Source organism: Pleurodeles waltl, chromosome 4_2 (genome assembly GCF_031143425.1).
Source record: "Pleurodeles waltl isolate 20211129_DDA chromosome 4_2, aPleWal1.hap1.20221129, whole genome shotgun sequence".
Taxonomy (NCBI): Eukaryota; Metazoa; Chordata; class Amphibia; order Caudata; family Salamandridae; genus Pleurodeles; species Pleurodeles waltl.
This window is the reverse complement of record NC_090443.1, coordinates 22,028,346-22,316,703: the sequence shown is the minus strand read 5'-3', so window position 1 is coordinate 22,316,703 and position 288,358 is coordinate 22,028,346. Positions and strand designations below refer to the sequence as shown.

Sequence of the window (288,358 nt, the reverse complement as noted above, 5' to 3'; positions counted from 1 at the left end):
TGTCTCCATCAACAATGTCAAGTTACACCTTGTGGGTGATCCTGCACAGCAGACCAAGAGGAACAACCAGTAGTTCCCGAATCCCTCTCACTACTGGTCAAGATGTCCCTCTACAAGTTTTGAGCAGCAATGCTGACACCTCACCGAGCTTTGGGAGGATGGAAAATGATCTTGCATTAGTTCCACTAACGTCTATTATGAAAAGCAACACGTAAATCGCTGATCGATTTGACTCGACGTCTACACAAACGGATGGCGTTATTTACAGTGAACCACCGTGGGAGACTCCTACCAGTTCTCCTCCTTCAAATACGGCTCCAGTTTTTGCATGAACTGCTTCTGGATACTTTGCCGACATCAATGACACCTTTTCGGACTCATTTGCCTCTTCTACACCTGAACTGCCAAAAATAAGTGAGCTGATAAACTGGCTTAAAACAAATTACCTTATTCTCCCATGGAACTATCTGTGGCTTTCCTTGACTATAGCCACTGGATTCAAGCTAGCCTGGCTGATGAAGGGTGAAACCCTGAAACCGGTCCCAGGATGCTTGTTTCCGGTCCAGTGAGGACCTGGCTTGGCAGTTCGGGCTGGACTGTTCCCATGAGGCACAGGGTCAAGACTGATTTGCATATGGCTGGGTCCAATCTGGGGTGGCAGGGTGAGCAGAAGAACGATGGATTAAACCCAGATCTGTGACTGGGGGTGAGTGTTTGCATTGTTCAGCACTCCGTCCATCATCCTTTTGTGTTGCTAAAGTTGCCCCAAGTGGGAAGGGTATGCCCAGACGTGGGTCCCTTGCTCACTGTGCCACTGGATTCAAGCTAGCCTGGCTGATGAAGGGTGAAACCCTGAAACCGGTCCCAGGATGCTTGTTTCCGGTCCAGTGAGGACCTGGCTTGGTAGTTCGGGCTGGACTGTTCCCATGAGGCACAGGGTCAAGACTGATTTGCATATGGCTGGGTCCAATCTGGGGTTGCAGGGTGAGCAGAAGAACGATGGATTAAACCCAGATCTGTGACTGGGGGTGAGTGTTTGCATTGTTCAGCACTCCGTCCATCATCCTTTTGTGTTGCTATAGTAGCTTTCCTCCTTTGGATTGGCTTTATTATTACTTTATTTCTATTAATACATGGTCACTACCTTCCTGAAAGATCAACAGTTGAACTGGTAGATATACAACAGACAACTGTGACGTCATAGACGGCTTCAACGACACTGACGACGCACGTGGAGCTGGTTGACGCACACGGATCCGAACGGCGATGACCGACGGCGCGCGCAGGGTACTGCTCAGCAGAAAAATTCCAGATTCGAAGCTGACGCCAGGGAATTCTAAGGTAAGGAAGCTGCAGCTAGAAGTCTCTATCAGATACCCATTTTTCTTCTCACAGGGTCCGCAGAGACTTGTCTTTCGTGAACATTTCCTCTATACCAATTCCTGATGGAATTGTTTGGGATAAAGTCACATTTGATATATACAGCCCGACAGAGGTCATTCAAATACCATATGTGTTTAAACTTTCTATGAAGGATGTAATAATTCCTGGAGTTGTTTCTGATGACTGGGATGTGAAAACAGTTGATTCTATGATGACTGAATTGCAGTACTCTACTGTATTTGAAAGTGAGGATGTTTATCAATCCAAAGAAAATTGTGGTGACATGTTTTGCTATAATTAATTTGGACACCATTTCATTCACAGAGCAAGTACCCCAAAGACTATTTTTAACTACACACAATGGGAACATTGTCCAACTCCACCACAAGGGAGTTCTAAAACCTATTCCAAAAAATATACATACTTTTCTGGGCACAATGTTAAAAATGCTGTGTCATATTATTTTTAATTACCATTTATGGAAAATATACATATAATATTGACAGATACAAATTCATTTATTCTGATTCCTTTGTTTCCTGGTTGGTTATAGAAGTCTATGGATATTGGTTGAAGTCAATTGACTTAAAAAGTGTGTGGGGAACAAAAAATTGCAAAATAAGGGGAAAGGAAGCTTTATTCACAGAATGCCTGATACCTGTTCAAATGATATTTTTAAATGTAACTGTACAACAGACAAGTTGCTTAGGCTTAGCAAAAATTGAGGATTTTAATGCCCCCAGTATTCCTGACCCTGCAAAAATTTACAAATGGCAAAAATATATAAATGCAACTGAAGATCAGCTCGATGAATGGGTCCAAAATGGCACGTTTAATGCTTCATTTTCACATCCTGGTGGGTGGGTATTGTGGCCAATAGATACCAATGCATGTCATAAACGTTTTGTAAACTCAACAGGGGGTTTTAGAACAAGTAGGCCTGACCCTCACTATGTGTCATCTGAACATGCGGGTATAGTAAAAACATACATGCCAGCAATGGTTGAAGAGTTCCTCACTAGACGCTGTTAGAGAACACCTCAGTCTCCTGTGTAATAACACTGACTTACAGGATTTCCTGTTAGGCCCCAGAAAACAAAACAGAAAGTGCTTTTTATATGCAGTCTGTAATGAAATTTGGAAGCTTTCTCAACAAGAAGCTGCTCCTCGGTTAAGGCAAACAGATCAGGAAAACAAAGTCATTAGCTGTAATGGGATTAATACCCTGTCCGACCAAACACTTTACACAACATTGTTTCTTCTGCAATAGACATAATACAAAGTGACATGTCCTCTTTACACCATGGACAGTATCAACTAAGGTCCAGTATGCAGTTAGGTTGGACACTACAAACACTGAAGGCAGGTTGCATTCCCTGGCAACACATTACTGCAAGGGACATATTTTCTACATTTAATTTAACGCGACAGCAACAACTAATGGCTAAGAAAGAAGCGACTTATGTCTTGTTAAATATTGAGAAATTAGAAAAGTTGCCTTGTACTGTGGCTGAAATACCAGCTGCTGAGTGGTTAATACAAGGGGTGATTAATCTGCCTATTTCAACACTTCAATTCACGCCCTGCTTAAAACACATTCCAGTGGGCAGATATGAAAGGCTAGGAGATAGTTACATCCATGAGGTGTGGGAGCAACCCTTCTCGTATGAATGTCTCAGTGCATGAAAGAGGTCTTTCTTAGTGGTAGCGAGTGCAAGATTTCTGTCAGCCATTCAATGGTTTGTAAACAGCTGTCCTTGCACATGGCGTGCAACGCTTCGGCAGCAAACTTGGCTTATTATCGAAGGGAGTCCCAGTCCCCTTGATTAGACCTGCATTCCATGCTCTCGAATGGCAGCTATGGTCTCCTCAATAGTGAGAGCTGTTGTGGAATGCGAGCTGGAATAGTTTACGTTTTTTCGATCTCTAAAATTGCTACATGCTGCGGGAACATACTTTCTCCTCCTATACGACAGAGGGAAATAGCTGAGATTTGGCCCCACATCGCTACTTCAAATGTGAATTTTGACAAGTTGAGCAGACTTAAGGCTTTATTGTTTCAGAAACATGGGGTGCTCACATCTGCACTCGAGACCTATGTGCTTCAAGTTGCAAGGTCATCGGCAGAAATACAGTCCCTTTTAAGTACTAACATTTCGAGACACTTTGGTAAACTCGTGGGACGGCTATTTAATGCACAAATTTGTTTAAGGCTGTTGGTTCTGGTTGCTTCACACCTTCTCCTCTATATTTGGCTTAATACCTTCAGCCATCCACTCAATATTTTCCAGTATTTTCAGGGTATTTCCGATAACTTTGGCTATAGTAGGAGGCATTTTGCTATTGCTACTTTTTCTGTGCAGTGGCTGTCCCGCTGCAACAAGGAGGACTAAAAGCGCTTCTGCCTGCGCAGATGTGTCGTAAACACATGATGCAGTACTTTGGAGCATCACTCTTGGAACAAATGGAGTGTGACTGTTCTCTGTTAGTCAGACTGGTTTTGCATTGTGTGCAGCCCATGTTTCGATGCCTCTGGTGCTCTTTTGAATGTGCACTGAAAGTTTGTCTTTCTACGCAGCGCCTGCTTTTTATTGGACGCTGATCTGTCGATGATCTCGCTGAGGGCTCATTACCAGACATGCGCGTTGAGGGTGCATTTGCTACAGGAAGCTGTTTATGAGTTGCCCTTTCTAGATCATGCAGCTCTGAACTCACTGTTGGGCACACCACAGAATGCTGCTGCCTTGGCTGGAGCTCGGGCTTTGGAACACGAATGCTCCTTGGTTTTCCTTGGCGATGAACTTCATACTTTACCACCTGCCAAAATGGAAGATTTCCTATCTTCAATTATACTGGATTCAATTGGTGACTTTAAAACTGACTCTGACTTTTGAAATTCATCTTTTCCTGACGCCACAATTAACCTTTTAAATTGTCGTTTTCATACATGCCCAAGTGTCTTTTTAACTAGTCATTATTGACTTTCCCATTTACATGTCTTAGGATGATTTTTAGTAGTTTTTACATATATAATTAGGCTTTGAACCACCTTTGAACCGGCAAGGGGCGGGTGTTGTGTAGCCATGTTAGCTCTGGTTTTAGACACGTTATTTTAGCAAACTAGGCCTGCCCCTGTGCACTTTAACCTAGATATGGTTTATTCTAGCTTTGTTATATTATTTTTAACAAATAGCCACATTTGCGGATGTAAGGAAATGCCTCCTTGGCATGGTTACCCCCTGACTTTTTGCCTTTGCTGATGCCAAGTTATGATTTGAAAGTGTGGTGAGGCCTGCTAACCAGGCCCCAGCACCAGTGTTCTTTCCCTAAACTGCACCTTTGTCTCCACAACTGGCACAACCCTGGCATCCAGGTAAGTCCCTTGTAACTGGTACCCCTGGTACCAAGGGCCCTGATGCCAGGGAAGGTCTCTAAGGGCTGCAGCATGTCCTATGCCACCCTAGGGACCCCTCACTCAGCACAGACACACTGCATGCCAGCTAGTGTGTGCTGGTGGGGAGAAAATGACTAAGTCGACATGGCACTCCCCTCAGAGTGCCATGCCAACCTCACACTGCCTGTGGCATAGATAAGTCAGCCCTCTAGCAGGCCTTACAGCCCTAAGGCAGGGTGCACTATACCACAGGTGAGGGCATATGTGCATATGAGCACTATGCTCCTACAGTATCTAAGCAAAACCTTAGATATTGTAAGTGCAGGGTAGCCTTAGGAGTATATGGTCTGGGAGTCTGTCAAACATGAACTCCACAGTACCATAATGGCTAAACTAAAAACTGTGAAGTTTGGTATCAAACTTCTCAGCACAATAAATGCACACTGATGCCAGTGTACATTTTATTGTGAAATACACCCAGAGGGCATCTTAGAGATGCCCCCTGAAAACATACCCGACTTCCAGTGTGGGCTGACTAGTTTGTGCCTTTGTCACTCTGTGGCCAGTAACAAAGCCTATACTGGGTGGAGGTGCTTCTCACCTCCCCCTGCAGGAACTGTAACCTCTGGCGGTGAGCCTCAAAGGCTCACCCCCTTTGTTACAGCGCCACAGGGCATCCCAGCTAGTGGAGATGCCCGCCCCTCCTGCCACTGCCCCCACTTTTGGCGGCAAGGCTGGAGGAGATAATGAGAAAAACAAGTAGGAGTCACTGGCCAGTCAGGACAACCCCTAAGGTGTCCTGAGCTGAGGTGACTCTGACTTTTAGAAATCCTCCATCTTGCAGATGGAGGATTCCCCCAATAGGATTAGGGATGTGCCCCCCTCCCCATAGGGAGGAGGCACAAAGAGGGTGTAGCCACCCTTAGGGCTAGTAGCCATTGGCTACTATCCTCCCAGACCTAAACACCCCTTTAAATTGAGTATTTAGGGGCCCCCAGAACCTAGGAAGATAGATTCCTGCAACCTGAAGACGAAGAAGGACTGCTGATCTGAAGCCCTGCAGAGAAGATGGAGACACCAACTGCTTTGGCCCCAGCCCTACCGGCCTGTCTCCCCACTTCGAGAAAAACTGCAATAGCGACGTGTCCCCCAGGGTCCAGCGACCTCTGAAGCCTCAAAGGACTACCCTGCATCTAAAAGGACCAAGAAACTCCTGAGGACAGCGGCCCTGTTCCACAGAAACTGCACCTTTGCAACAAAGAAGCAACTTTTAAAGTCCACACGTTTCCCGCCGGAAGAGTGAGACTTTCCACTCTGCACCCGACGCCCCCGGCTTGACCTGTGGAAAACTAACTCTCCAGGGAGGACTCCCCGGCGACTGCGAGCCCTTGAGTAGCCAGAGTTGACCCCCATGAGCCCCCACAGCGACGCCTGCAGAGGGAATCCAGAGGCTCCCCCTGACCGCGAGTGCCTGCTTCAAGAAACCCGACGCCTGGTAAACACCCTGCACCCGCAGCCCCCAGGACCTGAAGGAACCAAACTCCAGTGCAGGAGCGACCCCCAGGCGGCCCTCTTCCTAGTCCAGGTGGTCGCTACCCCGAGGAGCTTCCCCTTGCCTGCCTGCATCGTTGAAGAGACGCCCAGGTCTCCCATTGAAACCTATTGCAAACCCGACGCCTGTTTGCACTCTGCACCGGGCCGCCCCTGTGCCGCTGCGGGTGTACTTTTTGTACCTACTTGTGTCTCCCCCGGTGCCCTACAAACCGCCCCTGGTCTGCCCTCCGAAGTCACGGGTACTTACCTGCTGGCAGACCGGAACCGGGGCACCCCTATTTCCATTGAAGCCTATGTGTTTTGGGCACCACTTTGACCTCTGCACCTGACCAGCCCTGAGCTGCTGGTGTGGTAACTTTGGGGTTGCCTTGAACCCCCAACGGTGGGCTACCTTGGACCCAACATTGAACCCTGTAAGTGTTTTACTTACCTGTGAACTTTACAATTACTTACCTCCCCCAGGAACTGTTGATTTTTGCACTTTGTCCACTTTTAACATAGCTTATTGCCATTTTTGCCAAAACTGTACATGCTATTGTGATTATTCAAAGTTCCTAAGATACCTGAGTGAAATACCTTTCATTTAAAGTATTGTTTGTAAATCTTGAACCTGTGGTTCTTAAAATAAACTAAGAAAATATATTTTTCTATATAAACTCCAATTGGCCTGGAATTGTCTTTGAGTCTGTGTTCTCCATTTATTGCCTGTGTGTGTACAACAAATGCTTAACACTACCCTCTGATAAGCCTACTGCTCAACCACACTACCACAAAATAGAGCATTAGAATTATCTATTTTTGCCACTATCTTACCTCTAAGGGGAACCCTTGGACTCTGTGCACACTATTTCTTACTTTGAAATAGTACATACAGAGCCAACTTCCTACATTGGTGGATCAGCGGTGGGGTACAAGACTTTGCATTTGCTGGACTACTCAGCCAATACCTGATCACACGACTAAAATCCAAAAATTGTCATTAGAAACTGATTTTTGAAATTTGAGCTATTTTTCTAAATTTTTAAAAGTCCTGCTAGGCCTTGTGTTAGTCCCTGTTAGCATTTCTTTTAGAGTTTAAAGGTTTTGTAAAAGTTTGGATTAAGTTCTAGAGATAGTTTTAGATTCTTAAAAAGAACCCCAACTTTTAGAGACATAGGTGGTCATTACAATCCCGGCGGACGGTGTTAAAGTGGCGGTAAGACCGCCAACAGGCCGGTGGTAAAAAAAATGGAATTACGACCGTGGCGGAAACTGCCAACAAAGACAGCCGCTTTAACAATCCGACCGCCAGGGCGGTACAAACAAACAGCGCGGTGGTCACCGCCAACAGACAGGCCAATCCGCCACCTTTTTCGGGGCGGATTCACCGCAGATAAAAACACGGCGGAAACAGGAATTTCGAAGGGAAAACGCTCACCTCATCACACTCCACGAGGAACAAAGACACCATGGAACCGGAACTCCAAATCCTACCTGCGATAGTCTTCCTGCTCCTGTACCAGGAGCACGAACGCTGGCGGCAAAGACCACGGTGAGTACTGCACCTACGACACAGGGGAGGGGGGAGGCAAAAAACAGAGACACGCAACACGCAACACCACCACCCCCACCCTCACCCACTACAACACACACACTAATACATATCTATACATTATAGTTACGCCCCCCAACCCCCCCGGAAGAATGCAAAGACAAAAGGAAATGTTTGTAACCATTGTAATATATTAAAATCCAGTAAGCAAAAATATACATATTTACACTATTAACAAAATATACACCAAGAATAGTAGTCCAGGTATTGCACCATTTATAGTCCGTGGACCACTGGGCCCAAAATGCATGGGCGAGGCCTACACTCGATACCAGATCAAAATAGAGAGAACACTGCAGGGGCATCAGATAGAAAAACAACAGGCACCTCAGGGGGAAGGGAAGTGGGGGCACCTCAGCCAGATGAGTGCACAACGCCAGATCCACGAGGGGGCTCAATGCCCACTGTTCAATCCTGGGGAGTGCAAAGCCACAGTCTCTGAAGTCTCTACAGTGGGTGGGTTGCCCACTGTGCAATCCTGGGGAGTGCAAAGCCACAATCTTTCTAGTCTCTACAGTGGGTGGTTTGCCCACTGTTCAATCCTGGGGAGTGCAAAGCCACAGTCTCTCAAGTCTCTTCAGTGGGTGGTTTGCTCACTGTTGAATCCTGGGTAGTGCAAAGCCACAGTCTCTCAAGTCTCTACAGTGGGTGGTTTGCCTACTTTTCAATCCTGGGGAGTGCAAAGCCACAGTCTCTTAAGTGGATAACAGTCTCCATTGGTTCTGAAGGGGGGAATGGTGCCCAGAGTGCTTCATCCTGTGAAGGACAGAGGTAGTGGATGCATGTCTCCACTGGTTCTGGAGGGGGACTGGTGCCCAGAGTGCTTCATCCTGTGAAGGACAGAAGCAGTGGATGCATGCCTCCACTGGTTCTGGAGGGGGACTGGTGCCCAGGGTGCATCACTCACCCCGTGACGGTCCTAGTTGCGTTAGTGCCCCTGCCGCTCATGGGCTAGTAGTGCTTGAGTTGGCGCTGCCCTGTTCAGCGATGCTTGAGTTGGCGGTGCCCTTTTCAGCGGTGCTTGAGTTGGCGGTGCCCTTTTCAGCGGTGCTGGAGTTGGCGGTGCCCTGTTCAGCAGTGCTTGATTTGGCGGTGCCCTGTTCAGCGGTGCTTGAGTTGGCGGTGCCCTGTTCAGCGGTGCTTGAGTTGGCGGTGCCCTGTTCAGCGGTGCTTGAGTTGGCGGTCCTTCATGGGCCAGCAGGTCTTGTGCTGGCGGTCCTTCATGGGCCAACGGTGCTTGAGTTGGCAGTCCTTCATGGGCCAGCGGGTCTTGTGCTGGCGGTCCTTCATGGCCCAGCTGGGTTGGGGCTGGCGGGGCCCTCCTGGGCAGCTGGGCTGGGGCTGGCGGGGCCCTCCTGGGCAGCTGAGCTGGGGCTGGCAGGGCCCTTCTGGGCAGCTGGGATGGGGCTGGCAGGTCCCTCCTAGGCAGAGGGGATGATGGTGGTCTTCTCCGCAGTGCTGCTCTTCCCAGACTTGCCGGGTTTCTTGTGGCCCTTCCCCACCTTGGGAGGTGTCACAGCTGAGTCCACACTCCCACCGGGACCCCTGGGAGCGGCTTGGGTGGCTGGAGTCTTCCCCCTCTCCTGCCGAGCACTGGCCAACCGCTGATGCTTCACAGGGGGGGGGACTGGCTGTGCTGTGGCTCTGTGGACTGGCTGTCCTGGTGGCTGGTGCACTCCACATACCTGTGACTACAGGCACCACTATGAGATGGACGGGGTGGGGGAGGTGTGGGAAAAAGGTCAAGGCTGGACAGGAAAAGTTTTTTGGACACACTGGGACAGGTAGCTGGAGGGGGTTTGGGAGTGGAGGAAGAGGTGGTTGTTGTAGAAGGTGTACGTTTGGTGACTTTGGGTGAAGGTGCATGCGCTGGAGGCTGTTGTGAGGTGGATGGCTGTTGGGTGGGTGTGTGCCTGCGTTTGTGTATCTTGGGAGGGGGTGTCACAGACACACTGGGAGAGGACACAGGGGACGTGTGAATGGTAGTGGGGGTGGTGACTGCACGTGAGCGGGGTGTGCTGGTGAGGGAAGTAGTGGCTGTAGAGGTAGTGCATGCAGGTGTGTGTGTAGACGAGACTGGGAGGGAGGAGGGAGACGACGAGGAGGGGGACACAGTGGAGGCAGTGGATGTTGGTGTGTCTGCATGTGTGTGATGCTTGCGTGAGTGCCTGTGGGATGTGTGGTGCTTATGTTTGCCTAAGCTGCCCTTGTGTGGTGAGGTGTGTGCAGGCTGGTCTGATGGTGTGCTTGGGATAGGCAGATGTACAGGGGATTGGGTCTGGGTGGAGGAAGTTGGAAGGGGGAGGCTAGACACAGGGAAAATGGCTGCCATCAGTGCTGAGGCCAGAGTTTGAAAGGATTGGTGAAGGGCCGTCTGACCAGAATGAATGCCCTCCAGGAATGCATTAGTTTGTTGCAACTGCCTTTCTACACCCTGGATGGCATTCAAAATTGTAGACTGCCCAACAGTGAGTGACCTGAGGAGGTCAATGGCCTCCTCACTGAGGGCAGCAGGGGTGACTGGACCAGGGCCTGAGGTGCCTGGGGCGAAGGTGATGCCCACCCTCCTGGGTGAGCGGGCACGGGGCGAAGGCTGAGGGGCTGCTGGGAGGGCGGTGCTGGTAGGGGGGGTGGCAGCTGTACCTGTAGATGTGGGGGGCACAGATGTTGCCGCCACCACAAGGGAGCTCCCATCAGAGGACGAGTCTGTGTCGCCGGTGTCAGCTCCTGTCCCCGCCGTGGAGCACCCCTCGCCCTTCGTCCCACTGGTGAATTCTGAGTCCGTAGTGTGGCCCTCCATGGCCATGTGGGATGCAGCTCCTTCGTGGTCCGGTGCCACTGCTCCTCCGCCTGATGATGCTAATGCACACAATAACAGGGAAACCACAAAAAGGGGGGGAACAGAATAAAGACATGTTGAGTGCATGGATTACTGCTACCGTTGGCGGACAAGACAGACACAGAAGCCCCCTGCACTACGCCGCGCTCTTGGGCTCTACAGTGCAATTCCTGGGAAATGGCCTACAAGGCTATGGACGACATCTGCACACATAGATGACACAGGGGCATGAATAGCTGTACTTGGCACTCTACAGAGGTGGGGTGGGGGGCCACAGGGCCATGCCTTACAGAGGGGCCTAGCATACGGAACTCGCCCTGGCCTAGGGAAACCCACAGCCCTCCTCCCCCACCCAGACAACTCCACTGCGCGCAAGGTCAGCTGAATGAGAGTGTACTCACCCCCTTGTGTCTGCTGTGATGCCCTCAAGTGCCCATCCAACTCCGGGTAGGCCACCGCCAGGATCCTGCACATCAGGGGGGGGTCATGGTTCGGCGGGCACCCCTCCCACATTGGGAGGCCATCCCCAGCTGAGCCTCCGCTGTCTTCTTGCTCCAGCGGTGAATGTCCTCCCATCTTTTCCAGCAGTGGGTGCTCCGTCTGTGGTAGACCCCCAGGGTCCGGACGTCCTTGGCGATGGCACGCCAAATATCTTTCTTCTGGTGGGCGCTGACCTACATGAAATGTACAGGGGAAGAAGAGCAGTCATTACCAACTGCACCGTCAAAGTGATTGGCCCCCATCCCTACCCTTGCCATGTGGCACATGCACCCACCGTCTTTCATGCACGCAGAACTCTGCCCCCTTCCTTCTTACATCCAGCCCTCTCCACACAGGCATAGCCCATATCACATGCTCCCTGTGTACTTACCTGTTTGTCTGGAGGACTGTAGAGTAGCGTGTAATGGGGGAGGACCCCATCAACGAGCTTCTCCAACTCCTCCGATGTGAAGGCAGGGGCCCTTTCCCCAGACGCACGAGCCATTGTCTCTTCCAGACCAAGGTCACAGCAGCACTTGCAGTGTAGGTCCTCTCCTGTCGAAGATCAGGTATCGAGTGATTGAACAGATAGAAAATGGTGGTCACGTCCGCGGCGGTGCGTACCATCACTGCCGGCGTACATCGTCATTGGCTCCTGGGATCTATAGGGTCCAATGTTAACCAATGCAGCATTGCGCTGTGGTCTTCGAAAGTCTACTGCGACGGTGTACAACGCCAGCGCAGTTACCTCACATCCCATTGTCCCACTTTAGAGGTCAGGCAGCCGCCATTTCAGGGGCCCACATGGCCTAATTTCCAACTGCGTCACACATACCTAGGCCTAGTCTCAACACACATACAGGCCACCTATTGTGTATGATTGGTGTTCTGGGTAAACTGTGTGTACGTACCTCTGAGTTGTTTGACTCTGTGGTCGCTGTTGTCCTTCATAGGCACCTGTGAGGAGATGGCGGAATCCTCCGGTGTACCGACCGCTGGTGGACCTGTCGACAATGGAGGAAAGACATTTGATAATCACCTACAGGTTTGACCGTGCCACAATCCAGGAACTGTGTACCCAGTTGGAGCCAGACCTGATGTCAGCAATCCGCCATCCCACAGGAATCCCCCCTCAAGTGCAGGTGATATCAGTGTTCCATTTCCTTGCAAGTGGGTCTTTTCAAACAACTGTGGCCATGGCAACAGGGATGTCCCAGCCTATGTTTTCCAACGTATTGTCCAGAGTGTTGTCTGCCCTGCTGAAACACATGCAGAGCTACATCGTTTTCCCTCAGGTGGAGGATTTGCCTACAGTGAAAGGTGACTTCTATGCCCTTGGACATATCCCCAACATCATAGGTGTAATTGATGGGACCCATGTGGCTTTGGTCCCCCCCCCACAGGAGTGAACAGGTGTACAGAAACCGGAAGAGTTATCATTCGATGAATGTACAGATGGTATGTTTGGCAGACCAGTACATCTCCCATGTGAATGCCATGTTCTCTGGCTCAGTGCATGACGCCTACATCCTGTGTAATAGCAGCATCCCTTATGTGATAACTTAAGGTCAACTCCAGAGGCACTGTGTGTGGCTATTAGGTGAGCCTCTGGAAGAAAGACAGTGGGAATGGTTGTCTGGGGTTATCTCTACAGGTTAGTGTGTGTCTAACAGTTGTCCCTCGCCATTTGCAGGTGACTCTGGTTACCCCAACCTGTCATGGCTACTGACCCCAGTGAGGAATCCCAGGACCAGGGCAGAGGAACGCTACAATGAGGCCCATGGGCGAACTAGGAGGATAATCAAGCGGGCGTTCGGCCTCCTGAAAGCCAGGTTCAGGTGCCTGCATATGACAGGTGGATCCCTATTCTACTCACCAAAGAAGGTGTGCCAGATCGTCGTGGCCTGCTGTAGGCTTCACAACTTGGCTTTGCGACGAAAGGTGCCTTTTCTGCAGGAGGATGGTCCAGATGGCGGTGTTGTGGCAGCTGTGGAGCCTGTGGACAGTGATGAGGATGAAGCAGAGGAAGAAGACATGCAGAACAGGGACTCAGTGATCCAGCAATATTTCCAGTGAAACACAGGTGAGAATACATTCCTGCCTACTACATGTACTTTTCAACTACTACCTCTCTACTGTCTGTCGTTTTCACCCAGTGTATGGTCCCTGAATTGTCACTTTCCCTTACGGTTTCACAGATGTGGGTCCCAACGTGTGTCATCTGCTTAGATTCCTCATGGACTAGAGCTATGTGACATAGGTATGTTGACATTACTATTTCAAGAACATTTTGTCACTGTAATTGCAAATACACAATTTTGAAATCACAGACAGACTCCAGATCATTTTGTGCTTTAGGTGTGTTTATTTAAATGCAAAATATTGGAGGGGGAAGTTAAATGGTGAGGGGTGATGGCGGAGGAGTGTCCATGGCAGAGTCCAGTCTATTAGTCTCACAGGTGCATTGCCCATATAGGCATTGGAAGTGGAGCTGGGGCAGTTTAATTATGGACAGGGGGACAAAGTGGGACAGTGGGATGACAATCAGGGTGGTCTAATTTCTTGGCGCGGGTCTTGGCATCGTGCTCTGTCTTGTTCCTGGATCTCAGGGACCGTTTGCGCGGTGGTTCTCCGTCTGCAGGGGGTGGGGTGCTGGTGTGGTGGTCCTGTGGCGGGGCGTCCTGTCCACTAGCGCCGGCGGAGGTGGTGGGCAGTTCATCGCCCATGCTAGTGTCAGGGGCCCCTTGGAGTGCCACATTCTCCCTCCTGGTGTTAAGTAGTTCCTTCAGCACCCCTACGATGGTGCCCAGGGCGGAGCTGATGGTTCTGAGTTCCTCCCTGAAGCCCATATACTGTTCCTCCTGCATGCGCTGGGTCTCCTGAAACTTGTCCAGTACCGTTGCCATTGTCTCCTGGGAGTGGCGGTATGCTCCCATGATGGAGGAGAGGGCCTCGTGGAGAGTGGGTTCCCTTGGCCTGTCCGCCCCCTGTCGCATGGCAGCCCTCCCAGTTCCCCTGTGTTCCTGGGCCTCCGTCCCCTGGACCGTGTGCCCACTGCCACTGCCTCCAGGTCTCTGTTGTTGTTGGGGTGGTGGGTTATCCTGGGTTCCCTGTAGTGGTGGACACACAGCTGATTGACGTGTCCTGGGGACGGAGGTATGGGCCCGCTGGGTGGGTGCTGTGCTGGTGTTTCCAGAGGGGGGAAGGTCTGTGGTGGCCTGTGCCTGTGTGAGGGGAACCGACTGTCCAGAGGTCCCCGATGGTCCGGGCTGGTCATCTAGATCCACTTGGACAGAGCTGCTGTCATCACTGTGGGCCTCTTCTGTGGGTGGAGTGGACATGTCTGGACCCTCCTGTCTGGTGACGTTGGGTAGTGGTCCTGCAGGGGTGGAAAGGCATGATTATTGCATCTGTGTGTGTCATGGTGTGCAATGGGTGGGTGACCGTGTACCCCAGTGCTAGCATTCCTGTGTGGGACCTTGTGTGAGGATGGTTTAGGGGGTTGTATGGGTATGTGCAGTGGGCATGCTTTAGTGATGGGTGTCCATGCTTTGTTGTTGCATGCAGGGCTTGGTGTTGGGATGGGTGGTTTGTGATATTGGTACATTTGTGAGGAGTTGGAGTGATAGGGGTGAGGGCGAGGGTGGGGGTATGTGATAGCATGCAGGTAGGGTGGGGGATGTATAAGTTAAGATTTGACTTACCAGAGTCCATTCTTCCACACACTCCTGCGAGGCCCTCAGGATGCAGAATCACCAAGACATGCTCCTCCCATGTTATTAGTTGTGGGGGAGGAGGTGGGGGTCCGCCGCCAGTCCGCTGAACCGCCAGGTGGTGTCTTGAGACCACGGAACGCACCTTCCCCATAGGTCGTTCCACCTTTTCCTGATGTCCTCCCGATTTCTTGGGTGTTGTCCCACTACGTTGACCCTGTCGACTATTCTTCGCCATAGCTCCATCTTCCTTGCAATTCAGGTGTGCTGAAACTGTGATCCAAATAGCTGTGGCTCTACCCGGACGATTTCCTCCACCATGACCCTGAGCTCCTCCTCCGAGAACCTGGGGTGTCTTTGCCATGCCATGGGGTGGTGTGAGTGATGTGTGGGGTGGTGATAAGTGTGGTGATATGTAGTGGTGTGTTGTGTGAGGTGCGTGGAAGTTGTGTGGTTGATGGTGTTATGTGCCTGTGGATGCTGTTGTACTTGCTGGTGGTGTCTCTCTCTCTGCTTCATTCTCAATTTTTGGTAGTAGGGGTTTGTGGGTGATGTGGGTGTGTGTTTTATATTGTATTGGTTGTGTGGGAGTGGTGTGTGTATGTGTATCAGGTGTGTGTATTTTGAATTGTCCAATGTGGCTGTGTTTTGTATGTGTGTGTGTATTTTGAGGGTGGCGGTGTGTACCGCCAATGGAATACCGCTGTTGAAAGACCGCCACGTGGATTCGTGTGTCGTGATAGTGTGGGCGTATTTCTGTTGGCGTGGCGGTGGAGGTTTTATTTTCGCCAGTTTATCACTGACCTTTGGTGTGGCGGACTTGTGTGGGTGTCTGAATTTTGGCGCATTCCGAAATGTGGGTCATAATAGCTGTGGCGGAATTCCGCAACCGCGGCGGTGTGTTGGCGGTCTTCTGCACGGCGTAAGCGGCTTTTACCGCCAATGTTGTAATGACCGCCATAATGTCTACTGCAGAAGAGATGGTGGTGGAGCTCAACCTCACCCCTTACCTGCATCTTAGGATGTCAGAATTAAGGTCTCTCTGCAAAATCAAAAAGATAAAAAACGGTTCAAACCCTCCCAAAGTACAGCTCCAGGAGCTTTTGGCAGAGTTTGCTAAAAACAACCTCTCTGATGATGTCCTCAAAGAGGAGGACACTAGTGATGTGGAAGACTTCCCACCGCCAGTCCTAGATAGGGAGCCCAGGGTTTCTCCAACCCTGACTCCACAAGTGATAGTCAGAGATGTTGCTTCTCTCACAGGAGAGTCCAAGAGCTCTGGAAGCATTGAGAACAGTCTCAATAAAGATGACCTCCTGCTAGCCAGGATGGCCAAAAGATTGGCTTTGGAGAGACAGCTCCTAGCCATAGAAAGGGAAAGACAAGAGGTGGGCTTAGCTCCCATCAATGGTGGCAGCAATTTAAATAGGGTCAGAGATACTCCTGAAATGCAAAAAATCCCCAAAGGGATTGTAACTAAATATGAAGATGGTGATGACATCACCAAGTGGTTCACTCACAGCTTTTGAGAGGGCTTGTGCAACCAGAAACGTAAACAGATCTCACTGGGGTGCTCTCCTTTGGGAAATGTTCACTGGGAAGTGTAGGGATAGACGCCTCACACTCTCTGGAAAAGATGCAGAATCTTATGACCTCACAAAGGCTACCCTGATTGAGGGCTTTGGATTCTCCACTGAGGAGTACAGGATTAGGTTCAGGGGGGCTCAAAAATCCTCGAGCCAGACCTGGGTTGATTTTATAGACTACTCAGTGAAAACACTGGATGGTTGGATTAATGGCAGGGGTGTAAATGATTATGATGGGCTGTACAATCTGTTTATGAAAGAACACCTTTTAGGTAATTGTTTCAATGATAAACTGCATCAGCATCTGGTACACCTAGGCCCAATTTCTCCCCAAGAATTGGGAAAGAAGGCGGACCATTGGGTCAAGACTAGAGTGACCAAGACTTTCAAAGGGGGTGACCAAAAGAAAGGGGTCACCAAGACTCCCCAGGGGAAGAGTGTTGAGACATCCAAGGGTAAAAGTAAAGAGTTTTCTACAGGGCCACAAAAACCTGCTCAGGAGGGAGGGTCAAAAGCCTCTTCACAATCCAATTTTGGGTACAAGGGTGAAAACATCGATCCCAAAAAGGCCTGGTGTCATAGCTGTAATCAGCAGGGACACCAAACTGGATACAAGGCCTGTCCCAAGAAAGGTTCACTTCAAACTCTACTCCAGTTAGCACTGGAATAGCCAGTCTCCAGGTGGGATCAACAGTGTGCCGAGAGCAAATCAGGGTTCACACTGAAGCTACATTAGTTTCTGAGGATGGTGTGGACTTAGCCACACTGGCTGCCTGGCCCCCTAATATGCAAAAATACAGGAAGCAACTCTTGATTAATGGGACTAGTGTAGAAGGCCTGAGGGATAGAGGTGCCAGTGTCACAATGGTGACAGACAAACTGGTTTCCCCAGGAAAATACCTGACTGGACAAACTTATCCTTTCACCAACGCTGACAATCAGACTAAAGTACATCCCATGGCTCTGGTAACTTTAGAGTGGGGAGGGGTCACTGGCCTGAAACAGGTGGTAGTCTCCTCAAATATCCCAGTAGACTGTTTGCTTGGAAATGACCTGGAGTCCTCAGCATGGGCTGAGGTAGAATTCAAAACCCATGCAGCCATGCTGGGTATCCCTAAACTGGTGTGTATCAAGACAAGGGCACAGTGCAAGGCTCAGGGGGAAAAGTGGTGTTGGAGCCTGGAATAATGGCCCAACCCTCCAAGAGAAAAGGAAAGAAGACTGGGGAACCAGCTTCAACACAACAAAAGAAAAAGAACCTCTCTTCCCAGGAAGAAGTTCTGCCCTCTGAGGGAACTGAGCCCATGGAGTTGGAACCTTATCAGGTTGAACTTTTAGGCCCGGGGGACCCACAAGGGAACAGTTGTGTAAGGGACAAGAAACCTGTCCCTCTCTTGAAGGCCTTAGGCAGCAATCTGCTGAAGAGACCAAAGGAAAAATCACTGGAACACATAGGGTCTACTGGGAAGATGATCTCATCTACAGGGAGGCAAGAGATCCCAAACCTGGTGCCACTAGGAGAGTGGTAGTGCCCCAGGAGTTTAGGGAGTTCATTCTGACCTTAGCCCATGATATTCCACTTACTGGGCATTTGGGACAAACCAAGACTTGGGAGAGGTTAGTCAACCATTTCTACTGGCCCAATATGTCCCAGAAAGTAAAGGAGTTTTGTGTCTTCTTTGCCACCTGTCAAGCCAGTGGTAAGACAGGTGGCTACCCAAAGGCCCCCCTCATTCCACTCTCAGTGGTGGGGGTCCCCTTTGAAAGAGTGGGTGTGGACATAGTGGGTCCACTTGAACCTCCCACAGCCTCAGGGAACCAGTATATCCTAGTGGTAGTGGATCATGCCACTAGGTACCCTGAAGCAATTCCCCTTAGGTCCACTACTGCCCCTGCAGTAGCTAAAGCACTCATTGGTATCTTTACCAGAGTGGGATTTCCTAAGGAGGTGGTGTCTGACAGGTGTACCAACTTCATGTCAGCATACCTGAAACAGATGTGGAATAAGTGTGGGGTGACTTACAAATTCACAACACCATACCATCCACAACCCAATGGTCTTGTAGAGAGATTTAACAAGACATTGAAAGGAATGATCATGGGGCTCCCTGAAAAGCTCAAAAGGAGATGGGATGTCCTTTTGCCATGTCTGCTTTTCGCCTACAGAGAGGTGCCTCAGAAGGGAGTAGGGTTTTCCCCCTTTGAACTTCTGTTTGGCCATCCTGTCAGGGGACCACTAGCTCTTGTAAAAGAAGGCTGGGAGAGACCTCTTCAAGAGCCTAAACAAGAAATAGTGGACTATGTACTAGGCCTACGTTCCAGGATGGCAGAGTACATGGAAAAGGCAAGTAAAAACCTTGAGGCCAGCCAACAACTCCAGAAGATGTGGTATGACCAAAAGGCTGCTATGGTTAAGTTTCAGCCAGGGCAGAAAGTCTGGGTTCTGGAGCCTGTGGCTCCCAGGGCACTTCAGGACAGATGGAGTGGCCCTTACCCAGTGCTAGAGAGAAAGAGTCAGGTCACCTACCTGGTAGACCTAGGCACTAGCAGGACCCCCCAAAAGGGTGATCCATGTGAACCGCCTTAAACTCTTTCATGACAGGGCAGATGTGAACCTGTTGATGGTTACAAATGAGGACCAGGAAGCTGAGAGTGAACCTCTCCCTGATCTCCTCTCCACTGACCCTAAAGATGGGTCACTAGATGGAGTGATCTATTCAGACACCCTCTCTGGCCAACAGCAAGCTGACTGTAGGAAAGTCTTAGACCAGTTTGCTGAGCTCTTTTCCTTAACCCCTGGTCAGACACACCTGTGTACCCATGATGTGGACACAGGAGACAGCATGCCTGTCAAGAACAACATTTTCAGACAGTCTGACCAAGTTAAGGAAAGCATCAAAGTGAAAGTCCACAAGATGCTGGAATTGGGAGTCATTGAGCACTCTGACAGCTCCTGGGCAAGCCCAGTGGTCTTAGTCCCCAAACCTCACACCAAGGATGGCAAGAGAGAGATTAGGTTTTGTGTGGACTACAGAGGACTTAGTTCTGTCACCAAGACAGATGCCCATCCCATTCCAAGGGTAGATGAGCTAATTGACAAACTAGGTGCTGCCAGATACTTAAGTTTCTTTAACTTGACAGAAGGGTACTGGCAAATCAAAATGGCACCAGGAGCAAAAGAAAAGACAGCATTCTCCACACCTGATGGGCATTATCAGTTTACTGTAATGCCCTTTGGCTTAAAGAATGCCCCTGCCACCTTCCAAAGGTTGGTGAATCAAGTCCTTGCTGGTTTGGAGTCCTTTAGTGCAGCTTATCCTGACGATATTGCTGTCTTTAGCTCCAGCTGGCAGGATCACCTGGTCCACCTGAAGAAGGCTTTGCAGACCCTGCAAGCAGCAGGCCTCTCTATCAAGGAATCCAAATGTCAGATAGGGCAGGGAACTGTTGTTTACTTGGGACACCTTGTAGGTGGAGGCCAAGTTCAGCCACTCCAACCCAAGATCTAGACCATTCTGGACTGGGTAGCTCCAAAAACCCAGACTCAAGTCAGGGCATTTCTTGGCTTGACTGGATACTACAGGAGGTTTGTGAAGGGATATGGATCCATAGTGACACCCCTCACAGAACTTACCTCCAAGAAAATGCCTAAGAAGGTAAACTGGACTATAGAATGCCAACAGGCCTTTGATACCCTGAAACAAGCTATGTGCACAGCACCAGTTCTAAAAGCTCCAGATTACTCCAAGCAGTTCATTGTGCAGACTGATGCCTCTGAACATGGGATAGGGGCAGTTTTGTCCCAAACAAATGATGATGGCCTTGACCAGCCTGTTGCTTTCATTAGCAGGAGGTTACTCCCCAGGGAGCAGCGTTGGAGTGCCATTGAAAGGGAGGCCTTTGCTGTGGTTTAGTCCCTGAAGAAGCTGAGACCATACCTCTTTGGTACTCACTTTGTAGTTCAAACTGACTACAGACCTCTCAGATGGTTAATGCAAATGAAAGGTGAAAATCCAAAACTGTTGAAGTGGTCCATCTCCCTACAGGGAATGGACTTTATAGTGGATCACAGACCTGGGACTGCCCATGCCAATGCAGATGGCCTTTCCAGGTTCTTCCACTTAGAAAATGAAGACTCTCTTGGGAAAGGTTAGTCTCACCCTCTTTTGTTTGGGGGGGGGGGGGGTTGTGTAAGGAAATGCCTCCTTGGCATGGTTACCCCCTGACTTTTTGCCTTTGCTGATGCCAAGTTATGATTTGAAAGTGTGGTGAGGCCTGCTAACCAGGCCCCAGCACCAGTGTCCTTTTCCTAAACTGTACCTTTGTCTCCACAATTGGCACAACCCTGGCATCCAGCTAAGTCCCTTGTAACTGGTACCCCTGGTATAAAGGGCCCTGATGCCAGGGAATGTCTCTAAGGACTGCAGTATGTCTTATGCCACCCTAGGGACCCCTCACTCAGCACAGACACACTGCTTGCCAGCTTGTGTGTGCTGGTGGAGAGAAAATGACTAAGTCGACATGGCACTTCCCTCAGAGTGCCATGCCAACCTCACACTGCCTGTGGCATAGGTAAGTCACCCCTCTAGCAGGCCTAACAGCCCTAAGGCAGGGTGCACTATACTATATATATATATAGTCTGTCAAACACGAACTCCACAGCACCATAATGGCTACACTAAAAACTGTGAAGTTTGGTATCAAACGTCTCAGCACAATAAATGCACACTGATGCCAGTGTACATTTTATTGTGAAATACACCCAGAGGGCATCTTAGAGATGCCCCCTGAAAACATACCCGACTTCCAGTGTGGGCTGACTAGTTTTTGCCAGCCTGCCACACACCAGACATGTTGCTGGCCACATGGGGAGAGTGCCTTTGTCACTCTGTGGCCAGAAACAAAGCCTGTACTGGGTGGAGGTGCTTCACACTTCCCCCTGCAGGAACTGTAACACCTGACGGTGAGCCAGGCTCACCCTCTTTGTTACAGCGCCACAGGGCATCCCAGCTAGTGGAGATGCCCGCCCCTCTGGCCACTGCCCCCACTTTTGGCGGCAAGGCTGGAGGAGATAATGAGAAAAACAAGGAGGAGTCACTGGCCAGTAAGCACAACCCCTAAGGTGTCCTGAGCTGAGGTGACTCTGACTTTTAGAAATCCTCCATCTTGCAGATGCAATAGGATTAGGGATGTGCCCCCCTCCCCACAGGGAGGAGGCACAAAGAGGGTGTAGCCACGATCAGGGCTAGTAGCCATTGGCTACTTTCCTCCCAGACTTAAACACCCCCCCTAAATTGAGTATTTAGGGGCCCCAAGAACCTAGGAAGATAGATTCCTGCAACCTGAAGACGAAGAAGGACTGCTGACCTGAAGCCCTGCAGAGAAGACGGAGACAACAACTGCTTTGACCCCAGCCCTACCAGCCTGTCTCCCCACTTCGAGAAAAACTGCAACAGCGACACGTCCCCCAGAGTCTAGCGACCTCTGAAGCCTCAGAGGACTACCCTGCATCTAAAAGGACAAAGAAACTCCCGAGGACAGTGGCCCTGTTCCACAGAAACTGCAACTTTGCAACAAAGAAGCAACTTTTAAAGACCATACGTTTCCCGCCGGAAGCGTGAGACTTCCCACTCTGCACCTGACGCCCCCTGCTCGACCTGCAGAAAACTAACTCTACAGGGAGGACTCCCTGGCGACTGCGAGCCGGTGAGTAGCCAGAGTTGACCCCCCTAAGTCCCCACGGTGACGCCTGCAGAGGGAATCCAGAGGCTTCCCCTGACCACGACTGCCTGCTTCAAGGAACCCGACACCTGGTAAACACCCTGCACCCGCAGCCCCCAGGAGCTGAAGGAACCGAACTCCAGTGCACGAGCGACCCCCAGGTGGCCCTCTTCCTAGTCCAGGTGGTGGCTACCCCGAGGAGCCCCCCCCCTTGCCTGCCTGCATCGCTGAAGAGACCCCCGGGTCTCCCATTGAAACCTATTGCAAACCCGACACCTGTTTGCACTCTGCACCTGGCCGCCCCTGTGCCGCTGAGGGTGTACTTTTGTGCCTATTTATGTCCCCCCCGGTGCCCTACAAAACCCGCCTGGTCTTCCCTCCGAAGTCACGGGTACTTACCTGCTGGCAGACCGGAACCGGGGCACCCCTATTTCCATTGAATCCTATGTGTTTTGGGCACCACTTTGACCTCTGCACCTGACTGGCCCTGAGCTGATGGTGTGGTAACTTTGGGGTTGCCTTGAACCCCCAACGGTGGGCTACCTTGGACCCAACTTTGAACCTTGTAAGTATTTTACTTACCTGTCCACTTTTAAAATAGCTTATTGCCATTTTTGCCAAAACTGTACATGCTATTGTGATTATTCAAAGTTCCTAAGATACCTGAGTGAAATACCTTTCATTTAAAGTATTGTTTGTAAATCTTGAACCTGTGGTCTTAAAATAAACTAAGAAAATATATTTTTCTATATAAAAACCTATTGGCCTGGAATTGTCTTTGAGTGTGTGTTCCTCATTTATTGCCTGTGGGTGTACAACAAATGCTTAACACTACCCTCTGATAAGCCTACTGCTCGACCACACTACCACAAAATAGAGCATTAGAATTATCTCTTTTTGCCACTATCTTACCTCTAAGGGGAACCCTTGGACTCTGTGCACACTATTTCTTACTTTGAAATAGTACATACAGAGCCAACTTCCTACAGCGGACTTGTTAGATTTTTCTCTATCTAGCTGTTCTTTGCCTAGGTCAGCACTGCATTCTTAAACAAGAGATTTCTTTCACTCTTTGCTTTCTCAAGGATTTAGTGAGATAGGTTGTCGGCAAAAGCGGTACGCTGTGTCTCCAATGTTCACAGAAACATATACACTCTTATGTGGGGACCCTATCTTGGAACATCAGCTGTTTTATTATTAAAACACTACTTTGACCCATGTACGTTAGAGGGAGATTCCAGCCAGATGACCACGACTGTATGCTGATTGCTGAGTGCTTCGCTGCAGCTGCTTATGTAGACTACAGGCCTCTTGCTCAGGTATGAGGGATGATGTCTTCCCAGGGGGAACCTGAAGGGCAGAATTAGAGCTGAACATGCTGTGCTCTAACATAGCCTAGGAAGGAACTACTCCCAACGATCTTAGCAACAGTATGGTAGTGTTATTTTTATGTTTCACTCTGCTTGTCACAATTTTAATCTTGTTGTGCTTGATCGCCCTAGTTATTGCAATACATGCTTTATTATCGAAGATGCAGTTACTTCAATAAACCTTATTGAACTATACTCTGCCTCTGATTGTCCTTGCATATGTGAGACTAATGTAACTGAGAGAAACGGATGAGATCTGAGTGACCACGATTTCCCCGAGGAGTCATTTGTGTCATGCGCCCGGTTGCCCAACCATCCTTCCTCTTGGGTAGAGATGAGGCACTGCTAGTTAGCCGGAACAAAAACCCGGATTAGGCTGACAGGTGTCACCTGGTGTGGATTTAGACTCAGTCCTCCGCAGTACAAGTGATTCTGTCGCCCAAATCCAGTAGTCTCATTAGGATAATGAGAACCTACAAGGCAATGCTGCATAATTATAAGCAACTGATTTGCTGTCTCTACAGCTTCTATTTTAAGGCACAAGCTATTCTGACCACCTGTCCAACTGAAGCTTGTCATGCACTGTTTACAATCTGACTACTGGGACCACATAAATCTCCATCAGCTGCAGTTAGCACACCAACCTCACTGACAAGATCCCTGTCAAGTCCTGCTCACCACTAACACTGCATTGAAGTGCCAAGGACTGCCACCTTGGATTCACACATCACACTGCAAATGGACCACTGAACTAAAAGACTCCAGACATGTCCAGTGAGTTTCCTCTGCATCTGCCAGTCAAGGAGGTTCTACTCCTGCTGACTGGCTCATTGATTCACCGTGCCCCACTCCAGTTCTCCCGAAGTGCTCTTGTTGCAGCAGCTCAGCCACACAGATCATCTTGTCATGCAGCCCCTTGAGCTGTTCACAGCTTTGGCCTGCAACACCAGTTTTGGGGAACCTCCCAACTTCCCGATCCCTCGATGGGTTTGGCTGCACCCTTTTTGCTGCAAGGCTTGTTGGTTGGCTATCTGTATGGCTGTGTCTGGTAAGAACTAATCAACCATTCTGCACCTGCACCTGGTCCCCGAGACAATGGTTCCCTCCATAACGGTAATACGTACTTAAAACTTCTGGAGCAGTACAAATGGAATTTCAACCTTCCTTCATGCTGAATGTGCACCCACCTGCCCATGAATGCCAATGGAGGTATGCCCATAACTCCGATTGCATTTGGGTGATCAATGTGATAATCTGCATGCACATGGGCTCTACATCTTTGAACGTGGTTATCATACCACTCACTTTTCTCTTGCCAATCGAGCAATGTCCAAGTCTGACCAATACATTGCGCCTCCCTGCTGTTCATCTTGCTGCTCCTTGTGACTAGTGGGTGAATGTAACCTGACTGCAGCCAAACGTACTGAACTGACCCCGTATCCAAGTAAACCTAACTTGAACAACCTATCTTTCTGTGGCCAACCTGCTGGATGAGCTGGCCCAGGTAATCTGTGCAGTAACGGAGCTTATGTGGGTTTCTCAAGGACTGATGTGGATCTTGTTACCATAACTATTTTTGTACTTGCTATACAACACACACCTGCTAAAAGTAATGATGCCTGTTTGAGACCGCCCAGAGAAATTTCTAAAACTGTCTGCTCCTATCCCATGCTGTTACCTATCTGTGGAGTAGGATTGTCTGTCTAACAAATTCAACAACTACCTAAGAACTGAAGGAGGCAGTGACCACTAGTGCATTTGCCTTTGGATTGATCCCCAACTAACAGGAAACACAGCAAACTGTAATTTTACAGAGCAGCATGTTTCTTGATTTTGTTTTCGCTGCCAATGAGGGTTTTGTTCATGCGCCCACTATGAATGTTGCACATTTAGACCTAATGATTCTCTAGGCATTCAAGAAAAGAGTGATGAAGTATGTGAAAGCATTATGAAACTACAAATGACTGATGATTTGGTAGATTCGGAGTAAGGTTCTTTAGGATATTTTGAGCCTGATTTGAATTTGAAAATGTTTTTGTTTAATGATTAGTGATGTTTCAGAAGTTGCCCTAATAAATATTGCAAGACAGAGGAACTGTAAATGAAATACCATTGACTTTGCATATGAATAACTACTGCATCTATGTTTTGCTTGCTTATGGTAACTGTGTCTAAAGGAAATGCCAGACTATGACACATGCAACTTTTCTTTCAGATCTTGGCTCTCAAGATGAGAATGGAAAAAAGTTACTTACCTGTAATGGTCATACTTTGGAATTTCTGGAAAAGCTGCCATCAGTTACACCAACACCAGAGAGACACAGACGTTTGAGGGAACTGAAGAACGATGTAGTAAAGTTAATGGGAAAATAAGCTATCAAGAAGGAACCATCGTAGGATAAAGACAAAGGGTTCTACTCAAGGTTCTTTCTCATTTTGAAAAAATCTGGAGAGTGCAGTTCAATAATTGATCTAAGAAAACGGCACAAATTCATAACAAAACAGACTTTCCGTATGTTGACACTGCAGGAAATACTTTGGTTTATACAGAAAGGATAGTTTCTGAGTACAGTAGATTTGGAAGATGCATACTTCAATATCTGCAATTGATAAGGTTTTTTTGGGAGCACAGATAGTAACGTCGGAGGGAATAGTGTTTTCGTTACAGAGAAGAGGCAAAAAGATAGTGAAGCAAGTGCCTTTTATATTAGGAAAAGAAAAGGTTTCAGCATGAATGCTCAAGACAATTCTAGGAACTATGGGCCTCATTACAACCCTGGCGGTCGGTGGCGATCGCACCGCCAACAGGCTGGTTTACCGCCATGGATGTCCCGGCAGTCAGAATCCGCTTGCAGCGCTGCCCTGGGGATTTTGACTCTCCTTACCGCCAGCCTGTCCATGGCGGTCATGGGCAGTGCAGGGGCCCCCAGGCACAGCCCCGTTGTGATTTTCACTGTTTGGCTGGCAGAGAGTGAAAAGCGTGACAGGTGCTGCTGCACCCGCCACACCGCCACATTGCCGCTGGCTCCATTAGGGCCGGCTGCAATGTTACGGGCGATATCCCCGCTGAGCCTCTGTTTCCGCCCGCCGGCCCAGCGGGGCTGTCCAAATGTCGCCGGCGGGTTTCCGGCTGCATGGGCGGCCGACTGGCAGTTCAGCCTTGGCGGTCGGCCTCGAAATGAGGGCCTATGTCTTCATGCGTTCAGTTGATACCTCATTGTCAGCTTCGGATGAGGGTTATACAGAAACAGGCAGGCGAGCAATGGCAACAGGCATGGGGAGGATGAGGCAATCCAAATAACATCACTCACGAGGAAGGCGTTTCAATGATGAGTGCAAGACAAGAATATTTGCAAAGCTCAAGTACTACAACCAGAAAAACAAGAAGTCTGCCTGACCACAGTTGCTTCTATGGTAGGATGGGGAGCCCATTTACACAAGATGCATGTAAATGATTTGTGGTTGAAGGAAGAGCAGCTGTTACACAAACATATTTTGGAGCTGCACAGTCAGGTTGGTGATGAAAGCATTTCTGCCTGTAGTGAGGATTGTCATTTTTTATTATTTTTATTATGCATTTATAATAACATATCCAATGTACCACATCTGAGAGGTCAGCACTTACATCTTGTGAAATGATTAAAGCATAAGAAGCAACAAAGTCATATAACCATCTTACAGTACAGCAACCAAAGGAATTTGGGCTTCACTAAGTACGGTATAATGCTTCCATATTCTGAAACCTCCCGATGTGCACAATGAAGGAAAGAGAAGACATTACAACAACGGAAAGGCTAAACTCAGAAAGAAAGAAAATAGGAAAGAGAAAAAAAAGGGGGGGTGAAGATGGAAGCGAAGGAGGAAAGATCAGAAAAACAATGCAGCCATCAGATCAGGCAGTGATGGATAGCATGGAAGGAAAGTATAACTGTTTGCATTATCAATGGGAAGTGCTGAGCCGTCAGATGTCACCAAATGACCGGGTCTCCAAAAATGAGCACAGGGGGGTCCACATGTCTCCCGGTCGGGAGCCATCAAACATAAGCTCCCAGTAGATCATTAGTTGTTCTTGACAAAACGAAGCATCCCGCAGCCACTCACGACAACGGAGAGCTCGGCTATGCCCCCAGCACATTGCGACCCTGCGCTTAGCCAGTAGAGGCAGCAGTCCCACCAGTCTCCTGTAAGCGGCGGGGGATCTCCTTCACATAAACCAGAAGGGCAAGTTTAGGGGTATGCAGCAGTTCAAGATCAGTCATCTCCTCAATCATTCTCAACACCTCTGTCCAGTATTCGCGCAGTGCAACACAGCTCCACGCGAGGTGCAAAAAGTCTGCATCAGGGGCCTTACACTTCACACATCGTGCATCAGCACATAAACCCATACTTCGCAATCTACATGGCATATAATACAAACAATGTAGAAACTTAAAGTGAATAAGGTGCATTCTGTAGTTAGGGGACAACTCTCTCATATGCGTGCAGCATCTTCACCACACGTCATCAGAAATGGCTTTGCCAATGTCCACCTCCCATTGTACCTTAGCTTTAATCTCAGTCTCAGGCGCCTCGCTCTGCATACAAGCATAGAGCTTGGTAATAAGCCTTCGTGGAGATTGCCTTTGATGCATGAGTTCCAGCGCTAGGCACACCAGCAGCATTGCAGGGAAACAGGAGAAGTGCGCGCAGAGCATAGCGTCAATTCTAAGTACATATAGTAGGTGCAACGCAGCATCGCGCCCATTGCTGCGCACCACCTCCGGGGAGATTAACAGTCCATCAGAAAACCAAGAGCCTAAGGTAGTTAAGCTAGACTCACGAAGAAACTCACGCACACTGACAACTGCATGTCCGCGACATCCAATACCGGCATCGAAGGTGCAAAAGGCTCACGTATGTTGGCAAGCCGCAACAGCGCAGTCCAAGTCCTTGCCGTTTAAGTCACAGTGTCGACCCCTCACGGTCTGGGTCTAATCGGGCTCCTAAGCACCCGTGGTACTCTATCAGGACACACGGCGTCACTTTCAGGTGCCAAATGCGGCAGGTATTGTGTGGGGTGTAGCCAAATAATAGCTACACCCCACATAATAGAGCTCTAAATCCGGGGCAGCCAAACCTCCCATCTCAAATGGAAGTGTTAGTTTTTCCCACGAAATTCTGGGCTGTCCACCAGCCCAGGCCAGCTTCACCAGCGCGGACCTAAGTCGCTGCAGAAAACTCCCGGTTAGGACAAGAGGTAGATTGATAAACAGATATAAACATTTGGGCAAAATGACCGTCTTCGATATCGCAATGCGACCCGTCAGTGAAAGTGCCAATGAGCGCCACAGCTCCACCTTGTCCTCCAGCCACTTAATAGCTTTGCCGTAATATGCTGACCAAAGTGTAGCAACGTCCCTGTTCAGCCAGACACCTAAATACCGCACCAGGCCATCAGCCCAGCCAATGGGATATTCAGACGGGAACTGCGTCGTAGCCTCAGAGAGAGGCAACACCACCGACTTAGACCAGTTGATGGTAATCCCGGAGAACTGTCCAAAGCACACTATTTCATCTAACAGGGCATCGAGGTGTCGCTGCGGATCGCGGACATATAAGGTGATATCATCCGCATACATGGAAACTAATATTAGACGCTGTCGAAATGCCAGTCCCCCGTGATTGTGGTGCTGTCTCAAGCGAGCTGCCAGCGGCTCCATTGCTATTGCAAAAAGCAACGGAGAGAGTGGGCAGCCCTGGCGAGTGCCCCTAGCAATCAGAAAGGGGTCCGAGATAGTCTCATTTACTCTCAGCCGGGCAGAAGGTCAAGAGTACAGCAAGCAAATCAGTTGGATAAACCTGAAACTCAGTCCCACTCGAGCCAGCAGAGCAAACATGTATGACCACGCAAGAGAGTCAAAGACCTTGGTGGCATCCAGGAACAGCACGGCTACACAGTCGTCAGGGTCGATCGTGCTAGATATCGCAAAGTATGTACAGAGATTGTGTAAAGTAGAGCGGCCTGCACAAAGCCAGATTGATCCGGCAGCACTAGGGGCGGAAGCAAAGGCTGCAATCGAGCAGGAATTAGCTTCGCCAGAATCTTATTGTCTATATTGTTAAATGAGAGGGGCCGATATGAATCACAACTGCTCGGGTCCTTCCCGAGCTTTAAAATAGTCACAATAAGAGCCTCTCGCAGTGAGGCAGGAAGAGCACCGGTCTCAAGAGCTCCCGCATAGACCTCCAGGAGGTGTGGCGCAAGGATATCAGCATATTCTTTATAAAAGGACAGTGTTAGGCCATCCAGCCCAGGTGCCTTGTCACCCGGTAGACTGCGAATAGCCTAGATCACATCGTCCACCGAAAAGAGGGCATCTAGATATGACTGATGGGAATTCTCCAACCACAACAGGCTGATATCTGCAAAGTAGTCATTGGCCGCCGCCGAGTCCAACCCAGGAGGTTCCGCATACAAGTCAGCGTAAAAGTCAGTGAGGACGCGCCTGATCTCCTCAGTGCCGGGTGACGCTCACCGATTGAATCCGACAGCTCTACAATATAATTACTTGCCCATGGCTTATGGAGCATGTTCTCTCTCCTACACCATATCTCCTCGCCGTGGCGTGCCTCCCTAGGAAGAAAACATCGCGCAGGGCCGCCTCCTCATACTGTGTCATCGTACTTCTTAGGGCAGCCAAAAGGTCACCCGACCAGTCCGCAACTAAGTGTTTTTCAGATCAACAAGCTGAGCCTCCAGATCTGCCAGATCCCGCCTCAGCACCTTCAACACTCCGTGCTGTTCAGAGAGGCAGATATCACGAATCACCACCTTAAAAGACATCCCCCACACTTCCAGCCAAGGTCACCGACCCCCGATTCTCAGCAAAGTAATGCACAATGGCGGCACGGATCTCATCCCTAAATACCTGGTCTCTAAGAGCACCGTGAGGAAGCCTCCACATAAAGGCTCACCCGAGGCCCCACGGGTACAGCCAGCAGGACCGGTGAATGGTCTGACAGGGTGCGGGCCATATGCTCAATCAACTGCGTCCAGAGCTCAACATCCCTGGTACCAAGCATCTATCTATCTATCAATGCGGGACCAACTACCATGAACATAATTGAGACAGGTGCCCTCCCTCTCAGTTTCATGCTTTACCCTCCATATATCCACCAGAGCACCTTCCACTCTCCAATCCAGCCAGCCTTTATCCGATGTTTTGTGCCCGCGACCACGTGGGGGTCTCCTGCAGCATGCAAATGTCAATCGCATGGTGCTGCATATAGGCAGACAGCAGTCTCATCTTGCGCCCATCATTCAACCCATGAACATTCCAAGTGAGGCAACGCAGAGGCGCCACGCTTTTCCGTGCCATTCCAATAACCTATCTGAGCACACATCCTCCCATACCATCACAGTTAAGGCTTCGGCAGCATGCATAGAGAGGAGCAGGAGTAAAGGAAGAAAGATTGAGGGAGTAAACCAGAAGCAGAACATTCCCGACCCCCCACCCACGCTGACCCCCCAAATGGGCCAGTACTACAATCCCTCCCATCTCCACATACATATCCCAAAAAATAATAATAAACAATGTGAAAGGACTCATCCAGTGGGGCGTGAGCCAGGCCATCCGAAATACCATCCCAAACGGGAGGGGGGGCGAGGGGACTCACAATGCAGAGTATATGGTAGAGCAGCCAACATTAACATTTGGATCAATAACAGATTTGCCAGTCACAAGGCAGCAAGCAAGGCCACAGGGGCCCCAAACAGTAGAAGATATTTAGTCATCTCTCTCTCCGCCAGTATCCCTCGAGCTCTCCAATTGCGCCTTTTTAGGGACAGATTTAGCGAACTTAGCAGCCAATTTCGGGTTAGTAAAGAAATGCAACTTGCCCTTATGTTGCACTTGTAGTTTAGCTGGATAAATAAGGGAGTATTTAGCATTGGTCTGACTCAGAGTGTCTGTAGGAAGTTGGCTCTGTATATACTATTTCAAAGTAAGAAATAGTGTGCACAGAGTCCAAGGGTTCCCCTCAGAGGTAAGATAGTGGCAAAAAGAGATAATTCTAATGCTCTATTTTGTGGTAGTGTGGTCAAGCAGTAGGCTTATCAGAGGGTAGTGTTGAGCATTTATTGTATACACACAGGCAATAAATGAGGAACACACACTCAAAGACAAATTCCAGGCCAATAGGTTTTTATATAGAAAAATATAATTTCTTAGTTTATTTTAAGAACCACAGGTTCAAGATTTACAAACAATACTTTAAATGATAGGTATTTCACTCAGGTATTCTAGGAACTTTGAATAATCACAATAGCATGTACAGTTTTGACCAGAATGGCAATAAGCTATTTTAAAAGTGGACACAGCAAAAATCAACAGTTCCTGGGGGAGGTGAGTAAATGTTAAGTTCACAGGTAAGCAAAACACTTACAGGGTTCAAAGTTGGGCCAAGGTAGCCCACCATTGGGGGTTCAAGGCAACCCCAAAGTTACCACACCATCAGCTCAGGGCCGGTCAGGTGCAGAGGTCAAAGTGGTGCCCAAAACACATAGGCTTCAATGGAAATAGGGGTGCCCCGGTTCCAGTCTGCCAGCAGGTAAGTACCCATGTCTTCGGAAGGCAGACCAGGGGGGTTTTGTAGGGCACCAGGGGGGACACAAGCAGGCACAGAAAGTACACCCTCAGCGGCACAGGGGCGGCCGGGTGCAAAGTGCAAACAGGCATTGGGTTTCTAATAGGAATCAATGGGGAGACCCGGGGATCTCTTCAACAATGCAGGCAGGCACAGGGGGGCTCCTCTGGGTAGCCACCACCTGGGCTAGGCAGAGGGTCGCATGGGGGTCGCTCCTGCACTGGAGTTCGGTTCCTTCAGGTCCTGGGGGCTGCGGGTGCAGTGTGGTTTCCAGGCATCGGGTTCCTTGAAGCAGGCAGTCGCGGTCAGGGGGAGCCTCTGGATTTCCTCTGCAGGCATTGATGTGGGGTGTCAGGGGTGTCAACTCTGGCTACTCACGGGCTCGCAGTCGCCGGGGAGTCCTCCCTGTATTATCAGTTGTCTGCAGGTCGAGCCGGGGGCGTCGGGTGCAGAGTGGAAAGTCTCACGCTTCCGTCGGGAAACGTGTGGTCTTTAAAAGTTGCTTCTTTGTTTCAAAAAGTTGCAGTTTCTTGAACAGGGCCGCTGTTCTCTGGAGCTTCTTGGTCCTTTAGATGCATGGTAGTCCTCTGAGGCTTCAGAGGTTGCTGGACCCTGTTGGATGCGTCGCTGTTGCAGTTTTCTTCGAAGTAGGGACACAGGCCGGTGGAGCTGGGGCCAAATCAGTTGTCGTCTCAGTCTTCACTGCAGGGTTTCAGGTCAGCAGTCCTTCTTCTTTAGGTTGCAGGAATCGATCTTCCTCGGTTCTGGGAGCCGCTAAATACTCAATTTAGGGATGTGTTTAGGTCTGGGAGGGCAATAGCCAATGGCTACTGTCCTTGAGGGTGGCTACACCCTCTTTGTGCCTCCTCCCTGTGGGGAGGGGAGCACATCCCTAATCCTATTGGGGGAATCCTCCTTCTACAAGATGGAAGATTTCTAAAAGTAAGAGTCACCTCAGCTCAGGACACCTTAGGGACTGTCCTGACTGGGGGTGACTCCTCCTTGTTTTTCTCATTATCTCCTCCAGCCTTGCCGCCAAAAGTGGGGGCAGTGGCCGGAGGGGCGGGCATCTCCAATAGCTGGGATGCCCTGTGGCGCTGTAACAAAGGGGGTGAGCCTTTGAGGCACAAAGGCACTCTCCCCATGTGGCCAGCAACATGTCTGGTGTGTGGCAGGCTGGCAAAAACTAGTCAGCCCACACTGGAAGTCGGTATGTTTTCAGGGGGCATCTCTAAGATGCCCTCTGGGTGTATTTTTACAAAAAAGTGCACACTGGCATCAGTGTGCATTTATTGTGCTGAGAAGTTTGATACCAAACTTCCCAGTTTTCAGTGCAGCCATTATGGTGCTGTGGAGTTTGTGTTTGACAGACTCCCAGACCATATACTCTTATGGCTACCCTGCACTTACAATGTCTAAGGTTTGGCTTAGACACTGTAGGGGCATAGTGCTCATGCACATATGCCCTCACCTGTGGTAAAGTGCACCCTGCCTTAGGGCTGTAAGGCCTGCTAGAGGGGTGACTTACCTATGCCACAGGCAGTGTGAGGTTGGCATGGCACTCTGAGGGGAGATCCCCAAGACGTGCTCCCCACCCTAGAGTGGAGGCATCCATTATCACCATGGCCACTGGGGGTGGAGGGCAAAACAGCTACCCTTGTGATAGACTGCCATCCACCCCACCATCGAAGATCCGCTGCTGAGTCTCTGGAGATTCTGACTAACCCTCTGAGATCACCATCGTGTTGAAACCACTGCTTGTGGGGATACCACTGAAGGGTCTTTATGTGGCAGTGTGCATGGGTGACAAACAGAATGCAAGAAGCAATCAGACCCAGCAGGCATATGACCTTCAGCACTGGAACCACTGCTCAATTCTGAAACATTGGGATCATAGCCTAAATGTCTTGAATCCTCTGAGGAGGAGGGTAGGTATGATTCACTGTGGTGTCCAGTACTGCCCCAGCCAGTGAACAGGGTCCGCTTAGAGGGCTCCAGGTGAGACTTGGGCATGTTTATGGAAAAGCCCAGGTTGTACAAAAACTGAGTTGTCAACTGCAAGTGATGCAGCACTAATTCTGGAGACTTGGCTTTGAGCAAACAATCATCCAGGTAAGGGAATACTGGTATTCCCCACCCTCTGATATATGCTGTGACCACTGCCATCACCTTAGTAAAGGCTCGAGGTGCAGAAGTAAGACCAAATGGAAGAACCGCAAACTGGTAATGGTGGGACCCCACCATGAAGCAGTGATACTTAATGTGCAATTCAAAAGTGGGATGTGAAAATACGCATCCTGTAAATCGATTTAAACCATCCAGTCTTCTTTCTCCAGCACTAGAAGCACCTGTGCCAGGTCAGCATTTTCAATTTTTCCTGCTTGAGGAAGCAATTCAAAACCCTGAGGCCCTGGGTCTGACATAAACGACTGTCCTTTTTGGGAGTCAGGAAATATTGTGAGTAACATCCCTGACCCCATTCCTGCTCCGGAACTAACTCCACTGCACCTTTTAAGCATAGAGTTTTGTCCTCCTGTTGGATGGACCTCCACTATTGTAGAAAATTAATCAACCTCCCTCCCACGGGTAAAGCATGCTCCAAGATGACGGAAATAGGGCTGATTTCCAGAGACATTGGTCAGGGGGAAAGAGGAAGAGGAGGAAGGCTGATGGGTGCCTTTCATGGCTCCGCCCTCTGTACCTCCTGTAGAGGGGATTCAACTGTTGCTGTTGCTGCTGCTGATATTGTTGCCTTCCTCGAAAGAAAAGGATCTTTCGAATCCTCAAAACTTTTGAAAACTGTCTATCATCTTTTGGTTGCCAGTGCAGGCCCAAAGATTTTGCCGTTGCCTTACTCTCTTCCATCCTTTCCAAAACCAAGTCAGCTTTAGCACCAAACAATTTTGACCTATCAAATGGAAGGTCCAACAAGGATGTTTGCATGTCAGGAGAAAAACCAGACCCCCTTAACCAAGCATGCCTCCAGGAAACAACTGAGGACCCCATTGCTTGTGCCACAGTCAGCAGTGTCAAGACCTGACTGAATGACCTGACGTGCAGCAGCTTGCCCATCATTCAAAAGTTCAGCAAAAGGCCCTGGACATCTTCCGGCAATTTCTGAATCACCAGTTTAGCCGAGTCCATCAAAGCATGCAGGTAACAACCTAACAAACTTGTTGCATTTGTAGATTTTAAAGCTATACTGCATGAAGAAAACACCTTCTTTGCTGACTGTTCCATCCTTTTTGACTCTCTATCAGCTGGGAAAGTAGGATATGACTCAGGAGTCAACCTTGAAAAACACAAGGCCTGCACAACCAAACTCTCAGGTGTGGTGTATGAAGTTAAAAAACAAAGGGCCAGATTTACAAGGCCTTAGCGCCACACTAGCGTCATTTTTTTTCTCACTAAAATGGCATTGAGGAGGCCATTTTCCTTCGCCATATTTACCAAATGGAGCAATGCATGCATTGCGCCACTTTGTAACCCCTTGTGTCACATTATGCCTGTGCCAGGCATAATGTATGCAAGGGGGCTGCTCCCACACAGGGAGTCACATTTTTAGTGTTGATTTTTAATGACGCGCCCTTTACTTTCAATGAACCTCCCTTTACTTTGCAAGATTAGCACTACAATTTGTGGCGATAATCCTACAAAGTACCACAATGGCGTAAAAAATCTTTGATGCTATTGTCCTAACGTGCGCCCTAGTGCACCGTATTGTAAATACCGCACACACATGGTGTTGTTAGGGGGTATGCAGGGGGAGGCAAAAGAAGAATGAATGTAAATATGGCCCAATGGTTCTCCCGGAACAAGTTTATACATTCTTACAATTGGCCTAGACACAGCAGCAGAAGTCAGAGGTTTCAGCCAAACCTCCAATATTGTCTACGTTAACGCATCATTAAAAGGTAACAATGGTTCAGAAGTAGAAGAAGAGGAATGCAATACGTCTGTTAATAGTTTTGACTTAAGTTCAGTTGTAGGTAAAGGCAAATCCAACATCTCCACTGCCTTATTTATAACAGAATGATAGGACAAAACTTCAGGTTGAGGGATACCCTTTGGAGATAACAGCTCCCCCATTGAGGGGACATATCTAGCCCACTTGCTGTATCCAGCCCCTCAAAATCAGGGTCCAATTTAATGATCTCCCCCTCTTCAAGATCCCCTCTATCCAAGGCATACTGTTCCTCCCCTAAAAGTCTACGTACTTCTCTCCTAGATCTGTTTTGACTTCAACACCGGCATCTGTGACGTCGGCAATGGCAGTGGCAACTCCAGCATCGGTGCAGGAGACTTGGAACCATGGACTGAAGGAACAGATGATGCTGGAGTTGAATGACACAACATCACAGCCACTTCAACTGATGCCGGAGACGGCCTACCTGATGCCTAGAAATTTGTTCAATCAGCGAAGTCAAGTGCCTCAGCACTGGATAAGGCCAGGGCACCTGAGGCATTAGTACAAACGGCAAGAATGGACCTTGTTGGTAGGACGCTGGGAATCCACCCAACAACTAAGACAGTGGACACATGGGGCACTGGCAAAGAGACCATACATAGCATTCAGGAAACTTGGGGGATCCGTTCCTGGAGATGGTAATGCTGGATACCTCTGCTTCTGTGAAGGAGGAGTAGGTATCGCAGAAGGCACATGCTGTGCGTCTGGCTCTGGATCAGGAGGTGGTGAAGTCGGAGTCAGAGCCCGGCTCAAGGGCGACATTGTAGAGGGCCTCGGAGATCGAGATGGAGACATCTCACATCTTTCTACTCTCTTTCGTTTTTGGAGATCCCCACGTCAGTCAATCATCCCTCAACGAGCGGCGCTGAGAGGAATGATGTTGCTTCTTGTATTTTCTTTTCAATGACTTCGAAGAGTGGGGGGTTGGCGACTTCAATCGAGGCTGAGACGTCTGACAACCTCTTTCTTTTTGCTTGGCCCTGGCCATAAACAGCTTCCCCTGCCACTCCAGTAGCACCTTAGGGTTCAGCTTTTGACACGACAAACAGGTCTCAATGTCCTGATCTGAACTCAAACACCAAAGGCAATCATCATGTGGGTCAGTAATAAACATTTGACCCTTGCATTCTCTGCACGGCTTAAAGCCTCACTTCCTTGGAGAAGACATATTTTCTCCACAACAAAGCAGCTACTTTGGAGAATAAACTGTCTGAAAAAGTGTACAATGTAACTCGAGAGCTACCAGAAAATCGTTACTTGTCGAAGGCGCAGAAAAAAAAGAACTGACTTCAGCACACCAATGAGGGCTTCTTATGGCTCCGATGACTTCAGACAGAGTTGCGTGCAGAGCTGTGGTCTTATGACGTTCTCACCGATGTGGAGAGCTATGAAGAAAAGTTTCAGTGGAATGCTGGGGAATTAGGATATTCAAAAGGTGAGGAATCAACAGGCAGATGTATCCATCAGAATGGCTTTTTTGCTAGCAATTACATCAGCAGGGAGGGTTAGTAAGCTGCAAGCTTTATGTTATATAGAGCCATACTTTAATTTTTCAAAGGATAAGGCGACAATGAAGACAAATCCAAAATTTATTCCAAAGGTACCAACTATGTTTCTTGTGAGGCAAAAGATTATGTTACAAATGTTTTTTGTGAATCCGGTTGACAGCGGCTGAAAGGACAAAACATTCATTTGTCATAAAGAGGGGTCTAAAGTTGTATTTGCCTGCAACAAAGGAGATACGCAAGATGGATCAACTCTCTGTGGGTTTTGGATTAGAAAGTAAAGGGAATGCAGTGTTGAAACAAACAATTGCAAGATGGATTGTGGCTTGTATTACTACAGCTCATTCTGCAATGAAGAGGCCATTGTCGAGATTAGCAAAGGCACATCCAACAAAGCAATGGCAAACACAGTTGCTTTCTTTGAAGGAATTTTATTGAAGGACGTTTGCAAGGTAGCAATATGGAGAATGACACATGCTTTTGTAAAGCATTATGTGATCGATATACATGCCACAAAGAGACTGCAGTTGGACGGGTGGTACTCAGAAATCTTTTTGTGTAAGGTAAGCCTCATCCCTACCTTCCACATATTGCACATTAGTACTGCTTTGATAGTGTGGATTCCAGCATGTCAATCTACAAAAGCGCCAATACTAAAGGAGGAAATAAGTTACTTGCCTGTAACTCCGGTTCTCCAGCATTAGTATCCTTCATAGATTGTCAAGCAATTTATCCACCTTCTGCTATGAGACTTTCAAAAACAAAAAAATATGCTTTAGGTTTAGAAAATCTGTCAGTTGGAAGCTTCTGTCAAGGGAAAACCTAGGTGTGGCGGGCTCTGATTTCTGGAGTTTGGGTCAGTTATAATGACGTGGAAAGGATGGAAAAAGTTTGATTGATATTCAGTGTGAATTGATATTCTGTGTTAACAAGTGCATGAATACCCTGCCGTTTTGAAGTTACTGCTGGTTCCTAGCACAACAATGTGGAATGATTCACGCATGTGAATCTATGAGAGATACCAGTGCTGCAGAAGTGATAAGTAGCTTAATCGGATGAAAAAAAGCATTCTTGTAATAAATGAGGTAATCATCTTCCTTTCTCATCCTCCGTCTCCAGGATCTGTTTACTGCCTTTGTTTAAAAAAATTGTTGATTCCCATTAAAAGCCTATTTGTAAAAAATAATAATATATATTTAGTCTTGTCTTGGCTTAGCAGGGCTATCTTTTATGAGTTTGCAGTAGGATCTCCTTGTCAGTTGATTCTATGATTCAGATATATGTACTTTTCTTAGGAAACATTTTAAGACTTCAGTTGGCCTAAGTGCACAGGTTCTTGGACATAAGTAAAAAAATGAATAGTTATTCAGTGCAATTAAGTAGATAACCACTGTCAAATATTTTATAAACACACTTGAAACCTCAATGAACATATCCCACATAGGGCAAACCACTATCAGTACCCTTTCAGCCACCCACTTCTGAAAGGGTGCCCTAGACATGATGAAAAGTGTAGAGTTTTTCATCCTTGTCAGGAGAATAAACTGCAATACATATGTTCCAATACATTTAATATGATTGGTAAAAGTATGAATTAGTAAAGTTTTCTACTTACCATATAGTGCATTCAAGTGAAAATGCCAGCTTACTGAAATAATTTCATTACATCTCTTAAAGTTTTGATTTTGATCTTTCACTGACTACATGGTGGTTTCCACATGACTGTTCTGGGACACAAAGGATACAATGGAGGTACACCTCCATTATGTTTTGCTATTAGAAAGTAAGTGGAATGGATTATTTTGCTTACCCTGTAAGCATCTATTTGTTGCCTGAAGTGCTGTGGATTCACATGCTCTGTATACTACGGCCCTTTAGTGTAGGACTCAGATGCTTGCAGCTTATTTTTCTTCAAAGTCTTTCAAGCGACAAGGTTTCACTGATTCCTGTGGTCTTGAATGATCATGGGCACCGACTCCACTGTTAGACTGGTATTAACCCAGTGTGTAAGAGTAGATATGGAGTAGTGAGTAGGACAGAATAGTGACCATGCATGTAAAAATTAGAGGAATGTGGAAAAGGTGAAAGATATCTGTAGCAAACACTGTCTTCCTGGGAGAAGTGTGGGTGTATGTCAATCTACAGCACCAAAAGCAACAGATAGATGCTTACAAAGTAACACAATTTATTTGTAGCAGGTGTGGTTGTAGATACAAATGCTCTGCATCAACTGTTAAGCAGTACTCTCCTAAGCAGTGGCTAGCAGGTGCTAAGGTCTGGAACAGAGTTCTGTGGACACTTTGACCAGCTCTAGCTTGTTGCCTTGCAAGAATGTCCACACAATATTTCTCTTCCCTGCAGCATTCATTTACTTGCTTTCCTCATCAGGAGGAAGATCGTTGCCTGTTACACAGACTGCAGCCATTATCCTGACAGTGTTGACGGCTACAGAATCCGTTGGGATGTGACCTCTAATGTAGAGAGGGTCAGAGAGTGCTGGTTTATATTTCTTCTCAATCTGGGGTGTTACTTCCTGGGATTTGACAGGGTCCTTAAAGATATCAGGGGAAGATTTTACCAATTTCTTGAGCATGTTCAGTTTTGGAAAGCACCTCAACCGAAAGTCTTCATCACATACATCTTCACCTTATGGCTGGTGGCACACTGTGACACGCCATAGGGGTCACCCAGCGGGAAGACCATGACTGGAACATGTTCAAGATATGGGTCCTTCTGAGGATCCACATCATAAATCTCTCAAGGATCATCCGTGGGATGTGGGTAGACTGGGGAAAAGTCCTCAGCTGGGGTGTAGCGACTAGGTTTGCTTGTGTCCGAGTATGACTTTGGTGATCCTAGGGAGGACTTGGTGGTAAGAGGTGAAGGTGGAGAAGGTGGTGTAGGCTGAGAAGATTGTGGAAGAGGAGGAGGAGGGGGCAGTAGCCTAGTCCCTACACATTTTGGTGGACACTGGGTGCAGAATTGTCCGGTGGTGGGATGTCTTTAAAAGCAAGTCTGTGTTTTTTTGGCAGAGTCTTTTCAGAGTTTGCCTGTAGGCGAATGAATGATAATCTGCCTTTGCCTCTTGTATAGCTCCTGCTGCAATCTCTCTCGAGGATAGGCTTCCTCTGACTCAGAAGTCGACCGTTCCATAGCCAACGGCGGTTTCAGCACTGACGCTGGTTGTTTCAATGCCAATGGAACTTTCGACCTTGACAGAGAAGCCAGCTTCATGTGTTTGGCCCTGACAGGTGCCCCTGGACTTGAATCTTGCAGAGGGTCAAGGCTCCTGGAAGGATCTTATCTTGGCTTCGAGGACTTGTTTCCATTTTGAACTGCACTTGAGTGAAGTGGTGGCCTAAGAACAAGGCTTGATGATGGTCATCTGGAGGGGTGCTTGGCTCAGACGTGTCTGGGTTCTGAAAGAGACATGGGTGTCGACAGTACTCATGCAGGGATGGTTTTCAGATGAGGTTTAGGATCGCCCGAGATAGATGAAGTGTCTTCGGGTGCCTCTTCTTCTTCCAGAAGCTCTTCCCAATCGGCTTCCGAGCCATTGAAGTCTATGATCTCTGGATTTCGTTGGCATACCAGAATGTCAGGTAACTTACCCGATTCCTCCTCTTTGGTGCAGAGCAGATCAGCCTCACGGAAGCTTTCTGGCATTTCTGAAGAAGACTCAGACATCCTGCTGTGGGCCCACAGTCTGTCTCGTCACTGACACAGGGTTTTCTTGCTTCAGAATACCATGCATGAGTTGCACTGGTTCTTGTCATGCTCTGGTGAGAGGCAGAGGTTGCAGGTTACTTGCAGATAGGCCCTGGGGTATTTAGAATAGCACTGAGGGCATCTTTGAAGGGTGTCCATTCCATGACTTTCATTCTCTAAAGCTAGTCTCGATGGTGCGGTGGCCTTAAGTGCCTCAAGAGCTAAATGGCTAGGTCACTCGAAGACAATAGGTTCAAGGAACGGAGTGGACGTCACAAGAAAGAAAATATGAAGAGTCTTCTTGACTATTGGAAATATGGCAACGGACTCCGGGACTACAATGGGAACCGACAAACCCATTGAGACCAGAAGTAACACTGATACACTTCTGAACCTGAGGACGGTGAAAAACAATCAATGAAGACGGTGTCTATGTGCATTCACGACCAGAGTAGGAGTCACCAAGACATTGGCCCTCATTACAACATTGGCGGTAAATGCCGCTTACCGCCATGCAGAAGACTGCCAACACACCGCTGCGGCCGTGGAATTCCGCCACAGCTATTACGACCCACAGCTCATAATCCACCAAAATCTAGACACCCACACAAGTCCGCCACACCAAAGGTCAGCGATAAACTGGCGATAACAAAACCTCCACCGTCACGCCAACAGGAATACGCCCACACTATCACGACCCACGAATCCACGTGGCGGTCTTTCAACCGCGGTATTCCATCGGCGGTGCAAACCGCCCGCTCAAAATACACACACATTTACAAAACACAACCACATTGGACAAATTGAAATACACACACCTGATACACATACCACTCTCACACACCCAATACAATATCAAACACACACCCACATTACCCACAAACCCTTACTACCAAAATATTTGAAGAAGGCCAGAGAGGCAGCAAAGCAAAGACAACACCAGCATACAGAGGCACACAACACCATCACACATACACATCCACGCACAAAACACCACACACCCGTAAACATCACCCCACACATCACAACACACAGCACCTCACACATCACCCACACCACCCCATGGCACTGCAAAGACACCCCAGGTTTTCTAAGGAGAAGCTCAGGGTCATGGTGGAGGAAATCATCCGGGTAGAGCCACAGCTATTCGGATCACAGGTGCAGCACACCACCATAGCTAGGAAGATGGAGCTATGCCACAGAATCATGGTGGAACAGCAACCAAGAACACGGGATGACATCAGGAAGAGGTGGAACGACCTACGGGAGAAGGTGCGTTCCGTGGTCTCAAGACACCACATTGCGGTTCAGAGGACTGGCGGCGGACCCCCACCACCTCCCCCACAACTAACAACATGGGAGGAGCAGGTCTAGCCTATACTGCATCCTGAGGGCCTTGCAGGAGTAGCTGGAGGAATGGACTCTGGTAAGTTAAATCTTTAACTACTTCATCCCCCACCCTACCTGCATGCTATCACATACCCTCACCCTCGCCCTCACCCCATCACTCAAACTCCTCACATATGTCCCACTATCACAAACCACACATCCCAACACCAAGCCCTACAGGCAACAACAAAGCATGGACACCCATCACCAATGCATGTCCACTACACATACCCACACAGAACCCTAAACAGTTATCACACAAGGTCCTACACAGGAATGGAAGCACTGGGGTACAAGGGTAACCCACCAATTGCACACCACGGCACACGCAGATGCAATAATCATGCCTTTACACTCCTGCAGGACCCCTACCCAACGTCACCGGACAGGAGGTTCCAGACATGTCCACTCCACCCACAGAAGAGGCCCACAGTGATGACAGCAGCTCTGTCCAACTGGATCTAGATGACCAGCCCGGCCCATCTGGAACCTTGGGAAAGTCGGTTCCCCTCACACAGTCACAGGCCACCACAAAGCCTCCCCCCTCAGGAAACACCAGCACAGCACCCACCCAGCAGGCCCATACCTCTGTCCCCAGGACACATCAAGCAGCAGTGTGTCCATCACTGCAGGGAACCCAGGCTAACCCACCACCTCAAGAACAGCAGGGACCTGGGGGCAGTGGTAGTGGGCACACAGTTCAGGGAACAGAGGCCCAGGAAAACCGGGGAACTGGGAGGGCTGCTGTGCGACAGGGGGAGGACAGGCCCAGGGAACCCACTCTCCATGAGGCCCTCTCCAACATCATGGGAGCCTACCATCATTCCCAGGAGAAGATGGCAACGGTACTGACCAAGTTTCAGGAGACCCAGCGGCTGCAGGATGAACAGTATTATGGGGTTCAGGGAGGAACTCAAATCCATCAATACAACCCTGGGCACCACTGTAGGGGTGCTGAAGGACCTCATGAACACCAGGAGGGACACTGTGGCACAACAAAGGGCCCCTGACACTAGCCTGGACGATGAACTGCCCACCACCTCTGCCGGCGCTAGTGGACAAGAGACACCGCCACAGGACCACGCCACCAGTACCCCACCCCCTGCAGATGGAGACCAACCCCACAAGCAGTCCCTGAGATGCAGGACAAAGACAGAGAACAATGCCAAGATCCCCGCAAAGAAATGAGACCACCCTGAATGTCATCCTTCTGTCCCACTTAGTCACCCGGTCCATCCTTAAACTGCCCTAGCTCCACTTCCTATGCCCCTTTGGACAATGGACCTGTGAGACTGATAGACTGGACTCTGCCATGGACATTCCTCCACCATCACCCCTGACCATTTTACAACCACCTCCACTATTTAGCACTTAAATAAACACCCTTAAATCACAAAACAATCTGGAGTCAGTCTGTGCTTTCACAATTGTGTATTTGCAATAACTGAGGGAAATAGCAATGTCCATTGCATTGTCAACATACCTATGTCACACAGCTCTAGTCCATGAGGTAACATAGCAGAGGTCACAAGTGGGACCCACATCTGTGAAATCGAAAGGCAAAGTGACACATCAGGGTCCATACACTGGGTGAAAGTGACAGACAGATGAGAGGTCAAACTATTTTATCAGATGTAGGAGGCAGTGATGTCTTCTTACCTGTGTCTCACTGGAAGTATTGATGGATCACGGGTTTTCTGTTGTCTATTTCCTCTTCTTCTGCCTTGACTTCCTCACTGTCCACAGGCTCCACAGTTGCCACAACACCTCCTTCAGGACCATCCTCCTGCAGAAAAGGCACCTGTCGTCGCAAAGCCAAGTTGTGCAGCATACAGCAGGCCACGATGATCTGGCACACCTTCTTTGGTGAGTAGTATAGGGAACCACCTGTCATATGGAGGCACCTGAACTTGGCCTTCAGGAGGTCCTGTCTATAACCCTCCTAGTTCGCCCATGTGCCTCATTGTAGCGTTCCCCTGTCCTTGTCCTGGGATTCCTCACTGGGGTCAGTAGCCATGACAGGTTGGGGTAGCCAGAGTCACCTGCAAATGTCGAGGGACAACTGTTAGACACACACTAACCATTAGGGACAACCCCAGACCCAGACAACTATTCATACTGTATAGGGTCCATGTCCTCACCTAATAGCCACACACGGTGCCTCTGGAGTTGCCCCATCACATAAGGGATGCTGCTATTCCTCAGAATGTAAGCGTCATGCACTGAGCCAGGAAACTTGGTGTTCACATGGGAGATGTACTGGTCGGCCAAACACATCATCTGCACATTCATTGAATGGTAACTCTTCCGGTTTCTGTACACCTGTTCACTCCTGCAGGGGGGACCAAGGCCACATGTGTCCCATCAATGGCACCTATGATGTTGGGGATATGTCCCAGGGCATAGAAGTCACCTTTCACCGTAGGCAAATCCTCCACCTGAGGGAAAACGATGTAGCTGAGCATGTGTTTCAGCAGGGCAGACAACACTCTGGACAACACGTTAGAGAACATTGGCTGGGACATGCCTGATGCAGTGGCCACTGTTGTTTGAAAGGACCCACTTGCCAGGAAATGGAGTACTGGCAGGACCTGCACTAGAGGGGGGATTACTGTGGGATGGCGGATAGCTGACATAAGGTCTGGCTCAACTGGGCACACAGTTCCTGGATTGTGGCACAATCAAGTCTGTAGGTGACTATTACATGCCGCTCTTCCATTGTCGACAGGTCCACCAATGGTCTGTACACCGGAGGATGCCGCCATCTCCTCACCTGCCCCAGCGGACGTGCTCTATGGATGAGAACAGCAATCAGAGGGTCAGCCAACAGTAAGGTACGAAATAAACAACTTTATTGCACACATTTGTCAATCCGCTACATGCCTGTCTTAGTGTGTATGCAAGGCCTATATATGTGTGACGCATTTAAAATTAATGCCATGTGGCCCCCTGAAATGGCGGCCACCTGACCGGTAATGTGGGACAAGGGGATATGAGGAAACTGCGCTGGCGTAGTACACCGTTGCGGTAGGCGGTCAAAGACCGCGGCGCAATCCTGCATTGATTAACATTGGACCCTATGGGTCCCAGGAGCCAATGACGATGTACGCCGGCGGTGACGGCACGCACCGCCGCGGACGTGACCGCCATTTTCTATCTGTTCACTCACTTGATACCTGATCTTCGACAGGAGAGGACCTACACTGCAAGTGCTGCTGTGACCTCAGTCTGGAAGTGACAATGGCTCAAGTGTCTGGGGAAAGGGTCCCTGCCTTCACATCGGAGGAGTTGGAGAAACTAGTGGATGGGGTCCTCCCCCGTACATGCTACTCTACGGTCCTGCAGACAAACAGGTGAGTACACTGTGAGCATGCTGTATGGGCAATGCCTGTTTGGAGTGGTGTGGATGGGAGATGGGGGGGAATGAGGCGTGCATTGTGAGGCACGCTCAGTGGCACCCCATCCCCACCAGTGGTAGGAGCCATCTACACCTAGTCAGGCTCCTGTGACTTGCATGTGTGTAGCAATCGGGCATAGGCATTGTACCCCATGTCCCTGTGATCAATTAGGGAACTCAAAGTGCATGGCGTAGTGCAGAGGGCTGCTGTGTCTGTAGTGTCCGCCAACGGTAGCGGTATTGCATGCACTGAACATGTTTTTCTACTTTCTTTCCCACCCTCTTTGTGGTCTCCCTGTTCTTGTGTGCATTAGCATCATCAGGCGGAGGATCTGTGCCACCGGAGCAGGAGGGAGCTGCCTCCCACATGGCCCTGGAGGGCGAGACTACGGACTCAGAATTCACCAGTGGGACGGAGGGCGAGGGGAGCTCCACGGCGGGGACAGGAGCTGAGACCAGCGACACCGACTCCTCCTCTGATGGGAGCTCCCTTGCGGTGGCGGGCCCCTCTGTGCCCACCGCATCTACAGGTACAGCCGCCACCCCCCTAACAGCACCGCCCTCCCAGCAGCCCCTCATTGTGTGCCCCGTGGCCGCTCACCCAGGAGGGTGGTCATCTCCTTCGCCCCAGGCACCCCAGGCCCTGCCCAGTCAGCCCTGCTGCTCTCAGTGAGGAGGCCATTGACCTCCTCAGATCCCTCACTGTTAGGCAGTCTACCATTCTGAATGCCATTGAGGGTGTAGAGAGGCAGTTGCAACAGACAAATGCATACCTGGAGGGCATTCATTCTGGGCAGGCAGCCCAACAGTGAGCATTTCAGACTCTGGCCCCAGCACTTATGGCAGCCATTGTCCCTGCGTCCAACCTCCCACTCCAACTTCCTCCACCCAGACCCAATCCCCAGTACCTCAGCCTACCGCAAGCACACCATCAGACCAGCATGCACACACCTCAACACACAAGGGTAGCTCTGGCAAACATAAGCACCACATATCCCACAGGCACTCACACAATCATCATACCCATGCACACATGCACACATACCAACATCCACTGCCTCCACTGTGTCCCCCTCCTCCACGTCTCCCTCCTCCCTCCCTGTCACGTCTCCACTCACACCTGCATGCACTACATCTTCAGCCACTACCTCCATCACCAGCACGCCCATCACCACACACCGCTCACGTGCACTCACCACCCCCACTTCCATTCACACATCCCTGTGTCCTCTCCCAGTGTGTCTATGAGCCCTCCTCCCAAAGTACACAAACGCAGTCACACACCCACCCAACAGTCATCCACCTCACGACAGCCTCCAGCCCATGCACCTTCACCCAAAGTCAGCAAACGAACACCTCCTACAACCACTACCTCTTCCTCCACTCCCAAACCCCCTCCATCTACCCGTCCTAGTGTGTCTAAAAAACATTTCCGGTCAAACCTTGACCTCTTCTCTTCACCTCCCCCACCCCTTCCATCCCCTAGGGCCCGCCTTTCCAGATCCCAACCCAGCACCTCAGCCACCACATCACCGGGAACAGTGGTGCCAGCAGTAACTGGCTTCTAGAGTGCGCCAAGCAGCAGGGCAGCCAGTGTCCCAACGAGCGAGGCCAAGGACATTCCCCCACCTCCAAAACAAAAGAAGTTGCCCACAGCCCAGAGGGAGAAGGCCAAAACACCTGCCACCAAGGGCCCAGCCAGGACAACAGTTGGGAGTGGCAAGACAGCTGCGCCACCATCCAAGGTGGGGAAGGGCCCGATAAAGAAAGGGAAGTCGCCACCAACGTGCATGGCGGACAAGACTGCCACCGGCACTGCCACATGCACCGCTGTCACGGGCACCGCCGCCAGCACCCAGGACACTGTGCCCTTCAGCAGCCGCTCAGGACACCGCCGCCAGCAGCAAGCTCAGTGAGGCCGCCACCAGCACCGCCGCTCAGGACACCGCCGCCAGCAGCAAGCTCAGTGAGGCCGCCACCAGCACCGCCACTCAGGACACCGCCGCCAGCCGCAAGCTCAGTGAGCCCCACCACCAGCACTGCTGCCCAATGAGCACCGCAAGCACCGCCGCTACTGAGCCCGCCACCAGCACCGCCAGCGGCCACGCCACATCCTGTGCCAGTGGCACCACCGCAGACATGGGTGCCATCCTCAGTGGTCATTCGTACGAGGCTGGTGGTCAGTTCCAGGGGCCTGGACATGTTGCCCCACCGTCAGTGGAGTGTCAGATCCACTACCTCTGTCCTTGGCAGGATGAAGCACTCTGGGCACAAAGCCCCCTCTATAACTAGTGGAGAAAGGCATGCACTACCTCTGTCCTTGGCAGGATGAAGCACTCTGGGCACAAAGCCCCCTCCAGAACCAGTGGAGAAAGGCATCCACTACCCCTGTCCTTGGCAGGATGAAGCACTCTGGGCACAAAGCCCCCTCAAGAACCAGTGGAGTATCACATCCACTACCTCTGTCCTTGGCAGGATGAAGCACTCTGGGCACAAAGCCCCCTCCAGAACCAGTGGAGAAAGACATCCACTACCTCTGTCCTTGGCAGGATGAAGCACTCTGGGCACAAAGCCCCCTCCAGAACCAGTGGAGACTGTTATCCACTTGAGAGACTGGTGCTTGGCACTACCCAGGATAAAGCAGTGGGCAAACCACCCACTGGAGAGACTTGAGAGACTGTGGCTTTGCACTCCCCAGGATAAAGCAGTGGGCAAACCACCCACTGGAGAGACTTGTGAGACTGTGGATTTGCACTCCCCAGGATACATAAATAGGCGTGGAGCCCCCTCGTGGAGCTGGCGTTGTGCACTCATCCAGCTGAGGTGCCCCCCCTTCCCGGCCCCCGAGGTGCCTGTTTTATTTCGATCTGACGCCCCTGCAGTGTTCTCTCCGTTTGGATTGGGTATCTTGTGTGGGCCTCGCCCATGCATTTTGGCCCCAGTGGTCCACAGACTATGTGGGTGCAGTACATAGACTTGAATTCTTGGTGTACATATTTGTTAATAGAGTATATATATTTTTGAGTAATGGATTTTTCATGATTACAATCGTTCAACTCATTTCCTTTTGTCCTTGCATTCTTCTAGGGGGGTTGGGGGGGAATGTAACGTTTCAGCATGTATTGGTGTGTGTGTTGTTGTGTGTGAGGGTTGGGGTGTTGCGTGTTGCATGTGTGTGTCACTCTCTTTTCCCTCCCCCCACTCCTGTGTCGTAGGTGCAGTACTCACCGTGCTCGTCGCCGCCGTCGGTCATACTCCTGGTAGAGGAGCAGGAAGACTATCACAGGGAGAATTTGGAGTTCCAGCTCCATGGCGTCCTGGTTCCTTGTGGGGTGTGTAGAGGTTAGGGTTTTTCCTTCCAAGTCCTGTTTCCACAGTGTTTTTGTTTGTGTTGAATCCGCTCCGGAAAAGGTGGCGGATTGGCCTCTCATAATGGTGTGGGTGGTACATTGTCTTCCGCCTGTCTGTTGGCGGTGACCGCCATGGCTGTTTGTTTGTACCACCGTGGCGGTTGGAGTGTTAAAGTGGCTGTCTATGTTGGTGGTTTCCGCCGCGGTCATAATGAACGAGTTACTTACCTTCGGTAACAACTTTTCTGGCGGATACATTAGCTACCTGTGGATTCCTCACCTAATGAATACTCCCATTGCGCCAGCATTCGACGGAAATCTTCTTCCTAGCTTCTGCACGTCGACGAGGACGTCACAGTTGCCCACGCGACGCCGTCATACAGGCAATAAGAGGTCCTCGCCGACGTGCCGACGTCAGTACCAACATTTTTTACGTGCCTGAGAATAATAGGCCATCGAAATGAAAGAAAAATAGTAATATTTAATGATATTCCAAACAAACACATCATTCTGAGAATTCAAATAATTATATGAACAGTATATATATACATATGAACATAGATACAGAATATAAACAAGTCCTCAAAACCAAGAGGAGCACACCCAAGAATTACTTGACTAGACCAGACAGGCAACGGGGAGGCGGGTGGGACCGTGAGGAATCCACAGGTAGCTAATGTATCCACCAGAAAAGTCGTTACCGAAGGTAAGTAACTCGTTCTTCTGATGGATTCAACTGCCTGTGGATTTCTCACCTAATGAATAGAGTCCCAAAGCAGTACCACACTCGGTGGAGGGTGCCTGAATGGTCAAACCAAGAAATCCTGCAGCACCGACCACGCAAAATGGCCATCCCTTCTGACCTCAGAGTCCAAGCAGTAATGCTTCGCAAAAGTGTGAAGGGATGACCAAGTTTCGGCTTTGCAGATGTCAACCACAGGAACACCCCTAGCCAAAGCCGAAGAGGCCGACTTAGCTCTGGTGGAATGAGCTCTTATACCATCAGGGGGATCTTTCTTTGCTAAAGAGTAACACATTTTAATGCAAAGAATAACCCACCTGGAGAGTGTTCTCTTGTGGACTGCCTTTCCTCTCCTCTTTCCCACGTATCTGATGAAAAGCTGATCCTCCAGCCTGAAATCCTTTGTTCTGTCTATATAAAAGCTTAGCGCCCTCCTTGGGTCTAAGCGGTGGAGTCTCTCTTCTTCCTTTGAAGGATGAGGCGGAGGATAAAATGTGGATAGAGTAATTGTCTGGGCCAAATGAAAGGGTGAAACAACCTTCCCAAGGAAAGCAGCCTTGGTCCTCAACACCACCTTATCCCCATAAAAAGATGTGTAAGGGGGTTTTACAGATAGAGCCTGCAGCTTACTCACTCTTCTTGCGGAAGTAATTGCTACCAGGAAAACCTTCTTTAGGACTAATAACCTTAAGGGGCAAGAATGCATAGGCTCAAACGGGGAACCCATAAGAAAAGTCAGAACCAGGTTTAAATCCCACTGAGGCATAATGAAAGGAGTGGGATGAAATTTGTTAATAAGACCTTTTAAGAATCTAAGAACTATTGGAGATTTGAATATAGAAGGTTGGTCTGGAAGACATAGAAAGGCTGACAGGGCAGATAAGTACCCCTTAACCGTAGCCACTGCACAACCCCTCTGTGCCAGAGATAATGCAAAAGACAAGATATCTGATAAGTGAGCACGTAAGGGATCAATTTGCCTCTCTCCACACCAAATCACAAATTTAGCCCACCTATTAGCATAGATAGATTTAGTGGAGTGTCGCCTGGCCGATAAGATAACATCCACTACATCAGGCGGGAGAGAAAAGGAACTCAGGTTGCCCCGTTCAATCTCCAGGCATGAAGGTGCAGGCTCTGGAGGTGGGGGTGTAAAACCTGCCCCTGCGACTGCGAGAGGAGGTCTGCCCTGAGAGGGAGACGGAGCGGAGGGCACAGTGAGAGTTGGAAAAGGTCCATGTACCATACCCTCCTTGGCCAATCCGGAGCTATTAAGATGACTTGGGCCCGGTCTTGTTGAATTTTCCTCAATACTCGAGGAATCAAGGGTATGGGGGGAAACGCGTAAAGCAACTGGTCGCACCAGGTCATCTGAAACGCGTCCCCCAAAGCTCCTTGTACCGGATACTGGAGGCTGCAGAATAACGGGCAATGCGAGTTCTCCCAGGTGGCAAACAGATCTATCCAAGGAAACCCCCACATCTGGAAGATTAGACGGACTTGATCTGGATGGAGACGCCTCTCGTGATCGGCCGAGAAATGGCGACTGAGACCGTCCGCACGTACATTCAAGACTCCGGCCAAATGATTTGCTACCAAGCAAATCTGATGGTCCTTTGCCCAGGACCATAGCCGAAGAGCTTCTCTGCAGAGAAGATACGACCCTACCCCTCCCTGTTTGTTTATATACCACATTGCGGTAGTATTGTCTGTCAGGACCTGAACCGACTGACTGCGAAGGGATGGGAGGAAGGCCTTGAGAGCCAGACGTACAGCCCGTAACTCCAACAGATTGATATGAAACATCTGTTCCACTGGAGACCAAAGCCCTTTGATCTCCAGGTCCCCCAGATGAGCTCCCCACCCCAGAGTGGAAGCATCCGTTATTACTGTGGCCACTGGTGGAGCTTGCAAGAACGGCCTTCCTTGGAAAAGATTGCCGTCCACAATCCATCACTTCAAATCTGTGGCAGCTTCTCTGGAAATTTTCATCAAGCCTTCGAGATCTCCTTTGTGTTGAGAACACTGCCTTCGGAGACACCACTGAAGAGCCCTCATGTGCCAGAGAGCATGCGTGACCATCAGTATGCAGGAGGCAAACAGACCGAGCAGACGTAGGACCTTGAGGACTGGAATGACCGCTCCACTTTGAAACATTGGAACCAACGCCTGAATGTCCTGAATCCGCTGAGGCGGAGGAAAGGCTCAGTTCAATGTTGTATCCAGTACTGCCCCTATGAACAGGAGGCGCTGAGAGGGCTCTAGGTGAGATTTGGGCACGTTCACCGAAAAGCCCAGGTCGAACAACAACTGGGTTGTCGACTGCAGGTGATGCAACACAAGCTCCGGACACCTGGCTTTGATCAACCAGTCGTCTAGATAAGGAAATACTGCTATCCCCTTCCTTCTGAGCTCTGCCGCAACCACCGACATCACCTTCCTGAAGACTAGAGGTGCTGAAGTAAGACCAAACGGGAGGACCGCAAACTGATAGTGCTGCGACCCCGCCACAAACCGGAGATACTTCCTGTGCGACTTGAGTATCGGGATATGAAAGTAAGCATCCTGCAAGTCGACAGACACCATCTAATCTCCATCGTTCAGCGCTAAAAGCACCTGAGCTAGGGTCAGCATCTTGGACTTTTCCTGTTTGAGGAACCAATTCAAGATCCTTAGGTCCAGGATTGGTCTTAACCGACCATCCTTCTTGGGAATCAGGAAGTACCTCAAGTAACAACCCTGACCCCTTTCCTGCTCTGGGACAAACTCCACCGCGCCCTTTGAAAGGAGGACTTGAACCTCCTGTTCTAACAACAGGAGGTGTTCTTCTGAACAATAAGATGGGCGGGGCGGGATGGGGGGCAAAAACCCCCGAAAGGGAAGGGTATAGCCGTTTCTCACAATGCTGGTAATCCAGGAGTCTGATGTTATGATCTCCCACTTGTGGAGAAAATTCAGTAACCTCCCCCCTACAGGAGTGGAGTGAATGGGAATTGGTGGAAGCCTAAGGCTGCTTCTCCTGCTGCACCCCTCCAGAGGAAGAGGAAGAGGCAGAGTGCTGCTGAGTGGCTCCCCTGTTACGGACCCTACCCCTCCCTCTGAAAGATCTATAGGAGAGAGCAGAGGTGGGTTGCTGGAATTTCCCTCGAAAGGAGGAAGAGGAGGAACCACGGCCAAATCCTCGAAACCTCCTAAAAAATCTGGAGGAAGATGAAGAAGCGGCCTGCAAACCCAGCGACTTGGCCGTGGCCCTGCTCTCTTTGAACCTTTCTAAGGCTGAATCCGCCTTGGCACCAAAGAGCTTGTCACCATCAAAAGGAAGGTCCAGTAGGGTCGACTGCACATCAGAGGAAAATCCTGAGTTACGAAGCCAGGCCTGCCTCCTCATAACTACAGCAGTGCCCATTGCCCTAGCAACCGAGTCAGTTGTATCCAACCCAGATTGGATAACCTGAGTTGCAGCTGCTTGAGCGTCAGATACCAGGCTTAATAATTCCTGAGGAACCTCAGTGTGCGTTGATTTAATTTCGTCCATCAGGGCATAAATGTATCTTCCTAAAATGCATGTAGCATTGGTGGACTTCAATGCCATGCTACAAGATGAGAACACCTTTTTGGATGACATGTCCATCTTCTTGGAGTCTCTATCCGAGGGTACAGCTGGAAAGGACCCAGGAGCAGACCTTGCCGAGCAGGAAGCCTGGACTACCAAGCTTTCAGGTGTTGGATGCCTGGTAAGAAAACCTGGGTCAGCCGGTGCAACCCAATACCTCCTAGCCACAGATCTATTGACAGCTGAAGAAGACACCGGCTTCTTCCAGACTTCCATTATGGGGTCCAGTAGCGCTTCATTGAATGGCAAAAGAGCTCTGCTGATGTAGAGGTAGGGTGCAACACTTCTGTCAATAAGTTCTGCTTGGCTTCAGTCACTGGCAAAGGGAGGTCCAGGAAGCCAGCTGCCTTCCTAATAACAGAATGAAAAGTGGCCGCCTCCTCTGTATACTCCCCAGGTGATGACAAATCCCATTCTGGGGAGGTATCTAGGCCACTAGCAGTGTCAAGTCCCTGGAGACCCTCATGAGAATCCTCGATCTCCCCTTCCTCCAAGGCTTGCCTCTGGTATTCCTGTTCTTCAAGGAGGCGGAGAGCAAGCCTCCTCGAGTGTAGCCTCTTCTCTATCCTCGGCGTCGACATGGTGTCAGCAGACATCGAAGAATGACGCCGATCGTCGGATCCGTCAGACGCCGGGTCTACAGGCACCATAGTTGTCTTCGGCGCCGAATGAGGAGCCGGAAGGTATGAAGGCTGACCGGGAGTCAGAGGAGGTCTAGACGGCGTCCCTGGCTGAAAAATCGAAGCCGCAGGAGCCGATGCCGTAGGAGCCGAAGCCTCAGGAGCCGAAGCCACCGGAGCCGATACCGGCGCCGAGCCCACGTTCCCCAGGGGGAGAAAGGGCATAAAGGGTGCCGGTCGAAGTGGAGCCGGGGCACCCATGTTAAAGGCCAAAGGGCCCGAAGGACCAGCCGGTCCACCACCTAGAGCCATCTGTTGGAAGATGGAAAACATTGCATTCAGAAATGCGGTATTGTCGGCTCCAGAGGCCGGGAAAGCTAGGTACTGGGGTGCCTGGTTCAAAGGCGACACCAACGCCGGTCTTGACGTCTGCAAGGACGGAGAAAACATCTGAGGCTGCGGAACCTCAAAAACTGAAGGAGGATGGCCCGATGACACTGGTGAAGTCGGTGAAGCCGGAGATGGTAACGGCGTCTTCGGCTGGGGAGTGACAGTGGGACTGACTTCCCAAGTCTTCCGACGTCGAGCTGATGGAGACCTTGACCGAGACCTCTCCCTACTCGACCGGCGCCGTGAGTCTCGACGACGCCGATGAGACTTCGGTGACGACGACTTTCGATGATGTTTTCTCTCCTTCTTTTTCAACTTCGCCAGAAAAAGCTTGGCCTCACGCTCTTTCAAGGCCTTAGGATTCATATGCTGACAAGAATCGCACTTGTCAACATCATGGTCGGAACTAAGACACCACAAGCAGTCAGAATGTGGGTCCGTTACCGACATTTTGCCACCACACTCGCGGCAAGGCTTGAATCCTGACTTCCTTTGCGACATTGTAATCTCGCAAAGTAAAAATCGCCAAAAACAAACTGTAACTGTCGATACAGTAACAGTAGCTCCCTCGAAGATAACCGTTTTGAATGGCACGGAAAAAAGGGAACTGACGTCGGCACGTCAGCGAGGACCTCTTATTGCCTGTATGACGTCAGACGGCGTCGCGTGGGCAACTGTGACGTCCTCGTCGACGTGCAGAAGCTAGGAAGAAGATTTCCGTTGAATGCTGGCGCAATGGGAGTATTCATTAGGTGAGGAATCCACAGGTAGTTGTATCCATCAGAATCCATTTTTTTTTACCACCGGCCTGTTGGCGGTCTTACCGCCGCTTTAACACCGACCGCCAGGGTTGTAATGAGGGCCATTGTGACTTGAAAGACTTCTTCTAAGAGACACAAGTTGCAAGGATCACAGCCCAATACTAGATGGCAGGAGTATGCAGAGCATGTGTATCTACAGCCATACATGCTACGAACAAGCAGTTTGTCCTCTTTTTGCCAGAGGACCCTTCTCAACATTTCCCATTTCAGGGAGCCCATTTATTTCTTCCACTAATAGGAGAGATTCCTCCTTTCCCTTCTTGTGTTATAGAGGGTGGACCATTGATGTCATAAGGAACTCTGGCGGTCATTCTGACCTTGGCGGACGGCGGAGGCCGTCCGCCAAGGTACCGCCGTCAGAACACCGCACCGCGGTCAAAAGACCGCGGCGGTGATTCTGAGATTTGCCCGGGGCTGGCTGGCGGGCGGCCGCCATAAGACCGCCCGCCAGCCCAGGGCAAATCAACCTTCCCACTAGGATGCCGGCTCAGAATTGAGCCGGCGGAGTGGGAAGGTGCGACGGGTGCAGTTGCACCCATCGCGTATTTCAGTGTCTGCTAAGCAGACACTGAAATACGTTGTGGGGCCCTCTTACGGGGGCCCCTGCCGTGCCCATGCCAGTGGCATGGGCATGGCAGGGGCCCCGCGGCACCCCCTACCGCCATCCTGTTCCTGGCGGGAGAACCGCCAGGAACAGGATGGCGGTAGGGGGTGTCAGAATCCCCATGGTGGCGGAGCGCGCTCCGCCGCCATGGAGGATTCTGACGGGCAGCGGAAAGTCGGCGGTACACCGCCGGCTTTCCGCGTCTGGCCGCGGCTGTACCGCCGCGGTCAGAATGCCCGGCGGAGCACCGCCGGCCTGTTGGCGGTGCTACCGCCAACCTCCGCCATGGCGGTAATTACCGCCGGGGTCAGAATGACCCCCTCTATGTATTAACCACAATTTATTATCTGAACAAGACAGAGACACTTGTCTGAGGTTATATTTTTCCAGATATTAATAAAACCGTCAATCTATCAATTGGCGAGGCGCTTTGGGAAGATGTGACAGCCATCAAACTTCGTTGGCAGCCCTAAATCTGGTTCTACCTTAATCTCTTGAACTTGTGTTGGTGAGAATTCCCCTCCTTGAGGGCTCCAGTGGCACACTCAGAAGTGCTATGCGTTACAATGTGATGGAATACATGATTGTGTTGACTGTCTTTGGAAAGTGTGTGGTCTCCCTGTTTGTGGGGCACCTCTATCTCTGCCCTCTGTCTAGCATTTCTTAATGCCTCATCAACTTATTTTCTGAGTGACTGCCATCTAAACAACTACTAACCAAATAAACCTGTGCCTCAGGTGTGAAACATTGTAAATTAGCTTGTCTGCAGTCTGAGTACTAATCCCATTACAACTTGATTCTACTGATAACATAACACAAGGGTTTGGAAAGCACAATGTTAACTGCAAGAATGTCTCTTGGCACTACTAACAGATACCAGAGGCTTATTACTACTCACCTAATTGTTCTCATTTTATTGACCTCAGAAGTAGGAAAGACTGAGTGGATCTGCTAGGATTCAAACTTGTGACCATGAGGGTCAATCACAGATCCCTAGAGTAGATGCATTAGACACCTGAGCCACCCTAGACACCTTTTTACACTTGGATGTGGAATCCTGAAAGCCTCCCAATCGCCTAGTGGCTTTCCCAGAGCCCAGCCACTTCCCAAAGCCCAACGTGTTTCCTACAGCTCAGTGGCTTCTCCAGAGCCCAGCATCTTCCTTTAAGTTCAGAATCTTCTCCAGAACTATTTAGTGTCCCCACAGACAAGTATCTTTTCTACAACCCAACAGCTTTCGTAGAGAACAGAAGCTTCCCCAGAGCCTGGCAGCTTCCACAGAGTTCACTAGCCTTCCCAGAGCTCAGTGTGGTATATCAAGTCTAGAACCTTCCCCAGAGCCCACCAGCTTCTCCAGAGCCTGGCATATTCATAAGAACTCCACAGCTTTCCAATAGCCCAACAGCTTTCCCAGAGGACACTGGCGTCCCCAGAATCCATTGGCTTCCTTAGAGCCCAGAAGCAATCTTCACCCACAACACAGCCATTTTCCCAGGGCACAGTAGTCTGCTATTAGTTAATCTGCACCTCCAAAGCCCAGGGACTTTGCCCAGGTCCCTTCCACCCTGCAACTTCCTCAATCTCTTGTGGTTTACTCAGAGAAGTGTTTCTAGTTCCTAGTGCTGCATCATAAGCCTAGTGGTGTCTCCAGAGTACAGTGGCTTGGGTAGAACTCTATAGATTCCAAAGAACCCAGTGGATTATCCAAGCACCATGGCTTTCGGACAGACCTTTGGCTTCCACAGACTCTATTTGTGTCTCTCTGGCTGAACTGTGTCTCTACACAACTGAACACAGTGTAAACTGCAGGGGATTATCTTTCACAAAGTCAAATGATGTCTGCTGGACACAATGGCTATTTTTAGAGCTGAAAGATTTTAGTAACTTTAGTTGGTTCACCAGAACAAAAGTTTCAAACAATGAAAGATTTTACAATTTTATACATTCAAAGTCCTTTCTATGCAGCCCAAGGCCCAAGTTTAGTTTCTAATGTACTAGACATTAAGACCTGAGAGGGCCATTGACATCATGACAGTGCAGAAACATGCAGGTTTCACTGTGCGTTGAATCCAAAGGTGCAGGCAGTGCTGAGCGAGTGGGTATACATCCTTGTTGAAAGTATGCCTGTCATGCTCCAGTTGCAGTATCCCAATGAAAGAGGTAGAAAAGGGTAGTTAGAAAATGGGGACAAGAATTCTCAACTTGAAGAGAAGTCTTAGAATATATTTCTAAAATGTAAATGAGAAGATATAAAAACTCACAAGCTTCTTACACTTATCTCCCTACAACCCACAGACCAGATCCAAAGCACCAATGTTCTTCTTATAACCTTTCACCAGGGAACTGACCAGATAACCTCTACAAGTCCTTGGTATCAGAGAAGAAGTCTGTGACCTCCATCTACTGACAATCCATTTTATGACCATATAATACACTTAGCATATAACCACAATACTCATGCTCACAACTCAACTATACACATGCCTCAATCCACCACTAAAGCCAGCCTGAAGACCTTAAAGTAGTCAAACAGAAGGCAAGAGAACCCAAGGAAAACAGTGCAGAGTTTGAAAGCTAATATGTGAATCAAGACCTAAGTAGATGCTGCTCAGAGACCACTGGATGCCAGACTTAAAAGCCCCATATTATTATGTCTGCAAAACCAAACCTACAAAAGCTCTTGGTACCCAAATTAGGCTCATCCCAGAGACTCACACTAAACTGTTTCCATAGACAAAAGACAAGCCTGACATCAGGCCAGTGAAAAAACTGAAAGGAAACCAGTGCATTAGCCACAAGCTAACCCTATGCCAAAGACTCAGTAAATGCAGTGATAAATAGCTATGATAACCTACAGCAAGGTTCCAAGATAAACCAGTGCTGTAGAGCACTAATAACCTGACACTAGTGCTCCAACAGAAACCAGCACAACCAACTCAGTATAAATTGGTTTTAAAGGCTGAAGATGAACCAGTGAAAAAGAACAAAGATAATTTCAACGGAAGTAAAGGATTCAAAAGAAGTTATTACAAAATGCTTAATATACATCAGTGACAAATACCCAAGATTATCCAGTGGTAAATATCCCAAAAAACTGGTGCCAAAGAACCAGGTAGCCCAGTGTCAAATACCAATGATACGGTGATGCTAAAGATCCAAGACAACCCTTTAAAAAAACAAAAAGCCAGTGATCACCCCCAAAGATACAGCAGTGTTAAAGACACAAAAGAAATTCCTGCCTATGACCCAAGAAAGTCTGACCTCAAACACCTAAATTTAGTTAGAACAACAACCTAAAATATGCTAGCAGAAAGGCCCAAGAATAAGCCAATGACAAATACCTAACATAAGAAGGCATCAAAGATTCAGCGTATGCTAGTGGCAAAGGCACAAGATAAACCTGTTTCACAGGTCCATTACAAGCCAGTGACAAAGACCAGAGATGTACCTGCACCCAGGTTAAGCTTATGCCTAAGAGGCAATATATGCCAGCACCAAAGACCTGAGCGTAGCAGAAAAAAACAATGATAACCAAATCTCAATGACCCATGATAAGCCAATATCAGATTGCAAAATAAACTGGTTCTAAAGGTCCAGTGTCGATCAGTCCCATAAGCCTGAGAATAAGCACAAGACTGCCTGTGGACCTATGACAAGTTGGGCCAAAGCCCTAAGATACGTCACGACCAAAGACCAAAATAAAGATGCCCTGGGGAGACAGAAGATGCCAGACCTATAGCCCAATAAGAAGCTAACCCTCCCACAGTGCCAATGTGAATGAGCTAGGCACATAATTGCAACCTGTGTGCCTTGATTTCCCGGTGAATTCCTCAATTCTGTAAAAGTCACCCACCAGGCACTCATGTGGTTGATGGAGTAGAGGCAAAGTATTTCTAGAAGGCAAATGTAGAAATTCATGTGTCAGTGAGTTGTGGGATGCACAGCTGGACCAGGATGGACAAAGAGGTAGAAAACAAGTCTATGCCCACTGCTCGTAAATGAAGCGTGCAATGAGTTCAAAGGTGGCAACAAGCTTTGGTGTGAAATGGCTCCATTTCAGGAATAGCTATCAGAACTTTTCAGTAGTGATGAAAGATGAGCAGCTAGGATACATTCTATAACTTAGGGTTGAGAGGAAGATGCTGCTCTATTGTGAATTTGCAACTTATCTTTTTTCAATACGTCACTGCATCACTTCAGTTACTTTTGCATGCTTTAGAACATTCACAAGATCTCAACTGTAGAGGTCAGAAGTTTTAGTCTTTCACTTATTTGCAGATAACAGCTACATTCTCATCATGTGCCATTGCTGGTTACTACAGTGATATGTGAAACAAATTGTGGCTGTTTGACTAAACCCCATTGGTCTAATCTAGGGTCAGGACTAGTTGAGTGATTAAGAAGTTTCTGTGTCTGAGGACATGTGGCCTGGGTGAAGAATCAGTTCCTGTGTCAGAGGTCTCTGAGTGATTGATCATTCCCTGCTGTAGAGGTAGGGAGGGTTGGATAGATAGTTTCCTGTGTCAGATGTCAGAAACCATGAATGGTGGGCTAGTGCTTCTGTTGGAGATCAGAGCAGGAACGATGAAAGATCCGTTTCTTTGTCAGAGAACAGAGCTGCCCAGGTAATGAATTACTGCTGTATTGGACTTCTGAGATGAGTAGTTGGTTTAATGGATTCTCTGTTATGGCTGGATGAGCGATGGATTAGTGGTTCAATAATACACCCTAACTTATTTGGTTAAGAATCAGTTTGTTGAGATGGGGACTACTCTGATGTGGAAACATTTGTTCATTAATAGTGTGTTAGTTGATCAGTCATTGGGTGTTATGGCCCAGCTTGTTGGGTAATGCAGTAATTTGCTGAGTTTTGCTTTGCCCCACTTGGGTAATTGTTGCTGACTGACAATTAAGTGTAATTTCCATTCTTCAACCTTTCCCTAGTTGATCTTCATTTTATGCTGGTTTAATATCTGACAAATCATTTATTGAGTCAAAGGGTCCACAACTGGTTAGATAATTCTTAGGTTTTGGCAGTCCGATGCAGGTTGCCTGAATTTCGCATCATTTTTGTTAACTGTTGATCATATGGTTCTTGAGGTCCTGGGCAGTATTTGTGTGAAATTTGCTTGTGTTGAACTATTGTTGTCAGGGCGTGTTCCATTTGTTGTTCCATTTGGGCAGTCTTTAGGTCACTTTGGTTTGGTGTTGGATTAGTGTTTCTTATATCCTTCATCATAGCTGAATTGCCAATGGATTTCTTCATTAAATTTTGCTCTGCTCTGTGTACACCAGTTCTTTGATCTTTTCGCAGTTCGAGGTGTGAGATCTTTGATTTGCCGTTGGTTGGCTGACCAACTAGCTTTTAGTTCCCCACCCAAAATGGGATGGATGTTGGATGCAATCATAGGTCCATGGCCACAACCGATTGGGTCACACACTATTTCTCCTATCAGCTCCCTGTGTTGGTGAATCATTGATATAGAAACAGGGTACTAGTTGGCCCAAAAATTCATCTTGACGTAACACCAAGGGCAAATTTCATGTTCTCATACACCACGTAGCTGATGCTGACAGCCGGGATGACCTTCATGAAGTTGGGAGCAATGCCTCGGTACAGTCCAAACACCCCTTCCTGCGACAAAATGTTTCGGAAAAGTCCAAGCATAGAGAGTTGGGGAGCACCCTCAATCGAAGCTGGCGAGGGGGTGAGAAAGGAAAGATTAGTGAGGCTTCCACAAAGCACAAATATCACAGAACCCTCCGCACCCCGAGATTCAAACTCTTTACAGCTGCCATGAGCCCCTCTTCAATCACAACAATGTCCCAGAGGAATATCCTCCCAAAAAAAATAGTCTCATGCCCAGTGATAAAAACTCTTACCGCCATTCACTCGTATGCCGGGTTGCCTTAAAGGCCTACTCACCTTGAGCCTGCATTCGGGTCCGTACCAGGGCCAAGGGGTAGCTGGCAATCTGCCCGCAGGTGCTAGAGGCAGTGCCACATGCCAGCAGCACTAGGACGCCTGGGTCAGCTGTGTTTTTGCTGTATTTCTGTAACCACATGTTCTTCAGGGTCTGCAGCAAGACAAAATTAAGTCTGATTCGAATGGGAATGACGAAGATATCAAAAAGGTCAAATGGATAATTGCAGACTATTCATATCTCCTTCTACTGTCTGAGGAACCTGTTATAAAACCCTGCCTCTGCAATGGGGATGCATTTCCTATTACTCCATTTCACTGCAAGCCTTGAAGAAGGGAGTTCTGAGACATCTGTTTATTTTCAATTTTTTTCTGTGGTCAAATTAAAGCACCTGCCCCTTACTCGTAAGATCCTGCATTCAAACCAGATAAGTGTGAAGGGTTGTGGCTCTCTCTCTTCAGGCATTCGAGAAATGACTTAATCTGATTTTTGCAACCAGTGATGTCCTTTTTTTAATCCTCTACCTGGCGTGGGGCAACAAAACACTTGACTTATGAAAGGTGTCTGCCACTGCCATATACCTGAATGGGCCCACCTAGGTTTTTTCACTGAAACTGAAACAATAATTCGAAAACGCATTTTGATTGGTGGCTCCAACTTCACCCCCGATCCCTACCAAACAATATATACTGCTCCCTGCTAGGATCCAAATTGTATTCTATGGTCTATGACTTAAACGCTGTTTGAACATCTGACTCTTTGTGATCTGAACTTTTTGTTGTTCAAGGTAGACGTTTTAACAACCATTACATCGGCCATAATGATCAAGGAATTATAGCCTTTTTGTGCTTAGTCACCTTATACTGTCTTCCACAAGGGTAAACTAGCCTTTAGCATAGTGCCCTACTGTATTGTAAGCGTTATCTTGGAATTTCACCTAAAATAGGAAATATTTCTTCCAGGCTTAAAGGCTAGGCCTCTCTATTCTTCTGCTAGAGAGGCTCTTCATAACCTTGACATTGAAAAGGTTATCAAGTTTTGATTCAGAAAAAAAATGTGTTTTTTTATCTAGGGCTTCATACCACATTTCTGCTATTTCCATTCACTTTAAATAATAATGTTACTATTACCCAATTTAATGATACTCTAATTCCTGATCATGAAAGATTGGAAGACTGAGACTTATGAACTGCAGATCACGGCAGATGTCTTCGGCGGAAATCAGACAATCTGTCACTCACTGTTAAGCAATGGGTGATAACCGAGTTACCAAGGCATATATAACTACACAAGGATAGTCTGCTATAGTTCTATTCTTCCAAGATTTATGGAGTTTACACACTGAAGAGACTACATGGACACCTTACATGAGCTCTCTGAAAATGTGCAAGACAGCCACATGGAGCATTCTCTGTTCTTTTTGGAAGCAATATTCCCTAAATGTTTTATCGAAGCCTAATATTTCCTTTGCCCAGGATTTGTTAAGTAATCTTTTAACCTGTGTCCTCGATCTGCATAAGCTTCTCCACTTTACAAATTTCTAACCTAGTAAAAACACTGTTTAAGCTTGAGGGACAGCATGACAAAAAAAGAAATGAGAAAATAATTTCATGCTGATTCTGGTTTTCTCAATCCTTACAACACCCACCCTTCAACGTGGTAGTATGTCTTGGTACCTTCTGGCTGGAGGTAAACACAGGAAGACTAGGGCTACAGATGATGGATATGCAGAAAGGGTGGTTTCTGCAAGTTAAAGTTTTGCTTTTAAGAGATGGCCTGATTTGCACCCATAAGTATCAATCCAGGCAGGATCAACCCAACACTTCACCCATCCTTGGCTGTTAAACGGAGTACTATTGAACTGCACAATACACCTGTTTTTTACAGTGTGACAAATACTGAGGTAAAAACAGATATGAAAAAAAAAAATTCTGTGTGAAATACTGGCCCTCATTGCGAGTTTGGTGGGTGGGAGAGGCCGCCCGCCAAACTTGTACCATCACATGGCTGCCAGTGCGGCCAGAACACCGCCAGCCCCTATTTTGAGTCTCCCGCTGGGCCAGCGGAACACAGGGCCTTAACATTTATGCCGGCTCGTAATCGAGCTGGTGGCAATGTGGCGGTGCGGGGTGAAGTAGCTCCCGCCGTGCTTTCCACTGCCTGTAATTCAGGCAGTGGAAAGTGTGACAGGGCTGTCCATGGGGGGCCCTGGACTGCCAATGACAAGTTCATGGGCAATGCAGGGTCCCCAAGGGGCCAAACGCCATGAAAAGGCTGGCGGATTGGGGAGTCGTAATCCCCAGAGTGGCGCTGCATGGAGCTCCACCCTGGCGGATTACACCCACCGAGACGGCCAGGCTGTCGACTGGTGGCAATCTGGAGATGTCAGACCGTGGCAGCCATGGTCATAATGTGGTGGTCAGACTGCCACGACCGCGGCGGTCCGGCCGCAAGTCGGGAGGTCTGAAGACCGCCAGACTCGTAATGAGGGCCATTGTGGTATACTGCTGTTTACTTTGAGATTTCGATGGAGCATATGCTGTGGTTTATACCTGAGAATTGGGATTTATTACAACTGGACTCAATACATTTCCACTGTTTGTTTAATAACCTTATGTTTTATAATTTTCATTATGCATTGTTATGTATAGCTAGAAGTCATGATAAAACCTTAAATTCAAAGATCTGCATAAAGGACAAAGGCAGAGAGGGGAACTGAGAGGGAGATGGCTATAACCAGGCAAAGTACACATGGAAAAAACATTATTTTTAGTAATTCATAAAATTATCATGAAAATATTACCTATACAAAAATATGAAATTTGGAATTCTGACGGAGTGATATTCATACATTTCACTATTTATGACAATTATTTATTACTAAATTGCCACATCAACAATACATTGTTGCTACCTGTGTCTAACAAGAATACATTGATATTAAGTTTCAAGAGTAATATGTTTGTACATTTAACATGGAGTGCATTATAAAAGCACTATTTCCTTTGTAACATAGCAAATATACAAACTGACGCTGCTTGTCCTCATGGCGGGTTGCGTGGAGCCATTATTAGTGTTCTTTGTTCTCCACATTTCAATCCTAAAAAATTGTCTGGATGCCCCTATCAATTCTCCACAACAGATTCTAAACACAGCCAACTTGCTGCATTCCCAAATATCCTCCACCATACAAGCTAAGGCCAATGTGCAGAGCTCTATTTGTATGCCTATCAACTAACATGGAAAAAATAAAGCCCACTTTGAAAGCCAACATAGATCACGTAACCTGAAAGAATGACAAAAAGAACAATTGCAGTCTTGCGTTGGCTAGCATCAGACAACACTACTAATTTCACTCTTGTCTCCGGATCAGCTCCCTTGCCCGCCATCAGGGTGTTACATCTGCCAGGGTTCAAGCAGATCCAAGAATGCTTGTTTCCCTGCATGAAAAACCCTGAATTTGCCCATATTCGAAATTCCAGGACCAACATGATCCTCTCTGAGTTATAGTGGAGTGATACCACCTTCCATGCTTTTACCAGAATTTTTTCTCTACCCATTCTATCCTTGAACAAACCCACTATTGTTGTGACTCTGCTGTCGCCACCAAAGCCCCTCCTCCTAACCTCATGCTTGAGATCTTGTTGGTCCTCCAGCCAGTGTTACAAACACCTTTTATCACCTGCAACCCCTGTTGGGAGGCGAATCAAAGGCAACTGTGCAGCCGTCATTTAGTCCTCAATTTTATCAGTGTATGATGTCAAATTATTTTTTTCAGTGTCAGAGCTTGGTCAGCACTTGCATTTCTCTGAACTCTGTATTCATCTGCAGGCATTTGATCTGCTGTGTTCTGGTGGTTCCATCCAATGCATCCATTCCTTCCTTCAGTTTAAGTACAGTATCTTCCCAGTTTTACTAAGCTGGGTTCCATCTGGGATGTTTTGATTCTGTTCTTTAGAGCATTTCCATAACTCCATGTTTTGATCAGTAGATCAAGGTAAGTGATATCTAATATCACCTCTCTATCTGTTACCTTTATCTGGTAGTCCTTAGTCCTATCTTCTCTCATCTTGTTTTAGCAGTATTCTCTCTCCAAGAAAAACTGATTAACCAATTACATTGTAGACCATAGTCATTTCAATGGATTGTCTCTTAACGGCTCTGGGAACAAAATATGCCTTACATCAGAGAACAAAAACAATGAACCAGAATAGTAAAGTGATTCAGGCAACTGTCTGTTATTCGTGCCACAATCCTTCTTCACTGCTAGCATGAGGAGCTAAATGTGGCTCCTCTTAACAGCTGACTGATCCTGAAATGTCTCTGATCCTGAAATGTCTCATAAGCGACAATGCTCTAAAGTGTCATCTTTGGTTAACTAGCCCCTAATACTGCTAGCTCAATAAACCAAATTGGACCGGTGCACTTGTCTTCTTGGGTCTGGTCCTGAGAGGGTGCACCATTCAGTTACTGGAATCAGCTGAACAAAAAACCCTCTCCAAGCTGCTCAGGTCTCCGTAGACCATATTCCTTCTCTTCTTGGCCACACCTAACTGGAATGATTTCTTTAGAATTTGAGTAGACAAGACTTAATCACCGTAGATACTCATTTAAGAGACTGCTGGTTATCATTTCATAGGAGAAAGATAAATGAGTTTCAGGGTTTTGTAAGGAAAATATCTTTGACTTGATTAAGCAGGCTCTTGTTATTTGTCTTGTGATGTGTATCAAAAAACCCTTCTGAAGAGGGTTTCTTTGGGAAGAAAAATCTTACTCCCTTATAACAATAACTTTGAGAGTGTTCTAACTTTACACCCTGTGCACTGTCCTGCCATCTAGCGGTCGGCAATGAAAAGCATTTGGTTGACTTGAATGAAGTTTTTTGATGTCAACAATAGGTGAAGTCAGTATGACTCATGATGCCATTGACCTGACGCCTGCAATATCCACACAACATTTATCATTTTAAGATTGTATTTTCTATGAATGGTGGAAAGATGCACAGCACATAAACATTGAATGAGTTTAACAAAAAGTTTCATTTTAGAAGAAAAGGCTCCTCTTTTTGTTAAACTTGATATGCAAGCAGATTGATATGTCAGGAATGCTATAAAGGTATACCCATGGATTAAAAAGGTATTAGTTTATTTACTCAATGTATAGTTACCTTTGAGTAAGGGTGCCCTAGATTTTCTTACACCCAGATCTGAGTCAGATGTATTGCAAAAGTCTATAGTGGGCAACATCACAATGTAAACATTTCCTGTTAGTAATTTAAGGAGAACTGCTAGATATTTCTACCAAAAGTAAAGCATTTTCATACCGAAGTACGTGCGAAATGAATGTATAGTGACCACTAATGATATTTCAAGCATACAACAGCTGTTTCAAGGAACATTAGTTGCTCCATTTTGAGTTTTAAACTGGACATTAAGAATATTTTAGAAATACACGAATGTGGTTTAACAGACCTATTAATCAGGGTTCCTGCAAACAACTTGCTTTCTAATACTATGATGGGGAAAGAAAAGGTAGTGGACATCTACAATCTGAAAATAATAATAGGTAAATAGTATTACTCCTGAACTGATCACATTCAAAGCTTTTTTCAGGGACCTTGTGCACAGGGCTGATATGAAGGTTTTTGCCACATTAGGCAGATATTTTGCCACCCCTCTCAGCTACCAGTAAGGCCACATTTTCTGTTCACAGGAGAGATACTGAGGTCCCTGCATATAGCTCTCTAAATGTGTCTCATGTTGATTTGCCCTAAAACAAACCATTCCAGATCAGAGACAGTGGTGAATACCAATTTCTTTTACAGCTATATTACTGCTGACACAACAGAGAGAAACTCATATGCTGCCAGCAAGTGCTGTTATAGACCCACTAAGCTCCGACAACTAGAGAAGTATGTGCAACAGACACACTGTACCCTAAGACAGCCATATCAATGCCAGTGACACAGAGTGATCATATACATATTCAGTTCAGTGCTATATCTAGCACACAGGCTACACATGCAGTCAGACTAATGAAGGTAACAAAGTAACCTCATACACAGATCAGGGCCATAGACGCACACAGCGTCTACACAGCATGAGAAGTGCCCATAGCATTGACTCATTGACTTCACATACAGTTATATTAATGTCAGCAGATCAGTAACCATAGCAGACTCAGACGAACAGCATTCCTTTGTCAATATCAGCAGCACATGCCTACCTCATACACAGCCAGGTCAATGCCAGCATACGGGATGATTCCAAGCATGTTTGGTAGGTAACCCTTCGAGAATGCTCGCACACCTTCCTTCTGCAAGATCTGCTTGGCACAGTCTACCATTCCAGAATATTGACCCGTTTTCCGCAGGGCTAAGCGGGTCTTTAACACCTGTAGAAAAGAAGACTGCAGTTATCAGGGATATCAGTGCATAACACTCACAGGCTTTGGGCGACGCTTTAGTAAGCCGTGAACCTACTGTCCTGAACCAAGCCACAGAACAGTATAAGCCTCTGGAAATCACCAGGTGCTTACATCAAGAAGTATCTGAGATATTACAGAAACAAGAGTATGACATGATGCAAATGTGATGACTGCAGAGAAGAATCAGGGGCCACCTCTATCACTGGTGTCTGTGGACATTTGGAAGTCAGACCAATCAACAGTCCCCCTTAGGCAGCCAATGTTATTTCTGTCAAAGTTCTCAATTTATAATAAGGGACTTTACTCCTCACTCGTCTCAGTGGAGAGTAGAGCAAAACTGGCCTCTGTCACCAGTCAGTATTGGCATCATCTTTGATGGTCTTAATTTTATCTAATGGCCTCTCAGCTCACTCTTCTCTCTGGACAGATTCATAAAGATTAACCCAATCACTGTTTTCTGTGGACACTCACAGTTTGCCCTAAGCCAGTGGTTCTTATGGGTCTCACCTCCATTGGGTAGATAATGGTTTGAGCTGTGGCGCCTGCCAGGGACCCAGCCACGAACCTCTCTTGAACACGCAGTGTCTCCTGCGGTCCCCGGATCAGTCGTTTAATCTAAAATAAAAAAATTCCATAAATCCAAGCAAGATACTGAGCTGATCATTCTGCACATGCAGTGTTTGATACATGCTTCTAGTGTTAAATTTTGAATTTGTTAAGTCACTGCTTTAGATGTCCTAAAAGCAAACCATACCTCCTCCTAGTTATTCTTACATAATGGGAAGCTATGAATATCAAGTCTGGTTACAAAACCAAGGGTAGCAGAAAAACTAAATGTAAACCGTCCATTTTCACAACCACAACAGCAGAGGCAGCCCACACTGACCCGATGTGCAGCCCGATAAGTTAGAGCCACACAAAGGGACTCCACACACCAGTGACACACACTGACTGGTCCTTTACACAGCCGCATAAGCACTGTCAGCAAACTGATCCTATATACAACTAGAACACCATCAGGTGCATTCTGACTCCACACAAAAGAGAAACACCTGAGAAACATTGAATCCACTGACAGACCAATCACTGCCAGCCACACACACACACACACCATACACAGCTTGGTTATTGCCAGAAGCATACTGATGGCCTGCAGAGCCACATAAGTAGCAGCCATAAAGTTTGGCCCCATGCATAGATGCATTACTGCTAGCAGCGCACAGTGACCCCATGGAGTGCCAAGTCTCTGCCAGCAGCACATAAAAATTCCACTGGCAGTTTGATTAGTGGCTGCAGCATACACCAATCTCAAAAATAGAGTGCCAGCTTCATAGAGAAACCCCACACACAGCTACAGATATACCTGCAAACCACCCCTTAAAAGCCTGATTAGTGTCAACCACACACAATGATTCCAGACAAAGCAAAATTTGTAGTGGAAGCACACACTGACCACACACACAACCAGATCTGTGCCATGAGTACATGCTGACTCCATACATTTGGAATGATGCTAGGAGTACACACTGAACTCCTAAATAGAGAAACAAGTGCCAGCAGCACACAATGACCTTACATGCTGTCAACACAAAATAACTGTGGGCAGAGCTAGATTAATGTTAAATCGAGCACATGCCAAAAGGCGCTAGCCACAGTCTCATAAAGAACACGAAAAGTCAACATAACCTGTATGCTTGGAAAACAAAAACTCTTGATAGAACTGGTGTCCTCTGCAGATTATAAAAGGTTTCCCAAGTTAAAAAAATTCCTCATCAGAAGGGCAAAGGAAGAAGACCGTGATGGTTAAAACACGTCACCCTATTTTTGTTTCTGTGTCACTATGGATTTTTTTACATGAAATGGAATTTTGGATGTAAATAAAGGACAGTAATCTGCATGAAGTGCCAGCGTTAGAATTATATGTAGAGTATATAAATCTGTATATATATATATATATACATATATATATATATATATATGTGTGTGTGTGTGTGTGTGTGTGAAAAATGTCACTTTCCCAGTGTAGATCTGTTTGTGGCATGTAGTGCTGCAGATTCACATGCTATGCATAGCTCTTCCGACATCTAGTGTTGAGCTCAGAGTGTTCTAAGCTGTTTTTATTCGAGGAAGTATTTTCAGAGTCATGGGATCGAGTGACTCCTCCTCTCGGTTCCATTGCGCATGGGCATCGACTCCATTGTTAGATAGTTTTCCCCCAGAGGGTGAAGGAAGGAGTGATGAGTATAGAAATACAAAGAGATGTCCATGCAAAAGTAAATGTATATACATATGTACAAATGTTAAAAACTTAAACGACTACAGGCTTCCGGGGAGGAGGGAGGGTGCTTGTGAATCTGCAGCACTACATGCCACAAACAGATATACACTGGGTAAGTGACATTGTCAGTTCGATGGCATGTGTAGCTGCAGATACACATGCTATGCATAGACTACAAAGCAGTTAGTCCTCCCAAAAATCAGTGGCTAGCCTGTAGGAGTTGAAGTTGTTTGAAATAATGTCTTTAAGACAGCTTGGCCTACAGTGTCTTGTTGGTGTGAGAAAACATCAACACAGTAGTGTTTTGTAAATGTATGGGGAGTTGACCATGTAGCTGCTTTACATATATCAACCATTGGTATGTTGCCTAAAAATACCATTAACTCACCTTTCTTTCTTGTAAAATGTGCTTTAGAGTGATTAAAAGTTGTCTTTTTGCTTTGATATAGCATGTCTGTATACACCTGACAATCCATCTTGCTAAACCTTGTTTTGATATAGGATTTCCTGTATGTGGCTGTTGGAAAGGTACGAAAAGTTGCTTTGTTTTTCTAAAATCTTTAGTTCTGTCTATATAGTACGTAAGAGATCTATTAAGATCTAGGGTATGAAGAGCTCTTTCTGCCAGAGTCTAGCTGTGGAAAGAAGACTGGCATTTCCACTGTTTGGTTGATGTGAAATGAAGATACAACTTTTGATAGAACTTTTGGATTTGTTCTAAGTACAACTTTATGTTTGTGTATTTGGAAAAAAGGTTCTTCGTGAGTGAGTGCTTGTATTCTTAAAGAAGTAATAGCTACAAGGAAGGCAACCTTCCATGTTAAGAATTTAATTTGACAAGAGTGCATGGGTTCAAAAGGTGGTCCCATGAGTCTGGTAAGTACGATATTTAAATTCCATGATGGAACATGTGGTGTTGTAGGTGGAATAATGCATTTTAATCCTTCCATGAAGGCTTTAATAACAGGAACTCTGAACAGAGAAGTATGCTGAATAATTTGTAAGTATGCAGATATTGCAGTAAGAAGTATCTTGATGGATGAGATAGCCAAATTTGATTTCTGCAAATGAAGTAAATAGTATACAATATCTTGTATAGGTGCTGTAAGTGGATAAGTGTTTTTAGATTGACAGAAGTAAACAAATCTTTTCCACTTGTTTGCTTAGCATTGTCTAGTAGTAGGCTTACGTGCTTGTTTAATTACTTCCATATATTCAAGTGGAAGTTTTAGGTAACCAAATTCTATGACTTCAGGAGCCAAATCACTAGATTGAGAGCACTGGGGTTTGGATGCCTGATTTGACCTTTGTTTTGTGTTAATAAATCTGGTCTGTTGGGTAGTTTGGAGTGAGGTACTACAGACAGATCTAGAAGTGTTGTGTACCAATGCTGACGTGCCCATGTTGGTCCTATGAGTATCATGGTGAGTGACGTTTGACGTAGTTTGTTGACTATAAAGGGAAGGAGTGGGAGAGGGGGAAAAGCATAAGCAAATATCCCTGAACAATTGATCCATAGAGCATTGCCCTCGGACAGGGGATGTGGGTGTCTGGATGCAAGGTTTTGGCATTTTGGGGGTCATTTTGACCCTGGCGGTATGAGACCGCCAGGGCTAAAATGACAGAAGCACCGCCAACAGGCTGGCGGTGCTTCCTGGCCTATTACGACCGCGGCGGAAGTGTTGCGGTCGCATCGCCGAGGCCGGCGGTATTCTGCCACAGTTGCCCTGGCGGTGATAATCCGCCTGGGCAGCACTGCTAGCAGCGCTGCCCAGGGAATTACGAGTCCACCTCCCGCCAGCCTTTTCCTGTCGGTTTCCACTGCCAGGAAAAGGCTGGCGGAAAGGGGAGTCGCGGGGCCACTGACATGGGCAGTGCAGGGGCCCCCTGACAGGGCCCCGACAGGTGCAACTGCACCCGTCGCACAGCCGCAACACCGCCGGCTCCATTTGGAGCCGGCTCCTGTGTTGCGGCTGAGATCCCCGCTGGGCCAGCAGGCAGAAACCAGGTTTCCGCCAGCCAGCCCAGCGGGGATCTCCAAATGGCTGTGGTGGGAGTGCGGCCGCATTGGCGGCGGCCCGGCGGTCTGATCTTGGCGGGCGGCTGATGCCGCCCGCCAAGGTTGTAATGACCCTGTAGCCGGCTGTCGGATATACCGGCTACTGGCGCCACTGAATCAACACCATCACAAGGAACCCGGATATCCGGGTTTCCAAAGAAATAGAAGGAGAAAACAGACTTTGGGAGCAGGACGCGAGGAGAAACGAAAACGCTGACGGAGGAGCAGGGAAAAGAGACGAACGACCTGAGGACCCAGGGAAAAGACGGAATTACGGAGAAACCCAGGAAACCAGCGATCAGGGCCGGTTGGAGGTCCAGAGAAGACCCGAAGGACGAGAAATCCGCCACGTCCCAGGAGAATATCTGCACCAGTCACGAGGAGACCTGGAAAGGAGAGAAGAGACATTCTATCACGGAGAGTCCACCACCCATAGAATATTAAAGACTTTTTCACAACGTTAAAGAACTTTAAATAAATTCCCTACTTCTAATACACTCGAGCCTCCTAGTCCTTATTATCGCCACACCCACTGCTACAGTGGTGTCAGAAGTGGGATTACTAAAACGTGCGCGATAAAAGGCCAAACTAGAAAGAAAGAAAATGGGGGATAAACCCACTTTGGAGGACATGATACAACAACTAGCTGAAGGACAGCGACACCTTCAGCTAGTATGGGAGGCCCATCAGAGGGGGGCTAAGGAGGACCGAGAGGCGCTGCAGAGCGCACTAAAGAGCCAAGCCACCATCATGGCCAATAATCAATTAGTGCATGAGACTGCCCTCCAAAAGCTCACTGATACCATCGCAGCTAGCAAGGTCCACCCCAATGTACCTAGCTCAGTTCTCCAGAAGTACCAGGACGGACAGGATCTAGACGCTTTCTTTACTAACTTTGAAACGGTGGCCTCCTGTGCCCAATGGCCAGAAGAACGGTGGGGCCAATATATAGCGCCATTACTGACCGGTATCCTCCAAACGGCTTACCAGGCCGCTAATCCGGATGGTACTACACCCTACAAAGAAATTAAAAAGAGTATATTGGAGAGAGTAGGGCACGATTCCGAGTATTATCGTCTGCGCTTCCGGAAGATCAAATGGGGGCCGGCGGAAAATCCCCTGTCATTTTATTATAAAGTCAAGGACCTGGGCCTGAAATGGCTGGGACCTATAGGGACAGAAAGGGAGGACATTATAAAGGCTGTGATCCTGGAGCAATATTTAGAATCCCTCCCTCCCTCCACTCTGAGTTGGATACGCCAACACCCGAATGTCAATACCGACATGGTCGTGGACTTAGCCTGAGCTTACCTCCGATCAACCGAGTTCAAGAGTTTAAGCTCTAAGACACCAACTAGACCCACAGCCATACCTTTAAGAAGTTTTCCTCTGAAACCCCTAGAAGAAACAGGGTATCCCAAACTCGGGAAAACCCACCTATGCAACAGCCACAGTGTTATAGCTGTGGTGAGTGGGGGCATATAGCTCGCCTATGTCCCCGGAAAGGGGAAAAACCTGAACCCATGGAGATTGGGGTCACTAGGTGAAGAGTCTTATGTACAGGTGGGGGTGATCCCAGATACAAACAAAATATTAAAGTAAACGGAAAGGTACTCCTAGCCCTGATAGATGTAGCCAATCCGTGGTAAGAGCTGATGTGCTGAGTCTATCCGGACAAACCACCCACCAATGGGTATCGATCTGCTGTACACACGGGGACAAAGACCAGTACCCCCTTGCCCTTGTAAACATAGAGTGGGAAGATAATCATGACCTGCAACACGTAGGAGTTATGGATCACTTGGTGGAGGACTGTATATTGGGAACGGACTATATACGGTTCCCCGAGCTGTTGCAAAGGGCCAGGTCACAAGCTACTACAGAGGCCTGGTGGGCAGAAGCCCCGTTTTACGGTAGCTATATAGAGGACAAACCGTGTCGTCCAAAACCCACTAGACGAGAAAAGAGACAAATAAAACAACAGTATTGGACTGCAGAAAAAGGGAAGAACATAGAGAAGGTAGTGGCCAACATTACAGCTCCCCTTCCTTCCTTCAGAGTCAGCCAACGAGAAGATCCGTCGTTACGGAATACTTGGAGAACGGCCAAATCTGAGTCTACTAATGAGGTGGGTCCCTACTTCATTGTCCAAAAAAATCTCCTTTACCGTGTCATAAAGCACGACAACGTCAAAAAACGACAGTTAGTAGTACCTGAACCCTATCGCTTACAGGTACTCTTTTTGGCACATAATCAACCGGGAGGGGGGCACTGTGGTATGGAAAAGACCGAAGAATATTTACGAAGGAGATTTTATTGGCCTGGAGTTTATGCCCAACTTCGACAGTACTGTGCCCAATTTATATGCATATGACACAATTATAATACAATGTCAATACACTAGGGGGGTTATTACAACTTCGGAAGAGGTGGTAATCCGTCCCAAAAGTGACGGATATACCACCAGCCGTATTCTGAGTTCCATAGGATATAATGGACTCGTAATACGGCTGGTGGTATATCCGTCACTTTACCGTCACTTTTGGGACGGATTACCACTTCCTCCAAAGTTGTAATAACCCCCTAGATGCTATGTGGGATGTGCCATAGGGTTAAACAACCACAATTCTCCAACGTATGTGAATCTGACATTGTTGTTGGGGTATATTAGATGTATCTGTTATGTGGGTGGTGAATAAATTAGACTAATTCTGTCACTGAATCTTGTTTACTATCTTATTTACAGTGTTGGTTTATTTTTCTTCAATTATTTGGGACTTGAGGTTTATCTCATTTGGTGTTATGAGTTCAGTCCCTAATGTTGCTAATTATTTGAGACGATTTAGCTATCAGGGGTGGTGTATTGTGTATTGTTTATATGATCATTAAAATATTTCAACTGGTTCGAGCGAAGTTAGAATTTCAGGAAGAGGTTTACTACCTGTTGATATTATTTATTTGGGATCTGTAACGATAACTTGCATGTTATACCTGTATGCAGGCTAATGATTTCCTTTTGTCTATTGCAGGCTTATTTATACAACGTAGTCACGCTCGGTGCCGATTTAATGGCAGTGGACGTTAGTCCGTTTTCTTTCTCTATGATAGTAGTTTAGGGTTAACCTCGGAAGTTTATTTAGCTTCCGTGTAAAGCAACGCGCTGTGCGCACTCACAACCCAGCGTTTTTAACTACTAACGCCGTCTTTGAAATTGTTCGTTAGAATCAGGTGAGCATTTTGGAATGGGTTATCCCGTTATTAAGATGCATTTGCTCAAGAAAATTATTCAATATGAGCGTTTACTAACTAAATAATATCTGCATAAAGATTTGTATCTTGTTTTGCGTTATAGTACACAGATGAAGCTATATGAACTTTGAATCCTCAATAATATCGTTGGACTCTATGTTTAAAGTACTCTATATGGGATTACATGCTTGAAATAAGGGTTCGAATTTCTTTTATTGCAAGGCTATTTCATGTAGATTTGTTTTTTGTCTTTTTGTGTTAGAGATGGATGATTTAGATTAAAGTGGTGAGTATTAAGCAACCCATGAAATTATGGAAAACTATTATCATATTTTTAGGTTTGTTTAACCATAAGGCACCACTATGGATTATGGGAGTTACTTGGACATTGGTTGGTGTTTCACGATATTTAATTTAATGCAATTTAACTTTATACTGCATGTGCCACACGTAGGCTATTAGTGTGACGACACAGAGGGTGTGTCTGCATGTTTTTGAAGTTTTTTATTTTTGTTGTGTATTAATATGACATACTAATTTTGGTGATAGGTTGGCAGGACGAAAAGTTCTTCTTGGTGTTTGGTGGATATCAGTGTGATCCCCCCATGTGGTTTAATTCTCTCTTCCCCTTTTTTTAATATAAATTACATTTCTATTTAGCTATTAGTGCTTTCCTCTCATGGGATTAGTGCTTTTATACTTTTGGTTCTTTATCTGGGATCTTTGCAAATTATTCAATCATGAAGTTTGAGCATTTTGGTTTTTAACTCAAATAATTTGTTTATAATTTTTAGCCCTGAAGAAGTCGTTTGGGATGTAAAAAAGAATTTTCCCTTGACGAAACACGTGTTGGCTTGAATTGTACTACCGTGAATGGGCTACAATAAATCTTTGGACTGGATTGGACAATTTGAAATTATACTAAAATTTATTGTTTTGTGTTTTTTAAATATATTCATTTGTGTTAATATTCACTATTGTTGTTGGTAAATGGGGTACCGCATATTGTTGCAGTGAATGTTGGGGTTTATTTGAACCTTTGAGGGTTGGGTGAGTTCCCTCGTGTAGGCACCCCATCTTTGTTGTGAGATTTCTCTGCCAATTTGGATCCTGAGCGCCTGCTTAACCCTAACATTTCACCCCATTAGTAAGTCTATGTCTTCACTAATGGGTAATATTTGTAAGATCCTTGGGATCAAGCAAATCAAGACCTCAGTTTATCACCCCCAGACAGACTGTTTGGTTGAGCAGTATAACCGCACTATAAAAATACTGCTACGGAAAACGGTCTCTGAATATGGACGAGATTGGGACCAAAAGCTTCCTTTAGTCTTATATGCCATAAGAACACATGAACAGGCTTCAACAGGACATAGCCCCTTCGAGCTTGTCTTCGGGCGACAACCCCATAGTCTGTTAGACATGGCAGCGGAATTATGGGAAGAAGAGGGAGAGGAAGAAAAGCCCCTATTAGAGTACATATACAACCTGAAAATCCACCTGCAATCCGTATGGGAAGACGTACGTAAACATCTAGAAAAATCACAAACTACACAAAAGAAGTATTATGACAGAGGAACAAAAACCCGATATTTTCAACCGAACGATAAGGTTCTGATATTAAGACCTTGCTCCGATAATAAACTTCTAGCCAGATGGCAGGGTCCATATACTATAATAAAAGCTATTTCCCCAGTTACTTACCTGATAGAAATGTCCAAACACCCCAAGAGAACTCAGATTTACCACGAGAACCTGTTAAAAAAATGGGAAGAACCCACAATAGCACCAAATCAGTCAGCTACTGGATTCCTAATAACCCCGGAGGAACCCCTGAATATGGAGTTGTGTCCTACGAACACCAATGTAACTATAGAGACACCCCATATTAATGCCGACATCACAGGAGATCAGATGAACCAACTAAAAACCCTATTAAAACACCATAGCCGTTTTTTCTCAGGAATCCCAGGTAAAACCCATCTGATCCAACACCACATCAGAACCCCTGAGGGGAAAGTAATACGGTTACACCCTTACCGTATTCCTGAAGCTCGTCGACATTTAATAGAAGAAGAGGTACAAGCTATGTTAAAATTGAAGGTAATAGAACCATCGACAAGCCCATGGTGTTCACCCGTTGTCCTTGTCCCAAAGCCGGATAGGTCGATACGATTCTGTATTGACTTCCGCCGACTAAATGAAATTTCATTATTCAACACATACCCAATTCCCAGGGTGGATGACTTATTGGAACGACTAGGGAAAGCCCGATATATGTCAACACTCGATTTGACCAAAGGGTACTGGCAAATACCCCTCGCACCAGCTGATAAAGAGAAAACTGCTTTCTCCACTCATTCAGGACTCTACCATTTTACGGTGCTTCCATTTGGACTCCACGGGCCCCAGCCACATTCCAAAGGCTAATGGACCACCTTTTGAGACCTTTCCACAAATATGCTGCTGCATATTTAGATGATATTGTGGTATTCAGCAACACCTGGGAAGACCATCTTATCCATCTCCATGAAATATTCCAAGTACTACACACAGCCGGTCTCACAGCCAACCCAAAGAAATGCCACCTGGGTTATGACCACATTGCGTATCTGGGGTACTTTATAGGACAGGGCCAGCTCCGACCTCAAAAAAACAAGATCGAGGCCATCCAACAAGTTCCTACCCCCACTACTAAACGGGAACTTCGCTCCTTTCTAGGGTTAATTGGTTATTATCATTGATTTATACCTCGGTATTCTACCTTAGCCGCCCCCCTCACTGACCTTCTCAAGAAACACCTCCCATCGAAAATAACATCCCTGTCTGACAAACAACTGGCTAGTTTTCATCAATTGAAATCATGCCTCACTACAGAATCGGTTTTGCGGTGTCCCGACTTTTCTAAGGTTTTCCATCTCTATACGGATGCCTCGGATGTGGGGTTGGGGGCAGTTCTTTCCCAACCCGACGACGAGGGGCTTGACAACCCCATTGTTTACATCAGTCAGAAATTATTACCCAGAGAATGTAACTATCCGATTACTGAACATGAATGTCTGGCTATCAAGTGGGCTGCGGAGAACTTGAGGTACACTCTACTGGGACGTCCTTTTGTGCTATTTACTGACCATACTCCCTTGACTTGGTTGGCTTCCAATAAGGACTCCAACTCCCGAATCCTTCACTGGTTTATGGAACTTCAGCCCTTCTCTTTTCAGGTCCGTCATATTCCAGGTGCTCTCCAGGGACCTGCTGACTACTTGTCTCGATTTCGTGGTTCTTCAGAACTGTATCAGTCCCGATCTTGGGATGGGGTGTGTAGCCGGCTGTCGGATATACCGGCTACTGGCGGCACTGAATCGGGAACAGTGTCCCGATTCTCCCTCGCAGACGCCGTTCCGCCCGGGCGTCATGGCAATGGAGATGCCGACACCATCACAGGGAACCCGGATATCCGGGTTCCCGAAGGAATAGAAGGAGAAAACGGACTTCGCGCGCGGGACGCGAGGAGAAGCAAAAACGCCGACGGAGGAGCAGGGAAAAGAGACGAACGACCCGAGGACCCAGGGAAAAGACGGAATAATGGAGAAACCCGGGAAACCAGCGACCAAGGCCGGTTGGAGGTCCAGAGAAGACCCGAAGGATGAGAAATCCGCCACGTCCCAGGAGGGACGTGGCTGCACTAGTCCACGGGGAATATCTGCGCCAGTCAAGAGGAGACCTGGAAAGGAGAGAAGAGACATTCTATCACGGAGAGTCCACCACCCATAGAATAATAAAGACTTTTTCACAACGTTAAAGAACTTTAAATACATTCCCTAATTCTAATACACTCAAGCCTCCTAGTCCTTATTATCGCCACACCCACTGCTACAGACCCTCTTTGTGTGTTCGCTTGTTGCGAATAGATCTATGTCTGGTGTTCCCCACTTTTGAAAGTACTTTTGAAGTACTTGGGAGTGAATCTCCCATTCATGTGTTTGTTGGTGATTTCTGCTGAGGAGATCTGACAACTGATTGTCTATCCCTCGAATATATTCTAGTGCTAGTAAATTAATTTGATTGTGACTTGCCCATTTCCAAATTGTTTGGGCTAGAAAGGACAGCTGAGATGAATGTGTCCCGCCCTGTTTGTTGAAGTAATACATGCTTGTCATGTTGTCTGTTTTTATGGGAAAATTCTTCTGTTTGGGAAGAGGTCGAAATGCTTTTAGGGCAAGAAACACAGCTAATAATTCTAAGTTGTTTATGTGTAGCCATTTCTGTTTGACATCCCATTGCCCTTCAATGGTCTGATTGTCTAGGTGAGCTCCCCAACCGATCATTGATGCATCTGTTGTCATTATGGTCTGAGGCACAGGGTCTTGAAATGACCGCCCCTTCATTAGATTGCTGCGATTCCACCATTGAAGGGACATATGTGGTTGGCGGTCCATCAACACTAGATCTTGAAGTTGACCGTGTGCTTGTGACCATTGTTGTGAAAGGCACTGCTGTAAGGGCTTCATGTTTAGTCTTGCATGTGGGACTATCGCTATGCAAGATGCCATCATTCCTAGAATCTTCATAAAAAATCTTACAGTGTATTGTTGATTTGGCTATATGAGTGGTATTAGAATTTGGAAAGCTTGTATTCTTTGTATATTTGGATAAGCTAGGGCTAGTTGAGTATTTAGGATAGCAGTTAGGCAGGGTTGTACTTGTGCTGGTTGAAGGTGTGACTTTTGGTAGTTTAGAGTGAACCCTAGGGTGTGCAAGGTTTCTATCACATAACAAGTGTGTTTTTGGCATTGTGTAAGATTTCTTGATTTTATTAGCCAATCGTCTAGATATGGAAAGACATGGATGTGCTGTCTTCTTAAGTAGGCTGCTACTACTGCTAGACACTTTGTGAACACTCTTGGAGCTGTTGTTATGCCAAATGGTAACACCTTGAACTGGTAGTGTTTTCCTGCCTTGACAAACCTGAAGTATTTGCTGGGAGCTAGATGGATGGGTATGTGGAAATACGCATCTTTGAGATCTAGGGCAGCCATGTAATCTTGTTTTTGTAGTAGTGGAATAACATCTTGCAGAGTTACCATGTGAAAATGCTCTGACAGGATGTATAGATTGTGGGGCCTGAGGTCCAAGATGGGCCTGATAGTGCCGTCTTTTTTGGGAATCAGGAAGTATAGTGAGTATACTCCTGTTCCTTGTTGAGAATGTGGAACTAATTCTATTGCTTGTTTTAATAGTAGATATTGTACCTCTTGTAACAGAGCTGTATGTTCCTTAGACAATTTGTGATATTGTGGTGGGATTTTTAGAGGGGTGGAGATTAATTCTAGGCAATAGCCATTGCGGATAATTGATAACACCCAATTGTCCGTTGTGATATTTTGCCAATGAGAGTGGAATTGCTGTAGTCTTCCCCCCACAGGAGATGTGTGGAGTGGAAGGGAGGGAAGGAAGTCATTGTTTAGGTTGTGTTGTTGTCTGTTTAGAGGTTTGGAATTTACCTCTATTTCTGAAATATTGACCTCTATAGGATCCTCTAAACCCACCTCGTTGATATTGGGTTTGTTTGCTTTGTTTGGAGGTGGAAGCCTCTGGGGATTGTGGCTTAAAGCCTCCTCTAAACTGTGGTCTGCGAAAGGAGCCTCTATATGCGGTGGTGTATAAAGCGTCCATTGCTTTTGCAGTATCCGAGTCCTTAGCTTTTTGTCGAAAGGCACATTAAGTACTGCCTGTTGAATTTCTGGTTTAAAACCAGAGGAGTGCAGCCATGCATGTCTTCTAATTGTGATGGCAGTGTTTACACTCCTTGCAGCTGTATCAGCAGCATCGAGGGCAGATCTTATCTGATTATTGCTGATAGCTTGTCCCTCTTCCATCACTTTATGTGCCCTTTTATGGTGCTCCTTTGGGAGATGCTGTATAATATCTTACATTTCTTCCCAATGGGCCCTATCTTACCTGGCTAGAAGTGCCTGAGAATTTGCAGTTCTCCACTGATTTGCTGCTTGTGTAGCAACTCTTTACCCTGCTGCGTCAAATTTTCAGGAGGCGGTGCGTCTCCTGAAGACTGGCTGTTTGCCCTCTTTCTTGCTGCACTGACTACTAATTAGTCTAGAGGGACCTGGTGACTGATGTAATCTGGGTCAGTGGGCGCCGGTTTATACTTTTTTATCAATTCTAGGGGTAATAATCCTAGCTTTTACAGGTTCGTTAAAAATTTGGTCTGTGTGTTTAACAATTCCTGGTAACATTGGGAGACACTGGTACCTGAAATGTGTAGAAGACAGTGTATTAAATAAAAAATCTTCTTCTAATGGCTCAGAATGCATGGTTACTCCATGATAAGCTGCTGCTCTAGATATTGCTTGGGTGTATGCAGTGGTGTCTTCTGGACAAGAAGGTTTTGATGGGTAAATGTCTGGATCATTATCCAGGATGGGATCAGGGTCATAGAGATCCATGGGTCTGCCGTACCTCCCTGTGAGTATAAAGAATGTGTTGGAGAAGGCAGTGGTGGTGTGCTATTCTGAGGTGAGAAAGATTTTTGGAGATTGAGGAGGAGAATTATGGAGAGGTAGTGGCTTCTCCTTTTGTTTTTGCCCCTTTGCTGGTGGTTGCACAGAGTCTAGTTCCTCTTGGAAAGCCAGCTTTCTTTTGGTTTTTAAAGGAGGTGCAGTGATGATTCTTCCTGTCTCCTTATGAATATGGATTCTGAACTGTCTCTCATCCATAACCTGTAATATTGGTTCAATCTCAGGCTCTTCCTCAGAAGTCTTATGAGATTCCATGATTGCTCTTGTAATCTGTCTAATTTTTTGGAAAGTCCTTGTTCCTCAGTATATGAGGATTTTTTCAGCTCTAGTTTTTTTGGTCTCAAAAAAGTAGTCGGAGGTCTTGGCTCCGAAGCCAATTGCTGAATTTTCGACTCCGAGGAATGGGGTCTGTTACTGGAGTCTTTAACTGTGCTTTTAACAGATTTGCTTGACTCCAAAGTGGACGGAGGAGTGGCTTTTTGCAGCACCGACCCCGAAGGTCGCTCACCAACATTCTTTTTTTGGGCTGAACCATGGCCTTCTGGCAGGGGTGTACCCAAGGCCTTTAAATGTTTTTTGTGCAGGGGTGTACGGGCAGACGTACTCACATGCTGGCCAGCTGTGATGGGTCTGTCGTCTTCCGATTCCTGTTCGGAGTCTGTGTCTCGAATGGAGACTGCTGTCTGCACCTGCTCTTCTTTCATGACATCGAGATGTTTGCTGCTTTTTGATGCCATTTCAAGTCTTCCGGCTCTGCGATCTCGGAGGGTCTTCTTTGATCGAAAAGATCGACAGGCCTCACAGTCTTCCTCCCGATGCTCTGGAGAAAGACACAAATTACAAACCAAGTGTTGGTCTGTATAGGGGTATTTCACGTGGCACCAAGGGCAGAATCGGAATGGGGTCCGATCCATCGGGCTTTCCACGCGGTAGGCCGGAACAGGTCCAAGTCAGACGTACATGCCAAAATGAAGGTTCCGACAGTACTACTGGTTCGATGCTAGATGGGAAACACGATCAAAACAATACCGATGAATAAGAAGGTTTTCTGTGGTTTTCCGAATCGAAATCTCGGAGCGAGAGGTAACACGTCCGAACCCGACCGCGGAAAGAAAACAATCTAACAATGGAGTCAATGCCCATGCGCAATGGGACCGAGAGGAGGAGTCACTCGATCCTGTGGCTCCGAAAAGACTTCTTCGAAGAAAAACAACTTGTAACACTCTGAGCCCAACACTAGACGTCGGAAGAGCTATGCATAGCATGTGTATCTGCAGCTACACATGCCATCGAACATATATATATCTATATATATATATATGTTCACCATTTATGTCATGTAAATAGAATTCGTGCCCTAGAGTAACTATAGCCTGTGCCTCAGTCATGCACAGTCTTGTCATTTCAGATGTTGCACCTTTCGCGAATATCTGTGATCCCTGGAGCACGTCAACTGCTCAAAGAAGGGGGCCTCACGCCCCCCCTTAAATATTAATATACCGGCCCTACGGGATAGGGTACATAGGGTCAATTCAAGACTTAGGAAGTAGAGGCACACGTACCCCTCCCCTTATTAAACTGTATGTGCCGCCTCAAAAGACTCTAGATCACACCAAGGTTTTTTTTTTTTTTAAAAGGCAAAAGTCCTCTGTGATTTTTTTTCGGCCTTCGATTCACAGCGAGGATGAAAAAAAAAGGCTGTTATTGGCCCCTCGGAGTCCCCGTGTTTTTTCTTTTTATACGACCAGGGACTGAGTACTAAAAAAAGCTGCTGCCACATCTTTGTTGATGTGATAGCAGCCAATCAGATCTTTTTCTCAAGATCTGTCGGCCCCACACTCAGCCTCAATGTGACATATCTATCTTTTTAACCTTAATCTCTCGAAAATACTGAACAGAATTACATCAAAAAACATGCTTTCTGGACCAAGATCTTGGTCTTTGCCAAATTTGGTGTAGTTCCATTCAGCTGTTTTAGCTGTAGCTGTGTCAAATTTTCCTAGGATAAAATGAGTGGAAAAAATGAGCTTTGGGACCCTCACTTTTTCTTGGGCCCGCTTTATAGATCACCCCAAAACTTTCCAGGAAGGAAGCAGTGTTTGTTATCGAAGATAGAAGGATGTCAGGCAACATTACTGATAAAATAAGTTAGACAAGCATTGGCAACCCCAATGAATCTTGTTTATACAAGAGCTACTGGCTTTAGAAATGTGTTTTCGCCATGTTGTACACCAGTGTGGCTGCAGTTCAGCATGGCTAAAAGTTAATGGCGTGTCATGAGTGAGGGAGTAAAGTGTTGTGAGTGGATTTGCTGGAGTAGGGTGTTGTAGAGTGGAGTAGGGGGAGTACAGTGTCATAGAGTTGATTACAGGGGAATAGAGTTCACTGGCAGAGAGTGTTATAGAATACAGTGTTGTAGAGTGAGTGGCATATAGTGGAGTGAGTGGGGAGGAATAGGATGGATTGTGTTTGAGTGGATTGTGGCAGTAAGGTGGACTGGAATGGTGTAGGGTAGAGTAGAGTGGGGTAGCCTGGATGGGGTGGAATGGATGGAGTGGGGAGGATTGAAATGGAGTGAGGAGGATTGGATTAGGGTAGGTAGGTTGGAGAAGGGTGAGGTGGATTGGATCGGATTGGGGTGGGTGGATTGGACTGGAGAGGATGGACTGGATTGGAGTGATAGGACTAGGGTGCAATGGATTGCATTTGGTAGACTTGATTGGAGTGGGGTGGATTGGAGCATGGTGAATTAGTGTTGGGTGGGGTGGAGTGGTTGTGTAATGGGATGGATTAGATTAGATTGGAGTGCATTGGAGTAGGGTGGATTGTGGAGGATTACACAGGACTAGAGGTGAGGTGGATTGGATTTAATTTGATTGGACTGGACTGAAGTAGATTGGACTGAGTGGAATGGACTGGAGTGGGATGGTCTGGATAGAGTGGTGTTTATAGGATTGGGAGGACTGGATTGGAATGGGGTGGACTGAATTGGGGTGGATGGAGTGGGGTGCGCTGGATAGATTGGATTAGAGTGAGTTGGATTGAGTGGGGTGGATTGAATTGGGTGGAGTGGATTGAACTGGGATGGAGAGAATTGGAGTAGAGTGGGGTGGAGTGGAGTGGGGTGGAATGGAGTGAGTGTACTGGATAGGGTGGATTTTATTGGAATGAGGTGGATTGAAATGGGAAGGGCTGTATTGGATTGGGGTGGACTGGAGTGGGCTGGGGTGGATTGGATTTGGTGGAGTGGACTAAATTGGGTGGCGCGGACTGCACTGAAGTGGGGTCGACCGGATTGGAGTGGGGTGAAATGGATTGAATAGGGTGGATTAGATGGGGTGGACTGGATCGGAGTGGGGTGGATTGGAGTGGGTGAATTGGATTGGAATGGGGTGGATTGGAGTGGGGTGGACTGGAATGGGGTAGACTGGAGTACAGTGGATTGGAATGGGGTGGATTGGAGTGGGTGCATTGGATTGAAGTGTGTGGACTGGATTGGAGTGAGGTGGACTGGATTGAGTGGGGTGGATTGGATCAGATGGATTGGATTGGATGGGGTAGACTGAGTGGGGTGGACTGTATTGGGGTGGATTGGATTGGGATGGGGTGGACTGGAGTGGGTGGATTGGATGAGGGTGGATTGATTGGAGTGGGGTAGGGTGGATTGGACTGGAAATGGGTGTATTTTGTGGAGTGTGGTGAATTGGAGTGAGGTGGATTTGATTGGGGTAGATTGTACTGGAGTGGAGTAGGCTGGATTTGAGTGGGGTGGATGGGGAGAAATGGGGTGGATTGGGTGGGATTGAGTTGGATTGCATTGAAGTGGGTTAAAATGGATTGGTGTGGGGTGACTAGATTGGTGTGGATTAGGGTGATTTGAAGTGGGGTGGATTGGATTGGAGTTGAGTGGATTAAGGTGGATTGGACTGGGATGGATTGGAGCAGGGTGTGTGGATAGGACTGAGGTGGATTAGGTTGCAGTAGATTCTACTGGAGTAGGGGACTGTACTGGAATGGGGTGGAATGGATTTGAGTGGGTGGATTGGAGTAGAGTGGATTGTATTGGTTTGGGTGGACAGTACTGGACTGGAATATGGTGGACTGGAGTGGGGTGGGTTGGGTTGGATAGGATTGGAGTGGGGTGGTTTGGATTGGAATGGGACGGATTAGATTGGAATGGGGTAGATTGGACTGGACTTGTGTGGTTTGAATTGCAGTGGGGTGGATTAGATTGGATTGGGGTGGATTGGACTAAAGTGGGGTAGATTGCAGTGGTTTGAGCTGGACTGCAGTGGGGTGAATTGGATTGTGTGGTGGAGGACTGAGTTGGGATAGACTGGATTAAAGTGGGGTGGATTGTATGTTTGTAGGTTGAATGGACTAGAGAGAGGTACATTGGATTGGGCTGGATTGGAGTGTGGTGGACTGGGGAGGATTGGAATGGGGTAGATTGGGTTGGACTGGAGTGGGGTGGATTGGATTGGCCTGAAGTGGGTTGATTGGACTGGGCTCGACGGGAGTGGTGTGTATTGGAGTGGGGTTGACTGTTTTGGATTGGAGTGAGGTGGATTGGGTTGGTGTGAGGAGGGTTGAAATGAAGTGAACTGGATCGAGTGGGGTGGATTTGAGTGGAGTAGAGTGGACTGGAATTGAGTGGGGTAGACTGGACTGGGGATGGGTGGATTGGTGTGGGGTGAGGTGAGTTGGACCAGACTGGATTGGGGTGCATTAGAGTGGGGTGGATCGGACTAGGGCAGACAGTATTGTGGAGAATCAGAGTGGGGCAGACTGTATTGTAGATAGGTGTGGGGTGGATTGGATTGGGTGGGTTGGGAGGATGGAAGTGTGGTGACATGGAGTGGATTGGATTGGGGCAAGTGGAGTGGACTGGAGTCGGGTGGATTGGATTGAGTGGGGTGGATCAGAATGGGGTCAGTTGGATTGGTGCGGATTGGAATGGGTGGATTGTATTGGAGTGAAGTGAACTGGGCTGTACTGCACGATTATGTGTTAAAGCATAATTTAGGAAATTTCAAAGAAGAAAGAAGGCAAGTCACTTTGCAACACTTAAAACAAGATAATCATCATCTTTTGAGAACAGAGCCACAAGCAAAAACAAAACAAAACATGAGTGCCAAGTGAAAAAAGTAGACTTGGCAAAATAAAAGAAAGTTAACTATAGAAAATAAAAGTTTGTAATTTTGTTTGTTCTGCTTGGTGCGTTTCTACCAGTCATACGCCTTATGTTGCAGGGCACTAGGCGTTAAAAAGAACAAATAGTACCTCAATTATATCAGGAGCAGCTGATGGGCACTGATTAAGTTGATACAATCAGTGCTTTGCCCCTGCTCCATAGAAGGGAACAGAAATTATGTTAGGTCTAGAGTGACACGTTACGAGGCTGTAAAGAAAAGTGTAAAGCAAGCCAACAAATGGTAAGCAAAGGCGGGCGCAAACCCATTTTTGTTAACAACACTGTCTCTTAAGCAAGAAGCATGTGCAAACGCATGCTATACAGGCTTGACCCTTAAAAGGCTTAGGGTCGGTTAAATAAAATCTTAAAGATAGAGCATGATTCGCCCCGCCTTAAAACAAAAAGCTATATAGTGGCAGACTCAAGGCGGAGAGGAAAGGGTATCTAAAGAAAACAATGTTATAACTTAAAAGTCCTTTTGAGGAATAACAAAATTAAGCAGCCATCTGAACAACAGTGAGCATTATTAATGGTCAAAACTGTCTTAGCTGGAAGGAGGTAATTGCAACTTGTACAAAGCTGTAAAAACATGTGTGGTGGAATCGAACAGACTGATTCAATGATGACTGCTGCCACCAGAGACTGTAAAGTAAGACTTTGACATCTATCTGCAGTAGGTAGGAGAAAATCTACAAATCTACAACTGTGGCGTCAGCCACACATGTATTCAATACACTAGGAAGGAATTTATGAAACTGACTCCGAGATTTCCTCAGCCCAAATATATACTTTACTAGAACTCACCAGACAAGAGTTTGCTGGTCCGCTAAAGTAGTAATTCCTAAACTCAACACTTAAGCCCTCATTATGGGTTTGGCGCTTGGCGGAGGCCGCCCGGCAAACTCTTTGGCCCAGTACACCGCCACTCCAGTTTTCTGCCCGCTGGCCCTACAGCCCTATCACAAGTTTCCAGCTGGCCAGCAGGTGGAAACAGCTTCTCCACCTGCTGGCCCAGCGGGAAACAGGCCACAACATTGATACCGGCTTGTATTCGAGCGGGTGGGAATGTTGTGGTGCGTCGGGTGCAACAGCAGCCGTCACGCTTACCACTGCCTGTAATTGAGGCAGTGAAAAGCGCAAGGTCCATGGGGGGCACTGCACTGCCCATGCCAAGTGCATGGGCAGTGCAGGGGCCTACATGAGGCCCCCGGCACCCCATCTCCACCAGCCTTTTAATGGCGATGGAACCGCCATGCAAAAGCCGTCAGAGAGGGGACTCGTAATCACCGGGCATCGCTGCTTGCAGCGCTGCCCTGGCAGATTACGACAGTCAGCACCGCCAGGCTGTTGACCAGCAGCAACCTAGCAGTGCCAGTGGTCAGACCGTGGCGACTCTGCCTTGGTCATAATGTGGAGGCCGAACCGCTGCTTTGATGGCAGACTGACCGCCACCGGAAGTCTGGCGGTCCCAGGACCGCCAGACTCGTAATAAGGGCCTTAATGTTTGACCTGGGAAGAGTTTAGACTTTATCTGTGTGCACGTGTGCACCAGGATGACCTTACGGTACTGCATGAGAACAACAAATGCATCAAAATATAAATTCACAGACCTTCACCTGGAATCACCTACTCCCATGTGCAGCAGATAAACAACCCTGGCTCAAAGTGCAACAATGAGAATAAGCATTGACAAAGTGAATAAGTCTGTCCTTGGCAGGCTTGCGCAGTAGTTAATTTCTTCTTTCGAAAAAGAAAACGTAGGGACTTAAACGTGGCCACCATGTCCTCATATTAAAATGTATATTTAAAAGCATTAATTGTTGTGGCCACTTTACTTTTTCATACAAAAGACTTTTAGTTGTGCCATGCATCTTAATATTATTTGTGGAGAAGACAAGAACAAATCACCAGCTAACAAAGCACTCCAATCACTGACAGCTACAATGTTACAATATCACCTACAAACTTTATAGCTTTAAAAAGGAAGTAAAAAATAAACCACCATCTAACTCGGCACCTAAACTGCAGGCAAATACATTATTTAAAGTTACTATAAAAAATTACTAAAATGAAAAGGCATGTGTGGAGTGAGATTCATCTCTGAAGTGCAGGAAACTATTTTAGTGGATGAGAACAATGTGCACAGGCTTTGCGCTGTCATTGAAAGTGAAGGGAACCAAAAGGTAAAGTAGGCTGACCGTGCTGTATACTGTGGTGGTGGAAGCAAATGTGAGTGACAATTTAACAGACCAATGGATGCAGGGGTGTTTGTGCATATATATAGGTAGCCAGAAAATCAAAATACCCACCACTTTGAATCAAAACTCTTATGGCACCAAGCAAACAGAATAAGTCATGACAATTCTTCCCAGAAGAGCTCTCTTGTGTCTTCCATCCAAGTATCTATCCATTCAACTTTCCATCCACCTACTAATATCCACCATTTCATCTTTACATGTTTTCATCCATTAATTATTTTATCCATCATTCAGTCCTTCACCATTCCATCTGCCTGCCTAGCCATATCATAACTTATCCATCCATTTTCAAACCTATCCATAAAACTCAACCATCCATCCATCCACTCTTTGATCTCTCCATTCACCCTTTTACTCATCCATCCATACTTTCAGTCATCCATTCTTTCGCTCATCTATCCACCTTTCAACTCCACCAATCCATCTACCCTTTCACTCCATGCACCCATCCTCCCTTTCACTTATCCACTGTCAACTCTCTCACTCATTCATCGATCCTTTTACTCATCCAATCCCCCTCCTCAAAATTTGGCAAAAAAACACTTTTTCCTCACACTTCGGTAACAGAAAGTTCTGGAATCTGAGAGGAGACACAAATTACCTTCTACCTAGCGTTCCCCCAAGTCTTCCGATAAAAATGGTACCTCAGTTGTGTGGGTAGGCATAGTGCCCACGACAGGAAATGCCACAAAACATTATGAGGACACATCAAAATTATCAAATACAAAACTACCTGTTTTGCGGGGGGCACCTGCATTTAGGTCCTGGGCTCAGCAGCCATCTAGGCACAGCTACCAAAACCAAACATTTCTGAAAATTAGACACCCAAGGGAAATCCAGGGAGGTGTGACTCGTGTGGATCCACTAGTGTTTTCTTACCCAGAATCCTAAGCAAACCTCAAATTTAGCTAAACAATGACATTTTTTCTCCACAATTCTGTGTGGAATCACGAAACCTGCACAAATTTCCTACCACCCAATGTTCCTCTCAGTCTCCCGGTAAAAATTATACCTCACTTGTGTAGGTGGGCCAAGTGCCTGTGACAGGGAAGAGCTAAAAACATAAAAAATGAGGGGGAACCAAAGTGGGTCCAAAAGGGCAGTTTGAAAAAAAACATTTATAGGCTGACAAGTGGGGCAGATATTTTATCGGTATAGATGTGACAATGCTGGGTGTTAGGAATTTTGTGGATTCTTGCAGATTCCGGAAGGTTCCATCATAAAAATGTGGGAAAAATGTGTGATTTCCAGCAAAGTTCGAGGTGTGCAGGGCACTGTGGGAAAGAAAATGGTGCGGGTGCATGTGAAGCACCCCACCCTGGACTCACCCAGATGTTTAGTTTTCAGATGTGTCTAGGTCTTGTGGATTTTTCTACATGGCAGCGTCCCAAAGTCTAAAAAGTGCAGCCCTCACCATTTCATGTGGGACGATTTTGAGAGTTAGACAAGCTCTCATGGCCCAAATGTAAAACCAAACCCCAAAATAATCAAATGTCCTCTTGCTTGTCGTGGGGTAAGATGTTTTAGTGTGCGGGGAAGAGCTGAAAGACTGTCACCCCATTCAGTTGGCATGGGGGCATACCCATACTGGTTGGTAGCCACCACCCCACAATTTCTTTTGTTTTTATTCCCTGGCATCTAGTAGGCTTTCTGCCCCCCCGGGAGTGGATCGGGGGTAATTGCCCCATCTACCCACCGGTGGGCAGAACAACTTTGGCCCCATTTATTTGGGGTGGGTGTATGGCCATACGCCCAACTTCTTTTTTTGAAAGAAAAATCTTCCCTGGTCTCTGGTGGACTTTCTGCCCCCCTGGGAGGCAGGTGGGCCTTCCAAAAATAGGCCGATCTGCCCCCCAAGGGGGGCAGATATGGCCAACAGTAATGTGTCCCCATGGGGTGCGACTCTTGCCCAAGGGGCTGCCCCGCAAACAAAACACACACATCCATACACCAATCCCTGGTGCCTAAGTTGTTTCTGCCCCCCTTGGGGGCAGATTGTCCAAATAAAAATAGGCCGATCTGCCCCCAAGGGGGGCATAAATGGCCTAAGATAAATCTGCCCCCCATGGAAACAAACCCTTGCCTAAGGGGTCGCCCACTTGCGTGAAATTGAAAAAAAAAAACTCCCTGGTGTCTAGTGGGTTCTGCCCCTCTTAGGAGTCAGAAATGGCCTAAAAATATTTTTCCCACCAGGGGAGTGACCCTTGCATTAGGGGTCGCTCCCAACGACTAAAAACTTTTTATTTTTTTTAAAATGATGCCTGGTGCCTAGAAGTTTCTGCCCGTCCTGGGGGCAGTTTGGCCTAATTACAATAGGCCGATCTGCTCCAAAGGGAGGCAGAAATGGGCTAAAACCAATTTGCCCCCCCCCCCAGGGGAGCGACCATTGCCATAGGGGTCGCTCTCCTCATGTGAAACTAACCAAAAAGCAAAATCCCTGTTGTCTAGTGGTTTCTGTCCAGACTGGCCTAATAAAAATAGGCTGAAATGGCCTAAAATCTATTCCACCCCCCCACCCCCCCCAGGGGAGTGACCCTTGCCTAAGGGGTCGCTCCCCATATGTAAACAATAAAACAAAAATACTAATAATAATCCCTGACGTCTAGCGGTTTCTGCTCCACCCCCCCCCCCGGGGGCAGATCGGCCTAATTAGAATAGTAATAATGGGTAGAAATGGCCTTAGAATAAGTTGCCCCCCTGGGGAGCGGCCCTTGCCCAAGGGGGTGCTCCCCTTAAGTGTAAGTAAATTAATAATCAAACTCCGTGGTGTCTGGTGGGCATTTCTGATGCGATCGGGCAGCAGAAATGCTGAGAGAGACATCAAAGGAAAGGAAAGACCTTTCTTTTCCTTTGATGCCTCTATCGCCCCCTCAACGTGATCGGAGGTGAAATGATAAAGCGGTTCTCCTCCGATCCTTCCACTGCGGTGGGGGCAGCCTCTGATGAGGTCAGTGCGTGATGACGATATCAGAAGCCACGGGGTGAGGGGTAGCTGTGTAAGGGGAAGTGATTCCCCTTCCATCCCTTCCGTGGGGGCGTAGAGGCAGGGCTCATGGGGGGAGCACTAGCACTCCCCCATGAGCCCGTCCAAGGATGTAACGGTTATGTCCTTGGTGCCTCAGCGCTGCAGCCAAGGACGTAACCATTACGTCCTTGGCTGCGAAGGGGTTTGCTCAAATGGAAGAGCACAGAATCAGATATAAAACTCACCTGTGACGGGCTGGAATGAGGTAGCAGAATGCACCACTAAATGTATAAGGAAGGATGGGAGAACTAAACCGGCACCATTTGGTATAGCAGAATGTTATCTAGAGGCAAACAGGGGGCAATGTTTTTATTGCGCTGCAATGACAGCTGCAGATCCTAATAATGGCCACAATGTGTTCTGCAATCGAACAAATGCCCCAATGAACATATGACATCAGCCGCCATGAAGGAACCCCCAAGGGTCTCTATTAAAGAGTAGAAAGGCTCAGAGGCCAGACTGATTTATGGAACAGGAACAGACACTAGCCTGGTTCATCTACGCGCTATTTAAGTGCCTTCCACCAACAAAATAAGGGCTTTCCTAGTGACAAAGTTTGTTGGCATGAGACAGATCATGGATGTACAAATTAAGAAGTTCTCAATTCCAAAAGATAGTTGATGGTGGATCTGATATTCCTTTGCCCTCTCAGGACATACTGAAAACACTGCTGAAAGACAGGCAAACTAGCTTTAGAAAGAAAACGCCCTGTGATAATCCTCCATTCAGATCTTATGAGAGCATAGTCAATCTACAAAGAACATAATCAGCTCAACTCTGATCGCATCAACTTTTGATTGTAGTGTATTAATGAGAACAGTTTCTGTCAAGTTTTTTCATAGTTATTGAGTCTTGTTTTAAAGGACTGGTCATCAGTCAGCCAGGCCCTCTCTGATTACTGCAAAAGTGACAGGAGATGATATAAAGTCATTCATTTATTTCATGAGTTTTATAATGCGCGCAGCTACCGAAAAGGGTTTCCTGGTGAAGGGTGGTTATAGGTAGGGTGTACAAACCGGTTAATTTACAAAAGCTAGGTCTTCAGGCCTTTATGGAAAGTCATTACCGATTTACAGTTCCTTAGAGTGTTCCAAAGTTTGGGGCCTAGTTATGGGACAGAACGGCCTTTGAAACAAGAAAAAATCTCGATACTGTGAACAGAGATTGCTTTGAAGATCTTAGGGAACGTGTGGGTTGATAGGGCCTCACCAGCTCCTGAATGTATCATGGTCCTACTACCTGTTTAGCCTTAAACATGTAGCAGAATGCCTTGAACTCGATCCCCGTAGAGATCCTGAGCTAATGTAGTTCCTGTAGTAGGTGAGAAACTGAGGCCGATTTGGATAGGTGAAAGAGCATTCTGGCAGCAGCATTCTGTACTATCTGTAAGCGGGGAATTGTTGTCTTATCAGCACCCAGATAGAGCACGTTTTCGTAATCTAGTCTAGATATAATTAGAGCTTGGATTACTGTCCTCTCACCTGCAGAAGGAATTAGCCAGATGATATTTTTTATCCATTTAAGAACACCAAAACAGGTGGCAGTTATTTCGTCATCTGCGGTTTCAAAGTCAATTTATCATCAATAAGGAAGCCCAGATTTTTCACCGTTGTGGACGGAGTAGGCAGGGTCCCAAAGGAAGCTGCCCAATGTCTGGGGCCCCAGAGAGTGGCGTTCTTACCCAGAACCATGACCTCTGTCTTGCTCCCATTGAGCTTGAGGGAGTTTTTATTCATCCAGCCCAAGATTTTCCTCAAGCCAGGTTCAAGATTGATGGGTCATGGTTCTGGGCCGACGACACAGACAAAATAAACTGAGTGCCATTGGCATATGAGAAAAGAGTGAGCCTGCAACTCTCTATTAGGTCTGCTAAGGGGAGGACATAGATGTTGAATAGTAGTTGGCTCAATACTGAACCTTGAAGAATTTCTCAGGTCATGGTTTGTGGCTTAGATTTCGCATGAGCAGAGAAAACCTGGAACACACGGTCTGTTATGAAAGAAACAAGCCATCTTAAAGATGGACATAGGATAGAATGGGATACTGTGTAAAAGCAACACTCAAATCCAGCAGAGTGAGTGCAGCTGTGCCACCATCATCGAGGTGTTGTCTTAGATGTTCAGTGACGCCCAGCAAGGGAGACTCAGTACTGTTTCCTGCCCTAAAACTGGACTGAGATGGATGGAAAAAGTTTTGAGCCTCAACAAAAGTGATGAGGTGGGCGCTGACATGCTTTTCCAAAACTTTGGTAACAGAGAGATGGGCTGAAAATTTGGCAAATTAGATTGGCAGTCGATATTCAGTAGCCTGAGCTTGCTGGAAGGTAGAGGATCAAACAGGGATCCAGATTTAATGGATTGCAGAGCAGCTAGAAAGGAAGTAAGATTAGGAGGAGGCCACTCACTTAATGTGGTGCTGCACCTTGTCTGAAATACCAAATAGTTGTCTTCCTCCTCAGGCAGATTACGCACCTTCAACACAAAGTCAGCCTCTGCTATTGAGGAATCTCTGGCTAGCTGTAAGTGGACCTTTTCCACTTTTTGAGTGTCGAAAGCAGCTGGCTCATCACACTGGCCTAGAGATGGGAGAAACGGGGGCAACATTACTAGAGTCTTTTTAGTCTGCGGACAGTTCTGATGGTTGGTGATTTTTACTGTATAGAGTGTAGTGTGGGCAGACTTACATAGGGATTGGCAGGCTTTCAAAGACTCCCTATCTTTAAACTAAGCCTGGTCTGTGTATGTCTTCCTACAAAGTCTTTCTAATGCTTTACAGCCTTTCTTTTCTAATTTAAGTGCATCCGTAAACCAGGGAGCAGGAGGGTAGATTCTGCCACCACATTTGGCTTTGATCAGCAAGGTGGTATCAATAGCCACAGTGAACCAGAAATGGATCGTATCCTGGTCCAGATTGACCTGATGTAGTAAGATAGGTCGAGTGCTAAGCAGGTGCTCATTGAGTGCTGAGATGTTAAGTTTTGACAAGTTCCTGGATTTCAAATTAGAGTTAGACCGTGTTGTAGGAAGATTAGAGTGTGTGTTAAGCCTAAAAGGCACAGCATGGTGATCTGACAACCAGAGTGGAAGCGGGAGTCTATCATCAGATCCCTTATATTAGAAAAGATGAGGTCCAAAATTTGGCCTGCCTTATGGGTAGGCGCAGAGGTAAGAAGTACCAAAGTACACATAAATCCTCAATGAAGAAAACATTCACCTTGTTTTGTGCATCATCAATTAATTAATATCACCACGTAGGATAAAATTAGCAGTTCTTAAAATGTGAGGAGTTAATAAATCAGGTAGAGAGGTACACCATTTTCCCTCATATCCCAGGGGACAGTAAATCAAAGCTCCTGACAACATAAAATTATAAGTGAAGAAGAGAGTAAAAATCAATGCTTCACAGTCCGGAACAAGTGAATCTTCTATTTTACATGTAAATTCTGTTTTTAAAATAATCACAATGCCTCCTCCTAGTCTATCTTGTCCGTCTATCCTCACTAGGGAAACATTAGCAGGGAGTGTAGCAATTATGTCCGGTGAGGAACCTACATGTAACCATGGTGGTCATTCTGACCCTGGCGGTCTTTGACCGCCAGGGCGGAGGACCGCGGGAGCACCGCCGACAGGCCGGCGGTGCTCCAATGGGGATTCCGACCGCGGCGGTAAAGCCGCGGTCGGACCGGCACCACTGGCGGGGTCCCGCCAGTGTACCGCGGCCCCATTGAATCCTCCGCGGCGGCGCAGCTTGCTGCACCGCCGCGGGGATTCCGACCCCCCCTACCGCCATCCAGATCCCGGCGGTCGGACCGCCGAGATCCGGATGGCGGTAGGGGGGGGTCGCGGGGCCCCTGGGGGCCCCTGCAGTGCCCATGCCACTGGCATGGGCATTGCAGGGGCCCCCGTAAGAGGGCCCCTACATGTATGTCACTGTCTGCTGCGCAGACAGTGAAATACGCGACGGGTGCAAATGCACCCGTCGCACAGCTTCCACTCCGCCGGCTCGATTCCGAGCCGGCTTCATCGTGGAAGCCTCTTTCCCGCTGGGCTGGCTGGCGGTCTGAAGGCGACCGCCCGCCAGCCCAGCGGGAAAGTCAGAATTACCGCCGCGGTCTTTCGACCGCGGAACGGTAACCTGACGGCGGGACTTTGGCGGGCGGCCTCCGCCGCCCGCCAAGGTCAGAATGAGGGCCCATGTGTCTGTGAGGAATACTGCATCTGGATTATACCTAAGAAGTTAAAAAAATGTTGCTGGTGTTTGGGAAGAGAGAGATAATTGAGACTGAAAAAATAAAATGCTTTAGTAGGTATTTTAGTTTGGTGGTGCTCATCAGGAGGCTGAGAGCTCTACATGCCAATATTCTCTTTCGATAAGGTAGAATTAGGCAACAAATGTAATAATGTAGGATCAGCAACAAAGTGGCTAGACCCGGTGCAGGCAAAATTACAGCCGCTGCGGGTCAAGGAATTCTCCCCAGGATTAATGACCTGACAGCTCATGTTGTAGGCCAGTCGCTGTTATTTAAAAAAAGGTGCTGTATATCGCCTTATCTCTGACTGCGATGGACCTGGGATGCTGGCCCCTGGCCTCGGCCGGGTGCAGATGGGCTTGCCTTAGGCACGCCGTAATTGTGCCTACTGCGTGCGTTCGCTCTATTTGGGAGCTACAGCGCCAAGCCCCAGGCCCCAGCTGAAAATGGCAGCCGTAAAAACAAGGAGCAGCAATAAAACAAGTGCGAGTCTCCTCAGTGATAAAACTGAAAAAAAGAAAGAGAGACACAGTTTTCCTTAACTGAAAGTTATAAAGTATCCGCCCAAAATGTAAAGGTTCTGGGTTCCCACAAAAGGAATTTTCAAATATCCCCCAAAACCTAAAATCAATTGAGGACAAGAAATGGCACAGTACAATCAAGTGACAACAAGTAATTAGCAGTGAGTTGCAGCAGTATGTGGAATCAAGCACTCTTCTTAGACTCTGCATGTCCGTCACAAGTTAGACTCGGTTATACAAGTTCACTTTCAATGGTAAATTATCTCTACTTTGCGGCTGAAAGGATACCAGTCAGAACAACTGAGAGGGTGAAAACATTGACATTTAATTTTTCATCATGAAGTTGGTGAGCAATACATTGACTCCGAAAGAATGTTTGAAGCTCCTTTGAGCTGGTTAGTTGCCTCCAAATAAACAAAATCTACTAACTGCATTGGAATCTTTTACAGGATAAAAGACGCAGCAGTATAATTCTCTAGTGCTGGTGAACAGAGATGATGCCTTACAAATAAGTGGTGAATAGACATGAGGTGCGTAATCAATTTACACTGCAAGAGTAAATTGACAAGAGTAAAAATTGACCTTCAGAATGAGGAAACAACCCTGGCAAAATAATTATCTGCTTTAGACATAGTAATATCCTAATATTCTGTGCCTGAAAATCCCAGCTTTCAGAAACCAATAATGTCTGCAAGAATTATTTTGCAAACATGTCCCCAATATTTTGAACTCACTCCAACCTGGGCTGAATTTTGCATCTGATTTCACTCCTGTCAGAAGGAGATGAAATAATTCCTTCACAAAGGAAATGCAGCACTAATGAATCTAGACAATTTTTAAAGATCTTAACACGTCTGCTGCTCTTCCACGTTCAAGTCATAGCTTTTACTGGTTAAGACGACTGAACGACTGAAGAAAATGTGTGGCAGGATATTTGTGTTTTTTCAACGGATTGATGATTACCTAAATCCAACACAGTTTGCCTAAACCTAGAGATTTTGGTACATGAAATACGTTGAGGTGGAAAAATGACTTCAATATGCCTAGCTATATGACAAAGAGGGGGAGTGAAACTGATACCTGTTAACCCAGGAGGCATGCCTTTGTGATAAAGCTGCAACTATTGAAATTTGTACTCAAGTTGACCTGGGTCACAGAATGCAAAAACTAGTTGGGGCCAGCTATCCCTCATCTGGCCACATGATAAATTATCTTTTATAACAGCTGTTAGAGGCCACACATTCTTTTTGGCTGCGGCAAGGCCCCAGCCAGGCAGAATCTCCCCACTCCATCAGCGGTGGGTGATTACACTCAATGTATAAGGAATAAGTTACTTACTTGTAACTATAGTTCTTCAGTATTGGAATCTTTCATAGATTCACATGCTTGAATCATTTCCCATCATCAAGATGGGAGTCCCTGGTATCTTTAAAAAAGTAGTGTCAACATGAACATAACATATAGGCCCTATGCCTTTTGGGCTAGTACCATATCATAGTAATTATGCAAAAAGGGACTAAACTTAAGGATCAACCAATCAGGCAACACCACCCTGTGGAACCTTCCTTAGAGAAGCTCTAGTGCTTCAGATTTTTAGATGCACTAGTGCTTACCAGAATTACTGTAATGAGAAAATAAAGGTGAGCTTCTCAGGGGAGGTGGGTGGGTCGCATGTGAATCTATGAAAAAATCCAGTACTGGAAACTACAGCTACAGGTAACTTATTCCTTAATCCAGTATTGGAACTTTCATAGATTCACATGCTTGAATAAGAAAGAAGAATTAAGCACATTTTGTAGTAGATAAATACATCTTGAAACACTAAGATATATATATATATATATATATATATATATATATATATATATATATATATATATGTATATATATATATATATATAATCACCACACGATATTGACACAAGGTCAATGATATATTATAATATATATATATATATATATATATATATATATGGAAAATGTCACTTACCCAGTGTACATCTGTTCGTGGCATGAGTCGCTGCAGATTCACATGCTGTGCACAGTCCGCCATCTGGTGTTGGGCTCGGAGTGTTACAAGTTGTTTTTCTTCGAAGAAGTCTTTTCGAGTCACGAGACCGAGGGACTCCTCCCACTTCGATTCCATTGCGCATGGGCGTCGACTCCATCTTAGATTGTTTTCCCCGCAGAGGGTGAGGTAGGAGTTGTGTATGTTAGTAATAGTGCCCATGCAATGGAATGAATACGTATGTACATAATAAAGGTTAAAGTAATATATTTACAAGTGTACAAATGTTGAAGATCTACTTCTAAACAGCTACAGGCTCCCGGGGAGGCGGGTGGGCGCATGTGAATCTGCAGCGACTCATGCCACGAACAGATGTACACTGGGTAAGTGACATTTTCAGTTCGATGGCATGTGTAGCTGCAGATACACATGCTGTGCACCGACTAGTAAGCAGTTATCTCCCCAAAAGCGGTGGTTCAGCCTGTAGGAGTTGAAGTAGTTTGAAATAATGTTCTTAGTACAGCCTGACCTACTGTGGCTTGTTGTGCACTTAACACATCTACACAGTAGTGCTTGGTAAATGTATGAGGCGTAGACCATGTTGCTGCCTTACATATTTCGTTCATTGGAATATTTCCTAGAAAGGCCATGGTAGCCCCTTTCTTTCTGGTTGAGTGTGCCTTTGGTGTAATAGGCAGCTCTCTCTTTGCTTTAAGATAGCAGGTTTGAATACACTTAACTATCCACCTAGCAATGCCTTGTTTTGAAATTGGATTTCCTGTATGAGGTTTTTGAAAGGCAATAAATTGTTGTTTTGTTTTTCTAATTAGTTTCGTTCTGTCAATGTAGTACATTAGTGCTCTTTTGATGTTTAATGTATGTAGTGCTCTTTCAGCTACAGAATCTGGTTGTGAGAAGAACACTGGTAATTCTACTGTTTGATTTAAGTGGAACAGTGAGATAACCTTTGGTAAAAATTTAGGATTTGTTCTTAGAACTACTTTATTTTTATGTATCTGAATAAATGGTTCTTGTATGGTAAATGCTTGAATCTCGCTCACTCTTCTTAGAGATGTGATGGCAATCAAAAATGCAACTGTCCACGTTAAGTATTGCATTTCACAAGAATGCATGGGCTCGAAAGGTGGACCCATGAGTCTTGTTAAGACAATGTTGAGGTTCCATGAAGGAACAGGTGGTGTTCTTGGTGGTATGATTCTCTTTAAGCCTTCCATAAATGCTTTAATGACTGGAATTCTAAATAGTGAAGTTGAATGAGTAATTTGTAGGTAAGCTGATATTGCGGTGAGATGTATTTTTATGGAAGAGAAAGCTAGATTTGATTTTTGCAAATGTAGTAAATATCCTACTATATCCTTTGGAGATGCGTGTAATGGCTGAATTTGATTATTCTGGCAGTAATACACGAATCTTTTCCACTTGTTTGCGTAGCAGTGTCTAGTGGTAGGTTTCCTAGCTTGTTTTATGACCTCCATACATTCTTGTGTGAGGTGCAAGTGTCCGAATTCTAGGATTTCAGGAGCCAAATTGCTAGATTCAAAGATGCTGGATTTGGATGTCTGATCTGTTGTTTGTGTTGTGTTAACAGATCTGGTTTGTTGGGTAGTTTGACATGAGGTACTACTGACAGGTCTAGTAGTGTCGTGTACCAAGGTTGCCTCGCCCATGTTGGTGCTATTAGTATGAGTTTGAGTTTGTTTTGACTCAACCTGTTTACTACATATGGAATGAGAGGGAGAGGGGGGAAAAGCGTATGCAAAGATCCCTGACCAGTTCATCCATAGAGCATTGCCTTGGGATTGATCTTGTGGGTACCTCAATGCGAAGTTTTGGCATTTTGAGTTTTCCTTTGTTGCAAATAGATCTATTTGAGGCGTTCCCCAAATTTGAAAGTAATTGTTTAGTATTTGGGGGTGAATTTCCCATTCGTGGGTTTGTTGGTGATCTCGAGAGAGATTGTCTGCCAACTGGTTCTGAATCCCTGGAATAAATTGTGCTACCCTTGACCCAAGGGTAGGTCGCTCCCCCTGCCGCTGCAGCTCCTCCAAGTTCCCGAGTTCCTGTGTTCCTGAGACCCACCTAACTGTAAGTACCCCCCTCCTCCCAGCCCCTCGCCCTGCCCCGCGCCACTCACCTTCTCTTCGGCTCCTGCTTCTTTTCCTCCTCTCTGTCTCTTCCTCCTCGCTCCCCCTCTGCAATCTTCTTCTGTGTTCTTCTGTTCTTCCCTTCTGTTCTTCTGTTCTTCCCTTCTGTTCTTCTGTGTTCTTCCGGTCTTCTGTGTTCTTCTTCTCTGTTCTTCTCTGTGCTTCTGTGTTCTTCTTCTCGGTTCTTCTGTGTTCTTCTGTGTTCTTCTGTGTTCTTCTGTGTTCTTCTGTGTTCTTCTCTGTTCTTCTCTGTTCTTCTCTGTTCTTCTCTGTTCTTCTCCTCTTCCGATCTTCTGTTCTTCTGTCTTCTGCTCTTCCGGTCTTCTGTTCTTCTGTCTTCTGTTCTCCTGTCTTCTGTTCTCCTGTCTTCTGTTCTCCTGTCTTCGGCTCTTCTACATCCTCCGTCTTCTTCCCCCGAGCCTGCCCTCCTGCTCCTTCCTCATCCCCCTCCCTCACTCGCCTCCCCCTCTCTCACCCCTAGCTAACCCGTTCGCTATCTACCTCCCTCACTCCTCCTATCTTCCTATCTCTCTAGCTCCCTATCTCACTATCTAACTCCCCCACTCTCCACCTCCTCCTACCTACCTATCTGTCTATCTATCTATTTCCCTATCTATCGACTTCTCTATCTATTTTCTCTATCTATTTCTCTATCTCTCCCCCCCTCCCGCCACCCCCTCTACTACCTATCTCCCTATCCTCTCACTCTACCTCTCTCCCTCACCCACCTCTACAACCCCCCCTCCCCTATCTTCACAACCCTACTCCTATCTCTCTCCCTAATCTCCAAACCTCCTAACACTCACCCTCCTCCACCCTAAACCCCCTCCCCCAGCTCCTCTCACTCTACCTGTCCCCCCCCCTCCCTCGCGCTTTCCCGCCGCGACCTCCTGCACGCCCCCGCCCCCCAGCTCCCATTCGCCCCCAGCTGACCCCTCCCCCCCCCCTCCTACCTCTTATGGCGGCCGCTGCGCGACTGCGCAGCGGGCGCGCGCAGCGGGCACGCCGCTGGCGTGCCGGAGGCGCGCCAGAGGCAAGCCCGTCTGCGCCCGTCCGCGCCTGGCCCGCGCCCAGCGCCACGACCCCTGGTCCCCAGCTCCCCCAAGCCCCGCTGATCCGCTACGACCCCACCACCCTCCACGCCCTCAACCCAGGGCGCTCCAAAACCTGCTTCCTAGCTCACCCCAAACGCACCCATGGACCCTTCGCCTGCAACTCCTGCAAACGCATCTTCCACGCAACTACCACGACCACAAGCCCACGCGCCATCAACCACCTCAAGTGCATCCTGGTCAACGCTCGTTCCGTCCACAAGCACGCCGTTGAACTTTGGGACCTCCTGGACTCCACAGCCCCGGACGTCGCCTTCATCACGGAGACATGGATGAACGCCTCCTCTGCTCCAGACATCGCTACCGCCATCCCCGAAGGCTACAAGATCTCCAGAAAAGACCGCACCAACCAAGTAGGAGGAGGTGTCGCCATCATCTTCAAAGACTCCATCAGCGTCACCACCTCCACCGAAGACCCCCCCCTCGCCGCTGAACACCTGCATTTTCAGATTCGCACCGACCCAAGGACCACCCTCAGAGGATCCCTCGTCTACCGTCCTCCCGGACCTCGCGCCTCTTTCAGCGACGCCATCGCCGACTTCATCTCCCCGCACGCCCTCGCCTCACCGGACTACATCCTCCTAGGCGACCTCAACTTCCATCTGGAACAAAACAACGACCCCAACACCACCACCCTGCTCGACAACCTCGCCAACCTCGGCCTCAAACAACTGGTGAACACCGCCACCCACATCGCCGGACACACGCTCGACCCTATCTTCTCCGCCAGCAAACACGTCTTCTTCAGCCACACCTCTGCCCTGCACTGGACCGACCACAGCTGCGTCCACTTCACATTCCGACGCGAGACCTCCCACCTCCGCACTCAACCCATCCCTCGTCGACAGTGGAACAAGATCCCTGAAGAGCAACTCTTCTCCGCTCTCGCCGCCAACCAACCCACCCTCACCACCGACCCCAACGACGCAGCTCTCAACCTCACAAACTGGATCTCCAACTGCGCTGACAACCTTGCTCCCCTCAAACGCACGCATCGACAGACCAACACCAAAAAACCTCTCTGGTTCTCTGACACCCTCAAAGAATCAAAGAAAACTTGTCGTGCCCTTGAGAAGGCCTGGCGCAAGGACCACACCGCTGACAACATGACCGCCCTCAAGAACGCTACACGCGAACACCACCACCTGATCCGCACTGCCAAAAGGAACTTTTTCACCGACAGACTAGACAAAAACAGCCACAACAGCAGAGAACTCTTCAGCATCGTCAAAGAGTTCTCCAACCCCAGCGCCAGCGCCAACGCCGTCACGCCCTCACAGGATTTGTGCGAATCCCTCGCCACTTTCTTCCATCGCAAGATCAGCGACCTCCACGACAGCTTCGGACACCAGACCCAACCATACACCACTGAACCCGCTTCCCCGGACATCACCCTCAACAACTGGACCCACATCAACACGGAAGAAACCAAATCCATCATGAACTCTATCCACTCCGGCGCCCCTTCGGACCCCTGCCCGCACTTCATCTTTAACAAAGCCGACGACATCATCGCCCCGCACCTCCAGACCGTCATCAACTCTTCTTTTTCTTCTGCTACCTTCCCCGAATGCTGGAAGCACGCTGAAGTCAACGCCCTACTAAAGAAACCTACGGCTGACCCAAGCGACCTGAAAAACTTCCGCCCCATCTCTCTTCTACCTTTCCCAGCCAAGGTAATAGAAAAGACCGTCAACAAACAGCTGACCACCTTCCTGGAAGACAACAACCTGCTCGACCCTTCACAAACCGGATTCCGAACCAACCACAGCACGGAAACCGCCCTCATCTCAGTCACAGACGACATCAGAACCCTGATGGACAACGGTGAAACAGTCGCCCTCATTCTCCTCGACCTCTCGGCTGCCTTTGACACCGTCTGTCACCGCACCCTAATCACCCGCCTACGCTCCACCGGGATCCAAGGCCAGGCCCTGGACTGGATCGCCTCCTTCCTCGCTAACCGCTCCCAAAGAGTTTACCTCCCTCCGTTTCGCTCAGAACCCACCAAGATCATCTGCGGCGTACCTCAAGGCTCATCGCTCAGCCCGACACTCTTCAATGTCTACATGAGCCCCCTCGCCGACATCGTACGCAAGCACGACATCATCATCACCTCCTACGCCGACGACACCCAACTTGTACTCTCCCTCACCAAGGACCCCGCCAGCGCCAAGACCAACCTACAAGAGGGTATGAAGGACGTCGCAGATTGGATGAGGCTCAGCCGCCTAAAGCTGAACTCTGAAAAAACGGAAGTCCTCATCCTCGGCAACACCCCGTCCGCCTGGGACGACTCCTGGTGGCCCACGGCCCTCGGCACCGCACCGACCCCCGCAGACCACGCCCGCAACCTCGGCTTCATCTTGGACCCTCTTCTCACCATGACCAAGCAAGTCAACGCCGTGTCCTCCGCCTGCTTCCTCACTCTCCGCATGCTCCGCAAGATCTTCCGCTGGATCCCCGCCGACACCAGAAAAACCGTGACCCACGCCCTTGTCACGAGTCGCCTGGACTACGGCAACACCCTCTACGCCGGGACCACCGCCAAACTCCAAAACCGCCTGCAACGCATCCAAAACGCCTCGGCCCGCCTCATCCTCGACGTACCCCGCAACAGCCACATCTCCGCACACCTGAGACACCTGCATTGGCTCCCAGTCAGCAAAAGGATCACCTTCCGTCTTCTCACCCACGCACACAAAGCCCTCCACAACAAGGGACCGGAATACCTCAACAGACGCCTCAGCTTCTACGTCCCCACCCGCCCCCTCCGCTCCGCTGGCCTCGCACTTGCTGCCGTCCCTCGCACCCGCCGCTCCACGGCGGGTGGGAGATCTTTCTCCTTCCTGGCGGCCAAGACCTGGAACTCCCTCCCCACCAGCCTCAGGACCACCCAGGACCACTCCGCTTTCCGGAGACTCCTAAAGACTTGGCTGTTCGAGCAGCGATAACCCCCCCTTTCCCCCCTAGCGCCTTGAGACCCGCACGGGTGAGTAGCGCGCTTTACAAATGCTAATGATTTGATTTGATTTGCTATTAGGCGAATGTGGTTGTGAATCGCCCAATGCCATATTTTCTGTGTTAGGAGGCACAACTGTGTCGAGTGTGTCCCTCCTTGTTTGTTTAGATAATACATTGTTGTCATGTTGTCTGTTTTGACAAGAATGTATTTTTGGGTTATTATGGGTTGAAATGCTTTCAGCGCTAGAAATACTGCTAACATTTCCAAGTGATTTATGTGAAACTGTCTCTGATGTATGTCCCATTGTCCTTGGATGCTGTGTTGATTGAGGTGTGCTCCCCACCCTGTCATGGAAGCATCTGTTGTTATGACGTATTGTGGCACTGGGTCTTGGAAAGGCCGCCCTCGGTTTAAATTTGTACTGTTCCACCATAGAAGCGAGATGTATGTTTGGTGGTCTATCAACACCAGATCTAGAAGTTGACCCTGTGCTTGTGACCATTGTGATGCTAGGCACTGTTGTAAGGGCCGCATGTGCAATCTTGCGTTTGGGACAATGGCTATGCATGAAGACATCATGCCTAGTAGTTTCATTACCATTCTGACTTGTATCTTTTGTGTTGGATACATGGCCTGTATTACTTTGTGAAATGTTTGAACCCGTTGTGGACTTGGAGTGGCAATCCCTTTTGCTGTGTTGATTGTCGCTCCTAAGTATTGCTGCGTTTGACACAGCAAAAGGTGTGACTTCGCGTAGTTGATGGAGAAACCTAGCCTGTGAAGGGTTTGTATGACATATTTTGTGTGCTGTGAACACTGTTTTAGCGTGTTGGTTTTGATTAACCAGTCGTCTAAGTACGGGAACACATGTATTTGCTGCCTTCTGATATGTGCAGCTACTACTGCCAGGCATTTTGTAAAAACTCTTGGCGCAGTTGTTATTCCGAATGGTAACACTTTGAATTGGTAATGTATTCCTTGGAATACGAACCTTAGGTATTTCCTGTGTGAAGGATGTATTGGTATATGGAAATACGCATCTTTTAGATCTAATGTTGTCATGTAGTCTTGCTGTTTGAGCAGTGGGATTACGTCTTGTAACGTGACCATGTGAAAGTGGTCTGATTTTATGTAGGTATTTAGTGTTCTGAGATCTAGTATTGGTCTCAGAGTTTTGTCCTTTTTGGGTATTAGAAAGTACAGTGAGTAAACTCCTGTGTTTTTTTGTTGAATTGGTACTAATTCTATTGCGTCCTTTTGTAGCAATGATTGAACTTCTAGTCCTAGAAGATCTATATGTTGTTTTGACATATTGTGTGTTTTCGGTGGGACGTCTGGAGGGAATTGGCGAAATTCTATGCAATAACCATGCTGGATAATTGCTAAGACCCAAGTGTCTGTTGTTATTTCCTCCCAAAGTTTGTAAAATTGGCTTAGTCTTCCCCCCACAGGTGTTATGTGATGGGGGTGTGTGACTTGTGAGTCACTGCTTATTTTGAGGGGTTTTGGGGCATTGGAACTTTCCTCTATTTTTTGGGAATTGGCCCCCTCTAAATTGCCCCCAAAAACCTCCCCTCTGATATTGACCCTGGTAGGTAGGCCTTGTTTGAGGTTGTGGTTTCTGTGGGTTGATCTCGAAACCCTCCCCTAAAAGGTGTTTTCCGAAATGTGCCTCTACTCTGCGGGGAGTAGAGTGCTCCCATGGCTTTGGCTGTATCGGTGTCCTTTTTGAGTTTTTCGATGGCAGTGTCTACCTCCGGCCCAAACAATTGCTGTTCATTAAACGGCATATTGAGCACAGCCTGCTGGATTTCCGGTTTGAACCCAGAAGTGCGCAGCCATGCGTGCCTTCGTATTGTGACTGCAGTGTTTATTGTCCTTGCAGCTGTATCTGCTGCATCCATGGAAGACCGTATCTGATTATTTGAGATACTTTGTCCCTCTTCCACCACCTGTTGCGCTCTTTTTTGGAACTCCTTGGGTAAGTGTTCGATGAAATGTTGCATTTCATCCCAATGAGCCCTGTCGTATCTTGCCAAAAGTGCTTGTGAATTGGCAATACGCCACTGATTTGCTGCTTGTGCTGCAACCCTTTTTCCCGCAGCATCAAATTTGCGGCTCTCCTTGTCTGGAGGTGGTGCGTCGCCTGAGTTATGAGAGTTGGCTCTCTTACGAGCTGCCCCCACAACTACTGAGTCTGGTGTTAGTTGTGTTGTAATATATATTGGATCTGTGGGCGGTGGCTTATATTTTTTCTCCACCCTTGGAGTTATGGCTCTGCCTTTAACTGGATCCTGAAAAATTAGTTTTGAATGTCTTAGCATTCCTGGGAGCATGGGAAGGCATTGATACTGGCTATGGGTGGAGGATAGGGTGTTAAAGAGAAAATCATCCTCAATTGGTTCCGAATGTAAGGAGACATTGTGAAACTCGGCTGCCCTTGCGACCACCTGTGTATAGGATGTACTGTCCTCAGGTGGTGACGGTTTTGTAGGATAAGAGTCTGGGCTATTGTCAGACACTGGAGCATCGTAGAGGTCCCATGCATCGGGATCATCCTGACTCATTGTGGTATGGGCTGGTGAGTGCATCAGTGGTGGAGTTGTTGCTGGTGATGCATGTATTGATGGTGGTGGAGACGGTGGTGGAGTTGTTTTCCTTGCCACCTTTGCCTGTGGTTGCTTGTCCTTTTGTTGAAAGGCAAGTTTCCTTTTTATTTTGATTGGGGGAAGAGTGGTTATCTTCCCTGTGTCCTCATGAATATGAAGCCTTCTTTGTGTGTAGTCAGGCTCTCCAGCTTGAAGCTCCTCTCCAAATCTATGTAATTGGGAGGTTAATCCTTGTTCCTCTGTATAGGAACTAGTTTTCGGCTCTGAGGCTGGCTGTTTCGGAACCGAAACCTTTTCGGAAGTCTTTTTAGGCTCTGAAGAAACCTTCTTTGTTTTCGGCGTGGTGTCTCGGTGCCGAAATTCTTCGGTGCCGCTGTCTCTGTGCCGAAGTTTCTCGGAGACGCTGTCTCGGCTCCGAGGTTGCTGTGTGGCGGTATCTCGACCGGAGTTGGATGACTTCGACAGCAGCATGCCCTTTTTTGGTGTCTTGGATGGGTCACCTATTTTTCGGGTTAAGCCATGGCCTGTTGGAGGTGGCGTCCCCTGGGCTTTTGTAGACTTCTTGTGAGTCTTGATTTTCGACGTCTTACTCACGGTTTTGGTTGTTTCTTCGGCGTCGAGTTCTTCCGAATCCGACTCGCGGACGGAGAAAGCTTTTTCTTCCTCCTCGAAACGATCTTGACCTGTCGGCGTGGACGCCATTTGTAGTCTCCTGGCTCTTCGGTCTCTCAGCGTCTTCCTCGACCGAAATGCTCGACAGGCTTCACAAGTATCCTCCTTGTGCTCGGGGGACCAGCACAAGTTACAGACCAGATGGTGATCCGTATACGGATACTTGTGATGGCATTTTGGGCAGAAGCGGAATGGGGTCCGTTCCATGAGCCTTGAAGTCGCACGTGGCCGGGCCGACCAGGCCCCGACGGGGGATCGAAAAAACCCCGAAGGGCCACCGGAGCTCTTCAAAATTCGGTGTTGATTTGTTCTAACTAACCCGATACCGAACGCAAACAATACCGATGTTTTTTTCCGAGATTCTAACTAACTTTCCGACCCGAAACACGGAGCGAAAAGGAACACGTCCGAACCCGATGGCGGAAAAAAAACAATCTAAGATGGAGTCGACGCCCATGCGCAATGGAATCGAAGTGGGAGGAGTCCCTCGGTCTCGTGACTCGAAAAGACTTCTTCGAAGAAAAACAACTTGTAACACTCCGAGCCCAACACTTGACGGCGGACTGTGCACAGCATGTGTATCTGCAGCTACACATGCCATCGAACATATATATATATACGATTTTGACACAAGGTCAATGACACGGCACTCACAGGATTCTTGATTTACTTCTTTTAATGTGCAACTTGATAACACCAACACGAACGCGTTTCAACCAACAAGGTCTTGATCACGGTGATTAAGTGATACATTCTTAACTATATATACTCTTTATCCCTGCGTGCCTTTATGTGGCATTATGGGATATGTAGTCCCACCAATTTAACCTTGTGATTTAAAGCAAATACCCAAATCAAAAAGGAGAAACCTAACCCTCAATTGCTTACCTAATATTTACATTTAAAAAAAGGGGGCGGGGGAGGAAATACTTTTGCTTTTCATAGTCATCACATAGACTTATATACTAGTACCTCTGCTGTTCAACACATATATCTACATTCTACAATTACTTCATGAATTACATCATACATCTATTTAATCCACATTGTTCTGATGTTATATTTTATAGTATATTACCATTATGGTCTAGTACCACTTTACAATTCAACAAATCGATTTATCCTGTATTGTCAGCATCATAAACCTATTATAAACTATTGGTGCAATTGATCCTTACCATAAAAATTTACCAGGTCATTGTGCTATTTTTTGTGTACATATTTACAGGTGACAATACAATTCCTCGTCGCCATTTATCCCAAACGGGATCTTTGTTTTCAGTCTAATGATGTACCTCGACTCTAGACGTCTCAACTTCTGAACTCTGTCCCCTCCTCTCTCTTGATTCTTTACTGTTGCGATACCATAATATTTCATATGTAACCAATTCGATTTTTCATGATTTTTCAGATGTTTAGTCATAGCATAATTATTATCATCATTTTGTACCACCCTAATATGCTGAAGAATACGCTTCTTAAGGGGACAAATGGTGCTGCCTACATACCTTAGGCCACATAGACATTCTATGACATATACTACAAATGTAGTTTCACATGTGATCGTATCTTTAATCAGGATTTCTTTTCCTTGAAAATCTACTGCCTCCTTCTTATTACAGCCAGGTTTACATGCTTTGCACTTATTGCAACAATAAAAACCCTTGTTGCCATCTATTAACCAATTGAAAACTGCTGGGATCTCAGAAAGTGACTCTTCATTAACATATCTTTCAATGATGGCACTTTCCTATATGTTACTGATGGACGAGTGCCAATCTGTGATCCAATGTCACCATCTCTTTTAATCACATACCAATGCCTATTTAGAATATTCAATATCTGTTGGTTCTCTTTACTATAATCCAATATGAGTCTTATCTTATCAATTTCTGCCTTCTTCTCACCTTCCTTTCTTTTTACCAGTACCTGCGCTCGTGTTTTATCCCTTCCCCAGATTACTATATTTCCTCCTTTGTCCGCCGGTTTGATTACTATTGATTGGTTTTCCATCAAATCTTTAAGTGCATCTTCGTTGGATTTTAGTCAAATTCTCTTTACTTCTATTTCTATACACCCGTAGTGCATAGCTTGGGGACAGGAAAATGAGAAATACATGGAGAAAATGGTGATGTGGTTACGGTATATAGATGATTTATTTTTTATCTGGAATGGTACTGAAGAATTGTTCAAGGAATTTCTCATTGAATTAAATACAAATAATGTTGGACTTCATTTCACATGCAAAACAAGTAAGACCTCTATAGATTTTTTAGATGTAATTGTCTATATAGAAGACAATGTGCTACAGACAACATTGCATAGAAAACCTTTGGCAATTAACAGTATCTTACATGGATCAAGCTTTCACCCTAAATCACTGGTAAAAAGAAAGGAAGGTGATAAATCTATTTGTGGAATTGTAAAGTGGTACTAGACCGTAATGGTAATATACTATAAAATATAACATCAGAACAATGTGGATTAAATAGATGTATGATGTAATTCATGAAGTAATTATAGAATGTAGATATATGTGTTGATCAGCAGATGTACTAGTATATAAATCGATGTGATGACTAGAAAAAGCAAAAGTATTCCCCCCCCTTTCTTTTAAAGGTAAATATTAGGTATGCAATTGAGGATTAGGTTTCCCCTTTTTGATTTGGGTTTTTGCTTTAAATACCAAGTTTAAATTGGTGAGACTACATATCCCATAATGCCACATAAAGGCAAGCAGGGATAAAGAGTATGAATAGTTAAGAATGTATCACTTAATCACCGTGATCAAGACCTTGTTGGTTGAAACAAGTTGGTGTTGGTGTTATCAAGTTGCACATTAAAAGAAGTAAATCAAGAATCCTGTGAGTGCTGCGTCATTGACCTTGTGTCAGAATCGTGTGGTGATTAATATAGGGAAATGGTCCTTCCCTGGCGTGGGCACCGACGACAAGAGCATGCCTAGAGTGGACTGTTTGTGGAATATATATATATATATATATATATATATATATATATATATATATATATATATATATATATATCTCAAATGAATTGACAGAAATACAGGTGCCCAGCCAATCAGTTATCAGTTTGGGGTCTTTTTCGTGTAAATTACATTACAGTGAACAAAACATACCTGATGGAGTCACAACAAAGGTACTTTGATCTTATTGAGGGGATGAGAGATTATTTTTGAACACCCCCCCCCCACTCCGACCTTTTATTCGCTCCCTAAGGTACATAAGATCATAAAGAACCCCCTGGATGTCCAATTGTTTAGTCCAAGAACAGTCTGTTGGAGACTACCTAAATTTTTGTGAACCATTTTCTTTCCCCCTTTGTTAGGGATTTGAACTTCTTTGTGAAAGACTCTAAATATTTTTTATAGAGAACACAAAATCTCCACTGGGGGTCAGAACACTGGGTGGTCTGGCTGGATGTGGAAAGCATGTATAGTAGCATCAGGCACGGAGAGGGTTTCAGAGCATGTAAACAGTATTTGAGAGCTAGGAGCATTCATTTGTTGAAACATACACACATGATCCTAAAGATGATTGAGGTATGTCTTACTGAGAATGTATTCATATTTGGAAAGGAGTGGTTCAAACAAATACAGAGAACTTCGATAGGCACATACTTCGCCCCGGGTTATGCCAATTTAGCAGTTGGCTGGTAGGAGGAGCAGGTGCTCTCGGGTAGTGACCTGGTGGAATGGACTGACAAAGTCAATATTTGGCTTGAATATATTGATGGGGTTTTCTTTGTATGGCAAGGCAGTTAAACAGATTTGCAAATGTTTCACAGAAAATTGAATGAGAATGATGTTAACTTGAGATTTACGATGCAATACAGTAGAGAGGTCATTGAATTTTTTTACCTGAAGGTGGAGAATGGGGTGCTGAACACAGAGTTATTTTGAGAAAAGACAGCTGGAAATTCCATTTTACAAGCTGCAAATTGTCACCCACCTAGTTTTAGATGGAGCATCCCCTACAGTGAATTTTTATGTGCTAAAAGAAATTGTAGCTCTGAATATATTTATCAAAGGACCAAGAAAAAGATGATGGAGAATCTTCGAGTAAGGGCTTATGCCCAGAAGGCTTTGATGCTTGCAAGTGTCAGGGCAGACTCATTGAACAGGGAGGAAACCCTTTTCAAACCAATGAATTCCGTCAGGGACCAAGGACAAACTAATAAAATAAGATTCATTACGAAATTAAATAGGCAGGCCTTATTAAACAGATTCGGAGGAACCAATTTGGGATTCTGTCTCAGGGCTGAAAGACAAAATAGGTCGTACCCCGAATATCAAATACCAGAGGAATGTTTCTCTAAAGGATATTTTAATACACAGCCATTTTGGGTCATCTGAGTTGACTTGGTTACAACACATGAAGGGTTTTTGAAGATGTGGGCACTGCAAGGCCTTTAAGTTTAGGAGGTCACCTTACAAAGAACACACAAAAATGGAGTATCCCCAGGTTAATACAGTGCAATACTGAATTTGTAGAATATGTTAAAATCTGTCCCTGTGGAAAGTGGTATATCAGTTCCACAACCTTTCCAGTAAAAAAAAATGGATCCTTGAACAAAGGACTATCTCCAATAGTGATCGGATTTATGGTACAGCCAAACATTTCAATGAAGTCAATGGGGCTGACTGGACCTTAGCAAGTTACTTTGGAATTGATTCTGTCCCAAGAAATCCTTGAGGTGGAGATTGGGTTTCTACCTTATGTAGACTTGAATCCCATTTTATATTGCAGGCTGGATTTATAACCTGGTTTGGAATGAACAACAATGAGGAAATGTATACACATTTATAATCTGGAGTCATTGACCCTTTCCCCTTTTGTGGTATTATAACTGTTGCCAGTGGTGAGTTTTCTGTTAATTTATTTTGTGTTTTTTGTTAAATGTAAGGGGGGACGTGGTGCAATAATTGATCGATGAAAAAAATGGGGGAGTATAGCATGGTTTGGTACAATAGAGAAAGAAACTGTACATTAGAAGTGTGTTTAAGATCGGGTCATTGTTAACTGGAGTTGTTTTTATCATTGTTTAGCCTACTATAGGCTATATTTGCATATGGTACCAGTGGTATGTCTTCAAGAGCTCTGACAATTGGGATGGAGACACCTCGATCCCCATAAAACCATGATGAAATTGAAGTGTGCCTGCCTACTACAGGTTAGTAGATTGTAGAATTGTACCATTGACATGCTCTCATGGCATTTCACTTAGATTTATCATTATGATAATGATGCAATAAATGATCTTCAATTCTGGATAAACAAAATTAATTGAGTGTTTGTGTAAAAATGTGGTTTTGATTAATTATAACAGGCAAAGTGAAAATGTGATTATGGGTATTGTACTGAAAAGTACGATTTTCTGTTGTTATTGCATCGTAAAGTCTTTTTTCTGTGTTTAGGATTTATGATGTTGCGAAAAAGATTAAATTACACTAATGAAGGACTGTTATTATGGTGAACAAGACCTGTTTTGGTCGAAACACATTCCTCCTTTTCCTTGCTGTAATAAATTTTGTTTTTTTAAGCACCCAGAACGTAGTGGCTTATGTTTTCACTATATCACGTGGAGACTGTTTGATGATACATCTTTATATCTATATCTTTGCAATTAGAAGATAAGATGTGGGTTAGAATTACATGGATGGTGGGATGGAAGAAAACTGTCTCACCCTTAATGTAACAGGTGTTGCAGAACAGCTCGACCTACTGCTGCATCATTGAGGAGTTGTGCCTCCAAGCAGTAGTGCTGAGTGAAGGTATGAGCCATTTTCCATGTCGCTGCTCTGCTTATGTCTGGTAATGATACTCCAGCAAACAGCGCCTTGGATATGGACACAGCTCTTGTGGAATGAGATCAAACTTTTGTATTCAAAAGTCTACCAGCTTGTTGGTGACAGAATATAATGGCGTTAGAGATTCATCTGGAAATGTTTTGCTTAGTTAGTGGAAAACTCTTTCTAGGTGCACTGTAAGTGATGAAGAGCTGATTGGATTTACGAAAATGTCTTGTTCTGTGTAGATAAGACTTTAAACACCTTTTAATATCTAGAAGATGCAGTGTCCTTTCTGTCAAAGTCTGCGGATTTGGGAAAAAAGACTTTAATACCACAGGTCAATTGAGAGTGAAATCCGACAGGACTTTAGGAAATAATTTAGGGTTAGTGCATAGTATAACCCAACCCTATCGTCCCTGAATTGAAGGAAGGATTCCTGGATGGTAAAAGCCTGGATTTCACTTACTAATCTAGCTGACGTGAAGGAGAGAAGGAGAGCTACCTTCCAGGAAAGATACTTTATATCTGCTTTGTGGATTGGTTCAAAAGGTGGTTTCATTAGCTGTGAAAGAACTGTGTTTGGCTGTCAGCGCGAAGAAGGAGGTCTTACTGACGGGAATGTGTGGAACAATCCTTTAAGGAATTCCTTAATGAGCCTCACCGACCACAGAAATTCAGTTTTCGAGATCTCCTAAAACTAGAGATGGCTGCAAGGTGCACTTTAATAGAAGAATGTGATAAGCCGGACTAAGCAAGTGTAGTAAGTAGGGCAGAATCTGATCTGGTGACAAAGAGATAGCGTGAATAGTTGATGTTTGGCACATGGCCATGCTGGGGCTACTAGTATCATCTTGCAGGGCTAGGCTTTCATCTTCCTGATGAGTTTTAGAAGGAAAGGCGTAGGCAAATATGCTGGATCATGCAATCGAAAATGTATTCCCCCCATGCCGATGCAAAGTACTGACATTTTGCATTGTGAAGGGTTGGAAAGAGATCGAGATTCAGCTTGCCCCATCAATGGAAGATTCAAGTCAGTATGTGCTGGTTTAATTTCCACTCGCTCCCAACTGTCCAAGGAAGCGTCTGTGGTAATCACTAGGGGTTCTGGGGGAGCCAGAAATGGTAGGCCATGTGAGAGATTGACTGGTTGCATCCACTAAGCTAACAAATTGACTATTGTTGGAGTCACCTGGACGATGTCGTCAAAGCTTCCTGTTGCTTGTTCCCATTGAGTGTCCAGTTCTTCCTGAAGTGGACGCATGGGTAGGCAGCAGTGGGGTATTAGATGGATGCAGGAAGACATCATGACCAAAAGAGGTTTGTAATGGCGAACTGAAAGTGACGTTCGTTTTTGTATTTGTTTTTGCCAGCTTGATCAACTTTAGTTGTCTCTCGTCTGTTGGATATGCTTTCTTCACTCACATGTCTAATACTGCTCCAAAGAACCTTATCTTTTGCTATGGATGAAGAGATTATATTGTCAGATTGAGCATGAGACATAACTCATGGAACAAGCATATACAAGCTATGGTGGACCATCCTGCTCAGTGGCTGGAAAGCGCCTTGACAAGCCAGTTGTTGAGATATGGGAATATTTGATGTCATTGTTGTCTGAGGAAGGCCGCTACTGAGGAGAGGCATTTCATAAAGATTTGAGGAGCTGACTCGAGACTGAAGGGTAATACTCAAAACTGACAGTGGCTGCCGGCTACCGTAAACCTCTTGGATGGATGGAGATATGATAATATGCATCCTGAAAGTCTTGCAATGCCATCTAGTGTCTCTTGTTGAGGAGTTGTAGGCTATCTTGCAATGTGGCAATTTTGAAAGACTGCTTCTTCAGGTTTTTGTTGAGAATCCTTAAATCTTAGATTGGTCTCAAATGCTGTGACTTCTTTCGTGTTAAAAAGAAACGAGAGTAGAAACCTTTTCCTCTCTGTATCAAGAACAAGTTACTTACCTTCGGTAACGCTTTTTCTGGTGGATACATTAACTACCTGTGGATTCCTCACCTTATGAATTTGATCCTTGCACCAGCATCCGACGGAAAGTCTTCTTCCTAGCTGTCTACGTCGACGAGGACGTCATAATGGCAAGGCTCCGCGTGACTCCGTCTGACGTCAAAGTGCCAATAAAAGGTCCTCGTCGGCGTACTGACGTCAGTTTCACTTCATTTTTTTCGTGCTTTTAAAGCAAATAGGAGTAAACCGACCATGAAAACTGATAATTAATATAGAAAGATACACGCACACAAAAATCTTGTCCATTTAAATCATCCATTCTTATTGAAAGCTTAAATACATGAATATCCAAAAATAGATAGAGAAATATCACTATATACATATAAAAATATACGCATTTATACACATACAAATATATATTAATATAAGAATAAATATTAAACCAAAGACTGCAAGATAACTGTGTAATCAGACAGGCAACGGGGAGGCGGGAGGGACCGTGAGGAATCCACAGGTAGTTAGTGTATCCACCAGAAAAAGCGTTACCGAAGGTAAGTAACTTGTTATTCTGATGAATACAACTACCTGTGGATTCCTCACCTTATGAATAGAGTCCCAAGCAGTACCGCACTCAGTGGTGGGTGCCCGCCTGATTACACTAAGAAATCCTGCAATACTGAGCGAGCAAAATGACCGTCCCTCCTCATCTCAGAGTCTAAACAGTAATGTTTCACGAAAGTATGGAGGGACGCCCAAGTTGCCGCTTTACATATATCTATCAATGGAACTCCCCTCGCCAGAGCCGAGGATGCAGATTTAGCTCTAGTAGAGTGGGCCCTGATACCTTCAGGAGGGACCTTTTTTGCCAAAGAGTAACAGATCTTGATACACAAGATGACCCACCTGGAGAGAGTCCTTTTCTGTACCACTCTGCCCTTTTGCTGACCAGCATATCCAACAAACAGTTGCTCATCTAAACGAAAGTCCTTAATCCTTTCGAGGTAAAAACTCAGGGCCCTCTTAGGGTCCAACCTATGGAGTCTCTCTTCTTCTTTAGACGGGTGGGGAGGTGGGTAAAACGCAGGAAGAGTGATAGTTTGCCATTTATGAAAAGGGGTGACAACTTTCGGTAGAAAAGCAGCCCTGGTTTTTAGAACCACTTTATCAGGGAAAAACATGGTGAAAGGAGGCTTAACCGAAAGAGCCTGAAGCTGTCCAATCCTCCTGGCAGAAGTAATTGCGATTAAGAAAACAGGCGGCAGTGAAAACGGTTTTCCTTGGGAAAGGTTGCCGTCCTCTGCCCACCAAAGAAGATCCGCTACAGCGTCCCTGGAGATCTTTATTGAATCCCTGAGATCCCCCTTGTGCTGGAACCACTGTCTGCGGAGGCACCACTGAAGAGCCCTCATATGCCAGCGAGCATGAGTGACCAACAGAATGCAAGAAGCAAACAGACCCAGCAGGCGTAAGACCTTGAGGACTGGAACTGCCGCTCCACTTTGAAACAAAGGAATCAGCGCCTGAATGTCCCGTACCGGCTGAGGCGGGGGTAGGCCCTAAACCTTGTCGTGTCCAGTACTGCCCCTATGAACAAGAGGCGTTGAGAGGGCTCCAGGTGAGATTTGGGTACGTTCACCGAAAAGCCCAGATCGAACAACTGCGTTGCCATTCGCAGATGAGACAACACAATCTCTGGAGATTTGGCTTTGATCAACCAATCGTCCAGGTAGGGAAAAACCGCTACCTCCCTCTTTCACTGTGAAGACCCCGGGTGCTGAAGTAAGACCAAACGGAAAGACCGCAAACTGGTAATGTTGCGATCCGACCACAAAACAGAGATACTTCCTGTGCGACTTGATTATGAGAACATGAAAATACGCGTCCTGCAAGTCGACAGACACCATCCAGTCTACTTCGTTCAACGCAAATAGCACCTGAGCTAGGGTCAGCATTTTGAATTTTTTCCTGCTTGAGGAACAAATTCAAAATCCTCAAGTCTAGGATCGGCCGCAACCGACCGACCACCTTGGGAATCAGGAAATATCTTGAATAACACCCCTGACCCCTTTCCTGCAACGGTACCAACTCTATAGCGCCCTTTGCCAACATGGGTACAACCTCCAAAAGGAGGGACGGGGGGGAAGGGAGGAGGAAACTCCTGAAAGGGGAGAGCATAGCCCTTTTCCACAATTCCTAGCACCCACGAGTCTGTTGTAATTGACCTCCATTGCTGTAGAAAAAGACTCAATCTTCCCCCTACAGGAGAAGTATGACTGATAAAGTGGGGAAAACTAGGGCTGCTTCTGCTGTTGTCCACCAGAGGAGGATGAAGAAAAAGAGAGCTGCTGGGCTGGACCTCTAGCCCTACCCCGCCCTCTGAAGGCACGATAGGGCGGGTTGGCAGGTTGCTGGGCATAAGATTGAGACCTACGAAAGGCAGAGCCTCTAGCAAATCCACGAAACCTACGAAAAGGTCTGTACAATATAGCAGAAGGGGCCTGCAAACCCAGGGACTTAGCTGTAGCCCGACAGTCCTTAAACCGTTCAAGGGCAGAGTCTGCCTTGTCCCCAAACAGCTTTTCCCCATCAAACGGAAGGTAAATTAAAGTGGATTGTACATCAGATGAGAAACCCGAAGATCTTAGCCAGGGATGCCTTCTCGTAGCCACCGATGTTCCCATGGCCCTGGCAATAGAATCCGTGGTATCCAAACCAGGTTGTATAATCTGCTGTGCAGCAGCTTGTGCATCCAAGAAAAGGGACCCAAAAGATTTTTGCATTTCCTGTGGCAGATCTTTTGCCATCTCCTTAGCAGAGTCCATTAGGGCATGGATGTATCTACCTAGCACACAGGTGGAATTGGTAGCTTTTAGGGCCATGCTGCAAGAGGAGAAAATTTCTTTGAAGATTGTTCCATGCTCTTGGATTCTCTGTCTGTCGGAACACCAGGGAATGTACCGGGGGCAGACTTTGCAGAACATGATGCCTGAACCACCAAACTCTCCGGAGTCGGGTGACGAGATAGAAAAACTGGATCTCCTGGGGCACTTCTATGCCTTCTCGCCACTGCCCTTTTCACAGCAGGAGAAGTCACCGCCTTTTTCCATAGGTCTATAATAGGCTCCTTCAAAGCCTCATTAAAAGGCAGCAAAGGGTCAGCACTGGAGGAAGATTGATGAAGAACCTCTGTGAGCAGGTTAGTCTTTACTTCTGCCGTGGACAAAGGCAAATCCAGGTAGTCAGCTGCCTTCCTCACCACAGCATGGAAGGAGGCGGCCTCCTCAGTAAACTCCCCCGGAGACGCAATGTCCCAATCCGGGGAAGTATCCAAACCACTTGCAGTGGCAAACCCCTGGAAGTCATCAGAAGGCTCTATCTCACCTTCCTCAAGCCTTCTGTAGTCCTCTTCCGCCAGAAGCCTCAATGCCTTCCTTTGAGATCTAAGATGAGTTTCCAGAGCCGGCGTCGACAAGGACTCCATCGACGCCGACGATCTCAGACCCCGAACCGGTTCAGGAAGGCTCCTAGATTCAACCGGCGTCGGAGCCGGAGCCGGCCCGAAGTCGGCAGATGACCTCCTCGAAGCCGAATGAATGGAAGGAGATGGAGCCGGTCTGGATGAGGCCATCAATGACGCCGGATGGCGCGGAGAAGGAGACGGATGAGAAGCCGACAGATCCACGGTCCCAGGCGAAGGACTCCTGCCAGGGGAAACCCCCGGCGCCGGACCACCAGGCTCTGTAGGGCAGAAGGGCATGACTGGAGCAGCCCTGTACGACGACGACGAGCCCAAATTGAATACCAATGGCCCCGTGGGACCCGCCGGTGCACCAGCAGGGGCCATGGATTGAAAAACAGCATACATCGCATTCAAAAATGCGGCCGGATCCGTCCCTGGAGTCGGGAAAGCCGGGAACTGCTGTGTAGATATCTGGTGAACATCAGGATTCCTCGGCGCCGGTGAAAAGTGAGGACTACCTTGAGTGACCTCATAGACTGAAGGCGCCGGTGACAACCCCGGACTCTCGGGCTGAGGCGTGACAGTAGGACTCATCTCCCACGTCTTCTGGCGCCGTGACGAACGAGACCTCGAATGACTCCTCGATCGGCTCCGCTCCGAACGGCGCCGAGAGTCATGACGGCGCCGAGAGTCATGATGACGCCACTTCTTATGTTTTTTGGGAGAAGCATGGGAGGAAACCGTCTTGTGTTCCTTCTTCTTTGCCTTGGCCAAGAAGAGCTTCACCTCGCGTTCTTTCAGAGCTTTAGGGTTCATGCTCTGGCACGAAGAACAACCTTCCACATCATGTTCAGAACTTAAACACCAAATACAGTCCGAATGGGGGTCGGTCACTGACATCCGACCCCCGCATTCCCTACACGGCTTAAACCCGGACTTCTTCGGAGGCGACATTGTAACTTCGAGAAATCGTTACAGTTACCAACGGGCCAGGAAGAAAAACCGTTGGCGTCGAAGCACGGAAAAAGGAAAAACTGACGTCAGTACGCCGACGAGGACCTCTTATTGGCACGTTGACGTCAGACGGAGTCACGCAGAGCCGTGCCATTATGACGTCCTTGTCGACGTAGACAGCTAGGAAGAAGACTTTCCGTCGGATGCTGGTGCAAGGATCGAATTCATAAGGTGAGGAATCCACAGGTAGTTGTATCCATCAGAAGGTACTTTTTGTATAACTCCATTTGTGATCATATTGTTGACTTTCCCTTTGAGAATACACAAATGTTTTTGGAGAATAGTTTGTGTGGGCATTGGAGGTGGTGCCTGTATAAATTTCAGTGTGTGCCTAAGCCAGACTAGGTCTAGAACCCATTGGTCCATTGTTATCTGTCTCCAATGGTGTTGATGATGGGTTATTCTTCTTGCTATTTTGGTAGGAACGTTGAGGGGAGCAGCAGGCACCTGGAACAGGTCACTGTTGACACGCAGTGTCCTTGCCTTGCCAATCAGATTTTGCTCTGGGTGGAGGTCTGGCATAAGCAGCTGATGGTGGTTGCCTTTGTTAGTATCGGCCCGAAATTGTTGGGCTGAAGAGGAATATACTGGAAAACGATATTGTTGGTATCCCCCTCTGTACGATACCTGTCTTCTTCCTCTGACTCTACAAAAGGGCAGTTTTCTATACTGTAATGTGCCCAGTGTCCTGGCCGTATCTGTCTTACTTTTTGGGAAAGCGTCGTCGATATGCTTTCCAAACAAAGCTTGTCCATTATAGAGCAGATCCAGTAATTTGGCTTGTACTTCGGCCCTGTACTAGGTAGCTTTGAGCCAACTGTGATGGAGTAAAACCGCTGCTCTCGCCACCTGCCTGAACCCAGTAATAGCAATACTGTTGGTTAACTGCCAATGAACCCGGATCTTTGGATCCCAGACCTTTATTCTTGCTCAGATGCCAAGGGAGGCAGCTAGTGTCACCTTGCTGTTCTGTGTCCTGCACCTGTCCCTTTCGCTGCCAGCTTTGTTGCAACCGGTCTGGTCCACAGATCAGCTGCCGGCCGGCACACCCTTCCAACCAAAAGGTGCTTCAGGGCAGTTTTTTCACCAGTGGCTCACACCACAGTCCAGTCCATCCAGCCTCACCCGCACTCTATGCATTAGTGCCTACTGGGCTGAAGGCAGCCGCTCACCTTGACCAGGTGAACAATGCGTAGCAATCCCTGTGGAAATATCTCATTAATAAATGCTTACAAAACAAATATATGTTAATACTTTTGACACTTTGACAGAAATTTTAGTAATTTGTAAGATGGGGCTGTGAGGGACCTTCACCAATGCTGGACATGGGAGTCAGTTCGGCAGAACGGATCAAGCATTTTGCTTCACTATGTAAAAAATCCAGTAATTCTGATTCGACTCTTGAAGTGGTCCCTAAAACATATGACACATATGATCATATGAGTTTGGAGAAGTTTAAGCTTTATTGTTAGAATTCAAGGAGGAGGAGGTAACCAAAGCTGTTAAAAGCCACATACTGCTCAAAGCACCAGGTCCTGAAAGAATCCTCTTGGATGTATTTCGCACAAACTGACTACTTTTGGCTCCAATGTTGAGGACAGTGTTCAGTGCAGTTTAGAAATATGGAGAAGTTAAACCCTCCTGGAGAACTGCAATTATATGCCAGATCTACAAAAAGGTCCTTGTAGAAACTATAGCCCAATTTCCCTGCTGGACGGGGCAGGAAAAATTTAACTGTATTAAGGTCTTGGCTGAAAAAGAAAAAGATTTTGCCCAACTGTCAAGCAGACCACAAAGAAGGAGTGAGGATTGTCGACCAAGCAATAAGGATTTAATTCACAAACATTAAACATGTGAATCCTCAAAAAAATCTACTCTGTATATGGTCTTCAAAGACTTAAAAACAGCTTTTGATTAATTTGACAAAACCGTTCTCTTGTCCTTATCGAGGAAAGGAGGATTTACCACAAAATCTCCTTGCTGCCTTTCATCGGCTCTACTAGAAGGACAAGCCAGGGTTAGGTACAGATCAGGAAGGGAATGCATGCCAGAATTTCTGATTCAAGGTGGAGTGAGACAAGGCCGCACACTTGCACCACTAGTATTCAACCTGTTAATAAATGATGTGGGCAATTTGGCCTGGACTTGGACATATCAGCAATGTGTGGAGACAAAACATCACTATTATTATTTGCAGATGATGGTGTTCTTGCAGAAACTGAGGTGGCAATGCAGGGCCCACTTTGAGGGTTCGCAGCTTACTGCAGTTCCAAAAAACCTAATTATTAACACCAACAAGACAATATCTGAGGTTCTGAAACCAAAAACAAAGTTGAAGTCTACATTTCAAATTAGTGGAGCTGCTCTGGACAGTGTCAACTGCTTTGACCAAAAGTTATATCTAACCCACTACTGGTCAAACAAATGTATTCTTCCTTTCTACAGCTGTTCTCCTGTCTTGAAAAGCAAGAGGTCGATAGTCTTCCAATCCTGAAAATTCATGCTGAATTGATACATTTTCTACAGAATGTTTTTTATAAAGAAACCACTGTGAGACATACTTCAGATGCTATCCGATCCAGGGAATGGTTCAACAATGACTGCGACCGTGCTAGGCTCAATCTTAAATTGGCCCTCCGCAAGCACTCACAGGAGGAGATCAGGGCCGCTAGATTTATCTACACTAAGGCCCTGAATCTAGTGAAGAAAAACTGGGAATTTGAGATCTGGCAGAAGTTGCTGGAGGCAGTTGAAAATCGAGACGAGGGCTCTTTTTGGAGGTTGTTGACTCACAGGCAAAGAGAGGGTAACGCTATTCCTAATTTTCAACTCCAGCCTGAAAGATGGGTGGCTCATTTTTCCGAGATGTATGCTTCATCTGTGCAACAGTATCACGAGGCCTTTACGGGTGGCAAACGAAGACCTCTTATTGAGGGTCCCATGGAGGGCATTGTTTTTACAATTGCTGAAACCACAGCAGCTATTAATTCTTTGAAACCCGCTAAGGCTCCTGGTCCTGATAAGATACCGGGGGACCTGTTTAAGTCTGAACCCGTTATATGGGCGTGGTACATTAATACTTTATCAAATGCCATCGCAGCAGGTACCCCCATTCCGGACTCGTGGCTCGGAGCCGAAATTATCCCTATTTACAAAAAAGGAGATGTGGGACTGCCAGCCAATTACCGCCCAATTAGCCTCATTGATAATCTTCAGAAGATTTTTTCTAAGCAAGTCCTAGACAGGTTAATGGACTGGGTCCAAGCTAATCAGGTTCTATCTCCCCTCCAGGCTGGTTTTCGTGAAAAAATTAGCACTATGGACCAAGTTTTCAGATTTTTTTTGTTACTTTGGAAATACGCTACCTTGGCCAAACAAAATTTGTATGTTGCTTTTGTTGACCTTAAGTCCGCGTTCGATCTTGTTCCAAGGCAGAAATTGTGGGAAGTCCTAAAGAAAATTGGCGTCCCGATGAACTTGGTGCATCTAGTTCAAAGATTGCACAAGAACACCTATGCTCGAGTAAGATGGGGCAGTCAGGGGGAACTTACTGATCGCATTAATATCAGGCGGGGGGTACGCCAGGGCTGCGTCCTGGCACCCACTCTCTTTTCGTTGTTTATCAATGAAGTAATGCAAGTTGCAACTGACTGTCAAAACGATGCCCCTTCTTTGAATAATTCAAAAGTTCCAATTCTCGTATTTGCTTATGACTCCCTCTTGATCTCTAAAACACCTATGGGCCTTCAGGTCCTCCTGGATAGGTTTAGTGTGTTTTGTGCAGCTCATGGATTGGAACTCAACTCTAGTAAAACCAAACTTATGATCTTTGGTCCTGGTAGCTCAAAACGATGTAACATTCTGTATAATGAGGTTCCCTCGAGCAAGGTATGCTCTATTGATTATTTAGGGGTGAGAATCAGCAATGATATGAACTGGCAGGCCCAGGTAGGGAAAAGCTCAGCCCTCCTAGCACATGGGTATGGGGCAATTTTGCGTTTTCAAATGTCTAATATTGAGAAAGTTGTCTCCCCAGCTATCAAAATTTATCTAGCCAAGGCTCAGAGCGCCGCGGTCTATGGTGCTGAGGTCTGGGGTTACTCCAAATCTAGTAAGTTATCTGTGGGGGAAAATAATTTTGCAAGATCACTCCTGGCATGCCCTCGTAGTACGCCCCTGGTTCCAGTGTTTTTAGACCTAGGGTTCCCTCGCATTTCTGATGTAATAGCTTTAAGGCCTTTAACTTTTTGGGTTCGTATCTGGACTATTCCTGAATTAGTCACTTACAAGGAATCTTTGCAAGACTTACTGGAAAGACCAAACGTACTTTCTATCCGTTGGTTCAAGCACATTTCGGAATGGTTCCATACCTTGGGACTCAGTCACTTTTGGAGCCAGCCCAATAATTTAAGGAGGGCTCACAAGGACCACCTGAAATCTGTTTACTGGTCCTATGTTAGGGAAAAATATCTGTTCTGTACTTCACATGGTAGGTTGGTGTCTCTTTTCCTCGATTACAAGTGGTTTCCCCACTTTGAACCCTTCCTGGACTTAATTACCGATCAACTAGGTAATAGTTTGTATGCTCGATTTAGGTATGGATGCCTTCCTCTGAAGTCCTTTTCTAGTTCATGGAGCTCCACCCTGCTATCCGATAAATGCCCTTGCTGTAATGGTTCTGTGGAAACTGTAGTGCATTTTATGTTTATTTGTCCTGCCTATGGCACTGCCCGGCGGAAATGGTTTCGTCCCGCTTGTAGAAATATGGGGTTGAGAACGTGCAGAGATGCCCTCAGGCTGATGGTGAGAGATTGCTCCTCTCTCCTAATTTGTGCGGTCAGCAAGTTCCTTGCGTCCGCTTGGTATATACGTACATACTTCTTAAAAAAGGATTATAGTGATTTGATATTAATTGAACCCTGATTTTATCTTATTCAACCCAATTGTTTTATTCATTGAATTTCTTATAAATTACCGATGAGGAAGTTAAAGGCAGCCAACAAAAAGGAACTTTGACACCTCCCCCTTATTTATAGGGTGGGATACACATATGAAGATTTATATTATTTTTTTCTCTTTGTACACTTGCAGATCCTTCATTTTATAGTATTTTTATCTCATTGTCATTACCTACTTTTTAATCTTGTTATTATATATTTATTATGTATAGATCATGATTTGATTGTTGTAAGTTATTGCTTTGATGGTTATTCAGACCGAATAAAGCTTGTGTGACTGACAAGTGCCTCTACACAAAATTCCGATTTGGAGTGCCACAGGTTTTGGCTTATACAAAAGTGGTCCTGCAGCAAGAACTGCTCATGAGTCTCTAATGCACTTTATACCTGAATGTACTAACGCTCTACTGACAGGGATGAAGTACAGCACAAAATAATGCAGCGAGGCCATGTCCTCATGCAACTGGATGGATTCTGACACTATTTTCCAGTCTGCTGCCTCCTATATGTTCTCAGATTTGAATACATTTAGACCTGCACTTTTCTCTTAAACCAGATTCAACTTGATATTTCTATGAATTAACTGAGTAAATTATTGAATCTTAATGCTTTTAATTGATGCATATCTTTTTTGCTAAACAGGTGAATAAACTTTGTGTAACAAACTGTATTTTAAAGTATTTTACTGTTCATTTTAATGTGCATTAATTTTAGTTTGCAGCAGAACTGGTACATAGCTCGGCGGTGGAAGTGTTTAGTTATGAAAAGTATAATACACCAAACATAAACTATAGATATATATATATATATAGTCATTGTATTTATTTATATAGCGCTTACTACCCCTGATGAGGCATTGAAGGACATTACGTCAAAACGCACGCTACTCCAGAAGACAAGATTAGCAGTTAATCCAGTGGTTATTGCGATTAGCCATCTGCACTCAAGAAAAGATTGCATGCATTTACTCCAGTTACTTTGTGATAGACACGCTACACACACACACAATATATATATATATATATATATATATATATATATATACACACACACACACACACACACACATACAGACACATATACACATGTAAACACAAATGCACCACACTTCTGCCATATCTAAATACTATAAACAACAACTGTTACTATTAACCCCTTCTGTGCCGGGGACGTAACGGTTACGTCCACCGGCACAATGCTCCTGTGTCAGGGACGTAACCATTACGTCCTCGGCATGGAGCTCGGAGGGAGCGCTAGCGCTCCCTCCATTGGCTTTCCTCCCACCCCCCAAGGCAGGGATACCCCCAACCCCTCCCAACCCCCCCAGTGACATCTAATGACATCAGCACGCATTCACGTGCTGACCTCATCAGAGGCCACTTCCCCATCACGCTGAAAGAGAAATGCTTTGCATTTCTCTTCCGATCATGTGATGGGGCCTGATAGGCTTCAAAGGGAAGGAAAGGAATTTCCTTCCCTTTGAAGTCTCTCGGAGCATTTCAGAAGCCAGATCGTGGAGCGATCCGGCTTCTGAAATGCTCACTAGATATCAGGGATTTATTATCAAAGAGAAACTGGCATAAGGAGAGCGACCACTTGGGCAAGTGTCGCTCCAAGGGAGGCAATTTTTTTCAAGGCCTGATCAGCCTATTGTTATTAGGCCGATCTGCCCCCAGGGGGGCAGAAACCACTAGGTGCAGGGATCATTTTTATTTTTTTCAGAGGTGGGGTGCAACCCCTGAGGCAAGGGTCGCTCCCCTAGGGGGGAAATTATATTTAGACCATTTCTGCCCCCATCTGCTGATTTTTATGAGGCCAGTCTGCTCGCAAGGGGGGCAGAAACCACTAGACACCAGGGAGGTTTTTTTTAATCGCAAATTTACGTAAGGGGAGCGACCCCTTAGGCAAGGGTCGCTCCCCGGGTGGGGGGGCAAATTTATTTTAGGCCATTTCTGCTCCACTTGGGGGCACATCGGCGTATTTCTATTAGGCCGATCTGCTCCCTTGGCACCGGGGATTTTTTTTTGTGCCAATTTCACGCAAGGGGAGCGACCCCTGGGGGGGGGGGAGCAAATTTATTTTTGGACAATTCTGTTCCCCTTGAGGGCAGATTGGTGTATTTCTATTAGGCCGATCTGCCCCCGGGGGGCAGAAACCACTTAGGCACCAGGGATTGGTGTGTGTGTATGTGTGTGTTTTCTTTAGGGGGGCAGCCCCTTGGTTAAGGGTTGCTCCCCATGGGGGCACATTACTGTTGGCCATATCTGCCTCCCTTGGGGGTATACTGGCCTTTTTTTGGAAGGCCCATCTGGCAGAAAGCCCAGCAGAGACCAGGGATGTTTTTTTCCCAAAATAAGAGGGTGGGGGTTTTGGCCATACCCCAGTGGACAGATGGGGCAATTACTCCTGATCCACACCCCGGGGGGACAGAAAGTCTACTAGATGCCAGGGAATAAAAAAAAAAATAGTGGGCTGGTGCCTACCAAACAGTATGGGCCTGGTTATGCCCCTACCCCAACTGAAGGGGGTAACAGTCTTTGAGCTCTCCTCCACACACTAAAACATCTTATCCCACAGCAAGCAGGAAGACATTTGATTAGTTTGGGTTTTGGTTATATATTTGGGCCATGAGAGCTTGGATAACTCCCAAAATTGTCCCACTTGGGATGGTGAGGGCTGCACTTTATGGGCTTTGGGACGCTGCCATGAAGAAAAATTCATAAGACCTAGATACATCTGAAAACGAAACATCTGGGTGATTACAGGGTGGTGTGTTTCACATGCACCCGCACAATTTTCTTACCCAGAATGCCCTGCAAACCTCCAACTTTGCTGGAAATCACACATTTTTGTGATGGAACCTTCCGGAATCTACAGGAATCCACAAAATTCCTACCACCTAGCATTGTCTCATCTATACCTATACAAATTCTGCTGCACTTGTCAGCCTAAAAATATTTTTTTTTCAAAACTGTCCTTTTGGACCCTGTCACAAGCACTTGGCCCACCTACGCAAATGAGGTAACATTTTTACCGGGAGACTGAGGGGAATGCTGGGTGGTATGGAATTTGGCCCAGTGCTGTGGTCCCACATTTCTGTGTGTAATTTTTTTAGCTAAATTTGAGGTTTGCTGAGTATTCTGGGTAAGAAAACATTGGTGGATCCACGCAAGTCACACTTCCCTGGACTCCCTCGGGAGTCTAGTTTTCAGAAATGTCTGGGTTTGGTAGGTTTCCCTAGATGGCTGCTGAGCCCGGTGCCCCCCCACCCTCGCAAAAACAGGTAATTTTGTATTTGATCATTTTGATGTGTCCAGATAGTGTTTTGGTGCATTTCCTTTCATGGGCAGCAGGCCTACCCACAAAAGTGACGTACCATTTTTATCGGGAGACTTGGGGAGCGCTGGGTGGGAGGAAACTTGTGGTTCCTCTCAGATTCCAGTACTTTTTGTCACCGAAATGAGAGGAAGAAGTTTTTTTGTGGCCAAATTTTGAGGTTTGGAAAGGATTCTGGGTAACAGAACCTGGTCAGAGCCCAACAAGTCACCCCATCTTGGATTCCTTTAGGTGTCTAGTTTTCAAAACTGCACAGGTTTGCTAGGTTTCCCTAGGTGCCGCTGAGCTAGAGGCCAAAATCCACAGCTAGGCACAGCTCTGTTTTCTTTGTGAAAATGTGATGTGTCCACGTTGTGTTTTGGGGCATTTCCTGTTGCGGGCACTAGGCCTTTCCATGCAAGTGAGGTACCATTTGTATTGGGAGACTTGGGGGATCACAGAATATCAAAACAAGTGTTATTGACCCTTGTCTTTCTCTACATTTTTTCCTTCCAAATGTAAGGCAGTGTGTAAAAAGGACATCTATTTGAGAAATGCCCTGTAATTCACATGCTAGTATGGGCACCCTGGAATTCAGAGATGTTCAAATAACCACTGCTTCTCAACACCTTATCTTGTGGCCCTTTTGGAAATACGAAGGTTTTCTTGATACCTATTTTTCACTTTTTGTATTTCAGCAAATGAATTGAGGTATACCAGGTATAGAATGAAAACCCTTTGCAAGGTGTAGGTCATTTATTGCCTCTGGGTACCTAGGGTTCCTGGTGAACCTACAAGCCCTATATATCCCCGCAACCAGAAGAGTCCAGCTGGCGTAACAGTATATTGATTTAAAAAATCTGACATCACAGGAAAAAGTTACAGAGTAAAACGTGGAGAAAAATGGCTGTTTTTTTCACCTCAATTTCAATATTCTTTTATTTCAGCTGTTATTTTCTGTAGGAAACACTTGTAGGATCTACACAAATGACCCCTTGCTGAATTCAGAATTTTGTTTACTTTTCAGAACTGTTTAGCTCTCTGGGATTCAGCATTGGTTTCTCACCCATTTCTGTCACTAACTGGAAGAAGGCTGAAAGCACAAAAAATAGTAAAAATGGGGTATGTCCCGGTAAAATGTAAAAATTGTGTTGAAAAATGGGTTTTTCTAAATTAAGTCTGCCTGTTCCCGAAAGCTGGGAAGATGGTGATTTTACCACCGCAAACCCTTTGTTGATGCCATTTTTGGGGAAAAAACTACAAGCCTTCTTCTGCAGCCCTTTCTCCCATTTTTTGAAAAAAATGAAATTTTCGCTGTATTTTGGCTAATTACTTGGTCTCCTTCAGGGGAACCCACAAAGTCTGGGTACCTCTAGAATCTCTAGGATGTTGGAAAAAAAGGACGCAAATTTGGCATGGGTAGCTTATGTGGAGAAAAAGTTATGACGGGCCAGGCGCGAACTGCCCCAAATAGCCAAAAAAAGGCTCGCCACAGGAGGGGATAACGCCTGGTAGTGAAGGGGTTAACAAATGTATGGCACTCTATTTAGCACTGCACAAATTAACATTTTTTAATTATAACCTTTATATGACTTTAGGATTGAAGGAAGAGGCAGATGAAGCAATTTGCTCAGAATCATATGCTATTTCATTCAAATACGGAAGCTGAGATTAGAAAAACATGCTCTAAGGTCAGCATAGAATCCACCCGAATCCAGCTGTAAAATTAAAGCACTTCTGTCCAGCATAGGAAATCTACTGTCCTATATTAATGATCACACAAATAGAAGCTAGGTGTACAATAAATAAAGTGCTTACCCGTAACGTTCCTTTCAGCATGAGGTCTACCATGTGTTCTGCATGCGCCTGCCATCTAGTGGTTAGATAGGGAATGTCTTTAAAACATCAAACAAGAACCATGGAGGTCAAGAGTCAGTGTCTGTATTGTATTGGTATTTATCCAGCGCTTTCCCTGTGACGTCCAAAGCACTTTTTGGATTGCTAAGTAAACTACTCTGAAAGGATCTTTTATCTTACACTTCATACCCCTCATGAGATCACAAAGTGCTCCAATTTGCAATAGGTATGGTTCATGGGTGCTCATTGGGTGCGTAGTTGGTGTATTGTAGCAGGGGTGCAACTTGACACACTAGGAGGGGCATTAATGACTGAAGGTACAGTTAAGTTTATCCTATTGAATGTTACAAAATAGTAATGGATTAGGTTGCCCTTATCTGCGGTTGTCAAAATATTAGGCTTAGTAGTATTGCCTAACTTGAGCCGGTGGTTGCAGGTGGAACCCACTTGCACACATTTTTGGGTTTCCTCATTAGATTTTGTTCCAGAGCAAGAGAGAGAAAAACACAAAGGAGGGAAGGAGGAAGAAAAGGATGGAAAAACTGTAACAAAGGGAGAAAGCAAAGATGAGAAAGAACCTGCATGAGTGAGATAAAAGGGCAGTGAGTGCCTGCTGGTGGATGAAAGTGGCACACAGTAGAATCACATCTAGGCAGTCTTGGAATTTATCTCCTGACACTCGAAATTGCTGGGCTTGGGCTTCTGAGCAAAACTTCTGGCATTTATTATTTTACAAATTAAGGACTGCTTAGTGTGTTATCACACATTTAGTTAGAGTATGTGACTGGTAAGTCACAGGTTTAATAAAAAACAATACCATTCCTTCTTCCCAAGTTAATTGTGTGCCAATGAGTTGGTTATATTGTTGCCTGTAAATGCATTGCCACACACCTGTGCTATACTAATAAAAATCAAATAGTTATTGTTAGCACGCCACATTGAGCAGGGCTCATATACGTAGCATACTGTGCCAAATCTATGCAGGAAAGCACCAGGCTGGCAATGATGAGCTGGCAAAAAAGTTGCCTTATAGGGAGTATTAGAGGCAGAGGTGTCAGTCTCATTGTTAGAGGTCTAGCTAACTACAGATACAAAGTTATTTTTTAAGAAGATTTGCCCAATTCCAAAACCTTGTAGACGTGAACAGAATCAAACGCAAGGCAGCGGTCAAGTAAAAGGCATGTCAGTACTCCATTTTAATCCATTGTAATGTTTCAATCACCCCTTGTGAAAGTCAATGTTGCTTTTGTGCCACAGAGATACTAGATCTGTTTTGGTGATCAATGAGAAGTTTACTTTCTTCGATAAATGTAACTATTTATCTTGACGCTGATCTTTGAGTCTTTCTGCCTAAAAACAGTTGGTTATTGGTATTAGAAGGAGCCCTTGTTTAAATAACTTTTTGTTTTAGGGAGTTATTTTGAGAAGAGACCTTTATCCAAGGAGTTGTTGCTACCTCTTACTTTACTAGCTTCTGAGCTATTAATGAGTATATTCTTGCATATATGAGTATGACATGGGTCTGCCACTGATAATGCTGGTCTACAAGCTTATGCAGCCTTGATAAGACCCAATGTGGTCAGGAGGTTAAAGGTGAGTGGTTGTTTTCATGATTTGTTTTTTAGTGAACTGAGCAGCACTGCTCAAATTGTACCTGAGCAATGGAGAGGGAAGTGGGGGGCTAAAATAATTTGGAGCATTGGAAGTAATTCAGTTGTGCCAGGCACAAAGCACATGCATTTGAGGCCTTTGACAGTGCTCTCAAGGCATCTGAATGTCCTAAGGTACTTCCATTTCAGGTACTGTGGTTAGAGGGCCCTTTTTCATGTGAACTCTTCTAGGCTTTCTGTTCTTGTGCTCTTGAGGCCCATTGTCAACTCCTCCTGTTTAGATCTCATATTCAAGTCTCTTGTGTACGGTCTGCTCTTCAGCCACAAGTGATCTCTTCAAGAGATAAGGCAGGTTCCTCTAAAGTGAGGCAGGCATCAGGAATCTTGGCTCCAGTCAGCTTTCCCTGTTGCCTACTCCTGTGTTGTTCTTCAGAAGAAAAGAAAATGAAAAATCCATGCTGCTCACCATATAAAGGTTGAGCAGTGGCTATTTATGTAGGTGTACACTATAAAATATTGGCAAATATTGGAAAGAATATATATTGAGTGTGATGATTATACATTAATGATTATACATTGAGACACAAATGGACATCAGTTTAGTATCCATGCAATGATGCATCTAGCACAGTCCACTAAACATGTACTGAGTGAACAAACCATAAGAGAGCCTATACTGATTTCAGAAAAACATAATTTTGAATAAATTGTGCTCCACTAGAAGGGATACGTATTTTGACAGGACAACGGTGCACTACCTAGTTTCATGTATTCACTGTCATTCACTTACTAAGATTTCAAAGGGAGTCAAAGGCACAATGGTTGTAGATAGGAACTGTGCAAGACTATTGGCAATAAATGCATGAAAGGAAAAAATGTAAACAGTGTGATTTTGAATAAAACTGAGAGTGTTATAAAACCACTGCTTATGGATAATAAGTTAGTCATGGCAACCTATGATGTAAATCCATGTGGTAGTCTGGAAAAGTTAAGATATTTGTATAGTGCTGTGATGCATTTTATTTAACGCACCATAGTTAATGAATGTATTTCTGAATTTCTGAGATTCAGAAATGTACTTTTTGAGTCTGGCTTCACATTGCAGCAATCACCTGGCATTATGTTATCAAATGAAAAAGAGCTTTAAGAAGCACACCAGGTTACCATGAGTACACTATTTGGTTGGGCAGATGGTGTGTGCTGCCATCAAGAAACATTGCTTGTCGTACTCCAGTTGGCTCCTAATGCGAGTTTGGTCAGCTAAAAAAAACATAATGATGTTGCAGTTTGGGATGAGAAGTCATCTACCATGCTATAGTATTGGCCAATAATATTGCTAAAGCGCCAGGACATGCTCACTGTGTGCATTGACTACAGAGTGGACCACGCTTTTATTGATAGGCCTGTTGGCGAATAGAGCTTCTTAAAAAGGATGTTCCCTCTTTCAAAATGGCAGTGGCAACTACAATAATACTGCAAAGGCATCTGCACATGTTTTTTTCTATCACGTTTATGTGTGTGCTGTGTAGAATAAGCAGTTTGTTCTGCCCTCCCTTTCCAGCACTCTGACGGACATGCGAGTTGCTGTAGCCTCAACAGTCTCATGATGATCCTTTATCCCACACCAACACAGTCTCAGTTTGCTCCTCCAACTGCAGCAGCCTGCACATCGCCAGCTCCCCTCAGCCATGCAAGCCAGATTCCCAGAGTTCTTGGTACAGCCTGGATCACGTGTCCCAAGTTTGACTATAAAATGGGAAGGCAACAAGCCTAGCCACTCTTGAAATGTATGTGATTATATCTATTTTACGATTAGACAATGCTGTTACTTCCTTGCCAAATCTCTGCTCCTGTTCTTTCTGCAGACATGGCACACTCTACTCTTTAACTGCCTCATCTGCACCCTGCCAATTCTGCTCACTGGTGCTGGCTAAAGAGCGTTGGTGGTGTGATACTTTCCCTGAATTCCAGCAAGCAAAACTAGTAAACAGTCTTCTTGTCTGTGATTTTGGGTAGAGGGGGCTCCTACCTCAAGGTTTAAAAAAAATATTTTGGGTCAAATTTGCTAAAACACCATAGACCCTGAAATGGCATTCATGAAACATTCCATTATGTTCATGGTATGTGAGTGAAGCCTGGCCTTTCCTGTGAGTGAATCCCATTTTTAGGTCGCAGCCTACCAGATAGCTGAGCTGTTTGGTTTACTAAAGAAATCTTGAGGACATTCAGAAAGTTGACCTAGGAATGACTTCTGCCCGTTGCTTGCCATAGTGGTTTGTAACATGTGCTCTTCCCTTCCATTTGCTGGCTTTGTTTTAGTCTGTCAAGCTTGAGTTTGTACCTTTCCTTGCCCACATCTTATTTACAGTATCCTTTCAAGTGCTCCCTTTCCATTACCAGGCCTGTAAATATTGTTCTTATCTCATCACATTTGGTGTGCATTCAAAGATGGGGTCAAATGTCAGGTGCTGTCTTCCAAGGGCGCTTGTTTACTTTATGCTGGTGTACAACATGGCTTAAAGCACATTGGCAAACCCAATAGCTCTTGCATTGGTGAGACCTATTGGATTTGCCAATGCTTGTTTCAAATGTCATAAGTCAGAAATTACTTCCACTATGCCGAGGTCAGCATTTTTCATAAATGAGCCTCTTATTCCAAGGATTAGGTACAATCTGCCAGTGTCAGAATTTTGCAATGGATTCCATGGATACTCCACCCAATAGTCATCGGTACCTTCAAAAATACAAGTGTCAGAAGTTTGCCATCAGCACACCCTATAAAATGAGTACAAGGTTTCTTATGGCAAGTATGATGTGAATGAAAAAGTGCATTTCCTTAAAATAGCTGTACTGGGCTTATATTTAGTTTCACATGTGAATCAAGCAGCAACACTATTCAAAATTAACGCATCAGCTTTTTAAAAATGATTATCACAGCATCTTATGAAATGCTTGACTCCTTTGGCAAACACATTTTTTTATCCAGTAGTACTTTACATGTTGAGATTTTCAGACCTAAATTACAATGTTAATAAATAAATAAATATTCCAGAATGAAGCTTTGTGGTGAATGAAAAGCCAGAACCGGCTGACGGTGTCACACAATACAGTGGCCAACTATGTAAAAAGTTTAAAAAGTCTCACTTTGTGATTTTCACCCTATATTTTTGGAAACAATCAAAGATTAATCAGTGAAGAGTTGAAAGGACGAACATTGCATTTCATGTGCAGATGTTAGAATTCAAGCGGTAACTGTCACACATTCAAACTTCCCTAAAACATTGGATCCTGGTAAAAACATGACTGCTACCACAGTGACAGCCCAAGGGACTGTAGGGCCAATGTTACAGCATCACCTGCAGTCCCCATTCTGAGCACCAGAAGCAAATGAACTAAACCTCAATGCTGGTGCCTGTGTTCCCATGCAGAGCCCATACTTTGGTGTGCTTTCATGAGTCCCAGACTCTCAGCCAAAATATTGTTGGGGCTTGAGCCCCAGTGTAATAAAGAAGCTGGTGTCGCTGGTCGGTGACGGAACCGACCATCCGACACCTTTTTGGCAATGGGGGAGTATCCAGGCGTATCCAGCCTGGATAACTCCCGGATGTAAACAATAAAAGTTACCTCTGTTTCTGATCCTCATGGTTTCCCCTGAGGCCTCCGGCCCGGGGGTATGAAATAAACAGGGGCATGGTCGGAGAGGCAGAGGCCGCGGCACAGCGGTACTGAAGCAGCCCGCTGAAACGCTGAAGCGTGTTCTGAGGCCCGACCTATCACGTAGCCTAATTCGGAGAACAAACTCATGTCGGCCTAATCATTTATTCAAGCGCCGTTGCGCCGCATTGTCGGTTCGGTCCCTGACCGGCCGACATTACATCGGCGACGAGCGGGTCGGCTCCACGCCACGAGGATTGCCCCGCAGCGGCCGCAAATTACGCGGTGCTCGTGCGGCGGAAACAATCACTCTCCCATTAAAAAAAATAATAAATAATAAAAATTCAATGCTGCGGCCGCCTATCACGCGGTGCTCGTGCCGCTCTGCATGAAAAGGCCTGATCCAGCCTGAGTGTCCACCGTCAAAGGCATCTCAACGCTGGTGAAAGATCCTGAACTTCTGAAACCACAGGATCCCAGCTACATGACCAGCCCTCTCACAGCCGACGCCCACCCCTCACAGATTGGTAATCCTACAACAATAGTGAACAGTGAGTACGTTGATGACCCTGCACCCGTACCCGTGGTATAAGACCCGTCAGCACCACCTCACAGCACGGCCAACACCTCTGAAACACACCAGTCTGACGCCGTATTAATACCCCAGTATAACCAGCCACTATGTCTGCCATACCTCCGGCTGAGCCATTCATTGTTGAAGAAGCCCCTTCTGCTCAAGCCCCTAAATGGAAGGAATGGGTGGAAAGAGTACTCCTCTTCTTTGAAGCCACCAAGGTAGCGAATGACCAGAAGCGAGCCATGCTCATCCACATAGGAGGGAGAGACATATATAAAATATCCAAAAACCTGGTGGAAGATGCGCCAAAAACATACACAACGCTCATAGCTGCATTGAACAGGCACTTCGAGCCCAGCGTAAACATCGACTACGAGAGATTCATATTCAGGCAGGCCAGACAACATGTAGAGGAATCACTGGGCGCATTTCACATGAGGCTGAGAGAGTTAGCCAGCACCTGCCGGTTCAATGATGAAACAGAAGAGGTGAGAGGACAACTCATCCAGGGGTGTGCCTCCTTAAAACTCAGAGAGCGCATATTAGAAGAATCCGGAAAGCCTCTACCGGATGTCCTGCAAATGGGGCGCACGAAAGAGCTATCACAGGCCCGTGCATCTCACAGTGACCCATAAAAGAAGAGACGGCCAACACGGTCATGACACCTACGAGCAAATCCAGAAAACGAACAAATAGGACTCAAGCTAGGCAATGCAGGTATTGTGGTGGAGTCCCACAAAAACCATTGGAGTGCCCAGCGAGAGGCAGAATATGCTCCAACTGTGGGAAAATAAACCACTTCGCAAAAATCTGCAGATCCAAAAGAACCAAAACTAGAAATGCGTCAGTCAACACCGCTGCAGGAAGTACCGCCTCCAGCAAGTCAGAGCCCGGGAGTGACATGGACGGTGACGAGGCCATGGTACACATAGTCCACTCCCTTTTCACGGTCAAAAACGGGCTCTCTCGTCAAGCAACGCTACCAAGGTGTCAGATCCAAATGGGTACACACAAGACTGCAGTAGTAGACACAGGAGCGTCCATCAACCTCCTAGCAGCAGAGGAACACTGCAGGATGATACCAGTCCCAACGCTAACCAAGGCAAATGTGAAGGTCTACACGTATGAGCAGAACACTCCGCTAGCCCTGAAGGGCATGTTCCGAACCACCCTAACACATGGATCGCGATCCACCCCTGCGAAGGTATACGTGACCGAAGAAGGACAAGGGATGCTGCTGGGCTGCAAAGCAGCTGAAGAACTAGCAATAGTCACTTTTGCATTCAGCATCCACCAAGAGTCCGTAACGGACCTGTTAACAAAGTATGATGGAATATTCGAAGGGATCGGCTGCCTCCGAGACCGTGAGATCAAAACTTCATATTGACAAGACGGTACAACCAGTAGTCCTCCGGCACCGGAGAGTTGCATTCCACCTCATGCTCATCCACATAGGAGGGAGAGACATATATAAAATATCCAAAAACCTGGTGGAAGATGCCCCAAAAACACACACGACGCTCATAGCTCCATTGAACAGGCACTTCGAGCCCAGCGTAAACATCGACTACGAGAGATTCATATTCAGGCAGGCCAGACAACATGTAGAGGAATCACTGGGCGCATTTCACATGAGGCTGAGAGAGTTAGCCAGCACCTGCCGGTTCAATGATGAAACAGAAGAGGTGAGAGGACAACTCATCCAGGGGTGTGCCTCCTTAAAACTCAGAGAGCGCATCTTAGAAGAGTCCGGAAACCCTCTACCGGATGTCCTGCAAATGGGGCGCACGAAAGAGCTATCACAGGCCCGCGCATCTCACAGGGAGGCGGCCCTGCAGTGACCCATAAAAGAAGAGACGGCCAACACGGTCATGACACCTACGAGCAAATCCAGACAACGAACAAATAGGACTCAAGCTACGCAATGCAGGTATTGTGGTGGAGTCCCACACAAACCATTGGAGTGCCCAGCAAGAAGCAGAATATGCTCCAACTGTGGGAAGATAAACCACTTCGCAAAAATCTGCAGATCCAAAAAAAACAAAACTGGAAATGCGACAGTCAACACCGCTGCAGGAAGTACCACCTCCAGCAAGTCAGAGCCCGGGAGTGACATGGACGGTGACGAGGCCATGGTACACGTAGTCCACTCCCTTTTCACGGTCAAAAACGGGCTCTCTTGTCAAGCAACGCTACCAAGGTGTCAGATCCAAATGGGTACACACAAGACGGCAGTAGTAGACACAGGAGCGTCCATCAACCTCCTAGCAGCTGAGGAACACTGCAGGATGATACCAGTCCCAACGCTAACCAAGGCAAATGTGAAGGTCTATGCGTATGGGCAGAACACTCCGCTAGCCCTGAAGGGCATGTTCCAAACCACCCTAACACATGGATCGTGATCCACCCCAGTGAAGGTATAAGTGACCGAAGAAGGACAAGGGATGCTGCTGGGCTGCAAAGCAGCTGAAGAACTAGCAATAGTCACTTTTGCATTCAGCATTCCACCAAGAGTCCGTAACGGACCTGTTAACAAAGTATGATGGAATATTCGAAGGGATCGGCTGCCTCCGAGACCGTGAGATCAAAACTTCATATTGACAAGACGGTACAACCAGTAGTACTCCGGCACCGGAGAGTCGCATTCCACCTCCGGCCCCAAGTGGAAAGAGAATTAGACCACTTCGAAAAGACAGGTATTATTGAAAGGGTCTCCAGACCCACACCGTGGGTCTCACCCATAATGGTAGCACTCAAACAGAAACAACCAGGAGAGGTCCGCATATGTGTGGACATGCGCCTCCCCAATGCAGCCATCAAACGAGAGAGACATCTGACTCCCACAATTGACGACATCTTGGGAGAGCTCAGTGAATCTCGATGGTTTTCAAAACTAGACCTCCGATCCAGGTACCACCAGTTGGTGTTAGCGAAAGACTCACGCTACATCACAACTTTCTCCACACACGTTGGACTAAGGAGGTACAAGCGGTTAAACTTCGGGATATCAAGTGCCGCAGAGGTGTTCCAAAACATCATCCAAGAACTGTTAGCTGACCTGCCCGGAACCATCAACGTCAGCGATGATATCCTCGTCCACGTGCCCACTATTGCGGAACACCACTCTCGCCTCCAGAGTGTCCTACAGCGCATCCAGGATTCTGGGCTCACCCTACACCGGCGGAAGTGCAAATTCCTCAAGGACAGGATACAATTCTTCGGCTACACATTTTCAGCAAGTGGCGTTGCCCCAGATCCGGCCAAGGTGAACGATATCAAAAGTGCACATCGCCGACTAGCACCACGGAGGTACGGAGCTTCCTCGGAATGGTCAATTACTGCGGCCGTTTCATCAAAGACCTGTCCAACCTCACCCAACCGCTCCGGAGGTTAACAAAAGCCACCGAACCATGGAAGTGGGAATCTGAGGAACAAGCGGCCTTTGAAGCCATAAAGGAGGCTCTGTCAAGCAAGACCACTTTGAAATACTTTGACCGAAGGAAGAGCACAAAGATCGCCGTCGATGCCGGACCAAAGGGGTTAGGTGCTGTGTTACTACAGGAACAAGCAGAAGGGATGTGGTCCCCAGTTGCCTACGCAAGCAGGTCACTCACGGAAACTGAGCAGAGATACTCTCAGATAGAGAAGGAGGCTATTGCAGTACACTGGGGCTGCAAGCACTATTATATCTACGTCTATGGACGCCCATTCATTGTGACCACCAACCACAAGCATTTACTCCCTCTTTTCAACGGCACCCCCTCAAAACCTCAGCCGAGAATCGAAAAGTGGATGTTGCAACTGCAGGACTATCGCTGCCAACTAGAGTACCATCCAGGGTCTGAGAACCCTGCAGATTACCTGTCAAGACATCCACGAGTGGCTTCGGACACAGAGGTTGATGAGGCTCGAGAGACTGAAGAGTATGTCCGATACGTCACAGATCAGTCCAGACCGATGCCCATGTCAATGGACGAAATCGTGCAAGCTACCCGAGATGATGAGTGTTTACAAAAGGTCCTGGAGGCATTGAGGAACAACCACTGGTATATCTTAAAAAAACAACTGCCGTTATTGACCTCACAGTCTCAACGCATCATAGGCAGTCTGTACCATGTCAGAGATGAGCTCACAACGGATGCGGAAGGGTGTCTCCTGAGAGGGAACCGGCTGGTTCTCCCGTCCTCCCTTACCACCCAAGCCGTTGAGCTAGGGCACAATGGTCACCAAGGCATGGTCAAGACAAAGGGGCACCTGCGATCGAAGGTATGGTTTCCCCTTATGGACGAGCAAGTCGAGGACCTGGTGAGGTCGTGCGTGTGGTGTCAGGTCACTGGAGAGCCCAGCAAGCCGGCTCCAGTCGAGACTGAGCCCTCCCCAGAAGGGCCATGGATGTCTGCTAGCCTTGATTTCGGGAGTCTACCGGATGGCCGCCACACCATGGTTCTCATCTATGATTTCTCCAAGTACCCCGAGGTGGAAATCATCCCGGCCCTCACGGCGGACGTGGTAATATCAGGTCTGGAAAAGGCCATAGCCACTCATGGTTTGATATCCGAAATAAAGACTGACAATGGGCCACCCTTCCAAAGCCGAGAACTAGCGGAATACCTGAGAGTCACTGGCACTCTTCATCGACGGATCACGCCCTGGTGGCCTCAGGCCAACAGTGAGGTCGAGAGGTTCATGCGTACGCTGAACAAAGTAATTCGCATTGCCGTTGCGGAGATCAGGCGGTTGACTGTGCTATCTTCTCATTTACGCAATTATCGCCAGACGCCCCACACCACTACGAACAGGGCACCTAGTCACACTGCATTTGGGAGAGCATCCATGGACACCATTCCCCATCACTCCTCGTGGACCCCTCCGGCCTTGGGTCAAGACCAAGCTCAAGAGAAGCGGCGTGCAACCAACCAACGGGCCAGCCAGAGCAGGCATGCCACTCCGTCTGACCTCACCATCGGAGATCAGGTGCTGCTGAAGCATGCCCTGCCCGGGAGTAAATTCCGCACACTTTTCGACACTGCCCCTTGGACGATCGTTTGCCGAAAGGGGTCTGCTGTTGTCGCTCAGCGTGGGAGCGAGACTGTTACCCGAAACATATAGTTTTTCAAGAGGTTCTACCAGCCAGACGAGAGTCGTACCGGGGAACTTTGAAGCAATGAAGATGACGACTCCCTATCCTCACCGGTCAAGGGTAATGACCCTGACTCGTCACCCGTGAGCCGACAAGAAGAGACGCCAGCCCAAGTGCCAGCTGAAGTGGCGAGCGCATCACCAAACCTGGGCTCCACTGTGAGCCAATCCGGGGTCACCAAATACAATCTACGTGACAACCCTTGCCCTTCCACACGTCTGCGTGATCACCTTTGTGAAGGATGACGTTTTACTATTCCACTGTGTATTTGTTTTGTTGTTTATAAATTTTTGGAGGAATGTGGTGTCGCTGGTCGGTGACGCAACCGACCATCCAACACCTTTTTGGCAATGGGGGAGTATCCAGGCGTATCCAGCCCGGATAACTCCCGGATGTAAACAATAAAAGTTACCTCTGTTTCTGATCCTCATGGTTTCCCCCGAGGCCTCCGGCCCGGGGGTATAAAATAAACAGGGGCGTGGTCGGAGAGGCAGAGGCCACGGCACAGCGGTACTGAAGCAGCCTGCTGAAACGCTGAAGAGTGTTCCGAGGCCTGACCGATCGCGTAGCCTCATTCGGAGCACAAACTTGTGTCGGCCTAATCATTTATTCAAGCGACATTGCGCCGCATTGTCAGTTCGGTCCCTGACCGCCCGACATTACAGTGTCCACAGCCTCAGACAGCTCTCCACTGTGGTCCCTGCTTCCACAGAACACTGCCATCATGCAGGCAAACAGGGCCCAAACACTGATCTATGTTGTGGCTTCAGCAGCAACGAAAACACAAGGCCCCTATACAGGTCAGGGGGGCACACATGAAGGATTGAAAAGTACCTCTTGAGCCATTGCTGCTTCCCCCACCCACAACGCACCATGTGCCTGAAGTCCCCATTCGATTCCCTCACCAGCTCACCTCTGTCAAATTGCTTCATTCTTAGTCTGTTGAGCCTGCTTCCCCGGTCTGCAGTTTTTGGCTGCCTTCATTTCTTGTTGCACACAATCACTCACTTCCAGCTCATCCCCACAGTCTTAGACCAATCCTCAATCCTGCACCATCCTCCAAAGGCTCAGCCCCAATCTCCCTCTTCTGGCCATCCCACATCCTTATTCCACTCTTCCCTCTTGCACCGGCCACATAGTTGCAGATGGAACTGACTAGGTATCTAGTGCTAAGGAAAGAGCTGGTACGCTGTAGGTGCCTTTTTAGAAATGTGTATAATCATGAGAGTTCGGTAATTTTTAGGTCTTGCCTGCGACAACACATGCGATGCCTGCAAATTCACTCTTGCTTGCAAGACGTGTTGTATACAAGATGGTGCATTGCTAATGCTTGATATGTATGCAGGATAAGAGGTGTGCTTAGTGATGGTGAATATTGTGAGTGAATGCAGTTTGAGTATTACAAGTGTAGGTTGAATGGTGTGCCGATGTGAGTGCAGGGTGAGCTGCATTAGTCCGTACAGAGGGAGAGGAATGAATGCACGGTGAGTGGCGTGAACAGTGTAATTGCAGGGTGATTGGTATGCCTTTATGAGTGCGGAGTGACCAGTGTCCCTGCATGAGTGCAGGTTGAGCTACGGGAATGACTGGTGAACCATGATGAGAGAAATTAGTGTACAGTGAGTGTTGTGTCCCAGTGAGTTCCCGCAGAATACTGAGCCTGTGCAAGCAGGGTGAGCTGTGTGAATGATGGGTGAACAGAGTGCCTCTGTGAGTGTAAGGTGAGAGGAGGAAGTGCCGAGTGAGAGGTGTGCTCATGTGAGTGAAGGGTGAATTGTGTGAGGGACCGGAGTGCCTTACCGATGTGCCTGTGTGAAATAGGGTGAGAGGACTGAGTGCAGGGTGAGTGATGTGAGTGCAGGGTGAGTGATCTGCCCATTCGAGTTTGGGTGCAGGTGAAAGTGCAGAGTGGGAAGATTGAATGAATGGTGAGTAATGTGCTTGTTTGAGATTGAGTGCAGGGTGATTGGTGAGGCTGCATGGTGAGCAATGAGAGTGGCAGTGAGTGGTGTGTCAAGTGGATACAGTATAAATGGTGTGTTTGTGTGACTGCAGAGTAAGAGAAGGGTGAAAGACATGAGTGCATGGTAAGCTGTGTAAGTACAGTGTGATCGCTGTGAGTGCAGGGCGAGCAATGAGAGTTACATGTGAGTGGAGTGTCATGTGTGTGCAGTGGAAGCAGTGTGCTTGTGTGAGTGCAAAGTAAGAGGAGGGTAAATGACATGAGTGCATGGTGAGTGGTGTAAGTACGGTGTGATCGCTGGGAGTGCAAGGTGAGCAGTGAGAGTGATAGGTGAGTGGAGTATCGTGTGTACAGGGTGAGCGGTGTGCTCATGTAAGTGCAGGGTATGAGGAGAATGAACGGTGTGAGTGCATGGTCAGTGGTGTAAGTACAGGGTGAGTGATGTGAGTGCAGGGTGAGACTGTAGGGTGAGAGAGACACATGAGTGGAGTGTTATGTGTGTGTAGGGTGAGCAGTGAGAGTGACACATGAGTGGAGTGTCGTGTTTGGAAGTTGAGCGGTGTGCTCGTGTGAGTACAGGATAAAAGGAGGGTGAATGCCATGAGAGCAGGGTGAACTACACCAGTGCATGGTGAGAGGTGTAAGTACAATGTGATCGCTGTGAGTTCAGGGTGAGGCTATAGGGTGAGCCATGAGAATGACACAAGACTGCAGTGTCATGTGAGTGCAGGGTGAGCAGCATGATCATGTGAGTGCAGGGTGAGGAACGGTGAACTGGGTGAGTGCATGGTGAAAGATGTAAGTACAGTGTGATCGCCGTGAGTGTAGGGAGAGCTTGAAAGCAAAGGATGAGTGGTGAGAATGATGGGTGAGTTGTCTGAAAGCAGGATGTATTCCAAGACACTCTGAATAACTCAGCATGTTAGCCTCGGTTAGTGAGTGGGGTTTCAGATATAATTTAAACTATTGTTATTATGGCATCAAACAGGAATGAGGGAGGATATGCAAATCCTGCAGCAAACTTTCAGCCTCCTGATATGCCTTATAGGCAGGGCCACTGGAATTATGCGATTGTACGTTTGCATCGATTTTTGCATATATTTATAGATTTGCCGCATTTGACGCATAATACCTCATCTGCTGCATAACCTGCAGATTTGAACAAAAAAAGTAGTTTCTAGCTCAAATGGTTCAAAAGTTTCTAAATACCCAACAACACGTGTTGCTGCGCAGTGGAAGGTTCTTTGCAAAGGTTGACTAGTCACCTTTCTGTCGCTTTTTGCTATATTTGGGTATTGAACTGGTACCAAAGAGGTGCAATTAATGCCAAGAGAGTGTTAACAAATTTAAAATGTGCAAAATATTGAAGTAATTTTATCACAAAATGTGCTGCATAATGCTGCACAATTTACCTTTTCTTGCTGCATATTTTACTCAACCCTGCCACATAATTTGGTCCTCCAATGCTGCATATTTCTAGTGGCCCTGCTTATATGGTTGCCACCTTTCCAAGAGAAAAATGTTGGCGATTTGTTGTTGTTTTTAGTTTAAAAGTAAAAAATGTGACAGTGAGTACATGATTAGCACCATTGATTGAGGCAGCTCAGTACATTTCTTGCAATTGATAACACTCTCCTCTTCCCCAACCAGAACATAGCAACACTACTCAAAAATGCAACCCATGGTGGACCTGCCATTTCCCCCAGATTTTCTCATATTTTTTAGGGCAGCCACGTGCTTCATAGATTGGCTTTTCTAGTTGAGAGCACCAGTCCACCCTGGCTCGCCATCTCAAAATCAATAACACCACAGGGCTTCTCCAGAGTTGTGCAATGTCTCCTTTGGCCACCAAGCATGCAGCCCCAACAAAGATTTGATCAGCTCTTGGACCCCCTCAACTCCTCCAGAAGGCCCAACAGCGCCACCCTCGAAGTCAGTCTAATCGAACGTCCTAGGACCTCAGAATATCACAGAAGTCACATTATATCTTGCCCTGTTACATTGCACTATTGTCACTTTGGGTGCTGGTATGGTCTCTGTTTTGACCAACGCTCGTTACCACATATGTAGACGTTATTATTTTGTCTATTTGCAGCCCTGATGAAGTCCTTAAGAGATTAACTTCTCATGGGACGTGTTGGCTGTACTTTACTATACTTATGGAGAGTTTCATACATTGAGAATAAAATCTGGACTCTGAGATGAACACGAGTCGGTGATTGATTGACTAAGAAGACTGGATACATCAATAACTCCTAATTAGGAATATCATGAGTGCTCTGACACCTGTTCTTTTTCTGTGTGTTTGCCTTGAAACATGGGAGGACTAAGGGAGATCCTCTTGTCATGAGCACCATACCATAAACTTATTGGACTATTACTTGATTGGACTTACTGTGAGCGCCCAAATCCTATGAATATTTTCCCTGTTGGCATTGTTCCACTTGCTAATCCATTCGCAAATTACATTTGGAATCTATCCAGGAGCACTCATAGATTACTTTGTTCAATATAAAGTTCTATTTAGAGTTTGGCGGATGTGGGACATCCACCAAAAAGAGGCAAATGTCCTGTGTCTCCCCTATTTAGAGTGTAAAGCGCCTCAATGCACTCTAAATGGAGCAGATGGGACCTCTGCAACTTTGTGGCAGATATCCCACATCTGTTGAACACTAAATAAGGCCAGTATGGTGAGCTGAATCATATTCTGGGGAAAAAAGCCAAGTTTTTATTGCTTTTCTTATTTCAAGTTGGTTGCTGATTATTCTGATTTTTTTAGGTAAGGCATTCCATAACTTGCAGGTCTGTATCGAGGTGCAACTTACAACTTCTGCAGGTTCTCCTGAAAGGGTGATGACAAGGAACAGTGCTGTTCTCTACCTAAAGTTTCTTCTTTAGGTTCACAGCAAACATTTGTACAGTAGACTAACTGGTCCTGTCTTATGGACTAAACAATATGTATTGCAGAGAGCTTTGAACAGGATTTTTCTTGCCATAGGCAGCCAATGCACTAGCATTAAGGCAGAAGTTATATGCTTAGTTAAAAAGTTTTCTAGGAAAAGCACTCTAGGATTTATTGACATTTGTTGACTAAAACACTTTGTAGATTTGATTTAAAGTCAACTGGACTCCTTGGGGGTAAACCAATGTAAGGCAATATACATCCTAATGTTTTGAGACATTGTGTAGTGCCAATCTTAACTCCAGATCCCATTAAATTCTGACAGCAGCGTTCAATGTATTGTTTCTCTGCTGTTTCGAGAGCTGAAACACCACAGGGCACTCAAATACAAGCTCCCTCTTTCTGGACACAGTTGATTCCAATGCCTCATATGCCACTCTTAGATATGTTAGCAGCATTTGCATAGCATGTCTCCTGATCGTATGATCCCTTATTGTTTCTAAAGTCTGGGCACACTTTCGGTGCAGTTATGGGATTTTTCATTGAAAGGAGTCATGGTGTTCTGGTGTCATTGTGTTGTCAGTAAAGAACGGACTCCCTAATATACAGTTTACTAATATTTTTCCCCTGTGCCTCTTGTGTGGAGAGAGAGAGACTGTCAGACGTTTCTCTTTTCCCGATAGCATGGAAATTTAAGACAGGCTGGTATGGCCAAACAATACAAGAAAATGTAGATTAATATCAAAATCATATTTTGAATCCATTGTTATTGCAACTTCCATTTTTGGTCCTAAGTTATTAAAAATTTCTGCTGGTATTTATTGTTTTCTTTACATTGAGTGCATCCCTATTTACTATTTTAGTCACTGAAAAAATGAACCTCCAACTAGGACATTTTCATGTTTATGGAACTGGAAAATACAAACTCAAAGTATGATGTCTGTAGAGGTTAGCTTGCCAGGAAGCCACATTCGCATTGTTCTACTAGCATACGTACAAGCCTGATTTGAGATAAGCTTCAGTAAGAAGACGAATCCCTTTTTTAGGTCTCGGCTACAGGCAGCTGTAACTGTCTGATGATCAGGCCTAGTGCTTTCAAGCATATTGTGGGATTTGGATCAATCCCTTGCTCATAAATAGATGGCTTGGTTGTCTATCTTAGTTGTCTCCTCTTGATTTGAATACTTTCCTCCCTATTGTTAGGACGGTCCTGACGAGGAGCATTTTGGTCTAACAGTATTCCAAAGGAATGTTGTATCCTTCCACTGCTGAAGTTCCCTGCATTCAGGGAACAACTTTTTTTTGTTTTTCGTTAAGCCCTGTATAAGAATATATATATTTGCTTACTCTCACCTTCATGTCTGCATTCCCATTCTCTTTGCCCCCAACCTCTCTCTAGCTCTCCCTGTTACTTTCCCCAGCTGGTGTGATGCTACTATGCCCCTCTCCTTCCTACTATTTTTTTTAAATATCACCCATATCTCCTCCTTTGCTTCTCCCTGAGAGGCACCATGGTGAGACACTCAAAAGAAGATATTTATTTTTTTCTTTTTAAAAAACTCAGACAGGGAATCAAAATTGTTACCATCCGGTGTGTGTACAAATCAGTAAACCTGATATAAGAAGCTTTACTTATGAATACTTCAGTTAGTGTGAAACTCAAAAGCGTGTTTAGGAGAACTATGAGAAATGCTGGTAAAAGTGACTAAGTTCAGCCTCTATTTACTTGGCTTAAAGTAAACGTCCTTAGGCATACAAGCTGGTTTCTCTCCTAGCCTCATTTGGTTTGGGCTTGCTCATAGTGGCATCTAGACAGACTAAAGCAATTTTTTTTAGTTCAGCAAGCAGATCACCAGGGCCAGCTTTAGCAACTGGTGGTGCCTGGTGAGACAATGTTTGTTGGCGCCCCCCAATGATCACCTCTGGTGCCCCCCGATCACCTCCGCCACGGATTCCCTCACTACCACCCTACAACAGTGTGCCTGAAGTCTTTATAGCCACTCTCTCTAAGATGCATTTAATTAGTTTTATAGCGCCACTCATTACAGTGTAGGGTGTTAGAGCATTTTACATCACACACACATTACACAGAGACAATCACACATAAATCAGTGTACAGAAAGTGTTACATAAGACAGAGGCCTACAAAGTGTAGGAGTCACGTCATCCATACTGGTAGGCAGTATAGTTTAAGAGTGTTTAGTCTGAAGAAACACAAACTCAGAACTTAAAAAGTAACACCATAGTTGGGGGTTCCCTGTAATAATATGAATTGATTTCTACCCAAATGAACCCTTTTTGCAACACCACGATAAAGAAAGACTGGGGAAAAATCATAAAGTTTTAATCCATACCTTGTAGTTTGCATGCAGCTCTTTGAGATTAGTTATTAGTTCACTGTTATATAGAAATATTTTAACTTATAAACTGCAAGTAACAAAATGATCTCTATGACAAAAACAGTAACCCAGTGATCTATGTATATTACATGCACCTTGTGATCTGCAAGGTACACGCTCTTTGCAGCAGGCATATTAAACCTCTGCGCTACCTTATGATGAATCAAAACTTCCACTAGACAAAACTCAATCACTCTCCAGGAAGAAAATTAAACACCAGACTTATCTTGACATTTTTATTTTTGTCTGAAAATTGCAAAAGACAAGGAATGTGGCAGCAGGTGGTTTTAAAACCATAATATACTTGCGAACACGGTGCCCCCACCCTAAGTCAGCTCTGGGTTCGGTGGCACAGTGGATTACCTCTGCTTGGATGAAACCTGCAGAGGTGACCACGTATGTCTCATGAACAGGGCAGGAAATAAGAAGCATCCACGTGGATGACGGATTTGGCAGGTATTATTTAGTCAGATTCGGGATCTGGACTGGCCCCTGAAAAACATGCTGAATTGGTCCAGCTGTAATCTGCTGACCAAAGGACGTATTTATCAGCGCACGCGCGTTGTTTGCTTTCCGTTCTGAGCAACCACCTGCAGGGGGTGAAGGGGCTTTCTTATTTTCACTTCCATTTGAGCCCAAATAAAAGGCTTGATTTAAAGGGCATCAGCTCTACTTTTCTTCATGTATTATCCTTGCGGGGCACTACGTGGAGGCTAATATACACTTGGCGATAAAATAGAGGGAAACAAAGGCCCACAGCTTGTTTTCACTTCACAAGTACTTAAGAGAAACTACGATTCGGAGGCAGGTTTTTGGCATTGTTGAACCCTCCTATACAAGAGGCATACATGCACTGGAAGAATGTTAGATGTATGTATTGATTAATTACACAAATAGCGATTTAAACAGCACTGCTCCATCATTGGATCTTTCATACTTACATGCTTGAATCATTACCCCCTGGCCAGACTTAGAACTCCCAGTCATTTTATGAACAGCAGTCATTTAAACACATTACTAAATTTAACGCACACATTAGCATTGATTAGAACAATATTATCTTTTCTCGCCTATCTCCATCATTATATGATCCAAACATCATCTGTCAAAAAACACCTCATCCAGCTGATACCCTGACTTAAGCCTCCAACTGTCAGATTTTCTACCACACGCTCAATGTGAGGAATCTTTTAGACAGCAGTTTAAGATTTTATTATTTGGAAAGAAAAGTAAAATCAATCACAGCATAGCTGAGACAGAGGCTAATACAAAGAAGTCTTTATTTAAAGCTTCTGAGACCTGTGTCAAAAAGAATATTTATGTGGATGATCCACACAAGAATTACCTGTATTGTTTATATCCAGAACACAAGCCAGCAGAATGTAAGATTTGCCAAACATTTTTAGCCAAGACCCTGAAGGACAGGAAAAAACACCTGGAGCTGGCTGTTTTGGAGAAAGAGTTAGAAACTAAAGGAACAGAAAAAAGACCCTCTGATTCTGCTTCCGAGACTTCACCACCTGATGATAATAGTAAATTCCATTCACTAATACTGAAGGCTCCCACGCACTTCAGTTTACCAACGACTGTGGTTGAAAAGTCATGTTTTTTTGTTTTACTTTAAAGAAAAATCACAAACGAGTACACGGTCTATACCTGTGCTAGAACATTTGATGGAGGAAGGTCTAGCAATGCTGCAGAACCCAACTATTGCCTCAGTGAATCTGGCAAGAACTGAGAAGAAATATAAAGCAACTGACAATCCTGCAGGATGCATTTTGAATCTATGGGTAATAGAATTCATGTGTTGCCAGCTGATGCAGTAAAGATTGCAAACGCATCTGCAATAGTAGTGAGATTCAATAGGAAACTTTGAAATAATAAGGCAGCATTTGTAGGGACGTTGCCAGAGCAAGACAGAGAAAGGACTAATACAAGATTAAAGGATGAGAGCAAGCATCTTCTCTTATTTATGATGCGATGGATGCTTCTATGAGTTCATTCAGGCAAATTGGAAATACAGTTGTAAGGAGGTATAGCTGGTTTAAGAGTACATCATTTAGACCTGATGTCCAGTTGGGAGAGATGGACAAGCCATTTGATGGCAATAATGTGTTTGGGGAAAGAGGTGGATGAAGCTTTGCAGACAATAAAGACAGATACAGAGATGGCTCGTTCTCTGGGGATGTTGCTGAATAAGGCGTTTTACAGAGGTTTTAGAAGGCAGTTTCAGAAACAAGGTCAAGGACAACAAGGAGCATTTTCTCGACCATGCAGGTGGTATAGATTACATGGTCAATATGCATGTTATGGCCAGCAAGTGTAACAGCAAAGAAAATAGAGAGTACAAGGATACACACAGAATCAGACTAGAGCATGCAGAGGAAGTCAAATCTCAAACGTCTGAGGGGAAAGGAGGGAGAGCATGATGTGATGGTGGAGATTGCCACTCCTGTACAGCTGCCTGTGAGCGGAAGAACGTATTATTTGGAAGCTTGGCAGCAAGTGACGCTGGACAGATGGGTTTTGGAAACTGTAAAGAATGAACATACTTTGGAGTTTCTGAAGGAGGCTCCATCTGTTCAACCGATAAAAGGCACAGACATCTGAAGGAGTTAAATGTGGAAATACGGACACTGATGGAGAAGGAAGCCATCGAAAAGGTACTAATGGAGGAGAAATTTGAAGTATTGTATTCAGGATTCTTTCTAATTTTAAATAAATCTGGAGAGTGGAGTCCAATCTTGGATCTAAAGGAATCAAACACATACATAAAAAAGCAAAGTTTCTGTATAGTTACACTTCAGGAGATTCTTCTTTTTATCGAAAGAGGTGATTTTACCTGTTCAATAGATCTGAAGGATGCATATTTCAATGTTTCGATCCACAGAGAACACTTGCGTTTTTTGAGATTTGTGGTGGATGGTCAGCATTTCCAGTTCAAGGCTCTACCATTTGGACTAAGGTGAACTACTCGAGTTTTTACAAAGTGTATGGCACAAACAGCAGCTTTTATAAGGAGAAAAGGTGGTATGGTGTATCCGTACCTTGACGATTGCTTGACAAAGGCAAACACTCTGCAGAAGACAAGGCACATGACCAGTTTCATACAGCAACTGCTGTTAAATTTGGGTCTAGCCAGCAACAGAAAATAGTTTAATCTACACCTGAGCAGGCAGTTGTTTTTTCTGGGTGCAAGAATAGAACAGAAAGGGTGGTGTATGCATCGCAAGACAGAGGTATGAAGTTGATGAAGCAAGTCTCTGTGATAATGGAGCAAGAAAGAGTGGCTGTAAGGACAATCAAGGCAGTTCTGGGGTCCATGTCGTCACGCATTCTGTTGGCTGCATTCTGCCGGCTTTGCATTAAGCTTTTTTAAGAGCAGTTAACCAAGCAATGGCAACAGGTAAATGGAGAATGAGACAACACAATCCAGGTAACACCGCTTATGAGGAAAAACAAGGAGAATGTTTTCAGAGGTCGAGTGCTGCAAGCAGTAACACCGCATATGTTTCTGACTACGGAGGCTTCCATGATGGGATGGCGAGCTCCTCTTTTCGGGATCCATATGAGTGGTCTATGGGCAGAAGAGGAGCAATTGTTGCACATAAATGTTTTAGAGCTGTGAGCAGTCAGGCTAACACTGAAAGCTTTTTTTAATGTAGTGAGGAATTGTCATTTACTGGCAAGATTTGACAATACAACAAAGATGTATTTATTATATTCAAAAGATAAGAGGAACATGATCGATACTGCTTTTACAGGAAGTGCAAAGAATATGGTATTAAGCAATCAACAACAATGTAATGCTGATGACACAGCATGTATCAGGTTTGAATAGATCTTTTAAACAGCTAATAGGTGGATACAAATGGATGGGAGCTGGATTCCAGAAAACTGAATTTAATATTCAGGAGATGGAGAAAGCCAGTACGGGATGTGTTTGCAACGGATCAGAATCGCAAATACAGGAAGTTTGCAAGCAGGTGTTTTTGCCCAGGAACACAGGGCAATGCATTTACAATAGATTGGTCTGGACGTTTTGTGTATACCTTTCTGCCAATACCACTGATTGCAAGGGTGTTATGCAGGATTAAGGGAGAGAGTTGCAAGGTCATTCTGATTGCACCTGCATAGCCACTTCAGCATTGCTATGCAGATTTGTGGGAAATAAGTGTAGAAGACCCAGTGCAGTTTAAGGCAGATGCTCAGCTTCTCACAAAGAACAGGTGATAAATACTTCACCACAACCCAAAGTCACTTCACCTGACAGCGCGGCTCACCAGGACATAGAATTTGGACACTGGAGCATTCCAGAAGATTGTATAGAGATTTTAAGGAAGGAAAGAATGTCATTGATTGTTAAGACAAACTGCTTCAAATGGAAGTGTTTTGTTTTATGGGCATGTTGTAAAGAATTGGACCCGATTACTATAGGGCCTCATCAATTTGTACCTTTTTGCTGCATCTGGCTGAGCCAGTATTGTCTTATGTGTCAGTGAAAGTACATTTAGCAGCCATTTCAAGATTTCTCAGAGCTCCAAATCATCAATCTCTGTATTCCCACGGAGTGATAAAAGAATTTATAAAAGGATTGTTCAGGAAATTTCCACCAGTTAAGAAGCAAGCACCAGAATGGGAATTAAATACTGTTTTGGTGGCTTTAATGAATGTGCCATTTGAACCACTTTATAAAGCAACGTTACCATTTTTTGCCATGGAAGCAGCTTTTCTGCCAGCAATCACATCGGCAAGAAGAGTTAGTGAAATTCAGGCTCTATGTTGTAGAAAGCCACATTTGATTTTTAAGAAGGATTCAGTAAAGTTGATGACTAATCCAAGGTTTATTCTGAAAGTCCAAACTGTGTTTTATTTGAGGCAAGATATTATGTTGCTGATGTTCTTTCAGAATACTGAGACTGTGGCAGAAAAGGCTTTGCATTTGTTAGACATTAGAAGATGTATCAAGTTTTATTTACAGGCAACCAGGCAGATGCGTAAGATAGATCAACTCTTTGTGGCTTTTGGATTTAAAAGTAAAGGAGAGGCAGTCTAAAAACAAACTATTGCTAGATTGGTTATGTTTTGTATTAGTAAAGCACATGAACTGATGAAAACGCAATTAAAGGGACGATTTAGTGCACATTCAACAAGAGCAACAAAAGCCATGGTTGCTTTTTATGCTGGAGTGTTGTTGGAAGATATATGTAAAGATGCAGTGTGGAAGATGACGTATGCTTTTGGAACGCATGATTGTGTTGGCATGCATGTGAGAAAGGAGTTTAATTGCTTGAGGTAAGCCTCATTCCTGCCTCCCGCCAATTATGTAAGTTGGTACTGCTTTGTTAGTTGGGTTTCAAGCATGTGCATTCATGAGAGAACCAATGTTGTAGAAGGAAGAAAGCTATTTACCTGTAACTCCAGTTCTCTAGCATTGGTAGCTTTCATAGATTCACATGCAGCACACCCACTCCCCCTCACTATAAGTCTTTGTGGAATATAAAATCTGATAGTTGGAGGCTTCAGTCAGGGGATCAGCTGATTCAGGTGGTTTCTGAACGAATTAAGTTTGGATCCTATAATAATGTAGATAGGTGAGAAAAGATAACACCGCTTTAATCAATATTAATTAGTGTGTTAAATTTAATAATTTGTATATATGACTGCTGTTTGTAAAATTACTGGGGGTTCCCAGTCTGGCAATGGGGAATGATTCAAGCATGTGAATCTATGAAAGATACCAATGCTGGAAAATCTAAGTTAAAGGTAAATAGCTTATTTCCTCACTAATTCATTTTTTTATTTCATTCTTTTACAGCGCTACTCATCCCAATGTAGGGTGTCAGAGCACTTTAAATGACATGCACACTTTATACATTGATATCAATTGACACAAATGTGTAAATCAATGTACAGAATGTTACATAAGACAATGAGGTTTACAATTTGTAGGAGTCATATTTCATCCTTACTGCTAGGCAGTATATGTTAAGAGCACATAGTCAGGAGAAACAGAAAATTGAGGTTGTAGGTATTAATAAGACCGTATTACTACCCAATGGAATCTTTTTTGGCAACCTTGAAAAAACGAAAGATTGAGAAAAAAAAACTGTAAACCAATGCCCTGCAGTTAACATAATTCTCTTTGATGCTGGCTAATAGTTCACAGTGCTATATGACAAGGATTGCAACTTAGAAATAGCACGTAACCAAATGATCTCTGTGTGAAAAGCTGTAAGCCAAGCACCTACCTACATAAATACAAGTCTCTAAACTGCTTACTACACGATGTGCTTTTCAAGAGACACATTATATTGTATTGTATTGTATTGGAATATTTATATAGTGCTTACTAAGTATTGTATTGGAATATTTATAGAGTACTTACTAACCTTCTAGGGGGCACTGAAGAGCTTGTCTACCTGGGTAACATGCTACACCTTCTACACCTTGTAGGATGTGTGTCTGGAAGCGTGTTGTCTTTGCTTGATCCCGAATGGGAAGTGTTTTCATGTCATGTGTGATGACTACTGAAGTGTGTTTATTCTGTTATGGGATGTACTGCTTAGCTGTGTGATGGATGAAGAAGTGTTATGTTATGTGTATTTGTTAAGTCCGCAGTCACCTGCCAGGGTATTCTGGTGCTGAGTAGGAATGTGTGTCTGGCCTTGCCTAGGGCAGGGTGGTTAATTGAATAGCCAGTTCTTCAATTCTTGGAGATTTCAAGTAGAGAGGGTGAGAAGGAGGCTCTGATGTGAAGCAGGAGATTATTCCACACTATAGAATTGATGTAAGGGAAGGCCCGCTCTCTGGATTCAGTTCTTCTGTACACATGACATCTGTATGAGTAGGAGTTCTGTGGAGTGGAGGTGTCAGGGTAGTTGGTGGAAGGAGATGTAGCTGTTTAGGTAGGTGGGACCTAAGTTGTTTAGTGCCCTGAATGTGTGAAGTAGGATTTTGAACTGAATGAGTTTATGTATAGGGAGCCCATGGAGGTCTCTGAGGTGTAGTGTAATGTGTGTTCTCTGTGGGAGAACGAGGATGAGTCTTGTTTCCAAGTTTTGGATAGTTTGTATTCTTCTGGTGAGTTGCTTGATGATACCGGCATAGGGGTTTTTCCCATAGTTGCTAATGATGAGGACATGAGCAAAAAATTTTCTAGTGTTGCTTCGAAGACATTTGAAGATCTTCCTAAGCATCTTTACGGTGTGGAAGCAGGATGCAGTGACAGTGTTGACTTGTGTGGTCATGTCCAGTTTGCTGTCGATGATGATCCTGAAGTTCCTGACGTAGGTGCTGGGCATAGGCATGGGTCAGCTAGCCACAGTTGGGAGTCCCATTGTGAGGAGTTCTTGTTGAAGACCACTACTTCTGTCTTGTTGGTGTTGAGCTTGAGATTGATGGCTTTCATCCAGTTAACAACTTCGTTCATGCAATTCATTAACTTGTTTCTTGAGGTGGGGGTGGGAGAATATGAGTTGTGTGTAGTCAGTGCAGGAAAGAATGTTGATGTCATGTACATGCATGACACTGGCCAGAGAGATCATGCATGCGGTGAAGAGGGTGGGGCTGAGGGACGAACCTTGAGGCACTACACAGATGAGATTTTGGCATCCAAGAAGTAAGGTGCGAGGCTGATACTGTGAGTTCTATCCATTAATTAGGAGGCGATCCAGGGGCAAGCAGGTTCTTGGGTGCCAATCTTGTGTAGGCATCTGATGTGGATGGTGTGAAACCATGTCAAATGCTGCAGAAAAATCCAGAAGGATGAGGGCTGCCATATCCACCTGTGTATAGGATTACGCATATGTCATTTGTGGTGCTGGAGAACACTGTTTCTGTCCTGTGGTAGGGCTAGAAGCCAGCCTACGTGGCGTCGAGGAGCTGGTGGATGCTGATGTGGTCGGCGAGGGGCCGGTTGATGAGACCTACTCTAAGGCCATGGGATGGTAGGAGGGAGATAGCTCTGTACTTGGCGAGTGTGGCTGGGTTGGCAGATAATTTCTTGAACCGGGGAGTAAACAGTGGTGTGTTTCAAGGTGTCTAGGACAGTGGCTGAGTCAATAGAGACATTCAGGATCTGTGTTAATGCTTCACTGATCTGTCGGAGCCCTTTGGTCAAGGTTTTAGTGGGACAGGGGTCAGATGGCAAATGGATGGACTTTGTGGTGGCAGCAGTTTTGTTCACAGTGATGGGGGTTATGAGGTCAGGGTTCACTCTTCAGGGCATGATGGGAAGTTGAGTTGCAAGGATGATGGTGTCTGGTTGAGGGCCGAAGATGCATTATATGGAAGTGTTTTTTATTGAGAGAGTTTGTTGCAGTAGTCTTGTGGAGGGGTAATGTTAATGGAGCTGCCTGGAGGCATGGTGAAATTCTTGACGATGGCGAAAATGTCTTTGCTGCTGTCTCTGCCAGTGTTGATGAGGTCTGCAAGGGATGCTTGATTGGTGTTCCAGATCTGCTGCTGGTAGCACCTTGTGGCATGTTTGAAGATGTTTTCTATCTGTGGTGTCTTGGCTTGTTCTCCACTTGCACTTCTGTTGCTTGCAGTTGTTTGCTGTTATATTTTGTCACCCGGAGTTACTTTGTGTACCAGCTGGCATGTTGTCAGGCTCTTGCCACTGGGTTGCGCTTGAGGAGAGAGACAGGCATGTAGTTTATGTTTTTCAATAGCAGCTTTCAGTACTCTGCAGGTCCCCTTAGAGAGTTTCTTATGTTCATAGTCCACTTAGCTGGTTACTGCACTTGGTTTTCTATCGCGGGAGATTTTGTTTAAATATAATGGTCATGAGCAGGCTAAGGTTGAATGGGGCAATAGTGGAGATTAAACCTCTGTGCTACTTTATGACTCAAAACTATGGCTAGACAAAACACAGATCTTTCAAGTAAGTGCATTAACCACCATAGTTATCCTACTATTAATGCAATCATCAGGAATCTGCTGTGCTCACAGACATCTCTGCACCAGGTGCCTTAACCCCATACAAGATCTTAAAATGAGGCCTCTTTGTGATCAATTAGGTAAGACAGAGCAGATTTAGGTAAGACAGAACAGATTTACTAGAGTTTTAAAAAACATAAATGTATATGTTGACTTTGAGGCTCCGCTTTTCATGACTACAACGCTTGTGAGTGCCTCTTTTTCACCTGTCACACCCTGTCCCCTATTTTATAGGTTGCCGGGGTAATTTTTTTTCCAATTCCAGCACTCAACACAAGCATGGCACTTTCACAACAGAAACAATGTTACACACCATTAGTACCCAAAGGGCATGACAGCAAACAAGGGCTAAGCATCACATTAAGATGGTTGTTGGGACTCAAACAGGGGCCTTTATGGAGCCTTGGGTTCAGGCCACTTCCTGGTATTTTTTGAGCAGTCACACTGATGGCTGCTGCAGTACATTTGCGGAGTGCACTGAGCTCACCTATGACAGCCCTAAGAACAGAGCTTCTCACTTGCTTATTATACTCAAACAACTTGATGGCACTTCATATTGACCAACGCATCCGTCATCCTGGGAGTCTGCTTGTACACTAATTTGCTGGCAGTGAACACTGACCTTAACTTTGTAGGTGCACAGGGCTTACCTGTGCATACTCCATAAATCCCAGGGTGTTCCATAACGACCCTGCTGTCCAACTTCCTTGAAAGTTGCAGACGTCATCTGTTAATTCACCATGAACCTGGTGGTATTTTACAATGACCCTTGTGCCTAGCCACTTGGTTACTATAACATTTACCTGCTCATAAGCCATAAATCTGATGTCATCTCAGACTGACCATCACTGTTTTACCACCCATCGCAGTGTAAGAATCTCACCTGTTCATAAGCCATGAATTTGATGGCGGTCTCTGGTGCTATCTTCAAAACGTTAATCCCGTTCCCCCTCCAGAGCGACGTAAGACCTCCCTCCTTGATCATCTCACGCAGCCCACTCAACACGTTCATGCTATTTGTTTTCGAGGCGTGAACCTGACAAGGATGAGAAGAGGTCACCGTGAGCAGAGAAAGGACAGACAAGAGACTTCTGGGATACTGAAACACTGGAACATGGATTTTGGAAGTACTGGAACATGCACTCAAGTACAAGGACACGTGAACAAGTTATGTTAATCTGATTTGTAAATGTGCAAAACTCATCCCGCAGGTATAATCATTTCACAGTTGAGTGTGATTTGGAGAGACAACAGAGGCTTCAAAAAAAGTGGAGGTTTAAAAATGTAATAGTCAGGTTTTTAGGATTTTCCCGAAGAGAAGTAGCTCAAGGATGAGCCTTATCCCAAGTTGTAGAGAATTCCAGTGCCTTGCTGCTAAACAGGAGAATGATTGCCCCCTCTTCTAGCTCTGGGGATCCTGAGGTGCTTTATTGAGGCGTGATTTGAATACCTTAAGGTCCTTATCGACTGATAACTCTATAATTATAATGCTCAGATAAACAGGGCTAGATAAGAAGGCCCGATGAGCATGGCAGAACAACCGTAAGATTACCCTCTTGCGCAAGGCCAGCCAATGAAGTGTGTTTAAGTTTGGAGCTGACAGTGATCTATTTAATAAATTGCAGGCTCACCTGGCTGCTGCCTTTTCAATAATATGTACACTTGAACACTACTAACATAGGGACAAAGACAAAATAATCACTGGGGCATGTACACTAGAACATGAATGTGTGGACATGAACACTACAACCACTGGAACATGCACACTAGAACGTGGACACCTGGACATGGACAGTAGAACATGGACATTTGGGCATGGACACGGATACTGGAACATGCACCCTAGAACATGGAAACTTGGATGTGGACACTGACACTTATGCTCTAGAACATGGGACAATTGGACATTGATACTACAACCAATAGAGCCTGTACACTCAAACATTGGCAGGGTGACATAGACAGTAGAGTCACTGGAATATGCACACAAGAACCACTGGAACATCTACGCTAGAACATGAACATGAAAATGTGGAAATGGACCCTAGGATATGTACAGTAGAACAGGAACACTTGGAAATGGAAACTGGGACATGTGCACTAGAATATGTACGCCAGAACATGGACACTCAGATCTGAAGAAAGGAATATGTACACTAGAACATGGACACTTGTATATGAATACTAGAACCTCTGGAACCTGTACGTTCAAACACTGACACAGGGACATGGACACCAGAACCAATGAATCATGATCACGAGAACCACTAAAACATGCACACTGGAAAACAAACACATGGACATGGGCACTAGGATAGGTACCCTAGAACATGGACACTTGAAATGGAAATTGGAACATGTACACTAGAACACAGACACTGAAAAGTGTACACTAGAACATGTAAACTACAACCACTGGAACATGCACTCTAGAACATGGACACGTGCCATGGACACTGGCAGTGTACACTAGAAGATGGCTACTTGGACACAGATATTGTGCCTGTGTACTAGAACATAAACACAAGGATGTGGAAACTACAACGGCTGGAACATGTACACTAGAACACGGGGTCAGATGTATGAAATATTTATTTTGCATTTCTTAAATAGTGACTCTTTTGAAATCACTATTTAGGAAATGCAAAGTGGCATGTACAAAAATAGAGATTCTGTAATAGCATTTCCTACAGTGTAGGAATAGCTGTTAGGAAATCACTATTTAGATAATACCAAACTATTCGTTCCTATGGGCCTAAAGGCAGGGACAATGGTTTTGCATTTCCTAATTTGCAATTTCCTAATAGGAAATCGCAAATTAGGAAATGCTAAGGCAAGGGTGACGCTCAGCCTAAGTGCCCCCTTGCTTCACTCCCAAAACACGTGTGCACTTTATTGCACTTAAAAAAAGGCATTTTGGGGTGCTTTTTTTTAAATTGTACATAGTTACCATCGACTTGAAGTCGATAGCAATTCCATTTCCTAAATGCTCATTTTGCATTTAGGAAATGCTTTGTACATGTGCCAAGAAATCGCAAATAGGAAATCCCTATTTGCGATTTCCTATTTAGGGAATCGCAAAATGCAATTTCTACAGTGTAGAAATCGCATTTGGCGATTCCATAAAGACCTTTTGTACATAGGAAAAGGCTGTTTTGCATTTCTTAGTGGGCCGAATTTGCAATTCGGCCCGTTAAGAAATGCAAAAGGCCTTTGTACATCTGGCCCATGGATACTTGGACATGGACACAGGAACATATGCTCTAGAACATGGGCACTTGGACAGAGATACTGGAACAAACACACTAGAACGTGGACACGCGGACATGGACATGTGGAACGTGCTCTAAAATATGGACACCTGGGCATAGATACTAGAATCAATGGAACCTATCCACTCTAGCACTGACACTCGGACATGGACACTAGAACAACTGGAATATGCACACTAGAACATGAACAGGTAAACTTGGAAACTGAAACCACTGTAACATGCACACTAGAATATGGATACTTGGATATGCACACTGAAACATATAGACTAGAACATGAATACTTGAGTACGGATGATAGAACCAATGGAGAATATGTATTGATGGACAGGGACAGTGGACCATTTACACAGTAACATGGATACTTCGACATTGACACTGAAGGGTGCATACCTTAGGGGCATGGGGACACATGTACACTAAGAAATGAACACTGACACACACACACATGGGTAGAGGTACATTAAGATACAAACACTGAAACAAGTATGTATAAGGTAGACATATACCCTGGTAAACAACCACTGATGCTCACAAGCAAACGTACACTGGGACATGCAGAAAGTTGACCAAAATGATCCTGTGGAAACAAACACAAACCGTGACATACATATTGGGAAACGGATAAATGGTCATCAACAGAGGCACACAAAACTCACCTATAAATACATTAAGAGCACAATATTGAAACAAGGGTATTGAAATATCATAATGAGGAAAAGGAACAAAGAGACACTAGCACCTGTATAAGAAGGCATAGCCAGTGAAATCAATCGCTGACTCTGACATACTAATAGATACTGGACATGGACACAGAACTCAGACCATGGAAGCTGACACTGGCTTTACTTGGGCACTGACATTGGAGCATGAAAATAGACAGTGGTACAGGAACAATGGAAAAATAACACTAAAACACAGACAAGGGTCCAGGGTGAAATGTCGCAAGAGACAAACATCAGCAGACAGACCCAGTGCGACATATTCTAATGATGATATGGGCACTGGGACAAAGGTGTGTATATCTGAAAACTGGAAAAGAGATATCGGCCTAAGGATGCAAAGATACGGACACCAGTGCACAGAAGAGAACCAAGCACTAGGAATCAAACATGCAATGAGAGAGGTATTTGCGGAGAGGCAATGATTTACACAGCTGTAAATCGAGGTACATAGAAAAGAACGCTGTTTTTGGGTGGTTACATAGACAATTATCCCTATTTTCTTGTCACAGCCATTACGTGGCAAGTATTGTACCTCATGACACAACAAAAACCAAGAAGTAAAAGTAGATATGCCCTACGACCACGGGCCTTAAGGGGTGATATAATACATACTTTAACCATGAACCTTCTTGTTATTTTCCGTGTCTCAGGCTGAGAAAAGGGAGTAGGTGTAAAGGTCTATGTTGAGCCCAAGCAACCCAAGACCAGTTTCGACCTTGTTATGGGCTCATCAGCCAGGTATAGCCTGGTTCCAGTGACACAGAATGCACGGGACCCAATTCTAGGCATGTCCGTCATACTCAAGGTTATGCCCAGACGTGGGTCCTGTGCAGACTGTGTCACTGGAACCACGTTATACACGGCGGACGAGCCTTCTTATTGCTACAAGAGAAACAGCTTTCAAAGTCAAGAATTTCATGACTAGTATTTTACCGGTGACTTGGTGGCATGGAAAGGGGAAGTAGAATTAATCTTTCTAATACTGAGCCCCGGGAATCTGGCAGCTGTTGTAGGTATTAAGAAATATAAGCCTAACCTTGAGTAGAAGAACTCTTCAAGGTTCCTGAGTGATGGGGCCATACGGCATTGTGAGGAAGAGTAACAGAAAAGGGAAAGAGTGGAGAGTAGGTGTGGAAATGGCTGTAAGGTAGAAAATGTCAGTGCTAGATGAGTGAAGCGAAGAGAACAATGAACATCTGGTGACGTATGCTGTCAGACAACTGAATGAGGTAATCAGGAGTGTGACGCAACTGGTGTACAGCAAGAAAGGTACGGCCTTAAAGACAGAGCCCTGAAGGATGCCGCAGGAAAAGGATGGCTGTCTGTGATTTTGGAGAAAAACAAACCTGGTAAAACCGGTTCTGCTGATCCCATTCTGACAAACTGGTTTCCTTGTAATTTTCACTGTGAAAAGTGGAGTGCTTTGTGACCTTATCAGGGGCATGGAGTGCTAGGTAAACCCAATAATACAATAGCATCTACAAGTCTGACTAAGCAACATGACTATCCTTCTTGGTAAAAATTCACATTTTGCAGTGTTTATTTTCCCTGAAATTTGGGCAGCTATTTTTTTTCATTTTATTTTATTGGACAGTGGTCCCCCAAGCCCACTACCTCCACAAAGTAACTTCTATTTTGTTTAAATGTTTATGTTGATTTTTTTTGTTTCGCGGAATCACCACCCCAAACAACCTAAGACATTCCCCTCCCTAATTCTCTTTGTTTTACTGCATCCTTCTTTAATTTTTAGAAGACTTTTAAAAGCACCCTTTCCACCTAAAATATTTTCTGGTTCCATTGCCTTCCTAATATCAAACCCATCTTTTACTAATGTTCCTTTACAGGCCACAATACAGATAGACAATAGACTAGCATAACCTGCACTGCTTTCCTGTTTTGGTTACCTTCATTTTGTGTTTATATCATTATTTTTTCAATTCCTAATACTATAGTTTCTTTTCTAAAAAATATCCATGCTGGAAACGGGATTCCATCAAGGGTAAATTACGCTTTTTCCTTGAAAAGCATCTATTTTTAGTCGAACTGATTTTTCAACAGCTTCGTATTTGACCAAAATTGAGATTTACAGGGTATAAGGTAGTACAATAAGGAAGTAGACACACAGGAGCACTATGAGAGATAGGCGGAGAATCTTTTAGGACCTGTGCAAGCAATCTTGACTGAGGGAAAAAAAGTGTTCTCAGGCATCCGTGATAGGCTGTTGAGAAATGTGCAGAGAGATCAGAGAAGATGAATGATAAGAGTTGTAGTAAGTAGAGATGATGAAATTAGAGTTGAGAAACATCTGCTTGATCTGCTAACTCACGCAGCTTCAGGGCTCTTCAAACACTTATGTGGTGAAGAGACTTTCTCACACAGTGTATACTTATGGTTGGATAGCAGTACACAGAGTACGTTTCTAGCTTCTGTTTGGAAACAAGCAGCTGTTGTGATTCAATGCAGGGGTTGTGGACCTTTCCTGGGACATGTGAGATGGCCCTGGTGCCTTTGTTTCCCTCAGGTTTGAAGAGTGTATGCTTGGCTAGTCTGCTGCTCTTTATCCATCACAGCATAACATAGTAAAGAGTATTGCTAGGTTATCAGGGCTAAGCTGTCTAGGTGGAGTGGGCAGGATACAGAAATCAGTCTGTGGAGGGTATTTGGGGTAGGGTTGGGGGTCAAGAAATCTGGAATACTGACAAAGGGACAAGGAGGCTCAGACATGGACACAAACGCCCCAGGTTTTGGGCACTGGGACATGGACCTTGGACACAAGCAGTACACTTGACTATGAACAGCGGAATATAACTAGTTAACAGGCACTGTGACGCAAAAGGTACACTGGAATACAGACACAAAGTCATGAACATGGGCACAAACAAGATCACACCCACCCATAGAAACATGTAAACTCCATGTCAGCCCTCAAATCTAAGAAGTCAGACAAGTGCACACAGTGTGCTTGACAAATACCTATGTAGAATTATAAATAGAAGAGTCACCAGTTAAGGTTACGCAGGCACAGCCCACACCCAGACACGTCAGAAGCTTTTGTGGGGTTACCAAACATTTTTGTTGCGCTTTCTTGTCCAAAAAGCTGCTCGGTATTAAGAAAACATGTACTCTGGTGAAACAGAAAACACAGTATTTGGCACCACCCAGTGCAGGTGTTATGTTAGCAGCATTAAGAAGTAACAGGTTAAGCCTTCTGTTTTATTCTCTACAAACATGTTGTAAAAGGAGAGTGCGGTCTCAAACTGCAGATAGTCTGGGACCCAGAGTAACGGCTGACCTCGCCCTGTGACAGCTCAGCCCAGACTGTGGGTCTAAAGCCTACATCACTGGTTCCCAACCTTTGGACTTCTGTGGACCTCCGCTTTATCATTACTGGAACCCAGGGACCCCCACTGAATCATTATTGGTGTCCAGGGACCCCCTACTGAGTCATTACTGAAAGCTGAGGACCTATTCTGTTAATATTATTTAATTTTGTAAACAGTTGCAGTCCCCCTGAGGAGGCTTTGCGGACCCCCAGGGGTCCCCGGACCACAGGTTCGGAACCACTGGCCTACATCATGGAAAGGACAATAGCCCTTACTGTGGAAGGGAAAACAGTCCACTGTGTAAAAGGGCTTTGACCTCTCAGTGCTGAATGGTCGAAGTCCCACACTGTCGATGACCAAGAGCCCACCCACACTCTGGAAAGGTCATGAATCCTCAATGTGCAAGGAACAGGAACTCATGTTGTGGAACAATAAACAGCCTACGGTGCGGAAGGATCCAATAAGAGACATTTGATGTGGCAAAAGAGAAAAATCAACCTACCATAAGGAAACATTCAATGAGAAAAAGCGTCTATGAAACAAGGCAGAAGTAGATGCCATGCAGCACAATCACTTAGATGAAAGACAGCATTCCACATGGCAGAATGTAATGATCGCTACATGAAACCAGGCAACAGTTTGCACGGCAGAAAGTAAAGGCAGAAGTAAAGGTTCCAGCATGTGAAGAGGCAACAGTCCAATGGCAGAATGTAAAGAACTCAATGTGACGCAAGACATATTGCACAAGACAACATTTGATGTGACACAAACTAAGACATACCACCTGGTTGAAGACAATAAATGTATTTACTTACATTTAATTTATTTAATTTAATTCAATTTATTTATTTACTGGGGGCACCTGGTAACACAGTGTGACACTAGCATAGACTGGAAGAGATATGAGAGGTGAGCAGACAGACGTTTACCTGCATGAAGACCTTAAGACGGTCCAGTGGTGCAGTGCCAGTTCTGGAGACGGCACCTGCCATTGCGCCAGCCATCAGCTGTTTCCACCACATACCGGTCTTCTTCTCCTTCACTGAGAATTCATCAGGCACCGTCAGATTCTCGCCAATGTCCAGAACCTAAAACAGCAAATATGGCAAGATTATGGATCAGCTCAATATACCTTTAAAAACATGCCTATGTCCAGAGCCTGCTGTAGCGGGCATGTCAAAATCAGCAATTAGGCATAATAAATTGAGAGAACTTTCCCAGTTTCCCGCCTTATGTACCTAACCAGACAGGTGGAACCTCTCATTGCGACCTCCTACACTGCTGTTTGTCCACTAACTGCCAGTAACTGAGCACAAATGATTAAAACAATGTCATAAAGCCTTATTATGCAAACACCACAGAAGATGCACGTCGAAATGTCTGCAGTCCCAAGGTGGGGTGAATAAACTCTCAGCACACTAGGGGAGAAGGCACTCATTCCTCAAGCAGGGCGTAAAATGTTTGTGTATAGCAGTCTGACAGGCTCTTGGGGCCTCACGTGGTACCTTCAGTGAATTTTCTGGACTTGCAGTTTGAAGACCCGGGCCTCAGCTGAGCTCTTTGTCTAGCAGCCATCTTAAATCTGATTCTGAGGGGCAGGACCGGCCAGTGCGGATCACAGAGAGTTGAAGGGTTCAACTAGAATGTAGAGACTCAGTTCTGTTTGGGTTGCCACATTTTGCAATAAATGGAGTGAGAAAGTGTATTTACCCAAAACGTGTCTTAATGCACACGTGTGCACTAAGAAGATGCCACTGCTCATGTGTGCATTACCATGCATTGTTACATTTCATTACTGAGTTATTTCTTTTTTATATTGTGCTGGTTCGATCGCTGCTGACGGAGAAGCCGGAGAAGCCAGGGAAGTTCTCAATCAGCAGGACGTTGGACGCTGGTGCCGGGTGGCTCGCGTCTTGGATTTGCTCGGCTGCGGAGTGCGAGCGCGAGCCGCGAACCACGGAGATGCACTGCTGCGGCGGTTTTGGGGGGTGCCGCTAGCCGGGGAGGACTGCTTTTTCGTCAGTGTGTGTTCCGGCTGAGGCAGCCCCCCCTGCTCCCTTCCGGCACCGGTTTGCTGTCTTGGCTCGGACTGGGCGCCAGAAGGTGCGCCAGAAGGAGTTCTGCTGTCCTGCCCTGCCCCGCAGATCGGGTGAGCCAGGGGGTCCCGCTGCTCCTGCTGTTCCCGCCGTACCCTGACCGGACCTTGTCGTGCGGGTCACCTTTTGGGCACTTGGCCATCCCTCGCTTCTGTCCTCTGCTCCGGCTCCAGTGCTGGTGTTTCGTCGCCCTTCCCTCGCTCGTCCGGTCCAGCCCCACCCCTGCTCAGCTCTAACCTCGGGCCTGGCACTGCTGGTGGGTTGGTGGTGGCCTGGTCTACGTGGCCCCCGAGCCCTTGGGAGGAGTTGGTGTTCAGGAGATTGGAGACAGGAAAATAAATGAAGAACTGGAAAGGAGGTGACTGAAGGTGATTCTAGACCCCTCTAGACCCCGGTGGTTCCGGTGATCGCGAGTGGACCGCATAAACCAACGCAAGTAAGCGGCCCTACCAACCTGTCCTTCACCTGTTATTTACCTGCTATTTCTCTCAATTTCCCAATTAATCTAACCTAAGACATTTGAGACCAGCAGCTGAGGGGAGGCAGAGAGGATCAGAGGAGGACCAGAGGAGCTGATGTTAATGGTGCCAGAGGGATAGACACCATTCGTGTACTGCGCTTTGTGTACAGCATATTGTGTGTATATTGTGTGCCTCCGCAAAAGCAAAAGCAAAAGCATTCTACATCCTAGAGAACAATCTACAGAGACTAGAAACCGCTGAAGTTGCTGGTCTGTCCACACAGCAAGAGTTCAAAAAAAAAAAATGGTTGGAACAAGAGGAAAAACAAAGAAGGCCAGGGAGGCCAACGAGGCACTCGTTCACCTAGCGAAATTCCAAAGACCAGAGCAGGAACCCAACAGTTCACAAGATCTGGGGTTAGACCAGGACCAGGACCCTGGAGCCACTCAGTTATCCCAAGGGGAATTTATAAACCAAGGAGAGGTCACAGCAGAGGGCGTCCAAATCGGGATTCCCGACGACGAAAGCGAATCAGGAGAGGAGTTGGGTGGGACACCCGAAGTGGCGCCAGGGCCTCTGCTGTTAGCCCATACTGACTCCGATGATATGGGGTGTGTAATACTGAGTGCAGGAGAAACCGTGGGGGGCCTTGCAAGTCCTCTGAGTAGGAGACAACAGTATACACCGACGCACTCGGGCCCAGCTGGGACCAGGGGAGTAAGGAAAATTAAACCAAAGATAAACACCATCACTAACTACTATAATCAAATGAACCTAAACACTGATCGGCTGCAGATGCAAAGCTCCAAAGCTAGTGACCTCCCATTACAGTCATCGGGGGAAAAAGGTGGCATTAACGCGGGGGGTGAACTGGAGCTTTCAGAGACCGGGCATCAGGACACTTGCCTATCCCAGCAGCGATCTGCCCGATCATCGCGACTACCCTGTGCAATGAATAACTCCCTCGGGGATGGCGAAGTGGAGTCAAATAACTTCCCAGAGTGGGGCAATTTTTCGGGAGAGCAAAGAAAAAGCGATGAATCACCTTATCCTGGAGCCCTAATGAGACCATTAAATTCTGGGAGCTCCCCACTGACATTCCCTTCATGTTGTGCCCAAGCAGAACTTATAGTACTCCAAAACATAAAGGGTCCTGAAACAGAACAATTACCACAAAAACAGACCCATAAGCTCTTAGCGCCACAGCTTCATCATGAAAGCCAAACTGTAAAAACAAATTTAACGCTGTGCAGACTTGATAATAGTTCCTTTAGTCTGGAGCTCTCCTCGCCTGACAACTCCATAATTGGCAATATAGAGCCCCAATTAAACAGTATAACATCGGAAGATTTAAACTTCCTGGAAGGTAGTATAATACTAGGCCACAGAGGAGAGGACGATAAGAACTCAGAAGGCCAGATAATTAACGAGCAAAGTGGGCAAACTTGGGGATACAGAGATGATCTCTCCTTAGACCAACCAATTCTCAGCATCATGAAAGTTATATGTACAACATTGGACTCAATTGCAACAACGATCATGGTCCAGTCTAAAAAATGTGACGATCAACTTGAGCTGACTAAACAATTTACAAACTCAACACAGACTATAGATTACAGGATGGCCTTAGTAGAGGGCGTAATAAGGGAAAACCTGTTGCACCAGGCAGTGGCTGACAAAATGGACAAGATGGATAGGCAAGCCTGTGGCCCACTGCTGGAAAAATTACTGGAAGTCCCGAAAGTAATCAAAGACATAATCGAAGATTGCAAATATAGCCTCAAAAGCACACAGGTGTGCAATCACGAGTCAGCAGAAACAGAATCCAGATTAACTGAAAGGCCAATAGACAGTGAAGATACAGAAGGGCCCTCTGGCCCAGGACGAGAGGATTGCCCAGGCGCAAAAACCCATATAGACAAGACGGAGAGAATCAACGGAAGTCCTGTACCTCCAATCAAAGCCTCAAATACAGTAGAAAAAAGGACCCCGAGCAAAAGGCATCAACCAATAGGTAGATGGAAAAACACATGGAAAAAAGCTAGAGGAAATAATAAAGTACCAGCAAAAAAGGCTCCAAATATGCCACAACAGGCAAGCTGAACAGGGCAAATCAGGAACACAGGTGACGAGTCTGCCCAACAGCAGCATAGAGATCAAAACATTAAGTCCGAGAGTCTCGAGAAACCTACTGACAAAGACATTAACTTTATAAATAAAAATCCCGGCTTACTGTGCAACAAAAGCTGCACTCACCATTCCCATTTAAACCATATACCCATTGGCCCCAGGGGATACCAAGCATCTGGGCATGACTTAGATAAAGGAAGGAGGTCAGAAAAAGATCCAGGTGCAAATCATGGGATAAATGAGGCAAACGACTCCCTAGTCAATGGACAACACAAATGGAGCCCAGAGACATCAAAATTAAGTACCGGCATCGACAAGTACCTCCCAGCTATAAAAATAGAACGCTCAGCTCAGGTACATTACTTAAACACAGTAGGAGACCACTATGGAAAACGCCAGCAGCCTCCAAACTCCATTACTGAGGGGGTAGAACAAGAAAACAGCAAAAGTGAAAGCAGAAGGGCAGAGAGCCCGGAGTGCATAGGAAGTGAACAAAGTATAAGAACAACCATGTGCGTGGACAATACAATAGCCCCGGTTCCCGCACCTCGGACAAAAGTAAAATACTGCTCTCAGGTTAGCCCTGGAAACCACAACCTCAGTAGCCAGCCTGGGTGGGTCACTGATTCGCTTGCCCTACCGCGCCCAGTGCTTGACCTGGAAACTAAAGGAAAAAGGGATAATTGGCCTCCAAAAAGGCAACCTTATGAAGAACATAGGAACAAAGAGTTGCAATTTGGGAGGGAAAAAGGCCAGGTAGAACGAACATTGACTAGTTGGGCAGCTACCACTTATAACAAAGAAAAGGAAGATAATCAACTTCAAGGAAGACGGTCACAGGGAGGTGGTGGGCATACCGAGATCCGCACTGAAATAACTAAAGAGCCTGATGCCACGATCACGTTTATTACCGAGTACTCCTCAAGAGGAAGTCATGACATCCTAAATAGGACTAATATCCTATATTTGGTCAATTCTCTGCCAGCTTTGCAGAACATAACAACTAAAGACCTCCTCTCAGTAAGATTCATACAAAGGAAAGAATTAGAGAACGGGGAATCAACAGAAACAGTCTGGGCTTCACCTTGGATAGCAGAACAGATCCTAAAATGTTCTAACATGATGAAGACCTGGGGAATATCTACAGCTATTCCACAAAAGGAACCATATCCAACAATATTTCTTGAAAAAGCTCCAAAGCAAAACGTGTCGGGCAGGCAAGAGGTAAAAGGCAATTCTGGCTCGATACTCCAGGGAGCAATTAGCTCCAAACAACAACTCCCTGAACGAATAAATCTGAGCAATATGAGGTTCTGCCTGTTGGTCAATTCCCCTAGAAACAGCAGGGGCAATCCCCCACAGTTGCAGAATTATGAAGATCAACCATCTAGAAGCTTGTAGCAAAAAATGGACGGCTTAAACACAAAAGATAGAACTAGTCCCACATTAAAAATTTTAAGCTGGAACATTGCAGGTTTAAAAAGTAAAATGGAAGATAAGGACTGGGTTGAATTCATTAAACAACAAGACATCAGCTGCTTCCAAGAACCTTGGTCTATCAATGCCATTGACCTAGATGGGTTCTCCACTTTCCACTCACCTGCTATCAAACAAAAAAAAAGGAAGACCATCGGGAGGCCTGATCATTTGGATCAGAACTTCACTACTGGGAAACTCCGTAGTAACTCATGCTGTATTAAGCAAGGAAATCCAGACGCTTGCAGTAAAATATGAGGAGTGGTCACTTGAAATAGTAAATGTGTATTTCCCTCCTTTTAGCCGGGTCCAAGTCATGCCAGGTGTGCGGCTCCTTAAGGAACATATCTTAAACAAAAGAACTAAGGGTTGGAGGAACCCAGCACTAGGTCACACGAACTACCGCTCTCCCCAGCTTTGCAAAACCTTTTTATTGATATGCGGTGATTTCAACACTAAACCCCATTCTATCCTCTGGGATGAACAAGTAGTAGAGGAAGATCACGTTTGGAATATTCCAACGCCCCTCATCCAACGTTGTCAAGATTCCAAGAAAGGAGAATTAATCTTTGAAGCATTAATAGAAGGAGGAATCCGCACATTAAACGGAAGAACAAATTCAGATAGAACTTTCAAATCTACCTTTCGAACTGGAAAAAGACATAGTATAATCGACTATATGGCAATAAACATCGAAGCCTGACATTATGTCATCGATATGGAAATAAGGGACAGGATCGAGAGTGACCATGACCCATTGCTAATGGAGATAGTCCATCCAGACATGAGCCTAGGGAAGGCTGAGTCTCCATTTAACGGAAATTGCTTAACAATAACCATGAGACCAAATAGGAAAAACATACTAAGGTCAAATGCGGATGAATCCTATATGAGCGTACCTAGTCAAACCTGGTTGCTATCACTCAGCACGTTTTTAAACCTACCAGTTAACGAAGCTTCACCCCTCCTGCATAATTTTAATAATCTGCTATTACAAACAACAAAGGAAAGGACCAAGCATCTTCAAACTAATCCTAATACGATGGAGGGCTGGTTCGATGAAGAGTGTTTGAAACTAAAAAAGACCCTATCGCAAGCACTAAAGAATCGGCATTTGAACAACTTTAATGAGCAACATTTTTATGAATGCAGGCAACAGTACACAAAATTACTGAGATACAAAAGGAAGATATTCCCACATAAGCTCTGGAAAATTCTCCTGCAGGCAATATCGGCAGGAAACTGCAAAAAGTTTTGGGAGATAGTCAGGTGGGGATGCGAAGGCCCTTCGAAAAACCTAGAACTGAATATCAACCCACAACTCTGGGTAAAGCACTTTACCGCCTTGTATCAGGAAGAGGTCAAGACGGCATCCTGGAGTACTAATATAACTTAACTAGTCTTACTCAAGGACTGGAAGGCAGTAATCAAAGATCAAGTAAGGTAGTTCCACTTCAAATGACCTATGTAGTACCGTCAAAATGGCTTGTTAGATCGTTAAATGAAACCCAGAATGAATAAGTCCCTAACGAATTCCCTAGCACAAATTCCATGCAAGTAACCCATGCCATCCCACGTGCAATGGAGTTAAAACCGGAATTCAGTGAGAAAGAGATTAAACAAGTTATTCTCCTCCAAAAGCCGTACAAGGCTGCAGGCCCAGACGGTATCCCTTCAGACGTTTATCGCAACCAGCTAACGTTATGGCTACCTGCTCTAGCCCATCTATTCAACAGTGTTTGGCACCACAAGGTAATCCCTACTTCTTGGAAGAAATCAATAATTATTCCAATTCACAAAAAAGGGCCTCGGGACATGGTGTGCAATTACAGGCCTATCTCATTGCTTGATAGTGTTGGAATGTTTTTTGCCAAACTGATTCAGTTGCGCCTAGACCAATGGCTAGAGGACGGAGTTTTAATATCGACACATCAAGCTGGTTTTAGGAGAGGCCAAAGCACAACAGATCAACTTTTTAAGTTGAACATGATCTGCGCTAAATACGCCACCCTAAAAGATTGTCCATTATATTTGGTCTTTGTGGATCTTCAAACAGCCTTTGACAGCGTAAATCGCCAAACATTATGGCAGTTATTGTCGGAAATGGGTATACAGGGAAAAATTTTAAGGCTGCTAATTCTACTGCATACAGGAAATACTGCCAGGGTCAGATATTCTACGAGAAATGATTATACGGCAGAAATTCCAATCCAGCGAGGCGTAAAACAAGGCTGCGTTTTGGCCCCAACCTTATTCAATTGTTATATAAATGAAGTAAGCCAAGACCTGAGGAAATTAAATCTGGATGTGCCAAAACTAGCCAATGAAAGTATACCTATCCTGCTCTTTGCTGACAATGCTGTATTACTGGCAAGAACGGAGATAGCAATGCATCGACTACTTAGGGGTTTCGAATCATTTTGCACCTCAAGGAGCATGGTAATCAATGAGGGGAAAACAAAGTTTATGATTCTTAACCAAAAACAGACGATGCAATTGACTTTTAGGGTAAACAATAAGCCTTTGGCCCGAGTGGCTACTTATGACTACCTGGGTTGCAGACTGGATGAAAAACAGACATGGAAACCACAAATTTATAAAAGTAACATCTCCTTGGTCCAACAAGCTAGAGCGGTACTCAGATTCGCAAAAGCTACAGGCAACCATTCTGTGAGTTCTGCACTGCTTGCATATAAAACAAAAGCAAGGGCCGCAGCACTTTATAGCGCAGAGATCTGGGGATTTAGAAAGACTCCATCAATACAAGTAACCGAGAATAATTTTTTACGCCGATTACTTTGTCTAGGCAATGCCACACCAATGAATGCAATGAGAATTGATCTACAAATGAGAAAGGTTGAGGATTACATTGCACTGGCTCCAGTAAGATACTGGATCCGTATTTGGGCAAAAGAGGAACTCAAACCATATAGAGATGTACTTATGGACATCATGAAGCTACAAAGTCATTTGAAATTGCCCTGGTTCAAACACATCTCAACCACCCTGGCTGCTATCGGCCAGGAAGACCTCTGGCTCCATCCAGGAAAAATCAGAAGGCCTAGTTTATCTGTCATAAAAAAGGCATACTGGGACCAAAAGACTCAGAGTATGTGTGAGACACTTAGGGGGTCATTCCGAGCTTGGCGGGCGGCGGGAGCCGCCCGCCAAGCGGGTACCGCCAGAAGACCGTCCCGCGGTCAAAAGACCGCGGCGGTCATTCTGGGTTTCCCACTGGGCTGGTGGGCGACCGCCAAAAGGCCGCCCGCCAGCCCAGTGGGAAACACCCTTCTACGAGGAAGCCGGCTCCGAATGGAGCCAGCGGAGTGGAAGGTGTGCGACGGGTGCAGTAGCACCCGTCGCGAATTTCAGTGTCTGCTAAGCAGACACTGAAATTCAAAGTGGGGCCCTCTTACGGGGACCCCTGCAGTGCCCATGCCATTGGCATGGGCACTGCAGGGGCCCCCAGGGGCCCCACGACACCCCTCACCGCCATCCTGTTCCTGGCGGTCGAAACCGCCAGGAACAGGATGGCGGTGAGGGGGTCGGAATCCCCCATGGCGGCGCAGCAAGCTGCGCAGCCATGGGGGATTCCTCAGGGCAGCGGAAAACCGGCGGGACACCGCCGGTTTTCCGGTTCTGACCGCGGCCATACCGCCGCGGTCAGAATGCCCTCAGGAGCACCGCCAGCCTGTTGGCGGTGCTCCCGCCGACCCCGGCCCCGGCGGTCGGAATGACCCCCTTAGCCCTTTATTTAAGCGTTACATTTTGTTTAACCAAGAGCTTAAGCCAGCAATTTTCATAGACAGTATTTATTCTGAAGAAAAAAGGGTTCTCTATTTTAAATTTCGTATGGGCACACTACCAGTGATAGCGGTGACCAATAGATGGCAACCCGTCCCTCAGGGTGGATTAGAATGTTGTCCATGTCTTCATGGTGGCCAAGAAACACTATCCCACTTCCTTTTATTATGTCACTTCATGCTCAAACTCCGCAAATTGTATTTACGTCCACTTTTTAGATCATACAGAGTTAGGAAGTGCAACGAGGCGGAAGTGTTATGTATGCGATCAGACGAGAAACATATTGTGACAAAGGTCTCAACTTACATACTGGAAGCATGGAAGTTACGTTTATCAATGCACCCACAGTTGGCACAAGTATAATTGCTTGTGTTATCCCATAGCTATTATTAGCTTGGGAAATCGGTGAAGGTTGTTGTAAAACCGGGCTAGGTCCTGGGCTACTATTAAACTGTTGGCAGGCACCGTAAGGTCCCAAATAATTAGTGCCAGAATAAGATATTAAAATTTTAGATTTATAATGTTTTTCTAGAATAAGTTAAGAGTTTTATGCAAATTATGGTCATAGACCAAGTTTTATGATAATGCAGGGCAAATCGGATACATTTTGGCACATGTTAAATCAAAATTTAAGTACAGTTTCTTTCTTTCTATTGACACTTTTTATTTAATGTGATTTTTACCGAGTGTGATGGATTGGTATTTATTGTGTGTTATTGTTATGGCCGGATAGGCTGACAACAATTAAATAAATGGTCTTTTTTATATCAGCTTAAAAAACAATAGCATCCTAGTATTCATGTGCATGTATATGCATTTTAAAAGTAATGTAGCCATGTAATTTCATGTTGTACGATTTCACATTTACTGAACCATGCTAGTAAAGTGTAGTCTCGTTCTGAAGTTGACACAACGAAGCAAGGATTTCAGCAAGTAGTAAAGTCGGCTCCTGTAAGTGTTAACTGTCTGTCAGGTCTTCTCACGTTACTTCTACAAAACAATACTGGCACTTGCTCATTAGTAGCTATCACTTAGTTTGATTTATGTCACGTTTTCTTGCACCCGTTCAATTGTATTGAGAAACATTGTATAACTATAATTGTACATATAATTGAAAAATGTATGAATTGTACAATGATATGCTCCAACTGGTGAAGGGTGAAGCTCTGGTCTTTTGAAAAGGCCACAATAAGAGCTTGAACATCTTGGTTCTTTAAGGCACAATACCATACCACCTATGGAGTGGTCTAAGCTCTTACAAATCGCCAATTTTCCATTTGCCTGTAGCACCAGCCAGAGCCATGTGCTAAGGCTGTGGTCGAAGACAATCCCAAGGCTGTGGACCTTGGTCAGAGGAAGTGGCGAGGCTCATTAGCTATTCAGAACCTATATATATCAAGAAATTACGCCTGGCACTCTGACCTTGGTTAGAAAGAGAAACGCAGGAGTCAATGAAAGCTTCGCGACAAATAAGGACAGAGCTGATACTCGTGGGAAACCAGCGAGAAGGAAGCTAGTCTAGTTGTAAAACAATAATATGTAGGGAGACAGAGCATCTAAATAAATGCAATGAAAAATAATGAATACACCAAATTAATGAAGGGGGGACGTGGCACTTTTCACAGCAGCATGCCAGTAGAAATATAGGGGAACTTTATTTTCACAACTGTTCAGTGCTTGACTTTTCTGCAGAAGTTGATGAAACTGAAACCACTGTAGAATGTTTCCGATGTGTTTTCCGGCAATCATTAGTACCTCTTTATTGAGCACTCAAGATAGGTCTGTAAGTTACAGTAACATCCCTAGGAAACGCAAATAACATGAACTACTTGAAAAACGAACAGCTTTGTCCAATACGTGAGAAAAGTAATTAAAGGAGTGGATTTTCTGAAATAGCTGAAGGGGTACAGTCATGTAAAAAGGAATTCCAGAGTTCATTCTACTTTACCCTTATGATATCTGGGTCATGCATAGAGGGCCTCTCCACGCAGGTCTTTGGGCATGTGACTAGTGTGCCTGAAGGTATGAGTGCTGCACAAAATGCTGGTCACTTTTGTGCTTGGTTCTTTAAGTCGATTTTCGCCCTTGGAATCATGCACATGCACATCTACTGTCCCGTTCCACAAAACTTGTTATCTCCGATAGTTGGGGGGAGGTAGCCGGCCAGCTCTCTTCGATTGATGTAGTCGTAGTTCCCCTGTCAGAGGGAAATCTATTCTGCTGTCCGTTCTTTTGATGGCTTTCATTCCCTTGTAAGATCGCCTCCATGTTTGGAGGCATTCCACATCTATTTGACACAGCCAAAACGGGTTTCATGGGTGCCACACTGCATGGGCACCCAATGAAGAAATCACACTCAAAGCATGCGGATCCAGGATTGGGGTGTGGGGGAGCACTTAGAAATTCTCAGAGTGCAATTTCCTTGATTGGCCAGTCCTTGCCAGTACAGGAGGGTTTACATTGGCCTTCTGAGTTGGTATTTTGTTCAACCGATTCATTTCATCACCAAACAGGTCCTGTACACCAGCATCAAGAGATGAGAACAATGGAAAGTCAGTTGTTGTACCCCTGTGAAGTTGCTACTATCCTTCTGGACTGTGCGATTCCACTTATTGTTGGGCCTGTGGAAAGAAGGACAAACTTACATGCAGTTGGAGTGCACCTGCTGGGGAAGAGACGAACACTAAGGTTCAGCTGACAGGCCTAAGATTACCCAGGAGCCATCAGGTTGGCCAAGAAAGCTGCCTTTGAACCATCAATACCATTCAGGAGCAGATACATTGTGCCCACAATCGAGAATGGTGACCCTGCATCATCCCTGACACTCCCCATTTCCGTAGGGTGGTGTTAGCTATCTCTAAAGTCATTCCTGAAAGAACAGAGAAATGCTAACTAAAGCTCTTGGATGTGGGTGCTATCTATTTGGTTGGAGGAGGGTACCCTGATTTTGGAACCGTTGAAATCGTTTTCCTAGCTGTAGCAGTTCTGGAGATAATAAAGTTTAATACCGCCATCAAGACCTTGGCAAAGCCAGCAGCCAACTCACTGCTACACCCATTATATCACCACTACACCATTATGTCAGAAGGTGCAAGGTGAACACGTCCTCCCCACAGGAAAACACATTTTCATGAGACTAGTGGTTTTACGCATACAGGCCCCATAGCAAAGTCCACCTATAAAGGGACCTTCACCGCTACCCTAAACAGTCAGGTATCCCAAAACTCTTGCTCAAAGGCTACTGTGCATTAGACACTAATGATTTGATGGTGCCCCCTCAACTGGACACTGGTGACCAGACATTGCACTACCCCCTTGGACACCACCTGAAAGAGCCCCAGGAGCACCTACAAATAGGTGCAAGGTGGGCACCTCATTTTTTGGGTGGGGGCTTCTTTGGGTTTGGGCGTAGAGGAAGATCGCAGCACGTGCACAGGGTATATTTCTGACAAAACCATTATCTGAAATCTCAGCCACTGGCTAAAAGAGAGCAAGACATATCAGTTACAATCTTGTAACTGTCTCTTTCTGTCTTGCCTCTCTTCTCCATGACCGACAGAGAACCCAAGCACACTGGAGTAATCCTGATATGACAATAACTGTTACCCACAGAATAACATTAACCTTAGGGCTCAATGTTAAGTAAAAAACTTAGCATCAAGGGCCAGATGTATGAATATCTAATTGCAAATTATTTGTCATAAACTGCAACCAGTATTTTTGCAATTAGTAGATTTTTAAGAACCAACCTAATATATTCATTCAGAATACGAATCATAGTGGGTAACAATCCAATCTACCTGATTAATTTTAATGAGGTAGGTCGCAAATTGTGAATCACTACGACTAGATGCCATCACAGGGATAGCGGCTGATAGCAGCAGACCACCATGCCTGTTATTGCATGTAAACCTTTTTTTAGGTTGAAGTCTACAAGACAGCACAGCTGTCTGGTTTGCTAACAACATCTTGGGGACAGTCAGAAAGCTTCCCTGGGAATTCATTCCTTCTGTTGCTTACCATTGACTTTGTGGTTTGTAACTCACATTTTCTTGCTTTCTATTTGTTAGCTTTATTTGTTTTAGGCTGTCCAGCTTGAGTTTGTCTCTTCAGTTGCCCAAACCTTATTTACTGGATCCTTCCTAGTGCTCTCTTTCTGTCAACAGACCTTTAACTCTTGTTCTTATCTTGTCACATTTGCTGAGCATTCAAAAACAGAGGTCAAATATCAGACTGGAGATTGGTGTTTACTTTTCTTTCTCAGACTTCAAAGTGGGAGCATTTTTGTGACAATCATCCTGGCTACTGGTTTTATTTCTGAAGTGTGGGGGGAATTAATATTTTGATACCATCAAAACAAATCAATAAACTAGGTGAAGACATTTCCACACCTTATTGTTTGTACGCTGTATACTTTTATAAGAAAACTGTATGTCTGTGGAAATGTAATGATCATTTCACTTGAAGACATGTTGTCTGAAATGGCAGTGCGCTACAACACCGTGCATACTTCACTTTATCCCACCCACTCTACCTTGCACCACTCTATGCCACTGCACTTTACTCTGCACCATTTCACATGCCACTCCACTATACGCCACTCTGAACTGCGTCACTGCATTCTATGCTACTTCTATATATGCCTCTCTGTTCTACTCTGCATCACTCTACTCTATGCCAATGCATTCTACCTCACTTTATGCACCACTGCACTCTACACCACTCCACTCTGGTCTACTTCACTTCACTCTAAGCCACTTTACTCTATGCCAATGCACTCTACGCCATACCACTCCACTCTATGCAACTCTAATCTACTCTGTACCACTGCACTCTACCCTGACACCATGCCGCTCTACTGTGCACCATTCCACCTTACGCCAATTCACTCTACTCTGAAACAATCTATTGTGTGTCACTCCACTGTACTTTATGCCACTGCACTACTCCAAGAACTGCACTTCATGCCAGTGCACTCTACAGCACTTTACTCAAAACCAGTGTACTGTATGCCTTGTTACTCAGCACCACTATACTCTACTCTGCAACTCTATGCCACTGCACTCCACTCTAGCGCACTCTACACCATTGGACTCTGTCACTGCACTCTATGCCACTCTGTTCTACTCTGTACCACTATATTATATGTCACTCTACTCTGCACCACTGTACTCTACACCACTACACCCTACAACAGTCTACTGTGCAACACTGCACTCTGTGCCACTGCACTCTACTCTGCACCACTCTACTCCACAACACTCTGTGCCAATCCACTCTACACCACTACACTTTACGGCCCTCTACTTCACATAACTCCATTCTACACCACTGTGCTCCTTCTTGCACTACTCCACTCTATGCCACACCACATTAATCTGCCACACTGCACTCTCCGTCACTGAGCTTCACGCCACTCTACTCTGCACCACTGCATTCTATGTCACTGAACTTGATGCCACTCTATTTTTGCAGCACTATGCCACTGCACTCTACACTGCACTATTCTAATCTTTGCCACTCTACTGCACTCTACGCCACTCCACTCTGCATCGCTCCACTTTATGCCACTACACTCTATGCCAATCCACTCTAAGCCTCTCTAATCTGCTCTGAACTCCTGCACTCTATAACACTGCACTCTAAGGCTCTCTACTCTATGCCACTGCACTCTATGCCACTTCACTCTATTCTGAAACAATCCACTCTATACCACTTTGCACTATTCCACTCTAGGCCCCTGAATCCTACATAAATGCACTGTACACCACTTTACTCAAAACCAATACACTCTATGCCACTGCACTCTATGCTACTGTATTCTACTCTACAACACTCTACGCTTCTGCACTCAATGCCACTACACTCTACACCAATGCACTCTACTCTATACCACTGCACTCGACATTCTACTCTTCAACACTGCACTCTCTGTGATTGAAATCTATGCCACTCTACACTAAGCCACTACACCCTATGCCACTCCACCACTCTACTCTATGCCACTGCACTATAAAGCACTGCACTGTATGCTGCTGCACTCTTCTCTATGCCAAAGCACTCTAATTTACTATGCACTAATACACTTTACACCCCTCCAGTCTAGATCATTCCACTCTACTTTGCACCACCCTACTCTACGCCAGTGCACTCTACTCTGTAACAATTTACTCTATGCCACTGCACTCTATGCCACTCTACTGTACGCTGCAGCACTCTACTCGGCATCACTCTACTCTACAGCAGTGCCCTCCACGCCACTCAACTCTAACCACTACACTCTACCAAATGTACTTTAGAACATTTTCATCAAAACCAATGCAGTCTATGCTACTGCACCCTACGCCACTACTCTGCACACTGTACTCAACGCCACTGGACACTACACCACTCTACACCATTGCGCTCTACGTTACCACACTCTACACTTTGTTCTACTCTCCCCTACTGTACTGTATGCCACTGCTCCCTACAGCACTTCTTTGCAACACTTTATTCTATGCCAATGCACTCTACACCACTGCACTCTACATCGCTGCACTGTACACCACTGCACTCTAACACACTCTATTATGTCAAACTTCCACTCTCCACCACTGAACTCTATGCTCCAGTGCACCACATGCCACTGCACTCTACGCCAATGCACTCTAGGCCACTTCACTGCATCACTCCACTCCATGCCACGGCACTCTACGCCATTCTATGCCACTGCACTCTAAACCCCTCTACACCTCTGTGCTCTATCCTGGATCACTACTCTTTACCCTAGTCCACTCCACTCTACTCTAAAACAATCTACTTTATGACAATGGACTCTACTCCATGCTGTGCCACTGCACTCAATGCCGTTCCATGCTATGCCATTCCACTCTACACCACTCCACTCTATGTTATTGCACTCTACACCACTACAATCTATGCTGTGCTATTCCATTCTACTCTGCACCCTTCTACACCACTCTACGTCACTGCGCTCTATGCCAATGCACTCTACACCACTTTACACAGAACCAATGCATCCTACGTCACTGCACTCTATGCTAATCTACCTTGCACCACAGTACTTTACGCCACTAAACTCTAGGCCACTCTACTACACTCTTTAACACTCCACTCTGTTGCTCTACTCCAATAAACTCTACTACACTTTATGAGTCTATTCCACTCTGTGCCTCTCCACACTAAGCACTACTCCATGCACTCTGTAACATTACTCCACTCTACGACACTAGGCAACTCTGCCTATGCTACTCCATGCCATTTTACTCCACTCTAGTCTATGATACACTACTCCACTAATCAACTCGAAGCCACTCAACTCCACTCCACTCTGACACTCTATGCAACTGCACTCTATGACACTCTACTTCACTCTATAAATTCCACTCTATTACAATCTACTCCGCTCTACACCACTCTCATCTGCCACACTCTATTCCACTCTACACAACACCCTCTTCGCCACTCCACTCTGCTCTACACCACTCCACAACACTCTGGGGGTGATTCTGACCCCGGCGGTCCTAGACCGCCGGGGCCAGGGTCGGCGGGAGCACCGCCGACAGACCGGCGGTGCCCCGCAGGGCATTCTGACCGCGGCGCTCTGGCCGCGGTCAGTGCAGGAAAACCGGCGGTCTCCCGCCGGTTTTCCGCTGCCCGTCAGAATCCTCCAAGGCGGCGCAGCATGCTGCGCCGCCTTGGGGATTCTGACACCCCCTACCGCCATCCTGTTCCTGGCGGTTCGCCCGCCAGGAACAGGATGGCGGTAGGGGGTGTTGCGGGGCCCCTGGGGGCCCCGGCAGTGCCCATGCCAATGGCATGGGCACTGCAGGGGCCCCCGTAAGAGGGCCCCTACAAGTATTTCACTGTCTGCACCTTCCCACTCCGCCGGCTCGATTACGAGCCGGCTTCATGGTGGGAAGGTCGTTTTCCCCTGGGCTGGCGGGCGGCCTTTTGAAGGCCGCCCGCCAGCCCAGGGGAAAACTCAAAATACCCGCCGCGGTCTTCCGACCGCGGTACGGTATTTTGGCGGCTCCCGCCGGGCGCGCGGTGACCGCGCCCGGCGGGAGTCAGAATGACCCCCTCTATGCCCTTCCACTCTACAGCACTCTACTCCCAATACACTCATTACTCTACACCACCCAATGTCACTACACTCCACGCTACTCAACTCTACATCACTCTAGAACACTTCACTCTCCTCCACTTAATAACAATCCATGGCACTCTCCTTTATGCTACTTTTAGTCATGCTGAATAGTAGCTAGGCTGGTGTACAACATGGCCAAAACATATTACCTAAGCCAATAGCTCCTGAAAACGCAAGACCTACTGAATTTGCCAACGCTTGTTTTAAAATACAGACCACTTTCCTTAAAAGAAACTAGACTTTTTTCCAAAAGAAAACTTACTTTGTTTTTGTTTGTTTGAGAGTTTGTGGTGATCCCACTGCCAGTCTTTTTTTAACATTCACAAAGGGGAGGGGATCCTGAAAAGACCCCCTTACATTTTATGAATAGGTTACCACCCCAACTTGGGGTTGGTAACTTTTCAATGGTTTACCACCACTATTTCAGATCCAAACCATTCATATATATGATACAAATTGCTATTTGGAAGGGATGTCTAGAACACGCCTAAACTCATTTTGGTAGCATAGTCCGAATCTGAGTGCTTGTGACCAAAAAACTGATTTGTACATCTTGCGCCTAGTGCCTAGGAGTGAGAAAAGCTTTTGCTATTGTAGCTCAAGCTCAGACACTACTAGGCACGTTTGTTTTTTGAGGATCTGAAGCGCAGAATAGCTTACATATCTTTAATAAAATTCTGTTCTTTTACAAAGTAAATACCTGCTTGAACTTTCAAGTTATTGCTTCTGAGTTTCAAAAACGGATTAAAGTTATTACCCAGCAATCTTTGAACGAACTAGGATCTCCAAAAAAAGGCCTCACGCTAACATGTAGTTCACATTCTATTAAGGCGAGGAAGTATCCAATGTTATTGCCATTATACAAACAGTGCTTGCTAAGTTCACCTGCTCCTCAATCCAAAAAGGCAAGCGGTGAAGGAAAATGGTTATTTACCTGTAACAGTTGAGATCCTCTGAATCCGTATTCTCTCTTTTGTTACCAGCTCTTGAGAATGCAGTGCATTTGCTTGTACTCTGAAACAACAAGTGACAAAACCTGACTGAGGCCAGAAGGCTTGTGGTTTCTAGAATAGTGACAATTCTGTCAACATATGGATCAAAACCAGGAAGTGAAGCTGCATTTCTTGACGTGGTCAGGGTTAAACTCCTAACTTCCTTTACATTCAGAGGCTGCAGACATTCTTTAGGACCAGCCTTATGAACATTAGGTAACAATGCTAAGAGCAAAATCTCTTATTCAAATAGACATTTGACCTTAGAAATATGTTATACTGGTGGGCAAGAGGCACCAAAGTGTCTCCGAAAGTGTCAATGGATTGAAAGAACAATATAGCCAACAGAAAGTCCAGTTCTAATGTCAAACTTCCAGTAGCTAGTGCCATAACTATGCTTTTGTGACTGAAAATAACACATGGAGTAATTTACAAATACCTCCCTGGAGGGAGATCAAACAAAAGAATGTATTGCCCTTGAATACTCCTGCAAGCCCAAATGCAGGCTAGGTCCACAGAATCCTCAACTGTGCCACAAGTGAGAGAGGGAGGCGAGTGAGCCCCAGGCAGCTCAAAGGAGGGGCAAAGGAATTACTCATTTGGTCCAAATCTAATACCATCGAATGAATAATTTGATTTAAGTTCAATTTCAGTCCTACCTTGCTGCCTTAATAATCTCTGGCTTACTTAATAATTTCAGGCAATATGTAAGCAGACACGATCTGGAAAATGCCCTCTTTAGATACCAGCAATAAGTTACTCGTGGAAAGCCTCCGCACGCCTCATCCTGGACATACTCGCCACTGCCACATCACAGCCCACCTGAGAGACCTATACTGGCTCCCCGTCAACAAGAGAATCATGTTCAGACTCCTCATCCACGCTCACAAGGCACTGCACAACATCGGACCAGAATACCTCAACAGACGGCTCTCCTTCCACACCCCTACCAGAAAGGTTCGCTCTGCCGACCTTGCCCTTGCCACTGCCCCACACATTCACAAACCGAATGCCGGTGGCAGATCGTTCTCCCACCTCGGTGCCAAAAAGTGGAACACTCTTGTCACCCACCTGCGTCAAACACAGGACCTACTTAACATCAGGAGACATCTCAAGACATGGCTGTTCGAGCAGTGGCAGCCCGTCCTCCCCTCAGCGCTTTGAGAAGTTCATGGGGGAGTATTACGCTTTACAAATACTCTGATTGATTGATTGACAGTGAACCGCTACTTGTTGCGTTGGTAATCCCACCAACAGCTTGAACAACTTGAACTTAGTGGCAGTAACCGAAACCTGTCTAGATGATGGTTCAGGCCCAACAAATTTACTTGCCTAAAGAGTAAACCACCATGGACCAGTGAACCTCAGGTAGATGCATGTCTCTTTTATATAAATCCTCCATCACTACACGTCAATGAAACGCAGTCGGCTAGCCAATAATTTACTTTTTCTTTTCTTTTTGCTAACTGCACCACATCCTTCCCTTCTCTGACCTTATGAAGCCCCCTGCCCACAACTTGCTACTCCACCGGAGTCCGTCTTTCTCGTTGGACACAATACAGCAGAGTGCTTCAGCAGAAATCTGTGCCAATTAGTCTGGTTGATGTGTTTTACATCTTAGATTGTAGACAACTGGATACAAACAAAACTCTTATCAGAGGACTGCCTTTTTTTAGTTGTGTAGGATGTCCTATGCATAAGCTGCATTTTGGCAAAACCTCTTGAGACTATTTTCAGGTGGTTCTACATCCAGAAAAAAACTCTTTCTGGGCCTGGAGCCCATTATGATAGCTATGGGAAATGTAGCCCTTTAGTTAAGAAAATATTCTCAATATCACATACAGGATAGACACCAACTGGCAACATACACTCACATGGGCTTAGATTTCCTGGAGTTAAATAAAATCTTAGTGCCCAAATTCACCTCTGGGCAGAGTAAAATAGGCACTAAGAACAAGGGCATCGCTATAGTCTTTTTTACAATTATATGCAACAAGCTGTACCTGGGATGGAGTGGAAATCCCTGTACAGTTTAAAGACATATGTTTGGGAAAATATTTGCATCCAAATACATACTATTTGAACTGCACAGTGCAACTTTCTGCCCTGGCGACATATACTAGTATCTTTACAGTTTTAAGCCGTAGAGGGGTTTCCTCCCCCAATGAGATTATTAAAGGGGAAAAGAGTGACATTCACTGAGAGGCTTTTTTGAGGCTGTATCTTGACATCGATAGTTGTTTCCTCTTACTGAAATACAGCTAAAAGTAAGAACGAAATCGAGAAAGTTTTGCTCTGATGCTGGAATGGCTAAAACTTAACCTCAAAAACCTCCAGTCTTAAAACTCAAAGGCCAATAATTAAAGCCAATCCTAATTTAAAGAAAAAATCAAAACAATCTAATGTAGAAATAATTCACACACAAAATATTCTGAAAAAATATCTCCTGATTCAATGAATAACATGCAACATTTTTGACCCAACATCTTGAAATATCAAACAAATGTCCCAGCTCATTTCAGATGACAAATTTTCTTAATCATCCTAGTAAGGACGCTTATCATAGAAGCAATTTAAATCGTCCTAAGGATACAGGGTCACAAGACAGGAAGAGTTAACATCTCTGATGTGATATAGGCGACATTTGAGAAAGTTTTCTAAAATGCCTTCACAGTCAATGGGATAACCAAGGCAACACACCTCAAACTCACCAGTTTTACTCAAATAAAAATATTCACAGAAGAGATAGACTTAACGTACAATGTGTGTGGTCGCTTTGCAGTGTTACTTGATACCCTGACCATAGATTGTCGACTAGGCTCTCATTATCCTAATGAGACTACTGGATTTGGGCGGCAGAATCACTTGCTTTGTGGGGGACTGAGTCTGAACCCACTACAGGTAACACCTGTAAGCCTAATCCAGGTTTTGTTCCGGCTAACTAGCAGTGCCTCATCTACACCCAAGAGTAGGGATGATTGCCAACTGAGTGCATGACCCAATTGACTCCTCAGGGAAATCGTGGTCATTCAGATCTCATCCATTTCTCTCAGTTACATTAGTCTCACATATAAAAGGACAATCAGAGACAGTATAGAGTTCAATAAGCTTTTATTGAAGTAACTGCAGCTTAGATAATAAAGCGTGTACTGCAATATCTAGGACGATGAAGCGTGACAGGATTAAAATTGTGACAAGGACAATAAAGCATAAAAATAACGCTACCATATTGTCACTAGCTCCTACCTAAGCTATGTTAGAGCATAGCATGTTAAGCTCTAATTCTGCCCTTCAGGTTCCCCTGGGGAGACATCATCCCTCATACCTGAGCAAGAGGCCTGTAGTCTACATAAGCAGCTGCAGCGAAGCACTCAGCAATCAGCATACAGTTGTGGTCATCTGGCTGGAATCTCCCTCTAATGTTCATGGGTCAAAGTAGTGTTTCTATAATAAAAAAGTTGATGTTCCCAGAAAGGATCCCCACGTAAGAGTGTGTATGTTTCTGTGAACATTAGAGACAAAGCGTACAACTTTTGCTGGCAACCTATCTTACTGCAGCCTTGAGAAAAGCACAGAGTGAAAGAAATGTCTTGTTTAAGAATGCAGTGCTGGCCTAGGCAAAGAACAGCTAGATAGGGAAAATAAAACAAGACCGCAAATGTGGCTATTGTTAAAATAATAAAATGAAGCTGAATAAAATATGTCTAGGTTAAAGTGCACAGCGGCTGGCCTAGTTTGCTAAAATAACGTGTATGAAGCTATAACTAAAATGGCTACACAACAAGATGAACATCCATGATCCCAGTAACACTAAGGCATTCCAGAGTTTTCCAAATTAATAAAGGAGGCTTAATTAATCCTTCACATCATGGTTCCCTTTAACATGATCTTATTTCATTCTAACCGAACAGCAACAAAGTAGTCATCTGACTACTTTCAATTCAATATTAACCTCTAAGGAACAGCAACAAAATAGTAATGTGACTAATTTTATTTCAATATTAACCCCTTAACTGCTGGGCCTAATCCCCACTAACCTCCACTACTAAGTCTTTTTTTGGTTATTTGGAGTAGTCGGTACCTAGGGTTCCATAACTATTTTTCCACATAAGCAGCGATGTGGAATTCAGGATGTATTTTTAGGAGTCAACGGTAAAATGCTTTTATGTTTTTTTTTGTCCTTGGGACAAATAGACCCAACCCCCTGCAGCACAAACCCTTCTGTACCAGTTTACAGAGAAGGGAACTGTCTGCAGTAGAGGTAATGTGTGTCTGTATGTTACTGTTGTTCAAACTTGTATTTATGGTTCATTAATGAAAAGCCTTCATTATTAGGGTGAGATGTGGAAATAAACATTTTAAGGTCATACTACTGACAATGATTCCAGTAAAACAAAAAGTGTACATATGTTTGAAAATGTTCAACAATATGAGGCTAAGTATAACGCTCCCAGAATGCTCACGGATTGTTTTCAAATGTTTGCAGATTCTTTGCTTTCAAAATAAAATGTTCAGAAAAAAATGCAACTATTACATTTTAGGTGCTATTTCTTTGCAGCATCATTTAGCAAAATGTGTTGATGCATGCTAGTATTCCAAAAAAATATTCCTAAAGGAAAATCAGTGTAACCATTTTTAACAAGATTATAGGGAAGCATGAAAATAAACAAGCACTGGCAAAGCCAACAAATCGAACATTTTTGTGAGTCTTTTGGTTTTGTCAATGTGTGTCTTGTTTTGAGATGGCTTTTGTTTGTAACATTTTTGTGGGAGCTGCCAGGCCCTCAGCATTGTAACAAACACTGGCAAAAAGAAAAATACGTTTTTCGTCTCAAAAAGAACAAATTGCCACCAGTGGCGTAACAAAGGCCCCGCAGCCCCCCTCCAGGCGGGCCTCTCAGCACAGCACTTGCCCTGAGTGAGTCTGGAGGGGTCCCGTCATTTTCTTTGCATGGGGGTCCCCTCCAGTTTCGCTACACCACTGATTGCCAATAACACAGTAAGGCCAGCCGATAGTTTGAGAGAGAAATAGAAGTTTAATAAAAACAAAATGTCTTTGTTCACGCCAGACCTAATTAGGGACCCAATTCATAAAGAGTTAGTAGGTTTGCAGACACAAAGGCATTCCAGCCCTGGAGCTATTGCTTACTGCTTCCTCCAGCCCCAGTATGTAAATCTGCGGAAAAGTGTAAAAATAAGGAAATTCTTATGGTAGGGATTGAAATCTCAAGTATTCAAGCCCTACTATAGTAGTAGCCCTGGCATAATAAAATACGCTATTATCAGAGGTCTTACATGGTGAGTTTACTTCTATAATTTGTTGCCTCACTACATGGCACTAAAGGGACAAATAGATTTTTTTAGAGGATAAGTAGATTTAAGAAACAACCTGTCCCATGGACAAGTAGATATTTTATTAAATTCCACACCCCTGATAAGGTATTCACACCAAATATGGGTCCTTTTTTCCAACATCCTGGGGTAATGTAAAGGTATCCCAGGTTTGTGAATTCCTCTGGAGGGGCCCAAGAAAACAGGCAACATATATCTACAGTTTGAGTTTTTTGGGAAAAGTAGTGCTTCAGATAAAAGTGTTTTTCCCCCTAAAATGGCGTAAACAAATGGTCGCTAAAGTCACTATCTTCCCAGCTTTCAGGAACATACAGAGTTGAATAAAAAAAACTAATTTTTGAACCACAGTTTAAGCATTTTTCAAAGAAGTAACCCATTTTCTCTATTTTTGTGCTCTCAACCTACTTTCAGTTTGTGGTGGAAACCAGTGGAAACCCATGGGTCATTCAGGAAAGCTACAGATTTCTGAAAAGTAGACCACTCTGAATTCAGCAATGACTCATATGTGCACATCCCTTACAGTTTTCCAAAATATACTAACTGTTGAAATAAAGAAATATTGAAAATGAGTAGGAACAAAATGGCCATTTGTGACAACATTTTTGTCTGTAACTTTTTCTCACAATAGGCAATTTATAAAAGCAATATACCTTTGTGTTGGCTAGACCCTTCTGGTTGCAGGGATAGATAGGGTTTGTAAGTTCTCCATGAACCCAAGATACACAGAGGCAACGACTGGGCTGTACCGTACAATGTTTTTACATTGTGTTCCGAGTATAGACCAATTCAAATGGTGAAATATGTAAAAAATGGATATCAAAGAAGCATATGTATTTCTGAAATCAGCACAAGACATGGAGTTTAGGATCAGTGGTTATTTTTTTATCTCTGAATTTGTGGGTATGCGTACTAGAATATTATTTAGATGGTCTTTTTCAAAATAACTTCTTTCTTCCACATTGGCTTACATTTATAAGGCACAAATGCAGTATTAGTGAACGTTGTACTATTTAAATAGTACCTCACTTGTGTGGGTAGGCCTAGAGTCTGTGACAGGAAACAGGCCAAACACAACATGGATGCATCACATTTTCCACTGAAAACACATTTTTTTCAAATGTGGGTAGCAATGGATTTTGGGCCCTAGCTCAGCTGGCACTTCGAGAACCCTAGAAAGAGTACATATTTTGGAAAAACAGACAATTGGGGGAATCCATGGCAGGATGACTTGAGTGACTCTCATTGGATTTGTTTTACCCAGAATCCATTACAAACCTCAAACTTTGACTGAAAAACATTTTCCTCACATTTCTGTGATGGAAACATTTGGAATCTGGTCTCTCTATAAAAATGGTACCTGACCAGTATGAATAGGCATAGTGCCCACAACAAGAAATGGCTTAAAATGCAACAGGGATACATCGCATTTTTTCACTCAAAGCAATCCCTTTTTTTTTTTTACAAAGTTGATAACTGTGGATATTGGGCCCTAATTCAGCGAGCACTTAGGGAAACCTAGCAAACGTACACATTTTTGAAAACTAGACACCTAGTGGGATCCAGGGTTGGATGAGTTGCATGGCTCTCACCAAGTTTTTTTTTACCCAGAATCCCTGCGAAACCACAAACTTTGACTACAAAAAATATTTTCCTCACATTTCTGTGGTGGAAATTTCTGCAATCTGCAAAGAGCCACTGCCTTCATTTCACCCAACATTCCCCCAAGACTCCTGATAAAAATGGTATCTCAGTTGTGTGAGTAGGCCTTGTGCCCAGTATAGGCCTTGTCCCCAGTACAGCTCAATGCGCAACATGTAAACATCCGATTTTTCCACTCAAAACTGACCCTTTTTTTGCAAAGTTGGTAGCTGTGGATTTTGGGCCCTGGCTCAGCCGGTACCAAGGAAACCTAGCAAACCTGCATGTTTTTAAAAAATAGACAGCAGGGGGAATACCGGGGTGCATAACTTGCATGGCTCTCACTAGGTAATTTTAACCAGAAGCCCTTGCAAACGTAAACTTTGGTAAAATAAAACTGACATTTTTATCACATTTCTGTGACGGGAAGTTCTGAAATCTATGGGTAGCCACAAATGTCCTCCTACCCTGAGTTCCCACATGTCCCCCAATAAGAATGGTACCCCACTTGTGTGGTTAGGTCAAGAGACTAAGGGGGTCATTCTGACCCTGGCGGTCATCGACCGCCAGGGCCAACGACCGCGGAAGCACCGCCAACAGGCTGGCAGTGCTTCCTGGCCAATTCTGACTGCGGCGGTAAAGCCGCGGTCAGAAAAGGGAAACCGGCGGTTTCCTGCCGGTTTTCCCCTGGCCAAAGGAATCCTCCATGGCGGCGCTGCAAGCAGCGCAGCCATGGGGATTCCGACCCCCTTCCCGCCATCCTGTTCCTGGCGGTTCTTACCGCCAGGAACAGGATGGCGGGAACGGGTGTCGTGGGGCCCCCTAACAGGGCCCCATAAAGATTTTCAGTGTCTGCTTTGCAGACACTGAAAATCGCGACGGGTGCCACTGCACCCGTCGCACCCCTTCAACTCCGCCAGCTCCATTCGGAGCCGGCTTCATTGTTGAAGGGGCTTTCCCGCTGGGCCAGCGGGCAGCCTTCTGGCGGTCGCCCGCCGGCCCAGCGGGAAAGTCAGAATGACCGCCGCGGTCATTTGACCGCTGTACGGTCTTCTGGCGGTTCCGCCGCCCGCCGGGGTCGGAATGACCCCCTAAGACACAAAAGGCCCTAAAGCGATATGTTGATATATAAGCAATAGGGTTAGCTACGGTATTTGGGGCATGCTGTGCCGCCACCCATGCAAACCTACGGACCACAGAAACTTTTCAAAGCTAGAAAATAAGGGGGTTCCATGGTGGTGTGCCTTGCGTGGATCCTATGAGGTTTTCTTTCCCACAATGCTAGCAAATGTCAAATTTTGCCTGAAATCACACCTTTCCCTTAATTTTAATGATGGACATTTCTGGAATCCGCAGGATTCGACAAAATTCCTACCACCCAGCGTAACTGCACGTGTGCCACTTGTGTGGCTGAGCCTCGAGCCAGCGACAGGAACAGATCAAACCAAGATCAATGGGAGCTCTAGCGACGTGGACTCAAATTGATCTCGGTTTGATCCATTCCTGTAGGGGGCACATCAGCACAAATGGGACAGCACTGGGTGGTAGAAATTTTGTGAATTCCTACAGATTTCGGATGTCTGCATCACAGAAATGTAAGGAAAACACATGTTTCAGGAAAAGTTTTAGGTTTAAATGGGGGTGGAGGCATGACCTTGCCTATGGTGGGCAGCACCCAATTGTATTTTTAAAAACAAAAAATTCCTTTCCCTGGTGTTTAGAGGGTTTCTGGCACCCCCTGCCCCCAAGGCAGAGAGTGGTAATTACTCCCATTCCCCCTTATGGGAAAGAAAGATTGATGTCCCATTTAAATTAGGTAGGGGCAGAGCCTTGTCCATGGTGGGCTGGTTCCACTTCTAGATTTTGAATAAAATTCCTTTGCCTGGTGTCTAGTGGGGATTATGACCACTTCCTCCCCGAGGTGAGCAGATCGGGGTTAAATACCTTCATCTGACCTCCCAAGGTGGCAGAAAGACTGATGCCGCAGTTATATGTGGTGGGCGCATAGTTATGCCCATGGTGGGCAGCCCCCAGCCCTATAATCATAAAAATAAATCCTTTCCCTGGCGTCTAGTCGGCTTTCTGCCCGTCCCCTTTCAGGGGAACAGATTGGGGTTAATTACTCCCATCTGCCCCTAAAGACTGATGTCCCATTTAAATGGAATGGGGCAGTCCCTGCCCCTCTATTTCAGAATAAATTCCTTTCCCTGGTGTCTAGTGGGCTTTCAGCACCTACGAGGGGGGGAGTGTGGGTTAGTATACCAGTTCAGCCCCGCAAGTTGGCAGAAAGACTGATGCCCCATTTAAATGGTGTGGGGCATAGCCATGCCCATGGTGAGCTCTCACACCCTTATATTCCTAAAAATAAATTATTTGCAATTGCGTCCCCGGATGGGGTGGGGGGGTGGGAGATTGGGCATAATTATCGTAATCTGCTGCCCAGGGGGGCAGAAAGACTGATGTCCCATTCAAGTGGGATGGAGGCATGGCTATGCCCCTCATAAGCAGTCCCCACCCCTATATTTACAAAAAAAACGTTGCCCCGGTGTCTAGTGGGTTTTCTGCCATGTGGAAGGAGGGGGCAGCTCAGGGATAAGGAGGGGGCAGATCAGGGTAAGTACCTTCTTCCACCCTCCAGGGGAGCAGGAAGACTGAGATTGTCAAATATTTTGGGGGAAGCTCAAGCTCTTTCCTAAGGGGCAGCTCCCCCCATCCCTGGTGCCTAGTGGGTGGATCCAAGCTGGGGGATAACTCACCTGTGGGGATCATCAAGCAGGGATCCAGTCGGAAGAGGTAGCATTGGAAAGGGGAGATTCTCCCCTTTTCAATGATCCTTCTTCCACCCCAATCAGTGCTTAGGGGCGTCAGATATCCCCACTCCCCCCACCCGAGGACTGATGCAGTGAAAGCAAAATGAGCCCATAAGCTTGTTTTACTTTCACTTTACTGTAATGACATCAGGGTGCTTTGCGCACTGCTTGTCATTACAGTAAAAAAAAAAAAAAGTACTCTAGCTCCTTGTGAAGCTCTTTAAGAGCAGCCAGAGCTTAAAATGAAAGAATGGACTCTCTATGATGTAAAGCACCAAAGGGGCCTTTATTTACCTCTCTAGTTACGGCCAACGTAAACTTCGTACTTGTATAGCACACTACTCTCCTGTTAGGGTCTCAAGGCGCTGTACGCATACTGCTGTGGAACCCCTCCTGGCTTTTCCCTGTGAGGTGCCCACTCCTGGGCAACCTCCAAGGAGAAGCCAGGCATCCCAGCACTGTTGGGGCCGTTGTGGAGATTAAGCAAGCTATTGCCCAGAGTTACAGAGTGGGACCCATGAATTAGATTAGGCATCAATGCGAGAATTATAAGGTCTGAGGAAATTGAGCCCAACACCTGCCAAGGCGGGAATTGGACCCTGGTCCCAGGCCAGATTTCTGCATCAGGGTCTGCCGCTCTAACCATTGAGCCACACTTCTCCAATGGCTGAAACACACTGGGGAGGTACTGCAGGGGGTCAGCCATTGGCCGTCACCCGAACCCAAGGGTTTAACAATGTGGATACAACATTTAATCGATTGATATGGCCTCCGCGTCTGACATATAAAATCCACTTGTCTACTACTAATAACAATTTAGGCACTCCTCCTTAAAGTCATTGAAAAATCTTTTGGTTTTCTGTGAAAAAGTATTGGAACAAGACCACATGTTCGGGGAGTAGTAGATGGGTTACAGGCCTGAAAGGGGAGCTGAGTGGTGGTAAACATCAGAATGGTGACAGTTTTATATTTTGGACCGTTTAGATTTAGGAGTATACTTGCTACTCTATCACTATGCCACATTTGACTTCCTAGTTCAGCCTTTCACTCAAGTCTAATGAAAAAAGTGAGGGCATCATGAACTTATGTAGAGTGGTGTGAGCTGTTTTTAGGCGTCAGTTACAGAGAGTCATAGTTGTCTACGGGCAAACCTATGGTTTTCAGTGCATAATGTTACTTAGCGGGTGGTTTGGGTTAGCCACTTAATCATGATTGAATGGCTTTATTGCCTATCTCAGTTGTCTGCTCTTGATAGGATGACTTTCCTCACTGTTCATGTGTTTATCCCACAATGGAGAATGTTTTCTCACAGTGTTCCCATTGGAGGAGATGTATCCTTTTACTGCATGCTTGAAGGAACAATTTTTAGGCGTTGCCTGACACAGCGCATGCACAGTCGCCTGAGATCTTTTGTTGCTTTAAAAAAAACTAAAAATGGCTTTGGGGCCGCCCATTACTTACCATTGGTTGGCTTCATTGTCACTCTTATTAATTTCTTGCTTCTCACTGTTGTGTGTGTGTGTGAGCGCATGTATGCTTCATTTTGACTTCTGTGTTCTCTCTTCCTTGGAGCATGGAGCAAGCACTGGTTGATTTCTTCATTACTGTTCTTCTGCACTGCCTGCACTGGGATTGTGGTATGGTTTTTTGTATCTTGCAAGACAACTTGATTATGAGTTGATGAGAACTTAGTAGCATGCAAATTACCTTGTATAATAAAACTATATATAAAGTAATTTCATCCAACAATGTTGTCTCTGAGCTGTACGTGAGGAAACATAAACCTTTTGAACACACTGCAAGTTTGATGATGATTAAAACATCCGCTAGATTATAAAACAGGTAATCCACAAGCATACATTTTGACTGCTTGTTGTTTTTGCTGATTATGAAGCTATAAACATACTCTCTAACATTAAGACTGCTTCCAAACAGACAGTATGGCCCTCATTATGACATTGGCAGTAAGTGCCGCTTACCGCCATGCTGACTGCCGCCAACAAACCGCAACCGCGACAGTATACCCTATGCGTATTATGACCCACACATAGAAATCTGCCACTATATAGACACACACACAAGTCCGCCAGCCCAAGGGTCAGTGAAAAACTGGCGGTAGCAAAGCCCACACCGTTATGCCAGCAGAAATACGTCCACAGCATTATGACCCATGAATCACCGCGGCGGACATTCAACCACAGTAAATCATTGGTGGTACATACTGCTGCGCTCAAAATACACACACACATACAAAACAACACCGCATTGGACAGTTCAAACTACACACACCTGACACACATACACACACCACACCCACACACCCACACCACTATAAAATACACACCCACATTACCCACAACCCTTTACCACTAGAAACAATTTAGAACTGAGAGAGAGGCACGCCAGGAGCACCCACAGAACCAGAGCCACAGAACATCACCCATACACCATCCACGCACCTCACAGCACACACCCCAACACATCACCCCACACACCCTCACACCCACCAATCACACTACACCCATGGCACCACAACAACACCCCAGGTGGTTCTCAGAGGAGGAGCTAAGGGTCATGGTGGAGGAAATCATCCGTGTAGAGCCACAGCTATTTGCAGCACCAGTGTAGCAGATGTCCATTGCTAGGAAGATGGAGCTATGGCGGAGAGTCGTGGACAGGGTCAACGCCGTGGGACTGCACCCCAGAACAAGGGATGACATCAGGAAAAGGTGGAACGACCTAAAGGGGAAGGTGCGTTCAGTGGTTGCAAGACACCAGATAGCCGTACAGAGGACTGGTGGTGGACTCCCACCTCCTCCCCCACAACTAACAACATGGGAGGAGCAAGTCTTGGCAATACTGCATCCTGAGGGCCTGGCAGGAGTGGCAGGAGGACTGGACTCTGTTAAGTCAACTCTTCATTACTTTCAACCCCCCACCTGCATGCCATCACATACCCTCACCCCTACCCTCACCCCATCACACCACCACCTCACATATACCCCACCATCACAACCCACCCATCCCAGAAATCAGCACTGCATGCACCACCAAAGCATGGACACCACTCACAGCCTGCATGGACACCCATCACCACAGCATGCACACTATTGACAATCACTTAGCCAACCAAATCACAACTCACATATTCCAAAGCTGCCTTGGTAATAACAACCATAGGGGGAAACATACCTATGCACAAGATGTCACACGCTGTAACAATAACACTGCATTTACATCCCCACAGGACCCCCACAGCGTCACTGGAGAGAAGGTGCCAGCAACCTCCCGCCCCCCTCCAAAGAGGCCCACAGTGATGACAGCAGCTCTGCACGCCTGGATCAGGATGACCAACCTGGCCCATCAGGGGCCTCTGGACAGTCGGTGACCCAGGCACAGTCCCATACCACCATAGAGCCTCCCCCCTCAGGAAACACCACCACAGCGTCCACCCAGCGGGCCCATACCACTGTCCCCAGGAAACGTCAATCTGCATTGTGTCCACCACTACAGGGACCCCAGGCCACACCACAAACACATGACGATCAGGGACCTGGGGTCAGTGGCGTTGAGCACACGTTTCAGGGGACAGAGGCACAGGACAACAGGGAAGCTGGGAGGACTGCTGTGCGACAGGGGAAGGACAAGCCCAAGGATATGACTCTCCACGAGGCACGCACCAACATCCTGGGAGCATACTACCATTCCCAGGAGACCATGGGCCAGATAATGGCCAAGTTGCAGGAGACCCAGCGGCTGCAGGAGGGACAGTACCTGGGAATTAGGGAGGACCTGAGGGACATCCACACCACGCTGGTCACCATTGCAGGGGTGCTGGCAGACATGGCCAACACCATGAGGGAGGCAGTGGCATACTAACGGGCCCCTGACACTAGCCACACCGATGAACAGCCCTCCACCTCTGCCAACACTAGTTGACAGGAGGCCCCGCCACAGGAACAACAGGCCACCATCACCCCTCCCCCTGCAGAAGTAGAACCACCACGCAAAAGGTCCCTGCGATCCAGGCAAAAACCAGAGAACACTGCCAAGACCACCACCAGGAAATAAGACTCACCTTAATGTCACCCTTGTGTCCCACTATGTCACCCTGTCCACCTTGAACTGCCATTGCCCCACTCCCTATGCCCCCTTGGACAATGCACCTGTGATACCAATAGACTGGACTCTAGCATGGACTTTCTTCCATCAGCAACCTAGCCCATTTCAATACCCCCTACACTTATTAGCACATAAACAAACACCCTTGGAACTAATACAAGTATGGAGTCTGTCAATTGACTGAAATATGTATTTGTTTAACAAGCTGTAAACATTTAAATTCAACTGTACAGTTATATATACATAGGTATGACCTGTAGTGGGCAGCAGTAAACACACAATGAGCCAGAGTGGGGCACAGATATCTGAAAATAGAGATGCCAAAGGGTACAGTAAGTGTCCATAGAATTTGGAAAATCAGGCTGCCACGTACAATGTCCAACACAAAATTGCAATGGAAGGTGAAGTTACAGTGTCTTACCTGTGTGTCACTGGAAGTACTGTTGAATTATAGTTGTTCTGTTGTCCACATCCTCTTCCTCTACCTCCTCTTCGTCACTGTCCACAGGCTCCACCGCTGCCACACGACCATCTCCAGCCTCATCCTCCTGCAGAAAAGGCACCTGGCATCTCAAGGCCAGGTTGTGCAACATGCTACATGCAACAATGATCTGACATACCTTTTTGGTGAGTAGCACATGGATCCACCTGTCAGATGGAGGCACCGGAATCTGGCCTTCAGGAGCCCAAAGGTTCGCTCTATAATTCTTCTTGTTTGCCCATGTGCTTCAGTGTAACGTTCCTCTGCCCTTGTCCTGGGATTCCTCACTGGGGTCAGTAGCCATGAGAGGATGGGGTAACCAGAGTGACCTGTAAATATTGAGTGGTACCTGTTAACCAGACGCTCACCCTTACGGCCACACCCACATACCAACAGATACTGGATGGGGACCATGGGCCCACCTATTAGCCACACCCTGTGCCTCTGGAGTTGAGACATCACATATGGAATGCTGCTATTCCTCAAAATAAAGGCATCATGCAAAGACCCAGGATAGTTTGCATTGACATGGGACATGTACTGGTCTGCCAGGCACACTATCTGAACATTCAGAGAGTGAAAGCTCTTTCGATTTCTGAACACCTGTTCATTTCTCCAGGGGGGGTGGGGGGGGACAAAGGCAATATGTGGAGAAGTGTGGCACAATGGTTAGAGCGGCAGACCCTGAAGCAGAGATCTGGCTCAAGACCAGGGTTCAAGTCCCGCTTCGGCAGGTCTTGGGCTCAATTCCCTTGGACCAGATAATTATCGCCTCGGTGCCTAATCTAATTAATGGGTCCCACTCTGCAACTCTGGGCAATAGCTTGCTTAATCTCCACAACGGCCCCAACAGTGCTTGGATGCCTGGCTTCACCCTGGGGGTGCCCAGGAGTGGGCACCTCACAGGAAAAAGGCAGGAGGGGTTCCATAGCGGTATGAGTACAGCGCCTTGAGACCCTAACGGGTGAGTAGTGCACTATACAAGTGCAAAGTTTAAAGTTTTTATGTGAACCATCAATAGCACCAATGATGTTGGGGATATGTCCCAGTACATAGAAGTCAGCCTTCACTGTGGCCAATTCCTTCACCTGGGGGAATACAATGTAGCTACGCATGTGTTTCATCAGGGCTGACAACACTCTTGTCAGCAAGTTTGAGAACAAAGGCTGTGACATTCCTGCTGCCATGGCCACTGTCGCTTGGAAGGACCCAGTTGCCAAGAAATGGAGCACCGACAGGACCTACACAAGAGGGGGGATACCAGTGACGTGGCAGATAGCTGAGATCAGGTCTGGCTCCAATTGGGCACACAGCTCTTGGATTGTGACCCTATCAAGCCTGTAGGTTAGGATAATGTGCCTGTCCTCCATTGTTGCTCGGTCCACCAGGGTTCTGTAGACAGGGAATGTCTCCATCTCCTATTCAGTTGGAGAGACTGGTGGATTGGGTCCTACCCCAGTACCCTTTACTTTATGGTCCTCCAGACCAACAGGTGAGTACACTGTGAGCACAATGCATGGGGCATGGATGTATGGAGTGCTGTGTGTGTAAGCCTCGTGTGGGGGGGGGGGGAGCTGAGGGGTCCTGGGCTGAGTGCTGCATGTTTTGTGGGCAATGTCTGTGCTTAAGTGGATGGGAGGGATATGGTGGGCCATGAGTGTAACAGGCCGGACGGTATGACTAATACCTTTTCTTATGTATCTTTTTCTGCAGGTCAGCGCCCATCAGAAAAAGGGTATTTGGCATGCCATCGCCAAGGAGGTGCGGACCCTGGGGGTCTTTGACAGGCAGAGCACCCACTGTCGCGAACGGTGGGAGGACCTGCGCCGCTGGGCAAGGAAGACGGCAGAAGCCCAGCTAGGGATGGCCTCCCAAGGAGGAAGGGGTGCCCGTCGTACCCTGACCCCCCTGATGTTCCGCATCCTGGCAGTGGCCTATCCAGAGCTGAATGGGCGCTTGAGGGCATCACAGCAGCCACAAGGGGGTGAGTACAGTTTCAGAATCATGAAATTGGGCGTGTTGAGGTGTTATCTGGGTGGGAGATGTGGGTCTGTGGGTGCCCCTTATGCCAGGACGAACATGGCAGGGTAGGTTCCATGATGGGCAAGCTCAGTTGCACTCCAGCCCCAATAATGCTAGTGGGCATCTACTACTGGGCAGGGTCCTGTGGGTTTCAGGTGTGCTGATATTGGCGTTAGGCATTGTACCCCATGGCCTGGTGACCTGCATTGTAACTGGTAGTGCATGGCCTTGTGCATAGGGCTGATCCCTGTGAGTTGTGTACGCCAACGGTGGTGTTGTTGCTGGCATTGAACAAGTGTATCCTCTGACTCTTCCCCCCCTTTTTTTTTTTGTCACCCTGTCCTTGTGTGCATTAGCATCATCTGGCGGAGGAGCAGAGGCACCGGCGACGCAGGGAGCTGCATCCCACATGGCCCATGAGGCCGAATCCACTGACGGTGAGGGCACCAGTGGGATGGAGGACGAGGGGAGCACCATGGCGGGGACTGGAGGGGACAGTTCTGACAGCGACACCTCCTCCGATGGAAGCTCCCTGGCAGTGGCAGACACTTCTGTGCCCACCCCAACTACAGGTACAGCCGCCACCCCCGTACCAGCACCACCCTCCCAGCAGCCCCTCAGCCTGTTTCCTGTGCCCGCTCACCCAGGAGGGTGGGCATCTCATTCGCCCCAGGCACTTCAGGCCCTGCCCCAGTCAGCCCTGCTGCCCTCAGTGAGGAGGCTATTGACCTCCTGAGATCCCTCTCTGTAGGGCAGTTAACCATACTGAATGCCATCCAGGGTCTGGCAGGGCATTTGCAACAAACAAATGCATTCCTGGAGGGCATTCACTCTGGCGTGGGGGCCCAACAGAGAGAATTCCAGGCTCTGGCCAACTCACTGATGGCAGCCATTGTCCCTATCTCTAGCCTTCCACCTCCAACTTCCTCTACGCAGTCCCAATCCCCTCAACCCTAGCCTATCCCAAGCACACCTTCAGACCAGCATGCACCCAAATCAACACACAGAAATGTCTCACGCAAGCACCACACTTCATTCCACAGGCACTCACACAAGCACCACCCAGATGCAGACACACCAACATACACTGCCTCCACTGTGTCCCCCTCCTCCTCCTCGTCCACCTCCCTCCCAGTAGTGTCTACACTCACACCTGCATACACTACACCCTCATCCACTACCACCTTCACCAGCACATCTATCACTACACGCCCCTCACTGGCAGTCACCACCCCCACATCCATGCACACGTCCCCTGTGTCCTCTCACACAAACGCAAGCACTCAAGACACCCAAAAGCCATCCACCTCACGACAGCATCCAGCCCATGCACCTGCACCCAAACACAGCAGACAGACACCTCCTACAACCACTCCCTCTTCCTCCACTCCCAAACCTTCACCCTCTTCCAGCCCCAGTGTCCCTAAAAGGCTTTTCCTCTCCACCCTGACCTATTCCCAGCCCCCTGCTCCCCCCCCCCCCCCCCCCCCATCCTTCACTTCGGGCCAGGGTGGGCATTTTTTGCATTGGGCAGAACCCAGGCCAGCACCTCAGCCACTCAGTCCATGGCCACTGTAGTTTCCTCAGCTACTGCAAGTGTGCACAACCTGCCAAGGGCAAGAAGGGCCCACCAGCTAGCAAGGGCAAGGAGGCACCACCAGCTAGCAAGAGCAAGGAGGCACCACCAGCTAGCAAGGCCAGGAAGGGAACACCAGCTGGCAGAAGCAAGGAGGCACCACCAGCTGCCAAGGGCAGGAAGGGAACACCAACTGGCAGAAGCAAGGAGGCACCACCAGCTGCTAAGGGCAGGAAGGGAACACCAGCTGCCAAGGGCAATGTAAAAGACACAGACGCCGCAGGCAGGATGGATCTGGTGCCTGGGGCTGGAGCTGCATCTGGGCAAACAACACCAGCCATGGCACTTCAGCCGTCCGAGGCTGCAGGGGAAGGGCTGGAGCCTCCCCCCACCGCCACCTGCACCGCCGTCAGCACCGCCACCTGCACTACTGCCACCAGCAACAGCCCCAGTGGGCAGCCGTTCGAGGCTGCAGGGGAAGGGCTGGAGCCTCCCCCCCACCACTGTCAGCACCGCCACCTGCACCCCCACCTGCATCACTGCCAGCAGCCCCAGTGGGTAGCCGTCTGAGGCTGCAGGGGAAGGGCTGGAGCCTCCCCCCACCACTGGCATCCCCGACACTAGCACTACCCCCAGCACCACTGCCAGCAGCAGCCCCAATGGGCAGCTGTCCGAGGCTGCAGGGGAAGGGCTGGAGCCTCCCCACACCACTGACAGCACTGCTGCCAGCCCGGCAACTGCCACCACTGAGCAGTCGTCACCACCGGCGAGCACTGTGTAGTCCTGCCTACATGGGCTGTAGTGCGTCCTGGCCCATGCAACAACTGTAGGTGTGACATCCAGGTGAGAGACTGTGACCTTGCACCATCCAGGATCTGCATCGCTGGGCACAAGGCCCCCTCCAGAACCAGTGGAAGTAGGCATCCACTCACTGCATCCTTGCCAGGATGAGGCACACTGGGCACAAAGCCCCCTCCAGAACCAGTGGAAGAAGGCATCCACTCACCCCCTCCTTGCCAGCATGAAGCACACTGGGCACAAAGCCCCCTCCAGAACCAGTGGAAGAAGGTATCCACTCACAACCCCTCCTACCCAGGATTGCACTCCCCAGGACCAAGCAGTGGGCAAACCACCCACTAGAGAGACTGTGGCTTTGCACTCCTCAGGATATTGCAGAGGGCATGTAGCCCCATCCAGGAGCAGTGGTGTTGTACCATCTTCCGGCTGAGGTGCCCCTGTTCCCCTTCCCCCTGAGGTGCCTGTGTATTTTCGACCTGATGCCCCACAAGTGTTCTCTCTGTATTGAGGCAGGAGTCAAGTGTGGCCTTTGCCTATGTGTTATGGACTGTGGGCCACGGACATTTTGGACTGGAAATTGTCCCTCCATTTGTATATATTGTAGATACTGTTTTGTGCCATTTATCTAAATTTATATTATTACACTGGCTTTACTGACATCCTTTTGTCCTTATGTTATTCCTGTGGGTTATGGGGTAGATATGTAATGTCGTTGCAACTGTTTGTGTGTATGGTGTTGGGTGTGGGGTGTTGCATGTTGCGTGTGTGTGTGTGTCACTCTCTTTTTCCTCCCCCCTCCCTTGTGTGCTAGGTGCGGGACTCACCGTAGTCGTCTTCGCCACCGTTTGTGTTCCTGGTGTAGGAGGAGGTGTACCAGCATGGGGAAGATCTGCAGTTCGGGCTCCATGGCATCTTGGTTCTTCCTTGAGTGTCAAGAGGTGAGTTGTTTCCCTTCTGTGTACTGTTTCCGCCGTGCTTTTGATGGCGTTGGCACCGCCCCAGAAAAGGTGGCGTATTGGTGTCTCGTAATACAGTGGGTGGTACATTGTCTTCCGCCTGGCTGTTGCCTGTTACCGCTGTGGGGCTTGTTGCTACCGCCGTGGCGGTCGGTATGTTAAAGTGGCTGTCTCTGTTGGCGCTTTCCGCCGTGGTCACAATTCCATTTTTTTTACCGCCGGCCTGTTGGCGGTATTATCGCCGCTTTATCACCACTTTATTCATCATCAAACATAAAGTGTTTTCAAAAATCACCCTTATCTCCCTTTACCTCTGCGTAGCCAGAACCCTAAACTCACATTTATCTCCCTTGACCTCTAAGCACCCAGAACCTAAAATTACCCTTACCTCCTTTTACTTCTATTCATACCTAAACCCTAAAATATCCCTTATCTCCCTTTACCTTTACCCATCCCTGAAACCTAAAATCACCCTTATCTCCCTTTACCGTTAACCACTCCTGAATCTTAAAATCACTTTTCTTAATTAACATAAAAAGTATGTTATTTAAAAACATATACACTTATCTGTGTGGAGCGTACTACTCTGTAAAGTAGTTACCTGCATGGTAAAGACTACGTGGTGAAGGTCCTGCGTGATGAACGCTGTGTGGTAAAGGCACTTGCCCCTCAGACAGGACACAGCTGCATCCTCTCCTTAAACACTCTCCTGCCTTCAACTTAGCGCCCCTAAATGTTTTGGGGATATTTGTTGGTTGTTTTATACTCTCTGATATGGTTGGCAGGCATCTATGCATCTTTGACAGATTGTCTCCTTTTTTACCCTCAGAGCTATACCTTAGGTCTTGCCTGAGACAGCGTATATGCTGTCACTTGTGAGACATTTTGTTTACTTAAACCCAGCCATTGCTTACCATTTGCTGGCTTCATCGTCACTCACATTTCGTTGCTTCTTTGTGGTCAGATACTGCCCACTTCACTTCCTATTTCTTTCTTTGTGCCTATCCTGGAGCATGGCCCAAGTATTGCTTCCCTTGCCAAATGTCCTTCCACTGCTTGCCACTTCCGCCCTCTCCCCATCCCACAATATTGCTTGCTCTACCTACTCACCTACCTCCTGTGTTGTTGCTTGTCGGATCCGTCCTGACTCCTCCACTGTTGTCAATTAGCCTGTCCGCCCACAACCCTGTTTACCCACCAACTTTGTTGCTTGCCCCTCCTATACCACCAGATGAAAAAGTCCCCAACCGTTGCGCCAATGAGTTTCAAGATGTTACAGAGATGCAGAGCTGAACTCCCTGCATTGCATTACCTGTCTGGCACTGGCTTCATTCGGACCAACACAGCAAACTTCAGCTTGGTGATAAGATAACTAAACAAGTGAGGTTTTTTCCTTGAATAACTTTTATGTATTGGTGAGTGACAGACATTACTGCCAAGCAATGATCCTTCTTGCTTTTGACAACCGCTTTAAGTAGACTGCTGTCCTCTTACCCATTTCTTGATGCCGGTTATGATTTATTTTTGTTACTATTGCTTAAACTGTGTTTTGCCCAGCACCTTTAGCTCATATTTACTGCACTCATTATAAAAAAGATTGATGCCCAAAAGTGCATTTGAATTTCTTGTTAGTTTACATGTGCTGACATGGTGTAGTTGTCATGTTTTCCTGAAAAAGTTTTTTGTGAAGGCAGAGAATAATCCCATACTTAGAAATGAATCATTGCCCCTCATGGTCTGCACTAGCCACGTCATAGCATGCTGCATAGCAGCAGCACAGCTGTACAACATGACTTAAAGACAACAGCTCACGCATAAATCTGTTGGCTTTGCCAGTGCTTGTTTTATTTAGTACTGCGCACGCCATGGGAGTGCTTGAGTTTCATGCTTTCTCCTCTGTTTTCCTCTTCATGCCCCATCCTCCACTTTATCATTTCGCTTCTGCTACCCATGCTGCCTTCCTAGCTACCCATCCCACCCCTTGAGTAACTTTTTGTAGCGCACTGCTGCTGGACTGCTTGCTTCCTTTTCATCCCCCCACCTCGCTCTCATTTTCCCTCCCAACGATACTCCCAGCCACACTTTCCATCCCGATACCTTTGTTAATTATAATTTTTTTTATGGGGGCATTGGCAGCTGCAGAGTGCTACCAGGCCGCTCACATCTTTTTTGAGCGCTCTTCTTGACTTTTTTACTATTTTATTTACCAATCTTACATAGCCATCCTAGCATGCTATAACTGTAAAATTAAAAATACCTGCCATGTGTAATGACACACACATTTGCATGCATCACACTTCACGCCTACACATCAGTAGCCATTTTGGAATGCCAAGTGCTCTCCTTTTGCCAATAAGATCTATTGATTTTGCCAGTGATTGTTAAAAAGGGCATTTGCTTTTTTTTTTAAAGTATGTTCGGCTAACAGGGGAATGCCACACGTACAATCTAATTACTGCTTATCTTGTTCACCTGTCTTTTCACAAAAGGAGCAAGTTCACCACCACTGTTATTTAACATGCATTTAACTTCCCTGCTGGGTGGCTACTTCAATTTGTGAAATAGTTCAACACGTATGGGGCAACACAAGCCTTATCTATAAGAAGTGACATCCTTGGCATGGTTTTCCCCCAACTTTTTGCCTTCAATCCTCCTTTTGCTGACTTTGTTTTTTTCTGGGCTTAGGACTCTGTACCCTTTAGCACTGCAAACCAGTGCTTAAGTGCTTGTGCTCTCTCCTTTAAACATGGTGAATGTGACTTACACCCAATTGGCATATTTAGTTGTAAGTCCCAAGTAATATGGTCCTACATATATTCAGGGCCAGTAAATGAAATGCTACTACTGGGCCTGCAGCACTCACAGTGCCACCCACTAAAGTAGCCTTTTAAACATGTCTCAGGCCTGCTATTGCAGCCTGTGTGTGCAGCCGACTTCAGAAAATAAAACCGTTGCCAGGCCTAAACCTTTCTCTTTAATACATATAAGTTACCTCCAGGGTAGGCCCTAAATAGTCCATAGGACAGGTTGTATGTATTTAAAAAGTTGAATGTGTACTTTTACTTTTTACATGCCCTTGTAGTGAAAAACTCTTAAATTAGTTGTTTTACTACTGCAAGGCCCATAGGATAACATTGGGTTAACTTGTTACATTTAATAAGTGATAACTTTCAATTAGGAGCATGTAGGAATATCACATTTGGTGTCAAAAGAATTTAATTTAAAACCCTAATGCGGTAAAGTCCGATTTTAAGCCACAATTATGAAAATTCCACTTACAGAAAGTTGGCTTGTTCTTGCCCAAACCATTTGGTGCTTCAGCCTGTATCCTGGATCACATGACTAGATGTAGCTGGCGGTTGGTCTTTATGTATTGGCTGGACCATCTCTGATTTTTGATGAGGGGGAGGAGCTGTCACCTACCACACTTACACATCACAAAGACTCAACCTAAGCCCACTCACAAAGGGTTTGACCCTTCTCTTTTGTGACTCCAGGCAAGCTGGGGCCAGCTCAGGAAGGCAGGAAATTCCAAGCAAGTCTGGGGGTGGAAACCTCTAGACCAGTGGTTCCCAACCTGTGGGCCGGGGACTCCTGGGGGTCCGCAAAGCCTCCGCAGGGGGTCAGCGACTGCTTAGAAAATTTAATATTATTAGGTTCCTATCAGTAATGACTCAGTGGGGGGTCCCCGGATTCCAATAAGGATTCAGTGGGGGTCCCCGGGCTCCAGTATTGATAAAATGGGGGTCCACAGAAGTCAAAAGGTTGGGAACCACTGCTCTAGACAATCCCCCTACTTCAAAGTGAGCACCAGATATAAATATTGGACCCTCAGGCCCAACTCTTCAGTAAACCTCTGGACCAGTGGAAGACTCAGAAGGACTGCTGTGCTGCTCTGCATTAAGGACTGCTACTCTGCTGCCCTGCTGCCTGAGTGAGAAGGACTGGCCCTGCCTGTAAGGATCACCTGAGTGACTCCAAGGGCTAGATAGCTAGCTCCTGATAGAAGCCTCAGGGACAGAAAAGGCTCCAACCACCTAGAACCTAGCACCTGGACTCTGCCTGCTGCGAGTCTTGCCCTCTAAGTGGTGCCACTCTAGTCCTAGACCCTTGGAAGTGGGCCTGAAGGTGCTTTAACAGACGCAGCGCAAAGCATCACCTCACAGCCACAAATCAGAAATGCCACAGCAAGAGACATACCCGATGCAGGACCCGGCAGCTTCTCAGAACCACTACTGTACGATGCATCCTCAAAGCAGGACTACACATTGCAGCCCTGCATCTCCTCAGAGTTGCTACTGTGTGATGCATCCTTGACACAGAACCTCACACAGCAGCCCCTCAGCTCCTCGGAACCGCTGCTGCAAAACAAAGTCTCAGTGCAGGATCTCGCAGGCGACACTGCATGACGCGTCCTCAACACAGGATCTTACTTTGTTCAATGGGTCTAACTTAACTCCTGTATCCGGCCTGTGTCCATCACAGTCAGCCTAAATTTGTGACTTTGTCCCAGTACGACCAGATAAACACAGTTGGTGATTTGTGCTTCTATGCACTATTTACACTGAAATCTTTAAAACTGCAATTCTCTAGCTCTACTGATTGGATTTTTTCAGGTTTGGTCTCAAATAATTTATTACATTTTACTCACTTTTTCATTGTTTGAGGTGCTGCATAAATACTTTACACATTACCTTTAAGTTAGGTTAAGCCTGACTGCCATTGTGCCAAGCTACCAGTGGGGTTGAGCACATGTTAATTTGGGGTTTGCTTGTGTTTCACCCTGACGAGAATTGTGGTTGCTGATGGAGTAGGGTTTCACCTCTCTCAACCAGTAACTTAATTTCCTACATTAACCCTCAAAGAGCAGGCTCCACCAGCAACTAAGTGAGACCAATTAAGTAGATTTAGTGGCATGTTCAATAGTGGAGATATCAAGAAGCTGTCAAGCCATAATAACACCAGCAGTCTATGTCATAGTTGGCACTAACAGCAGAATACCAATGATTCATGGGATTAACTCAAAAATATTCATTTGAGTTACTTTTTATTCCACCTCTGAATGAAGGAAAAACTCAAGGAAGGATCGCCCTTTTTGATCATTGTAGAAGCCAATATGTGTGTCAGCAGATAACCCCTTACCCGTTAAATAGAGAGTGCCCCAAAGGGCTTTGTCTCAATTGTGAAGGACCTTGTTTCATCAAAACTGACTCTTTCCGTTCACTTTAAGCCATTTGCACTACACAGGAACATAGGTCATCTGCAGTGGTTCTAAACTTTGTAGTTAAGACCTGCACAATGTAAGGCAAAGCCTTGTTACTGTGCCACGGGGAATGGGTGACAAGAAAAAAGAGAAAAGAGTTTAAGGTGGTAACCAAATTCATGCATGGCGAGTTATTGCATCTCCATGACATCCTCTAGGAACTACATAAAACAGAGAAAATGAGCTGAAATATGACCCACATGGGTCGACATAATGTGTCAACACGTGGTTCCCTCATTTCTCTAACTGTTCATGAACATGTGTATGGGCTCACATATTGGAGTTCAAAAGCAGGCAAACACAAACCACTACACAAACATACACATGTAGCAGAGAAAGCAGAAGCACGAGTGATGTGAGAGGGTTGCTAAGCGTTTGACAGAAAAGAAAGGTGCAGAGTTCCTTCCAGAATTTAAGAGGGTCACCTTGAGCTGGGAGGTAAGAGGCGGGACTATGACGATAATTGGGACGAGTTCTTTTAGAACCTGCCTTTCAAGTTCTGTTCTGGAAGAATCCTCCTACCCCTCTGGGCACGAGTTGAGCTCAGATAGAGGCGTGAACATTGAAATTGGCGCAGGTTAAGGCTCCTAGGTCATTCAAGTCTTCTCTGTTTGACTTTGTGACTGAATCCCGGACTTCTGGGTGTCGCACTACAGTGGGGAGGTGGGCGTTCCAGAGAGAAAGAGAGAAGGGTTGAATTTGATTCAAGAAATGTGTTTGTTACTACCGTTTGTCTACTGATTTAAATGCTGGCACGAACTCGTGAGACCTTACCAGCTGACAATAGCCGTTTTCCTGTTTATGCACCCTTACCTCGAATACGCTTCTTAACTGAGGGGCAGAATATGAATACCAGTCAACGCCGGTCAACTACTATTAACCTTACGAGCAGTGAGAAAAACAGATTTATTTTTCTGTATTAAGTAGGATTCAGATGACGAACTTATGAAGCACAGGAGACAGGCCCTCATATACTAGGCCGGGACTTCTGCTTCACAAGAAGGCCTCTCTGGGCTACAACCATTCCTTAATCGATTTAGATATAGCTCCATTTTTCACCCACTTGAAGCACTCAGTGGGAGGGCGGAGGGGTTAGTGCACAGGATTATGGTGTATTGGCAAAGCTGGTCTGGGAAGCTCGCGGTACATGGTGCCCTGCACCTCACTGCGTTACCCTAAGCTTCAGGCTCCCAACGGGATGTAACACACCCCAGTGTCACGCCCTGGCTCGGAAGATGGGAGCAGGAGCTCGGGGCAGTCAGGACATGTTACCTTCTTCTCAGTGGTCCACGGGTCACCCTCCTCCAATCGAGCTGATCCAGAATTTAGGTAGAAGAAAAGAGAAGATCCAGGTCGGGAACCCATTCCTGTGCGACTCCAGCCTGAGGTGGGAGAGTACCTACAGCTCAGACAACCTCCAGGCGAGTGCTTGCTCACAACACAGCATTAACACGGCTGAGGCCGTCGTCAGGGCAACCCAGCATGGAGGGCTGTGAGGTCACAATGACACGGCGAGGTCAAAGGGAGTGCGGATGACCAGCTTACTGTGAGTTCAGGTGGAATGTTGTGAGGTCAGGTGAAATGCAGTGACATCAGGTGGAACGTTGACGGCACATTCAAGTTGATGTGAGTTTTTTTCATTCATTTTCTTAGTGTGCTTTACAATTAATGTCCAGCAAATTCGGGCAAATTCTAAATACTGTTGGGCGTTTGGCTAAACGTTCTTCGCAGTTTGGAAATCTGCAATAAATAAGCTGCAATCCATCTAAAAGGTTGACTTATATGAACTATTAATTAGAGACAGCGTGTGCCACAGTTTTACATTAATGAAACTAAGCACACCTTAGGAACATATAGTGGGAACCGGACAACTAGCTACCATTTTGTCACTATTTTTATTTCAGTGACAAGCTGCACTCTTAACAGGTCCCAGGACTCAAGTGATAGGAAATGAGATCCCTGTGGTCGCTAGTGGGCAGCCACCTGGATAACCAAGGAAATGACAAAGAATGGCTAAGAATGTGTCTATTAGAATAGCCACTTTAAGGTCATAAATTGGATTTTTAGGGGTAACTTATTTTATTCAGGAATGTCATTGGGTACCATGGGGTTTAGATCTAAGTAAAGCCTGGGCACCATTATCCTAACTGTATACTGTCAGTAAAACTCCTAATTTTAGAGAAGCGACCCAAGTTCACCTGAATAGTGTCTAGACAACCTGCAACATCTTTCCTAGGACAATACCTGCTACGTGGTTCAATGTTGAAAAAAAATCCAACGCTGACTGCAAGGGACCTATATAATCGTTGCGGTTGGATTGAGTCCAGAAGGTGCTAGGATATTCTGGTTTTCCACGTGTATGATTTTTTATGTGTATTGTTTACAAGCTGCTCGTCATCTCAGTCCTAACGGAGTCAAGGTCCTAAAGGTGACCACTTAACACTCAAAATTAGAGTGCAGCAGTAGTGTAGTTGAGACATTTCCTGCCTTTCAAACTCTGCCTATTTCATTCTACATTTTAATGGTTTTGTGATTGTTGCATGTTAGTTGGGCCAATGCTGTTTCTGACAGATCAGAGCATTTGAAAGACAGGTATGCCCGGAGAAGAAGCATTCAGAGATTAGTCATACGCCTAACTCACCAGTCATCCAATTTCCTAGCCGTTACTTTTTGGCACCCGTAGGTGGGACATCCCGGGTGAAGAGGTATTGCACTTTGTTCTGTAAATGTATGTTTGTTGATGGTCTTTGGGGCTCTGGTACAGATACTGCACATAATTAGAGAGCTCCAGGTACCTGGCTCTGGGACTCTCTGCCACAATGAGTGCCTCACGTGCAGGCCACTACTGCGACGCACTATCCCTATCTAGGTGTCAGGCTGCTCGTTGAGACTGTGGCGGGCATGCTCTGAGAGTACCTGCCGCTGTTCGGAAGCCCTGTCTGCTCACACACAAGGAAGGGCGAGTACTATCAGGCAGTCTCTCTCATCATTCTTTTTACTGGACCTCTCATCTCACCTCAGTCTTTCTCCCTCTCTCTTCCTTTGTCTTTCTCTCTCCTCTTGTTCGTTCACCACGCCCTCCGTGTGTTTACCCATAGCTTCTGCCCTCTGCCAGTCTGTCTCGGTTTCTCTCTATCTGTCTATCTCTGCCAGTCTCGCTCCCTCTCTGAACCCCTCTTTCCACGGGTACGTTGCTCTATCTTCCTCTCTCCCGCTCTCCGCCTGTCTCTCCCACCGTGTTGCTGTCTGCCTCTGTTCCTCTATCCCGGTTGTTAGTACCCGCCGCACCCTCCCCTCCATCTTCTCTTTCTTTAATCCCTGCAGTGCACACACTGGTATTCTGCCAGTTTGTGCCAGCTGCCTACAGGTTTCCGCCTGTCTGGGCTCACAGCCAGGCCTCCTCAGCGTCTTGAGAAACCTGCCTTCTCCGCTCCGCATACCCGCGAGCCCTTCTTACCTGACTCTCCCTCTGACCTCAGAGCCCAACCAGGCCATTAATGGAGCGAAGAGCCCCCGGTTCAGTTAATGGAGCTCGCAGCGGCGGGGGCAGTCTATGCAGCAGAGAGCACCAGAGGCAGTTAATGCAGCACAGAGCTGGAGGGGCAGTTAATGGAACTCAGATGCCACTGCCATCTCTCAGTAAACGCCCTCGGTTCGGGGCAGCAGGGTGTGCATGAGAAGGCAAATCTCAGCACAACGGAAGTGTTCTGGGCCCGGGGACGAAGGACCCCATTCTGTCACATGGAGAGCAGGAACACATTGTGCTCTGAACAATAAAACATCACATTGCATCAAGGAGCCAGTTGGAATGTTCTGTGCTCTGGAAAGGGAGGAAGGGCCGTATTCCATTTAGAGAAGGAAAGGAATGTGTGCTCTGGAGAGATGGGAGAAATATTCCATTCCAGGAACAGCCACAATGTTCTGTGGAGAGGAGAGAGCACATTCCATAATTGTTCTAAGCATTGAGGAGGATAACGAGTCAAATTCCAATGGGAATGTTCTGTGTTCTCGAGTGAAATGAGTCTAACTCCAACCCAGGGACACCAGGAATGTCCTGTGCCATAGACAGAAATGAAATGTATGTCACTGGAGACACCAGGAAACGTCTGTGCTCCGGAGAAAAAGCCACACTCCATCCAGGGAACAGTGTTTTTTTTCTGTGACCTGGGAGAAAAGTAGACCCTGCCCTATTTCATGGAGAGAAGACATTTTTTGTGCTCTGGAGATAATGCAGTCATAATCCATCTCAGGGACAGCGAGAATGTTCCATGCCTTGGCGAGGAAAGAGACCATTCCATTCCGGGGACAGCAGGATTGCTCTGTGCTCTGGTTTTGAGAGGAATAGCAGGATTTTTTTTGTATTCCAAAGAGGAAGCAACCCCATTCCATCATCGTTCTATGCTCTGGAGGGAAACAGCAAACAATTGCTTAATTTGTAAATAAAAACGTGCAGGAGCCCAAATCCCTCTTCTTAAACACGTGGCTGCTGCAATTAAATGTGCGGACACGGAATACTGAGGCAGCGTAATCCTGAAGCCATCTCGGGCCTCTTCAATCCATTTACAGCCACTCCCTGCCCCTTCAGCTCACTCTAGCAGCTTTCTGCTCTCCTTTGCGCCGGCCCTCAAAAATAAGTGCCGGTGCTCCGCAACGGAAACAACAAGCACTAATTATGCACTGCAGCTAACATTCCAACCTGAGGTCAGTATGAATGTTCTCTGGTTTGAAGGGAAACCTGTCCCATTCCATGGTCTGTGCTCTGTAACGGAAGATGCCACATTCCATTTTGGTGGACAGCAGGAATATTCTCTGGGAGAGAAGGAATGTTTTGTGATATGGAGTGGAACACGCCCATTGAAGCTTGAAGACAGGAGTAATGCTCTTTGCTCCAGAAAGGAACAAGTCCTACTTCACCCTCATTCCTGGGGACAGCCAAGATGTACTGTGGTCGGTAGAGAAACAAGAATGTTCTGTGGATTAAGAACTCCCATTCAATCACAGGGTCAGGAGGAATGTTCTGTGCCAGGGAGAGGAAGGACACCAGCCCACTTCCAGAGGACAGTACGGATTTTCTGGTTCTCTTGGGAGGAAAATGTGACATTCCATACCGGGAACAGTAGGAATGTTCGGTGCTAGGGAGTCGAAGGAACTCAATCCATCCTGGAGGAAGCAGAAACGTTCCATTATCTGGAGGGGAAGAAGCCATATTTAATCACAGGGATAGCAGAATGTTCTGTTCTCTGGAGGGGAACGAGTCCCACTCCATTGCCAGGGCAAACAGGAACAGAGAGAATGTTTTATGCTCTGGAAAAGAAGGAGCCAATTGCGTCTTAGGTACTCGTGCTGTGCTCTGTTGCGGAAAGAGCACATTCTACCCTAGGGACAGGGGAAATGTTCTGTGCTTTGGAGAGGAAGGAGCCAATTCCATTCTTGGGACAGAAGGAATGTTCAGTGCTATGGAAAGGAAGCGGCCAACTCCATCCTCTAACAGAGAGAATGAATATTCTATGATACAAAGCACAATACGTCTAGGGGGGCAGCAGGAAGGTTCCTGAATGTACACATCCCAGGAGGCAACATATAGTTGCAAAGGGCAGCAAGAATGTTCTTGACAAAGAGGGGGCTCTAGGATCTCCTAAAGACCCAAGTAGTGTTTGAGTCTGGAAAAGGCTATCCCTCGAACAGAAGAACTACATTTAATGGTGACCAAGAAATAAAGAGGGCAATATTTCACGTGGACCCCATCTGTGACCTTAAGGTAGGTCAACGTGTTCCATCAGTGGTGCCATTCACCTAGAACAATGGGCCGCAAGGTGTGTTCGTGGCACACAGGTAATTCCAGCAATTCAGATGGCTCACATCCAACGTACAAGACGTTCACTTCCCCTTCACTGACTTTATGACCTCAACAAATTAGAAACTTACAAAAAAAGTTAATATTTAGAAATTAAGATTAAAAGTGGACAAAGAAAGGCACACGGCGTGCCAGTAAAGAAGAAGTAAGAAGGAGGTGCAGGAAAGGAGAGTGAGGAGCACGATAAATCAGGAACTAGCAGTGAAGAAGGCAACAACGGCAGAGAAGAAGAAACTTTTAAAGGACGAGCAAGGACATGAAAAATAATTGAAGTGGAGCAAGAACTGAAAGAGGGGGTAGTAACAAGATAGTAAGGGGTGGGATATAAAAGGGGAGAAAGTATCTGGAGAGCAAACATAGCAGAAGAAGTTGAGCGGCAGTACCAGGAAAAGGCAAGATCAAGGTTGAAAGGACAAAATCAAGAGAAGGGGCAAAAATAGGGAAAAAAAGGGGCAAAAGCATGACAAGTCAAGGAGAAGAAGAGCGCCAAAACATGTACAGGAAAGGCCAGAATCGCAAATGTAGTGGTAAGGACTGGAAACCATAACCAGTCTGGCCAAAAATGTTTAAAACAGCCCCTCACTGCAGGAGGTCGCAACTAGTACGCCAGCATGGAGGCTTTCATGATTGAGTCATAGGATCCCATCCGGCTCTGAAAGCAGCCTCCTTAATCTGAAGTCCACTGGGAACAAGCTTGAGGCGCATAAAGGATACTGTAATAGAGGAGGATGAAGGGCAGTAACAGTAAGAGCGGGACTAGGGCTAACAGCTGACACAGGAAGAGAAAGGTCAAGAACAGGAGCGGGGAGGGCCATGACTGGAAGGTCAACTGGTGTCACCACGTGGGCAAGAAAAAGAGTGACTAGGGCACGAAACATTGGTAAAGCCAGCAGATTTCGCCTTTGAGACCTATTTTCTTAGCCAATGGTTTTTAGTGATGTGGTACAGTATCCAAGATGTGGTGTAACATGGCTAAACAGAAGAAAAAAAGCCTATGACAAAGCCAACCGTGTCATTTTGTAGGCAGGCACACACCTATAAAATAGTGCGTACATTTTTTCTTTTTAAATAAAAATTGAAGTTGGATTGGTAAATGAAAAGAAAAAAAAGAATATCAAAAGTGTTTTTCCTTTAGCGCATTAGGGGGAAGCAACATAAAGAGTGGGTGGTGGATGGGTCAGAATCAACATAGAGGTTGGCATGGAAGCAATATGGAGGGCTCAGATGGGGAGAGGACACTGAGAGCCAAAAGCAAACTGGTGAGCCTCTGCTGCAGAAGCAGCATGGAGGGTAGGGGGAGAAGTACACTCTGGAGAGATCAACATGGAGTATGGAGGGAGAAGAGAAGCACACAGACGAGAAAGCAAAGTAAAACTGGTGGGAGAAGCAAATGGACGAGAAAGCAATGCGGGGGAGAAGCACATGAGAGGCAATACATCTCTTAGGAGGGCAGGGGAGGGCACACAGTCAAGAGACAGCAACAAAGAGCGCAGCAAACAAGGGAAGAGAAGTACATGAAGGAGATGGCTGGAAAACACATGCACTCCTAAGCAGTGCTTAACCAAAAAGAAAAAAAGTAGTGCTTGAAAAGTATGAAGTGGAAGGACACAAGTAATGACTGCCTAACTCCAATGTGTGCTGATGCCAGAGAAAAACACCACAAATGTTCTAATTATCTAAGATGGTTTATAGCTTTATAATGCTATGTGGGTTCCCCTATAATTTCAAGCTCAGACAGCTGGATAAATAAATAAAAGGATCACAACTGTGTGGAGGGCAAGCACTTTTTTCAGTGGAAGCACACAACTTCTATCCAATCAAAACATGTACTTTTGGCTCCCAAATTTGGGTGGAGCCAAAGCCACACTCTAGTGCTTCTCACCTAATTAACTGGCGAAAGATTTGCTGTCAAGTCAGACCATAAAAAAGAGGAAGGAAAGGCCACACTAGCCAACAAATAAAAAGCAAGCAAATGAGAGTGACAATTAAGCTAACCAATGGTAAGCAATTGGCAGGCTCTGACTCCGCTGCAAGCTGACAATGAGTCTTTTCACAGACAGACAGCTGCTGAAGCAGGTGTCTAAATTAGAAATTATTAATGAGTGTTTACGTATTTTCAATAATGTCTTATGTAGAAAAATGAATAACGTAGAAAAATAATGTGCACGTTTGGAATTGTGACCTCAAAGAATGGCCAGCAGTGTTCACTAAATGTACTAAATAATTATTAATATTTATGTAATATTGAAAATCTATTTGATTAATGTAGTAATTTGTCATATTAAGGGTTATGAAGTATGTTTTAGCTTATTAATTGTAGGCCTTAACTTAGCGAGTGGCTTGGCCTAGTTTGCCAGGCCTCATGCAGAAGCTGTATTTCTTAGCGTTTAATGAAAAATGCTGACAGAGTGAACTAACTGTGAAATTCTCATTGTCTTGTTAAAATGCTTAGCAGAAGCTTTCCATGAGAACCAACTAACAGGAGACAGTGTCCTTAAAATGTATCAATATGTGTGTAGTGTGTGCTAGAGGTTCTTTCCCAAGACGCGAACAATGAAGACACTGACTGAAGAAAAAGATGCAACAAATTCTATAGCTGACGAGCCGGAGGATGAGAACATCGTAAAGCAGACCAATCAATGACGTGTGAAGACTGAAATATTAGAATTCATAGCTTTGGTATAAGAAACTCACTGGACAGAGTAATCACGTACGATTAATTGACCAATTGGAAATTAGGGGATAGTTTGGGTGACTTTGATATAACAAGGTGACAGAGGAGACCACAGACAGATTAGTTCTTACCCCGTTGTGAGATGCGATATTGACTTAAGAAGAGATTTGAGATTCTGTCATTGGGCTCATGCTCTCTGACTGAGAGCCTGATGCTCTGCTGATCGATTGATGACCTGAGGACGAAGACTGACTCTGCTTGCTGACCCATACCGTGGATAGGTAGATATGACAATCTGACTTAATTGCATTTTTGTGTCTTTTCTTTCTAGGTACCAAACTGCGCTCTCTTAATAGTTATCTTAGCCAGATGTTTTCTAAATGTGTGTTTTAAATAGTTTTTGCATGAAGCCCCACATGCTGATGCTAATCTGGGTTAGTTGAGGCTATTCACATGATGACTGACAATTTGCAGGGACAAATGGTTGACAAACTATTTTGCTGAACTCTATGGATTTTGCAGTATTATTGAAATTGGCTTTACTGATGATTTGTGCTGATGCTTTAGAACGCATTGTGATTCAAGCTTTGATTAGATTGTGTTTCTTGCGTCTTTTTGGTTAATTATTATTAAATGCGTTTGATTTGATTTGGAGATTAATCTACATGATTTTAGCATTCATTGTTAATAATAAGGAAATAAACTAAACTTTTATTAAAGGTGTGGTTATTCATGGCTGGAAAGTCATGGTGTGTGTAATTTACTGACTCCTTTGATTATTAATTTGACTGATTATTGATTATTGTTTCTGCTCTGGAACTATGGTAAGAACATCTTAAACGAGTCAAAAGGTTCATCGACCTATACGCGTCCCCATGTAAGTTTACTTATTAAGGACCACGTGCTAGCCCAGCTTCCATTGTCTGCTAGGCAAAACCTAAAAAAAGCACTCCGGAAGAGAAGACGTAAGACTGGGAAAGGGTAAGTGGCGAGAAGAGCAGAAGACAAAGGACAGGAAGTGGTGGGCCTAAGCAGGAAAGTCATTATTTCCTATCTTTAGCAGCATTTCTCGCTTTTTTCACACTTCACAGTTTATTAAGTTTAGCCCAAAAGAGCGGAGAAAATATTTCCATCGTAATGTCAAACTTCAGATAATAAAACCAACTAAAATTGAACGGCTAAACAAATAACATCGTTGGTTTTGTACCCAATTACATTTTTAAGAATAATTCTGGGTCATATAAAAGTATGTTTTAAACAGCGTACTTTCAATTGGACACTATTAAATGCATCATGTTTGTAAATACAAATATACAAGCAGGGTTTATTTTCGCAGAATGAATAGATTCGTTAAGGTTTTGAGTTTGAATAAACTGGGCCAGTTGTTTCTTTGTCATTTGCTACGGCCAGGAAACTGCCCAGAGTTCACAAAATACTTCAAATGTACTGATACAGTACAAAAAGCTTCCCAAAAGAGAATAAGCGACGAACACTTCTCATCTAATAAACAGCGATTAAAAAACATACACAGCAAGGCCGTCGTTCGGGTATCGCTTTGTTCTCGGTATTCTCTGAAACAGCTCCTTCCAATAACAACAAAAGTAGGACAAGCCGACGGAACACGAGCCACTGTTTCTCGAAGACCGCTCAATGGTGGACCCGCTGGCGTAACTCACCCAGCAGGGACACTGGTCTCTCCCGCCTTTTCCAAAACCTCACAGCAGGTTGCACTCCCTCAATTTTCATTTTCTCTGCCAGCATTCCCCAACTTGCCAGCTTTGTTTAATATCCATGTGTCCCTCTCCACTTGCCAGATTTAATCGTTTCCAAGCTTTGCCAACGTCCTCTCACTGTGGCGGACTTAGCATCTCCCCCTCAGCTCCCAGCTCCCAGATCCCTCCTCCTTTTCCCAGCCTTCGCAGCTCTCTGGACCTTCAACTCTCCAGCGGCCTCGCATTACTTCTTAAATCGGTGTTCTCGCAGCATTCCCTGCCTCTCTCAATGTCCTGCTACAGACCCCAGCATTCCCTACCTTTTCCAGTCTCCCTAACTTTTCAAGCAATCCGTAACCCTGGCAGCAATCCTAACCTAAGCCAGTGTTCAACTTTCCTAGCATTCCTTAACAGTTCATGTACCCACGATTATCCCAGCATTTCCAACTTTCTCGTGTTCCTCTGCCGTCCCCAGCATTCCTGAATTCTCCCAGTGGTTCTAAGCTTTGCACAGCATCCTCACATGATGCCAAAGTTCCCAACGTCTGGGGCCACTGGAATTATGAAGAAGGGGAAGACCAAATTAGACGACTTTAAAAGGCAAAGTAGGAGGCATAGTCCAGCATAATTTGTTATATTATTATTATTATATATTTTGTCACTTTTTTACATAGGTGAGCTCTGGGCAAATATTTAGTCTCATTAGTACCACTTTAACACCCAAATACAGCAGTAAGAAATGATAAGAGGACCTGTCAACCTTTGTAAAGGGCCTTCCACTGCGAAGCAAGAAGTACCGATGTATTTTTAGGGTCGAGCCTGCGAGTGCATGCGCTAGCGCATGCATCTTGTTTGCAAGATTCTGCGTTGTACAGTAAACTGCTTTGAGCCCATCTGTCGCTTACCATTTGGTGGCTTGCTTGGGAATCTGCTTTACAGCCTCGTAATTCGTCTCTGCAGACCTGGCATCATTTCCCTTCCTCTGTGTGGAGCAGGGACCAAGCACTGGTTGATTCATATTAATCAGTGCCTTTCCGCTGCTTCTGTGATTGAGGTACCATTTTGTTTTTTTTAACTTCTAGTGCTGAGCAAACAGAAGGCATGTGACTGTAAAAAAACGTGGTCAGCAGGACATAGAAAATTGCAAAGCTTTATTTTTTAAAGCTAACTTTCTTTTATTTTACCAAGTCGTCCTTTCTTATTTTGCACTCGTTTTTTTTTTTGCTTTTGCTTGTGGGCTCCCTTATCAAAAGATGGAGAGTATCTTGCTCTAAATATTGCAAAGCAACATTGTTTTTTTTAATTATGTGTATTTTCTGAAATGATGCTCTAACACATTACAGTACACCTCAATCCACCCCAGTCCACTCCGCCTCACTACAATCCATCCTAATCCACCCCACCTCACCTCACTCTACAAAAATCCACCCCACCTCAATCCAATCAAACCCACCTAACTCAAAGTCTTCCAACTCACCCCACTCTAATCTGTCCCACTCCAGTTCGCCCCACTCCAATTCAAAGCAATCTAAACCACTCCAAAACAATCTGCCCCACTCCAATCCAAAACAATATACCCTATTCCAATCCAAAACAATATGCCCCACTCTCATCTACCCCATTCCAATTTGCCCCACTCCAATCCAAAACAATGTGCCCCACTCCAATCTGCCCCACTGCAATCCAAAACAATCTGCCCCACTCCAATCCAAAGCAATCTGTCCCACCTCAATCCACCCATCCCCAATCTGCCCAGGAAAATCCAGAACAATCTGCCCCACTCCAATTTGCCCTACTCCAATCCAAAACAATCTACCCCACTCAAATTCACCCCATCCAAATTTGCCCCACTCCGATTCAGAACAATCTGCTTCACTCCAACCCACCCCACTTCAGTCGGCCCCACTCCAATCCAAAACAATCTGTCCCACTCCAGTCTGCCCCACTCCAATCCAAAACAATACACCCCACTCCAATTCAATCCATCTCATCCCAATCCAATCCACCAACTCAATCCCTACTCACCCCACTCAATCCACCCCACTTCCATCCAATCCACCCCACCCCACCCCAATCCATCTCACTCCAATCCACCCTAATAAAATCTGCCCCACTTAAATCTGAAAGTAATCTATCCCACTCTAGTGTGCCCCACTCCAATCCAAAACAATGTGCCCTACTTCCACCTGTCCCATTCCACCCTGCCCCACTCCAATCCCAAACTTACTCCAACCCAAAACAATCTCCCCCACTCCAATTCGCGCCACTCCAATCCAGTCCACCCCACTCTATCCCAATTCGCCTCACTCCCATCCATCACAATCCAACCACTACAATCCAGTCCATCTCACACCAGTGCAATCCACCCCAACCCAGCCAGTCCAATCTACCCACTCCAAAACAACCCAAACCACTCCAATCCAATCCAACTAATCCACCCACTCCAATCCATCCCACTCCAATCAAGTCCCCTGCTACCCAATCCACCTCACTCCAATCCAATCCACCCACACCACCCCAATCCATCCCACTCCAGTACAATCCACTTTAATCCACCCCACTCCAATTCAATCCACTCCAGTCCAATCTACTCCACTCCACTCAAGTTCACCCCACCCCATTACAATCCACTTCACCTCTATCCAATCCACCCCACTCTTATTCATACCACCCCAATCCAATCCACTACACTAAATGCATTCCACTACACTCAACCCAATCCACCCCACATACCCTAATTTAATCTACCCCACTCATTCCAATCCACCTCACCCCAATCTGATCCACCCCATTCCTGTCCACTCCACTCCACTCTAATTCAATTCACCCCACCCCACGCCACCCTAATCTAATCCACCCCACTCCAATCCAGTCCACCCCTCCAATCTACCCCACCCCATTTCAGTCCACTCCACCTCATTCCATTCCACCCCACTCTACCCCAATCCAAGTTAACCCATCCCAGTTCAGTCTACCCCATTCCAATCCAATTCACCCCATGCCAATCCAATCCCCCCACGCCAGTCCAATCCACCCCACCTCAGTTCACACCATCTTAGTTCAATATATCCTCTCCAATCCAAACCATCCACCCACCCTACTCCAATCCACCCCACCTCAATGCAATCCACCATACTTCAATTCACCCCACTCCAATCCACCACTCTCTAATACACCCACTCCAATCTTCCCCACCCCAATCCAATCCCCTTCACCCTACTGCAATCCAATCCATCCCACTGCAGCCCACCACACAACACCCCAATCCAATCCACCCCACTCTATCCCAGTCCAATCCACTGCACCCCATCCCAGTTTGTCCACCTCACTCCAATCCAATCCACCCACCCCACTCCAGTCCAATCCAATCCACCCACTCAGTCCATTGTAATCCACCCCACTCCAATCCAATCTACCCCACTCCAGTCCAGTCCACCACACCCTAGCCCTATCAGTCCAGTCCAAACTACCCACCCCAATCTAATCTAATCCACTCTCTCAAATCCACCGCAATTCAATCCACCTCACACCATTTCAATCAATCCCACTCCAATCCAGTCCACCCCACATCAGTCCATCCACTATACTCAATCCACCCCACTCTACCCCAATCAAATCCACTCCACTCTACTCCAATCCAGTCCACCCCACTAAATCGACTCCAACCCACTAAACCCTATTCCACCCCACTCCATTCCACTCTCTGCCACTGTCCCACTGAACTCTACTCCCCTCTAATCAACAACACTCTGTTCCTTCTACTCCACTCTACAACACCCCAACAAATGCACTCTATGACATTCTACTCCCCCATTACACTCTGACACTCCACACCACTAACTTTTAGCCATGCTGAACAGCAGCCACACTGGTGTACAACATGGCAAGACACATTGCCAAAGCCAATAGCTCTTGTATGGGCAAGATCTATTGGCTTGGCCAATGCTTGTTAGTAACGTTTGATCAGTTTGAGCTAAAAACACTTCTTTGTATCTGCAGATTATTCAGCAGATGATGGTATATGTGGCAAAACGGCCAATCCATAATTATGCAGATATCACATTGGTCGTAGAATCACAATACCAGTGGCCCTGCCTATGTCTCTTAACATCTAACCTCCACCCTTCAGGTTTTCTGGGCCTACTCCTCCTTCCACTGTTTGCCAGTGTCCTCACGTTACTAATTAGTTTAGTCTTCTACCACCTCTCCCAATATTCCTGAACTCTCCAGCGTGCCTCTACAGCTCCCAGATTTCCTTCCCAGTGTCCCTACCATTACAGGCAGGCCTTACCTCTGCCAGCAATGCTAACCTAAACCAGAGTTGAACTCGCGTGACATCGCTTTACTTTCCAAGCACATTCCAACTGTTGCAACACTCCCAGCATTCCCTAACTCTCCCAGCTTTCCCCTACCAACCAAATGTGTTTCCCAACTCTCCCAGTGTTTCTCAAGTCTCACAGATTCCAGAGCACTTCAGCATTCCCCAACTTCTTTTTGCGCTCCTCTAAACTCCCAGTAGACCCTTCACCTCCAAGCATTCCCTACCTCTCCAAACAATTTTTACCTCTGCCAACTATCTGCCATTGTTCCCTAGTTCTGCCAGCATACCTTTCCTCTGCCAGTGGTCCTGATGTGTGCCAGTGTCTCATGGGTTACTTCATCTGACCCAGTTCTGCCAGGGTAATCCTCCTTCTCAGGCAGGATATGTGGATTATCGTTTTTCTTGGGCTCAGATTTCCTCTGTGAGTTTAGCACGGTTGGCAAGGTGCCCACCTTTGCACTCCTACACGTGAGAACAATGAGGGCAGAGGGCGAAGGGACCACAGTGCTGGACACAACCTGGGTTACTGCTCACCCCCACCCCATTCCCCCCACTTCAGTCTAACAAGGGATTCATTCTCCCTTAAACCTGCAGTAACTGTGCCAGATGCACCATTTTTTGAAGTTTTTAATGCTAGAAAATAGCAAAAATAGATGAAAAATTGGCACCACAGAAGCAAAAGACTTCCAGAGACCGCAGTGTGTTCCGAATATCATTCCTGCAATCGAAGCTCCAAAATATTCACACGCAGAAAGGAGGTCAGTTTTATTTCCTTGACCACCTCGCTGAGATGTTTCTGTGATGTTTTTCAGCTGGCCTTTTCTAACTAATTGCTGTTGCTTGAAAATGATTTAATGTACTAGGTGTCTGCAAGATATCATGTTCTGGACAAATCCCCACTGGTAGAACTATTAATTGCCAAATTTCTAGACTGAAGTATGTATCACCAACATTTTGGACTGGGAGAATTTAGAGCTACATAACATCGACAGACGTCCAAATGTTTAGGCTGTTAGGGCAAATGTACTTACAATTTGATGAATTTGATGTCCAAAAAGTTCTTGCAAATTAAGCACCAACCTATTATGAACTGACAGTGATATTGCAAACTGTCTTTTGTACGAATAGGTCATTTCATTAAATTGCCATTCGGGTGGGGTTTGTCACAATATAATTATTAATTAATGAGGTAGGTAGTAAATTTCAAGTCATTTCAATTGGAGGGCATCACTGAAAAGGTGGCTTGCCAGGGTCAGCCTGCAGACCACCACATCTATCATCACTTATAATTAAAGTTACATTTTTTCAAATGCAGACTGTTTTCCTGAGAGGAAACAAGACTATGTTTAAAAAGAAAAGTGTATTTATTTTTCAAAATGTGTTTGAGAGTTGGTAGTGGCTCTGTGGACCACTGCCTTCACCTCAACAAACAAATGAGCAGGGATATGGAATTCCTATAGTCCAACTCCCAGGACATATTGTTTGGGGTCAAGGACAACAGGTTTTCATGTCTGTTTGTCTTTGGGACAAGCAGGCCCACTCCTTGCAGCACAAACCCTTTGGCTGCCATTTTAAAGTACATTATGGGTCAGGAAAGGCACTGTTTGCAGATAAGGCGATATTTGTGTTCATATGTTAATGCTGTTCGAACTTGTATTTATGGTTCATTAATGCAAAGCCTTTATCATTAAGGGGAGTGCTCTAAGGAAATGTTCTAAGCTTTGGACTGCACTGACAGTGGTTCCAGTATAAAAATGTATTCACATGTTTGGAAAGTTTAACAATATGAGGCTACTTCTAACGCTCCCACAATGCTGTCTGATTAGATGCAAATATTTGCAGAGTCTTGAAAACAAGATTGATTATTCTTTGCTTTCAAATTAAATTGTTCAAAAAAAAAATCGTTTTTCTAAACTACTGTGAGATATTGGGTACTATTCCTTTGAAGCATCACTTAGTAAAATGTGTTGATGCATGCTAGTATTTTCAAAAAATATTCATTATGCAATATCAGGTTAACAAGTATCAACAGAATTATGGAAAACATTAAACCAAACAAGCATTGGCAAAGTCAGAACTCCAAAAAATTGGTGGTCAGCCTTTTGGTTTTGTCAATGCTTGTCTTATTTTGACATGAATTTTCATTTTTATAGCTGTGGGAGCTGCCGGACCGCCATTACATAAAAACACTGGCAAAAATAAAAATATTTTTTGTTCTCAAAAAGTACACATTGCCACAATGTTTCTGGTACTGAACAAAATTACATTGTGTGCCGATATGCTTCTAGTGAAAGAGCAGAATGCTGTCACTCACAGTGAAGCCAGTCAATAGAGAAAGAGATGAATTTTAATAAAAAACAAAAGGTCTTAGTTAACACCAGACCTATTTATCCATCCAATTTATAAAGAAAGTCACAAAAGTGCACTCATAGTATACGTTCCTGCATTAGTGCAGATTTACAGCTTCACAAATTCACAAGAATTTACAGAAGTAGGCCAGGAAATCGTACTCCTACAAAATATTTGTGAACTGCATTTTAGCACGAGCAAATATGAATGTGTTGATTTGCTTGTGTGAAAATCTGTTGAGTGTTTACAGGTCCACTTTCCCTTTAACTAATTTTTTTCCCCAACAGTGGAAGAAACTTTACTGCTGTTCTTGTCAGGAGTAAATTTCCAACCTCTCTCAGTATGGGAATAGATTAGAGAAGAGCTGGTGAAAACCCCTAAAACTTGCAAGTTAGTAGGTTTGCACACACAAAAAGGCATTTAAATCCTGGAACTATTAGTTATTACTACCCCCAGCGCCAGTAGGTAGATCTTTGGAAAGGTGGCAATATAAGGGAAATGCTAGATTTAAACATTACTACAGTATGGGCCCTGGAACAATCAGAAAAGCTCTTATATAATGAAATTGCTGCCATAATTTGTTGCCGCACTATATGGCACCAAATGGACAAATGGATTTTTATACAGGGCAAAGTGGATTTATGAAGCAACCTGTCCCATGGATAAGTAGCTATTTTATGAAATTCCACATCCCTGAATGAGTTACCGCCTTCGGTTAGGTGTCAGTAACTTTTCAAAGATTTACGATCAGAACTTTTGGTTTCAAACCACTGTTGCATCACATACCGAATTCCAATTTGAGAGTGAGAACGCAAACTCACTTACATGTATGCCATAATGATTGCTTATATACTACAAAATGCAAATCCACATATGTGTTTTAATGTGTGCTTTTATATTTTAATAATGAATTGCTATCTTGTTTCTCTACCTGTTTGAAGTTTACTGAAGTCTTAGCATAATTTCACACGTACATTTCGAATGAGTATCCATTTATGTCATCCTGTGTTGTACACTGCACATTTTAGACACACTGTACTAATAAGCACAGCCTGGATTTGAAGTTGGCATAGCAAAGCAAGAATTTGAGAAAAGTTGTAGAGTCAGCTCAACTGTGATACTTGTATATTCTTCTAAGGACTTCTTGCATTGTTTCCACTAGAAAGGCCTGGCATCTGCTCATTAGTGCCTATCTCTGGGTTTCTGTTTTATCATTCTGTTTATCCACCTTCTATTCACTTGCATTGATAAAAAGTGCTTAACCGTGGCACCAAATGTACTGATTTTAGTATTTCATGCTCCAACTACTAGCCAGGATCGCTCAACTGATGATTAGGCATTGACTTGCTTATTTGTTTAATACCTGTGGGCTATTTTTGCATTAAATGCATGTTAGTCTTCCAGACACCATCTTGAGTATCTGTGTTATCTGTGCTTTTTATTTATTTATTGATTTTGTAAGGAAAGGACAACCTAAACATGTCCCTTACAAACTGTGATTCGATATCCATTTGTAAACTCTTTTTGCGATTTGGTAAGCCGTTTTCAAATCACAAAATGGGTTTAGTGAATACCCAAAACCCATGATGAGGTCCCAAACCCTCTAATTTCGGAAACTGCAGGATCAGCAACAACAAAATATCTTAGTGCATCTGACCACCAGTTTGATGACTTCCCCTCCCCCAATGTAATCTGAAACACAACCCTATCCCAGATACTTAACACAGGCACTGACCAGTCTTAAACTATGCAAGATGGCCAGAAAATGTTAGCAACTCCTCTCCTCGAACAAAAAGCTGAAATAATATGGCATTCCCTCTCCACCCACTGCAAGACTACAAGATGTCATCCACTCTCCAATAACTGCAGACCAGAAGATGGCATTTGCACTTATCTAAAACTGTAAGATATGCAAGTAAACCTCTTGTCAACCTCTGTCAGACAAGAGTAATACTGCATATCCCTCCTACTAATTTCAAAAGATCAAAAGAGAAGACTTCTCCTCTAACACTATAAAACAATAATTCAATTGCAACTCCTATTCGCTAATATCAAAAGACCAGAGGAGTTCTCTCCTCTAACAACATAATAATAGAGTAAATCTGCACTTCCTCTCAGCTAATAACGAAATATTAGAAGAGGAGACTTTCCTATAATAGTATAAGACAAAAGAATATTGCATGCCCACTAAGATGAGAACAAAATGTCTCCTCTCCTTTAAGACAAGATGGATTAAAGATGGCATCCCCAATTACTACACGAAGAGAGCTTGGAATCTTCTCTCCACTGACACTAAATTATCAGAATATTAGAGGTCCGCATTAATATTGCAGGATATTTCCACTCTGCTAATTCTTGAAGATCAAAAGATGTTGGCATCGGGAATAGCACGGCACAAGCAGAACAAAATGCCACTTCCAATCTGCTAACACTTCATGATCAGAACAAGTAGGGTGAGATGTCTCCTAATACCACTAGACCAAAAGAAAATGGCCTCCCTACATATAAGCTAGTTATAGTTAGCACCTAATTCCCATTGACAAAGTGTTTTTTGTTTTGCCAAAAACTTTAGCACCATTTGACAAATCTTCACAAAATGTTCAAAACCCATAAACTAATTACTTCAGCTGCTGAATTTAAAGTTTTGGGGAGATTCATCAACCAGTGGCAGACAAAAACGGGGGGTCCCAAAATGCATTTCCTCCATGCAGTTTTCCATAGGGTTTTTCACCACAACTACGGCCTGAACCAATGTACTGAATTACACCAAATTTAGCAGAAAGCTAGATCTTGGTCTAGAAAGATCTAGTTTTGTGATTTAGTACAAATGCATTCAGTATTTTACTAAATATTAAAGTAAAAAGAAATATAGATATCTAGAAACGTGGATCCTCTGTGGATCTGACAGATATCATGCTGAGATCTGACTGGCTGCTTCAACTAGAAAGTGTTGGCAGCCATTCTAGGACTCAGACTCAGCCAGGTCCCAAAAAAAAGTAAAAAATAAAAAAAAAGAGAAAGGGGCATGGCAGGAATACCCAGACCCCTGAGGTCTGGTGGTGGGGAACTCTGGAGACCCACAAGGACCAAGAAGTATTTTTCGATTAAAAAAAATCTGCAATAATCGTGGAGGATCTGCAAATCTCTGGAATAATTAACAAAAAACACAAGCACGGTTACCCGTGCTTGCTTATAGTGGAGCCCCGTGGTGGGCCACGACCTGGGGCCAAATGTCAATATTTATTTTTAAAAGGGGGTGCATGCGACTGCACTCCCCATGGCCAATATCGGACCATGGGACCACTACCTCCCCGTGGCCAGGCCCATGTTAAATGAAGAGGTGCGGGTCACGTGCCCCCCCTTCCAAGGCCATTCACGCCCCGGGGACCACCACCTCCCCAGGGCAAGACCGAACAAACCCAGGGGAGGGGTCCGCGTGGACCCACCTTCTGGGCCCATTACTGCCCCAGGGACCACCAGCTTCACCGGGGCAAGACCGATTTTGGAAAATAAGGAGGGGACATTTTCGGCCCCAAGGACCACCACCTCCACAGGGCATGGTCGAATTTTCAATGGATTTGGTGCCCCCTCCCGGGCCGTTTTCGGCCCTAGGGACCACCACTTCCCTGGGGCAGGCTCTGCAAAAACAAAGGTGAGGGCTGCGTGGACCCACTTCTGGAGCCATTAATGGCCCTGGGGATTGCCAGCCCCCAGGGCTGCCTGCCTATGTCCCCAGGTGCCCAACCTCGGGGCATAGTTGTTTGCTGTTGCTTGGGGAAGCAGGAAAACTATTTTTCATCTGTTTTCCAGCCCACTGTCAAGCGGGCAGGAAAACAGATAAAAGAATTGCTCCAGCAAGCAGGAAGTATCATTTTTGCTGCTCCCTGCGTGCAGGAGCAATGCTGGCTCCTACTGGAGATGGGGAGCTGGCAGGGGCATTGAAGCCCTTTCCCCACCAAGGTCCCCAACAGTGTACACTGGGTGCCCTAGGTGGAGCCAAGGCACCCGAGAACAAGTGGCCAGACGCGGGGTGGGGTCCTCGGGCCAAATTCGGACCGGGAAGGTGGGTGTGTGGTCCCCCTCCCCTTGAAATAATTGGCCAGGCCCCAGGGGATGGGGTTTCACTGAACCAAAATCAACCCAGGGAGGGCCGCGTGGCCCCCCTCCCCTTTTAATAATTGGCTGGGGCATGGGGTCCCTAGTAGCCAAAATTGGCCCGTAGAGGGGGGCCACGTGGCTCCCCTCCCCTTTTAGTAATGGGCTAGGCTCCCGGGATGGGGTCCCAAGGGCCAAAAGGAGAGAGGCCATGCAGCCTTCCTCCCTTTTAGTAATTGGGTGGTCCTGATGGATGGGGTTCTGAAGGCCGTAATTGGCCTGGGGAAGAGGGCTGCGTGCCCCGTCCCAGGTTGCCTACATATGGGGGGGCCCTGTGGCCATCTCCCCAACAAGCACGGGCGAAGGCCGTGCAAGATGTTGGGGTGAGTGCTTGTGGGGGGTTGGCTGCAGGCCCTGTAGCCAAACCCCGGCACGTATGGCCAAATGCTGTGCGTGGTGCACAGTTGGATGCCCACAGGGGGCTGGACTTAGGGCCAGGCCGCAGCGCAGCAGGGGTTGGATTAAAGTAAGGTAAATCATTTTACTTAACTTAAAAAAAACCATAGAAATTCACTGAAAAAACAAAGGTTACAAGGACGTTATAGTTAGGAAATATAATTAAAAAAATCCTTAGACCAAGTGCATTGCCCCACTCTCCTCCTGAGCGGCATTTCTGCCTGCTCAGGCCAATCGCAGAACTTCTTTCATGCTGTGGAACAGCATGAAAGAAGTGTCGTGATTGGTTGGGGAGAGAAGACAAGGCGGCTGGAGCCGAGCGGCGCACCACAGAGGGGCAGGTAAGTGGTTTTTTTTTATTATTTCACTGCCTTCCCTGCACCCATGCTCTATGTGCTGCCCCCCACCCTCTCACCCCTTTCTGGTAGCAGTTGTGACTGGTACAGCACATACCTCAATCAGAGTAACAACAGCAAGGGAAGCAAAGCCTGGTACCTGCTCTGCAACTAGAACAAGAAATAGAAAGAGACGTCTTCCATTCAGACACTACAAAAGGCATAAAAGATTATACCTCCTTGTGAGCTGTGCTTGTATTATTCGGAAACGCAATCAAATCTGTTTACAATATATATATATATATATATATATATATATATATATATATATATATATATATATACACCTCCTTCTAATCACAGCAAGGTCAGTGCAACATGGCAGCCCTCACTCCCCATAGCAAGAGGCAAGGCTTCAGTAAGATGTAGACACAAGCACTAAAAGAGCCAATACGTTTAATGCTGTTGAACAACTGGATTTGCCAATAGTTTTTGCCAGCAATGAGCAGTATCGCCCAAAAAACAGAAAAGAAAAAATGAGAGCTAAAGGCTCAGTGATGAGTCATTATGTGGGTGTTTTAAGATGGCAGATGCCACTTAGACAGGTTAATGGAAAAATACATTTTACTCGTGCAAAATCCTTTTTTGGATAGAGGACTGGCCCAGAAGCAAACTGCAGCCGCGGGCACCTCTACAAACATGTTAATTAAAAAGAATACATAATTTACTGTGTCGGGTGAGGGGTAATGGCTGAGCTGGTGTGTGGCAGGTGTAGGAGAAGGAAGGAGGACTGGGCGGGGATGTGAAGGAGCAACTGAGACACACAAAAGCACTTTTTGAAAAGCGGAGTCCAGCAGCAAGAAAATGCAGCTGCTAGACCGTCCAAAAAAAAGTCAATTTAAATGAAAAAAATTGTTTCGAAGACTGCGAGGAGTAGAGAAGAAATAGAAGAGCAGGTGGATAAAGCAGAAGTGTAAAAACAAAGAAAAAAAAAGTTTCCCAAATATGAGTTATGGAAGGATATAGAAGACAGGATATCAAATTATTCTAAAGAAGAGATGCCCCATGAGATAGGCAAACAAACGAAGAGGACGGTAAGCCATTGAATAAAAGTAATCAAACGAGACCGACAGTAAAGGCAAACAGTGGTAAGGAACGGGCGGGCCCTAAGCTCACTGTAAGCTTTTGGTGTGCTCCACAAGTCAAGAGATCTTATGCAAACAGACAGCTAAAACTGTTTGGTAGGAGAGACTTAGAAAATGAACCCCCCCTCCAAGCACAATAAAAGCCACAAATGTGATATCTCTCCATGCCAGTCACAACTACATTTGTGGAATGCGGCTGCAAGAACAGAGCACAGCACATCCCATTCAATAACAGCAAGAGTAGCAAACCATGGCAAGTCTTTCCCAACCGTAGTGCAAGAAGCAGAAAATGGCAACTACCTTGTGATACCTCCCTCCCAGTCAAAGCAGGAACAGCAAAACATGGCACTTCTCATCCACTCACAAAGGTTATAAGCAACAGGTCACATCTTATTCAATCACATAAGTGGAACGTCACTCCCCATCCAATCAGAGAATGCGTAGCAGATGACGACATCTCTTCTGCAATAACAGTAACAGTAAAACATGGAGCTTTCTTTCAATCTTAATGAGAAAACTCCCATCCCGGCAAAGGATCACAGCCCCCAACCCAGCGAGACAGGTGGAAGCAACACCTCCTCCATCAGCAGACCAACTGAAGATGACACCTCCCCGCCTACTACTGCAAAAGCAGATGGTATCTCCCTCCTAACCAAATCAGCAGCAACAGAAGATGGCTCTTCCCTCCCACTGCTCGAAGGGCATCTATTGCAGCACTCCTCCTGCTAAAAGGCACAGAAATTGGCTGCCCTCTTCAAGAAACACAAAAGAAAGGTATATTCCTCGCTTCCTGCAGCTAGGAAGAACATGAAAATGTGGTACATCGTCCAGCGGCAATGGGTCTAAAAGATGATAAGTATTCACTCCCAACAAAAGCAACATAAACCGTTTTTGTATCTCCTTATCACGCCACATCAACTCTAATAAGATACAGAGAAACAGGATCTTGCTTTGAGGATGAGTCAGCCCCAAATTTCACAGGTATTTATTCAAGAGGGTGGTGGTTAGTTGTTTTTCAGGCAGGGATGACTGCTCTGGATCAAGCAACTGGGAAGCCCCAGAGCTGTAGAGCTCAAATGCAGGGTAATCATCAAATAGTTACCTTGGCCTACAAGGCTCTGGTTTGTTAGCTGTGGCACATTTAAAGAGAATGTACTGAAAGGCGTTTGCTACACTACCTTTAATTCATTCATTAATTTCTGTTAGTACTTTTACGCCACCTGTGCCGCACTCACTATGGAATTCTCCAGAGGTCATCACTTTCAGGACACTCGTCCAAGTCACCAGTCAAATACTTCAAATAGACATACTTCCCCTTTCCGTAGGGTGTGGTACCAGAGAAGTGCAATTCAAATATGGTCTGACAGAAACATTGTGTCCTAAATATCTTTTACAAAAATATTGCCCTATTGGAGTTACTAATGGAAAAACTCCCGGGGCCCACTGAAGACCCAAACATCCGTACCCCTCCCCACCACTGCTGCCCCATGATCCTTACCGTGGAATGCTTCCAGTAGTGCATGACTTCTTCCATGTTCTCCAGTGGGTTCAGCAGGAAGTGGTCTCTCCACTCATGCCAGTTAATGGTCATGCTGCCATCTTGATCCATGCTACAATGACAAACAGCTCAGGTGAGAACAGGGGATGCAGCATACAAATGACAGAATGAGGCTATCTATAGAATATGAACAGTGGCATAACAAAGGACCCGGCAAACCCTGTGGTGCGGTGGGGCCCTGGGCTCCAGGGGGCCCCCTCAGCACAGTATCCTGACCTGAGGGCTCCAGAGTGCAACACGAGGGGCACTCTCCATGTACTTTGCAGGAGGGTCGCCACTAGTTTCGTTAGGCCTCTGAATATGAAGTACTTAAATTGGGCCTCTTTGCGCTAGTGACATTAGCTTGCTGTTGAAGGACAACCTGACGTTTAGTAGCCATACAGTGGGGGTGAGGGAAGCTTTTCCAGACTTCCAAAAAGGAGGGTGTAGGACTTAGCCCCAGAGTTGGTACTGGCGCAGGTTCACTATTTCTTGGCAGCGTAGTGCTCTTGTTGGCAAGTTCAAAGCAATGGGCACGTGCTCGCTCACTAAGTAGTTTGGTCCTCGGTCTCTCTCCTAGAATGGAAAGTTTCCTGGCAATGGCACTCTCTGTGAAAGAGGCTTGCTAAGGCGATGTCTGCGCACTAGAATGGGTATTTCTCAGCACAGCTTTTTTTCCTTTTAAAGGTCATGTCGAGGACACCCATGTGTACCTGGTTTTCTTTTTCTTTTGCTTAGGTTTACTTTTAAACACACACTCCATTGACAAGGTGATAACATATCAATCTCTGTCACAGATCAGATGGGGGATAACAGGATTGACAGAGACAGACTGGCACCAGGCTGATGCGAGAAAAATAGGGTAGGGTTTGTATGTCCAGATAGACTTGCAGCTTCAACCTAAGAAAATAATTAGAACCTGGTTACTATTAGCCAATAGAGTGTGTTTCCAGAGACAAAGACCTCGCCTAGCCAAGGGGCCTCTTTGTCGCTGTCTAAAAACTCATCCCTTTATGAGGTTATAAATGACAGGAAACCAGGGATAATATCAGACACAGAACGTTCTGACAACAACATGAAGTGCTGAGATGTGTCGAAGGAAAAGGTGAGGCCTTGGCTGGTTTGCCTGACAGAATTAACGGAACTACCAGCAGCAGGCATTTTTTAATACATTTAATTTCAAGAGTATAAAACAATTACAGAACGTTTGCGGTTCTGGGATGGTGGGTCACCAGTTAGATTAGGGCACTTGAAAATCATGGTAGAGAGCTTGTCACTATCTCAGAACATAATTCTATTTATATCACTCTAGTACTTTGCATACAACAATTGTTTCTTTTCTTTGTTTAAATTATGGTTTCTGAGTGTCCAGAAATTCAGAGTTCGAATCTAGTGCATGTAAGTTGTATCTATGTTCATATTTTTACAATGATGCTAGCAATTCGGACTTCTATGACAGCCTTTCTCCAGTTGCTGCTCGAGAAGGAGAACAAAAAACCCCAGCCCCTCATTACAAAAACAGCTAGGAATGGCAATTGCCGTCTATCCTCTGAATAATCAACAGCTTCCAGTGGGTGACTGTATGTTTCACCACGGTGTGGGTTTCTCAGTGGCTACTCTTTTCTAGAATTTCCTTTCGCTTTGAGAACCTATAAGTAGGGTGATATCCTAGTCTCTCTGTCCGCAGTCTGCTTTCAATTCTCTCTCTTGGTGTCCTGAGGAAGACACTCACACTTAACTGTTGAAACGTTGGATCTCTCCTTTTCCCTCTGTGATCAGAAGACACACCTGTTAGGGGACACATAGCATGCTCTAAGGTTTAGTAAGCAGACACTTATCGCGCCCTAGAGCACGCTTACCTCTGCAAGATTTTCTCAGCCTGCTGCAGGGAGATGTAAACACCAAGACTGTGAAATGTCTCCTGAATCTCAGACACATCAATATGTCCTGAGGGAGAAAACATACACAGAGGGGTCAAGGTCACGAGGGTACAAGGGTGATAAAGGCATAGCTGACAGGATCACACGAGGTAAGGTTGGAGAGGGTAATTCACGAATGAAAAAGAAGGTAGATCAAACATTTTGTACATTGAGGGAAAATTAGTTAAGGGATTAGGGTCACAAATTAATATGGGTCAGAGGGACATGGTCCCATGCATCAGACGTCATGATTTGGTATTTCAGCTACTAGTGTCTGCAGTGTCATATCACTGCTTGCCTCCATCACTGTATAGTTTCATTGAACATACACCATTGGGGTCAACTTTGGGCCCAGCACCTCCAAAAATCTTTAAAGATATTAATCATGCAGCCGATTGCTGGGGAAGCAGCAAAAAACTTAATTAACAGGTTCCTGGAACTTGGTTGTTTCCTGCCGGAGTTGAAAATCACACACATTAGACTACTCCTCAAGAAGAAGGTCCGCAACCCATCCAACCCAGCAAACTACAGACCATTATCTAATGGCCCATTGCTAGGAAAAACAGAGTGGCCACCCTATAGCCTCTTGTGTTCCCAGTAGCATTTGACATGGTTCACTACTACAAATACCCCATCATCTTTAAATATGTGAAAATGCTCTCAAATGGATTGCCTCTTACTTCGAAGGCAGCTAAAGATTGGTGTACCTACCATTATTTAAAGTGCCCACTCACATTCAATATTGTGGTGTCCCTCAGGGGGCCATCATATCTCCTCTCTTATTCAACATCGACCTAGCCCCTTTACTAGACCTGATTAGATCGCTCAACTTCACCTGCTACAATATGTAGATGAAATGCAAATCATTCTAAAAATTGATGGCCCAGAAGACCTCCACAACTCATGACTTGCCTGCAGTGTTCGTGCCAGAAAGCACGGATGATGAGTAACCACAGAAAGCTCAACACCGCACATACAGACATCATAATGCACTGACAATGGCACAAACACTACTCTACTGACAGATGACCCAAGGAACTCAATTGCTCTCTATTTACATCAACATAAACATAAACACAAGGCTCAGAATGGACAAATCTCTGTGATAACCTCCGTAGTGGACTGTGATTATAAGACATTTCATAATGGGACCTGTGGAGTTAATCAAAGCTGCCAGCTTACCGAAAACCATGAACTGCAGCCTTTCGCTAACACTTTTTCACCCATGACACTTTTAAACAATCTGTCCCACAACACGGTACCTGCACCTCAGTGGTCACCACGCCCATCAAAGAAACAAGTCAAAAAGAAAGACAACACCCTTCCAACCACACCCGACACTATATAACGTGCTAGCCATACAGAGAAGTGTTTCAGCGCCCCATAGATGTGGTAAGTTCTAAATAAATGTTTCAATACAATACGATCTTTAACAATCGTGTAAATTGCAGTTTGCATCATTCAATGGCACTCATTCTGGAATGAGATTTGGGTCCTGAATCCCAAACTGTTTAAAACTACATATAATCCATCCAAGAAATAAGTTTGCTTGTGATCTAGTGCTGCGCTGGTTGCAATGGCCCACAAAGGATCCCACCCATAAATAAGTCTCTGGGTAGGTCAGTTCTGTCCTCCAGTTAGACCATGTGAAAGAAGCACTGAGCCTCGCCTCGGAGCATGGCACAGGATGGTTTCTGATTTGCTGAGGCAAGGTGGTGTGCTGAAAAGCACAATTTATCATTGGCTGAGGCAAAAATGTATTCTCAATAGGACGGTTTTTCACTGACAGAAGCAAAAGGGAGTGCTGAAATAGAGAACTATTAATTAGGTGAGGCAATGAGGTGTACTCATTTGTGCTGATTCGTATTGCCTCAGGCGAAGTGGTTGCTCATTTGTAAGAGTTCTCATTGGTAAAAGCAAGGGGCGTACGCCGTGTCCTCATCTGGGCCACTTCTGCTAGATTCTTTGATGGGCAAACCACTCTTTTATAGCAGCTGCTGCACCGTGACATTGTGTGACTGAGTTAATGTTGTTTTGGTCTGGTGTGGACTCTCTTAATTGACCATGGAGTTGACGGATACTGGAGATGGGCTGTGCTATAGATCAGTGTTGTGTCTAGCCTAAACGGAGATATTATGGCGGGTAGGATAAGAACATGGGATGGGGGATTCTGACGAAGGTTCCAGAATTGTCAGTTGTTTCGCTAACGCCTGGAGCCCAGGGTGGATTTGCTGTTGTGCTGTTTGTCGGATATTAAATAAATTCAGTAGCTGACTTCAACTTAGTTCTGGTGCCTGACCTTCCTTATGTGTAAGGACCCAACAATCAGGTACCTTCAATATGCTAGAGGTGTGGGCAGGCCTGAGGATGGACCAGCTGCAGGAGCTCTTCAAGCAGGGATGCCTGTTGAGTAGGACTTCAGGTAGAACACAAGGATGTACCACACAGTATGGATATGGGTGGGGAAGTTCAAGGAGCAGAAATGACTCTCAGAAGGGAGAAATTAGTTCAGCGGGACTGCTGGCAGGATAGGCCGTGGGGGAGCACCGAGTGGGGAAGTAACTTGGGTGCCCTTCGGATGGGAAAGAGCTATTGGGCAAGACTGTTAGTAAGAGCCTGGAACGGGACAAAGCCTATTAATGGGGTAGAGAGGTGGTGGTACTGTGCGCAGGTTGGCAGGAAATGTTCCGGTGGATTGACGGGGTGAGCAGAAATGTGTGGAGGTGTCAAAAGGATGCTGCCTGCCCAGAAGAAAAGAATCTCACGCTCTGCAAAAAGGATTAATGGGAGAATTCGACATGGATACCTCCTTCACAGTTTTCTATTCACTTTGGACAAATGTCATTCAATTATTTATTTTTTATGGCCATTCACCACGGTAAAAGGTAGTTGCGGTAAGTAGATAGATCTGGCTGCCTCAATCTACTTTGAAATATTACTTTGTGGCAGAGTTGTACATTTGTCTACAGAAAAGGCCTTACAAGAAAAAAAGCCTTACTGCACCAGCTTTGCTCCCTCGGTCGTTAGGCTCTGAGTCTAAAATATCCCGCAGTACATCAGCTCTGGTTCTCTTCAGTCTAGCAGGTGAAAGCCAACTCCCACAAATGCTGCAGTCCTTGAGTCTGCCGCGACCAGGCCTGCATTCAATCCACAATTCAGTTTGATGTATTTCTCAACACTGTTTATCCATAATCTCAGGAGATGATCCCACTTGAGTGTCTGGCAAATAAACTGCTTATTAACGTTGTCACGCGGCAGCCCAGAAGATCCTGATCCAAATTCAAGTTACAGTCAAAACACACCTACACACCCACCCACACACAAGCACACACGCACGTGTTAATCTCAGAAATGTAGCATTATCACACCTCACGGCCTCAAAATTCTGAAGCTGCTAAGGGTTTGTTTCCAAATGTTATGAGCAAATGGAGTACTGCGACACAACTCACTCTTCAGGGACGCTACATCCAGAAAGGGCCTGGACTTTCAGCGAAGAAGTCTTCGAGCGGGTCTCTTTAGCAGTTAGTGGGTGAGGAAAATGAATGTGTATATAAAGACCTAGTGTGACTCCACCTATATTATTACAACAAGTTGTGATATTTTTCTGTAACCAGAAACGAGTTTGCCTCCACCCACATTGTCACAACAAGCTGTGAAATTCTAGCTTGTGGACAATAATTTGCTAAACTAAGCGCTATTTAAAATCAGACTCGGTGGCTGCTGTTGCTTGCTTCTGTAGAAGTTATTTCCAAGTCTTGTTAGCTGAAGCTCTGATGTGCATTTTGTTGAGTGTTTTCCCCTGTACATTTTCGATTGCCGAGGTCACAGTTCCTCTGTGAAGTACCAGATCAGCCGTCGAGTATGTGTGCATGGTTGGCGTACACCGCACTTCTGGGTCAGACTACGCTTTCTGATTTCATAGGGGTCTTCTTGCAGCTTTTCACAAATTTCAACTGCATTACAGCAGCCCTGGTCATTCTTTTTAGATGTAGCACCTGAGGTTATTTGAAAGGAATCCAGTTATACCGCCAAGATTATCTAGCACTCCATCCTTATGCTTGAGGTAAAACCATAGTAGTTTTTTTTTTAATGCTTTATTGGTGCCTGTTATTGTTTTACAACTTATTAGTTAACTTAATTTCAGTGTGTTTAGCGTTGTCAGAGCATGTGTCTTCTGTTCTTAGTTGCAACTTAGGTACCTTGTTAATTCCCAGCTGCATCCACCTCAATAACCATTGCCCCCCACCGCCATAAAAAAAATTAACAGACAAAATCAAGGCAATGGGTGTTCTACATCTAGGCATCCATGATCTGTGATGACATCACTGTATCACTTAAGATTGATACAATTTAGGACCCGCCTCTTTAATTTTCAATATACATCGCAGTAAAGTGACAGTCCACCTCCACTTTCAGAACCCAGCTATCCCTCCAATATCTCATTGACCTTTGACCCGTACTTGACTGCCTTTAGTCTAGATCTGCGCTATACAAATACCACAAACATACATACCAGCAAGGGAGCCCGTGGTCAATGGTGGGTACACAGTTTCAAGGGATACTCTTTCATTTTACTTCCTCCTCCACCCCTTTCATAAACCTCTCAACCCACCTTTTTGTTTTCTTGATGGGGTTGAAGTACCTGAGCTTGACGCGCAGAGCAATATGCAAAGAGCAGCAGATATTTTTCTAAACTGAGTTTTACGAATCAGAGGTAGTGATCATAATCTTGGGCAATTTGAGGAGAGCCTAATCAATCTTGTCGTGATATAGTCATGTGCTATACCAGCTTCTATCTGCAGATGTCTTTAATCACAAGATTTTAAATATAAAGACAGTTAAAAAAACACTGCTTTTACTATGTTGTAATGTGCAATCATGTAATATGGCTATCAATCAACATTACAGGTATCTGGCTAACCTTTTCCTGGCTCTAAGAAGTGGCGAGAAAAAGTCTGATAAAGACTGTGATCATGTCTGGGGCCATCCTGCTTTGTGTTAAATTGATCTTATGTTGCTCTACCTGCCTCTGCACTTACCTTCTCGTTAGGAACTGTTACTGCTTTATGTCAGCAGGACAATCCTTCCAGCAAGGGTTGCAGTGGACTCAGGGTTATGGTTAATAGGTCATGAGGATTCGTGGTCTCAAGTAGAGTCCAGTGGTCACATGGGAATCAGAGATAGCGGTACATGGGAAGAGTGGGCTATTTCCACACGAGCACGGGGGATCGGATCGCTTACAGGACACAAATATTTGGTCAGGGGAAAATGGTGTCACGTGTATGTAGATATGTGGTCACATTTGAGTGGGATCAAGGGTTCGGAGCACATGGGTTTTAGCGTTTAGGGTAATGGTGGCTCTGGATCAAATCATCGAAAGCATCATATTCTAAAAGTTTGTTCAATGGGGTTGAGTGGAGACCCCGGTAGGCAGACCTGTCCCACCTCTTCAAGGGCAAGGCAGAAAGCTTTTGAGCCTGAAAAACATGCAGGATTGAGACGAAGAGACAGGCGAGGGAGAAGACAAACAAGGTAAGAGAGACACAAGATGTGAGACAGCACAAAGGATAAATTAAGAGACTGGGGAAGGCAGTCTGTGACGCAGAAGAGAGAGACCTTGAAAAGCTGCAGGAGTGCAGACGGGGCAGGAGTTGTGGCATACCGTCGTTGTTCTTGTCCAGGCTGTGGAACATGAGGAGCAGTTTACTCTCTCGCTCCTGCAGGTAGCGGGTAAACTCCTCAAAGTCCAGCTCCCCATCCTGGTCTTTGTCACCCTCCCTGAGGATCTCCTGTGAGGGACAAGAGTGGCCGTGAGAAGAACTGAAACACCAGCAGCCCGAGGGTCTTCCACAAATGTCAAACACAGACAACTGCTTGAATGCCAGCTACAGCCCAAGACACTAGAACGCTTGCTCCCTAGGAACTCCAACCAGTAAGTGTAAATGGACCTCTGCCATCCGCTGCACAGTGACGGCCCTGGCGCCACCACCAAATACTGCACAGATATCCTACCTCCAACCATAGGTGCCCCATCACACAACTAACCCCTTGCTCCCAAGTGACGTAGGATGACCTCTCCCTGGCAGCCCTGGGTGCCCTCTCGTTCTCAACTCCATCTTTCATTTCAATCGATTATGCACGCCCTCAATCCCTCATGCACGGGAGCCCCCCTTTTCTGCCTACCTGCCCCACCTTGAACTTGTGAAAAGGCGATTCTGGTCTATTTGGAAGGCGCATAAGGAAGGTAATGGCTTTCCCTAATGCCATTTTAGTGGACTCAGACTGGACTGAGGCACCCAGGCCATCTAGTTTCATTTTCGAGAGAAAGACCCTCTTGATGTATACGCACTCCCCCCAAGAGTGGGTTGGTAATCTGGAAACAGAAAGAAGGGGTGACAAATGGCCATCTTGGAGTCTTACTTGAGAAGAGACTGAGTATTAACGCCTTGCCTGAAAGCAGGCGAATCTCTGAATTAGCCGATAGAACAGGTTAACTGCTCACTTCGAAAGTCCTTCCCACGAGGAGCAAATAGAAACCCCGGGGAGAAAAAGCTCTGCCTCTTTACAAAAATAAGAGTCTGGAAGAAAGGAGTTGTGGATTCATAAGGGAGGAAAGCCATTTTATTAACTCCAGGCGAGTGCCCTGATGAAGGCATTAATACAGATGCATGGGCATCAGACTGAACCCTCTTTGCTGGTTTTAAGCCAATGTGAGCACTTTACAAAAGGTTCACTGTTTTTGGGCCCTTTTTGGTTCCTGCCAAAAGTTATAATTGTAAACAGGGCCACTGTGGCAACCCCATACACTTTCTGACACAGCAACTGTGTATGTACTACACATGCTGTTTTTACATAAAAACATTTTCCCATCTTATTATCCTGGGGTATCATTTGCCTGCTTGGCATAAAAATGGTTTTGCTTAAAAATACACCACTGACCTGCCCAGTTTTGAGCTTCCCACAATGACGCTTTTACCTACCTAAAAAAATAGAGAGGCCTTACCTTCTTTGCTGCTCAATAAACCAAAAATAAACACCAGACCAGCAGGAAATGCCTTCAAAATCGAGAAGGTGTCAAGAGTGAGAGGATGAGACTTTGTTTGGGCCCTGCAGCACTCACTGCCCACAGAGCACTGAAGTTGTGACGGTGTCTGCGTGAAGTTTCTATGAAGCCAAGTCTTTAGAAGAGGTAGTTTATAGTTAGCTGGATCCCTCTCGTCGCCTATAGGTCCCGCTCTTGGCTACTGAGTGGTTATATTCCTTGCCTATGGTTGCCTAACTAGTGCCACAGCTATCCCCAGTTCCACACTCACGTGCCCTTCTCCCATACCTGATCTTTATTTCCCTATCCCAAAGGAGCCGCTGTCCCCTGCTAACCAGCAATCGTCCCCTTCCATCCCTTCTTCTTCCCTGATCCGTGGGGCCTCCCATCACCCACCGATCCTCCGCCATCCCCCTCCCTGGGGGTACTTTTCGCCCTTCAGGTGCGCCAGGGTGTGTATCTCACCACCAGTCCTTTTATGTCGCACTTCCATGGATGTTCTTGACACTTTCGTACCTTCTGTCTCAACCTCCTGTAGGCTGGCTTAACTATCACCTTCCACCCATATATCTTCCCCTCCCATGGGTGCCACATTCCCCTTCCACCCTTTCTCATCTCCTCCCCATAACTTCTCATCTTCCGTCCTCCCTCCTCCAGTTCTGTTTCCTGTCCGTCGGTCCATCTGACACCACACCATTTTCCGGACGGTTCCCAGCTGAGGATGTCTGCTCCCCTGACATCTGGATAGTCCAGCCCCCCTCCCCCCCCCCCCTCCCCACCCCGCACCCCATCTCCACCCCTGGACGCCACACTTACCTCCTCCGCGTTGGTCCACGCGTGCATGCCCATCAAGGCCAGCCCCTCACGCAGCTCGTTAATGTCCACTCGGCCATCCTTGTTAGCGTCCAGTTGGTCAAAGAGCCGGGCCCAGCGCTGCTCCCTTTCGGGGTCCCTGTGTCCTGTTAGTGCCCCCCCCCTATCCTGGAACTCACCGGCTGTTAGAGCATCCCCTCTCTCGGGGCCTCTGTCACCCTGACACATGGCTAGAGGCAGGAGGGCTCCTATCTCGGGGTGCCTTTTCATTATATATGGAACTAGTGTCCGGACGGGTCCGTTGTCCAGTCCTGTCTTCACCGGGCACCACCCCAGTGTCAGCTCCGCTCTGTTCTCGGGGTCACTGCTTCTCTGACCCCCCGCTGACCTCAGCACAGGCCTGATGTCTGGGTACCTGTCCCGCTGACACCCTGCCACTGTCTGAACGGTGCCCGTACCAGGGAGCCCGCTCCACTGGCACCCTCCTGGCTTCTGGCGCGTGTCACTGGTGGGGTGCCCGCACTCTTCGCCGCAGGGTCGACTCCTCATGCCTGCCATGCTTCTCCAAGTTCAGTCGCGCCTCTGGTGGGGGGCCTCAGTCCTCCTCATACCACTGCAGGGATTACAGGAGCGGTGCACTACGGTGGCATGGCGCCGGTGCCTGCACCACAGCCCAGTCCCGCCCTGCTGCTGGCTTCTAAGTGCTCGGACTCGTCTAGGTAGCAGCCGTCTGGGTGCAAGGCACCTCTGGGCGCTACACTCCTCTGGGTGCTTGGTGTCACTTGGGCTGACGCTGCCTGTTGTGGCTGCAGTCCTGCCGCGAGTGCCGGGTGTTAGCTCGGAACCTGCACGGTCCTGCTCACTCTGGTTGCTGCCTGCCCTAGGTTCCGTGAGCCTCCTGGTGGTGGGAGCAGTTTTGTGAGTGCCCCTTTCCTGGTTTCTAGGCTCCTCTCGCGGCTGGGCGATGCCTGCGCTTGGCCCGGATTCCTCCTGTTTCGTGCTCCTCTGCTCTCCTTGTGCTTCCCACTCTAGCCCAGCGCCTGCCTGCTCTGGGTGCTCTCAGTTGCCCAGTGCGCGCCGCTAGCAGGCAGCTCTCTTCTGATTCCTGTCCCAGCCTGCTCCGTTCTCAGCTGTGCTCTGAAACCCGAGCCTGGGCTGCTGGTACAGTCTGGTGTCTGCGCCCGCCCGCACTGGATCTCAGTGGAGTGGGGAGCGCTCGACTGGAGTGCGGAGCGGTTGGGATCCAGCCCTCAGCCTCTGCCACCGCACTCTACCCTGCCAGCAGCCTCCATTCCACACACAGCCTCCCTGTTGGCCCCTAGGCTCTCTTAGAGCACCCCCGGCCTCTTATTCTGTCCACAGCCCATAGACAGCCCTCAGCCGTTATTACTGTCTCTAGCCGGATAACATCTCAGGCTTTCTAACAACCTAAAGCTGAGCTAATCCCCTTGCAGGGTCGGACTGGCCTATAGGGCAACCAGGCAGTGCCTGATGCGCAGGCGGTGGTGCCCTTCCCTACAGATGACAGGGCAGGTGTCAAGGTAAGAAGGTCTCCTTTCCAGGCACCTCAGCCACCATCAACTGGCAATTTCTCCTATCAACTGTACACTCACAACATTCCCATTCCATTACCTCACAACATTCTCATTCTATGAGCAGTGTATTTCATAACATAACAAGTCAGTAATGCACATAATATATGCCACACTTCTCCCTCCCATAACAGACACTCAAAGGAAAGATACTGATGAGGAGGATAAAAGAAAACCCGATACCATTACTAAACAATCAAAAGCTAAAAAAAAGGCTATGGAGAAAACATAAATATAATGTGCAAAATTAGCTCATGAAACATAAGTAAAATCCCGACTGCTGTGCAAGAAATTCCTGTAAATAAGATGATGTCTTGGTTATTCTCACCCTCCTCCTCCTGGGCAGACACCACCATCGGGGGTCCATTGATGCCAGAAATCTCTGGTTCATCCAGCCCACCATTTTGATTGTCATAATTTTCTCATTTCTCACAGAAACATAGCCCAAAATATCCCTGGTGACCTCCTCCCAGGGTAAGACGGTAGTTTCCTGCACACCATAGGAGTATTATGAGTTCTCAAACTTTTGCCACATCCCACATACTCAACACATTCCCTAACCATACACTCAACATCACGGGCAAGCGCTGGCCACCAGAAATCTCTTCGAGGGCTCCCTTTTGTTTTTACTATTCCTAATTGACCCTCATGCACCAATTGCAGTAGTTTCTGCTGTAAACTCCTTGGTGGTACTAATCTTGTCCCTTTCAAAAGAAACCCTTTGTCAACAGCAAGTTCTTGCCACAGCATCCACCAACTTCCACCACACTTCTTCAACTCGATCTAATGTGATTTCTAATAGGACAACAAATCATTCACTTGCTTTTGTTCCTCATTTTGCTCTAAATCTTGTAACCATTTGTCCTCTTCATTGCTCCCTTGGGTTACCTTGCAAACACTGACATCTTCCTCCACAGTGTCTCCTACGTCCACGTAATTTGAATTACACACATCAACCAGTCTTGATAAACAATCTGCAGAATAGTTCCATGCTCCAGGAGTATATTGTACTGTGAAGCACTATTCCTGTAAACCCTCCACCCACCTTCGAATGCGAGAGGAAATACAATCAACCCCTTTCCACATGAAGACTACTACCAACGGTTTGTGGCTTGTTTGAACTGCAAATTTCCATTCCCAACAAAAAACAAGTTTAAATCTGTTAACAGTCCAAACAGCTACTAGTGACTCTCTTTCCATAACAATAATTACATTCAACTTCTCTTAAGGCTCACAATACACACAGCATGAGTTTCTCCTGACCATTTCTTATCTGAATGAGAAGGGCCCCTAAGCTCTTTGTACTCACACTTTGACCACCTTTGTGACACACCTAGGATCAAATGATTGCAAAGTTGGAGCATGACTCTGCTCCTCCTTTACCCACTTAAATTCATCAGTATACTCACTTCCCCACAGAAATTCTACATTTGTTTAAACAATTTCCTTATGTTGTAAGGTTTACCAGCAAAATCTTTCACAAACTTGCTATAATATTCCACCATTTCAAGGAATTGAAAACTGTTCTTGAGACCATGGCTCTCTATGGACAGGATTGTGTCCCCCAACTCTTTATGAGGACGGATGCTTTCACCTGAAATGTTATAGCCAGGACAGTTCACCTCACTCACACCCTGCCTTTTAAAGTCAGTCCAGCTCTCTGCAGTCTGCTCAGCATTTCTCAGACTCTCCCATCATGTTCTTTTAAGGTTGAGATGAAAATCAAAATGTCATTCTGATAACATTCGACTCCAGAAATGCCCTTTAAAATCATTGTCATTGCCCTCTAAAGAACAGCCACTGCTGAGATCAATCCAAAAGGCATTATTTTAAAGTGATACACCCCCAAAGGCGTCACAAAAACTGTGAGATCTTGTGATGCCTCACCAGGCTCTAATTGACAGCTTACTGATAGCAGAGCTAGTGCTGTAAGTACTTATGCTTCTGTAAAGGTTGAAATTCTTTTCACAGTGTTAGGCAACAGGAATTTGTCTACAATTATTTCCTTGCTGAGTGCACACAGGTAAACACAGATGCCCCATTCCCTTTGCGTGCAACAACAATGGGGCCAACCACTCCATTGCTTCCACTGGCTCAATCACCTCCACCTCACACAATTTCTGTAACTCATCTGTTACAGCATCCTGTGTGCTCAATGAAGTGCACCTTTCTTTTGCTGCCACTGGAATTGTATTCTCTGTCAATGATATCTTGTGTTTGTACCCAACCAGTTTCCCAAGTCTGTTCTGAAAGCCTTTGAAATTCCTTAATAAATGTGTTGTCCCCAGACACTAGAACCAGTGTAACTTTGTTAGGCTTTAGGCTTACTCCTAAACTGCGTGGATGAACGCATCCTAACAAATCATCTCCTTGATGTGAAACATATACCTTCCCGTTGCCATACTTGTTTTTCACTTGATTGCATGCCTCAAAACATCCCAGCATTTTGATCACATAACCACCATAACTACCAGTTGGACATCCATTTTCATCATTTTTTTCCCTTTGGGAAAACATTTCTCCAACATGTTTTTGGAGATTACGGTAATCTGTAAACACGAGTCAAACGTCATGGGTACTTGTGCTCCATCAATCACCACTACATCCGTTGGCTAGCCCTTGGTCACCCCATTTACCTTCAACACCACTTCTTGACGCACTTCTGAAATCATATTCTTGTGTAATTTCTTCCCTCTACTCCTACAACACTTTCTGGAATGGCCTTTATCTCCACAAACAGTACATGTCAGAAACCATTTGGGGCATGCCTTAGCATTAGCTCTGTGGCCTACCAAACCACACCTACAACACGACCCTTTAAACTCTGTGTCACTTTTCTTTAGAGAAACCTTAGTTTTTACCACACACACTTCAGTTGCATTTTATTTTACTAGATTAGATTTCTCTTCCTTCTGTGCATTGAGTTCCTCTACACATTTCAAAGGGTGTTCCACATGTTTAGCCACCAAAAACACTCCTTCTAATGGTTATTCATCTTTCATATATAGTTTTTTCCAGATCTTGTCACTATTACAACGCAGTACAAATTGGTCTTGGATCCTCTCTTTCATAGTTCCTCCAAATTTACAGCTCAAGGCCAGTTTCCTAAGACTGGTGAAACTCTTCCACGGATTTATCTTTCCCTTGACTTCGCACACGAAAATATCTCTTGAATACCATACTCACTCTTGGCAAATAATGTAGGTCTAGTTTAGTGATAGTAATTTCATACTCATTTAGATCTTGCATCTCTTGTGGAGTGGAGTTAACTCTTGTAAGTGTTCCAAGATGTCTTACCCTTCCACACCCGAACAATGTAATAAAAAAGCAAGCTTCCTTTCAACTCTCAGATTCTGTGCCACAAATTAGTGAATCATTCCCAAAAACGTTTTTTCCACTTACTCCATTTTAGAATGGTTTCACCAGGAGAGTCAGAAAACACAGTGATGCAGTGACATTTTGCATTTCACAGCCCTAGTACATTATTTAGTCAATCACGAAGACAAACTACAATGTTGAATGTTGAGCTATTATTTGCAGGTGCAGATTGTATCACTGTAGATTTATATGAAACACTATGAACATGTGCTACCAGAAAAATGATTAGAAAATGGTCTATCCAGCCACCACTCCTAAATGTCATCTGAACAGCATCGTTGTCACTGCTCAATTTCTTATTGTTCTTCCCAAGATAAGATGGCCGCCTCAGTTCCATGCCATATTAAACCAATTTCCACACCAAGAAAGCCACCAAGCTTCTTGTAAATAAATAAATAGCCACTGTGTTCCCTTCCAATGACGTTGGTATGCTACTGTATAAAAGAAACACAACTGTCCCCATTCAAGATGGTGATATGTCACCAACATCTCACCATCAGCACATCATTGTGCAATGAATAATCGGCATCCCAATTTAGCATGGCCACCACGTATTGTTCTGCTGATGTTACTGCGCCAGCATGGCACTGATAACGAACTGTCCCGTTACACTGATACAGCATACGTATACTCTGTGCGAGCGTTTATAAACTTGTACTGCCTCCATAAAGCCTGCAGGCTCGCACTGGCTTTGCACGTGGGTGCCTTTTCGCAGAAATGCTTGCACTACTTCTGACGCCCCTGGCATTGCTTTTTCAGGACATCACTCCTCCAAGCTCCCTCCACGTTGCACCTCCTTCAAAGAAAAGCACTATTTCTGTTGGGCAGACGATCACCCTCAATGTCACGTCTCTGTGTCTCTATTTTCTCCTGCGGGCAATCGCAGTCATCATCTGAGAACTTCCTACCCGTGTTGAGGTGCCTGATGCTCGTTGTTGTCTATTGGAAAATGGGATTCACCAAACATTTATCATTTGCACATCACCAAGTATAGTGTCTTGATTTGCTGTGATCCTATTAACATCAGTTAATTTACAGATACTTATACATTGTTGTGTGTTAGATAAAAACTGACATCCTAGAGCCTTTCCTTTCACACACCCTCTTCCCAGAGAAAGATTGTCAGATAGTTCACTTAATAAAATCTTTTAACTTTGTAGTCAGAGAAACAAAAGTAAATACTGATCCCCATGTTTAAAGAATAAGTAGCAATTTGTCATAAGACATAGCCTGACAATTTACCTCTGTCTTTGAACACACAACAAATGTGACAAGATAAAAACAAAATTTAAAGTCATCTTTATTGCTCATTCATCTTCTCAACTGCAGCATGGTTATTTTTGGAGAAATGGAGCACATTCAGTTCCAACGCCTATGCACCTACATCTGAGTGGCCGGCAGGTCAAAGTAAAATATAAGTGTACTCACTAACCCTTCTTCCCTAAACACCCCTACACCCCCGCCCCTTTGTGCCCCCTCTCAAGCCACACCTCAGTCAGGAGAATCAAGTGCTGTAGGCTCAGGCCCATTGGGCTTATGTCCCCCTGCGTAACACCTTGAGGTACCTAGGGCAAGTCAATTCTTAAATTTCAGTGAATAACAGTTTCAGATATGACTTCCATTGTTTTTTTAATCTTTCCCTTTTTGATCCATTCTCATATAGGTTTTTTTTTTAATACCTATGACTTTCCATATGTTGTACAACCACTGTGTGTGTTCTAGAATTCTATTGGTGCCCCGTGACCCCCGGATCACCTACTGCACAAAAAAGGATTATTATCGATCTTCCCCTCGAGGATTGTAGAGGGTATGTGAGCCTATCCTTGCCCCCAAAGGTTAATGTACGCAGGGAGTCTCAAAAATGGACTTCCAAACAATGCGTCAATATTGTTGAACCCTCCTTTTCAATGCTTAGTGTTTTGGGAGCAGTGCCAGAGTAAGGGTAGAAGTGGCCCAGTGTTTCCACAGCCTCTCCAGTAATCTTGGGATTTTGTAGCGTTCCAGGCATGATGCCCCTCTGAAGTACTGTACCAATATGAGGCCACTTTTGTTAGAGCCTCTTTAACCGCTGCTCTGGTTGCTGTTATTTTCGCTTGTTGGAAAACAGAGTGAATCCAGTGTTCTACCCAATTCCTTCTCCCAACTCTTTGAACCCCCCCTTTACTTTCTTCAGACCCACCCAGACGATTGTGACAACCACCTTGATCATCATCATTCACTTTGTACTGCCACTACCCTCAACCACACATATAGACTTACTACCCCTCTATACACACACAGGCCACCATACTGACTCCCCTTCCAAACTACTCTAATCTACCCTCCCACTCTGCCATCCCCCTATACTGCCTATAAAACCCTCTACCTTTCTGACCAGCATACCACGACATACTTGCATATTACCTTTAGTCACTATACTGTCTTTACCTCTGTAAAAAACACCCAAAATCGACAATACTGCCCCCCGTATTGCCCTACACCACTTTAAGGGAGGAGATGTGGCATAGTAGCTAGAGCTGCCGACTTCGGAACACAGGCGGGGCCACTGGAATTATGCAGCAGGAAAGGACCAATTTATGCAGCAGGGTTGACTAAATATGTGGCAAACTAAAAGCAAATTATGCGAAATAATGCGGCATATTATCTGATAGTATTACTTCATTATTTTCCCATTTTTACACATGGTAACACAGTATGGCCAAATATGTCACCCAATTAATAACAGTTGAACACATAATACAGAAATAAACAATTGAAAGATAAGCAGTCAACCTTTGCAAAGGGCCTTCCACTGCATTTTAACTTGTGTCACTGGTTTTTTTGTAACGTTTGATCTGTTTGAGCTAGAAACAATTTATTTTGTTAAACACTGCAGTTTATGTAGCCGATGATGGATTATGTGGCAAATGCGACCAATCCATTAGCATACAGAAAACAGTGCAGCCGCAGAATTGCATAATTCCCGTGGCCCTGAACATAGGGAATAAGTTTAGAATCCCGGCCTGGGTTTATCATTCTGTGATTCTGAGCAAATCATTTAATCTCCATCTGCCCAGAAAGGAACGAATATGTGTCCTTGTTCTATTGTAAAAAAAACTGCAAAAAAAAACAATAACCCAGGGCTACTGCTAAAACCACTCAACATGCGCGGTGCGACCAACACTTCCAGGATTCCCATTACCGCACGCAGGTCCGTGACGCGCCAGTATTCCTTTCTCCGCCACACTGAAAAGCGCTTTAAGACCTTGACAAGAGGTAGGCGCCATACAAATGGTGCAGTACAATAAAACACCCTGGCTGTGCCCTCCCACAGAGACTACCCCAATGTTACCTTCTCATATCCTCCTACATGCCAAGCCTAAGGACCAGAATTCCCGACTTCTCCTGACCCCCACCCAACCCCCACGCGCTCATTCCCACACCCCCATCATCCGCCCTCCCACCTATCTTTCCCCACAGTGTCAGCCGCGAACCTGCATACGAACCTTGCAGCTGCTTCCTGGTTCGGCCCTGGGCAAGGGGCAGCAGCGAGTGGCTGTCATACGTCAGCGGACTGTCACTCTACCAGGATGGTGGGACTGTCTCATTAACTGGAGGTACTACCACCGTGCAAGGATCCGGACTGTCACATTGCAGCAGGGGTTTGTATTGCTACTGGGATGGGCTGTCACACTTAAGTGATGCGTGCTGTCACGCTGCCGGATACCGTGCTGTCTACAAGGATGTGGAGTGCCGCAGAAGCGACAGACTCTCCTTCTTGCGTGACAGCCCCTCCGGCTGTCACGCAAGAAGGAGAGTCTGTCGCTTCTCCGTTGGCATTTGGTCTCTTTTCTCATTTGAGGGATAAGCGGGTCCATATATCTGTAACAGGGTCTCGCTACCCCTTTAATTTAGACATGGGAGCCTTTAATTTGGAGATGGTGACTGTATTGCCTGCACGGAGGCCGACATTTTCTGTTTTGTGCTACACTGGGAGCAAAGCGGGCAGTGCAGTTTCGACCGCCTTTACCGTCTGCTTTAATGCTGCCCCCAGATACAGGCAATCCAGGCGCAAACAGTTTTGCACCCGGTGTCGTGCAAGCTGAGCGCTCGGCTTTACCACCAGCTCATAACTGTTGGTAAAGAGATTAGTACGGAAACTGAACCGCATCGCCTCCCTCCTTCCTCGCATTGGCGAAAAAAAAAGCTCCTGTTTTATTTAGCGTCCATCTCAAAATCAGGGGGTGTTGTGCACCCATATTACCAGACATCTTCAAAATGGTAATATGAGGACCCATGCCCCTCGCCCCGCCCGAGGATTGTTGAAGGAAACATTTATTTTTAACTTATTGCCTGGCTGTTGTCTTCGTCACCATAACAATTTAATTTAAAGAATAATTTTAAAATAATTGCCGGCGTTACTTACAGGTTATGGCTGAATGAGGGGGCCCGCGGGAAGCATAGAGCAACGCTCTAGTCTTCCCCGCGGGACAGGAAGTGACGGCGGGACAGGGGATTGGGAGTAAGGTAAGTGGGGGTGGGTCTTAGGGGTGGGAATAAAAAGGGTTGGGGGTGGAGGGACCGGCCTCTTTCCGCGCGGACCCATCGTGCGGATAGTTTGGCCGGTCCCTGGGGTGCTTTTTCTAGTAAAGGTAGTGTGGGGTTCTCGGCAGAGCGGGCGGTGGGGCGCGCACCCAAACGGCAACCGGGGCTGGAGCACACGCTCTCCCCCGCGGGCTGGCATAAACAGGGGGCGGCAACGCGCTCCTCCGCGGGCGGCCGCTCCCCCTTTCCAGGCTGCACGTGTGGTTTGGCAGCCGGCCGGGCCGCTCCTGCGGCTCCGCGGCCGGGCAAAAGATCGGGTTGCTGTAGCAACCGGAACTAACAGACACAGCCGGGGACAGAAAGGAACCGGTCGGGCACTTCTATTTAAAAAAAAATATATATATATACATAAATATATATATATTTTTAAATAATAGGGAACACAAGTTAGAAGGACACACACAGGGCAGAGAGTTTTTCCCCGCACTCGGTAGGGGACCCCCCCCCCCAAAAAAAAATAAAAAAAAAAATATATATATAGATATAAAAATAATAAAAATAAATCATTTAACAAAGAGCCCTTGTCTTCGTTTCCCACCGAGTACAGGAGGCCCGGGCACAAAAAAAAAAAAAAAAAAAAAGGGGAGGCCCGCCCCTGCGCCATGGCAGCCAGCCACGACGCGGAGGCGGTACGGGCCGCGCTTCGCGTACTTGGCGAAGCGGGTCGGGCTGACCTCCTCAGGCCTGGGGTTTTAGAACAGGCCTGGGTGGGTATGGTGCGGCCGACGCGTGCCGCGTCAAGCGGAGTAGCGGCGGCCGTAGCCGCATGCACATCCCCCGAGAGGCCCAAGAAACCCAAAAAAGCGGCGGTGGAAAGGGCGTCTGGCGTACCCTCCCCCACCAGCCAATCAGGTGACGGGGAAGGTCCAGTGGTCGAGCCAGGCCCATCAGACGAGAGCACGGCACCAGCGCTCCAGGTGGGGGGCATAGATCCGCAACAGGATCAGTTTTTAGAGACAGAAGCCCCCGTGCAGGACGAGTTAGTGCGCGAGCATCCCGCACCCCCCACTGACCCCATGCCCATGGACTTGTCTCTGCCTAAGGGCGGGGCTAACAACAACACCAAAAAGAAAGGCAAGGGGCCCAGACTCACGGGCGGGTTGGGCAAGGGCAGGGCCGGTAAGGGGCAGTCCCAAGAGACGCGAGGGCCGGCAGGGGAGTCAACGCCCCCCGGCCCCTGGCCTGGCAGGCTAGATATGGATGAGGCTTGGGACCTAGAGGCCAGGATTAAGGAACAACGCCGCATAGTGGCAGAAACGGAGGCAGAAACAGAAACATATACTAATTCGCAGGGTCACATATATTTTAAATGGCGGCGTATCATTAGATGGATAAGGTCATCCAGAACCACATCAGACTCCTACGCTCTTTCCTTCTACATACTGTAAGCCTGTTTTCACTCTGTACCCGACACCATTTAATAATATGCCATTGATACATGAAAAGAGCATTGGGTCACTGTTTTTTTTCCATCCTATTGTCATGCGGTGCTTTCCCATTGCCAGCCCCATCGCCATGCATTTTAAGATCTGTTTACCTCTTTATCGTCAACCAAGGCCTTCTGATTTTGCTAAAATGTTATATATTAATCTTATAGGGGGCTTTCAACCAGCTCTCGTCCTCCATTGGTCTGCTGTGTCATTCACATTTTCTCTGCAGCATACAGTGGCGCAATAGCTCAGCCCACTTCAGCCATTGGTTAACATCACCGTGAGTAGGGCATACAGCTCTTTCACAAGGAGCATATCCGCCTTCAAAGAAGTTCAGATCTTTCCAAGGACTAGTATTGCAATGTAGGCTTTAAGAGACAAAAGTATTCTTTGTTTGATGCAACTATTTTTAACATTGGTGAGTGGTCGACAACTCCAAAAATAACGTTTTACAAAAATCATGATAATCCAAAAGAAACTGTGCCAAAACTGAAAGGCTGGCAACCAACGCCAGACCTATTGACTTTCCCAATGCTTGTTTTGGTTGAAATATGTCCCAGTAAGCACACCCATGTTTCTAGAACTAATTTGCAAATTGTTTACTCCTTTAATTATTAATTATTTTTCCACATAACTCGTAAATAACACTACATTCCCACCACACAAGCAAATAGGTCCCTACTTAGTTTGCATTTTGGATATTTGTTTACATTGCTTTTCTAAATGTAGTCATCACTTGTGGTGTCATTCGTGTATCCAATTTAGACCTTTATAATCAATTTAATTTGTGCAGTCTGAGTAATCATGCAACAAGGACCACATATTTTTTACTCATTCCGCTTCAAGTTTCCCTTTTTTTAGGTATTGGCTGCAGATAAATGTAACAGTCGGAAGGCAGACCTGCTGTTTCCAATGCATATCATATACTTAGGAAGGGCTGTGTCAGCTTCTTGTTCATGATTGGAGGGTTTGTTGTCTATCGCGGTAGTCTGCTCCTGATTTGATAGCCTTCCTCTCTATTCTTGTATTTGTCCCACCCAGGAGAATTTCAGTCTCGGAGTGTTGTGATTGGATGAGATGTTTCTTTCCAAAAGAAATGTTTCAGGCATAATTCAGGGACTTTTTTTTTGTTTTTTGGCAATCCATGGGAGTGCATATGTTTCCTAGCTATGGTCCCATTTTCTCTTTAAATCGATTACTCTCTTTTCATAACCACACATACTCCCCGATGCTTCAAACCCCACACCTCATTCTGCTGGCCGTGCTTTCATACTTTTCGTTTTTATTTTTGTTTTATAAAAAAAAAGTCAAGCACCTGCCAAGTGGTTCAAGGCTGCTTCTGTCCCTTTTTACGCTCCAGGTGCACCTTTGTTTTCTTTATTAATCATCAGTTTACTGTTTTAACAATGCCATGTGCCATGTTAGAACAGTAAATAAAAATGGTCGCATGCATCATGATGCGTCACGACAAACACTTCCATGCAATTATGAAACAAACGTCCCAGTACATGCATGCATATTGGCAGCTGATGGGAACTCATTTCAAGATTGCCAGCCCTGTGCATGTATGCTCCTTTACTCATGTGTTCACATGCCATGCCAAAAAACATGGACAAAGTCAAGCTCGAATTTTGAAGTTAAAACCAAAGGGCCTTACTAGGGCTTGTTCTTCTTGAGGTGGCAGGTGTTCGTCTTCGATTGGTTTACATGTTCTATATACCTCAGTAGTTAACCTTCACCCTTTGCCAAGAGTTAACACTGATTTGTTTAAAAGGTGTACGATTGGTTCTGATGAAAATATCAGACAGGTTGTTCTAATATTTGCTGTTAGATGTGCATATTCCAGAAAATTTGTATTACCTATTTTCCCGCGAGGGCAGACAACTGCAAAGATCATTTATCTACCACTTTGGTCCACATCTACCAATTTTGGAGGGGTCTCTCCTTCCTTAATCTGGGAACAGTGTGGTTTCCCATAAAGCAGTTGTGGCATAATTTGGTAGTCTTTCATTATGTTCGTATTGTTGCCACAGCATCTCGCCTTGGTTTTGGATAACAATGGCAGAATATTTCATTTTATAGAAATGAAGTAAGTCAGCCTCCAACCCTGCGAATACATTTTGTTCTTCTCAGCAAGCCATGGAACTACATAGTGAGACTGTGTGGAAACACAGTATTTATGATAATCTAGTACTCGCATGCCACTCTGCTCCCATGATAACTGTAGCATTTCAAGTGCTATTGGGAGGGAGGGGAGACATACCTATTTTTGCCAGGGCAATTCGCTTCATCAAATACATACAGTATTTAAGCCACCTACATATGTTGGGTCTCTGCATATATTTTCACTAAAAACAAAGGTTACAGGGACGTTATAGTTAGGTTCATATTTTACATGCACAAAACCATAGGAATTCAGCTGTTCTAGAGTTATTTCAAGTAACCATAACTCATGGTCTAAGGTACCTATAACTGGTGCCCTTGCCATGCACAGTTTTCCCATCAATAATTTTACTGCAAATGTTACAGTGATATCAATGATGTCAAAGAAGATGTAATGAGTGATATATCTCGGCTCTACAACAGCTGAATTTCATTGGTTTTGTGAGTGTAAAATCTGAACCTAACTATAACGCCCCTGTAACCTTTGTTTTTTAGTGAATTTCTATGTTTAAAAAAAAATCTATTTCCTAACTATAACGTCCCTGTAACATTTAGGGGGTGATTCTAACTCTGGCGTTCGGCGGAGGCCGCCCGCCAGAGTTCCCCCCTCCAGAATACCGCACTGCGGTCAGAAGACCGCTGCGGTTATTCTGGGTTTCCCACTGGGCTGGCGGGCGACCGCCAAAAGGCCGCCCGCCAGCCCAGTGGGAAACACCCTTCCCACGAGGAAGCCGTCTCCGAATGGAGCCGGCGGAGTGGGAAGGTGCGACGGGTGCAGTTGCACCCGTCGCGAATTTCAGTGTCTGCAAAGCAGACACTAAAATTGTTTGTGGGGCCCTCTTACGGGGGCCCCTGCAGTGCCCATGCCATTGGCATGGGCACTGCAGGGGCCCCCAGGGGCCCCACGACACCCCATACCGCCATCCTGTTCCTGGCGGGCGAACCGCCAGGAATAGGATGGCGGTATGGGGTGTCAGAATCCCCATGGCGGCGCAGCAGGCTGCGCCGCCATGGAGGATTCAATAGGGCAGCGGAAAACCGTCGGGAGACCACCGGTTTTCCTCTTCTGACTGCGGCCAAACCGCCGCGGTCAGAATGCCCTGCGGGGCACCGCCAGCCTGTTGGCGGTGCTCCCGCCGACCCTGGCCCCGGTGGTCCGTGACCGCCGGGGTCAGAATCAGGCCCTTAGTGTTTTCAGTGAATTTCTAGTTTTTTTTAACATTAAGTAAGATGCCCATCGCAATACATGGTGAGGGGGTTAGACGCAGGCCTGGCTCCCTAATTTCCTTATTTACTGCAGTATCCTCAGTAGAAAATGTTTTCAGTTTTCCACTTCGGTTCCATCAAGATGGCATCAAATGTGCCACACTTTTGGCACAAATTCACAATTTTAGCACTCTAGTTGCTATAGTTACTCTGTTGGAAGTAGAGCAGGAAGATATTTTAGATGCTAGTGTAGCAAAGTGCAAGGGGGCCCATAGGTTTCTATGGGAGCGTCATTTTAACGGCTGCTCTGAGCAGGCGTTAAAAATGACACCAAAAATGGCGCATGAAATCTGTTAAATTTCACTGCTTCATTTTTGCGGGCCTCCTAGCGCCGGAACGCCCCCTTGCATACATTATGCCTGGTGCAGGCACAATGTGGCGCAAGGGTTTACAAAGTGGCGCAATTAATGCATTGCACTACTTTGTAAATGTGGCTTGGGGAAAAAGCCACTTTAGCACCGCCTAAGCATAAAAAAATTACGCTATGACAAAGCTAAGGTGGTGCAAGGGGCTCTTAAATATGTCCCTCAATGTTTTAAGTTTTACCATTTTGATTCAATCAAGATGGCTTCAGGTGTGCCACACTTCTGTCATAAATAAGACTGTTAGCACTCTACATGTTCTTTAGAACACTCTGGGAGGCTGCAGTAGAATGCAAGGGAATCAACTGACAGGCTGCTCCTGTAGGAAGTACACATTTTACTGAGAATGGCAGACTTCATTCTCATATGGCTGAGAAAGATAATGTGAATGTACAGAAAATATGCTCTCATTGTAGCTTCTGAAGCACCTTCCATAACCTCTATGGTAAAATCATGAGAAAACAGTTCTCTCTCAAACATGATTCATGAAATTCCAGCAGGGTAAAAACACCTTAGAACATACCACAGTTCCTAAAATTGACATGGTACTGTCAACAAGTTATTTATATTGTAACTAAAATTAGTTGTCACCCTTTATACACTCCTTTTTGTGACTCTCAAAACCTGCCATTCACTACAATGCATTTCAATGGGTGCTATCATGTATATTGGTCCCAAGATGGCTGCCATCACTTTCTGGTTGACGTGCTGACAACCAATCAGATCTCACCATGAGATCTGTGCTTAGGCACCGCCCAGATATACAATTTTCTTTTCCCTTTAATAGCTTGAAAAGTACTGAACAAATTTACATCAAATAACATAAAGCACGATCTGTAGAACAAAATCTAGCTTTCTGCACAATTTGGTGTAATTCCATCCAGTGGTTCGGGCAGTAGTCGTGTTCTAAACTCATATGGGAATTAACATGGGAAAGACACTTTTTCTGACCCCCCCTGTTTCCTTGGCCCCCGCTTAACAGAGCACCCTAAAACTTTCACGTGCAGCAAGAATCACCAGCACACTTTGTAAATGTTTGTGAAGATTCTTCAAACGATGCCAACAATATTGGCAAGTCAAAAAATGCTTTTCCAATGGAAACATAGTCCTAACTATAACTACCAGTTGGTAACTGTCAGTAGGGCTGCCCGAGCCCAGAAGGAGCAAAGTGTTTTGGATTTGTTTGGAGGGCTTGATCTGGCCAGCCGCGATTAACTTTTGGTAAAGTACAGCGGCAATGTATGACAACACTGTGTATGGTCTTCGGATACTCTTCATATTGATAGCTACTCAACTAGAGACTGAATGCTACAGAAGAGCAATCTCAGCCACAGAACCTATCATCTGAAGTAAATCACTGTGGACACTATGACTTTAAGGTAGGTGCAGTTTGCATTTCTGAGGTGTTTCGTGCTGCTTGTGCGAGTGCTGTTACTTGGGCCGAACACACTGGGTCCCGGAACTGAATATTGTGCAGTGATTGCCAGTGTCTTTTAGCGGCAAGGGGAACTGAGTATTTCACTCAGGGACATTGATGACATTAGTTGATTGGAGTGGCGAGTTATATCATGCTATCATTGCACCTGCATTTGATATACAGAATTTTGAAGTATGGACGATGGCATTGACCAAGAAAGGAAGGTGGCAGCGCAGGCTCTATTTGCGAAAACTTCTGTGAAAGGGAGATTCTGTGACGCCGCAGACTACCGCGGTGTCCCTTTTTCGGACTGCGGTCGGACCGGCAGTCTGCATTTCGGGATGCCGGTACCGCTGCCGCCCGTTTCTTTGGGCTCGTTTGCCGTTTCTTGCTGCAGTGCAGCCCAGGAGGCAAATTTCATGCTCTGGGTCGCGCCGCAGCCCCTGGCAGCCTCCCTGACTTTCCCTTCCACTTACCTCCTTGTGTCCTTTCTCTTTTTTCTTCCTTTTTAGGGTTGAGCCTGCGTCGCATGCGCTCGCGCATGCGTATCGCTAGCGAGACGCTTTAGGTATTAGAAAAGGGCTCGGAGCCCTGTCGACGTCACGCCAGTGTTTTTCATTGGCAAGTTGGCTTGCCTGTTAGAATCCGCTTCTTTTGATTAGTGGAAGGCACGCATACGTCATGCCTTTTCCAGTGGTGAGCCCTCCTCGAGCGCAGCGACCAAGTACAGAAAGCATGCGAGGCTCACTGGGTTTGTGGACTACTTTTTCTCTGTTTTCGCAGCGTGATCTCGCTGGGCAGAAGTCCAGCGCTTCGCATACTATCGACCTTGTTACTCAGTTAATTGCACTTTTGCCGATAGGTATTAGTGTGAACTGTAGTAGCGATCGCGCTGTTTTTTTTTTTTAAGCAAGAAAATCCGGTTGGGAGTTTACAACTGTGAACAGCAGTAACTCCGACAAATGCGAGACCCTAGTGCATTGCAAGTGCTTGTTTCTTCTGTCTTCATTTCTTCTTTCTTCTTGGTCTTCCATATTGTCTTCATCCTTGGTGTTTGTCCTCCCAGCATGACTTTTTCCTTTTCCTTTTCCTTTTTCTCATTCATTTCTATGTGGTCTTTCCCAATCCAAGATGGTGTCTTACATTCTTCCTGTTTGTCATTTCCTGTTTCATGGTATATAAGCACTGCAGTTCCTTCCTTGCGTTGCAAATACTTCCGTCTTGGTGGTGATCCTCGCTCCTGTTTCCAGCTTTCTACGTGCTCCTGCTTCTTCCCTGAAGAATTGACTTCTATTTTTTTTGTGACTTTTTTCATTGTTTTTCCTCGTTTCCAGGAGTTCCTGGGATAGAGGTTTTTTCCCGTTACTTGGGTTTTTTCCTCTGGGACTCCTTCTGGAGGGTATGGTCTGCCTTTGCATTTTTTCGAGTCAGCAACACTGTGGCTACCAGAAAGGGACACCCCTATCTTGGCCAGTCCATAACCAGTAAGAAACCAGGCATTCATCCAAGTACTGCAGCCTACGGTGGTAAGAGACATGCAGACCGTGACAGATTCTCCTTGAACGATCAGGAATTGAATAATGATCTCAATACATTATTACATAAATTGGAAAAACTGTGTAAAACAGATATATCTAAATGGTGGGAAGCAACATCTTTACAAAATAATGTTTCCGAGAGGTTTACGGATCTATACCACTCCATCATATGAATCACCCAATCCTCAGATGTTGAAGGAATGGGCTGATAACTCAACAGCAAGCTCCAGACCCATGGTTGAAATATTAATTTAATATGCTTGGCATGACGGAAGCAATGCTACAAGATATTAAGAAAATTAAAGAGGTTTTGATTTCGAGATCAGAGAAACAGACCATTAAAAAATTCCCCAAGGCAATGAATTTACAGTTGAAAAAATATGAAGATGACATCGAGACAAGGAAACAACAGAAGTTACACCGAGATATAGGAGACCATGAGAGTGATAGAATCCTGACTTTCAGTTGAAAATATGATCACTTGTACAAATCAGTGAATACTAGTTCAGAAAAAAGTGTTAACCCATCAAGGTCCAGAACTGAGCAAGGAAGTGAGCTGGAGATTGATACCTCAAGCACTGCGGACAATGAGACATTTAGTATTGATTTGGGCAGCAAGCCGGTGACTTTTTAAAGATGAATATCACCTGTTACACAAAGGCAGGCAGGTTGCCAAAAACCGAAAGGGAGAAGTACAGAAACACAGAGGTTGAGCATTAGGCCGAAGAGGAAGATGATGGGGAGGAGCTACAGGAGGCGACAAAGACTCTGAAATAGGAAACAAAACCATAATAAATCATGGGTACATGGAAAGAACAACGAGAAGTTCCAATGTGGAAGTATAATGGATAAAGAAATGGTGAATAGAACAATCATTAACTTATCTAAACATATATTGACAGATAGTAATACATCGACTTTGTGCTTAGGCTTATCTTTTTGTCCCACTGAATGTTTTAACTATGCAGAGACTCAAATTGATCTAATCAAATGTATTAGAAAATTGAAACTTAAGAAATGGTACAAACTTAAAAATCAGGGGACTAATGTTAGTGGTTATCTAGGTGACTACGGGACCCATGATGGTCTGACTATTAGTGAAATCGACACCCTTCTAACTCTACATGAGTTGGAAAATAATGAGGGGAGTCAGAAATGTTCTAAAGATCTATATGAAATCTTAGAAGATCTGGGTATTACATATGATCTAGCAGCATCTTCAGTGTTCAAATTGGCATCTACATTTCCTTCTAATATGAATCATGATAATATTGATACCTTTCATGAAGTAATGGTTGAGAACCTTATACAATTTCGACACAAGACATGGTTTAAGGCAAGACAAAATCAGAATTTGACTTTGGAACAAAGAAAAATTATAAATTAATTGGCAGAGAATGAAAATACTATCATCTGTCGGCTGATGAAGGTGGTAATATTGTGCTTATGGCAGAGAAATGTACATTGAGGAAGCCATGTGTCTCGTTTAAATGGAACCTATACTAGTAGCATCACAGGAATTTGGTAATATCTCACTGAATGGAAAGGCAAAGGTTTGTTATCATGGGAGGAATATTGTTTTCTTAAGAAAGATTTTCCTAAGTTACCAGTACTTTATCTTCTTCCTAAAATACATAAAGATAGAGAACACCCCCCAGTAGACCAATTGTGTCTTCATGTGATAGTGCTTTGGAAAATGTATCTAAATATGTTGATTTATTTTTCTCAGTGAATATGTTATCAGTTTGCCATCTTATGTACTTGATACTAAGGACTTTTTAGGCAAACTTTAAAGTGTAACATGGGAAGATGATTTCATACTTATAACTTTAGATGTCAATTCCCTATATCTCATCATTGAACATGAGAAGGGAGTCAAAGCATGTAGACACTTTCTGAGAGCAAGACCGATCAAGTATTTGGCACATACTGACATGATTATTGAAATGATTAGATACTGTTTGATGAACAATATTTTTCTATTTGATGGAGTTTTGTATAAGCAAATACTTGGGACTGCTATGGGAACTTGTTTTGCTTCGAGGTTTGCTAATTTGTTCTTAGGATGGTGGGAGGAAGAGATTCTCAATGATGTAGAGAGGTATCTTGAATTTGAACAAGTTACACTGTGGCTCTGATGTATAGATGATTTGTTCATCATCTGGAAAAGTACAGAATGGCAAGCGACTAGATTTATCGAGAAACTCAATAATAATAACCGTAATATTGTTTTGACATCTAACATGAGTACATTTTCTATTGAGTTTCTAGTTGTAAAGATACAGACCAATAACAATATAATAAATACTGAATTGTTTCGGAAAGCCACTGCAGGCAGTAGTTTGCTTCACTGAGCGGTCCTGCTGAAAATCTGAAGTGGAGTATTCCTCATGGTGAACAGTTGAGGTCTAAACGTAATTGTAACACTGGGGAAGCATTTAACATTGAACAAAATATTATGATTACCAGCTTTAAGGAAAGGGGCTACCCTGATTGGGTCATTAAGAAGGCCAGTGAAAAGGTCAAAGGGGTAGAGAGAACACAGACCCTTTTTGATAACAAATTACCTAAAAAAGCAGCTGATGAAAATGAGATCAGAATCATTATGACATAGAATGAAGATGTAGCGGTTATTAAGAAGATTATTACTAAGAACTGGAATATTCTTAGAAGTGATTCCATTGTTGGTTCCACAATACGAAGGAGACCCCAGATTACCTACAAAAGGGGGCAGAATTTACAAGACATTTTGAGATTAAATGATATCACTACTGTCCCTCAAATCAAAGCTCATAATCTACAGGGATTTTTCCCCTGTGGACACTGTAAAGCCTGCCGCAATAGTATCATGCAAAAGGAATTTCTCACATGTGAACCAGGTGAATTAAGACAGATCAAGCAATTCCTTACGTGTAGTACTCTATTTACTATTTATGTATGAGACTGTCCTTGTCACCGGTTTTATGTGGGAAGTACCAAACATATGGCTAAGAAGCGCATTCTTGAATACATGAGACCTAGTACATCTAATGATTCTCACTATCCGGTGGCTAGACATTTTCAGGAGAACCATAATTCAGACAATTCTTTGTTCTCCTATTTTTGTATAGAGCATGTGCCATCTAACCACAGGGGTGGTGATAGATTGCTATTATTGAGTAAAAAGGAATTCGAGTATATATTGGATTTAGAAATGAAACTACCAAAGGGATTAAATACAAATGAGGAATTGAATATTCACCTTTATGAGGGATGAGTTATTTACAGTTTTCACGAATGAAGTATCTGCTAGATTAGTTATGTGATTTTACAGTTAATGTCATGTCTTCATATATAATTATATTTTAATAGTCTGTTATGAATACTTATTTGTTTGTATTTTATATGTATATTCATATATATATATTTTATAGGAAGAAGGGGGTCTGATGGATGCTATGATATGGATTCTATGTCACTTCTCATTCTTTCCTGCACTTTAAGAAATATCTGTTCTGCATGGGTGTGGCGATTCACAGAGAAGGATTTTTGCACTTGTCTTTCATTGAGTGCTTACTATCTATTATCTATATGTTCAGCACATGTTATTGCCTACTTGGGCATTATGTTCATATTTATTTAAAATATATATAGAGCAGGTTCAGTGAAATTAACTATTTTAGATTTATACATTTTAATGCCATTTAATTAACATAGTAATTGGGTGTCTAGTGAATACGATTGAAATGGAGATCGTGGGAGATATATATCTTAGGCAGCAGTACCGGTCTTGGTATATTGTGCCAGATATATTGTGCTAGATATATTGTGCTAGATCAGCATTGCTTTCATATCAATACCTTGAACCCACTGTCTCCATTCTTTGTACGACAATAACATGAAGGTAGAGACCGATTACCTACTTTTAATCATCTAGACATTGGTTAATGAATTATAGACATTACTATGGGGGTTATTACAATTTTGTAGGAGGTGTTAATCCGTCCCAAAAGTGACGGTAAAGTGACGGATATACCACCAGCCGTATTACGAGTCCATTATATCCTATGGAACTCGTAATACGGCTGGTGGTATATCCGTCACTTTACCGTCACTTTTGGGACGGATTAACACCTCCTCCAAAGTTGTAATAACCCCCTATGTATTTACTCATTTATTTATGTAAATCGTTTTTCTGATGTCCTGTTTCTATGTGAATGAACATGTCATATTTATGCTATTTAGATTGGTTGATAAGTGCACATGATCAACACTGTAGAGTTCAGCTGAAACATGTTGTGTTTTGTGATTAAGCTTGCCACGTTATTACTGTCCCTTATGTCCTGAGTGTGCATCTATTACTGTTATTTGTTGTCTATATATATATATATATATATATATACATATATATATATACACACAAACACACACACATATATATATCTATATATACCAAAAAAGTGAATGGTTTGGTATCATCAGGAATATTTGCCCTTCTGTAAATAATCATCCCTGTTGTCTGTTCAGGACAAAGCCAGAGTACAGCCCTATCTCTTCAATTGTATCACATATCTGTGGATTAATGCCCTCTGGTTCCATGCATACAGCAAATGACATCTACATTCATTGGTATGAGATGTGTTGCATCTCCTATTGTAATCCCCCCGTATGCACGTCTGCATTTACCTAATCTTTCCTAGTTCTCATATACTAAAGCAAAAATTAAAGGAGAGAGTGAGCAGCCCTGTCTGGTTGCCCCTAATATTAGTAATGGAACCACGATCAGATGGTTAATGCAGACACTGGCAAATACATTAGTATATAAAAGCAGAAACTATTGCAAGAAGCTTCCACCAAGTCCATAATGGGTTCACACTGCTGTCATACGTTTCCATTTCACAGTGTCAAATGCTGCAGCATGGGGATGGTGTCAAGTTGTATGTGCTTCAGTGGTAAAAATGCTTTCCTAATTTTGTGGGATGCTTATTTGGCTGTTATAAATCCAGTTTAGTCTTCCCTGCCAATGTTATGACCTTATTGCCAAAATGTTCCCTAATATTTTATTGTCAGCATTAATCACTGACAGAAGGCGGTATGATACACAATCTTGTGGTCCTTTCTGCTGTTTCACCAAGACCACTCTTAAGTCATCTCTCATACTGACAGAGGCACATGGTTTATTGAAAGCTTCTCTGTAGACTTATCGGAGAAGAGCCACCACTGTGTCCATGCATGCTTTGTAAAACTCAGCTGGCAGGCCATCTCCTTTCAGGGTCTTACAGTTTTTAACTGTAATATAGCTCATCAATTGTCTGGTATATCCATACCTCTATTTAGGGCACTTCCTGAACTAAGGTACGTAACTTTGTGTCATCTAACAAGGCACATAATTGTCTTGCACAGAATATACCAGTGCTTTTATTGAGGTCTTTATAATATTAATAAAATCTTGCATTTATTAGCAGTTTACCTGTTATTCCTATGTCATTTTCATCTTTAACAGCTGTGATTGTGCTACAGGACCCCCTCTAACGTCCAATCCAATAGCCTTCAGGTTTTATGCCCTGCCATGTGTTTGGTACCAAAATACACCTTGTAATTATATCTGCCCAGAGAATGACTGCATCTAGATGTTCTATTTACTTCTTTTATAACATTTCTCCATCCCTAATGCATTACAGCAGTGGTTTCCAAATGTTTTAGAACCACAACTCAAATTTCAAAACAACAATTTGCTACCCACCTAGCTTTAACCCCTTCGCTGCCAGGCCTTTTCCCCCTCAGGTGCCAGGCCTTTTTTTTGGCTATTTGGGGCAGGGCGCTTTTAGGCCCTCACAACTTTTTGTCCACATAAGCTACCCACACCAAATTTGCGTCCTTGTTTTCCAACATCCTAGGGATTCTAGAGGTACCCAGACTTAGTGGGTTCACCCTACACAAGGCCAAGAAATTAGCCAAAATACATTGAAAATTTCGTTTAAAAAAAAATAGAAATGGGAAAAAAGGGATGCAGAAGAAGGCTTCGGTTTTTTCCCCCCGAAAATGGCATCAGCAAAGGGTTTGCAGTGCTACAATCACCAGCTTCCCAGCTTTCAGGAACAGGCTGACTTGAATCAGAAAACCCAATTTTTCAACCCAATTTTGGCATTTTACTGCGACATACCCCATTTTTACGATTTTTTGTGCTTTCAGCCTCCTTCCAGTCAGTGACAGAAATGGGTTTGAAACCAATGCTAGATCCCAGAAACCTAAACATCGAATCGAGCGATGGGTAATTTGTGTAGATCAGACAAGGGTTTCCTACAGAAAATAGCAACTGAAATAAAAAAATATTGAAATTTGCGGTGAAAAAAACAGCAATTTTTTTCTACGTTTTACTCTGTAACTTTTTCCTGTGATGTCAAATTTTTAAAAGCAATATACCGTTACGTCTGCTGGTCTCTTCTGGTTGCGGGGATATATAGGGCTTGTAGGTTCATCAAGAACCCTAGGTACCCAGAGCCAACAAATGAGCTGCACCTTGCAGTGGGTTTTCATTCTGTACCGGGTATACATCAATTCATTTGCTGAAATATAAAGAGTGAAAAATAGGTATCAAGAAACCCTTTGTATTTCCAAAATGGGCACAAGATAAGGTGTTGAGGAGCAGTGGTTATTTGCACATCTCTGAATTCCGGGATGCCCATACTAGCATGTGAATTACAGGGCATTTCTCAAATAGACTTCTTTTTTACACACTCTCCTATATTTGGAAGGAAAAAATGTAGCGAAAGACAAGGGGCAATAACACTTGTTTTGCTATTCTATGTTCCCCCAAGTCTCCAGATAAAAATGGTATCTCACTTGTGTGGGTAGGCCTAGCGCCTGCGACAGGATATGACCCAAACCACAACGTGGACACATCACATTTTCCCAAAGAAAACAGAGGTGTTTTTTGCAAAGTGCCTACCCGTGGATATTGACCTCTAGCTCAGCCGGCACCTAGGGAAACCTACCAAACCTGTGCATTTTTTTAAACTAGAGATCTAGGGGAATCCAAGATGGGGTGTCTTGTGGGGCTCTCACCAGTTTCTGTTACCCAGAATCCTTTGCAAACCTCAAAATTTGGCTAAAAAACACTTTTTCCTCACATTTTGTTGACAGAAAGTTATGGAATCTGAGGGGAGCCCCAAATGTCCTTCCACCCAGCGTTTCCCCAAGTCTCCTGATAAAAATGATACCTCACTTGTGTGGGTAGGCCTAGTGCCCGCGACAGGAAATGCCCCAAAACACAACGTGGACACATCACATTTTTTCACAGAAAACAGAGGTGTTTTTTTACAAAGTGCTTACCTGTGGATTTTGGACTCTAGCTCAGCCGGGACCTAGGGAAACCTACCAAACCTGTGCATTTTAGAAAACTAGAGACCTAGGGAAATCCAGGATGGGGTGACTTGTGGGCCTCTCATCAGGTTCAGTTACCCAGAATCCGTTGCAAACCTCAAAATTTGGCTAAAAAACACATTTTCCTCACATTTCGGTGACAGAAAGTTCTGGAATCTGAGAGAAGCCACAAATTTACTTTCTCCCAGCGTTCCCCCAAGTCTCCCAATAAAAATCATACCTCACTTGTATGGGTAGGCCTAGTGCCCGCGACAGGAAATGCCCCAAAACACAACGTGGACACATCACATTTTTCCACAGGAAACAGACGGGTTTTTTACAAAGTGCCTACGTGTGGATTTTGGCCTCTAGCTCAGCCAGGACCTAGGGAAACCTACCAAACCTGTGCATGTTTGAAAATTAGAGACCTAGGGGAATCCAAGATGGGGTGACTTGTGGGGCTCTCACCAGGTTCTGGTACCCAGAATCCTTTGCAAACCTCACAATGTGGCTAAAAAAACACTTTTTCCTCACATTTCGGTGACAGAAAGTTCTGGAATTTGAGGGGAGCCACAAATTTCCTTCCACCCAGCGTTTCCCCAAGTCTCCAGATACAAATGATACCTCACTTGTGTGGGTAGGCCTGGTGCCCGCGACAGGAAATGCCCCAAAACACAACATGGACACATCACATTTTTCCACAGAAAACAGAGGTGTTTTTTGCAAAGTGCCTACCTGTGGATTTTGGCCTCTAGCTGAGCCGACAATCTAGGGAAACGTACCAAACCTGTGCATTTCTGAAAACTAGAGACTTAGGGGGAATCCAAGATGGCATGACTTGTGGGGCTCTCACCAGGTTCTGTTACCCAGAATCCTTTGCAAACCTCTACATTTTTCCTCACATTTTGGTGACAGAAAGTTCTGGAATCTGAGAGGAGCCACAAATTTTCTTCCTCCCAGCATTTCCCCAAATCTGCCGATAAAAATGATACCTCACTTGTGTGGGTGGGCCAGGTGCCTGGAACTGAAAAAGGCCAAAAACTTGTAGAGATTGAGGGGATAGCACAGCGAGTTGATAAGCACATATTCTTCTTTTATACATCTTTAAGCTGACCCTGCTTTGGGGACCCACACAAGTGAGGTGTCATTTTACTTGGGAGACTGAGGGGAATGCTGGGGAGTAGGAATTTTGTGCTGGAGCGGTGATCCTATAAAGAAAAGTCAGGAAAATATGCTTTTTAAAGCAAATGTTGAGGTTTGCAGAGGAGTCTGGGTAAGAAAATGTTGGGGGATCCACGCAAGCCACACCTCCCTGGACTCCTTGGGGTGTCTAGTTTTAACAAATGTCTGGGTTTGGTAGGTTTCCCTAGATGGAGGCCGCACCCAGGTCCAAAAACATAGGTGCCCCCTCCCCCCAAACACAGGTAGTTTTGTAATATATAATTTTGATGTGTCCACATACGTCTGTGATGTGCCAAACACTAACATTTTGACAAGTTGGTGGCATGCTTCATCATCGGGGTCCCACCTGAGACACCTAGCGTGTCACAAGTGTGCTGCGACGCCTGATTACAGCAGAGCAGGTTTTTTCATTTTTACCACACATACTGGTTGGATTTGGCACAAGGGTGAATGATGGTTCAGTAAATCAAATTTTATTAACAAGAGATTTCACAAAAGTGAAATGCACTGCTTATAACTGAAAGGCCAAAAAACGGAACCAATGACTCACAGCTCGTGAGCTGTAAAGCCGCATCAAGGCACCAACCGTTTTACAGTCCGTTCACACATCTTTCATACATGACATGCACAAGATCATTCACGCCAGGGGCCCAGAACATTACAACACTCGCATCGACAGACAGCGCCACTCAAGGGCCCATCACTTACAAACACCCACATGCCTTATACAGCAGTCACATTAGCTGATGGGAGTGTGTGGACTGACATTTAGCTGGCACCGCTAGCCATGCGCCACCCCAAGCACACCGCCAGCCAAGCGCCACCCCACGCACACTGCCAGCCAAGCGCCACCCCAAGCACACCGCTAAGCCAAGCGCCACCCCACGCACACTGCCAGCCAAGCGCCACCCAAGCACGCTGCCAGCCAAGTGCCACCCCACGCACACTGCCAGCCAAACGCCACCCCACTCACACTGCCAGCCAAGCGCCACCCCACACACACCGCCATCACTTTTGTTTTTGTTTATAAACAACAAAGAAACCACTAACTAGTTATAAAATAAGTACAAAACTACAAACACAAAAGCTCTAACTAAATACATGACAGTAATGCCAACCATGAAACTGAACAAATGAATTTTTCTTTGTGTGGTAACTTCTAACACAGCCGGCCACACACAGCCCAGGCTTTGAAGGTCAATCGGGGCAGTACATCCGGCTCTCCCTCTGGATACCTCTTCGGGCACATACTCTACATCTCTTAGTGGGCAAGTCTTTTTTGGGAGTGGGAGGAATGTGATCTGGAAAGTAGCAATCTTTCAATCTAGACACATCCTCCACCACTGCTACTCTAGGAACTCTTGCCTGTTCCACCACAATAAGGCTCTCTATCACTGACTCCTGAAATTTAACAAATTTCATCCTTGACTCAGGTGAACAATCCTTGAACACAAAAACATTAAAAGTTGCCTAGTGAAATAAATGTAGGGCCAACTTTTTATACCACGCGTATGACTTTCAAAGAGCAGTGTAAGGTTCCAACCTCTGATCTACTCTATCAACACCACTCATGTGCCTATTGTAGTCCAAAATGCACGCAGGTTTGCGCACTTCAGCAACCTGACCCCACACAGTCACAGGGGAAGTACTCTCATCATGGATGGTAGATAGCATGTACACATCCCTCCTGTCTGAAAATTTCAGAGCTAGCAGCTCATTATTCCGCAAGGCACTGTTCTGTCCCCTCTCAAGTTTTTTACAGGCAAGCTCCCTTGGATAGTTCCGGTTAGAACGGATTGTGCCACAAGCAACAGTGTCCACTCTAAACAACTCCTTGAACAACTGCACTCCAGTGTAGAAATTATCTACGAACAAATGGTGACCTTTGTTAAACAGTCGTCTACCAAGTTTCCACACAATTTTTTTGCTAACTCCAAAAGTGGGCGGACAACCCGGAGGGTCAATACTGGAATCCCTACCAGTGTACACCCCAAAATTATACACATATCCTGTACTACTTTCTGACAGCATATACAATTTAATTCCATATCGTGCCCTCTTACTAGGAATGTACTGCTCAAAAACTAAATGCCCCTTGAAAAGGACCAAAGACTCGTCCACACTTATCTCTTTGCCTGGAACATAGACCTCTGAAAACCAATCTACAAAATGATCAAGGACAGGCCTAATCTTAAAAAGACGGTCACAATTAGGGTGATCTTGTGGCAAGGCTAAAGCATTGTCTACAAAATGCAGCATACGAAGAAGAAGCAAATAGCGATTACGTGGCATAGTTGCAGGAAATATAGCAGCTGCCATCAAGGGACTAGTAGACCAATAAGAAGCTAGTGACGACTTACTTATCAACCCCATCAAAAAAGTCAAACCTAAAAACTTTTTCATCTCTTCCAGATATGTGGGAACCCACTGAGTAGCTCTAGACTGCGGCCTAAGTCTGGCAGCGTTGTCCCTCAAATATTGCTCTGCATACAAATAGTCTGCTCCACAATCTCTTCCAAAAATACATCGTCCATAAACAAGTGAAAGAAATTGACAAGCAAAAAGTTTTCCGTATTGACTCTACACCCTGGGAGACCAGTAAATGCAGGTAACTGTGGCTGCTCCATGTTTGGGGCAATCCAGGTGTCAGGTCTTCTAATGGTAAACCCTTCAGCCCCAGGCTGCTGCACTCTTGGCACATCAATGTCCTCCTCTAAAACCGGCCCTTAATCAGCACTGAGAGTGGCTTCCTCATCAGAAGAATCCTCTCGGACAGAAAACTCACTGACAGAATCTCACACTTCCTCCTCTGCCTCAGATGCAGAGTCAGTCTCATAATCATGGTCTGAAGACAACTCAAAAAGCATGCCAACAACCTGCTGAGCGGTCACTCTGTGGCTAGCCATGATCCTTTCTAACAACAAATGGATTGCCAACAACAACCAGCACTAAAATAAGTAATAAACAAAGTGTAGCTTTATCACAAATAGTTATGTACTAAAAAACTATACCACTCACTTGCCTGAAAAAGCTACTCACCAGCAACTACTGTGCACAGACACAGCAATCACCAATGATATCCCCCTAAAAAGAAAAAAGAAAAAAGCAAATTAGACATATGTCAACACAAATATCATTGTGCTCAAATCTAAGGACAATTTCACACACAATCCTGCATTTAGTACACCACCTAGAAACATGTCATTCATGCATGTCAATAATACTCCTTTCGAGTAAATTGCTTTTACTTACCTAAAACATGCAACTATGCAAACCGCAGGACAACTACTGTCAAACCCAAAAGGATCCACGGCAAAGGAAGCAAAAGCTTTGAACTAGAACAAAAAGAAGAAATAAACTGTTATAATCACAAATACAAATACTTCTCCAGTTGACAGACACCCCGCCACCAACAACTTAGAAATTGTCCCTGGTGCCTAAGTGGCTTCTTCCCCCTTTGGGGGCAGATGGGCCTAAAGAAAATAGGCCGATCTGCCCCCAAGGGGAGCAGAAATGGCTAACAGCTCTGTATCCTGTTTGAGGGACGACCCTCTCCAAAGGGGGCAAAAGGGGGCACCCCTAGCACAAAACAAAAAAAGGGGAACAAAAATAAAATAAAATCCCTGGCGTATTGGTGGTTTCTGCCCCCCTTGGGGCAGATGGGCCTAAAGAAATAGGCTCATCTGCCCCCAAGGGGGGCAGAAATGGCCAGTACAAATTTTCCCCCCTTTGGGGGGGCGACCCTTGCCCAAGGGGTGCCCCCAAACACAAAAACACAAACACACACCACACAATCCCTGGTGCCTAGTGGCTTTCGATCCCCCCGGGGGCGAGATCGGCCAAAAACATGGGGATTCTCCTTCCATCCTCGAGTGGGGGGAGTGGGTGGGAGGCCCACAGGGGGAGCGATAGCGCTCCCCCTGTGGGCCGGGTGCAGGACGAGCTGGTCTCGTCCAGGGCACACGGCGACAGTGTGCCTGGACGAGACCAGCTCGTCCACGGCATGGGAGGGGTTAATAGAAATGAGGCAGGCAATGTTTTAATGTAACTAAAGCGTCATGTGGTAGCACAATTTAATTCACAGACAGCACATTTGAAATAGCAACTACATTTGCACAGACATGCAGTTTTGCTAATAAAACAATATTGCACATAAATGGAAATGTGCGGAAATCAGGTAAATATTGTGTGCACCCACAAGGAAAGTGTCTTGGTTTATTTTGATCTTGTTAAACGCTTTGTTTCCATCACATTTCTGAATCAAAAAATATGCTTCATTTTTGCTTCCTTAACTGCTAAATGTGTATAGTTTGTTTACAGATGTCTATATTTTGTTGTATGTTACAACAAAACGACATCCAATGGCATTTCCTCTCACATGCTAGTACCTTAGCAAGATTATCACATAATTAATTTTACATTCCTTTCTCTGACTGTAAAGTGAACAGAGTTTGTAAACCCTAGACCTCATGTTTAAAAAGCAGCCATTTGTCAGATGATATAGCCCTACCTTTGACTTCTGCCTTTGAAGCGCAGCAAATGTGATAAGATAAATTTAGAACTTAAAGGCATCTTTATTTATTGCCCGGACTTTCTCGACCCAGCAGAAATTGTGGCTCCCAGATTTTAGGAAACACTGCCTTATGATATAACCCTTCAGTTTTAGAACTGGAAAAACTTTACTCTGGGAATCCATAATTTGGGGGTCAAGGTGGGCAACAAAAAGGGGGTGGAGTCACAAGAGGCAGAGCCATCAAAAGCGGTCTGACAGAAAACCTACATATTTTTTTTAAACTCTTTGTCACAGAGAAATTTGCACCAAGAAGAAACATGGCAGTGAATCTGTTCTGGCTTAATTGGTTGCAAAGGCTGCATTTTAAAATATTTTACGGGGTTAAAGCATCTATGCAGAGAGCTTTGTGTGCTCAGTAAATGTATGGAATTAATAATAAAGGTGAGATAACTCTGGTGGTTAAAGTACTTGTTGGTGTGATGTGTATTTTGTTTAGTCACAGTTTTGATTCATAAAGTGTCATAGGAGGTTAATGTTTATCTTGCAAAGCACATTGTGTAGTACTCAGATGAAACTGTATTATGTAGATAGGTAAGTGGGTTAATGCTTTTGACACAGATCCTTTCATCACTTGCAGTTCATAAATTGCAATCCTTCTAAGAGAGCACAGTGGGCTTCAACCGGCATCAAGGACCTGCATGCAAACTGCAAGACATGGGTTTAGAACCTTATTGTTTTTTCTCAACGTGTTACTATAAAGTTGCAAAAAAGTGCTTCTTTGGGTAGTAATAAAGGACAACCTCAAGCACTGTGTTACATTTAAAATTCGGACTTTGTGTTTCTCCCAACTACACATTCTTAGCAGATAATCCCTAACAGTAAAGATGATCTGTGACGATGTGCGACTCCTACACCTTGAAACCCCCTTTGTCTTAAATAACTGGTTTGTACATTGTTTTACACTGCGAATTTATATGATTTTTGTCAATTTATAATGTGTGTGTTTGATGTAAAGTATTGTGACACCATACAGTGGGATAAGTTTTGCTATAAAAATAATAAATAAAAAAATGCAAGTGTTACTTAAATTCTTTATGTAAATACTCATGTAGACATATAAATCTGACATCCTTACAGTGAATGCACATCTCTTACATATAGGTGTTGCACAAAGTCAAAACCCTGCCTCCATATCTCTTAAGTACCTAAGTTTGTTACCAAGCTTTGTTTCCTTCCATTGCATTAACATCTAGGTGTTAGGCTTCTGATAGCACCCATCCAGGATTCCACTTGAACAAAGGAGGTCTGATGGCCCTCTAGATTTTCCCTTTGCTTTGGACCCAAGGTGTAAGAGAGGATAAAAACAAAAAGAAAGCAAACAACGTGCTAGTGCAGGGAAATTGTGTCCTGGTGTTGTCACATTACACTAGTACCAATTTATCATATTTCACTGGGGCCAGCATGATCCCAGATACGGCTGAATAATAGCTGCTGGATCAGAGATCCAGCTGATTCCCCTTTCATTTCAGCACTGTATCCCTCTCTAAATGACAAAGTACATTTATTTTGGTTTGTGGTTGTGTACTACAAAATCACAGTGTTCTATATGCAGTCCTTGTAGAGTAAGCCTTAATTGTTACCTTGAACACTTCCTATAGTAGCCCATGGAATTTTATCAAAGCTTTATTGAAGGAAAAATATTCTTGTACAGCTGTACTTATGGTTTTTGTAAATGAAACGTCCTACAAAGCTCTGGGTTGCAAATTTCATGTTGGGATTGGTGAATTACTCTCCGAGGGCTCCAAGATATCATAAACGAGGCATGATCTCATAGTAATCTGTTTCTCTACATCTAGCTATATGATCACCTTTGGTTATCACAAAAACAGTGTATGAAAAGGAGTTATGTGTTGTTAAACAAAATAGTAACCCCTATTTAGGTGATGAAGGGTCTGCCAAAGCTCCCTCTGCTTATATCTGGACATGGTATCTGTGAAGGCCAATAGTCTATCTGCAACCAAAGAGTTGCCTAAAGTTCTATCTAACATGCAATTAAATCTACAGGCCACAGTATATTATTTTCTGCAGATGCAAGGATATCATCTAGATGTACTAAGACAGCTTCTTAGTCAACATTTGGGTGCATACATTGAATTATAGCACACATCTTCCATATACCTTTCTGAATACTCCTTTGTACTTATTAATTAGATATAACAGTGTACTATCAGCCTCAGAAGAGAACATTCTGCTAAACCAAATTTGCATGCCCCTTACAGCCAAGCTAATAGCTGAGTACCAATGAGTTCTCACTGTTTTCCAATAAGTTTAACATGTTCCATTTTTGAGAGATAAGTCTATTGCAACATGACTCTACACCACGGTCCACATAGAGGATCAGATGCTCAATCAAGCAATCAATCAGGATTTATAAAGTGTGGCTAATCACCCAGTACGGTATCCAGGTGTTTGCAGGTCCCGCAGGCTTATTCAAACAGCCAGGTCTTGAGGGCCATTCAGAATTCCTAAAGTGAGGTGATGGTCCAGAGGTGAGTGGGAAGGCTGTTCCAGGATTTGTCTGTGATGTGAGAGTAGGAGTGTCCTCCACTCCTGCTTCGTTAGATGTGGGGAGTATGGGCAAGTGAAGGGGAGGCAGAGCCTAGTCTTCTCGATGTTTAATGGAAGTTCAGGCGGTGGTTAATGGGCGTGGGCCCATGGTTGTGTAGAGCCTTGTGTGCGTGGGTCAGCAGCCTGAATTGGCATCTCTTTCTGTACTGGTAGCCAGTGGAGTTGCCTGAGGTGGGGGGTGATGTGAGTTCGTCTGGGAAGACAGAGGATGAGTCTGGCTGCAGAGTTCTGTATGGTCTGAAGTCTCTGTAGAAGGTGTGTGGCGATTCCTACATAGAGGGCATTGCCGTAATCCTGTCGGCTGGTGATGAGGGCCTGTGTCACAGTGAATCTCGTGTGTAGGGTTAGCCACTTGAAGATCTTATGCAGCATGCACAAAGTGAGGAAGCAGGCGGAGCAGACACCATTGATCTGTGATTTGATGGTGAGCTTGTTGTCAATTATAATTCTGAGGTTTCTGGCATGGTCGGAGGGAGTGGATCCTAGGTCTGATGGCCTCCAGGAGTCATTTCTTGTGTAGCTGCTATTGCAGAAGATCAGTACTTCTGTCTTGTCTGTGTTCAGCTGCAGGCAGTTGTTCTTCATCCAGTCAGCTATGCTTGTCATGAATCTCTGGATGATGGTTCTGGCGGTGGAGGGGTTGTCAGTTAGTGAGAGGATGAGTTGGGTGTCGTCTGCATAGGAAATTATGTTGAGGCTGTGGGAACTGACGATGTTGGCCAGCAGGGTCATACGTGCATTGAGGAGCATGGGGCTGGGGGATTAGTCCTGGAGGAGACCGCTGGTGATCTCCTTAGGTACAGAGGTAAAAGGTGGGAGGTGGATCCTCTGGGTTCTTCTGGTGAGGAAGGAGGTGATCCATCTGAGCGTGTCCCCTTGGATGCTGATGTGTTTCGATCAGCATGTGGTGGGATACGGTGTCAAAGGTTTCAGAGAGGTTGAGGAGGATGAAAGCTGCTGTTTCTCCTTGATTGAGTAGGGTTTGAATGTCGTCCAAGGCTGCGAACAGGGCAGTTTTGGTGCTTTGATTACTGTGGAAGGTAGATTGGGAGGTGTCAAGTTTCTGCTTCTGCTCCAGGTATGTCATAAGTTGCTTGTTGATGATCGTTTCCAGTACCTTCGCTGGCAATGGGAGCAGGGAGATTGGCCCGTAGTTTTTGGGTTTGCTGGAGTCAGTGGAGGGTTTTTCGAGCAGTGGGCTGACTTAGGCATGTTTCCAAGCATCAGGAAATGTTGCAGTGGTGATAGAGATGTTGAGCAGGGTAGTGAGTTCCTGGCCAATCATTTGGTTTCCAAGTTTGAAGATGTGGTACAGGCATGGGTCTGTGGGAGCTCCCGAGTGGATGGATTTCACAGTGGAGGTGATGTCCTGGGTGAAGAGGATTTTCCAGATGGTCGTTGTGTGGCTTGTGTTGGTTACGGTGATGGCATATCTGTCGAGGATGTCCGTAGGTGTGGGTTGGGGTTCAAAGTTTCTGTATATGGTTGCAATCTTGTTGTGGAAGAAGTGAGTGAGGTTGTCTCACAGCTCCTGTGAAGGTGTGATGTTGTTTTCACTGGCAGCCTGGTTGGGAATTCCTTAATGATGTTGAAAAGTTCCTTGGTGTTGTTGGTGCTGGTTTCGATGCATGCAGCAAGGGCTGTCTTCTTTGTTGCCTCAGCAGGTGGTGGTATAGGCTGAGGGAGGTCTTGAAGGCTATTCTGTCTGAGGCATCTTTGCTGGCGTGCTATCTCCTCTCCAGCTGTTTGCTGTCTCATTTTGCTGCTGTGAGTTTTTGGGTGTACCAGCTAGGCTTTTTGGAGGATTTTCTCTGGTTGTTGCTCTTAATAGGGATGATGCTGTCTGTGCTATTGGTGATCCAGGCTTGAAGTTTTTCACTTACTGTTCGAGGTTGGTGGCGGTAGCGGGTTTGGAGGTGCTGAGGGTGTCTGCCCAGCTGGTCTCTGAGATTTTGTTCCCCCTCCGGTGGGGGGCACTGGTCATCTTGGTGGTGGAGGTGCAGGGGAAGGAGATGCTGAAGTGGACGATGGAGTGATCGGCCCGTGTGAGTTCTGTGACACAGCTGCATTTGAGGCTGTTGCTGGAGGTGAAAATGGGGTCTAGCGTGTATCCTGCAGTGTGTGTAGGGTCGTGGACGATCTGGGTCATTCCGAGACTGCTCATACTATCGAGTAGTTGTGCAGTGTTGGTGTTGTTGGGGTCATTGATGTGGAAATTTAGGCCACCGAGGAAGATGTAGTCTTTGGAGTCTGAGGCTAAGGGCCTAATTAAGTCTTCGATAGTGTTGCAGAACCTGTAGCATGGGCCCGGGGGTCAAAATGCGAGGGTGCCTCTGATGGTTGTTTTATTGTCCGTATGGAGCTCGAAGTTGAGATGTTCATTGGGGGTGATGGTGTTGTCAGTGGTGGTGGTGCACTGTATGGTCTCTTTATGGGTGATGGCTGTTCCTCCTCCCGGCTTGTTGGTGCGGTCCTGGTGAGTGATTTTATATCCGTCGGGGATCACTGTGGCAATGTCTGGGGTGGGTGTGGAGTGGAGCAGATGTCGGTGAGGAGTATGAGGTCGGGTGCGCGGGTGACAATGAGGTCCCATAACTCGGTGGAATACTTGCATAGTGAGCATGTGTTGAGAAGGGTGAATGCGAGTTGTTGTTTTTGTTCAGGTGGTGTCTGTTTTGTATATGGGGTGGGGCTGGCCACTGGGCTAGTGTTTGTGCAGTGGCAGGTAACGTGGCAGTGGGTGCAGGTGAAAGGTCCTGATATGGAGTGTGGATCGCCGTGGTGGCAGTGTTTGTTGTGGCATCAGGGGTTAAGCGTGTTCAACTCAGTGATGCCTTATCTTCAGGGGGAGGGAGGACAATCGGTTGTGGTGCTAGGTGCAGACCAGGCACGGATGGGTGCTGACAGGCTTGCCTTTGGCACGCATCCAATGCATGGTCACGCTGCAACCTGCACCAAGTGGGGTGGGTGGGCTTCTGTTGGCAGGAAGAACGGTGAGTGGGAAAATCCAGTCGGGAAAACCCAGGCAGCTGTGGTGTCACTGGATAAGTCTGGAACAAGCAGGAACTGGAAGCCACAAGAAAGTGGAGGCTTGGCGTGCAGGTTCCTACTGATATGGTTGTGCTGCGGCCTGCAATAAGTAGGTCCTGGGGTGGGTGGGTTTCTGTTGGCGGTAGGAACAGGGAGTGGAAAAAAAACAGGAAAACCCTGGCGGGAAAACCCAGGCAGCTGCAGTGTCACTAGATCAGTCTGGAACAAGCAGGAACTGGAAGCCATAGGCAAGTGGGAGGATAGGTACCCAGGTGCCTAAACTGTGTCTCTTAACTATCCCGCTTATTTGCCTTGTGTTTTAAGAGAGTAAAACATGTGCTGCCTTACAGTGACAATTGAGCCACTGGCTCGATGGATCCAGACTGATGGCTTACTATGGGGGGTTGAAATCAGACCCATACTGGGAGGATGTGATGTCGCTCTCTGCGGATGACATGTTCCTATACCTGCCATACCAGGATCGCTCAATAGGATGGGTCCTTCAGATTATGGGGGTGTTCGGGACCCATGCAGGAATACACATAAACTTGGCAAAATCAACAATATATCCCCTGACACCATGGGAGCCATGTAATGGTTGGTACTCTCCTCTATAAAGGGAACCCACAGGTTTCAGGTATCTGGGTATATACGTGACACGGATTGCGACAAAGTGATTTCTATGGAACCCCACTGAATCATTACTGAAGTTCGGGGACCCCCACTGACTCATTATTGGAGCAATGTTTATGATGTGAACCTCAAAATAATACACACAAGTACGAAAACAAGTATACACATTACAAATGCTCAAATATTTAAACATTTGGTTTAATTCACAATTTAATGTAGAAAAGGTTTTCACATTTTCAGTTTTGCTTCTTGATTTGTATATATTTTATTCATTTTGATTCAAGATTAATATTGTTTAATCTTGTAAAACTGTTGGGGTACCCCTGAGTAGGTCCTGTGGACCCCCAGGGATCCTCAGACCACAGGTTAAGAACCAATGTCTTAGACAACTACAAAAATGATGTCAAGCACTAGCGAAGGCTTCCCCTAATGCTGATGGGTAGAGCAGCCCTGTACAAGATCATACCCCTGCCTAAATTCCTGTATGTCTTACAGAATACTCCATTTGAGTTCCCAGACCGTTTCTTTAGGGCAGTGGACACAGTGATGAGGCAGCTCTTGTGGGATGGGGAGCCCCCAGGTTAGCCCTCTTGGTCTCTGACCAGGAAATCCTGGGACAGAGAAATTGCTCTCCAGCACATAAAACTATACTACTGGGTTACATGTGACCAATGGCTGGGCATACGTGAGCCAGCAGGACCCGACACTAATGGCAGACAGGAGAGCAATGGACCTGGCAGCATACCTGAGATACCCATATGGGGGAGAACGGATAGGTGCACTGCCATACCCAACGGAGATGGTGGTGGAATTATGGAAAAAAGCTACAGTGGGCATGGGGTGGGGAGGAAAGCTGACAATGACGACAAACCTCTGGGAGGCTGACATTTTGAAAGATCTGAGATGCATAGAAGGGTGCAGGAAGTGGGACCAGTTGGGTATATCCAAAATAGGAGATGTCTGGAAAGACTGAGAAGTGATACTGTTCCAGGAACTCCAAACACAATATGAATTAGCGGGTTGTCAGATTTTGCGATTTATGATGCTGAGGCATATACTAAGGACCCATGTCAGATAGCTGAGAGAGCTGAAGGAAGCAACACCATTAGAGCTGAAAATCCTACATAAGCATGCAGTCACAGATGTATGCCACATTACTTAATAATAGTCTACTCCAATCACTGCACATAGGGACAGATGGCAGGGAGTCCTGTGGAGACTTACGTATGATGCATGGACATAAGCAAGCAGCTACCCTAGATAAGTGGCAATCCAGCTGGGCTTTACGCTAGTCCAATTAAAGACAGTCAATGCGGCATATTACACCAGAACCCGAATATGGGCAATAGGCAAGATAGACACTGATAGAAGTCTCAGAGGCTGCGGACGATGAGGCACTCTGCTGCACACACTGGGAATACACACGTTTACTGGGATACTGGGACACGATAGGCAAGACTCTATCGAGTGGGCTGGGCCTCACTCTACATCTTACTCCAACCCTGGTGGTGCTGGTAATATGGGGAGAGCAATTGCTAGACAGATTTGCATGCTTGTTTTGTAATGTGGCACTGGTAGTTGCTAAGCGGGACATAGGCCCTCATTATGAACACGGCGGTAAAACCTGCTGTGTTCATGCTGGCAGTCAAAACACTGACCGCCAGCGTCCCTGGATCCCCGCCAGTGGCATAAAGAACATTCCTGTGGGCCGGCAGGCAGAAACATTTTTTCCACCCACCGGCCCACAGGAAGGCCTGGCCGGGATATTGACGGTGGCTCCGCATGGAGCCGCCGCCAATGCCTCTGAGCGGCGGGTGCAGCTGCAACCGTCGCGCAGATCACTGCCCAAAAATCAGGCAGTGACCTGTGCGATGGGGCACTGTACCGGGGCCCCTGCACTGCTCATGCCACCCGGTGCACCCCTTCCGCCAGCCTTTCCCTGGCGGGGAAACCCGCCAGGGAAAGGCTGGTGGCTGAGGAAACATTAACCGAGGGGCAGCACTGCTGCCCTGTCGTATAATGTTTCCGACCGCTGTCAGGCTGCCTGATGGAGGCAGCCTGGCGGTGAGTGAGGGCTGCCGATGGTGACCCTCATGGGGTTCTTTATGTGGCGGTGTGGCCCGCCATGCCGGCTGGCGGTTTTACCCGCCATCGTCGGCATGGTGGGTCACACTGCCACATTCGTAATGGCCGCCATAATCTGCAGTTGGGGTCAGCAGAACCTCCAATGGTCGAGGCGTGGAAGTCGAACTTAGAGTGGTGCATGCAAAAGGAAAAACTGGTATACCAGTCCCGGGGCATCCCCCAGTAGCACGAGAAGATGTGAGGCGTGCGGAAGCAACTCAAGGCGGAAACAGATGGATAAGAGCTGGCGAGTTGGCTCCTAGATTGACATCTGGGGGATGGCACTTGGTATTGGCTGCCTAGGCTCTGGGGAGGGTTGTTGGGATAGGAGAGGGGATAATTTAGTGACTACATGGTGGGAGAGGGATTTGTTGGATGGGTGAGCCCACAAAGTGTGCTTGATCTTTGAACCTGCTTTTGTAATGCGGACCTGGATGAGGATGGGGGATACGAACACTGTGGTCTTGTGTTTAAAGTTTGCCTGTTGGTTTTAAACCTAATAAAAAGATGATTAAAACATTGTGTTGCCATTTTACTATCCTTAAGTATATTTCATGTGTCTTTTGAGTGTATGACAAATCTCGATTTTCAGTAACTCCAAACTCTCCGGTGGTCGAGATTGCTCTAGAGTTTTGCAGTTGTGCCTCCATATGTCCCAAATGACTCCCGACTTCTCACCCACCTGTGCAGCTACAATCCAACTTTGCTGCATCAAGACTAGATACAGTCCCATGGACACAAATAAAGCCTCCCTTCCAGTGGAATAATAACAACATTCATATATACAATCTGTCAACAACGTTTCTTCCTGTCCCTTTAGAATCGTGTACCTTCCAGATTCACCAAATGCAGCTTTGTTTAGAGGTGCCAGATCTTTGAGCTAACCTGTGAAGAGACAAGAGTTAGAAAGATACGAACCACTCTCCAGCGGCCGCTCCATTGTCACAGGTATACATTGAGTTGTTGCAACCTGTGTCAGAAGCCCTCGGTTTTTTCTTTCTGTTCGGCAGTGGTCATCATTGAATTCTTCTCATAATGGTCAACAGGTTTTGGCCTCCCTGTCCTAGTGATTCACATACTCCTGTGCCTCCACTGCTTGTTCATAGACAGGGCGTTTGCCTTTTAGGTTTACTCGGAGTCTAAGCGGCGGAAGTACAACATAGGACATGTTTTTTGCTCTTAGTCTTTGCTTAATTAAACCTAACTTACACCATTGATAATCTTGTAAACCATGCCCCAAATATTTGATAGAGGGGATGCAAAGACAATAGGTGGAGGTTCACCAGGGCACGGAGTACACTGCTGCTGGCTGCAAGTTGTAGCAATCTCTCAGGTAGGTCTGGAGGTTGAGAATTTACTTACAAAGAATAAGTGGATTTGACTGTTTATTGCCCATGATGCCACATTATTGTTTTGGAAACTGGACAACGCCGTTACGTGGTTCATGCACATTCAGGGCAGCGCTCCTTCATTTAGACATTTGACCAGAGGTTAGGACACAATTTAGGAGTGTGTGCAGTTGAAGAGTTTTCCTCCACAAACTTCATGACTTTGTTTCAGAACATTCCAAGATCCATGAAGGTCACCAACGTTGAAAAGTTTTACAAAACAATTGTGGGAGAAAAAAACAGTAAACGTAGGTCCCACCAACTATTGCCTACTCTTAAAAAATAAAAATGAAACGTTTAATTTTTTTCTTTAAGTGCTTCCAGTTTCCCTTTAAGAAAAATAGGTTGCATTACATTTTTTTTTATTTAAAAGCAATCACAGAAATGTGTGGTCGGCTAAACCCAGCAGACCACCATCCCTGTGACAGCAGCGAATCCTAGTGGGTCAGAAATTGCGACCTACCTCATTACTATTCATGAGGGAAGTATAATGGTGACCCACTTTGAATCGCTATTTAGGAAATAAGGGTCAGCTATAACCTTAGTACATTATTAATATCGATTACCAAATAGTGATTTTCAAAAAATCGCTATTTGGTAATCATTATTACTAATGTTAGTACATCTGGCCCTGAATCTCATTTAAATAAAACACTACAAATCACCCTTTCAACAGACAACAGCAGCATAAACGCATTAGCTTCAGATTTGTGCAGTAACAACGTAGAAAAAAGAAGGATGTGGTTTGTGTCCTTAATTCATCTCAGCATTGTTCGCATCACAATGTTACTCAAGAACAAGACATCACAGTACCAAAATAATATGTCCTACGTTTACTATGACAAAATGGCTCACATGACCCCTTGTTTTGACGCACAGAATTGTTTAACCATGTACCAACTTTCAGCAGTGCAATGTACAAGTTTGGGATTGTGCCAATAAGTGCCAGTTCTTTGTTTGCTTATTGTACAACACCACTACAAGCATTTGCATTGTGTGCAAAGCTCTATTTTTGCAAAGGAAAAAAATGATAAAGATTATACAATCAAACAGACACAGAATTGATTGTGATGCCTAGGAATAATGTGCCATACAATTTATGTTATGTACAACTTATTGTTTTATAAGAAACAATTTCATATTTAACCTCTTCACCATCAGTGCTATTGTTTGCTCGCATGCAGCGAAAGCGACTGGAAATCTCAAGGGGCGGGGGGAGGGAGAGGCATGGATGGGGGAAATAATAATAGTAATAATAAAAAAAGTGTACATGTTCCTGCTGCCACTGGCTGCCTTGCTCCTCTTCTAATGGTGTCCCATCAGTCCCTGGGACACCAGCACAGGCTCCCCCATGCAATCCTAGAACTGCTCTCATGCTATACCTAGCCCGAGAGCAGCACTAGGTTTGGTCTGAGCTTCTTGTTCTGCCGCTCAGGCACTGCGTGGGAGTCTGTGCAGTTTCTCTAACCGGCTGTGCAACAACCTAAGTTTGCATGTTAGTTTGGCTGGCCTGAGGCTCACTTGGTGCACTCAGTGACTTTGCTCCACCACCCCTCTCTCCCTGCCAATGGCCCTGCCACTCCCCTCTCTACACATGCTGGCTGAGCTAGCAGCTGAAAAATAAAACAATAGCATAATATTGTTTTATTTTTCAGCTGCTGGCTCTTAGCCAGGGGGGTGATGCTCTTTCACCATTGCAAAGGAGCTACTGCTTGCATGCCTACTTCTTCATGGTCTTGGTACTTAGTGTGTGAAAAGTCCTGTGGCTTGAGCACTCTTTCGTTTCCTGGCAAAGTTATGTAGAATGCAATGAAGTAATTCAATTATTCTCAACCAATACCAATGTGTGAGGAAGGATTCCACACAACAGTTCATGTAGACAGATAAATGGTCTTTTCAAACATGCAAATATATGCTATGTAACAAAGTGCAGGCGCATAGTGGCTGCATTGTAACATTCTGGTGCTGTGGAGTTAGGGTGCAACATGGACGGCAGCCATTTTGTAAGGTGGCAGTGTCACCTCTGAGAAGTATGAAAAGAATGGAACTCACTTAAACTGACAAGAACGGTTCACCGTACCTACTCACATTTCCGAACCACAGAATTATTTAAAGACATTTTACACACAATAAATATCCTTTTTTAGATCCTAATTTAATATTTTACAAATAGCACTCATAGGAACTTGACTGATGACCAGACTATGTCAGTGGAACGATAATTATGATACACTATAGCAATGAACATTACTTTTTGTTTTTTTGTGCTATTCTGAATATAGAAAAAGCACACTTAGCATCCAATCCTCTCCTCTGGCTGTTTACTGATAACCTGTGGAATGCTGCTACTTTTCTAAATGAAGGTTTGAAACGTTTGTGCTACAGCAGTTGATTATTACTTCAGGTGTGCATGTCACTTGGCCTTTGATAGAGTAAAGAACATTGCTATTTGTAATTATGTGTTTCGAGCACATACTGGCACTGGACAATATGGATGCGATCAATGGAACCAATAACATAGAGGAATGAAGCCAGAGAAATAGCTTCTCATGTTGTCCGTTTTCTTCGTCTTTCTCATTTTCCTTCTTCCCCCATTGTGTGATTTCCCTCCTCTGTTCTTGGTAAATGTCTAATGAAGAAACATAAGAGCTGGTCCACAAAAATGAGTGCTGGTAGCCCTGCCAGCAACCATCAGCTCAAATTAAGCACTGGCTGGTTCTGAAGACAAAAACAAGAAATTTTCTTTTGGCATGTAGATTTTCCCCACTACTTCTGGACTTGAAGCTCTTCAATTCCCCATCAGCAACGTGAAAAACAGGACTCAATTATCCAGGAACTAGGGACACTAGGCAGAATGAGTTGACACCATAGGTAACAAAGTGCAGATGTAATTTCCTGACACAACTGTACA

The 288,358-nt window shown here is 45.9% G+C and overlaps 1 protein-coding gene across 2 annotated transcripts; it reads right to left on the bottom strand.

Annotated features, from left to right (window-relative positions):
• Positions 1–58,218: 58,218 nt before the first annotated feature.
• On the bottom strand, positions 58,219–253,560 carry LOC138292073 (mitochondrial adenyl nucleotide antiporter SLC25A23-like). Of its 2 annotated transcripts, none has more exons than XM_069230435.1 (10): positions 253,334–253,560; positions 242,686–242,812; positions 236,964–237,051; positions 235,066–235,177; positions 167,427–167,585; positions 160,061–160,213; positions 69,220–69,327; positions 68,512–68,679; positions 62,289–62,439; positions 58,219–62,059 (listed from the first exon to the last, which is right to left on the bottom strand). In XM_069230435.1, the coding sequence occupies exons 1-10, from the start codon at positions 253,388–253,390 to the stop codon at positions 61,875–61,877; spliced, it is 1,308 nt and encodes a 435-aa protein (XP_069086536.1). In that variant the 5' UTR covers positions 253,391–253,560; the 3' UTR covers positions 58,219–61,874. The 2 variants fall into 2 exon arrangements, with proteins under 2 accessions (XP_069086536.1, XP_069086535.1); XM_069230434.1 differs by lacking the exon at positions 253,334–253,560 and adding an exon at positions 244,882–246,314.
• Positions 253,561–288,358: the final 34,798 nt, after the last annotated feature.

Bases quoted from the DNA above. Each gene is read 5' to 3' on its own strand.
- LOC138292073 (XM_069230434.1), bottom strand. From the start codon at position 245,436: ATGGCAGGCATGAGGAGTCGACCCTGCGGCGAAGAGTGCGGGCACCCC. The intron at 235,178-236,963 runs GTAAGCGTGCTC...TTGTCATTGTAG, and splicing joins GCTGAGAAAATCTTGCAGAG to CATGGATCAAGATGGCAGCA. The intron at 160,214-167,426 runs GTAAACGTCTGT...CATCCTTGTCAG, and splicing joins GTCTTAAGGTCTTCATGCAG to GTTCACGCCTCGAAAACAAA.